The 227,130-nt window shown below is 48.0% G+C and overlaps 9 protein-coding genes, 2 long non-coding RNA genes and 106 other non-coding genes across 139 annotated transcripts; 112 read left to right on the forward strand and 5 right to left on the reverse strand.

Moving 5' to 3' along the window:
* Positions 1-3,806: 3,806 nt before the first annotated feature.
* LOC111837643 (probable G-protein coupled receptor 139) lies at positions 3,807-20,812 on the forward strand. Its single transcript, XM_023799867.2, has 2 exons — positions 3,807-4,253; positions 15,400-20,812. The coding sequence occupies exons 1-2, from the start codon at positions 4,109-4,111 to the stop codon at positions 16,368-16,370; spliced, it is 1,116 nt and encodes a 371-aa protein (XP_023655635.1). The 5' UTR covers positions 3,807-4,108; the 3' UTR covers positions 16,371-20,812.
* A 3,601-nt stretch (positions 20,813-24,413) lies between these two features.
* On the forward strand, positions 24,414-24,484 carry trnag-ccc (transfer RNA glycine (anticodon CCC)). Its single transcript has one exon. It is a non-coding gene; the product is annotated as a tRNA-Gly (tRNA).
* A 191-nt stretch (positions 24,485-24,675) lies between these two features.
* trnag-ccc (transfer RNA glycine (anticodon CCC)) lies at positions 24,676-24,746 on the forward strand. The gene has a single exon. It is a non-coding gene; the product is annotated as a tRNA-Gly (tRNA).
* Positions 24,747-24,937: 191 nt separating this feature from the next.
* trnag-ccc (transfer RNA glycine (anticodon CCC)) lies at positions 24,938-25,008 on the forward strand. Its single transcript has one exon. It is a non-coding gene; the product is annotated as a tRNA-Gly (tRNA).
* Positions 25,009-25,192: 184 nt separating this feature from the next.
* Positions 25,193-25,263, forward strand: trnag-ccc (transfer RNA glycine (anticodon CCC)). The gene has a single exon. It is a non-coding gene; the product is annotated as a tRNA-Gly (tRNA).
* A 184-nt stretch (positions 25,264-25,447) lies between these two features.
* Positions 25,448-25,518, forward strand: trnag-ccc (transfer RNA glycine (anticodon CCC)). The gene has a single exon. It is a non-coding gene; the product is annotated as a tRNA-Gly (tRNA).
* A 191-nt stretch (positions 25,519-25,709) lies between these two features.
* trnag-ccc (transfer RNA glycine (anticodon CCC)) lies at positions 25,710-25,780 on the forward strand. Its single transcript has one exon. It is a non-coding gene; the product is annotated as a tRNA-Gly (tRNA).
* A 191-nt stretch (positions 25,781-25,971) lies between these two features.
* trnag-ccc (transfer RNA glycine (anticodon CCC)) lies at positions 25,972-26,042 on the forward strand. Its single transcript has one exon. It is a non-coding gene; the product is annotated as a tRNA-Gly (tRNA).
* A 184-nt stretch (positions 26,043-26,226) lies between these two features.
* trnag-ccc (transfer RNA glycine (anticodon CCC)) lies at positions 26,227-26,297 on the forward strand. Its single transcript has one exon. It is a non-coding gene; the product is annotated as a tRNA-Gly (tRNA).
* Positions 26,298-26,488: 191 nt separating this feature from the next.
* trnag-ccc (transfer RNA glycine (anticodon CCC)) lies at positions 26,489-26,559 on the forward strand. The gene has a single exon. It is a non-coding gene; the product is annotated as a tRNA-Gly (tRNA).
* A 184-nt stretch (positions 26,560-26,743) lies between these two features.
* trnag-ccc (transfer RNA glycine (anticodon CCC)) lies at positions 26,744-26,814 on the forward strand. The gene has a single exon. It is a non-coding gene; the product is annotated as a tRNA-Gly (tRNA).
* Positions 26,815-27,293: 479 nt separating this feature from the next.
* Positions 27,294-27,364, forward strand: trnag-ccc (transfer RNA glycine (anticodon CCC)). The gene has a single exon. It is a non-coding gene; the product is annotated as a tRNA-Gly (tRNA).
* A 191-nt stretch (positions 27,365-27,555) lies between these two features.
* Positions 27,556-27,626, forward strand: trnag-ccc (transfer RNA glycine (anticodon CCC)). Its single transcript has one exon. It is a non-coding gene; the product is annotated as a tRNA-Gly (tRNA).
* A 191-nt stretch (positions 27,627-27,817) lies between these two features.
* Positions 27,818-27,888, forward strand: trnag-ccc (transfer RNA glycine (anticodon CCC)). The gene has a single exon. It is a non-coding gene; the product is annotated as a tRNA-Gly (tRNA).
* Positions 27,889-28,080: 192 nt separating this feature from the next.
* Positions 28,081-28,151, forward strand: trnag-ccc (transfer RNA glycine (anticodon CCC)). Its single transcript has one exon. It is a non-coding gene; the product is annotated as a tRNA-Gly (tRNA).
* A 184-nt stretch (positions 28,152-28,335) lies between these two features.
* Positions 28,336-28,406, forward strand: trnag-ccc (transfer RNA glycine (anticodon CCC)). Its single transcript has one exon. It is a non-coding gene; the product is annotated as a tRNA-Gly (tRNA).
* A 184-nt stretch (positions 28,407-28,590) lies between these two features.
* On the forward strand, positions 28,591-28,661 carry trnag-ccc (transfer RNA glycine (anticodon CCC)). The gene has a single exon. It is a non-coding gene; the product is annotated as a tRNA-Gly (tRNA).
* Positions 28,662-28,845: 184 nt separating this feature from the next.
* trnag-ccc (transfer RNA glycine (anticodon CCC)) lies at positions 28,846-28,916 on the forward strand. The gene has a single exon. It is a non-coding gene; the product is annotated as a tRNA-Gly (tRNA).
* Positions 28,917-29,092: 176 nt separating this feature from the next.
* On the forward strand, positions 29,093-29,163 carry trnag-ccc (transfer RNA glycine (anticodon CCC)). Its single transcript has one exon. It is a non-coding gene; the product is annotated as a tRNA-Gly (tRNA).
* Positions 29,164-29,347: 184 nt separating this feature from the next.
* On the forward strand, positions 29,348-29,418 carry trnag-ccc (transfer RNA glycine (anticodon CCC)). Its single transcript has one exon. It is a non-coding gene; the product is annotated as a tRNA-Gly (tRNA).
* Positions 29,419-29,602: 184 nt separating this feature from the next.
* On the forward strand, positions 29,603-29,673 carry trnag-ccc (transfer RNA glycine (anticodon CCC)). The gene has a single exon. It is a non-coding gene; the product is annotated as a tRNA-Gly (tRNA).
* Positions 29,674-29,864: 191 nt separating this feature from the next.
* On the forward strand, positions 29,865-29,935 carry trnag-ccc (transfer RNA glycine (anticodon CCC)). The gene has a single exon. It is a non-coding gene; the product is annotated as a tRNA-Gly (tRNA).
* Positions 29,936-30,126: 191 nt separating this feature from the next.
* Positions 30,127-30,197, forward strand: trnag-ccc (transfer RNA glycine (anticodon CCC)). The gene has a single exon. It is a non-coding gene; the product is annotated as a tRNA-Gly (tRNA).
* Positions 30,198-30,389: 192 nt separating this feature from the next.
* On the forward strand, positions 30,390-30,460 carry trnag-ccc (transfer RNA glycine (anticodon CCC)). Its single transcript has one exon. It is a non-coding gene; the product is annotated as a tRNA-Gly (tRNA).
* Positions 30,461-30,644: 184 nt separating this feature from the next.
* Positions 30,645-30,715, forward strand: trnag-ccc (transfer RNA glycine (anticodon CCC)). Its single transcript has one exon. It is a non-coding gene; the product is annotated as a tRNA-Gly (tRNA).
* Positions 30,716-30,900: 185 nt separating this feature from the next.
* Positions 30,901-30,971, forward strand: trnag-ccc (transfer RNA glycine (anticodon CCC)). The gene has a single exon. It is a non-coding gene; the product is annotated as a tRNA-Gly (tRNA).
* A 184-nt stretch (positions 30,972-31,155) lies between these two features.
* trnag-ccc (transfer RNA glycine (anticodon CCC)) lies at positions 31,156-31,226 on the forward strand. The gene has a single exon. It is a non-coding gene; the product is annotated as a tRNA-Gly (tRNA).
* Positions 31,227-31,402: 176 nt separating this feature from the next.
* trnag-ccc (transfer RNA glycine (anticodon CCC)) lies at positions 31,403-31,473 on the forward strand. Its single transcript has one exon. It is a non-coding gene; the product is annotated as a tRNA-Gly (tRNA).
* Positions 31,474-31,657: 184 nt separating this feature from the next.
* On the forward strand, positions 31,658-31,728 carry trnag-ccc (transfer RNA glycine (anticodon CCC)). The gene has a single exon. It is a non-coding gene; the product is annotated as a tRNA-Gly (tRNA).
* Positions 31,729-31,912: 184 nt separating this feature from the next.
* On the forward strand, positions 31,913-31,983 carry trnag-ccc (transfer RNA glycine (anticodon CCC)). Its single transcript has one exon. It is a non-coding gene; the product is annotated as a tRNA-Gly (tRNA).
* Positions 31,984-32,174: 191 nt separating this feature from the next.
* On the forward strand, positions 32,175-32,245 carry trnag-ccc (transfer RNA glycine (anticodon CCC)). The gene has a single exon. It is a non-coding gene; the product is annotated as a tRNA-Gly (tRNA).
* Positions 32,246-32,436: 191 nt separating this feature from the next.
* Positions 32,437-32,507, forward strand: trnag-ccc (transfer RNA glycine (anticodon CCC)). Its single transcript has one exon. It is a non-coding gene; the product is annotated as a tRNA-Gly (tRNA).
* A 191-nt stretch (positions 32,508-32,698) lies between these two features.
* Positions 32,699-32,769, forward strand: trnag-ccc (transfer RNA glycine (anticodon CCC)). The gene has a single exon. It is a non-coding gene; the product is annotated as a tRNA-Gly (tRNA).
* Positions 32,770-32,960: 191 nt separating this feature from the next.
* On the forward strand, positions 32,961-33,031 carry trnag-ccc (transfer RNA glycine (anticodon CCC)). Its single transcript has one exon. It is a non-coding gene; the product is annotated as a tRNA-Gly (tRNA).
* A 191-nt stretch (positions 33,032-33,222) lies between these two features.
* trnag-ccc (transfer RNA glycine (anticodon CCC)) lies at positions 33,223-33,293 on the forward strand. Its single transcript has one exon. It is a non-coding gene; the product is annotated as a tRNA-Gly (tRNA).
* A 192-nt stretch (positions 33,294-33,485) lies between these two features.
* On the forward strand, positions 33,486-33,556 carry trnag-ccc (transfer RNA glycine (anticodon CCC)). Its single transcript has one exon. It is a non-coding gene; the product is annotated as a tRNA-Gly (tRNA).
* Positions 33,557-33,740: 184 nt separating this feature from the next.
* On the forward strand, positions 33,741-33,811 carry trnag-ccc (transfer RNA glycine (anticodon CCC)). The gene has a single exon. It is a non-coding gene; the product is annotated as a tRNA-Gly (tRNA).
* A 184-nt stretch (positions 33,812-33,995) lies between these two features.
* On the forward strand, positions 33,996-34,066 carry trnag-ccc (transfer RNA glycine (anticodon CCC)). Its single transcript has one exon. It is a non-coding gene; the product is annotated as a tRNA-Gly (tRNA).
* A 184-nt stretch (positions 34,067-34,250) lies between these two features.
* Positions 34,251-34,321, forward strand: trnag-ccc (transfer RNA glycine (anticodon CCC)). The gene has a single exon. It is a non-coding gene; the product is annotated as a tRNA-Gly (tRNA).
* A 191-nt stretch (positions 34,322-34,512) lies between these two features.
* Positions 34,513-34,583, forward strand: trnag-ccc (transfer RNA glycine (anticodon CCC)). The gene has a single exon. It is a non-coding gene; the product is annotated as a tRNA-Gly (tRNA).
* Positions 34,584-34,767: 184 nt separating this feature from the next.
* On the forward strand, positions 34,768-34,838 carry trnag-ccc (transfer RNA glycine (anticodon CCC)). The gene has a single exon. It is a non-coding gene; the product is annotated as a tRNA-Gly (tRNA).
* Positions 34,839-35,022: 184 nt separating this feature from the next.
* Positions 35,023-35,093, forward strand: trnag-ccc (transfer RNA glycine (anticodon CCC)). The gene has a single exon. It is a non-coding gene; the product is annotated as a tRNA-Gly (tRNA).
* Positions 35,094-35,284: 191 nt separating this feature from the next.
* On the forward strand, positions 35,285-35,355 carry trnag-ccc (transfer RNA glycine (anticodon CCC)). Its single transcript has one exon. It is a non-coding gene; the product is annotated as a tRNA-Gly (tRNA).
* Positions 35,356-35,539: 184 nt separating this feature from the next.
* trnag-ccc (transfer RNA glycine (anticodon CCC)) lies at positions 35,540-35,610 on the forward strand. Its single transcript has one exon. It is a non-coding gene; the product is annotated as a tRNA-Gly (tRNA).
* A 191-nt stretch (positions 35,611-35,801) lies between these two features.
* Positions 35,802-35,872, forward strand: trnag-ccc (transfer RNA glycine (anticodon CCC)). Its single transcript has one exon. It is a non-coding gene; the product is annotated as a tRNA-Gly (tRNA).
* Positions 35,873-36,063: 191 nt separating this feature from the next.
* On the forward strand, positions 36,064-36,134 carry trnag-ccc (transfer RNA glycine (anticodon CCC)). Its single transcript has one exon. It is a non-coding gene; the product is annotated as a tRNA-Gly (tRNA).
* Positions 36,135-36,318: 184 nt separating this feature from the next.
* trnag-ccc (transfer RNA glycine (anticodon CCC)) lies at positions 36,319-36,389 on the forward strand. The gene has a single exon. It is a non-coding gene; the product is annotated as a tRNA-Gly (tRNA).
* Positions 36,390-36,727: 338 nt separating this feature from the next.
* On the forward strand, positions 36,728-36,798 carry trnag-ccc (transfer RNA glycine (anticodon CCC)). Its single transcript has one exon. It is a non-coding gene; the product is annotated as a tRNA-Gly (tRNA).
* Positions 36,799-36,982: 184 nt separating this feature from the next.
* Positions 36,983-37,053, forward strand: trnag-ccc (transfer RNA glycine (anticodon CCC)). The gene has a single exon. It is a non-coding gene; the product is annotated as a tRNA-Gly (tRNA).
* A 338-nt stretch (positions 37,054-37,391) lies between these two features.
* trnag-ccc (transfer RNA glycine (anticodon CCC)) lies at positions 37,392-37,462 on the forward strand. The gene has a single exon. It is a non-coding gene; the product is annotated as a tRNA-Gly (tRNA).
* A 184-nt stretch (positions 37,463-37,646) lies between these two features.
* Positions 37,647-37,717, forward strand: trnag-ccc (transfer RNA glycine (anticodon CCC)). The gene has a single exon. It is a non-coding gene; the product is annotated as a tRNA-Gly (tRNA).
* A 191-nt stretch (positions 37,718-37,908) lies between these two features.
* Positions 37,909-37,979, forward strand: trnag-ccc (transfer RNA glycine (anticodon CCC)). The gene has a single exon. It is a non-coding gene; the product is annotated as a tRNA-Gly (tRNA).
* Positions 37,980-38,163: 184 nt separating this feature from the next.
* trnag-ccc (transfer RNA glycine (anticodon CCC)) lies at positions 38,164-38,234 on the forward strand. Its single transcript has one exon. It is a non-coding gene; the product is annotated as a tRNA-Gly (tRNA).
* Positions 38,235-38,418: 184 nt separating this feature from the next.
* On the forward strand, positions 38,419-38,489 carry trnag-ccc (transfer RNA glycine (anticodon CCC)). Its single transcript has one exon. It is a non-coding gene; the product is annotated as a tRNA-Gly (tRNA).
* Positions 38,490-38,680: 191 nt separating this feature from the next.
* trnag-ccc (transfer RNA glycine (anticodon CCC)) lies at positions 38,681-38,751 on the forward strand. Its single transcript has one exon. It is a non-coding gene; the product is annotated as a tRNA-Gly (tRNA).
* Positions 38,752-38,935: 184 nt separating this feature from the next.
* On the forward strand, positions 38,936-39,006 carry trnag-ccc (transfer RNA glycine (anticodon CCC)). Its single transcript has one exon. It is a non-coding gene; the product is annotated as a tRNA-Gly (tRNA).
* Positions 39,007-39,197: 191 nt separating this feature from the next.
* trnag-ccc (transfer RNA glycine (anticodon CCC)) lies at positions 39,198-39,268 on the forward strand. Its single transcript has one exon. It is a non-coding gene; the product is annotated as a tRNA-Gly (tRNA).
* Positions 39,269-39,459: 191 nt separating this feature from the next.
* Positions 39,460-39,530, forward strand: trnag-ccc (transfer RNA glycine (anticodon CCC)). The gene has a single exon. It is a non-coding gene; the product is annotated as a tRNA-Gly (tRNA).
* A 184-nt stretch (positions 39,531-39,714) lies between these two features.
* trnag-ccc (transfer RNA glycine (anticodon CCC)) lies at positions 39,715-39,785 on the forward strand. Its single transcript has one exon. It is a non-coding gene; the product is annotated as a tRNA-Gly (tRNA).
* Positions 39,786-40,123: 338 nt separating this feature from the next.
* Positions 40,124-40,194, forward strand: trnag-ccc (transfer RNA glycine (anticodon CCC)). The gene has a single exon. It is a non-coding gene; the product is annotated as a tRNA-Gly (tRNA).
* A 184-nt stretch (positions 40,195-40,378) lies between these two features.
* Positions 40,379-40,449, forward strand: trnag-ccc (transfer RNA glycine (anticodon CCC)). Its single transcript has one exon. It is a non-coding gene; the product is annotated as a tRNA-Gly (tRNA).
* A 338-nt stretch (positions 40,450-40,787) lies between these two features.
* trnag-ccc (transfer RNA glycine (anticodon CCC)) lies at positions 40,788-40,858 on the forward strand. Its single transcript has one exon. It is a non-coding gene; the product is annotated as a tRNA-Gly (tRNA).
* A 184-nt stretch (positions 40,859-41,042) lies between these two features.
* Positions 41,043-41,113, forward strand: trnag-ccc (transfer RNA glycine (anticodon CCC)). The gene has a single exon. It is a non-coding gene; the product is annotated as a tRNA-Gly (tRNA).
* A 191-nt stretch (positions 41,114-41,304) lies between these two features.
* Positions 41,305-41,375, forward strand: trnag-ccc (transfer RNA glycine (anticodon CCC)). Its single transcript has one exon. It is a non-coding gene; the product is annotated as a tRNA-Gly (tRNA).
* A 184-nt stretch (positions 41,376-41,559) lies between these two features.
* On the forward strand, positions 41,560-41,630 carry trnag-ccc (transfer RNA glycine (anticodon CCC)). The gene has a single exon. It is a non-coding gene; the product is annotated as a tRNA-Gly (tRNA).
* A 191-nt stretch (positions 41,631-41,821) lies between these two features.
* On the forward strand, positions 41,822-41,892 carry trnag-ccc (transfer RNA glycine (anticodon CCC)). Its single transcript has one exon. It is a non-coding gene; the product is annotated as a tRNA-Gly (tRNA).
* A 191-nt stretch (positions 41,893-42,083) lies between these two features.
* trnag-ccc (transfer RNA glycine (anticodon CCC)) lies at positions 42,084-42,154 on the forward strand. The gene has a single exon. It is a non-coding gene; the product is annotated as a tRNA-Gly (tRNA).
* Positions 42,155-42,350: 196 nt separating this feature from the next.
* On the forward strand, positions 42,351-42,421 carry trnag-ccc (transfer RNA glycine (anticodon CCC)). Its single transcript has one exon. It is a non-coding gene; the product is annotated as a tRNA-Gly (tRNA).
* A 191-nt stretch (positions 42,422-42,612) lies between these two features.
* On the forward strand, positions 42,613-42,683 carry trnag-ccc (transfer RNA glycine (anticodon CCC)). Its single transcript has one exon. It is a non-coding gene; the product is annotated as a tRNA-Gly (tRNA).
* A 191-nt stretch (positions 42,684-42,874) lies between these two features.
* On the forward strand, positions 42,875-42,945 carry trnag-ccc (transfer RNA glycine (anticodon CCC)). Its single transcript has one exon. It is a non-coding gene; the product is annotated as a tRNA-Gly (tRNA).
* A 184-nt stretch (positions 42,946-43,129) lies between these two features.
* trnag-ccc (transfer RNA glycine (anticodon CCC)) lies at positions 43,130-43,200 on the forward strand. The gene has a single exon. It is a non-coding gene; the product is annotated as a tRNA-Gly (tRNA).
* Positions 43,201-43,392: 192 nt separating this feature from the next.
* On the forward strand, positions 43,393-43,463 carry trnag-ccc (transfer RNA glycine (anticodon CCC)). The gene has a single exon. It is a non-coding gene; the product is annotated as a tRNA-Gly (tRNA).
* Positions 43,464-43,647: 184 nt separating this feature from the next.
* Positions 43,648-43,718, forward strand: trnag-ccc (transfer RNA glycine (anticodon CCC)). The gene has a single exon. It is a non-coding gene; the product is annotated as a tRNA-Gly (tRNA).
* Positions 43,719-43,914: 196 nt separating this feature from the next.
* trnag-ccc (transfer RNA glycine (anticodon CCC)) lies at positions 43,915-43,985 on the forward strand. The gene has a single exon. It is a non-coding gene; the product is annotated as a tRNA-Gly (tRNA).
* Positions 43,986-44,169: 184 nt separating this feature from the next.
* On the forward strand, positions 44,170-44,240 carry trnag-ccc (transfer RNA glycine (anticodon CCC)). Its single transcript has one exon. It is a non-coding gene; the product is annotated as a tRNA-Gly (tRNA).
* A 192-nt stretch (positions 44,241-44,432) lies between these two features.
* Positions 44,433-44,503, forward strand: trnag-ccc (transfer RNA glycine (anticodon CCC)). The gene has a single exon. It is a non-coding gene; the product is annotated as a tRNA-Gly (tRNA).
* Positions 44,504-44,688: 185 nt separating this feature from the next.
* trnag-ccc (transfer RNA glycine (anticodon CCC)) lies at positions 44,689-44,759 on the forward strand. Its single transcript has one exon. It is a non-coding gene; the product is annotated as a tRNA-Gly (tRNA).
* Positions 44,760-44,943: 184 nt separating this feature from the next.
* On the forward strand, positions 44,944-45,014 carry trnag-ccc (transfer RNA glycine (anticodon CCC)). Its single transcript has one exon. It is a non-coding gene; the product is annotated as a tRNA-Gly (tRNA).
* Positions 45,015-45,210: 196 nt separating this feature from the next.
* On the forward strand, positions 45,211-45,281 carry trnag-ccc (transfer RNA glycine (anticodon CCC)). The gene has a single exon. It is a non-coding gene; the product is annotated as a tRNA-Gly (tRNA).
* A 196-nt stretch (positions 45,282-45,477) lies between these two features.
* Positions 45,478-45,548, forward strand: trnag-ccc (transfer RNA glycine (anticodon CCC)). The gene has a single exon. It is a non-coding gene; the product is annotated as a tRNA-Gly (tRNA).
* A 183-nt stretch (positions 45,549-45,731) lies between these two features.
* On the forward strand, positions 45,732-45,802 carry trnag-ccc (transfer RNA glycine (anticodon CCC)). The gene has a single exon. It is a non-coding gene; the product is annotated as a tRNA-Gly (tRNA).
* A 184-nt stretch (positions 45,803-45,986) lies between these two features.
* Positions 45,987-46,057, forward strand: trnag-ccc (transfer RNA glycine (anticodon CCC)). Its single transcript has one exon. It is a non-coding gene; the product is annotated as a tRNA-Gly (tRNA).
* Positions 46,058-46,249: 192 nt separating this feature from the next.
* Positions 46,250-46,320, forward strand: trnag-ccc (transfer RNA glycine (anticodon CCC)). Its single transcript has one exon. It is a non-coding gene; the product is annotated as a tRNA-Gly (tRNA).
* Positions 46,321-46,504: 184 nt separating this feature from the next.
* Positions 46,505-46,575, forward strand: trnag-ccc (transfer RNA glycine (anticodon CCC)). Its single transcript has one exon. It is a non-coding gene; the product is annotated as a tRNA-Gly (tRNA).
* Positions 46,576-46,771: 196 nt separating this feature from the next.
* trnag-ccc (transfer RNA glycine (anticodon CCC)) lies at positions 46,772-46,842 on the forward strand. Its single transcript has one exon. It is a non-coding gene; the product is annotated as a tRNA-Gly (tRNA).
* A 184-nt stretch (positions 46,843-47,026) lies between these two features.
* trnag-ccc (transfer RNA glycine (anticodon CCC)) lies at positions 47,027-47,097 on the forward strand. The gene has a single exon. It is a non-coding gene; the product is annotated as a tRNA-Gly (tRNA).
* A 192-nt stretch (positions 47,098-47,289) lies between these two features.
* Positions 47,290-47,360, forward strand: trnag-ccc (transfer RNA glycine (anticodon CCC)). Its single transcript has one exon. It is a non-coding gene; the product is annotated as a tRNA-Gly (tRNA).
* Positions 47,361-47,545: 185 nt separating this feature from the next.
* On the forward strand, positions 47,546-47,616 carry trnag-ccc (transfer RNA glycine (anticodon CCC)). The gene has a single exon. It is a non-coding gene; the product is annotated as a tRNA-Gly (tRNA).
* Positions 47,617-47,800: 184 nt separating this feature from the next.
* trnag-ccc (transfer RNA glycine (anticodon CCC)) lies at positions 47,801-47,871 on the forward strand. Its single transcript has one exon. It is a non-coding gene; the product is annotated as a tRNA-Gly (tRNA).
* Positions 47,872-48,067: 196 nt separating this feature from the next.
* Positions 48,068-48,138, forward strand: trnag-ccc (transfer RNA glycine (anticodon CCC)). The gene has a single exon. It is a non-coding gene; the product is annotated as a tRNA-Gly (tRNA).
* A 196-nt stretch (positions 48,139-48,334) lies between these two features.
* On the forward strand, positions 48,335-48,405 carry trnag-ccc (transfer RNA glycine (anticodon CCC)). The gene has a single exon. It is a non-coding gene; the product is annotated as a tRNA-Gly (tRNA).
* Positions 48,406-48,588: 183 nt separating this feature from the next.
* On the forward strand, positions 48,589-48,659 carry trnag-ccc (transfer RNA glycine (anticodon CCC)). Its single transcript has one exon. It is a non-coding gene; the product is annotated as a tRNA-Gly (tRNA).
* Positions 48,660-52,282: 3,623 nt separating this feature from the next.
* Positions 52,283-52,353, forward strand: trnag-ccc (transfer RNA glycine (anticodon CCC)). Its single transcript has one exon. It is a non-coding gene; the product is annotated as a tRNA-Gly (tRNA).
* Positions 52,354-52,544: 191 nt separating this feature from the next.
* On the forward strand, positions 52,545-52,615 carry trnag-ccc (transfer RNA glycine (anticodon CCC)). Its single transcript has one exon. It is a non-coding gene; the product is annotated as a tRNA-Gly (tRNA).
* Positions 52,616-52,806: 191 nt separating this feature from the next.
* trnag-ccc (transfer RNA glycine (anticodon CCC)) lies at positions 52,807-52,877 on the forward strand. The gene has a single exon. It is a non-coding gene; the product is annotated as a tRNA-Gly (tRNA).
* A 184-nt stretch (positions 52,878-53,061) lies between these two features.
* On the forward strand, positions 53,062-53,132 carry trnag-ccc (transfer RNA glycine (anticodon CCC)). Its single transcript has one exon. It is a non-coding gene; the product is annotated as a tRNA-Gly (tRNA).
* A 191-nt stretch (positions 53,133-53,323) lies between these two features.
* trnag-ccc (transfer RNA glycine (anticodon CCC)) lies at positions 53,324-53,394 on the forward strand. Its single transcript has one exon. It is a non-coding gene; the product is annotated as a tRNA-Gly (tRNA).
* A 191-nt stretch (positions 53,395-53,585) lies between these two features.
* Positions 53,586-53,656, forward strand: trnag-ccc (transfer RNA glycine (anticodon CCC)). The gene has a single exon. It is a non-coding gene; the product is annotated as a tRNA-Gly (tRNA).
* Positions 53,657-53,847: 191 nt separating this feature from the next.
* On the forward strand, positions 53,848-53,918 carry trnag-ccc (transfer RNA glycine (anticodon CCC)). The gene has a single exon. It is a non-coding gene; the product is annotated as a tRNA-Gly (tRNA).
* A 184-nt stretch (positions 53,919-54,102) lies between these two features.
* On the forward strand, positions 54,103-54,173 carry trnag-ccc (transfer RNA glycine (anticodon CCC)). Its single transcript has one exon. It is a non-coding gene; the product is annotated as a tRNA-Gly (tRNA).
* A 191-nt stretch (positions 54,174-54,364) lies between these two features.
* On the forward strand, positions 54,365-54,435 carry trnag-ccc (transfer RNA glycine (anticodon CCC)). The gene has a single exon. It is a non-coding gene; the product is annotated as a tRNA-Gly (tRNA).
* Positions 54,436-54,626: 191 nt separating this feature from the next.
* On the forward strand, positions 54,627-54,697 carry trnag-ccc (transfer RNA glycine (anticodon CCC)). Its single transcript has one exon. It is a non-coding gene; the product is annotated as a tRNA-Gly (tRNA).
* Positions 54,698-54,881: 184 nt separating this feature from the next.
* trnag-ccc (transfer RNA glycine (anticodon CCC)) lies at positions 54,882-54,952 on the forward strand. The gene has a single exon. It is a non-coding gene; the product is annotated as a tRNA-Gly (tRNA).
* Positions 54,953-55,136: 184 nt separating this feature from the next.
* On the forward strand, positions 55,137-55,207 carry trnag-ccc (transfer RNA glycine (anticodon CCC)). Its single transcript has one exon. It is a non-coding gene; the product is annotated as a tRNA-Gly (tRNA).
* A 191-nt stretch (positions 55,208-55,398) lies between these two features.
* trnag-ccc (transfer RNA glycine (anticodon CCC)) lies at positions 55,399-55,469 on the forward strand. The gene has a single exon. It is a non-coding gene; the product is annotated as a tRNA-Gly (tRNA).
* A 184-nt stretch (positions 55,470-55,653) lies between these two features.
* On the forward strand, positions 55,654-55,724 carry trnag-ccc (transfer RNA glycine (anticodon CCC)). The gene has a single exon. It is a non-coding gene; the product is annotated as a tRNA-Gly (tRNA).
* Positions 55,725-56,005: 281 nt separating this feature from the next.
* Positions 56,006-56,076, forward strand: trnag-ccc (transfer RNA glycine (anticodon CCC)). The gene has a single exon. It is a non-coding gene; the product is annotated as a tRNA-Gly (tRNA).
* An 11,194-nt stretch (positions 56,077-67,270) lies between these two features.
* On the forward strand, positions 67,271-80,717 carry LOC111837649 (G-protein coupled receptor family C group 5 member B-like). Of its 6 annotated transcripts, XM_023799887.2 has the most exons (6): positions 67,271-68,109; positions 68,243-68,338; positions 75,013-76,029; positions 76,683-76,795; positions 78,634-78,725; positions 78,973-80,717. In XM_023799887.2, the coding sequence occupies exons 3-6, from the start codon at positions 75,015-75,017 to the stop codon at positions 79,163-79,165; spliced, it is 1,413 nt and encodes a 470-aa protein (XP_023655655.2). In that variant the 5' UTR covers positions 67,271-68,109; positions 68,243-68,338; positions 75,013-75,014; the 3' UTR covers positions 79,166-80,717. The 6 variants fall into 6 exon arrangements, with proteins under 6 accessions (XP_023655655.2, XP_072567960.1, XP_023655656.2 ...); XM_072711859.1 differs by having other exon boundaries at positions 67,271-68,338; XM_023799888.2 differs by lacking the exon at positions 68,243-68,338.
* Positions 80,718-86,816: 6,099 nt separating this feature from the next.
* On the forward strand, positions 86,817-90,371 carry LOC111837641 (uncharacterized). Of its 2 annotated transcripts, XM_072711863.1 has the most exons (6): positions 86,817-86,915; positions 87,513-88,709; positions 88,779-89,348; positions 89,569-89,628; positions 89,732-89,791; positions 89,888-90,371. In XM_072711863.1, the coding sequence occupies exons 2-6, from the start codon at positions 87,513-87,515 to the stop codon at positions 90,191-90,193; spliced, it is 2,193 nt and encodes a 730-aa protein (XP_072567964.1). In that variant the 5' UTR covers positions 86,817-86,915; the 3' UTR covers positions 90,194-90,371. The 2 variants fall into 2 exon arrangements, with proteins under 2 accessions (XP_072567964.1, XP_023655633.2); XM_023799865.2 differs by having other exon boundaries at positions 87,513-89,348.
* A 427-nt stretch (positions 90,372-90,798) lies between these two features.
* Positions 90,799-100,852, forward strand: vps35l (VPS35 endosomal protein sorting factor like). 2 transcript variants are annotated; one of them, XM_023799871.2, is made up of 30 exons: positions 90,799-90,892; positions 91,183-91,276; positions 92,464-92,646; positions 92,773-92,889; positions 93,046-93,070; positions 93,280-93,356; positions 93,448-93,576; positions 93,667-93,751; positions 93,839-93,895; positions 94,090-94,186; positions 94,304-94,351; positions 94,792-94,885; positions 95,028-95,228; positions 95,438-95,484; positions 95,585-95,696; positions 95,933-96,049; positions 96,136-96,189; positions 96,608-96,688; positions 96,779-96,841; positions 97,006-97,091; positions 97,182-97,262; positions 97,344-97,407; positions 97,489-97,587; positions 98,356-98,433; positions 98,626-98,740; positions 98,894-99,033; positions 99,236-99,401; positions 99,598-99,716; positions 99,878-100,030; positions 100,130-100,852. In XM_023799871.2, the coding sequence occupies exons 1-30, from the start codon at positions 90,876-90,878 to the stop codon at positions 100,226-100,228; spliced, it is 2,898 nt and encodes a 965-aa protein (XP_023655639.2). In that variant the 5' UTR covers positions 90,799-90,875; the 3' UTR covers positions 100,229-100,852. The 2 variants fall into 2 exon arrangements, with proteins under 2 accessions (XP_023655639.2, XP_023655640.2); XM_023799872.2 differs by lacking the exon at positions 90,799-90,892 and adding an exon at positions 90,910-90,951.
* Positions 100,853-100,996: 144 nt separating this feature from the next.
* Positions 100,997-109,604, reverse strand: get4 (guided entry of tail-anchored proteins factor 4). Its single transcript, XM_023799873.2, has 9 exons — positions 109,407-109,604; positions 106,580-106,658; positions 106,306-106,387; positions 105,962-106,111; positions 105,733-105,871; positions 104,791-104,931; positions 103,615-103,690; positions 103,422-103,494; positions 100,997-102,488 (listed from the first exon to the last, which is right to left on the reverse strand). Exons 1-9 carry the CDS (start codon positions 109,547-109,549, stop codon positions 102,400-102,402), a joined length of 972 nt encoding a protein of 323 aa, XP_023655641.1. The 5' UTR covers positions 109,550-109,604; the 3' UTR covers positions 100,997-102,399.
* A 1,104-nt stretch (positions 109,605-110,708) lies between these two features.
* On the reverse strand, positions 110,709-128,686 carry sun1a (Sad1 and UNC84 domain containing 1a). 10 transcript variants are annotated; one of them, XM_023799875.2, is made up of 23 exons: positions 126,396-126,528; positions 124,700-124,782; positions 122,608-122,751; positions 121,970-122,166; positions 121,715-121,741; positions 121,343-121,561; positions 120,928-121,050; positions 120,351-120,500; positions 118,368-118,475; positions 118,087-118,185; positions 117,468-117,561; positions 116,896-116,954; positions 116,361-116,449; positions 115,571-115,849; positions 114,377-114,463; positions 114,241-114,284; positions 114,006-114,156; positions 113,228-113,494; positions 112,574-112,658; positions 112,369-112,484; positions 112,120-112,287; positions 111,946-112,038; positions 110,709-111,761 (listed from the first exon to the last, which is right to left on the reverse strand). In XM_023799875.2, exons 1-23 carry the CDS (start codon positions 126,459-126,461, stop codon positions 111,645-111,647), a joined length of 2,865 nt encoding a protein of 954 aa, XP_023655643.2. In that variant the 5' UTR covers positions 126,462-126,528; the 3' UTR covers positions 110,709-111,644. The 10 variants fall into 10 exon arrangements, with proteins under 10 accessions (XP_023655643.2, XP_023655644.1, XP_023655646.1 ...); XM_023799876.2 differs by lacking the exons at positions 124,700-124,782; positions 126,396-126,528 and adding an exon at positions 128,270-128,686; XM_023799878.2 differs by lacking the exon at positions 124,700-124,782 and having other exon boundaries at positions 126,396-126,532.
* Positions 126,449-140,306, forward strand: LOC111837648 (centriolar coiled-coil protein of 110 kDa). Of its 5 annotated transcripts, none has more exons than XM_072711867.1 (15): positions 126,449-126,549; positions 129,258-129,318; positions 130,151-130,364; positions 131,354-131,482; positions 132,430-133,822; positions 134,302-134,423; positions 134,519-134,669; positions 135,246-135,364; positions 135,571-135,687; positions 136,448-136,549; positions 137,056-137,172; positions 137,364-137,440; positions 137,545-137,670; positions 137,917-137,988; positions 138,074-140,306. In XM_072711867.1, the coding sequence occupies exons 2-15, from the start codon at positions 129,293-129,295 to the stop codon at positions 138,147-138,149; spliced, it is 2,841 nt and encodes a 946-aa protein (XP_072567968.1). In that variant the 5' UTR covers positions 126,449-126,549; positions 129,258-129,292; the 3' UTR covers positions 138,150-140,306. The 5 variants fall into 5 exon arrangements, 4 of the variants coding, with proteins under 4 accessions (XP_072567968.1, XP_023655651.2, XP_023655653.2 ...); XM_023799883.2 differs by lacking the exon at positions 126,449-126,549 and adding an exon at positions 128,806-128,824; XR_011991659.1 differs by lacking the exon at positions 126,449-126,549 and having other exon boundaries at positions 129,050-129,318; positions 138,074-138,935; positions 138,982-140,306.
* Positions 140,307-146,119: 5,813 nt separating this feature from the next.
* Positions 146,120-149,248, reverse strand: LOC111837644 (uncharacterized). Of its 2 annotated transcripts, none has more exons than XM_023799869.2 (2): positions 149,081-149,248; positions 146,120-148,333 (listed from the first exon to the last, which is right to left on the reverse strand). In XM_023799869.2, the coding sequence occupies exon 2, from the start codon at positions 148,140-148,142 to the stop codon at positions 146,727-146,729; it is 1,416 nt and encodes a 471-aa protein (XP_023655637.2). In that variant the 5' UTR covers positions 148,143-148,333; positions 149,081-149,248; the 3' UTR covers positions 146,120-146,726. The 2 variants fall into 2 exon arrangements, with proteins under 2 accessions (XP_023655637.2, XP_023655636.2); XM_023799868.2 differs by having other exon boundaries at positions 149,061-149,248.
* An 8,479-nt stretch (positions 149,249-157,727) lies between these two features.
* Positions 157,728-179,196, reverse strand: LOC111837652 (rho GTPase-activating protein SYDE1). The gene is made up of 9 exons (XM_023799890.2): positions 179,093-179,196; positions 176,031-178,990; positions 165,938-166,738; positions 163,000-163,899; positions 162,021-162,250; positions 161,809-161,935; positions 160,932-161,113; positions 159,483-159,753; positions 157,728-159,324 (listed from the first exon to the last, which is right to left on the reverse strand). The coding sequence occupies exons 2-9, from the start codon at positions 176,113-176,115 to the stop codon at positions 158,819-158,821; spliced, it is 3,102 nt and encodes a 1,033-aa protein (XP_023655658.2). The 5' UTR covers positions 176,116-178,990; positions 179,093-179,196; the 3' UTR covers positions 157,728-158,818.
* Positions 179,197-185,098: 5,902 nt separating this feature from the next.
* LOC140590821 (uncharacterized) lies at positions 185,099-195,651 on the forward strand. Its single transcript, XR_011991662.1, has 2 exons — positions 185,099-186,400; positions 193,283-195,651. It is a non-coding gene; the product is annotated as an uncharacterized lncRNA (long non-coding RNA).
* On the reverse strand, positions 195,648-214,974 carry LOC140590820 (uncharacterized). Of its 2 annotated transcripts, XR_011991661.1 has the most exons (5): positions 214,007-214,973; positions 209,228-209,365; positions 202,379-203,258; positions 197,076-197,213; positions 195,650-196,802 (listed from the first exon to the last, which is right to left on the reverse strand). It is a non-coding gene; the product is annotated as an uncharacterized lncRNA (long non-coding RNA). The 2 variants fall into 2 exon arrangements; XR_011991660.1 differs by having other exon boundaries at positions 195,648-197,213; positions 214,007-214,974.
* Between the last annotated feature and the right edge of the window lie 12,156 nt (positions 214,975-227,130).

Consider the following 227,130-nt stretch of genomic DNA (forward strand, 5'->3'; position numbering starts at 1 on the left):
ACAACTTCATTTTAATCTGTGTCCCTGCAGCAATTGGGGTTAAGGGTCTGGTTCAGGGGCCAGACGGTGAGATCACTTTTCCAATTCTGGGGTCTGAACCAGCAACCTTCCAATCACAAGCAGAGTGTCCTAAGCCAATGATCCACAAACCACCCACAACACACAAAGACACACACACGGGTGGTGAGAACGTGGACTGCAGTACAATGGCCTGAATCTGGCCGTGAAATCTGGAGATCCATCTCTGTACTGATCTGGGGTGGGAGTGTGTGTGTGTTATCTACAGTGAATAGCGATAAATGAATGAATAGTACAAGGGGGCAGTTACAGGTGTGTTGTGTGGTCCAGCGGTTCAGGCCTGTGATTGGAAGGTCACCGGTTCAAATGCCAGTGTTGGCCAAGGGGTTTTACTGATGGCCCTTGAACCAGGTCCTTAACCCGAAGTTCTCCTGGGATTGTCTGATCCTGCTTTCTCAAAAAAAAATGTATATGTTACTTTGGATAAAAGTATTTTCAAAGTACTATAGCGCCAGCAGCAACCGCAGGTCCCAGCATGCCTGACCAGTGTGTATATATAGCAGGTCCCAGCATGCCTCGCCAGTGCGTGTATATACAGTAGCAGGTCCCGGCATGCCTCACCAGTGCGTGTATATAGCAGGTCCCGGCATGCCTCACCAGTGCGTGTATATAGCAGGTCCTGGCATGCCTCACCAGTGCGTGTATATAGCAGGTCCTGGCATGCCTCGCCAGTGCGTGTATATAGCAGGTCCTAGCATGCCTCGCCAGTGCGTGTATATAGCAGGTCCCAGTATGCCTCGCCAGTGCGTGTATATAGCAGGTCCTAGCATGCCTCGCCAGTGCGTGTATATAGCAGGTCCCAGTATGCCTCGCCAGTGCGTGTATATAGCAGGTCCTAGCATGCCTCACCAGTGCGTGTATATAGCAGGTCCTGGCATGCCTCACCAGTGCGTGTATATAGCAGGTCCTAGCATGCCTCACCAGTGCGTGTATATAGCAGGTCCTGGCATGCCTCACCAGTGCGTGTATATAGCAGGTCCTGGCATGCCTCGCCAGTGCGTGTATATACAGTAGCAGGTCCCGGCATGCCTCACCAGTGCGTGTATATAGCAGGTCCCGGCATGCCTCACCAGTGCGTGTATATAGCAGGTCCCGGCATGCCTCACCAGTGCGTGTATATAGCAGGTCCCGGCATGCCTCACCAGTGCGTGTATATAGCAGGTCCTGGCATGCCTCACCAGTGCGTGTATATAGCAGGTCCTGGCATGCCTCGCCAGTGCGTGTATATAGCAGGTCCTAGCATGCCTCGCCAGTGCGTGTATATAGCAGGTCCCAGTATGCCTCGCCAGTGCGTGTATATAGCAGGTCCTGGCATGCCTCACCAGTGCGTGTATATTAAAGCATGTCCCGGCATGCCCCGCCAGTGCGTGTATATAGCAGGTCCCAGTATGCCTCGCCAGTGCGTGTATATAGCAGGTCCTAGCATGCCTCGCCAGTGCGTGTATATAGCAGGTCCTAGTATGCCTCGCCAGTGCGTGTATATTAAAGCATGTCCCGGCATGCCTCGCCAGTGCGTGTATATTAAAGCATGTCCCGGCATGCCTCGCCAGTGCGTGTATATACAGTAGCAGGTCCCGGCATGCCTCACCAGTGCGTGTATATAGCAGGTCCCGGCATGCCTCACCAGTGCGTGTATATAGCAGGTCCCGGCATGCCTCACCAGTGCGTGTATATAGCAGGTCCTGGCATGCCTCACCAGTGCGTGTATATTAAAGCATGTCCCGGCATGCCTCGCCAGTGCGTGTATATAGCAGGTCCTGGCATGCCTCGCCAGTGCGTGTATATTAAAGCAGGTCCCAGCATGCCTCGCCAGTGCGTGTATATTAAAGCAGGTCCCAGCATGCCTCGCCAGTGCGTGTATATTAAAGCAGGTCCCAGCATGCCTCGCCAGTGCGTGTATATTAAAGCAGGTCCCAGCATGCCTCGCCAGTGCGTGTATATTAAAGCAGGTCCCAGCATGCCTCGCCAGTGCGTGTATATTAAAGCAGGTCCCAGCATGCCTCGCCAGTGCGTGTATATTAAAGCAGGTCCCAGCATGCCTCGCCAGTGCGTGTATATTAAAGCAGGTCCCAGCATGCCTCGCCAGTGCGTGTATATTAAAGCAGGTCCCAGCATGCCTCGCCAGTGCGTGTAAATAGCCTCTCTGTATATCTTGTCATAAATAACTGTAAATAACCTTCCATGTCTGAGCCTTCCTGTCTAGTATGTAACCTCGCCATGTTTACCTGCTACGTTGTCTCTCTGAGTTCTTGTTGCTTATTGTGCAGGCCTTTCAAGGACTAATATAAAGAGCAACTTCATGCCAATCCATCCCTCCTCGCTTCTCGCTGCTGCGATGCCTTGATCTGCCCGGCGCTACAATATGTTATATCGTTTTACCTTTTTGCTCTGGTTGTCTTTCACAGTTTTATACTGAGGACCATGGCACATCAGCATATGGCCCAAGCGAGATGCATGCATTCACATTCAGCAGTGGTCTGAAGCGGTGGACCTGGCCCACTCAAGGCGACCCATCAGAGCCAAATGCTAGGCTTCAAGAAGACCTCTTCATAGGAAGAACCCTGGGCTGGACAAGTGCCGTGTAAAGCTGCAAATATCGCCACCCTGCTTTTTTACTGTAGCTGGAAGAGAGACCTCTGCTGGCCGTGGGAGGAATGGCAGCGACCGCTTAATCACCCCCTCTGCCCCTGCGCACTTGCAGGACCCTAGGGCTCCCCCTGGGGGCTGCTGCCCATCATCTATGTGCCATTTTATTTGATGCAGCCTGTGGTTGTGTTTGCTGAAAATTCTTGCCAGCCACTCTTTTTGGATGATGAGATACAGAGAGATAACAGGAAAAATCATCATAAAGAAACACATGCAAAAGGATGTAATTCAGAGAAATATATGTAGAAAAATTGGCAGCATTTTAATAAGTTAGCAGTCAGGCAATCCGGGTGGCTTTCAGTCTGACGATAAATAAAATGATGGATGAGGTGAAGAGGGGGACACATGAGCGGGGAAAACATTCACATCTATTTCCCTGATTGGCTAAAATGTAATAAATTCAGATTGCAGCTCAGGATCGCCGACTGTCGTGGGGAGATGGCCGGGCAGAGGACTGACAGCCCCCTGATGGTGATGGACGAGGAGTCAGAGGATGAAGATATAAGGAATGGAGGACGACTGACTGCCAGAGGCTCTCAGACACCTATCACAGCTTTTGCGGGCAGTGCAGCCGGCATGGACATATTGTGTGGGAGCCTGGTTCCCTCTGGTGGCCATAGGAGGGAATAGCGGCCGAGTGAGTCGAGTCAGTGAGGTGAGGGGACCAGCGACACCGGCTACCTCACTCCGAAGAAGACTGCGGCGATTTGGTGCCCCTGCTCTCCAGCTGGGCCCGGGCTCAGATGCCCTCACTGCCACCCCTTCCTCTCCCTCCTCCTCTTCCTCACACCATCTGCTGTATCTCTCTTTATCTTGCATGTGTTTATGCACTGCAATCACTCGTCTATTTCTCTATCCTCCACCGCTCCTCCATCTCTCCTTGTCTCCTCGCCTGCATCCGTTCTTCCATCCCCATCCTCTGTCAGCCGCTCTCTCGTCTCTCCTCCCTCGCCGGCACTCCTGCCCTCCCTCTCATTTCCCCTCAGTCACACATCCAGACGTCCCCTTCTCGCCACCTCTCTCCCATCCTCCTGCTTTCTCTCTCTCTCTCTCTCTCTCTCTCTCTCTCTCTCTGTTGCTCACTTCTCTTCTTGCTCAGCAACACATATCCAGGGCGGTTTTCGGCTCCTCTTAGCACGGCTGCATCCAGCTCCCAGGCTTCAGTGTCAGGCAACGGTCTCTGTCTCTGTCTCTGTGTCTGTCTCTCCGTCACACACACATGCACACGCACATGCGGGCAAACACGCAAACAGACACGCACACCATGCCAATGGGCATCCAAGGACAGTATACCTGCATTCGGCCCCCCTGCCCTGCCAGCCTGAACCATCGGTGAGAGGGAGGAGGAGGAGGAGGAGAGGAAGGAGGGAGTGCAGTCGGAGCGATGGAGCACAGCCATATCATCGCCTCGCTTCCCCCTAACGCCAGCGCCTGGGGCTCCGGACAGCCTCCCGCGGGGCCCCAAAGCTGTCCTCTGGGGCCCCTGCCTGTCATCTACTACAGCGTCCTGCTTTGCCTCGGCCTGCCAGGTGAGGAAGGAACAGGTGTGTGTCTGTGTCTGTGTCTGTGTCTGTGTGTATCTGCATACTTCAATCAATTTGTATTTATCTAAACCAAGTTCTTCAGCAAAACCGCTGTCACCGGAGCACGTGTTCCTGTCTGAATTAGCTTTTGCGTCTGTGGATGGAGACACTAACCTTTGTGCCTCCATCTTTGTGTGTACATGTGCTGGACACTATATGTGCCTCCTCCATTGTTCCCTGTTCCCTCTTCTTGACATCCGCCTCCCTTGTCCCCTGTTTTGACCTCTGAACTTTTGGTTGGAGCCGTCCCCGGCACTGTTGATCCAGCGGGGGGGTGCCCCGCTCGACTCGCAGATCTCAATGACAAATCACTCCTGCCGCTGGTGGTGTAATGACCGGGGGGGACCGGTGGGGGCAGGGATTAAAGATGGAGTTCGGAATGGCGATGGGGCACGTGACCTTTGGTCTCGGTTTGAGAAGCATGGGCTGATGAGCTCCACAGCCGAAAGCCAAACTGGCTTCTAGGAGAGATCAGGCAAAGCGGACGGGAGCGCATCTCATCCTGTGTGTCACTTGTGGGGTCACAGTCACTGATGACCAGAGGCAGAGATTGCCCCCCCCCCCCCCATCTCCCCAGCAGAGTCATTCTGTTGTCACAACACGACCTTGACACAGAAGTGGTTTCCGGCAGGAAGAATTAGAAAAGCAGCAGCGCTGCTCACGCACATTTTAACCACATCTGTGTGGCGACATCTTCATTTTCCCGCTGTCCCTTTGCCGCCGTGTTCTTGGACGTGACGGATTTGCGTGTGTGTCCCGCCCGCGGTCCCCCTTTTCCCCGCCACTCTGGGTCAGGCTTAGAAAGGAGAGAGAGATGGACCTTCTGAGGTCCTGGATTTCCAGTGGCGTTCCCCGAGATTATCCCAGAGAGCCTGGGAGCAGGTGCCAGTGCTGGTGTGTGAGACACGGAGAAGGTCACAGATACATACTAATTAATGCCATGAAGTTAAACTGGCCACTTAAGGGACTCGTGTAAATCACAAAGTTAGATGGGGAGCCAGTGGCACGACGGCTCTGCCTCTGTGGCTGGATGGCACTGAGCTCTGGGACTCGGTGTGGCTGAATGGCATCATGGGAAATCAGTGAATCAGAAGCAGAGCCGGCTGTTAAAAACACATCAACCGTAACAAGCCAGGACAAGAGAATCCAGAAGCCTTCTTTAGCGAGATGATCAAAGTGTTGATGCCTTACTTCAGTAACAATTTATGAAAGATTGATTGTCTTGTTTATAAAATCATTTATATATCTATGTGTGTGTGTGGCTGGGGTATATTCCACTGGTATAGGTGGAATCTGTCGGGGGGGAGCACTTCTAACGAGAAGTGTTCATGTGTCCCTCTTGTCAGATGTTAATGGTGGTTTTGTCATTTTCTTAAAATCAGCCCCAGACCAGAGCATCAGCCCCCAGATTCTAGCACCCCCAAAAAGCCAGTAGTTTGACTTTACCCTACAGATCAAACTGTGCCCTGAAGAGGGACCCCAGCCAGTTTACAGCAGTGACATCAGACCCCCCCCCCCAAAGCCCCAGGCGTGGTTAACGGGGTGACGTTCCAGTCCAGCTGGACTTTCTGCATTATGTTTAGCTTCCCGATATCCAGCTTCTGATTGATCCGACATCAGGGCTGGACATCAGTAGTGCTGCCCAAAGCCCCCACCCCACCTCCCTCTCTCTCTCTCTCTCTCTCTCTCTCTCTCTCTTTCTCTCCACCAGCATGCCTTCCGCCATGTCATTCCTCCACCCTTCCTTCCTCCTTTCTTCCTGCTGTTTCCCTCTATCCCCTGCCGTCTTCCCCCTCTCTCCACAAGTTCACAGCATTTCGCTGATAGCGTGATATCCAAAAAAACCAAAAAAACAATTGAAGTTCTAAGAGAAGGATTATTTAAAACTCAGAATTGGAGCTGTTGTACTTTGTTCTCTTGCTGCACATAAATTCGTAAGTACCTACTCCCATCGCCACACCCCCCCAGCATTCTAGTCGCAGTGATGGTCATTCAGTCAGCAGTACAGTCCCACTAGGTTTGTTAAAGATGGCCTTTGACAGTGTCTGAGAAATCTCAGTTCTCCCCCTCCCCCCTCCTGAAAGAGCGTAATTGGCTGCCGTTTCTTGCCTTCTGTCTTTCCGTGAAACTCGGGGGAGAATCATCTAGCTGCTGGGCGTGATCCCTGGCCTGGAGCTGGTCCACATCCACGTTAAACGCTTAGGTCCTAGGCATATGCACATGGTTGGAGTTTGGGCGGGCGGCAGGGGGCACTGCGCCCCTAGTCACCATTGTTTTCACTGTGCACCTTTGCGTGAGCAGTTTGTTGGTACCCAAAATAAACAAAATAATCTATCTGTGCGTCAGATATATGCATTAACACATATGTGTGTTGTTTTTTTTTCCCTCCCAAATGCGAACATCAAACTCCACTCACCCTTATATCTCTCTCTGTAGAGACTTTGCGTTTTTAGCCCCATGACAGCTGGTGTTGAATAGGCTCAGTTCTGTCATGTAATGGTTTTTTAGCTGGGGTCCTTTCCAGGAACACAAACTAACAACCTACAAGTTATGAGTCCGTGTGCTGGTTCATCCACATGCTTGTCTTACTGTTTTAGCCATAGCATTGTGTTTGGTTGCTTAACAAAGATAATTGAAGGCCGGTTCGTTGGTAACAGTGGGCATGACCTTCAATAAGTCCTAGAGCTCCATCCACGCCTAGCCGCAGTTCAGGGTGACTGGTTTGTACTGGCAGCACAGACAGCCGCAGTTCAGGGTGACTGGTTTGTACTGGCAGCACAGACACACTGCTGCTGTGAGTTTGGTCTCCTCGCCTTCAGCTGCACTGGGAGAGGGCATCAGCGTGTCGTCGTTCCTGCAGTGCGTCACCAGACCCCCAGTGTTCACCTCGCTGATGGCTAATGTGACACCTGGTTGTGGGGAATTTAAATATGGAGTGAAAATCTAGGTAAATATAGGTAAAAATGTAAAAGGATGCTGGTACAAACACAGACACACACACACACACATATATATACACACAGTGCTCAATATGAATGAGTTCACCCCCTTTCAGAAGTAAGATTTTAATGAAAATCTCAATGAACACAAGAACAATTTCCAAAATTTTCACAAGAAGAGTTTTATAGAACATTTGCTTAACTAATGAACATGAAAGTAAGGTTAATAATATAACTTAGATTACAAAATCTTCAGTTTTACTCAAATCAGGTGATGCAAAAATGAATACACCCCACAACAAAAACTACTACGTCTAGTATTTTGTGTGACCCCCAGCACCAAGTCTTCTAGGCATGGAATGAACAAGTTGGCTACATATTGCAACATCTATCTTTTTCCAGTCTTCAAGAATAACTTCTTTTAGAGGCTGGATGCTGGATGGAGAGTGACGCTCTTCAGAATTCCCCATAGACGTCCAATTGGGTGCAGATCAGGAGACATACTTGGCCACTGAATCACTTTCACACTGTTCTTCTTCAGAAATGCAACAGTGGCCTTAGCTGTGTGTTTTGGATCATTGTCATGTCAGAAAAGTGCACGATGACCAAGGGCATGGAGTGATGGTAGCATCTTCTCTTTCAATATAGAGCAGTACCTCTGCGAATTCATGACACCATCAATGAAATGCAGCTCCCAGACCCCAGCAGCACTCATGCAGCCCCGCATAAGGACCCTGCCGCCACCATGTTCACTGTAGGCACCTTCAATCTTCTTTGAACTCCTCACTATACAGTTTTGAAGCCATCAGTTCCAGAAACATTTACCTTGGTCTCGTCACTCCAGAGTGTAGAGTCTCAGTAGTCTTCATCTCTTTCAGCATGGGCCCTGGGAAGTTCTAGACGGGCTTTTTGTGTGTGGGCTTTAGGAGAGTCTTCCTTCGTGAACGACACCCATGCATGCCATTCCTCTGCGGTGTACATCGTATTGTGTCACGGGAAACAGTCACCCCAGTTTGGCTTTCGCCTTCTTTAGCTAACTGCAGTGAACTTGCATGGCGATTTTCTTCAAATCTTCTCATCAGAAGATGCTCCCGTCAAGGTGCTAACTTCTGTGGACGGCCTGGACGTCTCTGTGAGACGGTTGTAGTTCCATCTTTCTTAAATTTTTGCTACAGCATTTTGACTGATAAGTACAGCTTTGCTGATCTTCTTCACCTTTCTTATGTAAAGAAATGATTGTCTTTCCCAGGTCTTGTGACTTTTCCGTTCCATGTGGTGCCATCACCGACAGCATGGAATGGGAAATGGTTTCTTTGATAATTAATGCCCTTGTATAGTCAAAATGCCTGTTTAATGAATAATTAGACTCACCTGTGGTTGATATCTTGTTAATTAGAATTTTGTAGTCTAAAATTTAGCTTTGCTCCTAAGACTTTCAATGGGCTGTACTCATGTTTGCAACATGGTCTTGAATGAATTTGTTAGGACATTTACTTTTTTGTGTTAGCAAATTAACAAATGTTTGCAATCAACGGTCCACATTTGTGGGAGTATTTTGTAGTATAATATCCCATAGATAATGTTGATTCTGAAAGGAAACTAAAGGTTTTCTGACAAATCTGTTGGGGTGTACTCATTTATGCTAAGCACTGTATCTTAAATTCCTAGGCAGCCAAAGAAAATGTCTAAATGATCTTCATGTAGGTGTGAAACTACTTCATTATTCCTGTCAAAGTCTGTCAGCTTAACCATTTCAAACCCTCTCCTAGAATCACCCCAGAATTGGTAGTAACCATCCAATACAACCATGAGCCAATCACTAGCACACCTGGTATGACTAATGAATACCTCAGACTTTTTTAACTAACTACATTTGAGTATGTTCTATAGTGTGTGCATATGTTCTAATGTTAAATTGTGATTATTTTTTTATCATGGCCAAATATACATTTACAACCCAGATAAATGACTTTAAACATTTCCTTTGGCTGCCCAAGACGTTTGCGCAGTGCTGTCTATACAGTAGGCAGTCAAAGGAAGTGGTGTTTAAATGCTGCAGCCATGTGTAGCGCCCTGCTGTGTTTGTGTTTGTGTTTTCAAAGGGATAATTGTGCAGGTCAGCCTGGCCCAGCCAAGCGAGCATCTCTGTGCGTGAGTGTCTGCGTGTGTGCGTCATTCAGTCATTCAAGGTCCCTGTTTGTGTGTGTGTGTGTGTGTGTGTGTGTGTGTGTGTGTCCTCAATGTGATAAAAACCTGTTATTTTGATGTTGTGGGGACCATTTTTTGCCAAAAGCCTATTTTGTTGGGTAACTTATGGTTAAGGTTAGGGCTGGGTGGGGGTTAAGGATGTGATAAGTGGGATTAGGGCTTTTCCTTTACAAATGAATGGATGGTCCCCAGAAAGATGTAAATACAAACACACACACACACACATACACACAAACACTCACAGAGATTAGGTATTTATATCTTTGTGGGGACTCTCCACTCATTTCTACGGGTATAACCCTAATCCCAACTATGACAACCTAAACCCCCAACCTAGCCCTAACCAAACAAAATGCAAGACTTTAGTTTTTAGTCTTTGATTAGTCACAGATTTTTATGAAATTAAGTTTCCCCTTCTGAGGACTGGCAAAATGTCCTCACAAGGTCAAAATAACATAACATATAACATAATAGTAACATAATTTGGTCCCCACAATGTAATACATACATGACCCATGCATGTGGAAGGCTCCTGCATTTATGGCCTACGCCTGTATCTTACACACTCGCTCACAAGCTATAGTGGCACAGTCCAACCCAACCCCCCCCAAATCATCGGCAGTGCCCCCCTCCACTCAATGAGCCATGAGATGAACACAAAGGCTGAAGACGCAGTCTGGCCCCCAGTGAATGAAAATGTCAGGTGGTCGTCGCCCCCTCCCTCGGTGAGGTCACTTTTGTTGGCCTGAATCGCAGGGTGATCGTTCTCCCACAGCGCAGCGCTGCCGGGATGAGGGCCTGCTACTGGGTGCTGAGGGCCTGCTACTGGGTGCTGATGACCTGCTACTGGGTGCTGAGGGCCTGCTACTGGGTGCTGAGGGCCTGCTACTGGGTGCTGAGGCCCTGCTACTGGGTGCTGAGGCCCTGCTCCTGGGTGCTGAGGGCCTGCTACTGGGTGCTGAGTCCCTGCTCCTGGGTGCTGAGGCCCTGCTACTGGGTGCTGAGGCCCTGCTACTGGGTGCTGAGTCCCTGCTCCTGGGTGCTGAGGCCCTGCTACTGGGTGCTGAGGCCCTGCTCCTGGGTGCTGAGGCCCTGCTCCTGGGTGCTGAGGCCCTGCTCCTGGGTGCTGAGGGCCTGCTACTGGGTGCTGAGTCCCTGCTACTGGGTGCTGAGGCCCTGCTACTGGGTGCTGAGGGCCTGCTACTGGGTGCTGAGTCCCTGCTCCTGGGTGCTGAGGGCCTGCTCCTGGGTGCTGAGTGAAAGCCGTGTGTGTCTGTGTGTTGGGCTGAGTGGGAGCCACTCAGCGGCTCTCCGTCGACCCCTCACCTCATCATCTTCACACCCTTATCTTGCAGCTATTCCCTATATATACAGCAGCGGATCAGAACCGGCCTCTCGCTCCGTCTCAGCGCTCCGTCGGGTGCTGCGTGAGCGACTGGAAGGTTGCTGCCTGAATCTCAGGGTCACAGAGTGATTTCACCTGTGAACTCCACAGTACGGCCTTAAAGTTCTCAGTTGCTCCAGCGACAACGTCACCTTCCCTGCGAGAGCGAACGTTACTTTGCATAGGTTACTTCTGCTAAGTGTAATGTAGCTGCGGTCACTAGCAGTCTGGCTTCAGGTTGGTTGTATTGTCAAAACGATCCTGCTTTCGGTGACCATCGGCTGGGAGGCTGCAGCTGGGCAGCAGGGAGAGCAGGTTCAGGCTCCACATCACGCCTGAAGGACACAGAGGGGACACGGCGTGAGCCGCAGGAGGCCACGCCGGCCGGGGCTCACCGGGGGTGACAGCTGACCGCCGGCACAGAATCCTGCCTGGAAAACCACCGGCAGCCACATGGGATGAATTCAATTATGGAAGCGGAACGTGAACAAGATCACATGGGGGGGGGGGGTATTCCAATCATTATGGCAGAGGCTCGCAAGTGAAGCAGGCCTGCTTTGTCTGATCAAAGCCAGTTTCATTTTGTGTGGTTCTCTGGTTGGGGTGTGTGTGCGTGTGTGTGTGCGTGTGTGTGTGCATGCATGTGTGTGTTTGTGGGCATGTGGGTTTTTCACACATCAGCACCACATCACCAAGAGCACAGTCCCTGTGCGTCATCAGGGTCCCAGAAATGCATGAAGCGTATCAGTGCGCATGAGTGTGAAGCACAAATGCACGAGTGCAAACACATACAGCCCTCCCCCAGCCTTAAAATGTCCCCCCCATCCACCACAAGGGTGCCTTCATGTGTGACAAAGACCAGTCCAGACATGAGTCACTGCTAGGGGGGTGGGGGGGTTTGTCACCCACAATTAGCTGATTTTTTTCTCAAACCAGGCGATGATTGTCAGTGCAGAGGTGCTTCTTCGGTTGATCTCACACGCAAGTGCAGCTGCTGTTTTTTGCAAAGTCATGTGATGAAAATTCTGAGAAGGCGCGACACGCGGATATCTACTGAAGGAGACCGTGGATATCTACTGAAGGAGACCGTGGATATCTACTGAAGGAGGCCGTGGATATCTGCTGAAGGAGGCCGTGGATATCTGCTGAAGGAGGCCGTGGATATCTGCTGAAGGAGGCCGTGGATATCTGCTGAAGGAGGCCGTGGCTGTTTCTCTCCTTATCAACCTCCTGCTTTTGCATCCCCCCAAACCGCCTAATAGACACATAAATCCCAGCCCTCGTTTGCAGCATTGTGATTGGCTCTGCTTTTGTTTACGTTCATCTATTTAGCAAATACTTTTCTCCAAAGCGATACACAAGTGAGGCAGAAAGTACTTCGCAAGTTTACAGCCATCATGGTACAAGTGCTGCCAGACTACTTATGAGAATAATAAGCTACTCAAATAACAGCAAGAAATTCTAGTAAGAACCAAAGTCCAAGTGCTTAATGCAACAAAGCATCCAGGAGCAGCAAAAGTCAGACTATTTCAATGGAACAGTCAAGTCAGGTTCACTCAGGTGTCGGACAGATGGGTCTAAAGACATTTCTTGAAATGTGAACAAGATATTGTTGAGTAGCTCTTTTTTTATCAAAGAACTACACATTTAAAGTGTTCTGTATAATACTAGATTCATTTTCTCGATGTGGAGGAATAATCCGGCAGTGCTCACTCCCTGACTGTGAACATATCCACGGATCCACAGAGACTTGATGGTAGGTGCTGTTCCAGCTCTGAAAGTCAGCAACAAGGACGTGATTTGAATTTGCTGTACCTATAGGCAGCCAATGAAGAGATACAAGGAGAGGTGTCACGTGAGGATTTTTCCTGATTGAATACCAGGTGTGACGAGGGGCGGGCAAGGAGTTGAGCTACGGTGACCAGATAATGTCAGGGGAGACAATCTGAGGTACTTGAGGTTTTACAAACTACTTGAAAACTGAAAGACTTCTGTACTTGGCTAAATAGTTTAGTTCTTCCTTTGCTTCGCCTGGTTTGTTTCCTTGACTGAAAGACTCATCCAGCATGCAGCAAGAGCTGAATGCTTAAGTGAAATACAAAATTTGTTAATTGAAATTTACAAATCTTGTCTTAGCTCAAAATGTCCAGGATGATGTGGATTATCTGGTCACCCTAAGTTGAACTGCATATTGCGATACATAAGGTCTGATATTCATGATGTGACACCAAGTGAATGTACAAGATTGAGAGATAAGTGCAGTGTGAACAGCAAAGAATACCTGGTCATGAATCAGTACCCAGGGTGCCCAGAAAACCTGATGATTAAAGCTGGACTGTCGTGTCATGTTGAATGGTGAGGTTGACAGGGGAGGCAAGAAGCTTGGCCTTCAAAACGTTCATTGGAACTGGCAACCCCTCATCCTGGCTGCGTACAATGCTAGCCAGGCAGATAGGAGTCTGAGCTGCGACTGTGGGGTCCCTTGGAAGGAAGGTCAAGTAGTGGTGGGTGTCATCAGCATAGCAGTAGTCAGAGAAGCCATGCTTGCATGCCACGTAGATAAAGATGATGTCGCCTAACCAAGCAGATCAACGAGTGATATGCCACAATGCAAAGAATTATGTGAAATAATTTAAATTTGATCCAATAAGGATTCAGTCTCCAGTGACAGGTTTAGGGACTATAAGGTTGCAGTGCCAGTTTAATTTCCATTGACCCGGGCATGTCCTCGATTGTCTGCCTTTTCATTTTCCTTCAGCTAATAACGTCAGTTCAGATTGTCATACGCCTCAGTCCGCATCCCCCCCCCTCCCCCAGTCCCAGCCCTGTGTTCCTGGATGCATAGAACACCCCCTGGCTCCCTCACTCTGGTTCACGCCACCTCGGTATGGCCCGTCAGTGGATAGAGGCGTCCTTGAGGCTGCCGCCCTGCACAGACACACACACACAGATGCACACACACACACACACACGCATCTCACTACTGTGTTAGCTGCTGTTCGCTTCCTGGTTGCCACGGATAACAATGCATGCTCATTTCTTTCAGGGGAAAATGGCAAACAGGTGTTATGGGATCAGTAGGGGGTCTGAGATGAAAATGGTGTCAGAGGGGTAAGGAACAGACAAAGAGAGAGAGGGGGGGAAGTGGAGGGGCTCTATGCGAGGATAACATGCTGGGGCTGGCAGAGAGGGATTGGGGAATGAGAGAAAGGGGACCATGAGCGATGGCAGGGAGGTGAACGAGAGACAGAGCAGGGGGGAGAGGCTATGGGCCATGCGAGGGCGTAAAGGACACAGCCACTGGCTGTCAACCCTGAGCCAGAAAAGCCCCTTAAAAAGCATGGCTGGGTGAGTGCATGAGTGTATGCATGTGCATGGGCATGTCTGCATATGTATGTGGAAGTGTGAGCATGTGCCCGGGCGTGTGTGTGCAAGCATGCGTGTGGGCATGTGCGCGTGGGCATGTGCGTGAGGGCATGTGCCTGGGCATATATGTGTGCATGTGAGTACTGGCATGTCTGTGTGCTCACACACAAAACATCATGAGTTTGTACACTGTTCCTGACATGTTTACCCTAAAGCCGGCTGACAGGCCAGCTGAATGTGAGGCCCCCACTTCGCAAAGCAGAGCGCTGACTTCCTCCACACTGTCGTTTCACACGTACGCGGCTGAGCCAGGCCATACCATCGAGTGCATTTGTCACCCAGAGTGCCTCCGCCTTTTCTCTAGTCTTTCACAGCTCCCTTGCTTTCGCTGCCTGATCTTCATGCAGGACCGGGGAGAGAAGCCACTCCGTCACATGGGGAGCCAGGAAGCAGACAGTCACACGTCTGTATCTGTGCTAGACGGGAGACAAACTGGCCGGGGGTCCCTAATGGAAATAAGTGAACAGCAATAATCCAAGGCTGACACTGATTATTTTATATTAATGGGTTAAAAGGTTGACACCAGTTATTTTATTTATAACTTATGGGTGTCTTGTGGCCTGGCTCCTGTTGCTGAGTCCTAACTGATTCAGGAAGAGTTTTCTGTTCATGTTAAAATGCATTTCTCTCTCTCGACTGTGACACAGCCCAGCTCTGAAAGGTGCCCCCGTCCCGTTCCCACATTACCTTTCCCCTTCCTCTATCCCCCTTTCCCCTTCCTCTATCCCCCTTTCCCCTTCCTCCATCCCCCTTTTTCCTTCCTCTTTCCCCATCCCTTTCCCATATTACCTCTTTTCCCTTCCCTCTGTTCTTTTTAGCTTAGATTGATTTATGTTCTGTGAACTTTCACAGGTCCTCACACTCCTGTTTCTGTGAGTGTGTAAGTGTTAGTTCCTGCTTCTCACTGCCACCATGATTTCATTCCTGCATAAATTATTCAGTCTCGTTGCTTTGTTTGTCTTTCTGATGCTCCCGTCACTTTTTCCTCTCTCCAGCCATCCTTCTCTTAGTGTCTTTCAGTCTCATCTTCTGCATATATTTCCATAGCATTGGACCTTCTATGTAATTTGGCACTGGCCATCTTGTCACTTCAAAGTATCTGCTAACCCAGTCTTCATGCTCTGTACCTTCCCAGCCAACATCTTGACTGTGATCATCCTCTCCCAGCTGGTGTCACGCCGTCAGAAGTCCTCCTACAACTACCTCTTGGCCCTGGCTGTGGCAGACATCTTGGTTCTCTTCCTCATCGTCTTTGTAGACTTCCTGCTGGAGGATTTTGTCTTAGGCATGCCATTGCCATCCTCGCTCAACAAGGTGGTGCAGGTGCTTGAGTTTTCCTCTATCCATACCTCCATCTGGATCACCGTGCCACTCACGGTGGACCGCTACATTGCAGTGTGCCACCCACTAAGATACCACTCTGTCTCCTACCCAGCCCGCACACGCCGTGTCATTCTGGCTGTCTACCTGGGCTGTCTGCTCTCCAGTGTCCCCTACTATTGGTGGCCTGACCTGTGGCTGGAGCCGGTGGGTGTGGCCAAGAGTGGCGGGGGCAAGGCCAGCAGTCTGGGCCAGCATATTCTGGTGTGGGCACACTGTGCCACCGTTTACCTGGTGCCCTGCTCCATCTTCTTCACCCTCAACTCTGTCATCGTGCATAAGCTCCACCGGCGCAGCTGCTTCCGATTCCGGGGCTACTCCACGGGCAAGACCACCGCCATTCTCCTGGCTATCACCTCTGTCTTCGCCGTGCTGTGGGCACCACGTGTCGTCATGATCCTCTACCACCTATATGCAGCGCTGCCCTCGGCGCCGGGCCCGGCCCGCCTCCTCCACCTCATCACCGACGTAGCCAACATGCTGGCGCTCCTCAACACCGGTGTCAACTTCTTCCTGTACTGCTTCATCAGCCGCCGCTTCCGCGTCATGGCAGCTGCCGTGCTGCGGGGCTTCCTCCGCTGCCGCAAGCAGCCGCCCCCCTTCTACGCCAGCCACAGCTTCTCCATCACCAGCAGCCCCTGGATCTCACCCGCTAACTCTCACTGCATGAAGATGTTCGTCTACCAGTACGACAAAAACGGCAAGCCCGTGTGCATCTCCTCCTAGACCCTCCTCCTCTCCTCTTCCTCATCTCTATGCTCGCACTCTAGTGCTGATTCAGAGCTGAGGCTGGGAGGCATGTTTATGATTGCACACCTGTGATTGGCCAATTGGGACCTTGTGATCCAGTTGAGGCTAGCAGAGAGGCCAATTTCTTCTGCCACTGATTCACCAGCAGCAGACACACAGGTGTTTGAGGTGGGCGGCATCTAACTAACTACCAACATCAGCACTGAACAAAAGAAAACACGAATAGGCCAGTGACCCACGAGGGTCATCAGTTCTGACCCAGTTTGACCCAACTGGTCCTATGCAGCCACCGACCACTGGGCTGACATCATACCCCCTCGTTTTCCCAGCTTACCTGGGCGTCTGCTCCACCCCCTAGGAGTTGTCTATGGTGCAGCTGCCTTTTTTAACTCTCTGAGATGCGGAGTGTAAACGATCCCCAACAGCAACTGCATCCCTCCAAACAAAGAGAACCTTCCATTTGTTCTCATGTGACAGAGCAAAGAAAATCAATACCTGAGGTTCACTTTACCTTTCAGGAGGCGCTGTGCTGCCGCCTAGCCTGTCATGCTGATAACATTCCCACCCCGTCCACTGGGAAAGGCCAGGATACACAGTGCCCGTTCCGCTACACGGCCCCTCGAACCCGTGTCGGCTTCTACCTATGTGTTGGGCCATAGTTACAGTAAGCCCGTAGTGCATGAAATAACCCCGTCACAGTCGTAGAACACTAGGTGACTGTTATATGTGCTGTTAATGCAAAGAAATAAATCCATGTTGAGAAATCCGGTTACTGCATATATTACAATAATTAGTGTTAATAATTACACTTTCTCTCTGTGCTCGTTATCTTGTAATAACTGATAGCACTGCTGAGTGGAAGAGGTAAAAGGAATCCTCTGCAGTTAGTCAGTGGTGTGTAATTTATAGACCTTAATGAATGTACTGACAGTGCACCAATACTCCAATACCTTCAGTTAGTAGCATCTGTATCTTCAGCGTTGGCATTTGTAGCCTTTTGTCTGAAAAACGCCTCGTAAAGACGAGCTCACCAGGTGGCCAGAGTGGGTCCGCAAGTCATGGATTCAGAGGCAGGATAGGAGGACGGTGCTTAAAACATGAAAACACAAATGTAGACAAATGTAGAGTCAGTTCAAAGATGCTTCAGCGTTTCCCCACAGCAGATGGGACGCACTATGAGGAAAACATTTGATTCCACATCAACAGATTGAGGTCTGTAATGATTCACCCAGAAACTTCTGTTCTTGGGCAGCACATGAGAACATCCCTCCCACAGCCCATTTCCCAAAACCCCCATCTGTCACGGCAGACTTCATGCACCAAGCGGTGACAAGCCCCAAGACAGACATCAGTGTCAACCCAGCCGCTCTCTGTCGACACTCTTCTGACTGATGATCTAAGCTGTCACCTTGGCCCGGACCAAATAGGTCGTTTAGCAGGTGGAGATGAATAAAGAAGTGCAATGGAAGGGCGGCTGGTGCAGTAGAAGTGCACGTCGTGTGGGGGGGGGTCGCTTGCCACAGGGCCAGACGTGAGCCATCGCCCATCACACAACGGTACGTAACCCTGTACCGATATTCTAGGAACACAAAAACTACACAGAATGAAAATAAAGAATCACAGTCAGAAAGAGAGGGAAGTGGAAACCAAGCGAGAGGGACAGAAGGAGGGAGAGAGACAGAAGGATTGTGAAAAGGTGTTCATAGTATTAGGACAGTCTGAAGGACAAACATAACCACAAAGTGTTTGCAGGTTTTTTTTCTTATACTTTCATTGCTTTGAGTTTTTTGGGGGGGGTTTTTTGATGAGGGAGATTACGATCCGTGCCTGAATTTTGCCGGGAAAATCCGTAGCGTCTATTTCCTTGACACGAACACCTGAATGTGCACACTTTCCCATCCAGCCATTTTGCTCTTTGTACTTGCCATTAAGGTGAATCACCTCTGGAGGGGTGACAGTCCCCATAACAACAGTCCTGGCTGCACGGCATACGGACGAGGCGGGAGGTGCTGGGGACGCAAACAAGGCCCCAGTCCAGAAATGAGAGGCTTCGGCTGCAAGTGATGGGACGTTTAATCATTTTTAGACTTAGATCTTCCCTGCAGCTTCTGCTACTTAAATGTATGAAACACTGGTCCAACCAGTTTAATCAGTGGCTAAACAGTGTTCATAGCCAAAAGGCTAATACAGCGCAGCCCAGCATGTTATCCTGGTGTGAAGAGGCTGCAGATGCTGGCAAATCCAGGCTCACGGCCCCTGGCTTGTCCTTCTGCCTTCCTCCATGGGAGAGTGTGAGACCTGGTGAATTTTATTAGTTTTTTTTTTTTTTTTTTGAGGGTCTCACGTGCACCAGCAATATCAATTATGTGGGAATGTCTGGCTGGCCTCCTGGTGCACAGCCTCGCCGGGGGGCCCTCGGATCGCGCTACGTGGGCCCCCCCAGACGTGTGTACGTGAGAAAGCATGCGTGCACAGATAGACCGCTGGGACACCAAGGGATTACATTCACACTCGCGCCGCCCTCCCCTTCTCCGGCTCTCCCTATCGCCTTGCCATGCCAGCCCCTGGCCTCTGGGCCTGTTCACATATCCATCCCTAAATACTCCCTAAAGCCGAGGATTCTATACCCATGTAGATCTATTACGAATGTATCCATCTCCTCCTGAGGTCCAGGCTCCAGTCAGCTGCCTTTTTGTGGGTTTCTCTCTGTAGGGTAATAGAAGACATGTTTATTTATTCATGAGTATATGCACACGTTTATTTTTACACTTATGAACCCAGAGACGGATACGCGTGCTTCACCCAAACACAAGAGTGCGGTTTAGAAGTCACTGCAGAACCAAGGTTGAGGGGGGGGGGGGAGGGAATTGTCATCATGATGAATGTTGGGGGCACAGCTTGGGTATGGCTTAGAAAAACACATAATCCTGCCCTGATGACCTCGACCCCAATGGCCCTGAAGCGGCAGCGTAGGACGTCATCAGAGCTCCCTGGTTTTAATTAGAATGTGCAGCGGGGTTTTCCGGGGAGGTCAGGGAGATGTAATGCTGCCGGTTCTGCTGCCTTCATCACTGGCAAACTGGCTGTATTTTTATATATTTATTTAGAAGCCAGATCCAGTGCAATATAGTTGTTCTCTGGGTTGTAAGGCAGACAGTAATTTGGAAGGCTTTCACTTCTATCTCCCTTTGAGGCGATTCAGAAGTAAGAGACAGACTTTGGTCTGGTGATTCTGATGGTCTGTCACGGCTTCCGCCATTCCTCATTCCAGCAGTCGGTATCATTTTCATGACACGCCATTCATCGCACTTAACAGAAGTGCTGAATCTTTGTCTCCAAAGCACAGGCCGAATAGATTGTGAAAAATCTGAAATACAACCTCCGACACAGAGAGTTGGAGGTGATATCGACACCATTCATAAACGCGGCAGCAGTGGGGCCTGTGACGAATCGACCGCTTCGCCTGAAAGTGTGTCTGTGCCCCAGCAGATTTACACGGTGCAGGGTGGAGGGTGCATGAGGGGTGGGGGTTATGTCTGTTTTATGGCCACCTTCTCCTTGTGCCTGAACCAGGTAGGCTTGAGTTGGAGATTTTTGTACTGTATGAAAGCCAGACGGCTGGGTGCAGTTCAAGGCATCAGAGAAGTTTGGAGCCACACCACAGGAATCACACACAGCCCAACGCACACCCCAAAGATACACTCAGACAGACCGCACACCCCAAAGATACACTCAGACAGACCGCACACCCCAAAGATACACTCAGACAGACCGCACACCCCAAAGATACACTCAGACAGACCGCACACCCCAAAGATACACTCAGAAAGACCGCACAGCCCAAAGATACACTCAGACTGATCGCACACCCCAAAGATACACTCAGACAGACCACAAACCCCAAAGATACACTCAGACAGACCGCACACCCCAAAGATACACTCAGACAGACCACAAACCCCAAAGATACACTCAGACAGACCGCACACCCCAAAGATACACTCAGACAGACCGCACAGCCCAAAGATACTGTACACTCAGACAGACCGCACACCCCAAAGATACACTCAGACAGACCGCACAGCCCAAAGATACACTCAAACAGACCGCACACCCCAAAGATACACTCAGACAGACCGCACACCCTAAAGATACACTCAGACAGATGGAAATGCTCGCTCTAATTTACAGATAGAGAACACACAACACCACACAAACAGACACATACACACACACACGTTCTCTCTTGCCTGACTGTGGTTCAGTTTGCTGGTTTTCTTCTTTTTAGGTGCCATTTGTCTCAAGTATCCACAAACTGTAAAAGCTGTATGAATGTTTGTACAGTTGCCAACACAATCACAGTTATCCAATGGACAGAATTTTTAATAAAGATGTTCAGTTTGATTTCAAATCCAAAATGGCTGCTGTCGGTTTCTTGAATCTGTCATTTTCTTTCTCTCTTCTCCCAGAGTGGCTTCTGGTTTCAATCAACAGTCAGTCACACCATCTTTTCCTGAACCATGAAGCGTATTTGTGTCTAAGCTGTTAGTCATGCCCATGGATTTTGGGGAGATATTTAGAGCACCCTGGAACTTCCAAATGTCTGGACTGTGCTGCACACTATTGTCCCTCCAGCATTTTAATTAAAGTCTTTGTCACTTAATGGCAGAAGTGGAAAGTTCAGGGCCATAAAGTACAAATCCAGACCAAGATTTTGTTTCAACCAATCTGATGAGTGCTCTGTGACTGTTACTCATTATGCTCATCTGGATGGTTGAAACAAAATCTTGGTCTGGATTTTACTTTCTGGACCTGAACTTTCCACCTCTGGTTAATGGTTATAGATAATATATGGAAAATTGGGTGCAAAAAAAGAAATGGAAAAGCAGACATGTGACGTTGTCATGAGTCACACAAAACCCACCAGTCTTATCATTCAGAATGCCTCACAGGAATAAAGGACCTGCAACCATCGCAGTCTTCTCCAGTTCTTCTAAAGCCTCAATACCATCATATCATATGTTACTTCTAATCGATTGACATATATGGCCATCTGTGAGAGATGAAGAGAAGAGAAGGAGAGAGAACTAGCGCTCAACAAACAGTAATAAAGACAGATAACCCTGAAGATCCGGGGATGTACATCAAAAGAGGGCAGCTCAGTCTCCCGTATCATCTGACACCCTCAGCCTCACCTTCTACACTTCTCATCACTTGCTTTCCTGTCCCCAACCCCTCCCCCACCACCACCTTTGGTGCAGAGATGGGCACTACAGCAACATGGGCTCTGCAGAGTGTTGACCAGTATATTTGATATGAAGAATAATGATAATTCAGCAGCCAGAAAAAACCAATTGACAGGTGGGTTCACTTGGATCTTTCACTAGTGGCTAATATATTTATGCCTTATGAGATAAGGGTCAGGGTTAGGGTTAGGGTTAGGGTTAGGTCCTGTGAGGTAAGGGAAATTATAAAAAATATAATAAATTGCCTCTGCAAGAAAAATAATAACTAGAATGCACCTGCTTAAGCAACCAGCCCTCTATGTCATTGTCATTTGTTAATTATGTCCTTTTCCTTTCCGACTATCTAATGTCAAAATCCCTCAGATACCTTCAACACTTCACTTATCTCTCTCTCCATCTATCCATCCATATTCCATACTTGCAGAGGTTCAGGGTGATCAAGCAGAAACAAAACAGCGACTACTTTGGACAGGATGCCAGACCATTAATTCAGAAATTTCTCATGTTTTTAATGTTTGCACATGTGTTGAAACTTGTTAAGAGACACTCACTGGCAGTGAGTCAGACGAGGGTTGTCTTTGTGCTGTTATGTTACACTTGCTAATTGGTTGTTCTCTTTTGTGATCAGAAATGATGGACCACTAGCTGGGAGATCCTGGAGATCCTCGTTCTCTGCTCAGCAGTGGGTCGACACTGGGGTGGGGGAGGGCTGGATCACTGGGATATACTTCATATGAGGCGATGCTTTATGCAACGCGACATGAACGCAACACAGGCAGTGTATTAACTGTAGTGTACTAACTGTAGTGTACTACCTGTACTTGCAGGTAAGGTTTACTTATATCTGGAGGAATAAAGGTCATGTTTACCGGGTGCAGTGCGCAAAAACCATTTTGGTCAGCTCCTTCGTTTCTGGTCTCACTTGTTTTGTATGTGGTTGTGACATAAGATGATGTACACTCGCTGCCTCCACAGCGATCGAGTCGCTAATATTTTAATACTGCTGCACTATTCTCTGTATTCTAACCACTGCTCCACATCGTACTTCACTCTGCCACATGTCACTTTACCACGCCATGCTGAATGTAGCATTGTATGTTGTTAGATATCTCGTAATAGTTAGCATTTTGTGATTAGGCTGTACTACAATGGAAAAAATCAATTTCTGCAATAGGTACTGCAAAATTTATGAAGAAAAAAATGTTTTAAACATGTGCGTACTTTAAACAGCAAGGATGAAAAAGATTAGGAGTGCCTTGAAGAGCGCATGCAGAGCTAAGTAGCGGAGGTAAACTTTAAACTAATGTTAAACACATACTAAATAATCCTGAAAAGGAGCGCTCATTAAAACTGCACAGCCTGCTAAGTTTTGGATCCTACAACAATATAGATGTTCTACCGAAACGTGAACCGCACGTTCTCGACGAATTCGATAACTAAGATTTATAAATACCGGAACTGTACAGAAAAATAACGTTGCTTATGAAAGTAGGCAAGTCCGAATTTGGAGTTAGTTTCATTGTACTTTGTACACATAATACTAATTTCTTTAAAAATTTAAACTGCGATTAAATTTCGAAGACGCTGTACACAGAGAGACACAATAGTGCTCGCAATATTTTTTTCTCTTGCCTTTGAAAATATAAAGTTCTTCCGGCCATTCATTCTTAAAAAATCAGATGTTACATTAATACTAAATACCATATATAAACACATAGTCCTATGACAAAAGGTGGCTATGCTGCCCCCCACCCCCCTGTTTTCTCATACGCATGGCGTTACCTCCTCACATAGGTGCACCAATGACGTGTGGAATGAACGTAGAAAACGCCTGGCGGCCATGATGCGTACGCGTATGCGTTGTGGGCGTCAAGAATAAATCAGCCTGATGGCGTAAATGCACAGCACACCAGAGCTGCCCATATTACACATGCACATGACCACGTCCATTACAGCTTCAAATGCAGTGTGTTGATGACACCTGGTGGCGAGAACCTGCCAACGCAGCCAACACAATTTATTCATACTGCACCTTCAGTGATACTTTAGTAGTTTCTACAAGTAGTGAATATCGAAGGCATGCATCCAAAAATGAAAGTATTAACTGGTAGGTGAATGCAACTTGTAATAAATACACCAGAGAGTTAACATTACATAACAGAGCATGGGGGGGGCTGCTTGTAACCCTAATACATATTCTGATTAACAAGGGTGTCTGAAATAAACAGTCATTTGGGATAATTACGATATGTGGAACTGAAACTGCTATGCTGAAATAGCCTGAAGCAGTTACATTAAGGCAACTTACAAAGAGGTGAAATTACTTTAGCAAGTATGCCATTCTACTGATTTCCACCAGTTCTTTCACTGAGCAGTACAAGCATTCCGCGTTAGCAACTGCTGAGCAAGTACTGCTGCATGGTGTTGATTCCCGGGCAGTGCACATCTTATATACAACATCAGGAAGTAGGATATTTGCTGGTTTTCCCATTTGTTCCTTGGGCATTGTCAGGGGATTTTAGAGCCAGAAGTACTACTCGGGGTTTAGGATCATGCAAGATTTCCGTTCTACTGATTTTCACCATGTCTATGAATGAGCAGTACATCAGGAAGTTTGAAATTTGGTGGTTTTCACATTTGTGCATTGTCAGGGAGTTTTAGAGCCACAGGTAGTACTCGGGGTGTAGGATCATGCAAGATTTCCATTCTACTTATTTGCAGCAGTTCTATCAATGACCAGTACAAGCATTCCACGTTAGCAAATGCTGAGCAAGCACTGCTGGTGTAGTGGTATCATGCAAGGTTCCCATTCTTGTGACCTGGGTTCGATTCCCGGGCAGTGCATATCTCATATATAACATCAGGAAGTTTGAAATTTGGTGGTTTTCACATATGTTCCTTGTGCATTGTCAGGGAGTTTTAGAGCCACAGGTAGTACTGGGGGTGTAGGATCATGCAAGATTTCCATTCTACTTATTTGCAGCAGTTCTATCAATAACCAGTACAAGCATTCCACGTTAGCAAATGCTGAGCAAGCACTGCTGGTGTAGTGGTATCATGCAAGGTTCCCATTCTTGTGACCTGGGTTCGATTCCCGGGCAGTGCATATCTCATATATAACATCAGGAAGTTTGAAATTTGGTGTTTTTCACATTTGTTCCTTGTGCATTGTCAGGGAGTTTTAGAGCCACAGGTAGTACTGGGGGTGTAGGATCATGCAAGATTTCCATTCTACTTATTTGCAGCAGTTCTATCAATGACCAGTACAAGCATTCCACGTTAGCAAATGCTGAGCAAGCACTGCTGGTGTAGTGGTATCATGCAAGGTTCCCATTCTTGTGACCTGGGTTCGATTCCCGGGCAGTGCAAATCTCATATAGGACATCAGGAAGTTTGAAATTTGGTGTTTTTCACATTTGTGCATTGTCAGGGAGTTTTAGAGCCACAGGTAGTACTCGGGGTGTAGGATCATGCAAAATTTCCATTCTACTTATTTGCAGCAGTTCTATCAATCACCAGTAGAAGCATTCCATGTTAGCAAATGCTAAGCAAGCACTGCTGGTGTAGTGGTATCATGCAAGGTTCCCATTCTTGTGACCTGGGTTCGATTCCCGGGCAGTGCACATCTCATATAGAACATCAGGAAGTTTGAAATTTGGTGGTTTTCACATTTGTGCATTGTCAGGGAGTTTTAGAGCCACAGGTAGTACTCGGGGTGTAGGATCATGCAAGATTGCCATTCTACTTATTTGCAGCAGTTCTATCAATGACCAGTACAAGCATTCCACGTTAGCAAATGCTGCGCAAGCACTGCTGGTGTAGTGGTATCATGCAAGGTTCCCATTCTTGTAACCTGGGTTCGATTCCCGGGCAGTGCACATCTCATATAGAACATCAGGAAGTTTGAAATTTGGTGGTTTTCACATATGTTCCTTGTGCATTGTCAGGGAGTTTTAGAGCCACAGGTAGTACTGGGGGTGTAGGATCATGCAAGATTTCCATTCTACTCATTTGCAGCAGTTCTATCAATGACCAGTACAAGCATTCAACGTTAGCAAATGCTGAGCAAGCACTGCTGGTGTAGTGGTATCATGCAAGGTTCCCATTCTTGTGACCTGGGTTCGATTCCCGGGCAGTGCACATCTCATATAGAACATCAGGAAGTTTGAAATTTGGTGGTTTTCACATATGTTCCTTGTGCATTGTCAGGGAGTTTTAGAGCCACAGGTAGTACTGGGGGTGTAGGATCATGCAAGATTTCCATTCTACTTATTTGCAGCAGTTCTATCAATGACCAGTACAAGCATTCCACGTTAGCAAATGCTGAGCAAGCACTGCTGGTGTAGTGGTATCATGCAAGGTTCCCATTCTTGTGACCTGGGTTCGATTCCCGGGCAGTGCAAATCTCATATAGAACATCAGGAAGTTTGAAATTTGGTGGTTTTCACATTTGTGCATTGTCAGGGAGTTTTAGAGCCACAGGTAGTACTGGGGGTGTAGGATCATGCAAGATTTCCATTCTACTTATTTGCAGCAGTTCTATCAATGACCAGTACAAGCATTCCACATTAGCAAATGCTGAGCAAGCACTGCTGGTGTAGTGGTATCATGCAAGGTTCCCATTCTTGTGACCTGGGTTCGATTCCCGGGCAGTGCACATCTCATATAGAACATCAGGAAGTTGGAAATTTGGTGGTTTTCACATTTGTTCCTTGTGCATTGTCAGGGAGTTTTAGAGCCACAGGTAGTACTCGGGGTGTAGGATCATGCAAGATTTCCATTCTACTTATTTGCAGCAGTTCTATCAATGACCAGTACAAGCATTCCACGTTAGCAAATGCTGAGCAAGCACTGCTGGTGTAGTAGTATCATGCAAGGTTCCCATTCTTGTGACCTGGGTTCGATTCCCGGGCAGTGCATATCTCATATATAACATCAGGAAATTTGGTGTTTTTCACATTTGTTCCTTGTGCATTGTCAGTGAGTTTTAGAGCCACAGGTAGTACTCGGCGTGTAGGATCATGCAAGATTTCCATTCTACTTATTTGCAGCAGTTCTATCAATGACCAGTACAAGCATTCCACGTTAGCAAATGCTGAGCAAGCACTGCTGGTGTAGTGGTATCATGCAAGGTTCCCATTCTTGTGACCTGGGTTCGATTCCCGGGCAGTGCAAATCTCATATAGAACATCAGGAAGTTTGAAATTTGGTGTTTTTCACATTTGTGCATTGTCAGGGAGTTTTAGAGCCACAGGTAGTACTCGGGGTGTAGGATCATGCAAGATTTCCATTCTACTTATTTGCAGCAGTTCTATCAATGACCAGTACAAGCATTCCACGTTAGCAAATGCTGAGCAAGCACTGCTGGTGTTTGGTATCATGCAAGGTTCCCATTCTTGCATGGTATCATGCAAGGTTCCCATTCTTGTGACCTGGGTTCGATTCCCGGGCAGTGCACATCTCATATCATCAGGAACATCAGGAAGTTTGAAATTTGGTGGTTTTCACATATGTTCCTTGTGCATTGTCAGGGAGTTTTAGAGCCACAGGTAGTACTGGGGGTGTAGGATCATGCAAGATTTCCATTCTACTTATTTGCAGCAGTTCTATCAATCACCAGTAGAAGCATTCCACGTTAGCAAATGCTAAGCAAGCACTGCTGGTGTAGTGGTATCATGCAAGGTTCCCATTCTTGTGACCTGGGTTCAATTCCCGGGCAGTGCACATCTCATATAGAACATCAGGAAGTTTGAAATTTGGTGGTTTTCACATATGTTCCTTGTGCATTGTCAGGGAGTTTTAGAGCCACAGGTAGTGCTGGGGGTGTAGGATCATGCAAGATTTCCATTCTACTTATTTGCAGCAGTTCTATCAATGACCAGTACAAGCATTCCACGTTAGCAAATGCTGAGCAAGCACTGCTGGTGTAGTGGTATCATGCAAGGTTCCCATTCTTGTGACCTGGGTTCGATTCCCGGGCAGTGCACATCTCATATAGAACATCAGGAAGTTTGAAATTTGGTGGTTTTCACATATGTTCCTTGTGCATTGTCAGGGAGTTTTAGAGCCACAGGTAGTACTGGGGGTGTAGGATCATGCAAGATTTCCATTCTACTTATTTGCAGCAGTTCTATCAATGACCAGTACAAGCATTCCACGTTAGCAAATGCTAAGCAAGCACTGCTGGTGTAGTGGTATCATGCAAGGTTCCCATTCTTGTGACCTGGGTTCGATTCCCGGGCAGTGCACATCTCATATAGAACATCAGGAAGTTTGAAATTTGGTGGTTTTCACATTTGTTCCTTGTGCATTGTCAGGGAGTTTTAGAGCCACAGGTAGTACTCGGGGTGTAGGATCATGCAAGATTGCCATTCTACTTATTTGCAGCAGATCTATCAATGACCAGTACAAGCATTCCACGTATAGCAAATGCTGAGCAAGCACTGCTGGTGTAGTGGTATCATGCAAGGTTCCCATTCTTGAGACCTGGGTTCGATTCCCGGGCAGTGCACATCTCATGTAGAACATCAGGAAGTTTGAAATTTGGTGGTTTTCACATTTGTGCATTGTCAGGGAGTTTTAGAGCCACAGGTAGTACTCGGGGTGTAGGATCATGCAAGATTTCCATTCTACTTATTTGCAGCAGTTCTATCAATAACCAGTACAAGCATTCCACGTTAGCAAATGCTGAGCAAGCACTGCTGGTGTAGTGGTATCATGCAAGGTTCCCATTCTTGTGACCTGGGTTCGATTCCCGGGCAGTGCAAATCTCATATAGAACATCAGGAAGTTTGAAATTTGGTGGTTTTCACATATGTGCATTGTCAGGGAGTTTTAGAGCCACAGGTAGTACTGGGGGTGTAGGATCATGCAAGATTTCCATTCTACTTATTTGCAGCAGTTCTATCAATGACCAGTACAAGCATTCCACGTTAGCAAATGCTGAGCAAGCACTGCTGGTGTAGTGGTATCATGCAAGGTTCCCATTCTTGTGACCTGGGTTCGATTCCCGGGCAGTGCAAATCTCATATAGAACATCAAGAAGTTTGAAATTTGGTGTTTTTCACATTTGTGCATTGTCAGGGAGTTTTAGAGCCACAGGTAGTACTGGGGGTGTAGGATCATGCAAGATTTCCATTCTACTTATTTGCAGCAGTTCTATCAATGACCAGTACAAGCATTCCACGTTAGTAAATGCTGAGCAAGCACTGCTGGTGTAGTGGTATCATGCAAGGTTCCCATTCTTGTGACCTGGGTTCGATTCCCGGGCAGTGCACATCTCATATAGAACATCAGGAAGTTTGAAATTTGGTGGTTTGTGCATTGTCAGGGAGTTTTAGAGCCACAGGTAGTACTGGGGGTGTAGGATCATGCAAGATTTCCATTCTACTTATTTGCAGCAGTTCTATCAATGACCAGTACAAGCATTCCACGTTAGCAAATGCTGAGCAAGCACTGCTGGTGTAGTGGTATCATGCAAGGTTCCCATTCTTGTGACCTGGGTTCGATTCCCGGGCAGTGCAAATCTCATATAGAACATCGGGAAGTTTGAAATTTGGTGGTTTTCACATTTGTGCATTATCAGGGAGTTTTAGAGCCACAGGTAGTACTCGGGGTGTAGGATCATGCAAGATTTCCATTCTACTTATTTGCAGCAGTTCTATCAATGACCAGTACAAGCATTCCACGTTAGCAAATGCTGAGCAAGCACTGCTGCTGTAGTGGTATCATGCAAGGTTCCCATTCTTGTGACCTGGGTTCGATTCCCGGGCAGTGCATATCTCATATAGAACATCAGGAAGTTGGAAATTTGGTGGTTTTCACATTTGTGCATTGTCAGGGAGTTTTAGAGCCACAGGTAGTACTCGGGGTGTAGGATCATGCAAGATTTCCATTCTACTTATTTGCAGCAGTTCTATCAATGACCAGTACAAGCATTCCACGTTAGCAAATGCTGAGCAAGCACTGCTGGTGTAGTGGTATCATGCAAGGTTCCCATTCTTGTGACCTGGGTTCGATTCCCGGGCAGTGCATATCTCATATATAACATCAGGAAGTTTGAAATTTGGTGGTTTTCACATATGTTCCTTGTGCATTGTCAGGGAGTTTTTGAGCCACAGGTAGTACTGGGGGTGTAGGATCATGCAAGATTTCCATTCTACTTATTTGCAGCAGTTCTATCAATGACCAGTACAAGCATTCCACGTTAGCAAATGCTGAGCAAGCACTGCTGGTGTAGTGGTATCATGCAAGGTTCCCATTCTTGTGACCTGGGTTCGATTCCCGGGCAGTGCACATCTCATATAGAACATCAGGAAGTTTGAAATTTGGTGGTTTTCACATATGTTCCTTGTGCATTGTCAGGGAGTTTTAGAGCCACAGGTAGTGCTGGGGGTGTAGGATCATGCAAGATTTCCATTCTACTTATTTGCAGCAGTTCTATCAATGACCAGTACAAGCATTCCACGTTAGCAAATGCTAAGCAAGCACTGCTGGTGTAGTGGTATCATGCAAGGTTCCCATTCTTGTGACCTGGGTTCGATTCCCGGGCAGTGCACATCTCATATAGAACATCAGGAAGTTTGAAATTTGGTGGTTTTCACATTTGTTCCTTGTGCATTGTCAGGGAGTTTTAGAGCCACAGGTAGTACTCGGGGTGTAGGATCATGCAAGATTGCCATTCTACTTATTTGCAGCAGATCTATCAATGACCAGTACAAGCATTCCACGTATAGCAAATGCTGAGCAAGCACTGCTGGTGTAGTGGTATCATGCAAGGTTCCCATTCTTGAGACCTGGGTTCGATTCCCGGGCAGTGCACATCTCATGTAGAACATCAGGAAGTTTGAAATTTGGTGGTTTTCACATTTGTGCATTGTCAGGGAGTTTTAGAGCCACAGGTAGTACTCGGGGTGTAGGATCATGCAAGATTTCCATTCTACTTATTTGCAGCAGTTCTATCAATAACCAGTACAAGCATTCCACGTTAGCAAATGCTGAGCAAGCACTGCTGGTGTAGTGGTATCATGCAAGGTTCCCATTCTTGTGACCTGGGTTCGATTCCCGGGCAGTGCAAATCTCATATAGAACATCAGGAAGTTTGAAATTTGGTGGTTTTCACATATGTGCATTGTCAGGGAGTTTTAGAGCCACAGGTAGTACTGGGGGGTGTAGGATCATGCAAGATTTCCATTCTACTTATTTGCAGCAGTTCTATCAATGACCAGTACAAGCATTCCACGTTAGCAAATGCTGAGCAAGCACTGCTGGTGTAGTGGTATCATGCAAGGTTCCCATTCTTGTGACCTGGGTTCGATTCCCGGGCAGTGCAAATCTCATATAGAACATCAAGAAGTTTGAAATTTGGTGTTTTTCACATTTGTGCATTGTCAGGGAGTTTTAGAGCCACAGGTAGTACTGGGGGTGTAGGATCATGCAAGATTTCCATTCTACTTATTTGCAGCAGTTCTATCAATGACCAGTACAAGCATTCCACGTTAGTAAATGCTGAGCAAGCACTGCTGGTGTAGTGGTATCATGCAAGGTTCCCATTCTTGTGACCTGGGTTCGATTCCCGGGCAGTGCACATCTCATATAGAACATCAGGAAGTTTGAAATTTGGTGGTTTGTGCATTGTCAGGGAGTTTTAGAGCCACAGGTAGTACTGGGGGTGTAGGATCATGCAAGATTTCCATTCTACTTATTTGCAGCAGTTCTATCAATGACCAGTACAAGCATTCCACGTTAGCAAATGCTGAGCAAGCACTGCTGGTGTAGTGGTATCATGCAAGGTTCCCATTCTTGTGACCTGGGTTCGATTCCCGGGCAGTGCAAATCTCATATAGAACATCGGGAAGTTTGAAATTTGGTGGTTTTCACATTTGTGCATTATCAGGGAGTTTTAGAGCCACAGGTAGTACTCGGGGTGTAGGATCATGCAAGATTTCCATTCTACTTATTTGCAGCAGTTCTATCAATGACCAGTACAAGCATTCCACGTTAGCAAATGCTGAGCAAGCACTGCTGCTGTAGTGGTATCATGCAAGGTTCCCATTCTTGTGACCTGGGTTCGATTCCCGGGCAGTGCATATCTCATATAGAACATCAGGAAGTTGGAAATTTGGTGGTTTTCACATTTGTGCATTGTCAGGGAGTTTTAGAGCCACAGGTAGTACTCGGGGTGTAGGATCATGCAAGATTTCCATTCTACTTATTTGCAGCAGTTCTATCAATGACCAGTACAAGCATTCCACGTTAGCAAATGCTGAGCAAGCACTGCTGGTGTAGTGGTATCATGCAAGGTTCCCATTCTTGTGACCTGGGTTCGATTCCCGGGCAGTGCATATCTCATATATAACATCAGGAAGTTTGAAATTTGGTGGTTTTCACATATGTTCCTTGTGCATTGTCAGGGAGTTTTTGAGCCACAGGTAGTACTGGGGGTGTAGGATCATGCAAGATTTCCATTCTACTTATTTGCAGCAGTTCTATCAATGACCAGTACAAGCATTCCACGTTAGCAAATGCTGAGCAAGCACTGCTGGTGTAGTGGTATCATGCAAGGTTCCCATTCTTGTGACCTGGGTTCGATTCCCGGGCAGTGCACATCTCATATAGAACATCAGGAAGTTTGAAATTTGGTGGTTTTCACATATGTTCCTTGTGCATTGTCAGGGAGTTTTAGAGCCACAGGTAGTGCTGGGGGTGTAGGATCATGCAAGATTTCCATTCTACTTATTTGCAGCAGTTCTATCAATGACCAGTACAAGCATTCCACGTTAGCAAATGCTAAGCAAGCACTGCTGGTGTAGTGGTATCATGCAAGGTTCCCATTCTTGTGACCTGGGTTCGATTCCCGGGCAGTGCACATCTCATATAGAACATCAGGAAGTTTGAAATTTGGTGGTTTTCACATTTGTTCCTTGTGCATTGTCAGGGAGTTTTAGAGCCACAGGTAGTACTCGGGGTGTAGGATCATGCAAGATTGCCATTCTACTTATTTGCAGCAGATCTATCAATGACCAGTACAAGCATTCCACGTTAGCAAATGCTGAGCAAGCACTGCTGGTGTAGTGGTATCATGCAAGGTTCCCATTCTTGTGACCTGGGTTCGATTCCCGGGCAGTGCACATCTCATATAGAACATCAGGAAGTTTGAAATTTGGTGGTTTTCACATATGTTCCTTGTGCATTGTCAGGGAGTTTTAGAGCCACAGGTAGTGCTGGGGGTGTAGGATCATGCAAGATTTCCATTCTACTTATTTGCAGCAGTTCTATCAATGACCAGTACAAGCATTCCACATTAGCAAATGCTGAGCAAGCACTGCTGGTGTAGTGGTATCATGCAAGGTTCCCATTCTTGTGACCTGGGTTCGATTCCCGGGCAGTGCACATCTCATATAGAACATCAGGAAGTTTGAAATTTGGTGGTTTTCACATATGTTCCTTGTGCATTGTCAGGGAGTTTTAGAGCCACAGGTAGTACTGGGGGTGTAGGATCATGCAAGATTTCCATTCTACTTATTTGCAGCAGTTCTATCAATGACCAGTACAAGCATTCCACGTTAGCAAATGCTAAGCAAGCACTGCTGGTGTAGTGGTATCATGCAAGGTTCCCATTCTTGTGACCTGGGTTCGATTCCCGGGCAGTGCACATCTCATATAGAACATCAGGAAGTTTGAAATTTGGTGGTTTTCACATTTGTTCCTTGTGCATTGTCAGGGAGTTTTAGAGCCACAGGTAGTACTCGGGGTGTAGGATCATGCAAGATTGCCATTCTACTTATTTGCAGCAGATCTATCAATGACCAGTACAAGCATTCCACGTATAGCAAATGCTGAGCAAGCACTGCTGGTGTAGTGGTATCATGCAAGGTTCCCATTCTTGAGACCTGGGTTCGATTCCCGGGCAGTGCACATCTCATGTAGAACATCAGGAAGTTTGAAATTTGGTGGTTTTCACATTTGTGCATTGTCAGGGAGTTTTAGAGCCACAGGTAGTACTCGGGGTGTAGGATCATGCAAGATTTCCATTCTACTTATTTGCAGCAGTTCTATCAATGACCAGTACAAGCATTCCACGTTAGCAAATGCTGAGCAAGCACTGCTGGTGTAGTGGTATCATGCAAGGTTCCCATTCTTGTGACCTGGGTTCGATTCCCGGGCAGTGCAAATCTCATATAGAACATCAGGAAGTTTGAAATTTGGTGGTTTTCACATATGTGCATTGTCAGGGAGTTTTAGAGCCACAGGTAGTACTGGGGGTGTAGGATCATGCAAGATTTCCATTCTACTTATTTGCAGCAGTTCTATCAATGACCAGTACAAGCATTCCACGTTAGCAAATGCTGAGCAAGCACTGCTGGTGTAGTGGTATCATGCAAGGTTCCCATTCTTGTGACCTGGGTTCGATTCCCGGGCAGTGCAAATCTCATATAGGACATCAGGAAGTTTGAAATTTGGTGTTTTTCACATTTGTGCATTGTCAGGGAGTTTTAGAGCCACAGGTAGTACTCGGGGTGTAGGATCATGCAAGATTTCCATTCTACTTATTTGCAGCAGTTCTATCAATGACCAGTACAAGCATTCCACGTTAGCAAATGCTGAGCAAGCACTGCTGGTGTAGTGGTATCATGCAAGGTTCCCATTCTTGTGACCTGGGTTCGATTCCTGGGCAGTGCATATCTCATATATAACATCAGGAAGTTTGAAATTTGGTGTTTTTCACATTTGTTCCTTGTGCATTGTCAGGGAGTTTTAGAGCCACAGGTAGTACTCGGGGTGTAGGATCATGCAAGATTTCCATTCTACTTATTTGCAGCAGTTCTATCAATGACCAGTACAAGCATTCCACGTTAGCAAATGCTGAGCAAGCACTGCTGGTGTAGTGGTATCATGCAAGGTTCCCATTCTTGTGACCTGGGTTCGATTCCCGGGCAGTGCAAATCTCATATAGAACATCAAGAAGTTTGAAATTTGGTGTTTTTCACATTTGTGCATTGTCAGGGAGTTTTAGAGCCACAGGTAGTGCTGGGGGTGTAGGATCATGCAAGATTTCCATTCTACTTATTTGCAGCAGTTCTATCAATGACCAGTACAAGCATTCCACGTTAGTAAATGCTGAGCAAGCACTGCTGGTGTAGTGGTATCATGCAAGGTTCCCATTCTTGTGACCTGGGTTCGATTCCCGGGCAGTGCACATCTCATATAGAACATCAGGAAGTTTGAAGTTTGGTGATTTTCACATTTGTGCATTGTCAGGGAGTTTTAGAGCCACAGGTAGTACTCGGGGTGTAGGATCATGCAAGATTTCCATTCTACTTATTTGCAGCAGTTCTATCAATGACCAGTACAAGCATTCCACGTTAGCAAATGCTGAGCAAGCACTGCTGGTGTAGTGGTATCAAGCAAGGTTCCCATTCTTGTGACCTGGGTTCGATTCCCGGGCAGTGCATATCTCATATATAACATCAGGAAGTTTGAAATTTGGTGTTTTTCACATTTGTTCCTTGTGCATTGTCAGGGAGTTTTAGAGCCACAGGTAGTACTCGGGGTGTAGGATCATGCAAGATTTCCATTCCACTTATTTGCAGGAGATCTATCAATGACCAGTACAAGCATTCCACGTTCGCAAATGCTGAGCAAGCACTGCTGGTGTAGTGGTATCATGCAAGGTTCCCATTCTTGTGACCTGGGTTCGATTCCCGGGCAGTGCAAATCTCGTATAGAACATCAGGAAGTTTGAAATTTGGTGTTTTTCACATTTGTGCATTGTCAGGGAGTTTTAGAGCCACAGGTAGTACTGGGGGTGTAGGATCATGCAAGATTTCCATTCTACTTATTTGCAGCAGTTCTATCAATGACCAGTACAAGCATTCCACGTTAGCAAATGCTGAGCAAGCACTGCTGGTGTAGTGGTATAATGCAAGGTTCCCATTCTTGTGACCTGGGTTCGATTCCCGGGCAGTGCACATCTCATATAGAACATCAGGAAGTTTGAAATTTGGTGGTTTTCACATATGTTCCTTGTGCATTGTCAGGGAGTTTTAGAGCCACAGGTAGTGCTGGGGGTGTAGGATCATGCAAGATTTCCATTCTACTTATTTGCAGCAGTTCTATCAATGACCAGTACAAGCATTCCACGTTAGTAAATGCTGAGCAAGCACTGCTGGTGTAGTGGTATCATGCAAGGTTCCCATTCTTGTGACCTGGGTTCGATTCCCGGGCAGTGCACATCTCATATAGAACATCAGGAAGTTTGAAATTTTGTGGTTTTCACATATGTTCCTTGTGCATTGTCAGGGAGTTTTAGAGCCACAGGTAGTACTGGGGGTGTAGGATCATGCAAGATTTCCATTCTACTTATTTGCAGCAGTTCTATCAATCACCAGTAGAAGCATTCCACGTTAGCAAATGCTGAGCAAGCACTGCTGGTGTAGTGGTATCATGCAAGGTTCCCATTCTTGTGACCTGGGTTCGATTCCCGGGCAGTGCACATCTCATATAGAACATCAGGAAGTTGGAAATTTGGTGGTTTTCACATTTGTGCATTGTCAGGGAGTTTTAGAGCCACAGGTAGTACTCGGGGTGTAGGATCATGCAAGATTTCCATTCTACTTATTTGCAGCAGTTCTATCAATGACCAGTACAAGCATTCCACGTTAGCAAATGCTGAGCAAGCACTGCTGGTGTAGTGGTATCATGCAAGGTTCCCATTCTTGTGACCTGGGTTCGATTCCCGGGCAGTGCATATCTCATATATAACATCAGGAAGTTTGAAATTTGGTGTTTTTCACATTTGTTCCTTGTGCATTGTCAGGGAGTTTTAGAGCCACAGGTAGTACTCGGGGTGTAGGATCATGCAAGATTTCCATTCTACTTATTTGCAGCAGTTCTATCAATGACCAGTACAAGCATTCCACGTTAGCAAATGCTGAGCAAGCACTGCTGGTGTAGTGGTATCATGCATTTGAAATTTGGTGTTTTTCACATTTGTGCATTGTCAGGGAGTTTTAGAGCCACAGGTAGTACTCGGGGTGTAGGATCAATGACCAGTACAAGCATTCCACGTTAGCAAATGCTGAGCAAGCACTGCTGGTGTAGTGGTATCATGCAAGGTTCCCATTCTTGTGACCTGGGTTCGATTCCCGGGCAGTGCAAATCTCATATAGGACATCAGGAAGTTTGAAATTTGGTGTTTTTCACATTTGTGCATTGTCAGGGAGTTTTAGAGCCACAGGTAGTACTCGGGGTGTAGGATCATGCAAGATTTCCATTCTACTTATTTGCAGCAGTTCTATCAATGACCAGTACAAGCATTCCACGTTAGCAAATGCTGAGCAAGCACTGCTGGTGTAGTGGTATCATGCAAGGTTCCCATTCTTGTGACCTGGGTTCGATTCCCGGGCAGTGCATATCTCATATAGAACATCAGGAAGTTTGAAATTTGGTGTTTTTCACATTTGTTCCTTGTGCATTGTCAGGGAGTTTTAGAGCCACAGGTAGTACTCGGGGTGTAGGATCATGCAAGATTTCCATTCTACTTATTTGCAGCAGTTCTATCAATGACCAGTACAAGCATTCCACGTTAGCAAATGCTGAGCAAGCACTGCTGGTGTAGTGGTATCATGCATTTGAAATTTGGTGTTTTTCACATTTGTGCATTGTCAGGGAGTTTTAGAGCCACAGGTAGTACTCGGGGTGTAGGATCAATGACCAGTACAAGCATTCCACGTTAGCAAATGCTGAGCAAGCACTGCTGGTGTAGTGGTATCATGCAAGGTTCCCATTCTTGTGACCTGGGTTCGATTCCCGGGCAGTGCAAATCTCATATAGGACATCAGGAAGTTTGAAATTTGGTGTTTTTCACATTTGTGCATTGTCAGGGAGTTTTAGAGCCACAGGTAGTACTCGGGGTGTAGGATCATGCAAGATTTCCATTCTACTTATTTGCAGCAGTTCTATCAATGACCAGTACAAGCATTCCACGTTAGCAAATGCTGAGCAAGCACTGCTGGTGTAGTGGTATCATGCAAGGTTCCCATTCTTGTGACCTGGGTTCGATTCCTGGGCAGTGCATATCTCATATATAACATCAGGAAGTTTGAAATTTGGTGTTTTTCACATTTGTTCCTTGTGCATTGTCAGGGAGTTTTAGAGCCACAGGTAGTACTCGGGGTGTAGGATCATGCAAGATTTCCATTCTACTTATTTGCAGCAGTTCTATCAATGACCAGTACAAGCATTCCACGTTAGCAAATGCTGAGCAAGCACTGCTGGTGTAGTGGTATCATGCAAGGTTCCCATTCTTGTGACCTGGGTTCGATTCCCGGGCAGTGCAAATCTCATATAGAACATCAAGAAGTTTGAAATTTGGTGTTTTTCACATTTGTGCATTGTCAGGGAGTTTTAGAGCCACAGGTAGTGCTGGGGGTGTAGGATCATGCAAGATTTCCATTCTACTTATTTGCAGCAGTTCTATCAATGACCAGTACAAGCATTCCACGTTAGTAAATGCTGAGCAAGCACTGCTGGTGTAGTGGTATCATGCAAGGTTCCCATTCTTGTGACCTGGGTTCGATTCCCGGGCAGTGCACATCTCATATAGAACATCAGGAAGTTTGAAGTTTGGTGATTTTCACATTTGTGCATTGTCAGGGAGTTTTAGAGCCACAGGTAGTACTCGGGGTGTAGGATCATGCAAGATTTCCATTCTACTTATTTGCAGCAGTTCTATCAATGACCAGTACAAGCATTCCACGTTAGCAAATGCTGAGCAAGCACTGCTGGTGTAGTGGTATCAAGCAAGGTTCCCATTCTTGTGACCTGGGTTCGATTCCCGGGCAGTGCATATCTCATATATAACATCAGGAAGTTTGAAATTTGGTGTTTTTCACATTTGTTCCTTGTGCATTGTCAGGGAGTTTTAGAGCCACAGGTAGTACTCGGGGTGTAGGATCATGCAAGATTTCCATTCCACTTATTTGCAGGAGATCTATCAATGACCAGTACAAGCATTCCACGTTCGCAAATGCTGAGCAAGCACTGCTGGTGTAGTGGTATCATGCAAGGTTCCCATTCTTGTGACCTGGGTTCGATTCCCGGGCAGTGCAAATCTCGTATAGAACATCAGGAAGTTTGAAATTTGGTGTTTTTCACATTTGTGCATTGTCAGGGAGTTTTAGAGCCACAGGTAGTACTGGGGGTGTAGGATCATGCAAGATTTCCATTCTACTTATTTGCAGCAGTTCTATCAATGACCAGTACAAGCATTCCACGTTAGCAAATGCTGAGCAAGCACTGCTGGTGTAGTGGTATAATGCAAGGTTCCCATTCTTGTGACCTGGGTTCGATTCCCGGGCAGTGCACATCTCATATAGAACATCAGGAAGTTTGAAATTTGGTGGTTTTCACATATGTTCCTTGTGCATTGTCAGGGAGTTTTAGAGCCACAGGTAGTGCTGGGGGTGTAGGATCATGCAAGATTTCCATTCTACTTATTTGCAGCAGTTCTATCAATGACCAGTACAAGCATTCCACGTTAGTAAATGCTGAGCAAGCACTGCTGGTGTAGTGGTATCATGCAAGGTTCCCATTCTTGTGACCTGGGTTCGATTCCCGGGCAGTGCACATCTCATATAGAACATCAGGAAGTTTGAAATTTTGTGGTTTTCACATATGTTCCTTGTGCATTGTCAGGGAGTTTTAGAGCCACAGGTAGTACTGGGGGTGTAGGATCATGCAAGATTTCCATTCTACTTATTTGCAGCAGTTCTATCAATCACCAGTAGAAGCATTCCACGTTAGCAAATGCTGAGCAAGCACTGCTGGTGTAGTGGTATCATGCAAGGTTCCCATTCTTGTGACCTGGGTTCGATTCCCGGGCAGTGCACATCTCATATAGAACATCAGGAAGTTGGAAATTTGGTGGTTTTCACATTTGTGCATTGTCAGGGAGTTTTAGAGCCACAGGTAGTACTCGGGGTGTAGGATCATGCAAGATTTCCATTCTACTTATTTGCAGCAGTTCTATCAATGACCAGTACAAGCATTCCACGTTAGCAAATGCTGAGCAAGCACTGCTGGTGTAGTGGTATCATGCAAGGTTCCCATTCTTGTGACCTGGGTTCGATTCCCGGGCAGTGCATATCTCATATATAACATCAGGAAGTTTGAAATTTGGTGTTTTTCACATTTGTTCCTTGTGCATTGTCAGGGAGTTTTAGAGCCACAGGTAGTACTCGGGGTGTAGGATCATGCAAGATTTCCATTCTACTTATTTGCAGCAGTTCTATCAATGACCAGTACAAGCATTCCACGTTAGCAAATGCTGAGCAAGCACTGCTGGTGTAGTGGTATCATGCATTTGAAATTTGGTGTTTTTCACATTTGTGCATTGTCAGGGAGTTTTAGAGCCACAGGTAGTACTCGGGGTGTAGGATCAATGACCAGTACAAGCATTCCACGTTAGCAAATGCTGAGCAAGCACTGCTGGTGTAGTGGTATCATGCAAGGTTCCCATTCTTGTGACCTGGGTTCGATTCCCGGGCAGTGCAAATCTCATATAGGACATCAGGAAGTTTGAAATTTGGTGTTTTTCACATTTGTGCATTGTCAGGGAGTTTTAGAGCCACAGGTAGTACTCGGGGTGTAGGATCATGCAAGATTTCCATTCTACTTATTTGCAGCAGTTCTATCAATGACCAGTACAAGCATTCCACGTTAGCAAATGCTGAGCAAGCACTGCTGGTGTAGTGGTATCATGCAAGGTTCCCATTCTTGTGACCTGGGTTCGATTCCCGGGCAGTGCATATCTCATATAGAACATCAGGAAGTTTGAAATTTGGTGTTTTTCACATTTGTTCCTTGTGCATTGTCAGGGAGTTTTAGAGCCACAGGTAGTACTCGGGGTGTAGGATCATGCAAGATTTCCATTCTACTTATTTGCAGCAGTTCTATCAATGACCAGTACAAGCATTCCACGTTAGCAAATGCTGAGCAAGCACTGCTGGTGTAGTGGTATCATGCATTTGAAATTTGGTGTTTTTCACATTTGTGCATTGTCAGGGAGTTTTAGAGCCACAGGTAGTACTCGGGGTGTAGGATCAATGACCAGTACAAGCATTCCACGTTAGCAAATGCTGAGCAAGCACTGCTGGTGTAGTGGTATCATGCAAGGTTCCCATTCTTGTGACCTGGGTTCGATTCCCGGGCAGTGCAAATCTCATATAGGACATCAGGAAGTTTGAAATTTGGTGTTTTTCACATTTGTGCATTGTCAGGGAGTTTTAGAGCCACAGGTAGTACTCGGGGTGTAGGATCATGCAAGATTTCCATTCTACTTATTTGCAGCAGTTCTATCAATGACCAGTACAAGCATTCCACGTTAGCAAATGCTGAGCAAGCACTGCTGGTGTAGTGGTATCATGCAAGGTTCCCATTCTTGTGACCTGGGTTCGATTCCCGGGCAGTGCATATCTCATATATAACATCAGGAAGTTTGAAATTTGGTGTTTTTCACATTTGTTCCTTGTGCATTGTCAGGGAGTTTTAGAGCCACAGGTAGTACTCGGGGTGTAGGATCATGCAAGATTTCCATTCTACTTATTTGCAGCAGTTCTATCAATGACCAGTACAAGCATTCCACGTTAGCAAATGCTGAGCAAGCACTGCTGGTGTAGTGGTATCATGCAAGGTTCCCATTCTTGTGACCTGGGTTCGATTCCCGGGCAGTGCAAATCTCATATAGAACATCAAGAAGTTTGAAATTAGGTGTTTTTCACATTTGTGCATTGTCAGGGAGTTTTAGAGCCACAGGTAGTACTGGGGGTGTAGGATCATGCAAGATTTCCATTCTACTTATTTGCAGCAGTTCTATCAATGACCAGTACAAGCATTCCACGTTAGTAAATGCTGAGCAAGCACTGCTGGTGTAGTGGTATCATGCAAGGTTCCCATTCTTGTGACCTGGGTTCGATTCCCGGGCAGTGCACATCTCATATAGAACATCAGGAAGTTTGAAATTTGGTGGTTTTCACATATGTTCCTTGTGCATTGTCAGGGAGTTTTAGAGCCACAGGTAGTGCTGGGGGTGTAGGATCATGCAAGATTTCCATTCTACTTATTTGCAGCAGTTCTATCAATGACCAGTACAAGCATTCCACGTTAGCAAATGCTGAGCAAGCACTGCTGGTGTAGTGGTATCATGCAAGGTTCCCATTCTTGTGACCTGGGTTCGATTCCCGGGCAGTGCACATCTCATATAGAACATCAGGAAGTTTGAAATTTGGTGGTTTTCACATATGTTCCTTGTGCATTGTCAGGGAGTTTTAGAGCCACAGGTAGTACTGGGGGTGTAGGATCATGCAAGATTTCCATTCTACTTATTTGCAGCAGTTCTATCAATCACCAGTAGAAGCATTCCACGTTAACAAATGCTAAGCAAGCACTGCTGGTGCAGTGGTATCATGCAAGGTTCCCATTCTTGTGACCTGGGTTCGATTCCCGGGCAGTGCACGTCTCATATCATCAGGAACATCAGGAAGTTTGAAATTTGGTGGTTTTCACATATGTTCCTTGTGCATTGTCAGGGAGTTTTAGAGCCACAGGTAGTGCTGGGGGTGTAGGATCATGCAAGATTTCCATTCTACTTATTTGCAGCAGTTCTATCAATGACCAGTACAAGCATTCCACGTTAGCAAATGCTGAGCAAGCACTGCTGGTGTAGTGGTATCATGCAAGGTTCCCATTCTTGTGACCTGGGTTCGATTCCCGGGCAGTGCACATCTCATATAGAACATCAGGAAGTTTGAAATTTGGTGGTTTTCACATATGTTCCTTGTGCATTGTCAGGGAGTTTTAGAGCCACAGGTAGTGCTGGGGGTGTAGGATCATGCAAGATTTCCATTCTACTTATTTGCAGCAGTTCTATCAATGACCAGTACAAGCATTCCACGTTAGTAAATGCTGAACAAGCACTGCTGGTGTAGTGGTATCATGCAAGGTTCCCATTCTTGTGACCTGGGTTCGATTCCCGGGCAGTGCACATCTCATATAGAACATCAGGAAGTTTGAAATTTGGTGGTTTTCACATATGTTCCTTGTGCATTGTCAGGGAGTTTTAGAGCCACAGGTAGTACTGGGGGTGTAGGATCATGCAAGATTTCCATTCTACTTATTTGCAGCAGTTCTATCAATCACCAGTAGAAGCATTCCACGTTAGCAAATGCTGAGCAAGCACTGCTGGTGTAGTGGTATCATGCAAGGTTCCCATTCTTGTGACCTGGGTTCGATTCCCGGGCAGTGCACATCTCATATAGAACATCAGGAAGTTGGAAATTTGGTGGTTTTCACATTTGTGCATTGTCAGGGAGTTTTAGAGCCACAGGTAGTACTCGGGGTGTAGGATCATGCAAGATTTCCATTCTACTTATTTGCAGCAGTTCTATCAATGACCAGTACAAGCATTCCACATTAGCAAATGCTGAGCAAGCACTGCTGGTGTAGTGGTATCATGCAAGGTTCCCATTCTTGTGACCTGGGTTCGATTCCCGGGCAGTGCATATGTCATATATAACATCAGGAAGTTTGAAATTTGGTGTTTTTCACATTTGTTCCTTGTGCATTGTCAGGGAGTTTTAGAGCCACAGGTAGTACTCGGGGTGTAGGATCATGCAAGATTTCCATTCTACTTATTTGCAGGAGATCTATCAATGACCAGTACAAGCATTCCACGTATAGCAAATGCTGAGGAAGCACTGCTGGTGTAGTGGTATCATGCAAGGTTCCCATTCTTGTGACCTGGGTTCGATTCCCGGGCAGTGCACATCTCATATAAAACATCAGGAAGTTTGAAATTTGGTGGTTTTCACATTTGTGCATTGTCAGGGAGTTTTAGAGCCACAGGTAGTACTCGGGGTGTAGGATCATGCAAGACTGCCATTCTACTTATTTGCAGCAGTTCTATCAATGACCAGTACAAGCATTCCACGTTAGCAAATGCTGAGCAAGCACTGCTGGTGTAGTGGTATCATGCAAGGTTCCCATTCTTGTGACCTGGGTTCGATTCCCGGGCAGTGCACATCTCATATCATCAGGAACATCAGGAAGTTTGAAATTTGGTGGTTTTCACATATGTTCCTTGTGCATTGTCAGGGAATTTTAGAGCCACAGGTAGTACTGGGGGTGTAGGATCATGCAAGATTTCCAATCTACTTATTTGCAGCAGTTCTATCAATCACCAGTAGAAGCATTCCACGTTAGCAAATGCTGAGCAAGCACTGCTGGTGTAGTGGTATCATGCAAGGTTCCCATTCTTGTGACCTGGGTTCGATTCCCGGGCAGTGCACATCTCATATAGAACATCAGGAAGTTGGAAATTTGGTGGTTTTCACATTTGTGCATTGTCAGGGAGTTTTAGAGCCACAGGTAGTACTCGGGGTGTAGGATCATGCAAGATTTCCATTCTACTTATTTGCAGCAGTTCTATCAATGACCAGTACAAGCATTCCACATTAGCAAATGCTGAGCAAGCACTGCTGGTGTAGTGGTATCATGCAAGGTTCCCATTCTTGTGACCTGGGTTCGATTCCCGGGCAGTGCATATCTCATACATAACATCAGGAAGTTTGAAATTTGGTGTTTTTCACATTTGTTCCTTGTGCATTGTCAGGGAGTTTTAGAGCCACAGGTAGTACTCGGGGTGTAGGATCATGCAAGATTTCCATTCTACTTATTTGCAGGAGATCTATCAATGACCAGTACAAGCATTCCACGTATAGCAAATGCTGAGCAAGCACTGCTGGTGTAGTGGTATCATGCAAGGTTCCCATTCTTGTGACCTGGGTTCGATTCCCGGGCAGTGCACATCTCATATAAAACATCAGGAAGTTGGAAATTTGGTGGTTTTCACATTTGTGCATTGTCAGGGAGTTTTAGAGCCACAGGTAGTACTCGGGGTGTAGGATCATGCAAGATTTCCATTCTACTTATTTGCAGGAGATCTATCAATGACCAGTACAAGCATTCCACGTATAGCAAATGCTGAGCAAGCACTGCTGGTGTAGTGGTATCATGCAAGGTTCCCATTCTTGTGACCTGGGTTCGATTCCCGGGCAGTGCACATCTCATATAAAACATCAGGAAGTTTGAAATTTGGTGGTTTTCACATTTGTGCATTGTCAGGGAGTTTTAGAGCCACAGGTAGTACTCGGGGTGTAGGATCATGCAAGATTGCCATTCTACTTATTTGCAGCAGTTCTATCAATGACCAGTACAAGCATTCCACGTTAGCAAATGCTGAGCAAGCACTGCTGGTGTAGTGGTATCATGCAAGGTTCCCATTCTTGTGACCTGGGTTCGATTCCCGGGCAGTGCACATCTCATATCATCAGGAACATCAGGAAGTTTGAAATTTGGTGGTTTTCACATATGTTCCTTGTGCATTGTCAGGGAGTTTTAGAGCCACAGGTAGTACTGGGGGTGTAGGATCATGCAAGATTTCCAATCTACTTATTTGCAGCAGTTCTATCAATCACCAGTAGAAGCATTCCACGTTAGCAAATGCTAAGCAAGCACTGCTGGTGTAGTGGTATCATGCAAGGTTCCCATTCTTGTGACCTGGGTTCGATTCCCGGGCAGTGCTCATCTCATATCATCAGGAACATCAGGAAGTTTGAAATTTGGTGGTTTTCACATATGTTCCTTGTGCATTGTCAGGGAGTTTTAGAGCCACAGGTAGTGCTGGGGGTGTAGGATCATGCAAGATTTCCATTCTACTTATTTGCAGCAGTTCTATCAATGACCAGTACAAGCATTCCACGTTAGCAAATGCTGAGCAAGCACTGCTGGTGTAGTGGTATCATGCAAGGTTCCCATTCTTGTGACCTGGGTTCGATTCCCGGGCAGTGCACATCTCATATAGAACATCAGGAAGTTTGAAATTTGGTGGTTTTCACATATGTTCCTTGTGCATTGTCAGGGAGCCACAGGTAGTACTGGGGGTGTAGGATCATGCAAGATTTCCATTCTACTTATTTGCAGCAGTTCTATCAATCACCAGTAGAAGCATTCCACGTTAGCAAATGCTGAGCAAGCACTGCTGGTGTAGTGGTATCATGCAAGGTTCCCATTCTTGTGACCTGGGTTCGATTCCCGGGCAGTGCACATCTCATATAGAACATCAGGAAGTTGGAAATTTGGTGGTTTTCACATTTGTGCATTGTCAGGGAGTTTTAGAGCCACAGGTAGTACTCGGGGTGTAGGATCATGCAAGATTTCCATTCTACTTATTTGCAGCAGTTCTATCAATGACCAGTACAAGCATTCCACATTAGCAAATGCTGAGCAAGCACTGCTGGTGTAGTGGTATCATGCAAGGTTCCCATTCTTGTGACCTGGGTTCGATTCCCGGGCAGTGCATATGTCATATATAACATCAGGAAGTTTGAAATTTGGTGTTTTTCACATTTGTTCCTTGTGCATTGTCAGGGAGTTTTAGAGCCACAGGTAGTACTCGGGGTGTAGGATCATGCAAGATTTCCATTCTACTTATTTGCAGGAGATCTATCAATGACCAGTACAAGCATTCCACGTATAGCAAATGCTGAGGAAGCACTGCTGGTGTAGTGGTATCATGCAAGGTTCCCATTCTTGTGACCTGGGTTCGATTCCCGGGCAGTGCACATCTCATATAAAACATCAGGAAGTTTGAAATTTGGTGGTTTTCACATTTGTGCATTGTCAGGGAGTTTTAGAGCCACAGGTAGTACTCGGGGTGTAGGATCATGCAAGACTGCCATTCTACTTATTTGCAGCAGTTCTATCAATGACCAGTACAAGCATTCCACGTTAGCAAATGCTGAGCAAGCACTGCTGGTGTAGTGGTATCATGCAAGGTTCCCATTCTTGTGACCTGGGTTCGATTCCCGGGCAGTGCACATCTCATATCATCAGGAACATCAGGAAGTTTGAAATTTGGTGGTTTTCACATATGTTCCTTGTGCATTGTCAGGGAATTTTAGAGCCACAGGTAGTACTGGGGGTGTAGGATCATGCAAGATTTCCAATCTACTTATTTGCAGCAGTTCTATCAATCACCAGTAGAAGCATTCCACGTTAGCAAATGCTGAGCAAGCACTGCTGGTGTAGTGGTATCATGCAAGGTTCCCATTCTTGTGACCTGGGTTCGATTCCCGGGCAGTGCACATCTCATATAGAACATCAGGAAGTTGGAAATTTGGTGGTTTTCACATTTGTGCATTGTCAGGGAGTTTTAGAGCCACAGGTAGTACTCGGGGTGTAGGATCATGCAAGATTTCCATTCTACTTATTTGCAGCAGTTCTATCAATGACCAGTACAAGCATTCCACATTAGCAAATGCTGAGCAAGCACTGCTGGTGTAGTGGTATCATGCAAGGTTCCCATTCTTGTGACCTGGGTTCGATTCCCGGGCAGTGCATATCTCATACATAACATCAGGAAGTTTGAAATTTGGTGTTTTTCACATTTGTTCCTTGTGCATTGTCAGGGAGTTTTAGAGCCACAGGTAGTACTCGGGGTGTAGGATCATGCAAGATTTCCATTCTACTTATTTGCAGGAGATCTATCAATGACCAGTACAAGCATTCCACGTATAGCAAATGCTGAGCAAGCACTGCTGGTGTAGTGGTATCATGCAAGGTTCCCATTCTTGTGACCTGGGTTCGATTCCCGGGCAGTGCACATCTCATATAAAACATCAGGAAGTTGGAAATTTGGTGGTTTTCACATTTGTGCATTGTCAGGGAGTTTTAGAGCCACAGGTAGTACTCGGGGTGTAGGATCATGCAAGATTTCCATTCTACTTATTTGCAGGAGATCTATCAATGACCAGTACAAGCATTCCACGTATAGCAAATGCTGAGCAAGCACTGCTGGTGTAGTGGTATCATGCAAGGTTCCCATTCTTGTGACCTGGGTTCGATTCCCGGGCAGTGCACATCTCATATAAAACATCAGGAAGTTTGAAATTTGGTGGTTTTCACATTTGTGCATTGTCAGGGAGTTTTAGAGCCACAGGTAGTACTCGGGGTGTAGGATCATGCAAGATTGCCATTCTACTTATTTGCAGCAGTTCTATCAATGACCAGTACAAGCATTCCACGTTAGCAAATGCTGAGCAAGCACTGCTGGTGTAGTGGTATCATGCAAGGTTCCCATTCTTGTGACCTGGGTTCGATTCCCGGGCAGTGCACATCTCATATCATCAGGAACATCAGGAAGTTTGAAATTTGGTGGTTTTCACATATGTTCCTTGTGCATTGTCAGGGAGTTTTAGAGCCACAGGTAGTACTGGGGGTGTAGGATCATGCAAGATTTCCAATCTACTTATTTGCAGCAGTTCTATCAATCACCAGTAGAAGCATTCCACGTTAGCAAATGCTAAGCAAGCACTGCTGGTGTAGTGGTATCATGCAAGGTTCCCATTCTTGTGACCTGGGTTCGATTCCCGGGCAGTGCTCATCTCATATCATCAGGAACATCAGGAAGTTTGAAATTTGGTGGTTTTCACATATGTTCCTTGTGCATTGTCAGGGAGTTTTAGAGCCACAGGTAGTGCTGGGGGTGTAGGATCATGCAAGATTTCCATTCTACTTATTTGCAGCAGTTCTATCAATGACCAGTACAAGCATTCCACGTTAGCAAATGCTGAGCAAGCACTGCTGGTGTAGTGGTATCATGCAAGGTTCCCATTCTTGTGACCTGGGTTCGATTCCCGGGCAGTGCACATCTCATATAGAACATCAGGAAGTTTGAAATTTGGTGGTTTTCACATATGTTCCTTGTGCATTGTCAGGGAGCCACAGGTAGTACTGGGGGTGTAGGATCATGCAAGATTTCCATTCTACTTATTTGCAGCAGTTCTATCAATCACCAGTAGAAGCATTCCACGTTAGGAAATGCTAAGCAAGCACTGCTGGTGTAGTGGTATCATGCAAGGTTCCCATTCTTGTGACCTGGGTTCGATTCCCGGGCAGTGCACATCTCATATCATCAGGAACATCAGGAAGTTTGAAATTTGGTGGTTTTCACATATGTTCCTTGTGCATTGTCAGGGAGTTTTAGAGCCACAGGTAGTGCTGGAGGTGTAGGATCATGCAAGATTTCCATTCTACTTATTTGCAGCAGTTCTATCAATGACCAGTACAACCGGGTTGAGTGAACGCTGGCGTAATTTGCTGCCGCTGCTCTCCGGTATCTTTTTCTATTTTTCTATTTGGTTTTCCGGCGTATTCCTCTACGATGTTGTCTGGTAGGAACTGTGTACCGTTCGTATTTGTCTGGACTCTCCTGTCGTTGGTCCTTCAACCCGGTTTTGGACTTTACCGGTATACAGCTGACGAGCTCCTTCAACTTCGTTTTCATCTGGCTGCTCCACCGCCGGCTGCGCTTCATCTTCACACAGACATCGCATTCCTCCCTCGCCGAAAGTATATTCATCGGGGCTCTCGCCGGGACTTTCTTCATGACAAATCCAAACCAATACAGTCATTCTGGTCCACTTCTCGCTGTTCTCCACAGAACTCCGACCGGGCTGTTGACCACAGTGTATTAGCCAGCCTGACCAGGTCGGCTAACACTAACACTTTTGCCAAGTCTAATAGCACTCGTGTCAACTTCGGTCTGCTCAACATCCGCTCGCTTACGAGCAAGGGACATCTCGTCCAAGATCTCCTAACCGACCGTAAGTTTGATTTTTTCTGTTTGACTGAAACGTGGCAACAGCCCAAAGATTTTTCCCAGCTCAACGACTCCACTCCCCCGGGGTTTGTTTATACCTGTCAACCTCGGGAGTACGGCCGTGGTGGAGGTCTCGCGGTAATCTATCGCGAGAATTGGAAAGTTCTGTCGTTGTCTGTACCTGTATTCAGTTCCTTTGAATCCATTGTTTGTCAACTCTCGGGACCTGTTCCAACTGTTGTAGCTGCTATCTACCGCCCTCCAAAGTCTAATTCTGATTTTATAAGAGACTTTGCTGATTTGCTGACCCACTTGGCTACTGTATCTCCTAATATAATACTTCTGGGAGATTTTAACATACATATGGACAACATTAATCATCCACTCACCAAAAATTTTTCATCCTGCCTCGATAGCTTTAGTTTTCATCAATATATAAACTTTCCCACTCATACTAAGGGCCATACTTTGGACTTAGTTTGCTGCTCTGGACTAACTCCCTTCAACTGCAAGGCTGATGAACTGCCAATCTCTGATCATCTGCTACTCTCTTTTAATGTTAAAATTACCCTTTCTATATCCAAGAATCCTCGCACCATCTCTTTCCGTAATATCAAAAAAATTGATCCTAACACTCTTTCTTTAGCTTTTTCAAGACTTTCAGATTTCAACAACTTACTCACCTTAGATGATCTGGTTTCTCATTATAACAGTAGTCTTAATAGTACTTTAAACTCTGTTGCTCCATTAAAAACTAAATCTGTAACATTTTCTCAGTCAGCACCCTGGTTTACATCTGAACTCAGGCTTATGAAAGCAAAAGGTCGACGGCTTGAACGTCTTTATAAGAGAACTGGTCTCACAATCCATAAAGAAATGTATAGTAATCATATTACATATTATAAGGAATGCCTTAACCAAACCAAATCTACTTATTTTACTAATATTATCTGTTCTAATGAAGATTCAACTAAATCACTGTTTTCACTGCTTAACTCTACTTTCATGCCACCGGATTTTCTACCTGTTCACCTATACTCATCTTCTTTCTGTGACTCTCTAATGCTATTTTTTACTGAGAAAATTCACAAAATCCATCAAGACTTAGCTTCTGATGATTCTTGTAATACCTCCCTTGAAATTATCTTGCCAACACATTGTTTTTCTGCTTTTCAGCTCCCCTCTGTTTCTGATATTTCAAATCTCATCTGTAAGTCAAAATCCTCCACCTGTCAGTTAGATCCTATTCCAACAGCTATAGTCAAAGATTGTCTACCCTCTTTGCTTCCCATTATCTTTGCAATCATTCACTCTTCACTTACCACTGGAACTGTTCCTGTCTCTTTCAAAACTGCTGCTATCACCCCAATATTGAAAAAAACTGGTCTTGATCATAATAATTATGATAATTTCCGCCCTATTTCAAATTTACCATTCCTTTCAAAAATTCTTGAAAAAATAGTTGCAACACAGATCCATTCTCACTTAACTAATAATAATTTGTATGAACAGTTTCAGTCTGGTTTTCGACCCCTCCATAGCACTGAAACAGCCCTCATAAAAATAACCAATGACCTTCTTATGGCAGCTGACTCTGGTTTTCTTACCATTCTTATTCTTCTGGATCTGAGTGCAGCCTTTGATACTATCTCTCACTCTGTTCTTCTTAGTAGGTTAACCTCCATTGGTCTCTCTGGTACACCATTACACTGGTTTAAATCATATTTGTCTGACCGCACTCAGTTTATCCAGCTTAAATCATTCACTTCACAGCCTTCTCCTGTTGTTACTGGTGTGCCCCAGGGATCTGTCCTGGGGCCCCTTCTCTTCATTATCTACCTTCTTCCTCTTGGTCATATTTTCCGTAAATATAATATTCATTTTCACTGTTATGCCGATGACACCCAGCTTTATTTGTCCACTAAACCAAACTTCACTCTTCCTCCACCTTCCCTTAGCCTCTGTTTAGCTGAACTTAAATCTTGGTTCTCTTCAAACTTTCTCAAACTTAATAGTAATAAAACAGAGTTTCTTCTAGTTGGCTCCAAATCAACACTATCCAAAATTGATTATTTTTCTATTAATATAGATAACTCTTTAGTTTCCGCGTCCCCAAATGTGAAAAGTCTTGGTGTCATCCTTGACAGCACTTTATCTTTTAATTCACATCTCAATAATATCACTCGGTCCGCATATTTTCATCTGCGCAACATTAATCGTCTCCGTTCATCACTCACCCCACAAGCCACCGCCATTCTTGTCCATAGCCTTGTCACTTCCCGGATCGATTACTGTAATTCACTTTTATTTGGTCTCCCTAAGAAATCCATCCATAAGCTACAACTTGTCCAGAACTCTGCTGCTCGTATTATCACCAAGACCCCTTCTATCCACCACATCACCCCTGTTTTGCAGCAGCTTCACTGGCTACCGGTTATAGAGCGCATCAACTTCAAAATCCTTCTGTATACATTTAAGGCCATCCATCACCTCTCCCCTCCATATTTGTCTGATTTGGTTCAGGTCTCCACTCCATCACGCTGCCTCAGATCCTCTTCCTCTCTTCTTCTCTCTGTCCCTTCTCACCGTCTTGCCACCATGGGGAGCAGAGCTTTCTGCTGCTCTGCTCCCCGCCTCTGGAATTCGCTTCCTCCAGACCTTAGAAACATTACTTCTCTTTCTCTTTTTAAATCTAGGCTCAAAACTCACTTGTTTCAATTTGCTTTTCCAACATAACCTTTCTTTTATTCTATCTTTTTAATTTGGATTGTTTTATATAGATTTTGTAAATTGTTTGCTCTTATGTTTGTTTTTTTATCATTTGTTGTGTACAGTGTCCTTGAGTGTCTTGAAAGGCGCTTTTAAATAAAATGTATTATTATTATTATTATTACAAGCATTCCACGTTAGCAAATGCTAAGCAAGCACTGCTGGTGTAGTGGTATCATGCAAGGTTCCCATTCTTGTGACCTGGGTTCGATTCCCGGGCAGTGCACATCTCATATAGAACATCAGGAAGTTTGAAATTTGGTGGTTTTCACATTTGTTCCTTGTGCATTGTCAGGGAGTTTTAGAGCCACAGGTAGTACTGGGGGTGTAGGATCATGCAAGATTTCCATTCTACTTATTTGCAGCAGTTCTATCAATGACCAGTACAAGCATTCCACGTTAGCAAATGCTGAGCAAGCACTGCTGGTGTAGTGGTATCATGCAAGGTTCCCATTCTTGTGACCTGGGTTCGATTCCCGGGCAGTGCACATCTCATATAGAACATCAGGAAGTTTGAAAATTGGTGGTTTTCACATATGTTCCTTGTGCATTGTCAGGGAGTTTTAGAGCCACAGGTAGTGCTGGGGGTGTAGGATCATGCAAGATTTCCATTCTACTTATTTGCAGCAGTTCTATCAATGACCAGTACAAGCATTCCACGTTAGTAAATGCTGAGCAAGCACTGCTGGTGTAGTGGTATCATGCAAGGTTCCCATTCTTGTGACCTGGGTTCGATTCCCGGGCAGTGCACATCTCATATAGAACATCAGGAAGTTGGAAATTTGGTGGTTTTCACATTTGTGCATTGTCAGGGAGTTTTAGAGCCACAGGTAGTACTCGGGGTGTAGGATCATGCAAGATTTCCATTCTACTTATTTGCAGCAGTTCTATCAATGACCAGTACAAGCATTCCACGTTAGCAAATGCTGAGCAAGCACTGCTGGTGTAGTGATATCATGCAAGGTTCCCATTCTTGTGACCTGGGTTCGATTCCCGGGCAGTGCATATCTCATATATAACATCAGGAAGTTTGAAATTTGGTGTTTTTCACATTTGTTCCTTGTGCATTGTCAGGGAGTTTTAGAGCCACAGGTAGTACTCGGGGTGTAGGATCATGCAAGATTTCCATTCTACTTATTTGCAGCAGTTCTATCAATGACCAGTACAAGCATTCCACGTTAGCAAATGCTGAGCAAGCACTGCTGGTGTAGTGGTATCATGCAAGGTTCCCATTCTTATGACCTGGGTTCGATTCCCGGGCAGTGCACATCTCATATAGAACATCAGGAAGTTTGAAATTTGGTGGTTTTCACATATGTTCCTTGTGCATTGTCAGGGAGTTTTCGAGCCACAGGTAGTGCTGGGGGTGTAGGATCATGCAAGATTTCCATTCTACTTATTTGCAGCAGTTCTATCAATGACCAGTACAAGCATTCCACGTTAGTAAATGCTGAGCAAGCACTGCTGGTGTAGTGGTATCATGCAAGGTTCCCATTCTTGTGACCTGGGTTCGATTCCCGGGCAGTGCACATCTCATATAGAACATCAGGAAGTTTGAAATTTGGTGGTTTTCACATATGTTCCTTGTGCATTGTCAGGGAGTTTTAGAGCCACAGGTAGTACTGGGGGTGTAGGATCATGCAAGATTTCCATTCTACTTATTTGCAGCAGTTCTATCAATCACCAGTAGAAGCATTCCACGTTAGCAAATGCTGAGCAAGCACTGCTGGTGTAGTGGTATCATGCAAGGTTCCCATTCTTGTGACCTGGGTTCGATTCCCGGGCAGTGCACATCTCATATAGAACATCAGGAAGTTGGAAATTTGGTGGTTTTCACATTTGTGCATTGTCAGGGAGTTTTAGAGCCACAGGTAGTACTCGGGGTGTAGGATCATGCAAGATTTCCATTCTACTTATTTGCAGCAGTTCTATCAATGACCAGTACAAGCATTCCACGTTAGCAAATGCTGAGCAAGCACTGCTGGTGTAGTGGTATCATGCAAGGTTCCCATTCTTGTGACCTGGGTTCGATTCCCGGGCAGTGCATATCTCATATATAACATCCGGAAGTTTGAAATTTGGTGTTTTTCACGTTTGTTCCATGTGCATTGTCAGGGAGTTTTAGAGCCACAGGTAGTACTCGGGGAGTAGGATCATGCAAGATTTCCATTCTACTTATTTGCAGCAGTTCTATCAATGACCAGTACAAGCATTCCACGTTAGCAAATGCTGAGCAAGCACTGCTGGTGTAGTGGTATCATGCAAGGTTCCCATTCTTGTGACCTGGGTTCGATTCCCGGGCAGCGCACATCTCATATAAAACATCAGGAAGTTTGAAATTTGGTGGTTTTCACATATGTTCCTTGTGCATTGTCAGGGAGTTTTAGAGCCACAGGTAGTACTGGGGGTGTAGGATCATCCAAGATTTCCATTCTACTTATTTGCAGCAGTTCTATCAATGACCAGTACAAGCATTCCACGTTAGCAAATGCTGAGCAAGCACTGCTGGTGTAGTGGTATCATGCAAGGTTCCCATTCTTGTGACCTGGGTTCGATTCCCGGGCAGTGCAAATCTCATATAGAACATCAGGAAGTTTGAAATTTGGTGGTTTTCACATATGTGCATTGTCAGGGAGTTTTAGAGCCACAGGTAGTACCGGGGGTGTAGGATCATGCAAGATTTCCATTCTACTTATTTGCAGCAGTTCTATCAATGACCAGTACAAGCATTCCACGTTAGCAAATGCTGAGCAAGCACTGCTGATGTAGTGGTATCATGCAAGGTTCCCATTCTTGTAACCTGGGTTCGATTCCCGGGCAGTGCACATCTCATATAGAACATCAGGAAGTTTGAAATTTGGTGGTTTTCACATTTGTGCATTGTCAGGGAGTTTTAGAGCCACAGGTAGTACTCGGGGTGTAGGATCATGCAAGATTTCCATTCTACTTATTTGCAGCAGTTCTATCAATGACCAGTACAAGCATTCCACGTTAGCAAATGCTGAGCAAGCACTGCTGGTGTAGTGGTATCATGCAAGGTTCCCATTCTTGTGACCTGGGTTCGATTCCCGGGCAGTGCATATCTCATATATAACATCAGGAAGTTTGAAATTTGGTGTTTTTCACATTTGTTCCTTGTGCATTGTCAGGGAGTTTTAGAGCCACAGGTAGTACTCGGGGTGTAGGATCATGCAAGATTTCCATTCTACTTATTTGCAGCAGTTCTATCAATGACCAGTACAAGCATTCCACGTTAGCAAATGCTGAGCAAGCACTGCTGGTGTAGTGGTATCATGCAAGGTTCCCATTCTTGTGACCTGGGTTCGATTCCCGGGCAGTGCACATCTCATATAGAACATCAGGAAGTTTGAAATTTGGTGGTTTTCACATTTGTGCATTGTCAGGGAGTTTTAGAGCCACAGGTAGTACTCGGGGTGTAGGATCATGCAAGATTTCCATTCTACCTATTTTCAGCAGTTCTATCAATGACCAGTACAAGCATTCCACGTTAGCAAATTCTGAGCAAGCACTGCTGGTGTAGTGGTATCATGCAAGGTTCCCATTCTTGTGACCTGGGCTCGATTCCCGGGCAGTGCATATCTTACATATAACATCTGGAAGTAGGATATTTGCTGGGTTTCACATTTGTTCCATGGGCATTGTCAGGGTGATTTAGAGCCTCAGGGAGTATGATCATGCAAGTTTCCCTTTCAACTTATTTTCACCAGTTCAGTCAATGACCAGTAGAAGCATTCCTTGTTAGCAAACAGTGAGCAAGCAATGCTGGTGTAGGATCATGCAAGATTTCCATTCTACATATTTTAAGCAGTTCTATCAATCACCAGTACAATCATTCCGCATTATCAAATAATGGGCAAGCACTGCTGGTGTAGTGGTATCATGCAAGGTTTCCATTCTTGTGACCTGGGTTCGATTCCCAGGCAGTGCACATCTCAAATAGAACATCAGGAAGTTCATAATTTGGTGGTTTTCACATTTGTTCCTTGTGCATTGTCAGGGTGTTTTAGAGCCACAGGTAGTACTTGGGGTGTAGGATCATGCAAGATTTCCATTCTACTTATTTTCAGCAGTTCTATCAATCACCAGTACAATCATTCTGCATTAGCAAATAATGAGCAAGCACTGCTGGTGTAGTTGTATTATCCAAGATTCCCATTCTCATGACCTCGCACCACCTAGTGGGGTTATCAAATGCAGCAAATGGTTTATGAAGCTTCGTCTTGGCCACATTAGTGAAGAGGTCACCATGAGGCAAGACATGCACTGAGCACAAATATATGGCAACATGGCTGCCGGCGGTTTACAAAACGCTAATGTAAGTCAATTAATAAAAGATTGCTGTGTTTTTATTTAATAATTTTTCAATTATTTTTTAGATTTTTTTAATCTTTTACCAGTGCAATGTGCGGATACAAAAAGTTCGATCCTCTTAGATTTGCAAACTGCTTGGACGACTTCACTAAAATAAACCTGTTCAAAATAACGATTCCTTCATAAATCGCAAATGTTGACTCGAATGGCTGTTTTTGAGTGTAATTAGGCTCGTTTCTTGCTAATACGCGCGTGTCTCTCCGACTGAATATCGCGCAAATGCAAATGCGATCAGAAGTGTATTGAACTTGGGAACAATATCACGCGTTGTATCAGGACTGTATCTGTATTCAGTCCTCATTACATTTTGAATACAATTGCTTTTTTATATAAAAAAAAAAAAAGACAACACTTAGAATTCATACTATTTAATATAAAAATATAATCTTTTTAAGCAAAACTCTTTTTTAAGATATGCCTGTGCACACTTTTCTCTTTGCCCATCATTAACTCAACCCGGATAAATTTCCCAAAAATACAGCAGGATTCAAGCAACTCAACAGTTATCCAGAGAGAAAACGGATGTTGCACGTTGTACATACCCAGCGGGCTTGAAGGTGAGCTGGTGCGTTTTTCGTCTGTGTCACGCCCCGCTCCGTCCGCTCCCGATGTGTGCCACGCCCACCTCGTTACCTCGTGTTCAGCCCTAATTGTGATCGCCTGTGTCCTGTTAAGTCTAGCTTGTCTTGTGTATTTAGTCCTCGTCTGAGTCAGTCTTCCCCAGACTTGTCATTGTAGTGTCCGTCGATGTCCGTACCTGTCCGTCTGTCTCCAAATAAACCCCGTTTCCCTAACTCCTGGCTGCTACTCGCCTGCTTCCTTGCTCGCCTCCCCACCGAACGTGACAGAATGACAAGTCTCCCCACCAAGCTCAGCGCTGTCAGGGACGAACTCCCTGTGGATGAAGAAGTCCTTCACTGGACCAACCTGCTGGAGCTCCGTGATGATCCGGTAGCGCGCCCGCTAATAAAGGAGTGTTGGAAGCTCTTGAAGAAGAGAGACGATCACGGTGAGAAACAGCTTCTCGTAAGGGTGGAAGAACCCCTTCGTCGGCTAAGGGAGAGAGCGGCTGTTTGGTTGTCCCCGCTGGGATATACCTCCTGGGAGCCGCCCCCCGACTAACCTTCGAACGCCCTCTCCGTCTTGGGCAAGACGGCTAGAGCTCCAGGCTCCGCCGCCCAGCAAAGGACGCGTCGTCCACAGCGCACGACTGAGCTTAAAGCGGCTTCGGCCGCTCAACCCCCCAGCTCCAAAAGGAACCGGCGTAAGCAACGCCGAGCGCGGCGTGAGGAAGAGGCAGCGCTCTTTCTAGGAGCCTGCTCCCTTACGCCCGCTGGGGAAGACGCCGCTGATGCCGGTACGCCTCACGTTGAGGAAAAGCCACCTCCGTTAGAGGCTTACGGCTTCCGGCCGGCGTGCCTGGGCCACGGAGGAATACGCGCCGTGAGGGACGCTATTCCCCGCGTTCCAATAGCCCTTAAAGGGACAGCGCCGATGTGCTCGGCATCCCTCCTGCCGGCTCCGGACCTGCCCGCGGCACCGCCGGCTGCTGCTGCTACCGCCTCTCCGCCCGCGGCACAGCCTGCTGCTGCCGCCGCTTTGCCCGCGGCACCACCCGCTGCTGCCACCGACCTGCCTGCAGCACTGCCTGCTGCTGCTGCCGCTGATCTGCCCGCGGCTGCACTACCTGTTGCTGCTGCCGCCGATCTGCCTGCAGCACCGCCTGTTGCGACTGCCGCCGATCTGCCCGCGGCTGCGCTGCCTGCTGCCTCCGCCGATCTGCCCGCGGCTGCGCTGCCTGCTGCCTCCGCCGATCTGCCCGCGGCTGCGCTGCCTGCAGCTGCCGCCGATCTGCCCGCGGCACCGCCGGTTGCAGCTGTCGCCGATCTGCCCGCGGCACCGCCTGCTGCAGCTGCCGCCTCTCTGTCCGCGGCACCGCCTGCTGCAGCTGCCGCCACACTGCCCGCGGCACAGCCTGACCCGCCTGTCCAGCCTGACCCGCCGGTCCAGCCTGACCCGCTTGTCCTGCTTGTCCTGCCTGCTGCAGCTGCCGCCGCTTTGCCCACGGCACCGCCTGACCCGCTTGTCCTGCCTGTCCTGCTTGACCCACCTGACCCGCCTGTCCTGCCTGCTCTTCCTGCAGTCCCTACAGCTGCCACCACTCTGGCTGCGGCACCCGCTGCGGCGCCCCCTGCTGGCCGCGTGATGGCGGCGCCCCCTGCTGGCCGCGTGATGGCGGCGCCCCCTGCTGGCCGCGTGATGGCGGCGCCCCCTGCTGGCCGCGTGATGGCGGCGCCCGCTGCGACGCCCCCTGCTAGCCGCGTGATGGCGGCGCCCGCTGCGACGCCCCCTGCTGGCCAAGTGACTGCGGCGCCCGCCGAGGCACCCCCTGCTGGCCAAGTGACTGCAGCGCCCGACGAGGCGCCCCCTGCTGGCCGCACGCCCAAGGTGCCCTCCAAGGTGCCCCTTGCTGGCCACGTGACGGCGGCGCCCGTCCTGCCGGCACCTGAACTGCCCGTCTCGCCTGTCCTGCCGGCTCCTGAACTGCCTGTCTCACCGGTCCTGCCGGCGCCTGAACTGCCGGAGGTGGCCGCGGTTGCGCCCCCTGCTGGCCGTGTGAGGGCGGCGCCCGCTATGGCGCTCCCTGCTGGTCGCGTGCTGGCGGCGCCCGCCGAGGCGCCCCCTGCTGACCGGACGCCCGAGGTGCCTGCCCAGGCGGCCCCTGCTGGTCGCACGCCTGCAGCTGCCTCCGCTCTGCCTGAGGTGCCCGCCGAGGCGCCTCCTGCTGGCCACACGCCTGCGGCCCCGTCCGAGGCCGCCGCTCCAGTCCTGCCCGCGGCCCTGCCTGAGGCTGCCTCTCCCGTCCTGCCCGCGGCCCTGCCTGAGGCCGCCTCTCCAGTCCTGCCCGCGGCTCTGGCTGCCCCGCCTGCGGCCACGCCCGCGGCTCTGGCTGCCCCGCCTGCGGCCACGCCCGCGGCTCTGGCTGCCCCGCCTGCGGCCACGCCCGCGGCTCCGGCTGCCCCGCCTATTGCCTCCTTAGAGGCCCCGACTCCCTCGCCATTACCCCGGCAAGGCCAACGCCCCACAGGACCCCGCCTGTCGGTGTCCCGTAAGGGAAGGGGACATAGGCGTCGGGTCCGGGTCCCGCCCTCCCTGCCCCCTGGCTCGCCCGTTCGGCCCCTGGCTGTGGCTCGGTTGCTGCCTGCGGGTCCTCCGGCTCGGGGTTGGCGGTCGCCGCCGGGTCCCCCCCTGGATCCTCGGTGCCGGTCCTCGGTCCCGCCTCCGGGTCCATGTCGGTCGCCTCCGGGCCCCCCTGCTCCGGCTGGGCGTCGGACGGCGCCTTCCCCGGCTTCGGCTGCGCCTCCGCCTGCCGCGGCTTCCCCCTCCTGCCTGCCTTCACTGGTGTTCCCTCCTGCTGCCTCCGTGTCCCCTCCGTCACTCCCTCGTCCCGTTCCCTTGGCCCCTGGGTGGTCCCCTCCTGCTCCCTCCTCCCTCTCCCCTGCGGCCCCTCCGGCCGCTGCCCGTCGCCCGCCTGGGCTCCCTCGTGCTCCCCTTTTTCCTCCTCCCTTTCCCTTTGTCCCGCCTGTCTCTGCTCCTCGTCCCTTTGTTCCTCCTCCGTTCACTCCTGGCCCTTTTGTTCCGCCTTTCTCCCCTTCTGTGTCTCCCTTCCGGGTCTGTCTGTCCGCTTTCCCTGTTCTTTGTCGGGTTCTGTCCTTCATCTCGTCCCTGTTCCTGTTTTGTGTCTCTGTCTTGTTCCCTGTTTTTGGTTGATGTTTTGCTTTGTCTTCCAGGTCCTGTTCCCCGGTTCTGTCTCATCCGTCGCTTCCTCTCGGGCGCACCCGGTGTGCGCGCCTTTGGGGGGGGGTTATGTCACGCCCCGCTCCGTCCGCTCCCGATGTGTGCCACGCCCACCTCGTTACCTCGTGTTCAGCCCTAATTGTGATCGCCTGTGTCCTGTTAAGTCTAGCTTGTCTTGTGTATTTAGTCCTCGTCTGAGTCAGTCTTCCCCAGACTTGTCATTGTAGTGTCCGTCGATGTCCGTACTGTACCTGTCCGTCTGTCTCCGAATAAACCCCGTTTCCCTAACTCCTGGCTGCTACTCGCCTGCTTCCTTGCTCGCCTCCCCACCGAACGTGACAGTCTGGATACTAAAAGGTTTTTTTTTTTTCATGTCAATTTTTAGAGTATGACATAGAAACAGAATTCGGTTCTTAGAGAAGTATTGACAATTAATGACAGTAGTAAGGGTTGATTACTGTTCTTTGGGGTGATATTATCAGTTATGACCACGAGATGGCAGTATTTTACAATCTTAGAAATTAGATATTCTTTGGAATAGGCTTAGACCAGGGGTGGCCAAATTTATCCGTAAAGGGCGGGTGTGTATGCAGGTTTTTCGAATAACCTGCAGGTCAGCTGTTCAAACCCAGGTGTGAGTACTCTTCAGCCAATCAGTCCTCTAATTAGTAATCTAATTAGGGAGTTGCAGCGAAAACCCGTATACACGCCGGCCCTTTGCGGATAAGATTGGCCACCCCTGGCTTAGACGAATGAATGAAAATATATATAGCACTTTGTCATAACACCCAAAGCACTTTACAGAAGCAATGGGGAGCCACTTCAAGCACCACCACTGTGTAGCGACAGCAGCCATTCTGCACCAGTACGCTCACCACACAGTAGCTAAGGTGGTGAAGGTGCAGGAGAGAATTCACCAGTTAGATACTGGGATCACTAGGAGGCCAGATTTGAAAGGGCCACAATGGGCAATTCAGCCAGGGCATCAGGGTACCTGACCTACCCTTTCAAAAGATGCCCAGGGATGACCTCAGAGAGTCGAGACTTAGGTTTTCCATTTCATCCAAAGCATGGCACCATTTTTACAGCAGCCCCCCATCACTGCACTGGGGCATACTGGATGGGCTAACCTGCTGGCCACAGTGTCCCCGTCACTACACTGGGGCATGGGGATCCACACAGACCACTGGATGGGCTAACCTGCTGGCCACAGTGTCCCCGTCACTGCACTGGGGCATGGGGATCCACACAGACCACTGGGTGGGCTAACCTGCTGGCCACAGTGTCCCCGTCACTGTCAGTTGTCCTGTCTTTTTGCACTGTCCTGCAGTGATTGCACCAATAGCACACTATGCTCTCTACGTTGTTAGGTTGTTATATGTTAGTCTTGTGTCAATATATGAAGCACCGTGGTCTGTTTAATTTTTAACTGCATACTGCACTAACTGTGTATGGTTAAACACGACGGTAAAGACCTACTTCACTTGCCTTGAATATATTACCATATAACTACCATATATTACCACAGACTAATGGATAATCAATTAAGAAATTTCTTTAATTCTGTTTTGAAACATATAAAAATGTTTCCATCTATGTGTGATGGTTATAAAATACAGTATCTTATAATAACGCAGTTAAACTTGTTACTTATTTGGCTTTCAGTCATCAAAGTTTGAACATGAGCCGGCAGTCCAGAAGAAGAAGGAAAGAAGAGAAATAAAGACCCAAAGTAACAGTCTGTTACCCTATTTAACTGTCCATCTTGTTTCTTCTCTTATTAGAATAAGGTGCGGAACACATGAAAAAAACGAGAAATGAAGAGGAGTCTGTTATCCCGTTTAACTGGCTTCTGTTTGTCCACTCTGCATACCGTATGCATTTCACCTCACTCTGATTTAGATTTTGCTCTGTCTGACATCTCGGCCCTGGATGGTGGCATACAGCAGCATCTGTGGAGCAGAGTAATAACAAATAATTATACATTCACAAAAGACAGCAGGAAATATAGCAATATCCATAATATTTACATTAAATCATGAACTAGCAGTCATGCTGTGAGTAAAGTTTATAAATACAATTCAAGAACCCAATGCCATATAATGTTGAAAAATCATTTTTAGTACCTTGGAGAGATTTCTAAACCATTTTCTAACTCAGGGACAGTTTAAATTTTTAGAAGTGGGATTATTAGGGATAGAACTGGGCGATATGGCAAAATATTTTATCATGATAACTTTTTCGAATGAAACGATACTGATAATTATCACAATATAATAATAAATGATGCCAGCAACAGACTTATACCTTGATGGAACTTGTATAAAAATAGCACCTAACTGTTACTTATTTAAGAAAACTAATGTTTAGGCCAATCGCCATGTTACGCCCCTCCCACTGTGTCTGCCTGGTCCTTCCCTTTCCTCCCTGGCTCGAGCCTAAAAAAGCCACACCTTGTGCCTGTTTGTCTTACCTGTCATTCCTGCCCTCTTGTTAATCACTCACAAGCTGCCTCCTGTTTGCCCCTTCGTTAGTCTTATATTTAAGTTCTTCCCAGTGCTGTGCTTCACAGATCTGTCATTTATGTGTATGTGTACCGGGGGGGGGGGGAGTGGGAACGGAAGCTGTTACAGACATTCATCAGATGTATCTGATCAAAGCCAGCAGAATCCATTGACCAAAACCAAATCAGTAACTTTACCTTGCAGAACACAGGAGCTGTTGGTCTAAGTACCTCATTACAAGCCCATTTTTTAAAAATTCAAACAAATTTTTGCCTTCATTATCCCTGCCTTGAAACAAGTTGAAGGAAGCAAATGTCAGAGAGTTAGCATGAACACCTAAAACGGAGCCAAAGTTATGGACTGTAACCTAATCCTAGTACAGAATCACATCTGCAGTTTATTAGTCTGCTAGGATGAAGTGAATCACTAACCTTTTTTTCCATTGTTTTGTTCTTGCAGGAATCTCCATTTTTTATCAGAACCAAGGAGAGTATATTTCCTCTTTAATCGGTTCATTTTTCCCCTGGGACATCAGCAATCAGAGCATGACACGGGGAAAAAAGACCCTTAGAATTATAGATGGGCAAGAGGTAAGTGGAAACCTTACAGGGTGAGCTGGCCAGCTGGAAGCAGGAGTGCGGCAGCCAGAGGCATCTGGCCAAGGCAGCGGAGGAGGCGTTGTGTGGGCGCGAGATGGTGCTGCTCAGCCAGGAGGAGGCGTGTCGCGGATTGGAGGCCCAGCTGAGCCAGGTACATGGCGAGCGGCAGGAGGCGGAGGTAGGAGGCGTGCCGTGCTCTGGAGGCCCGGCTGAGCCAGGAACATGGCGAGCGGCAGGAGGCGGAGGTAGGAGGCGTGCCGTGCTCTGGAGGCCCGGCTGAGCCAGGAACATGGCGAGCGGCAGGAGGCGGGGGTAGGAGGCGTGCCGTGCTCTGGAGGCCCGGCTGAGCCAGGAACATGGCGAGCGGCAGGAGGCGGGGGTAGGAGGCGTGCCGTGCTCTGGAGGCCCGGCTGACGCAGGATCATGGCGAGCGGCAGGAGGCGGTGGTAGGAGGCGTGCCGTGCTCTGGAGGCCCGGCTGACGCAGGATCATGGCGAGCGGCAGGAGGCGGGGGTAGGAGGCGTGCCGTGCTCTGGAGGCCCAGCTGAGCCAGGAACATGGCGAGCGGCAGGAGGCGTGCCGTGCTCTGGAGGCCCAGCTGACCCAGGAACAGGGCGAGCGGCAGGAGGCGGAGGTAGGAGGCGTGCCGTGCTCTGGAGGCCCAGCTGACCCAGGAACAGGGCGAGCGGCAGGAGGCGGAGGTAGGAGGCGTGCCGTGCTCTGGAGGCCCAGCTGACCCAGGAACATGGCGAGCAGCAGGAGTCTGGCCAGCGGCTACACGACTCCCTGGAGCAGCGGTGGCACTTTCAGGAGAAGCTGCGAGAGCAGGAGGCCCCTCAGGAGAACCAGCCTGATGATCAACAGCCACCCCCCCCCAGAAGTCACAGAGGAAGAAGAGTAGGAGCTTGGGGGGGGGCTGCGTCTCCAGAGCCTGCTGACCACCCAGTGCTCCCTAACAGCTCATCTCTGCCAGTGGTCCCTAGCTGCTCGGCAGGTCTGCGGTCCCCAAAGAGAGGTGCTCGGCTGTGAGAGTCTCTGGGTGTCATGCTCCCCAGCCTGGAGGACCCCCTGGAAGCAGCAGCATTTCCCCCTTAGGCCATGTGGAGGGAAGGTCCCCCCCAGGTGAGCATCACTGGTTGCCCCCCCCCCCCCCCCACCACCAAAGCATAGTGATATTGGGAAGTCAGCACCCCCTAAGAAACTGGCTCATTGATGTGATGCAGCTACTCCCCTCAGGTAAAGACTCAGATCTCCAACCACCAGAATAACACACTTGGAGAACGGCTTCTTCCTCAGTGCTATCAGCCTCCTCAACAGCCTCCTGCTTATACTCAAATAGCAATGCAACATTTACACCGTTTCAGTGATTACCTGCAGCACAGCGCATTATAAGAGCACATTGCAGGTGATGCGCTGTAGGTATGGATGGATGTTTTCTGCATTTTATCTCTGTCAATTTTCAGCATTGCACTAAATTTGCACAGACTAATGTATTTACCCCCTACTTTGTATTTAGGCCTCTCTGTTGCATGTTGGGTATCTTGCATTTATTCTCTCTCCATGTTATGCTCAATTGTCATGGTGTCCCCAACTGTCACTCTGTGTTGACACAAACTTCCGCTGCCTTTGGTCATGTGGCAAGAAAGATTCAGCTTCTCACTCTGTAATCATTTTTTCCAGTGTTCCTGGTTTTATCCCTGCATCGCTTAATTCTCTGTACATGTGAAAAGCCGGCAAGACAGAGTACAACACGAGAGAAGATGAGTCAATATGAGACAAGGTAAGGTAGGACAGGACAGGGCAGGACAGGATAGGTATTCAATGTCCTTTGTGGTTTAGGGTGACTTATTTAGGAAGCATATACAGTAAATTTTAGTCCATGAGAAAATCGATGTCGTCTCTGATGCAGTTACACAGCCGGTCGACATCCTGAACATAAAGGTCACGACGTTCCAGGCTGTCAGCATTTCTGTGGATTCTGCATTGTTCCTTGCGGTCTGACCAGTTCAGGAGAGGGTGTGCTTTCTTCTCGTTTGCATAGACTCCTCTCTTACACTCTGCACACTGTGTAAAGTCGCTCAGTGCACTGCAGGGAGTGACTTGAATGAAGTCACCAGAGATTGCTACAAATCTGCTGGGCCGTTGTGCTTGAAAATACTGCAGAGTATCGTCGGGCCCCACACTCGGCATCCCTGATGGATAAAGATGCAAAACAATGACAGCAATTACGTGTGAAAATTCCCACAGCGGGGGGGGGGCATGTCCTCAGGCTCAGAAGCAGCGACTCGTTACTAGCAAAGCTGAGTCGTTCTACAGTCACATGCTTAGGATTACGCCAACTGGGGATATTAAAGAGAGGTATCCAGGGGTGGAGTGGCAACAAAACGCATCCCGGGAGCTGGTTGGTTACCCCTGGTATATTTTTGCTGCCAACTGGGGGAGGGGGGGGGATGGTCCACCTTAGTGTATTTTGCAGATCACGATCGACCGATTGGCCACCACGGAAATGAAGCAATTCTCCATTAATCATCTCCCGCGATCCACCTGGACACACGCCGAACTCAGCTGATGGGTCCGGCACCGATGGGTTATGGGTTATGTAATGCCGGGGTTGGGAAGGGAGACCGACCCGTTGGGGCTTGGTGCCTGTGACTGGAAGGTCATGGGTTTGATTCTCGCGCTCAGAAGAGCAGCCATGTCTCCATTGGGCGCTTAAGCAGAGGTCCCCAATCCCCCGGAAAAGGTCCTGCATGAACGACTGGCCCCCGCGCTCAGAAGAGCAGCCATGTCTCCATTGGGCGCTTAAGCAGAGGTCCCCAATCCCCCGGAAAAGGTCCTGCATGAACGACTGGCCCACGCGCTCAGAAGAGCAGCCATGTCTCCATTGGGCGCTTAAGCAGAGGTCCCCAATCCCCCGGAAAAGGTCCTGCATGAACGACTGGCCCCCGCGCTCAGATCTCAGGATTTGCTCTCACCTCTTCATGTGCATTTTTACAAAAAGAAGAACAAGATGGTATAAGTGGGGGAAAACACGTTCTAATGGACCTGTTCTCGTACAAATGGCTGATCTTCATTTCAATGACAATTCCGTCGCAGACCCAAACCATGCAAAGGTGTGGGACACAGCGACCCGGGTTACCATCTGAAATGGGCTGAAACTTGGCAGTAGTGCATTCTGGGTTGGCAAAGGATAGTACTGTAGAGCTAAAATATTTTTACCATGCACTGCACCATATGAGGAACACCCCCCCCCACACACACACTAACAAAAGACCATGATTCCTGACAGCACAGAGCCCCCTTAACACAGAGTGCACCTCATAAACACTGCCCCCCCCCCCCACTTCAATCCCAGCATGCAGTTCGGTATTTCTCACATTCCGCTGTGTGTCTCCGGTGGACTTGCATAGTCGGGGTGTGTCATGCTGGTAACCTGAGAAGTCTCCGTACGCTGGCAAGCGGCGTGTGTGCCAGACCATCCCCTGCGGTCTGGATCATGTCCCAACCATCATACAGCTGCCATGTTCTGCCTGCACCTGTCTCCTTTCCTCATGGCTGACCGACAGGACAGCTGTCCTTCAGGGAGCCCCACCCTCCTTCAGCCCTGTATGCTTGCCTTTAGCGTAAGCAGACACATATATGCGTGTGGCCTGTATTCACGCCAGTCGGTGTGTGTTTGTGACTGCAAGGATGAGTTTCATGTCACGGGTGCGTGTTGGTGCTGAATCCGTCTGCCTTGTCTGTCAGCCAGTCTGTTCCTATGAGGAATATTTAGCCCAGGGAATATTTTTGTGTGTGAGCCCTCAGTGTACCCTGTGAGTCACCACACTGGTCTTGCATTATCCACAACAAAAGTCAGTGGTCAGAAGTGAAATAAAATACATGACTGCTAAAGTGATAGATGAAATAAACACATAACCTTTAGTCCGCCAGGAAGAATGTCAGAATTATCCATTTACTTTAATGCGCTTCCAGTTTTAATCATAACGCATTGGCTGTGGCAGCAGACTACGCAGACAGCGTTACATGTGTGCGCGATAATTACGCGATTTTACTACCAAACACCGCTTGGACACAGAAAGTGACGGATGGCGCACTGTGATGTGGTGCGTTAGCTGTCCCCTAGCTGTAAGGAGCTGCCTGCTCGCTCCGTGCCCTGATTGAGCCCAACAGCTGAGAGAGATGAAGTGAGAGGGGTCCACCGTGGAAAAGGAAGGTTTGGAAGATGTTACGTTGGATAACTATCGTTTTGTGTTCGACCTGAAGTGAAGCGAAGTGGGACCTGTACAGCACTATACTGTGGGTAAATCTGACAGTGCGACAGTCCGGCACCGTGCGAAAACAGCGACGAGACTAACAGTCACCAACAGCAGTTTTCGGACGCATATTTTTAGGATCCGAAGATCCCTGCAGAAGGAAGGAGACAATAGTTTTTTTTGGTTTTTTTTTAAACTCCAGCGTCAGAAGAGCGTTATATGGATCGATCGGAGTATTAAATAGCTGTGCCCTACTCTCCGATTCGTTCGGCGCTCGAGTTGGCATGGGCTGCTGGACATGCCCATCGAGAGAGAAATGCTGGGGACAGATGAGACTCCATTTGGGCTGTCTGTCAATTATTGTATCCCCACGGACTCCAAGACCGCAACGGCTTCAGCTGGAATAAACAGACTATAACTGGAGCGCGTCGGGGTACGATTGCATTTTTCGTCCTGCATTTATGCATTGATTGATTTCTTCATGAAAGCTGTGGATCCCAGCACTGTAGAATAAAACGCACGTTTTAGGTGACACACCTCGTTTTCTTTCTCCATGTGTCTGACAGTGAAGAGAGGAAATCCAGCTTTTTTGCGGAAGTTTTGCGTTGAAGGCAAACTTTGCCGATCCGGACTGATATGTGATTTTTCAGCAGAGGATTAAGGTAGGAAAAGCGGAGAGATGCGCGCAGAAGTTGCGTCCCCGCGTGCCACAAGTGCGTCTGTGCCCGGGGGGGACTTGCTAAAGTCGGATTTATCTTTCATTTATTATTTTGGTTACGTAACTCGTAATAAACCCAGACAGCTGTCATTCCTGAAGCAAACACAGCTTTCAGAGGCCAGCCGAAATGGGTCAGTATTTCTCGGTAAAACCAGCAATATTTGATCAGTTCTAATTTAGGGCATGTTGGTGTATTTACTACTCAAGAATGCGACGAAACCCAAAGCGTCAGTCTTTGTTCGCTTTATAGGCCTAATTCTATTAATGAAACTGTTTTGAATAGGCCTGCAAGGTCGCCAGCAGTACAGACACCCTTTATTCGGATATCCGATATTTATGTGAAATGATGTGATTTCCCTTTTAAAAACAACCTTAATCTGGTATTCGTGCACGTTACGTTTAAATAATACGGTGTAACGTTTATCTTCCATTCTTTAAGCAGGAGCTCATATTTTAGGTAGATACTTTGATTCACTATGTTCAGATTGATCGTGTTAGTGTCTGTGTGTATCTCTCTCTCTCTCTCTCTCTCTCTCTCTTTCTGTATGCGTGTGTGTTTATGTGCAAATACGGACAAACAATTCTAAAACTGTGCTGTGGGGGGTGGTGTTGGGGAAGGTGTGGTTAACCAGTAATTGGCACAGTCAGATTTTAATTTCCAGCTCACACGCCTGTTGCCAAGTAATACAGGCCCCCTTTCACCCTGTGTGTGTGTGTGTGTGGGGGGGGGGGGGTATGTATATTACATTGTGGGGACCGATGAAAACATGTTATTTTGGGGGGCATTTTTCTAGTCTCCACAAGAGGAAACTCAATTCAATACAGATCTGTGACTGAAATGAGAAACTAAAAATGTTTGTCTGGTTACTTATGGATGAGGTTAGGGCTGGGTAGGCGTTAGGGTTGCCATTGTTGGAATTAGGGTTATGGCCATAGAAATGAATGGAGAGTCCCCACAAAGTTGTGAATACAAATCAGTGTTTGTGTGTGTGTGTGTGTGTGTGTGTGTTTGTGTGTGTGTGTGTGTGTGTGTGTTTGTGTTTGTGTGCTTTGTGCATGTGCCCTTCTGTAGTTTAAAAGCACGCTCATTAGCAAAGTTTTCCACACTTCCAGGAACCAAGGTTAATTCCAGCATTAACTGTCAGGCCATTCAGTGTCAGTCCATTCAGACATTAATGGGCCTTAATTATTAGAACTAACAATGCCTCCCTTGTGGAAATCACTGCATAGTTCACATATGGACTAAACTGCGGGAGGACTTTGAGCCTGATGTGGGACTCTGAGCAACTGGGGGACTCTGAGCCTGATGTGGGACTCCGAACCTGATGTGGGACTCCGAACCTGATGTGGGACTCTGAGCCGCTGGGGGACTCAGCCTGATGTGGGACTCTGAACCGCTGGGGGACTCTGAGCCTGATGGGGGACTCTGAGCCCTGTGGGACTCAGTCTGATGTGGGACTCTGAACCGCTGGGGGACTCTGAGCCTGATGGGGGACTCTGAGCCACTGGGGGACTCTGAGCCCTGTTGGACTCAGCCTGATGTGGGACTCTGAACCGCTGGGGGACTCTGAGCCACTGGGGGACTCTGAGCCTGATGTGGGACTCTGAGCCCTGTGGGACTCTGAACTGCTGGGGGACTCTGAGCCTGATGTGGGACTCTGAGCCTGATTGGAGACTCTGAGCCCTATGGGACTCTGAGCTGCTGGGGGACTCTGAGCCTGATGTGGGACTCTGAGCCACTAGGGGACTCTGAGCCCTGTTGGACTCAGCCTGATGTGGGACTCTGAGCCCTGTGGGACTCAGCCTGATGTGGGACTCTGAACCGCTGGGGGACTCTGAGCCTGATGGGGGACTCTGAGCCACTGGGGGACTCTGAGCCTGATGTGGGACTCTGAGCCTGATGGGAGACTCTGAGCCCTATGGGACTCTGAGCTGCTGGGGGACACTGAGCCTGATGGGGGACTCTGAGCCTGATGGGAGACTCTGAGCCTGATGGATGCTGTTCAGACCTAATTCAGAGGCATTTTAGCTCTGGGGGCCTCAGGTTTCTCCCCTCACTGCCTCAGTTTTGCTTCCTCTTGATTTCTCACCTTTCTCACTCATATATTTGGTGCACCAGGCAGGGTGTTATAAGGATCTGCGGCTTAGGATGCTGTGCTTGTAATCAGATGCTTGTTAGTTCAAATCCTGGTACTGGCAGAGTGATTTCCTTTTTGAGATGTTGAGCAAGGTCCATAACCCTCAGTTGCTCCTGGGGCTGTCTGACCCCAATTTCTCAAAATTAAAACTCTCCTTTTGATGAAGATATCTGCTAGCTTAATAAATGTAAACAGTTACCACTGATCTATTAATCAGATGCCCTGATTCGATTCAATTCTGACTCAAGAGCTAAAGTCGTGATTCAGTCCAATTCAATTCGATTCCAATTCAATATCAATCCGATAGGAATGAGACATGAAATACTATGTAGCAGTTTTTCCATATGTGGAGATTTTTAAAAAGCACTAAATGGATCACAAATTAAAAAATGTTTCAGAAGCACTTTAACTTAAAGATATGGAAAAAAATCTTTAAAATATATATTTTAATATATGCTGAAAATGACTGCCCTACTTGCCTTGCTGGCCCCCACATGCGTTCACACGCTTGGTGTGCTCCTTTACCATGGCTGCTCGAATTCAGGGGCTGCTCCCCCCAGAATAAGCAGTGATAGCGGCAGACAGCTAACCAGTGACCACATCGCAGGCAGAGAATGGCTTACATGCTACGCTGCCTAACCGCTAAAAGAAAACACAAAACTTGTGATTGTCAGCTGCTCCCAGCTCATTTCTGGGTGGGGTTACAGGGGCATGGGGTTCGAGTGACAGGGGTGATAGGAGGGATGTACAGAGAGTGTAACCCCCCCCCCCCAACAGACTATAAAGCAGCTGAACTGAAATGTCTGCAGTGACCAGCAACAAAAACAACAAGGGTGGCTCTCTAAGAGAACAATGGAGCAATAGATCACAGACAAAATGAGGTCTGAAGGTGCGGTGGGGAATCTCTCTCTCTCCCTCTCTCTGTCTCTCCCTTTCTGCCTCTCTCTCTCTCTTCCTTTCTGCCTCTCTCTTCCTCTCTCTCTGTCTGTCTCTCTCTTCCTTGTTCTTTCTCTCTCCCTCTCTCTGTTTCTCTTTCTGTCTCTCTGTCCTTCTCTCTATCTCTCTCTCGCTTGTTCTCTCTCTTGCTCTCTCCCTCCCTCTCCCTGTCTCTCTCTGTCCCTCTTTCCCTGTCTCTCTCCCCCTTGTTCTCTCTCTCTTACTCTCTCTGTCTGTCTCTCTCTCTCTCCCTTCCCACCCCTTTGCTGTGTTTTGCATGTGATCTGCAGTCTGCACTGGCAGGTATCTGCTAGTTTGATCTCTGACCTAGGACCTCAAGACTTTGATGGTCTTATAACACCCATCTTAGGGACTTTAAGGGCAATATTACATTTTCCTGTCAGGGAATTTGTCACATGGAAATTGTCGGTGAACATCAGCAGCTTTTGCATATGGGAATATTTTCTGACCAAATTCTAGGTTTTGTCATTCTTTACCACTGAAATACATATATGTTGAGGTCATGACTTGCTTGTCTGGGAGTGGTGACCTTCTCCACCCTGTAGGATGCTTCAAATGTCAGAATTTGATCCGTCTTTTGGCTGGATGAGGCGGCACCAGGTGCCCATGGGCAGGAGACCATGCGACGGGTTCTTAGGGCAGCAGTCTCATTGGCTGTGTGTGTGCACGAGGGCAGCAGTCTCATTGGCTGTGTGTGTGCACGAGGGCAGCAGTCTCATTGGCTGTGTAAGTTACGAGGGCAGCAGTCTCATTGGCTGTGTATGTGCACGAGGGCAGCAGTCTCATTGGCTGTGTATGTGCACGAGGGCAGCAGTCTCATTGGCTGTGTATGTGCACGAGGGCAGCAGTCTCATTGGCTGTGTATGTGCACGAGGGCAGCAGTCTCATTGGCTGTGTATGTGCACGAGGGCAGCAGTCTCATTGGCTGTGTATGTGCACGAGGGCAGCAGTCTCATTAGTTGTGTATGTGCACGAGGGCAGCAGTCTCATTGACTGTGTATGTGCACGAGGGCAGCAGTCTCATTAGTTGTGTATGTGCACGAGGACAGCAGTCTCATTAGCTGAGTATGTGCACGAGGGTAGCAGTCTCATTAGTTGTGTATGTGCACGAGGGCAGCAGTCTCATTGACTGTGTATGTGCACGAGGGCAGCAGTCTCATTAGTTGTGTATGTGCACGAGGACAGCAGTCTCATTGGCTGTGTATGTGCACGAGGGCAGCAGTCTCATTGGCTGTGTATGTGCACGAGGGCAGCAGTCTCATTGGCTGTGTATTACAGCTTCTATGCAGGAGGCTTCTGGGGGAACACTGAAGTTCTGAATCAGTGGGCAGGAACGTGGAGAGCTTCAGGTGTGCATGGGGACAGCCCCTCCTACACGGGGCCCTGGGGCCCATTGACAGGGGTGCAGGGTGCCTTGCAAATGATCCTGCATGTCAGGGAAATCAGCAGGCTGCCAGAACATTGTTCACTAAATGGAAGGACGTTCCTGCCCTACCTTGATACCTGACCACACGTCAGAGGAGAACCAAGAGCGACTTCCAGGCAGAGACAGGGTCCAGTTTCCTCTGCCATCTGAGCTACTTTACTTCTCCTCCTTTCAGAAAAGTGTCCTCCTCTTTCCTCCTCTTCCTGTCTTTCTGCTCCCACGGATCCCTCTCTCTGTCTCTCATTCGCCCCTCTCTCACTCAGTTTGTCTCTCTTCTTTCTTCCTTCCTTACCGTCATTCATTTCCATTTCGAGGCTGCGCTGGCCGGTAAGCCGGGATCAGTAGCGCAGTGACATCTGCACCGTCAGTCTCGATCACACCAGCCCTCACTTACCTGACAGTCTCCCTTCTCCACAAAGCGGCTTTCTGTACAAATCACTGCAACGTGGCTGTTTGCCTGTAAAAGGAAGCGGCATGCAAGTTTAAGACAAAATAGGCCAGTAGGTGGGACAGCAGTTAAGGCACCAAAATTATGAGCAAAAGTTGACTGACTGAAAGGGAGGCTGTGCATTTGTATTCATCAGTGGGTAATTTTATTCTGTACCGAAACTCAGCTTCCATTTTCAAGCCTGTGTCACAGCATGAACTTAAATTTAACTTCACCGTTTATTTCAGAAAAAGGGCAAGGAGCCGTTAATCCTTCATCTACGTTGGTCAGGATCCCAGGGAAAGGGCTTATTTCAGGCAGCACAGGGCACAGGGAAAGGGCACAGCTTATTCCAGGCAACACAGGGCACAGGGAAAGGGCACAGCTTATTCCAGGCAGCACAGGGAAAGGGCACAGCTTATTCCAGGCAACACAGGGCACAGGGAAAGGGCACAGCTTATTCCAGGCAGCACAGGGCACAGGGAAAGGGCACAGCTTATTCCAGGCAACACAGGGCACAGGGAAAGGGCACAGCTTATTCCAGGCAACACAGGGCACAGGGAAAGGGCACAGCTTATTCCAGGCAACACAGGGCACAGGGAAAGGGCACAGCTTATTCCAGGCAGCACAGGGAAAGGGCACAGCTTATTCCAGGCAACACAGGGAAAGGGCACAGCTTATTCCAGGCAGCACAGGGCACAGGGAAAGGGCACAGCTTATTCCAGGCAACACAGGGCACAGGGAAAGGGCACAGCTTATTCCAGGCAACACAGGGCACAGGGAAAGGGCACAGCTTATTCCAGGCAACACAGGGCACAGGGAAAGGGCACAGCTTATTCCAGGCAGCACAGGGCACTAGAATGGAGTAAGTGCCCAGTAAGTAGGAAACCCACAAAAATTGGGCTAAACGTACAAGGACAGCAGGATTCTAAGCCCCATTTCAGGAAATCTTACACTGGCATTTGATTTAGCCTGAGAAAGCAGGGCCATTTCATGTACCTACCGCTTTTATCCAAAAACAGCCTTGCGTTTATTATGTAAGGGGTCGTCACGGTGACGCAAACCAGCCGTCCTCCCAGTTAAAGTTAAAGGACGTGACAGTGAGTAGTTCTCTTCTATTAAGTGCTGCCTTCGTTGCACTGAGACCCAGATGTTTTCAGGTATTAGGCTGTTTACTGGGCTCAGGTTGTTTAACTGCGTACTCTGCTAACGGCTTCTGTCAGCGTCGTGACAGATGTTTTTAAATATTTTACCCATTTGCTGATGTGGGACCCATTTGCTAATTTCTGGGAGGGGGTACAGAGAATCACAGACATTTTCATGCATATTTGTATAAATGTAAATTACATATATATGTAGACATTAGTGCTGTTTCACTTTGTGGTCAGAGAGCCAAGGTTTCTTGATTGAGACACATTGAAAAGGCAGAGAAGAGTGGTCAGGAAGCATTGACCCCGAGACGGACCCCTGACCCCAAGACTGACCCCTGACCCCGAGACTGATACCTGACCCCGAGACTGACCTTTGACCCCAAGACTGACCCGTGACTCCAAGATTATTCCCTGATCTTGGAGAGTCCTGAGGAATGTGGGTCACCTTGTGCCACTTCAGAACGCCTCCAATTTGAAATGACCATGACCCATCTTTGTCTCCATCTTTATCCTTCACAGAGATGCTGTTCCTCCTCCTCCTCCTCCTCTCTGCTGTGGTTCCAGGCTCCGCCCAGGAGGACCCCCCTCCCCGTGGCTGTCCGTCAGACCTGCCGCGGACTTACTGGGCCCTGTGCAGCCTGGAGGCGGTGTGGGGTGTGGTGCTGGAGGCGGCGGCGGGTGCCGGGGCACTGGGAGCACTGCTGCTGGCCATGGTGCTGCTGTTGTACCGCCTGCGGCGCATCGACGAGCCGGAGCAGCGCAGCAGGGTGGCGCCACTGCTCCTGCTTCTGCCGGGCGTGGCGACACTTTTTGGCCTGACCTTCGCCTTCCTCATCGAGGATGGCGAGCCGCTCTGCGTGGTGCGCCGCGCCCTCTGGGGGCCGCTGTTCGCCCTCTGCTTCTCCTGCCTGCTGGTCCAGGCCGTCCGGCTTTGGTGGCCGGCGCGGGGCGGGAGCCCCCGGGGCAGGGTGAGCCCGAGAGGTGCCGTGCTGTTGGGTCTGGCCGTGGCTCTGACACTGGTGCAGGGCATCATCACAGCTGAGTGGCTGCTGTTGACGGTGGTGCGCCTAGATCTGCCAGCCTGCCAGTACCAGCCTCTGGACTTCGGGCTCTCCTGCACCTATGTAGCACTGCTGCTGCTGGTAGCTCTGCTGGCCTCGGGCTGCACCCTGTGCCGGAGGGGGCGGCGGCGCCGCTGCGAAGGCGTGTGGCTCTTCCTGGTCTGTCTGACCTCGGCACTGCTGTGGGCTGCCTGGCTGAGCTTCTATCTGTATGGCAACGAGGCCCTGGGCCGCGCCCCCAACTGGGATAGGCCCGTGCTGTCTGTGACGCTGGTGGCGCAGGGCTGGCTCTTACTGCTGCTCTATGCTGTCCCAGAGGCTCACGCCTGCCTGAGTCCTTTGGCCTCGGCCTCAATCCCGGACTATTTTGACACCTCTCAGTCTCACCCACGCATGAGGGACACAAGCGTCTATGACGTGCTGCCCATGCAGTACATGGAGAACCAGGCCTTTGCCTTTGACGAGCACAACGCAGGTACTTCACCTTCAGCTACTCCATGTTTAGGTGTTCCACAGTGCAGGTACTGTACACTGCAGGTGTACAACAGTGCAGGCATTCAACACTCCAGGTGTTCCACAGTGCAGGTACTCTACACTGCAGATGATCAACAGTATGGGTACTGAACACACCAGGTGTTCAGCATTGCATGTACTCCACGTTGCAGGTGTTCCACTCAATTCAGTTTTATTTGTATAGCACATTGTCACATTACATTGTCTGAAAAGTGCTTTACATTGCCCCTGCCCAAAGCCCCCAGTAAGCATGCCAGAGGCAACAGTAGCAAAGAAAAACTCTATACTGTAGGTGTTCTACAATGCAGATATGCAATACTACAGGTGATCCACTGTGCAGGTATGCAACACTGCAGGTATTCCACAGTGCAGGTACTGTACATTTCAGGTGTTCCACAGTGCAGGTACCCTACCCTGCAGGTGTTATACAGTGCAGGTGTTCTTCAGTAAGGTGTTCTGCAGTGCAGGTATGCAATACTACAGGTGTTCCACAGTGCAGGTTCTGCGGAACTTACTGCATATTTATATCAAGTTATGCCACAGGCAACATTAACATGGAGGGAATTCATTTTGAAGTTTCTCCATAAAAATCCATACTCTGTGTGTTATCTGCAGCTCTGAGGTCAGGCGGCAATCCCAATGGGCATTTGGGCATCCGGAGCAGCGCCCCCTTCCGTAGCAACATCTACCAGCCCACTGAGATGACCGTGGTGCTGAATGGGGGCACGGTGAGTGCCTTTCACTGGGGGTCAGTACTGCAGTTAGACTCTCTTAGCTGCTCTCTGTCTCACCAGCCAGAGACGAAACGTACCTGTTATGCAGCAAGGCCTAGAGCCAGAACTGGGTGGGGGGGGGGGGGGGGTGGAAGGGCTCGCAATGTCTATAAATGAACGTGTGAGCTGGACCCAAGCACAGACAGGGCCTCAAAGTGGGCCAGACTCTGTCCCGGCTGTAAGCCAACCAGTTATTCAGCACCAGGACAGGGTTCTGCTAAACTGCTAACCACTATATAGCGAAGCTAACTTTGGCAGATTAGCGTTTCTGCAAACATGTGGATTTACAGTTAGTGGAATTACATTTAGTGGAAGCTATTTGGTCCGCTAACAGTTTTCAAAGTCAACTTGTCAAAAATGTTGGCTGACTATATGTAAACATGAGAGGTGATTGGTCGATAACTTGTTTGATTTAAGGTAGTCTGAGCTAAATGTAAGTGAACGAAAATAAAGTCCAGTTAAACTGGGGTACCCTGAACTAAGCGAAGAACAGGAGTCCATATCATGAAGCAGGATTTCTTGTTTATCCGGATTTAAGATAATTTAAATGGACTTAAAATGGTCTACTATGCTTGTCTATAGAGGCCCCCAGTTGTATTTTCCGGGTTCTGATTGACAGAGCTATAGACCAGTAAAGAGCTACGATTCTCCTTTCTAGGTCCGGGTAAATGGCGCCATGTTTGTAGGCGATAAGCAGCTTCACGAGGGCAAAATACCAGCATCGGTCAGCCCCGTAATAGGGTTCCTCAGACAAAAACACTTATACCTCGCAGGCAGGATATCATAGAAAGAAAATTTCAGTGCAGATTTTTTCCAAAGACTCTACAGAGTGCAATAATACCTAATTGGGTAAGTCCTAAACATCTAGTCCAAGTTAGTGGTTATTGTTAGCTTCCACAAATTTTTTAGTGATTTATCAGTTTATTGTTATCAAATTAAACTTTGGAGTTAGCAGATTAGCGGCTATCAAAGGTGACTTTGCAGGCCCAGACGACTGTGCCCACCACTGCTCACAAACAACACTGCACTCACCTGGTGGTGCGAGGCACACGCACACATGTAGCATGTCACACTGACAGAGACTGTCACACACACCGAGCCGCACGAGGCACATGCACACATGTAGCGTGTCACTCTGACAGAGACTGTCACACACACCGAGCCGCACGAGGCACACGCGCACATGTAGCGTGTCACGCTGACAGAGACTGTCACACACACCGAGCCGCACGAGGCACACGCGCACATGTAGCGTGTCACGCTGACAGAGACTGTCACACACACCGAGCCGCACGAGGCACACGCGCACATGTAGGGTGTCACGCTGACAGACTGTCACACACACCGAGCCGCACGAGGCACACGTGCACATGTAGCGTGTCACGCTGACAGAGACTGTCACACACACTGAGCCGCACGAGGCACACGCGCACATGTAGCGTGTCACGCTGACAGAGACTGTCACACACCGAGCCGCACGAGGCACACGCGCACATGTAGCGTGTCACGCTGACAGAGACTGTCACACACACCGAGCCGCACAGGATCTCACGCATGCTGATATTTAAGGCTTTTTAACTTACTGTTTTAATATAAATACAATAATATTAACCCTAACCCTTTAATAATATAGCACTAATGATGATGGTAATATTAACAATAATGTTAACTCAGGAGATACATTTCCAGTGACCCCCCCCCCCCCCCTCCGAGAGCCTGGCATGCTCATGCACACTGCCCAGCCAGGTGGGGCTCACCAGCTGCTTCCCCACCTTGGCTCTCCCCCTCCCCAGGACGCTCACAGCCGCTGTCCCAGCATGAACCACTCCCAGCCAGGGACGTTCCATGACTCATTCTGGCAGCGCTGTCCTTTTGGAGGATATAGGTCAGTAAAAGGTGTGAGGGGTCAGCTAAAATACGGGGGGAGGTCCTCAAGGGTACACCGTCATGGCCTTGGTACTCTGGGGCTGTGAACTTTTTTTGAGCCCCAAGGAAACATGGACATTACTCCTAACACCATGGGCAGGTCTGAGATCAGTGTTAGGGTAGCGCAGGGTGAAGCCCAGTGTGGAGGAAAGTCCTCGAATCAAGGATAGACCACCTGATTTTGGCTGTTTTGTCTTTTTCCCCAGATCCCAACTGCACCCCCCAACTACACAGGAAGGCACCTGTGGTGAGGGCAGGGCTGGAATTCAGGTGTCCACCTCCAGGAGTTGGGGTTGGGGGGGCACAGAACCGTGGGCCCAGGAGGTAGACCGTCAGCAGGGCCTGTTCCTGGATGCCAACAAGAAACCAATGCACTACTTTGTGTCCGAGAAAGATTGAACTGGCAAAACCGATGGTGGAGGAGGAGAATCTGGAAAAGTTAACATCTATGTGAGGAACAAACTGCGGTCATTCACCCAAACGTGGAGAGCAGTGGGAACAGGTTGGGTTTGACAATGACAGTGGATATCCCCTCGTGTGAAGGATGGACATGATGACCTTTCACCTTTGACAGTAGAGGTGTCAAGGTGGAGACAATGTTACATCTTCTGAACCCACTGGGATGATCAGATCCAACATGAGGTATCCATGTGTTTGGGCTGGACTTTCGGATGGGCAGTGGACTGATGACACTGTCCATTGTGCCAGTTTTGTCTCTGTGTGGATCCACGTCACACTGTGTGTCACGTTCAGTCTTTTGACCTGGTGCTGGGATTCAAGCTGCGGACAAAGGAACCACAGTAACCATAGTTTTTTTGTTGTTTTTGTAGAGCAGGTCCTGAGAAGAGTGACTGTTTTTTGCATGATATGTGGAAAGAGAGTCATTCATGGTGGCTGCATTGCTCTGGTGTGATTGTGAACACGCTAATGGCCCAATCCAGGAGCACGATGTTGGGGTTTTCCCATTGGACGTATGAGGATGCCTGGTTCCGGTTCTGTTGCTTGGTGTGGGATACAAAACAAGCCCAGGTGTAACCCCTGGAGTCAGGAAGTTTCATCCTCTGTTTCTCATTTTCTGGATTTCACTGTCCACTTCTGAGACTTTACCAGATCCCCGACAGTTTTGTTTCTCTTGTTGATTGGTTGAAAGCCGATACAGCAAAAGTTTTTCACTCTCAGCCTCAGCGATTAATCCAGAAGTGGCACGTCTTCTCCGGGTCAGCCGTGACAGATGCTGCTCTTCTTGATTTTGAAGAAACATGTCATTAGTTTAGCTTCAGGACTCATTTAGGGATTAAAATAAATCAGGAGATTGAGAATCATGGGTCTCCCAAAACTCAACAAAGCATAAAGACGCAGAAAGTATCAGATTCTCCACATTCTCTGGTTTTGATGTTGTAGCTGACTGGACAAACGATAGAGGTTTTACTGTGTCTGAGATAATAAGATGGAACATTCGTCCCGCTTTTCCCCCTTATGAGTGACTTATGAGTGCTAAGAGTGACTGACTTTTGCTGTAACTTGCCTGTCATCTTTAAAGGTTTATACTGTGCTGTCTGGACAGACGACTGGACTATTTATACATTTGTAAGAGAAGCCGTCGGTTCTCACAGTGATGTTTTCCACCTTATGACGTTTCTGCACTGGCATCAGCCCTGGGTCCTGGGGTGACCCCGACCACCCCAGCCCCCATGTTCGGGCTGGAAATGCAGGCCGGAGCCCCAGATGGGGAGAACCTCAGGCAGAGCTGGACGGGAGGGCGCACAGAGTGACCACCGACGGCTTCTAAGATTTCGGGCCACCAACATACTTTTGCACATCCAATCCCTCTCTTTAACTAACAGACCTGTAAGACGATTTAGCTCTACAAGTACAGAATAATATTTTGTGACAGGCTAAAAAAATATTCATAAGCACGATGTAACAAATAAAAGAAAAGTATTTGGTGGGACAGAGGACTGAATGTTGGGATCATTTTGTTTCTTTAATGAGTGGTTTTCTTTGGTACTCTGCTACGATCCCTGGTCACTGGGGGCACGGCTGACTCGGGTGCTCTCACTGTGGGCTTTGGATGAGGGGCCTGGCCCACACCTTGAGTTCCACGCCTCCTGTGAGTCGCCATGGCTGCAGACCGTACCACGGTGGCCCAGTGGTGGGGGGGGGGGGGTTCCATGCTGACAGCACTGAGCTTCGCGCTGTTGACCTAGAGAGGAAAGCTTTGCGTTGTTGACCTAGAGAGGAAAACTTCCCACTGTTTTCACGGGAAAAATGGTAGAAAATAAAGTGCAAGGTTTCTTGTTTACAAGTCTGACTTGCATTTTTTATACATTGTAAAACGACCTTTTGTTACATCACACTCCCTCTCCTGTTCTCTCTTCCTGTTTCTCTGTCTCTTTCCTTTGTCTTTTTCTGGCACACTCTTTCACTCTGCTTCTCCCTTCCCATCGCTCACTCTACCTCTCCCTTCCCATGGCTCACTCTGCCTCTCCCATCCCATCACTCACTCTGCCTCTCCCATCCCATCACTCACTCTGCCTCTCCCTTCCCATCGATCACTCTGCCTCTCCCTTCCCATCGCTCACTCTGCCTCTCCCTTCCCATCGCTCACTCTGCCTCTACCTTCCCATGGCTCACTCTGCCTCTCCCATCCCATCACTCACTCTGCCTCTCCCATCCCATCACTCACTCTGCCTCTCCCATCCCATCACTCACTCTCCTCTCCCATCCCATCACTCACTCTGCCTCTCCCATCCCATCACTCACTCTGCCTCTCCCTTCCCATCGATCACTCTGCCTCTCCCTTCCCATCACTCACTCTGCCTCTCCCTTCCCATCGCTCACTCTGCCTCTACCTTCCCATGGCTCACTCTGCCTCTCCCATCCCATCGCTCACTCTGCCTCTCCCATCCCATCACTCACTCTGCCTCTCCCATCCCATCACTCACTCTCCTCTCCCATCCCATCACTCACTCTGCCTCTCCCATCCCATCACTCACTCTGCCTCTCCCTTCCCATCGATCACTCTGCCTCTCCCTTCCCATCACTCACTCTGCCTCTCCCGTCCCATCGCTCACTCTGCCTCTACCTTCCCATCGCTCACTGCCTCTCCCTGCCCATCGCTCACTCTGCCTCTCCCTTCCCATCGCTCACTCTGCCTCTCCCTGCCCATCGCTCACTCTCTCCCTTCCCATCTCTCACTCTGCCTCTCCCTTCCCATCGATCACTCTGCCTCTCCCTTCCCTTCGTTCACTATGCCTCTCCCTTCCCATCGCTCTCTCTGCCTCTCCCTTGCCATCGTTCACTCTGCCTCTCCCTTCCCATCGCTCACTCTGCCTCTCCCTTCCCATCGCTCACTCTGCCTCTCCCTGCCCATCTCTCACTCTGCCTCTCCCTTCCCATCGATCACTCTGCCTCTCCCTGCCCATCTCTCACTCTGCCTCTACCTTCCCATCGCTCACTGCCTCTCCCTGCCCATCGCTCACTCTGCCTCTCCCTGCCCATCGCTCACTCTGCCTCTCCCTTCCCATCGCTCACTCTGCCTCTCCCTGCCCATCGCTCACTCTCTCCCTTCCCATCTCTCACTCTGCTCTCCCTTCCCATCGATCACTCTGCCTCTCCCTTCCCTTCGTTCACTATGCCTCTCCCTTCCCATCGCTCTCTCTGCCTCTCCCTTGCCATCGTTCACTCTGCCTCTCCCTTCCCATCGCTCACTCTGCCTCTCCCTTCCCATCGCTCATTCTGCCTCTCCCTGCCCATCTCTCACTCTGCCTCTCCCTTCCCATCGATCAATCTGCCTCTCCCTGCCCATCTCTCACTCTGCCTCTCCCTTCCCATCGCTCACGCTGCCTCTCCCTGCCCATCGCTCACTCTGCCTCTCCCTTGCCATCGTTCACTCTGCCTCTCCCTTCCCATCGCTCACTCTGCCTCTCCCTTCCCATCGCTCACTCTGCCTCTCCCTGCCCATCTCTCACTCTGCCTCTCCCTTCCCATCGCTCACGCTGCCTCTCCCTGCCCATCGCTCACTCTGCCTCTCCCTTCCCATTGCTCACTCTGCCGAACATCCCTGAGGCCATGCAGAGGCCCAGGGCCCAGGGACACCTCAGAAACTGTCCTGCCCTCCTTATGCAAGCCCATGCAATTCCACCTGGCTGTTTCAGGCAAAAACCATAGCAGTATGAAATATTCATTATAATTACAGTTAATCTGCTCAGATGGTTTAAATGCAGGTTGTTTAGGAAACTGGGTCAATAACGAAATGCTTCCATATAAACCCGAATTTCCATCTGAAGACCCGAATTTGGCTGCTCGTGGATTTTTAGATTAGGAGCTTTGCGCATAAGACTGTCACATCTTGATGAGGCGTTCGTTAAAAATAAAGACCTGCTAGAAATGAGGCAGCATGAAGCCAGCGTGTCACACTGCAAGTCACACGGCAGGAAGTCACACCGAGCTGCGGGACAGCCTGTACCAGGAACGCCGGATCTGCCATCGCCGGCACGGAGGACCTGCAGTGCGAGGGCAGGCTGCACTGTCTCTCTCTGCTAAAAGCGCCTGACTGTGTGCCGTCAGGGAACAGAAACAGCCAATCCGCCGCATCTGCTGTTTACACTGATCAGAGGACATGCTGTTTACGCTCCATTCTTCTGGCTGAGTCTAACCTAGAGGGATCCATGTACCAGCAGGCAGAGCTGGTGTCACAGCCAATGCTAATAGACATCTCCTGATTCCTGATCAGTCACAGGATTGGCTTCCTGTGGATCCACCCTGCAGTGTCTGATCGCCTTGTCAATAAATGGTCACCCTGCCTCCCAGCCAGCCCTCCCCCAAAGACAGAAAGTGGAACGAAGGTGGTCACACCCAAGAAGCAGCTGTCCACAAGTTGCACAGTTCCACACAATCTGGCGGGTGTGGCACAGCTGGTTCGGAAGGGGGAGGGTGTCAGGTTATAGGGGGTTAAGATTTGTGGGGCAGCTGGTGTCTAACAAGTAAGAATGGGAAGCGCCCTCATTGAGCAGAACCCTGCTGAGCTTCTGCATGCATCAGTCCTGCTATTTATCACAGACCTCTGCTGGTCCAGGGCCCCCTGCTCAAACCACTGATTTGTATGAGGCCCCCAGGTTTGGGTGCCCACTGATGGCCAGAACCAGTCACTACACTGGCGGAGGTGGCGGGGGCGAGGTGACTTTTTCTTGAGTGGGGCCTTTAAAATGACAAACCAGCACCTGGTTGGGCCTTTCTCTGGGGCGTGAGTCGCTGTGAAGAAGCCTCCTCGCTGCCGTGTGCGTGTGTGCGTGTGCGCGTGTGCATGTGTGCGTGTGCACAGCTGCGGCCCGGGCCCCCGCTTCACTGCATGTAGTCAGATCTTCCACCCTGAATGGTCATTTTGACTCCTGTGTGACCGTAGCCCAGCCCAAGCCATGAAGCCCATTCCAGGAAGTCTCAGTGTCTCCCTATTCTCCAGAAGAGAACGTCCTTCACAGCTGCTGCCTGACCCAAGCCAGCCCTGCCCACCCCCCATTGATTCCTTTGCTTCTCCAGATCAACCCCCCCACATTCACACTGTGTTCACGGGAGGGCGCTGTGTGCAAGTTAGCACCACAGTGCCACAGAGTGGTGAAGACGACAGGCTTCCATCACGTGGAAGTCCTGAGGGTCTGAATCTCCATAATCCCTCGCTTTTCTGACAACACCGTGTGTAAGTCTGTGAAAAGGAGTTTTGTAGGTTTTTTGTGCTATGAAAGCAGCAGTCTGGGGACATTCTGTTGGATGTGACATTCAGGTATGGAGACAGCTGTTGGACCTTTTGGTTATCCTGGCTCTGTTGGGCACCTAGTCGCACAAACAAGCAGACATGCGGGAATGTGTTCTATAAACAAATATACACCCCCCACCATGTTGATAAAATTGGAAGGACTGAACATTGTAGACATAATTAGCATGGGTGACATCAGATCTGTGTTTCTGTCCCAAAGTATCAAATACATTATTTTAAAAATGAATAACTGAATACTGGCAGACAGGACAGCAGGCAGAACAGGACTGGGGACTGGGGACTGGGCCCTAAATCAGGATTGGGGGGGCGCTGTCGGTCACGGCAGTGTTTGCCACCACTCAATCACATAATTGCTTGGGTCCCCCGAGGTCTGGCCTCCTGTTGGCCTCAAAAAGTTACTGCACCTCAGCGGACTCCAAAGGGCCCCAGAAACAAATCTGCCCCATCTATTGGCCCCCCCACAGGGCCCGCTGTGAGGCCATGGGAGTCCCGTGGTGGTTCACAGGTTACACCTCATTTTAAAATAAAATTGTTAATGCTGTTGTGTAATATGTGTCACTGACACTGCATCAGCAGACTTATGGAGCCTTGCTGGTGGGGGGCGGGGGGGGAGGAGGTCCACAGCTACCGAACAACAGAAAATTATTTCCTACTGTTTTTTCACTCTGGACAACTATCAGATTTTTAATACACAAATCAGGTGACTAATTGATTAAAATTGAATTCATTGGTTAAAAATGGAAGAGCATCATGGAAGGGAAGAAATTTTAAAGAGAGATTCCAGTTAAGCCCAGTGCTGAAGGTACTCTAAGGATGTAGGGAGAGATTCCAGTTAAGCCCAGTGCTGAAGGTACTCTAGGGATGTAGAGAGAGATTCCAGTTAAGCCCAGTGCTGAAGGTACTCTAGGGATGTAGAGAGAGATTCCAGTTAAGCCCAGTGCTGAAGGTACTCTAGGGATGTAGAGAGAGATTCCAGTTAAGCCCAGTGCTGAAGGTACTCCAAGGATGTAGAGAGAGATTCCAGTTAAGCCCAGTGCTGAAGGTACTCTAGGGATGTAGAGAGAGATTCCAGTTAAGCCCAGTGCTGAAGGTACTCCAGGAATGGAAACCTACAACCTTACAACATTACACATCCCTAACAACTATGTTAGTTGCTACCCTAGTCGCCCAAATTCAGTAAATTTACAGCACATGGTGTGGCAGCAGCATATCAGGTGCTAAAGGAATGTGACTCGCAATGGTGATGTTTCAGCACTGTCATATCCCCATGAATCACTTTATGTTTTAGTATACCAGAAAGTATCCCACTAAAAACAGAAATTTAGGTATATTTGGTCAAGTAAATTAATAACATGAGAACATGGTTTCCTTCCTTGTGTGAATGTTGTCAAAGCAGGTCGAAGCCAGTAGTTAGCGGCTTAAGATTTTTCTGCATCAATCAAAGCCTTTGTCTTGAGAAAGATGCTTAATGTGAACCATTTGAAAAGCTGTCAGCTGAAAAAGCCATAATTACAATAATAATAATAATAATAATAATAATAATAATAATAATAATAATAATAATAATAGACATGACAGATATGTCTAAATTAGGGAGAAAACATAAAAACATGGAAATAGCGTTCTGGGGTGTTTCCTGCGTGTGTCCTGCAGGGCCGGTTCAGCACGCGGGAAAAATAATGTCCACTATAGAACAATCAGGTGGATCAGTGAGGTCCGGGTCAGAGACTTTGACTCTGCGTTTGAAGGGATAAACAAACTGGTCATATTTTGTATAGACTAATTTAGTAACACAATAAAGGAATTAAATGGTTTACATAGTACCGATGAGAGACAAATCAGCTCTCTAACCGACTCGATAACTAGCTACAATAGTATAAGTACTGCAACAAATGTTAAAATAGCAGACCTCAAAACCTCCACAGACAGACGATTTGTATTTGTAAGTCATTTAACCTAAAAGAAGGTTTCAGCGACGCCGTAACTGTGTTAGCCTCGTATCGTGCACGCACTCAAACACGAGGAACATGAAAATAAATATAAAAATCAAAGAATAAGGAAGGAACGAATGAAACAAAACGAAAAAAAATTGAGTTGGCAACGCGGGAGTGAAACATCCTGCTTCGGCTAAAAAGCGACAAAATAATTCACATCAAGGACACCACGGCGTATTAGGGCCTCTTAAAGATTTTTTTTTTAAGTGGCCCTAATACGCTTCCGTGGACATACAGACAGTAAGAGCGCATCTGAAAACAAGACAAGTTTCGGTTGTGAAGGACGCCAGCGCGCGTGTCTCGGCGTCGTCAAGGAAATAGCTGAGTTAGCGCTTCCGGGTTGTAGGGAACCTCCCGGGTCTGTCTCCACGTGAATCTGAAGGTAAGTTTAGTAGGATTTAAACAGAATTTGCCTTCATGTTTTCTGTATATCCGAAGTATGTGTCTTTAAGTTCAGATTTTAATGGGCTATAGATGCCCAAATTCAAGGATTGCACCGTGTAAAAACAGTGAACTGTTTAATTAAGATATTAACTCCGTTACAATTATGATAAAATGTTGGAAATCACTCTGCAAGTTCGAAGGGATAAGAATATTTATCATTGCGATGAAGCACACAACTGCATAATGTTTTATACGGATAACCACATATAGATAATTATATTTACAAACTGACACTATATGACAGCAGTATTTGATTGTGTTGTTATTAAATTGTGTGTATTGTTATTTACATTTGTTAACGTAGAATATGAAGTTATTTCAGTACACAAAACGCTGTCATGATTTTTAAAAATGGACTCAGATGAATGTTTTTGAAGAAGCCCAGCAATATTATCAGTTTCACACCATCTTTACATTATATATATTTATAAAATATTTTTTAAAGATATTCATTGTTATAATGAAACTTGAAATCCATCCATCCACCACAAGAAATGGCATAATATTGCATTAATGTGGACTTCTCATTTCCTAGATGGCTCGAGGAGATGCTGAAGACATGGTAGAGGAGAAAGTGGAAAAACTGAAGAAGAAGAAAAAGAAGGAGAGGGAGGAGGAGAGAGAGAAGGACCTTAAAGGCGGACAACAGGTTAAAATGAGAAACAGCAGCAAAAAGGAAGGGATAGAGAGAATGTTGAAGTGTGCCTCTCGTGATGCAGAGGAGGCCGCTACAGGAAACGACCTCATTGGCAAAGTAAGAGGAGATAAGGAGAGAAGGAAAGAGGCAGCCGTGTCTTTGCAGGAGGAAGAGTGTGAGGGAGGAGGAGGAGGGGTGAAGATGAGGGCTGGTGTGCCGGGTGATGGGGGTTCAGAGTCCAAGACTGCAGAAGAGGCAAAAGCAGAGAAACAGAAGAAGGTAAAGAAGGCAAAAACAGCAGGGGAGGGCCTCCCCCCCAGCACTGAGCATGGCCGGGGGGCAGGAGTGCAGGTCACCAAGAAGAGGAGTAAGAAAGTCAGAGCTGAGGCCAGTAATGAGGAGGAGAAAATGGATGAAATAAGCAATGGAGGCGCAGGGAGCCCTGAGGATAAGGAGGGAGCAGATGGGAGTGGAGTACTAATATCTGAGAAGATGAGGAAGAACAAAAAAACCAAGAAGGTGAAGGCTATGGGGGCTGCAGCAGATCTGGGCAATGGCCACATGGACACCGCTGAGGGAGAAGAGGAAAAGAGTGCAGAGAAAGCTCTGAAAAAGGAGAGGAAGAAGAAAAAGGTTCCTGTCCAGGAGAGCAGAACCGGCATGGGAGCTGGAGGAGAAGGTGAGGATGGGAATAAAGGCATCACTGGGGTGGAGGAGGCACAGGAGGGTCATGGAGAGAAGAAGCAACTGAAAAAGAAAAACGCAGGAGTCACTAGGCCGAGGGGAGGGGAGAAGGAGAAGATGGGCAAAAGGGAAGTGATGAAGGGGGAGAAGAAGAGAGAGAAGGGGAAAGCACAGCCTGGAGAGGAGGATGTGGCCGGAAGTGTGCAGGAGGAAGAGAGGATGAAGAAGAATAAAAAGGAAAGGAAAGCACAGCCTGGAGAGGAGGATGTGGCCGGAAGTGTACAGGAGGAAGAGAGGATGAAGAAGAATAAAAAGAAAAGGAAAGCACAGCCTGGAGAGGAGGATGTGGCTGTCAGTATGTTGGAGGAAGAGGAGAAGAGGATGAAGAATAAGAAGAAAAGGAAAGCACAGGCTGGAGAGGAGGATGTGGCTGTCAGTGTTCAGGAGGAAGAGAGGATGAAGAAGAAAAGGAAAGCACAGGCTGGAGAGGAGGATGTTGCTGTCAGTGTTCAGGAGGAAGAGAGGATGAAGAAGAATAAAAAGAAAAGGAAAGCACAGGCTGGAGAGGAGGATGTGGCTGTCATTGTTCAGGAGGAAGAGAGGATGAAGAAGAAAAGGAAAGCACAGACTGGAGAGGAGGATGTGGCTGTCAGTGTTCAGGAGGAAGAGAGGATGAAGAAGAAAAGGAAAGCACAAGCTAAAGGAGGTGACACAGCTGTGGTCATAGAAGAGACAATGAAGGAACCAAATGAGAAGGAGAGAGTTCATTCTGGCAGTGGCAAGGGACAGTCTGGCAGCCAAGAAATAGCGCCATCCAAAGGAAGGAGGAAGAAGAGTGAAGGAGGACAAGAAGCGAAGATAAGTAGCGAGGCGAGTGCTGTGATGGAGGACCAGGAGGGAGGCGACTTAAACAGAAAACAAAAGAAAAAGAGGAGAAAGTCAGATGGGGACAAGGTGGAGTGTGAGGACAGCATGCGGCCAGAACAGGGGGAGGTGACCTTAACGTCGCAGAGCAGAAAAAAGCAGAGGGAAGGAGCTCCAGCAGAAGAGGTATTTTCTGTGTAGTTTTTAGTCTAATGCTGTGATAGTGTTGTGTTAGTCTGGCAGCAGTATGTGTGTTGATGAAATACAAAAGTAGGTCCTTCCTTGAAATGTGAACCTGCAGCCGTTTGGTCAAACGTCCGATTGTTTTAACTGCTACAGCAGACCTCGTCTGGTGTGGTTACCTTCTGGGATGTTCTCTTCAGTAACAAGGATTAATCTTTCACAGATGGATGTGGTATTTCTATCAGAAAAGATGGGCAATAAAGATGAAGTCACCATTGACCAGGTACTGAACTGCCATTGGTAGCAAAACTGGCTTTTGATTTGGGTTCTTTTAAATGTGTATTTAGTTACATACAAACATCATAAACGAATACCCTGTTCCTCAGGAACGACGACAAGCCTTGCAGAATGAAATTGATAAGGTATCCTGTCCCAGGGGCACACAGGTCCGTATCAGCTGGCTTCCATAAATACTGCCGTGTGTTTTCCAGAGTATGTTCTGATTGTCATCGCCTGATTTTGTTTTTCTGTGTGCTTATTAGATGCTTGGGCAGTGGGGTACCGCCCACTTTGAGAATGCCAGCCAGCAGCAGAAGTTCCTGAGACTCATGGGTGGGTTCAAGAAAGGCAATAAGCCAATAGGGTCTGAGGAGGGGCGGGCCAACATGGCGCTGGGGAAGCAAGGACAGCAGCGCATGCAGCAGGACCTCCTGGTGGAATTTGAGCGAGCCCAGAGCCGCCGGATGGACTTCCAGAACAAGGGGGCGGGCCTTGGCTTCTCCCCTCAGTCTGATAAAAAGTTCTTCATTGATGTCAATGCTAGTCGGTCTGTACGGTTTGATGACTGAACCCAGGACCAGACAGGACAAATGGACAGGTCTCTGTGTGACAGCGTGCTTCCTATTCCGGACCACGGGCTGGAGACGTCAGCCTTGTACTGGATACCAGAGGAAGACGCCTCAAGGCACATTTCTGTATTGTTTTCTTCTATAAAGTGTTTTAAAATAAATGTATCATGAACTATGAGTGCATGTATTTTCTTCCCTTGTTCTGTATGTATACATGCTGAAGGAATGTGTTGAAACACTCCCTTCACAGAGTGAAATCAGTGATGACTGACACACCAGCTCCGATAGATACAACACAGCTCAGGTTAACGATGGGGGTGATCAAAGTAAGAGCCAGAACATCACCGAACCAACGGGAAGGCCTGTGAAACTCTAAGAGATACATGTTTGGCTTTCTTTGTCATGACAGAAAATATTTATTGATGGATTTCGGAATTGTATCCATAACAAAAAGTCCAAAAGCGATTTAGAAGCATTGTTCATATCTGGCGAGAACTAATTTCTTGAGGTGTATTTCTTATGCACTCGTCGCCAGTTAGGCTGATTAAAAGGCGCTTTGCCAGGAGCGAATGAGCAGAGGATTGGCGGCTTTGATTATGACTCGGCTTCCCATGAGCGGTGAGGCTGCGGCCGGAAATGGAGGCGTTACCCGCGGGGAGCGGCGGTCATATGACGGGAGAAGATGGCTGCTGTTCACTGGTGAGTGTCTTTAACTTCCATCCCTACCTGGTTTAGCCGCCGTGGGATTTTCGGTGTCAGTATGTGTCCGGGGTGCCCGGTGGTGGTGGAGGGGGGCCGTGACACGGAGTGTGTCGCCGGGGTGGCGAATGCGCTTCTGCCGGCCGCGTCGCTCCGCAGCACCTGACGTTCTGTTATTAATCCGCATCAGCTGCTCTTACTGCGCTCCCGAATGCATTTCTCGGTGCATCAGTGTAAGTGAATGCAGGTTCATGTTGTAAGGCGCTGCTCGCCTTCCCTGTCCGCCGCAGGCACAGCCGCGTCCGGCGGTACGAAGCCGAGCTGCAGGGCTGCCGACTGGAGGCCGTGGAGGCCGGGGACTGCCACCCCTTCAAGCCCATCACGGTGAGTCGGAGCCCGGTTCCTCCCCGCGTCGCTCCGCGGGCTCAGCAGTGCGCTGGTTTCGTCAAAATGTAGCAGAAAACTGTAAGAGAAATAGGACACCTGTAGATAGTATGAATTCTATAAATAACAGGTGGAAGTAAGTTAGTAACAGTCTTAATCGTATATAAGGGTCGTGGAAGTAAAGGGGGTGTGAACGAGTGTAAGGTTGTTTGTTAATATTTACTTCATTGTACGGAATATACCCTTATACACGGTGTGAGCCACGTTTATAAAGTACACGGTGTGAGGGCACGTTTATAAAGTACACGGTGTGAGCCGTAAGGGCACGTTTATGAATTTTAAAGTACACTTTGCCCCAACTCCGATATGGATCACAGCTGATACGGACTGGGCTGCGAACCCCTCACTGAGCCACCTGCAGGAGAGTGCGATCTCCCATCCAGACCGTCCTGAGTAGAAGCGCGACAGTCTTATGAGGGATCTGGGCTTTTAGAGGCTGTGACTCGGTATCGCGGCGAGCTATCAATTGAATCTACAAGTCAATTGAAAGGGCTTTTTGAACATATTAAGTTAAATAAAATAACATTGTGAAGTCATACTGCCACGTGTCACCCAGTGTTCGCGTTTGCGACCTGGACAACAGGTCACAAGTCAGTTTGGGCATAATTTGATATTGATGCTGTCCGTCAGGTATGCATTACTGTATGCATGCTGTATTACACGTTGGATTTGGACTGCGTCATTATACAGCTGTCAGGGTTGCCCGTTCTTCTGGACCCACTATGTCAGCCTTCAGGCTACTGCAGCTCTTGACCAGTATATTTTATTTACCATGGACCTCGAATGGGTCTCATCAGCCGTAATTCCATGTAAGACCGTATTTGACATTGTGTTAGTCATATCGGTGCATAATAATAACTAATTGTAAATGTATTTACCATTTTTTCTTTACAAACGTATTTATTTGGATGAGTGATGGTTGGGTTCTCCGCTCGCTGCCGGCCGTCGCGTCTCCGCTCGCTGCCGGCCGTCGCGTCTCTCCTTAAATGGACGTCGCTCGTGGTCACGCTTTACTTTTTGTGTTACTGATGGTCTGTCGTCTCTCCTTTATGTGCCTGTGTACGGAGACCCTGGAGGTGCCGTCACATCTCCTTCGCTCCTTACTCTGCGCCCTCTCCCCCCGGCAGGTGACCGACTCAAAGACACGGAAGGGGGGCCGCAAAGGAAGCACCTCCTCGTCCTCGTCGTCCTCCAGCTCGACAGCTGCCGACCCCCTCAGCTCCATGCTGGACGGCACCGATCCCCTGTCCATGTTTGCGGCCGCTTCTGCGAGTGAGACACCGGCGCTCTCACACAGCACCTCGGCCGGGGTGAGGCGGTAACCGTGGTGACAGCCTGGGGGGGGCAAACACTGTTATTGAAAGGGGCTCTGGTGGTCAAGGTTGGTATGGCAACCATAATTGTTGTGAATTTTGGGGGGGGTTTGTTTTATTCAGGAATTGGGGCGACGGCGGAGAGAAAAGGAGGAGGAGGTGGGGCCGGATTTCGAGCCTTGGTCGGCCAAGCGTGGGGAGATCCTGGGCAGGTTCACCACCACGGAGAAGCTATCAATCGTGAGTCTGCCAGAGAGGCTGAGCAGTTCTGGGGGGAGGAGGGGGGGGGGCTCTGCTGGGGGAACCTGAGGTGCGTGTCAGAGGGGGGGTTTGGCGGCTGTGGGGTGACCAGGACCAGAGCTGGTGACCTGTAATGGCTGTTCGTCTTTTTCACAGAACCTCTTCATGGGCTCAGACAAAGGTAAGAACTGAGGGCCCATGATCTCGTCTTTGTCACCATGATTGTTGAGCATTAAGTCACACACACCCAGAGCTACTGTGAAATTCATCTTAAATCCAGATGCTTAAATCACATCAAAACTGTTGAAACACAAGTTTCAGAAAGGGAGGTTTCTGTTGAGGTCAGAGCCATCATCGCAGATGGCCTCATGCCTCTCTGGGTGCTTCCAGGCAAGGCTTCCAGCCCTGGGTCCACGGTGTCGGAGAAGGTGCGCAACCGGCTGGAGGAGCTGGACGACATGGAGGAGGTGTGTGTGCGTCTGCGTGCCTCTGTCCGTGTGTCTGTCCGCGTGCGTCTCTGGAGACCTCCGGACCATCACCCCACCTGTGCCGCACCAGGGCTCCCAGCGCGAGATGCTGAACCTGTCCCAGCAGGACTACGTGAACCGCATCGAGGAGCTGAACCAGTCCTTGAAGGAAGCATGGTCCTCTGACCAGAAGGTCAAAGCCCTCAAGATCGTCATTCAGGTGAGGATGGTTTGGAGATCCGTGGGGTTTCTGCTCCACCTGACGCTGATCTCTTACGTGTTTGTTTTGGTTTTTTTTTGTACACATTAGTGCTCCAAGCTGCTGTCGGATACCTCTGTTATTCAGTTCTACCCCAGCAAGTTTGTCCTCATCACAGACATACTTGACACATTCGGTAAGTCATACTGCAGTCGATGCCCTCTCTGTGCCGTCGGTGCCCTCTCTGTGCCCTAGCTGTGACCTTGCGTGTCTTTGCCTGCAGGACGCTTGGTGTATGAGCGGATTTTGTCCATGTGCTCCGATGCCAGCACGCCCCCAGGTGAGACCCGCTCTGCCTTTCCCCTTAAACGTGGCCCTGGGTCTCATCGGCTGGAAAAAGTTGTAGTAGCACCATAAAAGAGAGATCCCTGGGAGAGACGTTTGATGACGACGCCATGGTGGGGATGCGGATGGTGGTGACGGTGGTGATGACCTTCTCAATCTCTGCTCTCTCCCCAATCCCCCTGGCTGCAGACACCTTCTCCCCTGACTGCGTGAATGACACAGCGAAGGAGACCTGCCTGAACTGGTTCTTCAAGATCGCCTCCATCCGCGAGCTCGTCCCCCGGCTGTATCCTTGGTTCACTTTCCTTTCTCTGTCCACTGCTATCCTCCTTGTCATGCTCATTTTACCCGTGAAAGGCCCGCCATTGTTATTCGGCATTTCATCCATGACTCTCTGCCTCAGATATGTGGAAGCAGCCATTTTGAACTGTAACTGCTTCCTGTCGAAGTCGTGAGTGTCCGTCCCTGCAGTGGTGTCTGGGTCCTCCAGCATCCCAGAATGCTCTGCCTCTCCTACCACCATCAATCCATCCATCTTCTAGCCACTTATCCAGTCCTACTACCTGATCCCTTAATTACTTAATTTAGAGAAATTGGAATCTATTTAAATTATAAGCACTAATGTTATTTGTTAGTATAAGTATTTCAAAAAACGGTTGATTGATTGATCTTGGTTGCTCCACAATGACTTAAACCTGTAACTATTCATTCGTCTTCCAGCAAAGTATCCAGTACAGTACAGGGTTGTGGCTATTAAAATGATTTAGTGCCTATGAACAGCTCCCCACGTGGGATTTGAACCAATACCCTCATGGTCAGGATTCCATGCCTTTAACTGCAGCAGAAGCAGTGATGGTATTTATAGGCTCTTGGTTTCTCATTGTCTACTAGGGGGGTTCAGGAGACTCTGCCCCGCCTCACAGCGATGATTCGGGGAATCGGGGACCCACTGGTGGCCGTTTACGCCCGGGCCTACCTCTGCAGGGTGAGTGAGCTGGTACCTCACGCATGCAAACCCGTCTTCTGTGTCACTGTCCATATAAGGTCAAACAACTGCATTGAATTAAAACACCATCATTTTAATAAGAAATATAAAGTATCTTTTAATCACTTCTCCCCCCCCTCAGGTCGGCATGGCGGTGGCCCCTCACCTGAAGGAGAGCCTCAACAAGAATTTCTTCGACCTGCTGGCCTCCTTCCGTCAGACCCACAGTGACAGCGTCCAGAACCAGCTGGTTCTGCAGCGGGTGGAGGTTCCGGTTTACCTGACGCTCTACTCCCCAGCTATTCACTGGATCCTGCAGTGTGTGTCCTACCGGGCCCCGGAGGTGACCTGGCTCCCTCGCCGTTTGGCCCCCACCCACCCACCCACCCCCCGCTGTGTGTCTGTAATGGGGGTCATGCATGCAGAGTCTCCCCCTTCTCCCCCCACCCTATTCCTGAAGACCTTGTGCAGGGTTTATCTGTGCAGCACGACCCCGGTCTGGGCTAGCAGAAGCTCTCTGTATGGACACTCATCCCTGGGGTGTTTTTTCAGGCATTACTAACCGAGATGATGGACAGGTGCAGGAAGCTGGGAAATAAGTAAGTCTGCGTCGGGGTGGGGGACGGGGGTCACAGTTTCCTAGAAGACTGGTCAGCTGGGCACTGCGGTTGGGATTGTAAGGATGGCGCTATCCCACAGTGCCCTGCTGCTGAACTCGGTGATGTGGGCGTTCCGCGCGGAGTTCGTGGCGGCTCGCGCCACCGACTTCATCGCCATGATCAAGGACTGCGACGAGGCAGGATTCCCCAAGGTCAGACGCCGTCCCCACGAAGGGCAACTCCGCACCGTCGTGTGAGCTGTACATGTTAGAAACACTCTGCAAATGCTTGGTCACAGTTAAATAGCTCAGATGGTGGGTTCAGAAGTTTGGTCTCCTAACCAAGACCTCACTCTGCCCCCCCCCCATTTGACATGACTTATCTAGCTAAGCTAAAGGCAGTTCGTGTACCTCTACCCCCCATCTGTAACCTGCCCCCCCCATCACAGCACTTGCTGTTCGGCTCCCTGGGCCGGAGCCTGGCGTGCGCCGACCCCCCCGAGAACGAGAGGCTGTCCATCCTGAACGAGGCCTGGAAGGTGATCACCAAAGTGCGCAGCCCACAGGTATGCCCAGGAACACGACCGAAAGGTCTGGCGGCGCCTACACGTGTGAATGCCCTGTACCAATGTGTCCCCCCCTGCTCCCCCAGGACTACATCAGCTGTGCCGAGATCTGGGTGGAGTTCACTTGTCGCCACTTCACAGTGAGTTCTGCAGGGATCTTCTGAATGAATCTTGTGTGAACGGCCACAGGAAACCGAATGGGACCCCCGCCCCCCCCCCAAAGCTGCCTAATCTGCAAGCAGGTGCCTCTGTGCCTCTGATTGCAAGGCCAGTTCAAATCCCAGAATCTGGGCCCTCAACCCCCAAATTCTCCAGGGACTGACTGATGCTGTTTTCTAAAAAAAAAAAAAAAAATCCACATCGCTTTACATAAAATGATAAATATCTAAATTGGTGTCTTAACTCATTTTGACATTTTAAATCAAGGGATCGCTCTGTCTGTATAGGCAGTACATACATTCCTGATGGATTTTGCTGGGTTTTTACATTATGGAGGCTTTTGAAATCAGTGGCTGTGGTTATTTAATTAAAAGATTAAGCCTGTGATGTGTCTGTCAGAAGCGGGAGGTCAACACTGTACTGTCTGACATCATCAAACACATGACCCCCGACCGAGCCTTTGAGGACACCTACCCTCAGGTAAAGCACATGCGCACTCAGCTCACAGGTGAAAGGGAGTCACTGGGCTCTGCAGACCGTGAGGGTGACGCTCTGTGTTCTGTGTCGCAGTTACAGTCTGTGATAAACAAGATCCTCCCCCACTTCCATGACTTTTCTGTGCTCTTCTCTATGGTAAGAAACGCATTTTTACAAAGTAAATTTTTCCATTTATGCAGTTGAATGTTTGACTTTATTTAAAGGCACAGTTGTGGACTGTCAAGGGATTTGGACCAACAACATACATGGTATAAGTTTTGGTTGGCTGGTGATCAGCCTTCCTCCTTCTGCACCTCCAGGAGAGGTTCCTGCCCTTTCTGGACATGTTCCAGAAGGACAGCGTCAGGGTGGAGGTGTGTCGCTCCATCATGGAGGTCTTCATAAAGTATGTCGTCGTCCTGCTGCTGCTGCCGTGGGGGGGCTGTGATCCAGTGGGGGGGACATGAACCAGGTGCTGAACCACGTGTGTTCGCAGGCACCAGCAGGAACCCACGCGAGACCCCGTCATCCTCAACGCGTTGCTGCATGTCTGCAAGACCATGCACGACTCCGTGAAGTGAGTGCCGTCCTCCGCCCCCCCCTCCCCCGCGGTGCAGAGTCGCCGTGTGTCACCATTGCTGTGCCTCTTCTCTCCTAGTGCTCTGACCCTAGATGACGAGAAGAGGTCCATCTCACAGCTAATAAACGGCTTCATTCGCATGGTGAGCCCCCCCCCCCAACACCTTGGCTTTGCCCCCATCTGCTTCTGGTACCTTGACTCATTATGCCCCCCCCCCCCCCAGGTGTCATTTGGACGTGATTTTGAACAGCAGCTGAGCTTCTGTGTGGAGGCGCGAGCCACATTCTGTAACCTGGAGCCCGTCCTGATCCAGCTCATCCACGTGAGCCCCCCCCCCCCCTTCCACTAGCCACCATACCTAAACACTAGTGATGGACAGGGTCCGGTTTCTCGGAACCATAACGCTTCGTCGTTCGTAAGTTCCGTGTTTTAAGATACAAACGATGTAGTGTTAAGGTTTCGAGAAAACAGGCCCTGAATGACGCTTTATTACCCATTTTGCTCTATTTTCTGACCCCACTAGATGGTGCTCTTGGTTCAAAAAAAGCACTCAAAGCATGCCCCAAAGCAAACCAAGAGCACCATCTAGTGGGGTCAGATGGTATAGTCAATGGTTCATGATGCGTCGTTTTGTCTTACTAATGATCACTGTGCTCTCTTCATGCTCTATACTGAACACTTAAGGGTACGACAGCAGAGTCCCCTTATCAGTTGCCATCACTGTTATCCCCTGTAAGTGACACTAGAGGGCGTCTGTTATTTCCTATTTCCTCCAGGACCTCACTCTACCCCCCCCCCCCAAGTTCACATCACATGACATGATTTATTCGCATACCATTATCTAGTTGTTTATCCAAAGGTTTGACACTGTTCAGTAACCCTACAGGCACAGGACAGGCTCTTGGACCACATGGTCAGCTAGACTAAAGGCAGCTTGCCTGTACCTGATCCCCTTGTCTGCACTAGGGGGCGTCTGTTGTCATATCCTACAAGGTGTAAACATGTGGGCTAAAGTTTTAGGTGGGGTTAAGAATTTACTGATCATGATTAAAGAATGAGACGCCCCTCCCCCGCCCCGCTTCTCCACCAGACGGTGAACCAGCTGGCCATGGAGACGAGGCGAGTGATGAAAGGCAGCCATTCCCGGAAAACTGGAGCCTTCGTTAGGGTGAGTCCAGCCATAAGGATGATCTACCATTAAAAGCAATACTTCAGTGAGCAAGATGCTTCAAAACAATGAGGAAATAAAAATATTTTAAAAGGGGGAAATAAGTTCAACCTTAATTAAACTTTATGAAAAGTTACGAAAGTAGTGAGTGATTTTGCTTCTCCTTGTCCTCCACCTTTTCTTTATTCTCAGGCATGTGCTGCCTACAGCTTCATCACCATCCCTTCCCTCACCAGCATCTTCAGCCGCCTCAACCTCTACCTACTGTCCGGCCAGGTGGCGCTGGCCAACCAGTGTCTTTCCCAAGGTGAGTTGGTGGCTACTGCTAGATGGCCAACCATTATCTTTCACAGAGTTGGTGGTTTCTGGTAGATGGCTGCATTGATAACCTTAAGGTCCTGGCAGGGCCCACTTGATAAGCTGCTGCCTCCAGGGACTTAAGCTGCTGTCTCCCTCCTAGCCGATGCCTTTTTCAAGGCGGCAGTGAGTCTGCTGCCGGAGGTGCCGCGCGTCATCGGCGTCGAGGGAAAACTGCGCTCCTCCGAGCCCTTCCTGCTCGACTTCATAAACAACTTCCTGTCCACGCTATTGGTGGTGCCGGTGAGCCTTGCCGCTTCCTGCTCCTCGGCCTGTACAGCCGTAACCCTGAGTGAAAACGGACTCCTTAACCTGCCGAGTGACATTTGTGGCTCGAACAGTAGATTAATGTCCTATTAAACCAGAACCAGCAGAAGTGTGGCGTGTGAAGTAAGCTGTGTAGTAAGAACGACGTTGAAATGTGAGAGCGCTGCTGGTGTTCCAGGACCACCCAGAGCAGGCTGTGCTCTACCTGGTGCGTGGCCTCCTCAACATGGTGCAGGACTACACCTGGGAGGAGGGCAGCGACGCCAAGGTGCGCGTCTACATCAGCGCCCTGCCGCTCTTGGCGGCCATGAGCCAGGAGACCTATCTATACTCCATCCCCAAAGGTAGCTGCCGCAGGCATTGGCTGCATCGGTCTGCCTGAACAACTCCTCGACAGTCCTTATCAAGCAGTGAACTCGGCTTTGTTCTGTGGAATAAAATATTGTTTTATAGTAATATAACTTTGTCAGATAAGGTATAAGAGGCTTGTGTATTAGAGGCATGGATGTTGTGAGTTGTAAACTATGTCTGGTCTCGCAGTGGACTCCAATGAAACGCTCTATGGCAGCGACCCCAAATTTGTGGCAGAAATCAACAAGTTGTGTGAGACGCTGATTGGACAGGTGCTTGACCACCTGAAGAGCCTGGGCAGAGAGGAGGTGAGGCTCTAAGCTGTCCTTCAAGGCTTTGGCCTCTGTTTGTGGCCTTTGCAAGTTTGTGTGGCTAAGAATTAATTGGCAATGTTAACGTATGCTAATGAGCATTAGCATGCAACAGAGCAAGTTTGTGTTTTCCTCAAGCATGTGCCTGTCCATTGCAGGCGGCTGGGGTGCGCAAGCAGAGCAGCCTGGCCTTCTCCCTGTTTGGCTGCCTGCTGGCCCACGGGAACCTACAAAACAATAAGCTCAACCAGCTGGCCATCAACCTGTGGAACCTGAGCCACAAACACGGCTACTGCGAAACGCGGACCTCGGTGAGCCTGCTGTGTTGCATTTGTGTCTACAGAAGTGATTAGGGATCGAGTGTCTTCTCTCACACCCTAACCCCTTGTGCTCTCATTCCCCCTGGCCAGGTGCGCACTCTGGAGCACATTAAACAGCTGGGCCAACAGCCAGGCATGGCCCACATCTCTGATATGGCTCTCCGGCTCTCCCTGCAGTCCAGGGCATGAACTGCACTGAACTTTGCAGCTTCCTCCGTCTCCACCTAGTCGGCGGCCCCTGTCCTAAAATATTGCTCATCTGGTCCCTTCCTTACCTGAAGCAGGATACACACTGCTTGCTCACCTGAGGCAGGAAAAGCCTAATGGACCAAGCCTACAAACGCAGCACACACAGCCAACCAATGAGAGGTGACAAGCGCCCAGCCAATGAGCTCACTGCTCAGAGCCTCGGTGAGCACCAGCAGCAGAAATGCATCGAAGGGCTGGTGCTATCTTAACCAATCACTGGCATTTCAGACTAACTTCAGTTCACAAAGCTGCTTCTGTCTGTGTGTTTTGCATCAGCCAGCCCTAAACATTCCCTGTTGGCTTTAGCCTGCAGTGTACAAAAAACAGACATATTGCACTGAGCAGCAGGCTTGCTGGCAGATAGGATTTCTTGTATCACTCTACGCTAAACACATTACAAATTCTCTTAAGCCAGCTCTTTGTCACCTGCAGCTTTTCGGAAGAAAATGAAGATCACCATGCTTTGATTGGAAATTAGTAATTGAATAGGTTGTTCACTGTCATTTGTCTGTACTTTGACATCAGCTACATTTTTCTTGTATAAAAAGCGAGCATTGATACAAACGCTGTGAATGTTCTGTTCGGACACCTCTGTGCTGGACGTAGGAAATGGGGGCAGCAGGCTGGAGAAACGTGCGTTTGCCTTAACGGGCACATGAAGGTCAGGCGGCTCGACCAAGCCTACAGCCGCAACAAGACTGAGCAGGAGACGTTCAAAGATCGGCGTTTATTAACTTGTTCGATCATATGAAAGAAACACTGTTGCATTCCAGGGACAAGGTCGTCTGACATAAACGTCCCAGTATGTTCAGCTTTGTGTCGCCGGGCCATTGTCTTGAGGTGTATCGGCCTGTCACATTCACACTCGCGTACGGACATTATTAATGAGACACAAAAGGAGAAGACAGCGCAGAGCCCAGCTGCCCGAGCAGGACAGCTACCAGCGTGACTGGTACGAGGTCCTGCACCACCATGACCAATTCCAATGCATTATGACTGTGCCTAAGTAAAAGCAAGAATGGGTTTTTACCGGTATGTAAGAAAATCAGTTTGCATAAATCATACCTACTGGAACGCATCTTACGTTAGGGAACCCTTGTCCTGTGGTTAACCAGCCATGTACACAAGACAGCTGCGTGGGCTGAATCTCAGAACGGCTGCAGTTTCCCAATATGACACCCTGTGTAGAATAAAAAGCAGCTTCCACAGGGTTTGCTGTACATCCGAATCAGGTGGAACACTGATCGGATCCCTAGGTGCGCAGCCAGAAAGTACGCGAGATGTACAGCACAAACTGTTCATGTGGACTTTTATTTTTCAGTGACTGGTTTCCTCAGCGCACCGTAGCTACGGGGGGGTTGGGGGGGCACACCAGCTACTCTAACGGAAAATCTCGAGACGATGGGCATCCTGCTGTCAGAAGCCACACACACACACACACACACACACAACCGACCACCAACATGCACAAGACACACGGTATCTGAAATGCGCATGTTCATAAACAGCCAGCAATGCCCCCGAGGAGCCTCACAGGGACACTGCAAACTGTACACTGCCTCACTCACTGTAACACGCAAGTACTGCTGTGGGACCACACACACACACCCCCAAGGAGCATGGAGGAGTCCGACAGACGCTTACTTTACAAAGAGCATAATTTATCCTCGTTACTTTAATGGTACAATAAGTGCACCCCCCCCCCCCCCACGCCATGGTCGTTCAGTGTGTGCAGAGTCTACTGCACACTGACTGAAACTGTAATGTTACGCATAAATATCGAGATCATTCCCCTGTGGAAGAGGGAAAAATACAAAAAAAAAATACACCAAGAGCAGATGTGAGCCCCCCTCTCTTAAAATTGCATAAAAAAAATGCTAACTATGAGGAAAAAACAAAGGCCCAAGAAAAAACAATAAAAAAAAGACCAAAAAACGCTGCTGCAGTCCCGGGGCACCGGGGGGGTGGTGGGTGGTTGGGTGGGGGGTGGGGAGCGGCCATTTTTTTCCTCTGGTTCTGTTTCGGTTTAGTGTGCTGGGGCGGGCAGCTGGGGTTCTGCTGCTCAGAGCCCAAGACCGGGCCAGCCTCTGCCCCCCCCCCCGCCCCACTCCTCAGTCCAATTCGATAGGGCTGCCGTCTTCCTGAACCTCTTCACCCTCCTCATCCTCGCCTGATCCCATCAGGCTATTCAGCAGGTTACCTGTCAGACAGACGGGGGGGGGGGCGTTAGCAAGGCGGCGAGGCATGCTAAAGATCATGGAGTTCCAGGACCACTAAGGCTGCGTTCACATTACAAGCCTTGTTGTCCAATTCTGATGTTTTCGCTCAGTTCAGATTCGCCTATTTTTACGGTTCATATTCATAATTAGAAAGGACCAGTATCTAACTGTAATGTGAACACATCTGTCCGTTATAACAGTTTGCAAGTGAACATTGATGCATTTTTGCACAAGTCACCCTTAGTTCCAGTGAAAGGAACTCTTAGTGTTGCAGCATTCAAAGCCATTTTGGACAATTTCATGCTCCCAGTTTTGTGGGAACGGTTTGGGAATGGCCCCTCCGTGTTCCAACATACTGCGCACCAGTGCACAAAGCAAGGTCCATAAGGACATGGATGAGCGAGTCTGGTGTGGAGGAACTTGACTGGCCTGCACAGAGCCCTGACCTCAACCCAATAGAACACCTTTGGGGTGAATTAGAGCAGAAACTGCGAGCCAGACCTTCTCATCCAACATCAGTGCCTGACCTCACAAATGCTCTCCTGGAAGAATGGTCAAAAATCCCCATAAACAGACTCCTAAACCTTGTGGACAGCCTTCCCAGAAGAGCTGAAGCTGTTATAGCTGCAAAGGGTGGACCAACTCCATATTAAAGCCTGTGTATTAATAATAATGTCATTAAAGTTCATGTGTGTTTAAAGACAGGTGTCCCGATACTTTTGGCAGTATAGTGTATCTGTCTGGTCTGTTGGATATTTATTAAAATTGAGTCACATTCAGGCAAACAATCAGGTGTGAGTCGCTGCAGCTTGGTAGTCTGAACGTAGCCAAAGTTCTACCAGAAACCGTAACAAACTGTGATTACTGGAGTGTCGACTTCAGCGCTACGCATGGGGAGCGACATCCTGCCTTACCTAGCAACCCGCCGTAGGAGGACGTTTGTTTTGGGGGCACGCCAAAGAAGAGCTGTCCTATCCTGTCAAGGTACTGCCGTGTTCCACGGGAAGCCGGGGCGGGGCGGGTGCACAAAGGGAGAGTCTGTCTCATTAAGTGGCTCCACGGTACATGGAGCGGTCAAACGGAGGACGGAGTCGGTTCAGAACTCACCTCATTATACATGGGGTCCCTCTTCAGGGAGGGTTGGTACTGCTCACATAACACAGTGAAGACCGTTAGCTTCCCCCTAAGAGTAATGAAAGACAGGAACATTCCAGCAGGGAACACGCAGGTTACCGCTAACGACCACTAGGGGGCCAGCAACGGATTCACCCAGCATCGAGTGGGACTCGGCTGGGGAGAAAATCACACAGACGTAACGAGGATCTTGGAAAGCCAGAGACGATGTGGATGACGGCAGTCTGGGCCACTGAGCGGTCCGTCCAACAGGGCCGACTTGGGCTTGATGAGCCCAGTCTTGGTTCATGATTAGCGATGCTAAGCTGCCCCCCACTGGTGAAGCACTTTAAAGACGCACAAGAGGGGAAGGCCGTCCTTAAGCAATTTTTAATCAAACCGTCAATGTCGCCTGGTTCCTCCCCATTTTTCATAGCTCCTATGTGTTTGTACTCTTTAATGAGCACCAGCCTGGTGACTGGATCCCACAGAGCAACGCTGGTCACACAGCGATTCCACACCAGCAGCCGCCTGACATCCAGGCTGCATGTAATATGGTCACATGACCTCTGCCTGCCCAGGCGGAGCTCATATACCCTGAATGTCCCCAGGATGTGTCTACTGCCTTAAGGTATGGTCACACACGTCTTTCTGTTATTAAGACAAGAATGTCGTTTAATGATAATACGTGACAATATGTGATATATTACAAGAAGTTATCGGTGCATTTAACGCTTTATACCGCTGATGTGTACTTGCCTACCGATTATGTCAATCCCTGTTTTAACACAGCTACGTAGCAGGCATCTCACGTACCTTCCCATACAGAATGTTCAAACGCAGCGTTATTCCAGGATCCAGGATCTTATCTCCCACGATAAAATTGGCTGAATGACATTACCGTGGTGCACCGTATTACCCAGTCTTGTCCGATTTCGCCCGCCTATGTGAAGACACTTGATATTTTTTGCTCTAGAGTGACCGTACCTTGACAGGAAGTGGGGCAAGATACGCCAAAGAGGACCCCATTAGACGAGGTGAAAGAGGTGGGCCTCGTGCGAGGGCAGCGGCCGACTAACGGCCGGCTGGCAGGGTGTCCTCCATCCCGCCAACGCCACCGCTCAAAAGCCTACTCCCTCCTCCACCCTGCCGCTCACGGCCCATCCTCACCCGTCCACGGCCAGCAGCAGGAACCAGAGGAAGTTGAGCAGCGGCTGGACGAAGGGGGGGCCCCTCTCTATGGACGGGTGCCTCTGTGTGTAGGTGCTAAACACCACAGATGCGCTGCTCTTGTTCTTCAGGCAAAGAAACCTGGGGACATGGGGACAGGGCCGCCAGTGACCTCGAGACCGAACTGTGGACTGGAGAAAACTACTTCGATTCCCAGTATAAAGCCAAGTACTGCTGTAGCTAAACTGGTTTGCAGAATTTCCTGCCTGTAATCAACACAGTATACAGCCGTGGAAAAAATTAAGAGGCCACTCTATATTTTTAAACAAGTCAGCATTTTTAAATCCTGGTTTAATCTTGGTTTTGCTGGCAGAGGCTACGCTGAGCAGCAGGTTGCTTCCAGGTTCAAAATTTCTAAGACAGCAGGACGCAAGAGTAAGGTGACGCAGGAGACACTGGGAATGACCAGAAACCAGCCAGGTAAAGGGCGGTAGAGACTTTCTAATGGCAGAGATGACCGTTAACTTATCCGATAGTTTCTCATGAATCGGAGGATGACATCAAGTGACCTTCTAAAGGAATGGGAAACATTAAGTGCAGGTGTGAAGTGCACTGCTGGGACAGTGTGTATCAGGCTGCTAGAAGCAGGACTGAGGTCCCATAAAGCAAGAAGAAGCCCTTTATTAATGAGAAACAGGGAAGGACAAGGCTGCAGTTTGCAAAAAAGTATATATTATTCACAGCCACACACCCATAAATTGAGAAATAAAAAACTGTGCTGTGGTCTCTTAATTTTTTCCACGGCTGTAACTATGGATCCATCACCTACCTAACAATAAGAACTGAGCTAACTAAAGGGCGGGGCTTTACAAGGATCAAGCAGCCAATCAGAGCCCATGTCCTGCGGGCTGTGGGGGCGGCGGCCGGCCAGGCAGCACTCACTGTAGGACGGCCTGGGCCACGAACATGTCCACCTCGCTGCGGTAGCCACGCGACGCTGAGTACTCCACCAGCATCTGCGCGCAGCCCTCGCCGTCCGACGAGTGCAGGAAGTGGTAGCGGGACTCGCTGTAGTTTTGCTCTGGCCAGGGTGTTGGATCAGAAAAGCTCAGTTGACAAGCCACGCCCCTTGCAGCATCATGTGACCCGAAGCCCATGGAAGCGGTCCTACCTTTCCACAAGGTGACAGCCAGCAGCTGGTGCAGTTTTGGGTGCCCCAGCTTGCCGGAGCCCCCCGTGGACCACTTAAGTGCACGGGATACGAAGGCCACCCTCTCTGGGGAGTTGGGGTCCATCAGGCTGAAGAGCTTGGTTAGATGCTCTGCAGCCCCATCACAGCAAACAACAGAGAGACATCACCTTCACACAGTGGTCAGAACGGCACCCTACCATCTGACAGGATACAATCCAATCCAATATGGGCACACACATCAATCTCACACCTGACAAGGTCAGCGTGGATGCAGCAGGAATCACACGCTCCAATACAAACACGCACCCACCAGGGAAACTCACCGAATATCTCATCTGATACTTTTGTTTCTGACTTTTCCAGAGATTCCAGCACAAGCATGGACAGGTCAGCGGCGCTGTTTTGCTGTGAGGGACACACACATCTCACTGTCCCGCCACCCCAACCGGATGTGCACTGATTAGGATTTACCATCATGCCTGACACAAACAGGTGCAAAGATGCGAAGACACTGCATATCTGAGTAAAGCGGCTTGGGGGGGGGGGGGGGGGGGCTACAGAGGACACAGTCACCGCCCCCCAGAATCTGCCTCATACCTGGTTGTAGCTGAAGAATAGCAGTGCCCCATTATACATCAGCTCCCTGGCCTCCGCATGCTTGGCCTGTGACATGTACCTGCAAGAAGAAGGGGCAGGTGCTTCAACCCGAAGCTAGAGTGTCTCAGCAGTGGATCCCTCCCAGTCCCCCTGCCCCCCAACCACACTCAGGAGAGCAGCTTAACATGTTAAATCCGCCTCCATGGGCGGCTTATTAATACGCGGCCCCAAGCTACTGTGTCAGAGCCCAGTGTCTGACAGCCTTCAGACAGCCTTCAGAGCCCAGTGTCTGACAGCCTTCAGAGCACAGTGTCTGACAGCCTTCAGACAGCCTTCAGAGCCCAGTGTCTGACAGCCTTCAGACAGCCTTCAGAGCCCAGTGTCTGACAGCCTTCAGAGCACAGTGTCTGACAGCCTTCAGACAGCCTTCAGAGCCCAGTGTCTGACAGCCTTCAGACAGCCTTCAGAGCCCAGTGTCTGACAGCCTTCAGACAGCCTTCAGAGCCCAGTGTCTGAAAGCCTTCAGAGCTCAGTATCTGACAGCCTTCAGACAGCCTTCAGAGCCCAGTGTCTGAAAGCCTTCAGAGCCCAGTGTCTGACAGCCTTCAGACAGCCTTCAGAGCCCAGTGTCTGACAGCCTTCAGACAGCCTTCAGAGCTCAGTGTCTGACAGCCTTCAGACAGCCTTCAGAGCCCAGTGTCTGACAGCCTTCAGACAGCCTTCAGAGCCCAGTGTCTGACAGCCTTCAGACAGCCTTCAGAGCTCAGTGTCTGACAGCCTTCAGACAGCCTTCAGAGCCCAGTGTCTGACAGCCTTCAGACAGCCTTCAGAGCCCAGTGTCTGACAGCCTTCAGAGCCCAGTGTCTGACAGCCTTCAGAGCCCAGTGTCTGACAGCCTTCAGAGCCCAGTGTCTGACAGCCTTCAGAGCTCAGTGTCTGACAGCCTTCAGAGCCCAGTGTCTGACAGCCTTCAGAGCCCAGTGTCTGACAGCCTTCAGAGCCCAGTGTCTGACAGCCTTCAGAGCCGGCAACATCAATCGCTGGGCTGTTAGCCAGGAACTCTGCTGTTAACTGGCACAAGCATGCAAAGCTGGTAACATGGACACACAAGAGTGACGGGAGTTTACTATCCATCCATCCATTTTCTGTAACTGCTTGTCCTGAGCAAGTTTGCGGGGGTCCAGAGCCTGTCGCAGGGGCTATGAGAGCAAGACAGGGAACAACCCAGGATGGGGCGCCAACCCATCAGAGAGTACACTCACACAGTCACACACCATTCACACACACATTCACCTACAAGCAATTTGGTAACTCCAATTTATCTTAGCAGGGTTTTGAAATGTGGGGCGAAACCGGAGTTCCCAGAGGAAACCCCATGACAACACGGGGAGAACATGCAAACTCCACACACACAGAAGAGGGCATGACGCCACAGTGCCCACCGTACTGCCCGCATTTGTACTAATGGGCCATTTTTCTAATATTATCTTGGGACAGTTCACACACAGGAGGCTCTGTTATAGTGATGTGAGGTGAATGCTGAGAGTGACGGCAGCCACAGTGCAAAGGAGCAGTCGTTTGGCCCAGAGCTACTATGAAGCATCCACCTGGCATGTCTTCCAAGATGCCCCCAAAGAAACACATGCCCCCTCGTGGGCAGGGAGGCAAATACAGACAAATCACTGGAACAGTGGCATGGAAAATCAGGCTGTGAAAAAGCAAAAATGTATCTGAGAACAATTTAATGGTCAGTACCGTTAAAGGAAACAGTTCATCCATTGCCAATCATAAAAAGCACAGAGCCAAAACACAAATTCATCAGCGATCGTCAATAGGTCTCCTTAATAATTTAACCTTACGAGACTCTTAAATTCACACGGTAGTATTAGGATCGAGGGAACATAAGCACTTGAAATAAACTCTGCAATGCTGGTTTCACCTAAAAGAGGGGAACATATTTAAACTAAAGTTTTAGGTGACATGTAACAGATCTGCATGGCTTGTGTTAATGTCCACTGGGAGACATCCTATCTACAAACCTCACCAAGCTGCCGGCCTTCAGCGAACCTGACAGCCCACAGATACTGCAGGGTTTTGCAGCACACTGCTGACAGAAAGAAATGCATCGCACATGGTCTCCCGTTACTCTTTGAAATTAATATGAAATCACGTACTTTATCGTCTGCTCTGGGCAGGTATCAGATTTAGATCATCGCCGAGCTATTCAATGCGTCCTGGGCGTATTTGGTGTAGCCAGATAGCAAACAAATAACTTGCTAGGAAAGTGAGATTGCTGGCTATCTTTGATTTGGAAATATTTGAATCTTATTTTAGCAACCAGATACAAATTCCTTCATCTTAACATGATCGCTACGTCCGCTGTCATCGTTTCATTAGCCCTCTGATTTTTAAGAATTAGCAGCGCCACTAACCATAACAGGATTCCCTTTAGTATACAACGACATGTTACGCAGAATTTGGGCTGTAAATAACATATGCTTAGTTTTACAGAATAATTACAACGGTATACGGACTACACAGTCGCTGCTTGGCAGTGGTAAATGTTGCTAGCTAGCCTGCTAATTCTGATAGCTTCACAGTAGCCCGGAGACGCTTCCGTGATTGACATGGACCCCGTCCAATCACGAAGAAGGACTGACCCCGAAAAAGGAGACTGTCTGCGCGCTTGGCCAATCGTAGGCGCCGAAGCACCTAAACAGGGCCGTTTGGTTGACAGACAGAATGATCTGGAAGCGCAGGCCCCGAAGACACTAGAACATGATACTTTTCAGCTAGTCCATCGATAATGCACACCTTCAACACTCACCTAAAGAACAAGGTGCGATACATTTGATGGGCTTCATAGTAATCACCCTTTTCCACACTGGCTCGCAGTTTGCCCTCCACCCGCTGCACGCCTCCACGGTTCCTCGCGCTGGAGTTCTTCAAAGCCTCCTGCTCCGACATCATTGTTTGTGCAGCCCAACCAAAACCTCACCGGGGGAACGCGAAGCAAAAAAAGAAAACGACAAACGGGACTGATTCCTCTGGCTTTCCGTAGTTTTTCTTACGTCACTCATATTAACTAGAAATTGATGAGCAGTACAGAAGAGAAGTCTCATCCGTCTTTGGCCTTGTCGGTTTTTTCTGCTTGTATTACAGTACAGTCCAAGATCAAAAACCGTTACTGGTCAGAGGTCGATAGTCATACGTAAATTATTTATGGCGAATTGTATTTAACTATTGCAGTAAATTATGTAAAACTTGAATTTTGCATCTGCTGTCTGCATATTTTTCAAGTATTTTCTATATTCCAGGCCATCTTGGGTTTTATGGCAAAATCCCAGAAGAGGAAAATTTAGATCAGAAACACGCAGAACATTAGTAGGCGTTCGTAAATTTTAGTTTAGCAGACTGGTCTTGCATGTCTAGTATAGTGTTTACATTAGAAGTGTAACTTTCCATGACCAAGATCTGTATCGTATATTTTTTCCTGGGTCATCAGAATTAGTGAGGTAAAAACAGCTTTTGTGCGTAACAACTCCCAGTGGGGAGCAGCAACAAGTTAAAATGTCCGACTGACAGTTAGTGTAAATTTATGTAGATGAAGATGCATCTCTAACAGAATCAAAGTTAAAGCATTGTATGCACGGTAAATCTAAATTTCAATGAAAATCTCGTTTTTTTTACACAAAAAAAGATTAGAATATAAATAGGAAAGACATTTAAACATTTACGATCTGACAATTTAAACGACAGACATGGTCGAATGCAATCAAAAATAGTCATATGGTTGTCCAAATGGGCACGAGTTGTATAGACAAGAATGTGCAATAGTAGATTTTGGTTGCAGTGTTTTGAACAAGCAGTAATGGATTTTTGTAAGATATGATTCCAATGCAGAGGGAGGAAAAGTCATTTCAGGAAATCCAGTCTTAGATTGTTAAGCAGTCAAACTGCCCCCGGGGGATGGGGGGGGGGTGGTTGTTTTTAAGCTTCACTGTCCTGACTTTTAGAACCCCAGAACAGGGCACATAAACACTAATCATACACTATGGGCGCCCTCCACACACCATGCAGGCCACGTGAATCTAAACTGCAGAGGGAAGCCAGAGACGAGAAAGAAAAATGCAAAAAGTTCAGTTTTATTTGTGTCCGTTAAACAAGGAGATGCACAATAAAAGTATGTTTTCAAAGTTAAATTAGATGACACAATTTACTTTTTATAAATGTCTATCAAGCCCACATTTTTGTAGAAAGAACTCATAAAATAAACAGTTCAGGCTGAATATGATTCTATAAAACACATATAATACAACTCAAGACCCAGTTCAGAAAACCTCTAACATTCTTACTTTAAACGGTGACAACTGCAATGACATGGCAGTGAATCTTAAAGCAGCACCGATGTTAATGAATGGAACTATTAATGCACCAACTCCCACAGCAAGGCAAGTGTGAAGGAGCCAGATCTCAAGACACACGGTGTCCAGCAGAGGTGCTGAACCAACAGGCCAACATGCAGACAGGGCCACACACATCGGGGTTAGAGGCTTTACACTCCACAGTGCTTGGCAGGTGGTGTTGAGGTATGAGGTACGGATACTGGTATTGAGGGAAGCTGACTGGCTGCAAAACTGTCGCCATTGTGAGTTGGGGGAGAACTGTGGGGGGGGGGGGGGGTGTCCAGTCCATACAGAACTTTTAACACACAGCTGCTGTGTGCTTTGGATTTAGCACTTCCATGTCCAAGATATGATAGAAAAGCTCCAGCAAGAAGCAGCTAGAGTCAGAAAAGGAACAAGGCACTGCTTCCACGGCCAGTCCTGTACAATGCAAGCCAGGGCAGAGGCCAGGCAAGAATAGCCTTTAGCAGACATAAGGGCTAATTCCCACTTTCAATATACAGCGAGTCAAGTGTCAAATCCAGGACTGGGGTACAGTGCAGTGACGGCATGTGTCTGTTAATGCAGCTGCCCTCCAGTTTGAACTCCTTTCCCTCGTTACATGTTAAAGCAGCTTCCAGTGCTGACAGACAGGGCAGTGTGGGCCTTCCTGCGCCTCCTCACTGGGCGCTGGGCTCCCCGTGCACCCTGAAGCGGTACAGGCAGGTGTAATCTGGGTGACCCCAGTTGGAGAGCACCTGCAGCTCGATGATCTGGAAGGCCTGCTCGATCTGCTCCTGAAAAACACACAAGCATAAGCAGACGTAGGCTACAGCTGTTCCAAGAGCCAAATTTGTCCCAAAACATCAACCTAAAGCAACAGAATCACCAGGAGCTAAATGACTGCCAGCATCAAGAATGAGTGGCAGGCTTCCAGAGAGATCTCCAGGTCAGGCAGCCTCCGTCATGTGGCAAGCTTACCGATGTGAGGAAGGTCTGCAGTGACTCGCCGTCCTCCTCGTAGGTGTACTTCCCCAAGAGGATTCCCTCATCCTGAAGCTCATTCTCAAGGCCCTGCGAGACGCTGCAGTTAGAGCAATGCCGTCACTCACAGCAGGACGGTGCCGTAATTGCGGACTCTGGCAGTACACTCACATAGACCTCAAAATGGCGGGGGGCGCTGCTGAGGTTTCCAAGCGGGGACAGGGCCTTGGCGAGGTGCTCCAGGGAGAAGGCCGTGGGGATGATCTTCCGAGACAGGCGGATCACCAAGAAGCCCTTGGAGCCCTTGAAGGGCCAGCAGTTCCCCGGGTGGACATCAGGCTGGTTTGGGGAGACGCAGAGGGGGAACGTCAGACGCCCTGCCTGCATGGCTGAGGCCTGGCGTGGACTGGAGGGCCTCACCTGTATGACGACGCGGGGCGACTGGGTGAAGTACCACAGCGGCAGTCCGAACAGGCTCATGAGGGCAGACCTGGTCTCGTAGGTCTCTGAGCAGCGGGTGCCCAGAATGCTGCCACCTGCGCAATGTGACACGAGAGATGAAGACCCGCTAATGAGGCAGGACTCTGCCCGGACAAACACGGGCCAGACCGGAGCGGCCACCCACCTCCGGATTCCAGGGCGTAGTCCACCAAGCCCGTCTGGTCCTGAGAGTAAAGTCTCAGCGCGTTCTGTACAATCTGCTGCACTTCCTGGTATGAAACGTGGACAGAAAGACAGCACGGGGGGGGGGGGTAATGCATAGGGTCCTCCTTCCACGTTTTGTTAGACCTGCCTCGTAAAACTGGGCACTCGGAGGGAGTCAGAGACAATGGGGGTGTCATCTGGCACCACTCAGCTGAACAAGAAGCGACAGATCTATGGTTTGGAGGGGAAGCTGGTCACTTTCACACTTGCCACTAGGGGCAGCAGACATCCTACCCAGACTCAGACTCACCATGCAGAGTCTCACACCATACCTAGCACATTTCTCTGCTGGGGAGACTTAAGAGTACAAGGGGAATGCCCCCCCCCCCCCCTCCCCCACCTGTAGGCAAAGTTTATCGGATGCAGTGGACCTTGGCTTTGCGCGATAAAATCTGGCCCTCTGAGAAACAGTTGGGAATCACTGCTCCACATTGTATCAAATGAACTAGTTTGCTGTATAATCTTCAATTTGATGTAAGTACTTCCCTCTAAAGTCCTTTACAGTGCTATATGCCAGAAGAACCCTCAGTCTGGGGATGTGACCATAAGAACTGAAAGTCAGCAAGACGTTCACCTCCTTGGACACGCCGGCGGTCCCCTGCCCGCCGGCCACGGCGCAGGACGCCGTCTGCACACAGGGCGGCCGCTCGCTCTGCTCCACCCACAGGCTGACGTTCTTCAGGATGCTGTGCTCCAGGGCGGACAGCGCCCCCCGCAGGTCAGAGCCCCTTGTGAAATGCGCAGAGAGCCACGGCAAGAGGGGCACAGGCACGTCAGCCCGAGCTGCCCCCTCAGAGCCATAGAAGAGCATTCGCAGCTCCTGCTTTACCTGCGCAGACACCTACGGGGGCAGCCAGACGGGAAGAGCGGGAGTCACACGCAGCAGATCTCAGAGGCGGTTAGAGGGAGGGCCACTAATCTACACTGCAGTGCTTTACTGGTGTTCTGAACTGACTGAGTTCACACCGTTTCAAACTAGCGAGCAAACAGGAGTGTCCCCACAGCACTCAGCTGCACGGGGAGTGGCAATGTCACACGCTCTGTCACGCAGGCTGTGCTGTGTGGCCTGCAGCAGCTCTCACACAGTGCATTATTGTCCCCCACTTGGTGGTTTGGGCCTGTGACGTTTTCCCTCAGTTTTAATCAACACAACACATGACGCTACTGTGTGCAAAGAACATATATAAAAAGGGAAACAATTCTATACATTAATCCAGTCTGCTGAGATTAAGCAGCTGTTACGCAGTTAAACCTACAGGGAGAATGCAGCTGTGGTAGAATAAGGGATAGTGGAGGTCACTCACACACACACACACACACACACACACACACACACACACACACACACTTACCCCGTTTTGCAGAGTCTCCAGCTGCTCACACCTTTCTTGGGCTTCCAGCGCCCCCTGCAGGTCCTGCCGGAGGCGGCCCAGCTCCACCTCCAGCCTCTGCACCTTCTCCAGGAGGCTGTGGTGGGCCTCGCTGTCTGTGCTGACAGGTGCGCTACATGGGGACAAACTTCTGTGAGCAACCACTAAGTGGCGCTGTTTCTGAAGGCACTGGATGTTCTCTCCGTGTGCAGCTTACCTTACAGGAGGAGGGGTCACAGACACCTGTCTTTGTAATACGTCCTTTAAAACACAATAAGGGATTTTTTTTAACGGTGGCAATATTCTACAACTTTTTCCATAATTTCTAATATGTTAAAAATCAGTTTGCCAACCTCTGTCTTGGCTTCAAGGTTTCGCAGCAGCGCCTCCAGATGAGTCAGGCGAGATGCAGTATTGCGCTGCTGCAATGTAGGCCTCTCCTAGGATGCATGAGAGTCAAAAATAGCACTTCACCTTTGACACCCTGCCTCACCCACAGTTTGCAATAACATTCATCACATCTCTAACCCAAACAAACAGTTTTAAACAGATTTCAAAAGGTACAACAGCGAGTTCAAATGCTTTAGCCAGTGTGCTGTGTCCACGAATACTAAAATCACCATGTCACCCCATTCTTTAGGAGTGTAGCAAAGCACCATGGCGTATCACCGTGGTGACAATTCGTGAAACAAAAATAACGATACGTGACTATACATGAAAATCATTTGTTAACACAAGAGGGAGCAATAGGCAAAATCTCAGCTTTGCTTTGAGATTTTATGTTTTGAATGTTTGCGAGTGTAACGAACGGCAAGCCCTCAATGGTCCACTGAAGAGAATGACCAGCAGACCATCGGGACGCCTCTACTATTCCTCCTTAGTTACAAGAGAAACTTTACGTGGGGTAAAACCGATCGACCATGTTCTACCTGCAGAACTGGAAAAGGTAGCAGTTTACAGATTCTCATATTAGTACAGCTTCCATACAGACATGCCATTATAAGTACAAATTTTAAGCTGAGTTTTCCAAGTGGGAAGCCCAGGTTTGATGAGGAAAAGGCAAACATGTACAGTGAGTAAGAGAAACAGGGGCAACAGTGTCTGCAGTTATTTGGCAGCAGACTCTGCTAGCGGTACGATTCCTGTATCCTAATAAGCTTAAGAGTTTATAATGCTTATATTTAGTCTGAAATGCATTGTGTTAAACTGCACGGCAAAACAGGAATGTGCTGGTCACACACTTAGCCGCCCAGCATCGATCCCGCGCTCAAGGACAGGTTTGTAGTTTCTGGGTCCCAGTCAAAGAATCACTTTGTGTCTCCCCACTGCCCAACCAAATGTTTCAATAACCAAGAAACTAGCAAGTGGGAATCTCAGGAGATCATACTGTAGCCAGCTGGGCAGCAAAACCTGCTGCTTCAGCATCTCGTAAATAAGCAAGGAGTTTATTCAGTGTGATGACACCTTATAGCCAACAGGGGGCTCCATGGGCCCCATGCAAACGTGAGGTTTGAGTGACGGTAAAGACGGCCAATGCCTGTGCTGACCGTCCGCAGCTGCTCTCCCAGCTCCCTGCTCGACAGCTCCTCCCTCAGAGATCCCAGCTTCTGCTCCAGCAGCTCAGAGACCCAGGACCCTAGGGCAGCCGGGTCCGTGCGCCGCTCCAGCTGCTCCAGCAGGGTGCGCTGACGGTCTAGGTCCTGGCCCTGAGTCTGAAGTCGCTCCTGCCGCCGCCTGCTTTGCCATCCGCCACGCCGCACACTCTCCCACAGCTGGCTGATGTGGTTCTCCAGCAGGCCGAGGCGTCCCGCATCCGCCCGCCCGTCCTGTAGGGGGCAGTGGCAAGGACTGCTCTCACTCAGTGGTTAACATTCCACAGTACAGGTTCTCTGAGCCTACAAAACTCAAACTACAATCAGTTCAATGAAATTACACACCATAAAACATAAGTGGACTTCAACAATAACATTCCAGATTTTATTTGTCACATTTGTAGTTATACTGGCACAGTGAAATGTGAATCTGGCTTGCTGCTGGTGTGGCGCAAAAGAAACCAGTAAATTAAAACTATTTAAACTTAAAAGGAAAGGTGAGGGCAATGGGCTAAAACAATGGCTAAATAATGGTTCGAGTCCTCGACCAGCAAGATACTGCCATTTCATTACTGTGCACTGTGTGTTGTGACATGTCAACAATGAATTATTCATTTTCACTTCAAAGATAGAAGATAGGTCTGTTTTAAAAGACTATTCAGAAGGCTGTGCAGATGGGGATTTCTCCACATGCTACCTTATCGACACTGAGTAGGATGGGGGGGGGTGGGGGTGAGGCACTTACGGCTGTGTGGCCCCCTCCCACGCTGACCTTCTCCTCCTGTCTGGGGGCCTCCAGCACCAGCAGGCTGTAACTATCCCGCTGCCATAACCCTGGGAACAGCAAGCTTTTCATGCACAGAATTCCAGAGGCCAGAGGACCCGTCCTGGTTTAACATTAGCAGGTTCTGAGAACAAAGGGTCAGGCTGAGTCCGGCCCCAATTCCATGTTTCAGGTGAAAAGGTAGCTGAGTTTTTCTGGGAAAAGACGATACGATGTATAAAAAGTGACTCTTGATGGAAGTAGCAGACATTTACCGCCATAGATATTGGCACCTGTCCACCATGTTCCTATGTACAGTCATTATACTTGGTGTGTGTTCAATGACACCTACAGACATCTGCAGGCATACCCTCCCCATTCAGGAAAGCTGAAGTGTGATGTCATGGCAGTCACACTAATAATGGTAAGTGCATACTGCTCTGAGATCAGAGAGGTTTCTTGAGTAGTCAGTCTGGGTGCCAACGCACTTACACGCACTCCCCGCAAACAAACTTACCCAGGATCAGTAACAAAGGCAGCAGCAGCAGCATGAGTCTGTACAGCTTTGGCAGGCACCTGAAACCCAAGCAGTTTCACTGGAAAAAGTCTATTTGCCATTTTCCATTGTGGGCAGACATTGGGAATATATACACTGAGCATCAAAAGAAACTTTAGCTTGTGATGCTCTGCAAGCAGTTTAAAAATGATAAAAGGGAAAGTATCGCAAGTACTGGACAAAAAGAACAGTACCTAGTGCAGTGGAAACGTGTCCTTAATCGCATATCGGTCTCCAGAAACTCCATTCGGAACCATTCGGATCTCAAATAAACCATGACCAGGTGATTGACTCTTAAGTACATTACTCATCTTAAATTACTATAGGATAACACACACGTAGAAATTGGAAAACTACCCCAATGAAAACTGTGGTAAATTTCTTTTGATGTTCAGTATACAAAACCCTTATCCTTAAATCTAGGAATATTAAACACATAAACAGAGCAGAAATGACTAATTAGATATAGATTATCAACTAAATTACAAAGCAAAACCAAAGACTGATTAGCTGTTAGCAGCCTGAGGTCTCACCATGTCAGGATAAAGACGTCGAGCAGAGACATGAGGGCGATGAGCTGGTACCAGCCAACCCCCAGCCACCGCAGCAGACCCGAAGCTGCGCTCCCTGCACACACACAGAACAAGAGCCGTGGTTTAAGAACGTCACGTTTCAGCCTGTGCGCGTATGCGGGGCCAAGACAGGGGGGCACATACTACTCCACTGAATTACAGGCTGGCACCTAAGCAAGCAGACTGGGCTTCTGATCCTGAAGAACTGTGGAACACTAGAGGAAACACGGCTGTATATAAATTTGACTGTGTTCCACTGTACCCCCACGAGATAGTGAGGCTAGGGGAAAGAAATTCAACATACAGAAGAGCTTCTACTGGCATGTCCACACCCTCTGCAGAAAGATATTTACACAAGCTGAAGCAGGATTAGCAGTGCAGGGAGAGCAGGCGGAGGCCCTAAGCGGGATCATAGCAGAATGAGAGCATGCGACACAAAAGACACAAACGGAGTTCAGCGATTCAGCCTCTACCGGCAGGGAAGAGAGAAGCCGTTACCGGTGCCAGCAACATGGCCAACACCCCCATGCTCAGTTTGGGATGGGGGCTTCAACGCAGGGTGAAAGCAAAAGATAATGACCTGGAGACCGTACTGTAAACCACAGGACCGAGAGCACCAACCGGGTCAAAATGTAGGCTGCCCAGGTCGCCGTCCACAGCACGCAGAGCAGAACGTAGCCTGGAGAGCACGTTCCCCGCACAGCAGCAATATTAAACGGCACAAAAGAAAAAAAAAAAAAAGCCCTGAAGAGTTTGGCAAAGCTCTGTTGATGAAACAAATTTCACCCCAGTAGCAAAGTGAAGGTCATGCCCATGGGTCCGGGGCTGACTCGGAGCAGAGAAGCGGGCCGGGAAGGTAACCTGCGTTAACAACGATGCACCACAGCGCCTCCACCAGGCGAGTCACCACAGGGGACCGGGTGACAGGGATGTGTGTCACTGGCTGCTGCTTCCCTTTGCAGTCGTCACCTGTTGGGCAGCAGCACAGTGGTTTTGGGGAAGTGTGTAGCCAAGACGACGAGGATTTAAAACTTTTCTTACTGCGATGCAACAAGCAGGTGCTAAGAATGGAACAAGGAAAGGAGCCGACTGCAGCATGAGGGCCTGACTACGGGTTTGCCGCATTTGTTCCAGGCACCTAACAGCAACTGGGCACGGCTGCAAGCCGCAACTGGGCTTTTCAGCACGTGCCTTCTGGGGCCCAACGGGAAACCCGAAGACACGAAGGACACTAAGGAGAGAGGCATGTGCCGGCGACTCGACAAACTCACCACAGTGGGTGAAACACAGCCAGAGCGAGAACTGAAGGTGCGAGGGGTGTAACAGTACACAACACACTATTTGGTAAAAAAACCATGGTTTTAGCTTCATGGTTCAGTGCAATTTCAGTACCAGGGGGAAATAGATTTTGATCTGAAATTATTTCTTATTAAAACTGCAAATACAATTAAGACCAGTTGTAAACCAAAGGCAATGCCCTCATCAACATGTCTGAATAAAACCTAAGAAAAACACTTGTATGCACATTATGGAAAATAAAAACCATGACAAATGCAGCTTCATATCGACCATAATGAATTAAATCCTGTGTTCTCTACTACTCAATATGGCCGCAAATCTGCAGTGATAAACACCCCTATAGCCATAAAATTTGTTTTTTAGCCTGGTTTGAGTTTCCTGGTAAAGGGCCTTAGATGCCAATCACTAGCAGGGGCTGTTTCTGCTCTGCTCCACTCACACACACTCGAAGGATGTCGTCTCAAATAAGCCAAACACCCTGGATGGGTTTCCAGCAACACACTGGGATTCAGTGAAAGACAGTTTTAGTCTTATCAACTCTCTCCCATGCAGGGGAGATTTATTGGGAAACCAAAATGTTCCCAAACCGCCGATTATAACTAACCAGCTTCAGCCGTAACCAACTCACAGCCAAAATAAGCACGTTTTCCGGGTTGAACGTCTACTTGTTAATTTAGGTTCCACCCACATCAAATGTGTTCATTGGTTTCATCATGCGTACTGAAGGGCACCGTACAGCACTACAGCCCCTGAAGGTACCAGTCCAGCTTATGGAAAATTCAGGTCACATGGGCAACAATACAGACACCCCCCTCCCCACCAAATCTGTCAGATCTTTCAGAGGCTGGACAAGCATTTTCTACAAGGTACTAATCGAAAATAAACCATGCACAACTCAGCGAACCCAACAAAACAAACAGAAATGAATCCAGATCCGACGTACTGGCTCAATGGAAGCATGATGAGGACCGCAGGACTTCCAGGACACGCACATCTGCCCGTCACGCAGTACTTACACAGGTACCCGTTTGGCTGTCCAGCACTCGTCAGCTCTTTCACACTCATTCTTCCCCAATACCTGGTGTGGGCTGCAACATAAAATGAAGAGTCCCAGGCTTGGGACAACCCCCCCCCCCACACACCTCTCCCATCATTCCTCAGGTCTCAGGGAAAGCACCATGCAGATTGCCTGGATTTACATGGTCACCACGGCAACAGCCATACAAAACAGGGCCATTTGTTTATGAGTGAAACAAGCAAGCATGTCGAAAAACAAACACGACCAGATCAAAAAGCAAAAAAAAATACTGGTGATAAAAAAGCCCTTTAACGTCCTGTTAGGGGAAACAGCTGATCGTGAGGACAGAGTCTTTGGAAGTCAGTCCCACACGTCACCTGCTGCAGTCTGCCACAACGGCTTCTGTGACCGTCACAATGGCACCTTGTGAGCACAGAAAGCGGGTGCAAGCAACCTGAGGCAGCCGTATCTCTCCTACACACACACACACACACACACACACATCAGCACGGCGCAAGGGCCCGTACCTCCCTCCTGTGCAATGGCACCGTGCCGAGGGGCCTTCAGCTCTGCTCCCCATGCGAGGCGGGAGGCGAGGCGGGAGGCGAGGGACACGGCGGAGGCGGCGGCGCTCTTGCTGTACCACAGGGAGGCACGGCAGAGGGAGCCCAGGACTCCTGAAGCGTGTGCAGCAGCAGACGGCCCCACATTAGCACCCCCCACCCCCGCAAACCTCACGCAGGACATGGATGCTTAAGATCACCCCGTCACCAAAAACTCCCTGGTGGAAGGAAATGAGGACATGTGAAGCAGATAAGGGGGGGGGGGCCCAGAGTGTAAGAAGCATCCCAGTGAAAGGAAAGGCTCAAGGCAGCTGGACCTCGACAGTCATACAGCACGAGCGTGAACGTGTGTGCACACACACACACGATGACAGCGAGCTTGTGACCATGCACTTACATAACCTACTTAATGAGGAACACAAGCAGAGGATTCAAATCAAGTGCAGGCACCAGGCACCATCCCAGAGAGGCAGCCCACACCCGTCAGGGACAAAGGGCAGGAGGGAGGGGGCTGCTGGACAGAGGGGATGGTCACCGCTACCTTTGCCTTCTGTCTGCACCTTCAGCAAAACGGTCTGCACCAGCAGCGTCAGCACGGAGGCGGCCGAGACGGCCAGCCACCTGCCACGCCGCAGACAGGCATCCGAGGACGACGCCAGGACACCTGGAGAGACGCGTCACAGCCAAGGTCAGAGGGCACAGCTAGCAGAGACGTGCCCTCAGTACAGGGACCCCGAGGGGGCCAGGGGGGGGCCGCAATGCCCTACGCAAATGCTTGATGCTGGAGAACCTCCAAGGAAAAATATCACACGGCTCAGACTTAACCTGATGGTTTCTGGTTTATGTCTCTGGTGTCTTAACCTGAACTGTTCAAGAAAGATAATTTTATCCAACTAACACAGACAGAGCAGGCGGCTTGGAATAGATTTAGCCAAGTGAGTGAGACTCGCACGGACCTGGCTTGTGTTTCCGGCAGTACAGCGTAGAAGCGGGGGGGCCGGGGGCAGAGGCTGCAGTGTCCTCATGGGTGTGGGCAGAGTGAAGGGAGGGGGAGTGGGCAGAGAGAATATCCTGCCTTTCTCTCTGCACGGCGCAGTCATCACCAAAGTGGCCAATCAGCATGGAGGTCTGCGTCTGCGCTGTGTGAATGTCAGGCTGGTCCAGCAGGCCGCGGTCTGCAAAGCAAACAGGAAGAGGCCAGACATCAACACTGCTTCATAAGAGGAAACCGCAAACAAGTGAAAAAGAAGTCGCATCTAGTCACCATTTCACTGAGCTGACTGCGAAGGATTAAAATTAAAATTTTTTTAAAAGTACCACAAAATTACCTCTGATCTCTACATCGTCATCCTCACCTATCACAGAGAGAAGACAAATCAGAGCAAAAATTGAAAGAAAGAAAAAAAAAACAAACATCCCACAGCAGACATGATGACAAAGCAGACTACAGCAGAGCAGTAGTCCATCGACAACCTACCCCCCCACCCCCCCCCCCCCCCCCCACAACTAGTCAGGATGATTGTAAAGGAGTTTAAAACTCAGAGCTGTACATTAGCACCCAGCCAGGCTGCGGCGCCTCTCACCCCAGAAGCTGTCGAACAGCGTTCGCTCCTGGACGCAGGATTCGTCCAGCAGGCTGGAGAGCAGGGAGGCGTTGCTGGCTGCGCAGCTGTGCACACTGCCCTGTGTGTGCAGCGCAGAGCCTGGCAGGGACCTGTGTGGCATGAGCAGGACAGACTGCGAGCTCTGATGCTGCTGCTCTTTGCGGCTCCGTACCGTCCTGGGAGACAAGGTGAAAAGGGCAGTTAGGAGACCCTAATCACCAGACGACCCCTCCAATAACCAACACGGGCGTTATAAAGAAATATTCAACAGCAACCGGGTTAGACAATGTGCTGCCTCTTCTCAACAACCATCACCAGAGCAAGGCCTGACACACCAGAAGGACGTCCTAGGATCTCCCTGGGCGTCCATATGCAATTTTGTGCAAACAACCCCCTCAAGCCAATTAAACTGAAATCAATGTACACCACAATGTAAAGTTTCCCCCATCACCCATAAAACGGACAGGTAAACCATACCCCAATGCTGCATAAATGGTGCATAAAAATATCAACGTCTCTTCAACATGGCATCTTTTTAAGCATCGAGTTCCCAGAATCTCATGAGCTTATTTTGTCTTGTTATAAAGTGACGTAAGCTGCCAGGTCGAGTTCCGTACCTGGTTTCCCCGCAGTAACTGAGGGAGAGGTCGGCCAGGCTGTCGTCGCCATAGCGCCCCCCCGGCGTGTGCAGGCGCAGGCTCCGGCGTGACATGCTGGGTGAGCGGAAGGCAGCGGCCCGGGGCTCCCCCTCGTAGCTGGATCTGGCAGACAGGGCGAGCAGCGTTACAGCCGGTTAAGGGGCAGGATACCGGCCCAGCAGGGCGAAGTCACGCGAAGCCGAGTCCTGGTACCCGGGCAGCAGGATGACAGCTGCCGTAAGGGCGAGGGGGCAGAGATTCATATAAACGGTCACCTTATAGGAATTACAATGTACAATATAATCACTAAGGTACGGCAGCAGTTTGTCAGGCATATAAACTGCTCAAACCGAATGTATACACTGGTTCCCGTCAAAGTTCGGGTAAAAAGAGGCTGTTTAACAAAGACGGGATACCCTTCGCGTTCGTACAATAAAGCTCCATTTTAACAGCTCTTATAGAGACGTTGAATAAAAAAGGCATGTATCCACCGCATAAATAACGCATAATAATCCGAGTGACAAGCAGCTACATTAAAGCGGAGCGCGGATACGGCTCTTTGTACAGGGTGTCACTCACCCATATCCCCCAAATAACGGTTCGCCTCCATTTTTGGGAGGTAAACTGGCAGCTCGGCTCCGCACGCGCCGAGCTCACGCGGATTAAAGGCCCGCGCTTTTCGGGCAACACCGAGCGGCTGCAGTTGTGGTTATAAAAGAATTTACCGTGTAACCCAACATACCACATTCGCATTTAAGCAATGCACTAAACTTAGCGATAATTTTCTCGTTTCCCCAGTGTTAATTTGATTTTAAAACAAAAAAATTTAAAAACGCACAACAGATAAATCGAAGATACAATCACCCCATAATGGGTTAGATTTAAACTAATAGGGTATGCAGTACTTTGCACAGGTACCAGACCTTGTAAATTTAAGCATTAATTCTAACCTAGAAGGTACGGAGCAAATATACACAGATCTCACCTGGTATGTCTGCACTGGGGGCAGTATTAGCTAAACTCACAAAAGGCAACTAAATACAAAAAAAAAGTACACCCCCCACCACCAAATGGCCAATCAAATAATAGCAATCTAAACTTTGGACTCAAATGGTGGATCCAGAAAATCAGGTTGTGCCCACCCAGTGGTCTGCAATGTTATCACCAGCTACACTAAGCAAAAGAGGAGCGACGTCTCCAATAGAGGAGCTAGAAAGGGGTGACCTGCCATCGCGGCTCTGCCAGCCACTCGTACTGCCTGACACATGGTCACTGGAATTACCCACAGGACAGTCCACCCCCAGCAGTCCAGACCGCAGGTCTCCTCGGCCATCATCCCGCACAGAAACCCCCTCGTCAGAGCGGCGGCTGCAATCGGGACAGCGCAACACGCAGCTCGTGTCAGCGCAGACGTGACAGGACACACGACAGCAGGCACCATGCAGGGGGAAGGCGGCCAGACACAGGCAGAGCCAACTGCCGCCCGTTACAGGGACCTTTGACCGTAATCCAGTGGCGGTTTTCCAGTCGCTCAGACCAGACGCCTTTCTCTCTCTCTCCCTCTCTCACACACACACACTCACACACACACACACACACACACACACACAGCTGAGAGCTGGCACAGTGCCTGAGCTGTAGACACAGACATGTTTTTTCAGCGCACTGTGCACCTGTATATGGATGTGGGTGAACAATAAGGAACTTGAGTCACAGGCTTTATTTACACAGGGTGAGCAGGCCGAGTGCTTGACTTCAGCTGAAGGGTCAATCGCTTACCGACATCTGCTGGACTGATAACTACAGACCCCCCCCCCCCCCCCCAAAGTCACTTCAGGCCTTGGCAGGGAATCTGCTGCAGCGTCACCTTTCCCAGTGAGGATGAGCACTCAAGCAAAAGGCAAAGAAAGGCAAGCGGCCATGGCTGTGCGCAGAAATGCTTTTCCTTTCCTTTTTGAGGCCAGACCCTCTTTCCCAGCTGTGTCAATTTAACAAAAACAAACCAAAAAGAAAGCTGACTGATGACTGAGGCCCGAGCATGTGGCCACAACGTGCCCCACCTGATGCTCACCTGAGGGACGTGTGGCCCGTGTTGCGAAGAGGGGGTGAGCGCTGACACGGCTGCCAAGTCTCCACGGCCCTCCTCGAAACACCCTGCGCAAGCAAAGGCAGCGGGGAGTCAGGTGACAAGGGGGGGGGGGGGGGGACCTGTTGCTCAGCCGGGACAGTGACCGTCACACATGCACATGCCGTCCCACCTTACAGCCGCTCTGACACACACACGCCTCACAGGGCTAAACGTCCTCCCTCCGGCGCAGGCACTCCAACGCTGCTCAGCATGTCTCTGCACCGCGTCACTGCAGACACTGCGCCACGTCACTGCAGACACGTCACTGCAGACACGTCACTGCAGACACTGTACTCACCTCCACGTTCAGCCCTATGGCTTCAAAGTTAAAAACCTACCCCCAGACTCCGCCTGCCCAGCCCGCTCTTTCACTAACAACACAGACATCCGGATAAACACAAACACCTACAAAAAACATGGCACATGAATCACGAGAAATCAGCCATTTTATTAGCACCAGGGCTAGTGGTTCAAGTGCCAAGCAATAGTGAGTGAGGAATGAGGGGACAGGAGGAGGAGGAGGAGGAGGACCCCCCCCCCCAGCTTCTTCAACAGGACACAAGGTCCTCGCTCCTTCCGCTCTCAGAGCGAAGCATTAAAAAGCCAGCCACACCCCCCCAGCCAGATCCTGTGGGGTAGGGAGGGGCCACACTTACCTACAGCTTCCTGCCAAAAGCCCAGGTTCAGACAGCCTACAGGAGGCTGGGGCCCACAAATTATAGGGAATTGTTTTTTTATTTTTTTTTAAAAAAAGCTATTTTTAAAAAAAAAAAAAAAAAGCGATAATGGCGGATCAGAGTGCACCAATAACGGGATGCTTCTCACATGGGTATATTAGAAATAGGTCAAGTTTAACAGAAAAGACCTCTGGAGTACCACAGCGCAAACATAAATCGGTAGCTGTACCTATAGTTGTAGGTAAATGTACCTTTTATGGTACAGAAATGGACTCTGATGAACATATTTCTACCATTGAGGGTGCATTAATGTTGTATGTATTTCGGGGGTGTTCCTCAGAGTCCATTTCTGTACCTTAAAAGGTACATTTACCTACAACTATAGGGTACAACTGGCACAGCCTTGAGGGTAGTCCCAAAGACGAACAAAGGTACAAACTGGTACTCTTTTTCGGACAGTTTAGTAACGCTCCTCGATTACAACATTTAGCCAAAAGGGAACAAAGCCGATTGCCACAAAAATAATCAGTCTTGCAATTAACTTTGTATCGGTGGTGTTACCGAAATAAAATATTCACTGTTAATTCGGCCTTTCATGTACTAAAACAGAACTGATACCAAAAACAAGTTGAACAAGGAAACATCCCTAACCACAAAAAAGGCTATGGGCAACATGCAAGGTATAGAGACCGCAATACCCAGCCATAAATCAAAGGTTATTTATACAGTTACAGTTTAAATAGCTTGGGTCTCTAGCAAACGAAAAATACATTAACCTGTAACCTTGACCATTCAAGTGTGATCCTATAGTACAGGCTACTCAGCGTTTCATAAAAACAACCTCGAGCAAAACGGGGTCTGACATTTAAATCCCGCCCTCATATTAAATTCTGACTAATTCTTGAATAGTAACATATGACTAAAAATAAATAATCGTTTAAAAGGGACCAAAGCGCGTCCACCTGCAGGTTCAGCTCGCTCCCTGGAGCGCGGTCCTGTCGACCGCCGCGGCAGCTGAGGACGCGCATCCTGAAACCGGTGCGGGACGCCGGATCCCCGTACAGCCTCCACAGAGGACAGATCCCAGAAATGGAGGAGGACGTCAGTCAGCTGAAGGTTTGCAATCCTCAGTCATCACAGGCAGAGCTGCGAAGCGGCTCCCCACACGCGGAGAGACGGAGCCCGATCGATCAGAGCAGCCTGTGTTCCTCCCCCTTCCAGCGGCGTCGTGCGCTGCCGGTGTGACGCACGTGTGAAAAAGCAAAAGACCGCAAACTTTTCTGCGTTATTCTAAGATTTCGCGTTTACCGCTGCGCCAGGCTGAAGGGACTTTAGGTCTCGCTCTGCTGAAACCTACATTTTAGAATATGACCAAAAAAGTGTATAGATAATGTTTATGTGCGAGATAGACCTCAAAGCACAACACAAAAACCCAGAAATTTCTTTTAGCATTTACAATTTAATTTTCCCCAGTGAGACAGAGTCAAATAAAATGCTGGAATACGATAATGCCAACACACCAGTTCACATTTGCTCCATCTTAAACTATTTAAACGACCCGGACTGACCGAAAAGGGGAAGTGGAAAAACTTGACAGCTTATGCAAATAAAAAAAACACGGTGGATAATAAACAATTCACAAGAAGTGCGGGAACATTATTAATTTAATTTATTATTACTTTTGAGCATGCCTGCCCACCACAAGGGTGTCTACAATTAAGTCACAGAAAAAGGTAACCAGAAACTTAAAGCCCTTGCTCAAATCCCAATGAAGCCGACGTGCTTAGCGTTAGCGTCCAGCCACCCTATTTGCATTTTTCCTGTCCGGGAGTTTCGTAAACCGTAAAAATAAAGTTCACTGACATTGAATGCAAATTGTGTCAGAGTAGAAATGAGGGAGTTCATAACCTGTCTAACTGTTCTCGTTATCCTTTGTTAAAAAAAATATTCCATGATCTAGGCCTATAATAGTTGTTTTTTTCTGACCTTTCCCTTCCATCATTTTATTCTGTGTTCACAGCCCGTTGTAATGTACCGTAATGTACAAGTAGGCTATTATTGTCCTTGACAGGGGAACCCGATAATTAGCATCATCGTCTTAGAAACGCATTTAGTACTTTGTTCAATATATATACTGAATACCAACATCAGAGTTCCACTTAAGATGCTCATAAGTTTCTGATTTATAACTCCAGCACGCTTCTGCATTACATAATGACTGAAAACTCGCGCTCCCAAAGGTATAATTACCAATGCTTTCTGAACTAATTAACCAGAAATAATAGCGCTGCTATTAATTAACCCAATGAGTAGAATTAATCACCACTGAGCTAAGACATTTCCCCGATTAAGGTTGTGATTTTTAAGGGTAACATGGCGCAATAGCTCTCTGAAAAAAACATTTGTAATTTAGGATTCCTAAAAAGGTGCCTCAGACTATGAAATCATAGCATCTCAAAAATGCAATGGCTCTCTTTTCCATAAATAGTTCAACAAATATGCAGGCTGTTGTAGACACATCAAAATAAAGTAATCCCCTGAATAGCTAACTAATCCTATAAATACGTGATTAAAACGCAAGTGAATAGCCAAGATACTCATTTTACATAGAACTAGTCATTAGTTAAAGTACAATGCCACAATATGTCTTTCGCTCAGCAAACAGGATAACCCCGACATTACAGAAGAGTACCTAACTATAGTTACTTAGGATGTCCTGCAAAATTCAACCCAGCTCACATAAATTAAGATCTGGCTGACAAACACCGAAAAACCACCACAGTCGTGGCTGTCAACACAGGGACCTTAATTAGGAAGTTGTTGCCAAATCACTTACTATATATATTTTTTGTGGTGATTCCAAGTCAGCTTGAGTTCTCTTTTCTGCCGTAAATAAACCGTGATAACTGAATATGGCTACTAACAAGGTACTTCACTTAAAATGTTTTAAAATATTCAAAGCGGCGAAAATATATGGGACCTCTGCTATTACACCGTTATAATAGTATATGACACAACCCTGACTGGTTTTAACTAGTTATACTTCTAATCAATAAAATCCACAAAGCCAGTTTAATTACAACCTATTCGATCCAAGCTAAAGAGCAGCGATAAATGCGTCACCAAACGGATATTACGTTTCTCCACCAAAGAACCGCTTTAATTAAGCGGATGAAACATTGCTGCTCTTAATTATAACAATGCTGTAAACTATATATTTTTTCCAAATTGTTTGTCACATCACGAGACGCTAATATGTGTTTTGATCTATTTTAATTTTATATTATATTAAGTATTGATTTTATTAGATGCCCGCCCCCAAACAAAAACTAGGACTTGGGATAAAATGTCATATTATTGGCTTGAACATCAGCGTGCTGCAGCATTCGGGGTCTGAGTCACCGCCTCTCTGTCTTTGCCCGCCGCCGTAGATACACTCTGCATTCGCACCTGACCCTAACTTTATTCGCGATATAGCCCATGATAACAAAATCTTATTTTACGAATGAGGCCTATTTTTAACTAGCCCGAAACACCGCCACCCTATTTCAAAACTATCACCGAACCCGGCAACCCTGCCTGCGGTGGACGGCAGCACGCTGTCAGTCACCGACTGTAAGCCAATAGGAGGTATTATCTTCATAAGTGTAACGTCCAGGGGGCGGGATCATGGCGGTTGCTAAGAGGCGCTGTTGCCGCCGGAAGTTGACGTGCGGGAGCGGGAGTCAGATGAAGTACAATACGGACTGATTTAGCAATGCCAAATAAAATCATTTAGTGCCCCCGGCCATCTCATCTCTGTATTTCCCTGCCACCCTCCCCAGAAAAGAGACGCGACGAGCGAAGCGGCGACCTCGGCATGAACGTGGATGATCAAGCGCCAAGGTAAAGGAAATGCAGCCTCGTTTATAATCAGTTCCGTGTAGGGCCGGCATAACTGTCAGAGGCATCGCGATCCATGCTGTCCTGATCCGCCTTACTGTCAGTTAGCTAGCTGGCTTTCTCTCTTACCTTTGTTCTGTACGCGTGGTTTCCCTAAACTCACTTAACGTGCCCCGCCTATTTCCTAATGCCGTATAACGCTCAGACCCAGTCAGTATCTTACTAGTCTTAGCCTGTGGGAAATGCCATGGCGATCTGCCACCTTTAAATGACTAGCCATAGCATGGACCTGCTTTATAGTGCTATGGAAACAAAGGCGCAGCGCAGACGCAACGAATCCGGTAACTAGTGACTACAGGAGACATTCAAAGCAGATGCCGTTAGCCGAGCCGCACTGGACTGCAGCGCTCCTCCAGGGCTAGGGATTTGCCCGCTCTGCCTAAAGACACGCAAGCTAATTGGTATCTAAGAAATCCCGATGTGTAGCTTTGTGAGGAAAAACTCATGGTTTATGGGATTAATTAAAATAGCAGGTGGTATTTGAGTGTATGGTTACAAGAAGTTACACATTACCCACGTCAAATATACTTTTTAAAAATTAAGCTGTGAAAATGTAATACAATTACAAGAGAGCACAGGATATAACAGATGGCAAAATAAAATGTACAGTTTCCAGTGCTGTTTTGGGTTTAGATGTCAGCGTTTGCTCCTGTCACACGCTGGTGTGCTGCGTCATGCTCCTCTTTGTCCACTGAGGGACTCTGCTGGGCACTGTAGGACTTGGGAGGGCAGCAGGATGTAGCCAGTCTGCTTCTCCCTTTGTCGCACCGTGCAGCACGCCGGCTGGGGGGCCGCGGATGGAGAGCTACGAGGAGTTCTGCTCACGGAGCCTGGCCAAGCTACAGGCAGAAGCTGAGCTTCCGGAAGCTGAGCATCCGGAAGATGAGCGGTCGGAAGCTGAGCATCCACCATGCCGCCGCTCTGCTGGGCCACCGGGGGCGTCGCGCTCCAGCATCCAGTTCCACGGGGTGGCTGTGCTGTCGCCTTTGGTGAGCTCCAGCCCGTCCCCATTCAGCTCTCATCTTACCCATCAGGAGCTAAAAAGTCAAGCCAGTGATCCAGGGTCAAACCTTTTCACCATGTCTACCTTTATTTAAAGGCTTCTGCACATCCTTGACCTGTTCTCAGGGTTGGTGATCTCCGTTTATTCACGCATAACAGAGCACTGTTGGCTTCCTCCTGTCGCCCCAGTCAGGGGGCAGCCACGTCGTGTTCCTGTGCTGTTTGAGTTAGTCTCCAGGCCCCCAGTTTAGAAGCTGGATGGATGTTGTATTTATTGTTAGAGGAGTGTATCTCTCTCTCTCTCTCTCTCTCTCTCTCTCTCTCTCTCTCTCTCTGTTTGGTTCTGTCCTTATCCTGTTGCCTAGTAACCAAACATGATGCTCATTGGTGTAGCTGTTGTTGATACTATAGCAGTTGTAGGCGGTTTCATTGTAGTTGGACACACTTTGTCCTGCCATTATGTGACAGGAAGCAGGTCATTCCGCGTCGGCTGGCTTTATCTCGCATCTGTGTGGCGCGTGACGGTTGGCAGTATGCCAGTCCTGTTGAGGCGTCTCCCGTGTTGCCGGGCTGGCAGTGGGTCGGGCTGTAACTGCCCTGCGTGTTAGACAGGTTCCGTCTCCCAGCGATGCTGAAACGGTAACTAGCAGGTGCAAAGAAAGCTCTCCTTCCAGTTAATGTCAGAGGTCTGGCCAAGGGGGGTCCTCACTGCTGGGAGGTAAACGAAAGCTCTTAATGGTTTCTCAGTAACTGAAATGGGGGTAACGACAGCGTGTGTTTAAATTACTCAGCCGTGACAGAGCTTAGGGGGAATGGGACAGTCACTGGAGGGGGGGGGGGGGTCTGGGCTCCCAGGGATCCATCTGGAAGCTTCTGCAGTGTTAAGTGTTCAGTGTTGCTGTGGAGAGCGAGCGTAGCTGCTGCTGCTGCACTGACATGGTCTCTCCCTCCCTTCCCCCCCACCCCCCACCCTCAGCTGAGCGAGCAGCAGCGCCTGGAGATGAAGCAGCACCGGCAGAGGGCCCTGAAGCTGGAGTGCGACCTGCAGAGTCTGCGCAGAACTGCGCTGCTGGCCCGCGTCCAGAGCATCCTGGATAGCGTGAAGGTGAGCCCCTCCGCTCTGCCCCCACATTCACCCTCTCTGTTGAGCCTTTTTGAGCCCTCTGATTCTGTGAAATGAAGAATAACATTGCAGATGCTACACACCATTCTATCAGCGTGAAAAACACAGGACTGTCTGTCTGCCAGAGCTGGGAGGGACTGTAAACACTGCTGGCCATATTGCCCTGAACACAGGATCCTGGGATATTTGGGTTCTCGGTTTTCTATAATGTCCCCTTGGGCTTCAGCCTGGGAAAACCATGGGCTCTGTGGCTCAGTGGATTAGGCCTCTTTGTCTGTGATCAGAAGGTCAGTGGTTTGAATCCCGGGGATGATGGACCCCTTAGCAAGGTCTTTAAAGCCCAGTCACTGGAGTGTTACTGGATGCTGGCCGGCCCTACGCTGTAACCCCTTTATATTTGCGTTTGTGTCTCATGGACAGCAGAATAGTGATGAGAAATCACTATTCTGTTCTAAATAATCACTCCTTGTGCCACCTGGAGCAGCTGAACCGAAGAGGATGCATTAGTGTCACACTATTCACACTGACTCATGAATTATGTTCCCAAGCTGGGAGAAATTTAGTAGCTTCAGTCTCTACAAGCTGCTCAGTCACCACTGCCTTGTTTAAGACGGCTGCCTGGGGGGGGGGGGGTGTTCCTGGTTGCTGACTCATGGCATGCTAGGTGTCCCACCCAGAGCCGCATTTTGGTGGCATGTAGGTGCGATGGGCAGCCTTTGTTCATGTATGATAGCACTGGTGCCCTACTGGCACATGCCCAGCACTGGCAGTGTTTCTGAGACTGATTCCCGTTCATGTTGGCAGCGTTTGTTTCTCTTGTGCTTAGCTGTGGTATAATGAGGCTTTGGATCCTGTCCACATGCTTTTTCTGGAGTCCCATCCCAGCTCTGGCTCTCCGTGTACCCAGCGTGCCTCTCCCCGACTTGCAGGTGCGGCAGACAGCAGGGGAACCGCTGGTGCTGGACCCTCCTGCCATTTGCTTCCAGAAACCGGATCCTCAGAACGCGCTTGACCCTCCTCCAGAGCCGAGAGGCCTATCTAGGATGGGGTTGGCTAGCCAGACTGCAGGAGCCAGTGCTGAGGCAGAGCTGCGGACGACGAAGGGCCCCGTACAGCTCAATGGGGCAAAGGGAGGAAGAGGGGAGGAGGAAGAGGAGGACAGTGAAGGAGGACAGAGCTGGAGTCTGCAGGTCCTGCTGAGACACTCCAAAGAGCTGCTGGAGGAGGAGCAGGACCGCAAGCGGGCCCAATCCATCAACGGATCCGTGCCCTCAGCTGAAGAGGCTCCTCTTAAGGGAAACGAGCCAAGCTCTGCTGGGGCCACCTCTGGGCCTTCATACAGTCCCCTCAGTCCTGCCGGGGCCCAACCCAGCTTTAGCCCCTCCCACACTCTAGTCAGCTCCACCCAGCCACATCTCAGTTGTAACTCCACCCAAACCCCCTTTAGCTCCGCCCAGTTCCAGCCCAGTGCTAACTCCAGCAAGCTCCAGAACAGCCGTTGCCCCACCCATAGCCCTCTGGGCTCCCCCCAGCTTCAGTCCAGCCCTAGCTCCACCCACAGTTCTGTCAGCTCCTCCCAGCCAAGCCCTAGCCCCACCCACAGAGCTCTCAGTCCTGTCCGGGTACAGCCCAGCTCTTCCCCAGACAGCTTCCCAGACTCTCTGCTCGGTTGTACGCCACACAGCCTGACTGGCTCATACGTCCAGCTGCCCTGTCCTGAGCCCAGCCTGAGCCCCCTCCCTCACCGTCGCCGGCCACGCCCCGTTTCTGCCGGAAACATCCTCATCTCCTGTCCTATGAGCGCTGCAGAGCTCAGTCCCCAAAAGGCCCCGGAAGGGCATCCGTTGGCAGCCTGGGGACCAGGTGTTTCTGCCACTTACACAGACTGGAGCACACCGGACCACCCCTCCACTGTCGACTCTCTGCCGCCCTCTACAGGCAGTGGTTGGCCTTGCAGCCCCTCCTGCCTGAGTTCAGTCCATAGCACGAAGAGCCCTCCCACATCCAGCCCGTTATTGAAAGACGGCGTCACGCCGGACTTCCGCAGACGCTCGCAGACACTGGACAGTCAGCTGTGCCTCCCTCAGCAGGCTGAGCAGAGCCAGGAGAGAGTACCCCGTTTCCTGTGCGGACAGCCCCAGCTGGTCCCCAGCCGCCGCTCACCACCCGCGCCTCTCAACCAGTCGTACGATGTGGAGAGCCCCTCCCCCATGCTGCAGCGCCCCCACGTGGACTCAGACCCCCCTCCCAGAGATTCCGGGGCGGGTGCAGGACACCAGAGCGCTGTGGTCCCGCCAGGGGGGGCACAGGACCCCAGTGCAGGTGATGCATGCTGTACGAACGTCTGCTCCTCAGTACAATGCAGTTTCTCCACATGCAGCGTTTGCATCGGCGGGTTAGGGTGCTGCGTCTGTCATCAGATGGTCGTCAGTTCAAATCCCAGTGCCAGCTGAATGATGTCACCGCCGGGCCCCTGAGCGAGGCCCTTAACCCAGGGACTGTTTGATCCAGCTTCCTCAAATGTTGATTGCATTGGACAAATGCATTGGTCTGCAAAGTAAATGAAATGTAAATAAATAGATCAGTATAGTGCTAGCGATCATAATGTTTTATAACTGCTTTGTGCAGTGATTTGTTAGGTTACTTATGGTTATGGTTAGGGCAGGGTATCGGTTAAGGTTGTCATAGTTAGCGTTAGCATTTTTCCCATTGAAATGAATGAACGGTCCCCATAAGGATATGTTTACCCTACATGTGCACATGTGTGTGTGTGTGTGTGTGTGTGTCTGTGTGTCTCACAGGCCAAGTGCAGTGGCAGCTCCAGGCCCTGGAGGAGTTACAGTGGCGCCTGTGGGAGGATCATGCCCAACAGCTGTCTCTACTTAGAGCCGAAAAGGAACGTGAGCAGCAGCGCCTCCAGCAGGTTGGAATGTGACATCACAAATAATAAAATGCATAGATTACTTAAGCTACTGTAGCCTCTCTAACCTTTGCCCTGTGGCTGACTGTGTGTGGCAGCTGGAGGAGGACAGGAGGTCAAAGGAGCAGAGTGGAAGGCTGTCCCAGGCTGAGGCCACCGCACCCCAGCGGAAGGCCCTGAATGACAGCTGCCCCCTGAGCCCCATGCCCCTCCCGGACAGATCCCCCGGGCTCAGCAGTCACAGCACAGGTATGCAGGCGCTCCTTGGAGGATACTGACCCTGATACTCTGTGTGTGTCACTATAGGGATAGTACTCAATGCACCAGAGTGTACACCTGCAGGAACTTAGGACTGTGGATGATAAAGATGCTAATGCAGAAGGGGCACGCAGAAGGCATGCTAACTGCTATGCTAATGCAGTAGGGGCACGCAGAAGGCATGCTAACTGCTATGCTAATGCAGTAGGGGCACGCAGAAGGCATGTTAACTGCTATGCTAATGCAGTAGGGGCACGCAGAAGACATGCTACTGTACTAATGCAGAAGGGGCACGCAGAAGGCATGCTAACTCCTATGCTAATGCAGTAGGGGCACGCAGAAGGCATGCTAACTGCTATGCTAATGCAGTAGGGGCACGCAGAAGGCATGCTAACTGCTATGCTAATGCAGAAGGGGCACGCAGAAGGCATGCTACTGTGCTAATGCAGTAGGGGCACGCAGAAGGCATGCTAACTGCTATGCTGATCCAAACATTAGTAAAACGAATGCCCTCATGAGCTGTATTAACTATAAAAATTCTGACAATAACCTTGGCTTCCTTTCCAGGTTACTCCTCTTTCTTTAGCAGTTCAGATATGCCATCGCTAGCTGTCCAGAGCCCTGCTTACCTGAGGGGGACTTCCTGGGGGGGCAGCAAGCCCAGAGGCAGGCACAGCGAGGTGGGTGTGAGTACAGCATGTATATTCTGTGTCTGTGTCTGTGTGTGTCTGTGTCTGTGTGTGTCTGTGTCTGCGTGTGTGTGTTTGTCTGTGTGTCTGTGTCTATGTATCTGTGTGTGTGTGTGTGTGTGTGTGTGTCTGTGTGTGTGTGTCTGTGTGTGTGTGTGTCTGTGTGATTTTTCCCCCTGGATGTGACATGTCACCTGTACCAGGTGATGACCTCCGAGCAGCAGAGGGCGCTGTGTCGTCTGGGTGCCATGGCTCGAGGGTTCCTCACACGCAGGCTTCTGGACACGGCGAAGCTGAAGCACTTGCGGCAGACCGTGAAGGTAGTGGTGTGGGCGCCGCACACCTGCACGGGTGCAGGCAGCTGGATGGACACACAAATACATACACCTTCACATACAGGACTGCGCAAAAGTCTTATGCAGTCCAAAGAAATGTTTAAAGTTGTTTATCTGGGTAGCAGGTGTACTTTGGCTTCGAAGAAAAAACACAATTTAACATTAGAACATGTGCAAATTAAGAGTAACACAATAAAAACTAGTAATAATTTCTTCTGTTTTCTAAAAAGTTACTGATATCTAGTTGGATGGCTAGATGAACACCGCTTCAGTTCCCAAACCTCTCCTCAGGGGCACCTCAGCCGTTCCATGATTTTGTTAAATTTCACCAACAGCTCAGTTAAATAATTAAATAAATTGGTTTAAAAAGTCTGTGATGGGCTGGCGACCCGCCCAGGGTGTCCCCCGCCTCTCGCCCGGAGATGCTGGGATTGGCTCCAGCTTCCCCGCGACCCAGATGGATTAAGCGGTATAGATAATGGATGGTTTAAAAAGTCAGTGACAGATTGAGGTGTGCTAGTTCTGCTAGTTGCCAAGTCAAAAAATACTGACTGCACTGGACGGTCACTGCAAATACTGGGATGATTCGGAAATGGCTACGCTGACACACTTTGACAGGAATGATATCATAGTTTTGCACCAACACGAGCATAATCTAAACATCATTTTCTTTGCCTGCCTAAGACTTTTGCGCAGTACTGTATGCAGGGACACAGTGACCTTGATGGACCTTGTGTTCCTGCAGGACACACAGGAGTTCATTCGCTCCTTCCAGAAGGAATCCCCTGCGATGAGGGGCTCGCTGTGCACCCAGGACTTCACGCTGCAGGAGAGAGTCCGGGCTCAGGTGACCAGGCGTCACTGCAGCACATGACCATCTCCAGAGAGTCACATGACCATCTCCAGAGAGTCACATGACCATCTCCAGAGAGTCACATGACCATCTCCAGAGAGTCACATGACCATCTCCAGAGAGTCACATGACTTTACCTCATATCATTTATGACTTTCAGTTAAAATCCTACTGAAATCTGCATGCTACATCACATTTTATATGAGGTATAGTTTGCTGCTGAATGAATAAGGTAGTCATCTCTAGATCGATCACTCCTCATTTCTGACTACGATTCACAGAATGTTTGCTCTTCTTGACCAATGAGCCATGTCTGTCTGGAGAGTATGTTAATAACAAGTCATTCTATAGGCTATTCAGTGCGTGGAACTGATCATGCAGCATACTTTCGAAGTAAACTCTGGCTTACATGTCGAAGGTCGTCATTCTAGCATTCATATGCACCCTGCAGGCTTGCGCTTGTGAACCTGTGTGTCTCTCTGCTGTCATGTGCCTCGCAGCTGCGTGCCGCCCTGTTCGACGTCCACGACATCTTCTTCGTGATGCCCCTGGGAGACAGACTGGCACTCTTGCGACAGGACAGGGAGCTACAGCGGGAGAAGAAACTGCGAGAGATGGTGAGCTGAACGCGTTGCCCGCCTCCACATAACCAAGTCCCACCCCTTTCTGAATGAGCCGTGCTCATTGGTTCGTGGTTGTACAGACCTGTCAAGACCCTCTCTCCTTCACCAGCCTGAGACAGATGTAAAGATGATATTTACTGTATGGATGTCTTTAAAACGAACTCCATGTCCCATGTGGATTGTAGGAGAAAGCTAGGAGTCCCCAGGACAGGGTGACACTGTCCACAGCCACCCAGAAGTCGATGGACCGGAAGAAGCAGAGGTGAGATGTGACAGAGTGCTTATGCATCTGCTGATTAAAATGACACCGCCCAACATAACAGAATATGGGTCTGATCTGTGATTCTCTTTCCCTGTGTCACTCAGGGTGAGTAACGCACCGGGACAGTGGCGGAGGTCCCGGGAGAAGCCGAAGAGTCCCATGGTGAAGAGGTGCAGCACTCCCTGCTCCGAATCGGCATCCCGGGGAGTGACTCCCAGCCCAGTGCTCCGGTGGGTCTCATGTGGGGCTTCGTGATGGAGTGAAAAGTACAGATTCGATGAATGTTCCAGGGTGACAATTGGGGGGCCTTTGTTTACTTGGAGTTACTGAATATCAGTCAGTGTAGCAGCCCAGCTTTTCTGTAAACTAATTATTTACTTATTAATTATTCAGGGTGTGGGCAGTGATGTGAATTCTTGTTCCTCACCGTGAGTTTATTCTTTCCCCATCTTGCACGCGTAACCGGTTCCGGACAGAAACTCGGCCCGGGTCCTGCAGCCGAACCAGGGCCAGAACGCCCCCCGTCCGGGGCAGCTGCCAAGACAAGGGTGAGAGGCGTGGTGGGCACTGCAGCTGGGTCCGTACATGTGCACTGGCGTGTAACACGGGCTCCCGTCTCCCTGCACCTTTCAGGAGCCTGTACAGGAGGAAGCCAGAGGAGCGTGTCAAGCGCTGTGACAGCCTGAGGAGGCAGCACTCACTGGGGTAGCAGCCCCCCCCATCTGTAATCACCCAAACGTCACCCGTGTGATATGCCACCAGTGTCCCTGTGCCAGTCACATTACTCTGTAAACCCCTTCGCTCTGAAAGCCGTGTCGTGACCCCTTATGCTTATAGAACACCTCCTCCAATACACAGACCCCCCCCCCCTTTTTCCAGTTGGTGCCCTGTGACATTCTGTCCCAAACTGGGTGCAGATTCCTCTGATTGTCATTGTTGCTGTTTCTGTAACTCCAAACTTACCATGTTTTACATGCTCATCTAACACGCACAGGTATCCTCTTGCCAAAAAAGTTACAAAGCCTGTTTAGTAATATTCTGCCAGATTAGCGTGTTTCCCGTGGGGTGTAAGGAGGTCCCAGGGTCTGCTGAGGAAGCTCAGCAGAACATGGCGCATGGAGACTGTTCGTGGATCATAGAGGGGAATTCCACGTCAACTGTCTCACTGCACAGGTGCCATTCTCTGTCCCTTCCCCCATCTAACTGTCTCACTGCACAGGTACCATTCTCTGTCCCCTCCCCCATCTAACTGTCTCACTGCACAGGTACCATTCTCTGTTCCCTCCCCCATCTAACTGTCTCACTGCACAGGTACCATTCTCTGTCCCCTCCCCCATCTAACTGTCTCACTGCACAGGTACCATTCTCTGTCCCCTCCCCCATCTAACTGTCTCACTGCACAGGTACCATTCTCTGTCCCCTCCCCCATCTAACTGTCGCACTGCACAGGTGCCATTCTCTGTTCCCTCCCCCATCTAACTGTCGCACTGCACAGGTATCATTCTCTATCTCCTCCCCAATCTAACTGTCTCACTGCACAGGTGCCATTCTCTGTCCCCTCCCCCATCTAACTGTCTCACTGCACAGGTACCATTCTCTGTCCCCTCCCCCATCTAACTGTCGCACTGCACAGGTTCCATTCTCTGTCCCCTCCTCCATCTAACTGTCGCACTGCACAGGTGCCATTCTCTGTCCCCTCCCCCATCTAACTGTCGCACTGCACAGGAGCCATTCTCTGTCCCCTCCCCCATCTAACTGTCGCACTGCACAGGTGCCATTCTCTGTCCCTTCCCCCATCTAACTGTCGCACTGCACAGGTGCCATTCTCTGTCCCCTCCCCCATCTAACTGTTTACCTGCACAGGTGCCATTCTTTGTCCCCTCCCCCATCTAACTGTTTACCTGCACAGGTGCCAGGTGCCATTCTCTGTGCCCTACCCCATCTAACTGTCTCACTGCACAGGTGCCATTCTCTGTGCCCTCCCCCATCTAACTGTCTCACTGCACAGGTGTCATTCCCTGTTTCCTCCCCCATCTAACTGTCTCACTGCACAGGTGCCATTATCTGTCGCCCCGCCCCCCAAAATGCTGTTTTATTCTCTGTCTGCCACTTAAACAAACTGGGCTTCACAGGACACCACAGTGTAACTCCTCACTGCAGCATCACTGCATCCTTTCCCACCAAGGTTAGTGCCCAATCTCACACACTTGAGCTCCTTGACCTTGTCACTGAGGTTCTGTTTAAAGACTGACCTTTTCGTTTATAGTTTAGTATCGTCTGTAAGACTGATATAAATGCCTGTTGACCATAAAATGAGTGCCCTCGAGATGCCCTCAGTGCGGGTGGTGCCCTCAGTGCGGGTGGTGCCCTCAGTGCGGTTGGTGCCCTCAGTGCGGTTGGTGCCCTCAGTGCGGTTGGTGCCCTCAGTGCGGTTGGTGCCCTCAGTGCGGGTGGTGCCCTCAGTGCGGTTGGTGCCCTCAGTGCGGTTGGTGCCCTCAGTGCGGGTGGTGCCCTCAGTGCGGGAGGTGCCCTCAGTGCGGGAGGTGTCCCACTTTATACTTTTGAAGGATTCTGTGCTTTGTATTTTCATAACAGACTGGCAGTGATGTGGCATGTAAACACCCACAGATGTATCGGGTCAATGTGCTTTGGTGCTGGTCAGTGCCCACAGACCCTGGTGCCCCAGCTCTCATCCAAGCAGCGTCTTGGGACTGGTTCTAATGGAATTGGGTCTTCATTATGTTTTATAGCTTTTACAGTTGCTGTTTTCTGATTCATTACACTGTGTTGTTTTTGTACTTTTACCAACCTTTTACAGTCATGTTGTGTTAATAAATTTAACAGTAAAACTAATTTATACATTTGAGTATAATGTTGTCCTTTGTTTTAAATAAATGGGTTTATAGAATAGAGAAATATTCAAAAGTTTTAATGAATATGTTTGTCCAAATCATAATCTCAGGCAATAGTGGCGTATTTCAGTGAATAATATGCAGTTATTAAATTAACTCTGAAATCTTGTAAGATTAGTTTTAAAAGTTTAGTGGTAAATTGATGTTTGTTTGTGTAAAAAAAAAATCTATGATGACTTCCTGCAGGCATTTAGATTTGAGAGTCATGAAGCATATTAATGTGTAACTGCGGCATGACGGTCTGGGATTGTGCCACTTTGCAGTCAGGTTCTGTAAATATGCCGCAGCAGAATGCTCTCCTGACCCAGCTCGCACATGCTCCTGTAGCCCAGCGACGTCAACACCCGCCTTCCCGCGCAGTCACGAGAAAAAAACGTATCTCTGCACTGATTGGCAAGTGCTTTGTTCCATTAAGTACCCTAAAACAGCATCAGTGTTTTCATACTGGGGAGAGTGCAATTAGCATTTTAGTAAAGTAGGAAACCTGGAAAAACATCTGAATTCACACAGGAGAAAAGCCTCATCTTTGCCTTGAGGGTGGGAGAAGTTTTGGGCAGCTTGGAAGTTTGTAAGAGCACCAGAAAAATTCACACAGGAGATGAGCATTTTTCCTGCACAAACTGTGGGAGGAGCTTTGGGCATATAGGCAACTTCAAGGAACATCTGCGAATTCACACAGGAGAAACCGTACTCGTGCACAGAGTGTGGGAAATGTTTTAGCCATCTTGGGAATTTAAAAGAACATCAGCAAATTCATACTGGAGGGAAACCATACAGCTGCAGTGAATGTGGGAAAAGTTTCAGCAATAACAGAAATTTGAAAACACAGGTGAGTTCACACTGGGGAGAAACCCCACCTTTGCACAGAGTGTGCAAAATGTTTCTGACAGCTAAGAAAACTCAACATTGGCACATTCACAATAGTGGGAAACCACATTTGTGTTCTCAGTGTGGAAAGAATTTTAATCAGTTAGGGCACTTAACGAGTGTCACACGAGTGAGAAACCCTATTTTTCCCCTGAATGTGGGAAGAGCTTTATGCAATTGGGGTGTTTAACAGAGCACCAGAAAGTTCACATGGGAGAAAAGCCGTTTTCTTGCACTGAATGCTGGACGAAATTCAGTCACTTTGGAAATTTAAAAGAACATTTGTGCATTCATACAGGTGAGAAACCATACTGTTGTACTGAATGTGAGAAGTGTTTTTGTCATTTAGGAAACATTAAAGAACAATGAATTCACACCGGGGAGAGACCGTACGCTTGCAATGTTTGCGGTAAGAGTTCCAGCCATTCACTCAGGGGAGAAACCTCACCTTTGTACTGAGTGTGGAAAATGTTCCCAAGAGTCAGGAGAAGTGAAAGAGCATCAGCGTGATCACACGGGAGAGAGACCACACTCATGCTATGGAGATAGTGCTTCCGTCGGATAGGACACTTAAGAAAACATCAGCGAACTCACAAGGGGCAAAGTCGTAAATGAAGATCTTCATTCATTGATTTATAAAAGTTATTTTACTATAATTTGGATCAAATTACCTAAAAGGATTAGTCTCACTGGTTGTTCAAGCACATTGTATTGATTACCTGGTGAAAAAACGTATCCACTCTAAACCAGTGGTCGCCAAGAGATCGCATTCTCAGTCACCTGCCCCACTTTCAGGCCGTCCGTGGCACCCCTCTGCACCCCCATGCGGAAAAATATATCAAGCGGGAGCCCCCCCGAATCAGCAAAATATACCACAGCGATTCGGTGGCTCCCCCCATTATTTTCTTTGTAAAAATAGCTCTCACTGCAAAAAAAAGGTTAGAAACCCCTTTTCTAAACCATGTATCCTAACAGCCGAACAGAGAAGTCAGGACGATTCCAAGGGCCAGTAAAAATCCAGACCAAGATTTTGTTTCAACCAACCAGTTGAGTCCTCTGTGACTCTTTATACTCATCTTGGTCTGGATTTGTACTCTCTGGACCTGGAATCTCCACCTCTGCCAGTGTCTCTAGCCACGGCCCTGGCTGTCTGTGCACGGCATCCTGCAGTGTTCAGATTGAGGGCAGCCCACAGTTTTAATGCGATAAAATCATTGTAGGTTTGCCTGTGTAGAGAAAAGACTGTTGTAACCATGTGTATACACTTTGGTATATGTAAATTAAGTTTAGAAATATGTTTAGTGGTAACTGCTAAAATTAATTTACATAACGTAAGTATACATTTTTAAAAAAGCAAAAGTGCGTTTTGAAGATGAGCTGTATAAATGAAGGTGTTCATGAAAGGTGTGTGCGTGTGTGTGTGTGTGTGTGTGTGTGAGAGAGAGAGATGTGCGTGTGTGTGTGTGTATTGTATATATAGAAACCAGTACAAACCAACTATATTATGTTTCTGTTGGCAGCTATTGTGTGTCAGTCATTTTTTTCAATAGAGCAGCGAGGAAGGTCTTACACTGCAGTTTTTTTCAGAGTTTCTATTTATTTATATTTCATCTTATACCCCATAAATAAGCCTGTCAAGCAAGTGAAATTCAAGCACTGTTAAGTCTTGTAATCAGTCTTTACTGGCCCATCAGTGCCCCCTAGAGGGGGAGGGGCTCCTTGGTGCTCCTGCTCAGAGCAGATCCCTCCTGCCTGCTCACCACTCTGACCAATCCCACTCGGCACAGTTTGGCCCCACCCACTCCTTCAAGGGTGTGCACTCTTTCTGGGATGGGGGTGTGTTGCATATAAGAACATAAGAACATAAGAACTATACAAACGAGAGGAGGCCATTCGGCCCATCGAGCTCGCTTGGGGAGAACTTAACTAATAGCTCAGAGTTGTTAAAATCTTATCTAGCTCTGATTTAAAGGAACCCAAGGATTCAGCTTGCACTACGTTATCAGGAAGACTATTCCATACTCTGACTACACGCTGTGTAAAGAAGTGCTTCCTTAAATCCAGTTTGAAATGTTCTCCCGCTAATTTCCACCTATGGCCACGAGTTCTTGTATTTGAACTAATGCTGAAGTAACTATTCGGTTGAACAGCATCCAAACCTGTTAGAATCTTATAGACCTGGATCATGTCCCCCCTCAGTCTCCTTTGCTTGAGGCTGAACAGATTTAGCTCAAATAACCTTTGCTCGTATGACATTCCTCTAAGACCAGGAATCATTCTTGTGGCCCTACGCTGCACCTTTTCTAAGGCCGCTATGTCCTTTTTAAGATACGGTGACCAAACCTGTACACAATATTCTAGGTGAGGTCTCACCAAGGAATTGTATAATCTTAGCATTACCTCCCTTGACTTAAACTCCACACACCTGGAGATATACCCCCAACATCCTATTGGCCTTTTTTATTGCTTCCCCGCACTGGCGAGAATGAGACATGGAAGCATCAACATACACACCAAGGTCTTTCTCATAATCAGCTACTTTTATTTCAGTAGGTCCCATAAAATACCTGTACTTTATATTTCTGCTCCCTACATGGATTACCTTACATTTGTCTATGTTAAGTTTCATCTGCCAGATGTCAGCCCAGTCACTAATTAAATTAAGATCCCGCTGTAGCTGCTGAGCCGCTAGTTCAGTATCTGCTACACCACCCACCTTGGTGTCATCTGCAAATTTCACCAGTTTACTGTATATATTGGTGTCTATATCATTTATGTAAATTAGGAACAAAAGGGGTCCTAAAAGCAGAGCACCAGCCTCCCGCTCTTCTGCCTTGTCCTCAATCTACCATCTTCCGAAGGAACCCCCCCCCCAGCTCACTAATCCATCTGCTTTATTCCGTCCTGTCTCTGCCTTGTGATAACATAGATGTGGTTTTATTTAACTTCCCTGAACACGGAAGAACAAGTTTTACTTAATCTGAGACATAGGTACACCACACTGCGTCAGCTCCTTGCACCTTTACCATACATCTATTATACGCACCTCACTGGGAGATACCAAGGTGACCTGAAGCGGGGGAGCCCAGGTCAGGAGGGATATTTCAGCCGCACATCAGTAACCCTACATGATGTCTCACTTCATTGCCCCTCCCTTTCCTGGATAAAACGTGTAGAATCTAACATTGAACATGTTAGCATTACAAATTGTTTATGATTTTGATTTGGGCAACAGCCTCTGAGTGGATGTTCTTTGTTCACATCATTCGCTGAACTCCAGAAACTGTAATACATTAAAATCCCAGAAGAGTGGCTCAGATGCCGAATCCAGTACCTCTGATATCAAAAAACACCTAGATCACAGGTCTTAGCCGTTCTAATGCTTTTGAACCTCCTGGTGTGACAGAATCTTTCACTTCTGCAGATGTTTCTGCAGTGGTCAGTGGCCTGTGGAGGACAGGCTGCAGGTAGATCTGTCCAGAGACACTGGAAACACTGGATGTTGCTGGGGTGACATGGATGATATGGCCCCCAGCTATAGGGGTCCACACTTCTCAGCCTGCCTGGGAAAGTTCATGCAAGGGTAGAGGGGAGGAGCCTCAGTGACGCAGATTCTGGCCTGGCAGTGGAACAGTGCATGGCACAGTTCTCCCAAGGGATAATGGGAATATGGAAGAACGGTCTGTGTTTGCTTTGTGGACATGCGGTCTATGGTGGTGAAGCTGAGTGAAGTCATCAGATGACACATGGGATTCTGGGGATTCTACTCTGATGAGCCAGAACATCACTGTCGTGATGCATTACTGCCATAACCATCATTAAAATCACGTGTGATTTGTGCCACAGTAGCCCTTCTGTTAGTTCGTACCAGACAGGACAGTCTTTGTTCATGTCGGGTATTGGTAAGTCTTGGCCGCCCAATACTGTTGGTGGTTCATGATCATTCCCTCCCCAGATTACTCTCTATAGGTTCTCCCCACAGCTGACCGCGAGCACCCACAAAGCCTGCCATTTCGAAGATGCCCTCACCCAGTCATCTAACCATAACGATTCGGCTCATATCAAAATCACTCGAGTCTTTAACCCCATCCATTTCTTCAGCTTTTAACATGTTGACTACAAATACTGATTGTTACCATCCAATATATCATTGACATTAACATGCCTAATTTCTAAACAGTTATTTGCTTCATAAATGAGGGGTTGCAATGTTTTAGTTCATCAGTGCATATCCCTGTCCTCACCTACAGTTATGAGCTGCGACCAAAAGAGTTTTATTTCCCAGTGGCTGAAGTGCCAATCCTGCCACCAACCCCCAAATTTTCCCTGTAAGTTGGAGGACCTGCTTATAGGGCTGGATGTAGATTAACACCATACCCAGGATGAAGCAGTGGCAGGTTAGGGGCCTTGCTCAAGTGCCCAACAGAGTAGGATCACTCCTGGCATTCACAGGATTCAAACCAGCAACCTTCCGACTGCTGGCATAGAGCCCTAGCCTCAGCGCCACCACTCCCCCTACATGATAAGGTGAAGAGTCCAGAAACCAGAGGTCCCTCAGAATAGAACGACTACTCCTTTGGATCAGGAGTAGCCAGCTGAGACGTTTGGGCATTAAATAAGGAAGCCACCTGGTCATCACCCAAGGGAGATGTTCCAGACATCTTCCACTTGGCAGAGACCCACAACATGCTGGAGACACTGTATTCCCAGCTGGTTTAGGAACCTCTGGGGATCCCCCAGAATGAACGAGAATCCAAAGCGACATGAAGAAGATAAAGAGGACATTAGCCAATAAAATCAAGCAAAAATGAATTACAGTCTTCAAATATAAGGACCACAAACTTAAGCGACCCAGAGAGCAGTGCCAAGCAATTCTGTTTTAATTGGAAACACACCAAGTTTCTCCAAAAGGAACCTGATTTAACATGATTTTCTGAAGATATCTGTCATGGTGCTCCATGTGTCTCTTTTTTGGAACTCACAGGTCAACTCCAGGGCAGCTTCATCATCATAGCCATGATGCTATCGCCATGGTAACCCTCGACGTCTCCAGATCTCTCGTTTTCTGAAGGACGCTTGGCCGGTGCCTCAGAAGTCCTATCTCTGGCCAGGAAACCAGTTCCATGCATATCTCAGAAAGTATTTTTGATGTGTTGTCCTTATACAATAAACCACGAGGACCCAGAAACGTTCTACAGGAGCTTCTAGTGGAACGAGGGATTTACAGAACAGTGTCAAGCAAACTGAAAAAAATTAGAAAGACAAGCCATGTTTTTTTATCATGAAAATTTTATGGAATAAAACATTTGTACCCAAGTGTAAACAGCAGCTGTCGGAGATCTCCCACGAAAAGAGGGGCAACTTCACAGATACCCAGGTATGTTTCAGGGCTGAAATCTTCAGCAGATTGAGTTTCCCCACAAAGGCTCCATTAGCTTCTTTCCTTTGATTGACGACTCCTTCAGTATAATATTACATGATAATATTACATCTACAGACATAAAGCATCACTGATGTCCGTCTGTCGTGTGCAGCCTCTGGTGCTCTTCCAAGTTCTCTGGTTCGCTGAAGTTCATGTCACATTCGAAACAGGTGTGATTCTTCTTGTCCAAATGAAGGCGCTTTGCGTGTTTCTTCAGATTTCCCAGCCGGCTGAAGCTCTTCCCGCACTCACCGCAGGAGTGCGACGCTCCCCCAGTGTGGATCCGCTGGTGCTCCTTCAAGCTTCCAAACTGGCTGAAGCAGCGTCCACACTCCGCACAAGAGTATGGTTTCTCCCCTGTGTGAATTCGCAGATGCTCCTTCAGGTTTCCCCTTTGACCGAAGCACTTTCCACATTCAGGACAGGAGAACGGTTTCTCCCCTGTGTGAATTCGCAGATGCTCCTTCAGGTTTCCCCTTTGACCGAAGCACTTTCCACATTCAGGACAGGAGAACGGTTTCTCTCCTGTGTGAATTTTCTGATGCTCCTTTAGGCCACTTAATTGTCCAAAACTTTTTCCACACTGAGTACAAAGATATGGTTTCTCTCCAGTGTGAATTCTGAGGTGTTTTTTAAGGTCTCCTTCTGTATTAAATCTCTTATCACACTGTGTGCAGCAGCACGGTCTCTCCCCGGTATGAATACGCTGGTGTTCTTTCAGGTTCCCTAATCGAGAAAAGCCCCTTCCACACTCCGTGCAAAAGCACGATTTTTCTCCAGTGTGGATTCGCTGATGCTCTTTCAGACTATGTGAACGCTTAAAAGTCTTCCCGCAGTCCATACAAGAATGTGGTTTCTCTCTTGTGTGAACTTGCTGATGTTTTTTCAGATTTTTCATACAAGAGAAAGTCTTTCCACACTCACTGCAAGAGTGTGGCTTTGCTCCCGTGTGATTTCTCAGATGTTTGCTCAGGGTCTGCAAGTGAAAGAATGGTTTCCCGCATTCGGCACATGCATACGGTCTCTGCCCTAAATGCATTTTCTCATGCGCCTGCATGTACTCTCTTTTACTGAAACTCTTTTTGCAATGTAGACATGGCCACCTCTTTCGCAGCATGTCATGTTCACTCGCTGCCTTGATCTGAACCTGAACCTGAGGATGAGTTTCACCCTCTAAGGTGCTGAGCGAGTCTCCAACATTGTCGCTGGGTTCACAAACACACGCTTCTGCCTTCTTACAGTCAAGGTCACTCTCTGTTTTGATCACAATGTCGCCGATTTGCTCATAGGCGACCTCACCAGGTTCACCCGGCTCAGATTTGATTGGGTCTGGATGGACAGGCTCTTCAGCCGTTTGTCCAGTGAGGTGCCCTGACTGGGCAGGGTCCCATCCATGCGTGTTCTCTGCTTTAATCTGACTGCAGTGGAAACTGGGGAAGTTCTCATGCTTTGGTGAGCACAGAGACATGCTGGAATTATTAACAAACATCTCTAGAGACATACGAAGGTGGTTTAGGCTCCTGAGGTGACATGTTCCAACATGAAACAAGACGACGTCTCGGAGCTTCACCACAGCTCAGGCTGCTGGGTCTCGCCCCTCTCCCCTCTTGCCTGGGACTCCGATTCCCGGAGGCAGAAACTGCATCTAGAATCAGAACCAAACTGTCCGCTTCTCCAAATGCATGTTGGGGTCTGTAAAATGAACAACACAAATGATTTCATGCTGCACAGGAAAGGGTAAAATAATACAGTTTAATATAACTGGACATTGATGACATTAACATTTAGCAAATATTTAACATTTGAAATAAGCCATTTACACTAAATTTACACTAAAACAAATGCATAACAATATCTTTTCTTACATTAACTTCAAATCAGGATATGCATAATTTTTGCTATATTATAGATCCAACCCGGCGCAATACGAAAAAAAAATTCAAGGCACAGAAAAGGCTTCTGTATCTGTCTGGCAAAAACATATAACTGACGGTCTGGATAATTACTTCTGGTCTTTAATTAATATTTAAGTATTTGTGTGATAACATATGGTGACATTAGGATAGGCTATTCCGCGGCATGCAAAAACTGACATAAGAAAAACAAAATTGGCATTTAGCCGCTGGTTCTGGATATTGCAGTTGCACAACAGTTTGCGCTCCCTGCTGTCGATAAATACGGCAATGTTTAGAAAATGATTCTCCACAAACTGATGCCTTTAGCTGTTACGGTGCGGAAACGCAGCTGCAGGCATCCTGGATCTGAACGTCTCGCCGATCCGGCTGTTCGGCATCCTTAACGAGTCACGGGTCCGGCCCGTGCTGAAGTGAACTGGGGAAGGGGACTCGCGCCCATGACCAAGCTGCTGCACCGACTCATGAAAGAAAAATAAAATGAAAATGAATTGGACAAAGTTTACCGGGCGGACGTCGCTCTTACTTCCGGGTGGCTCCGGTCCAGCTGTGCCAGGCAGGCTTTCCAGGGCTGATCAGCGACGCTGGAGCTGTGACAGCTGGACGGCTTCCTCCTTGGCGAATGACGTCATGCTGCTGGCCGCTGGATGTTGCACGCAGCGCCCCCTGCTGCTCGACCGCGGAGCCAATGATGAGTTTTATACTATATATAGTATAAATCGTCGCAATAGGACAATAACGAAGAAAAAAAAAATCTTAAATTCTTAATATGATCACACGTATATCGAAAACGGCATGATAACACCTCCATATGAGAAAAATGTCCTTTACTTTGGGGGAGGACAAGATTAAAAAAAAAAGATCGAATATTAACGTGTGTTTATACACCTAAACACTAGTGGGCGTGTGCGTGCAGGAAAGGACGAAGTTATTGTGAGCATTTCATTCTCCTCGCTTCTTTATTCCTCCTTCTTATGTACCGTTGTCGGCGAAGTTCTCTCAGTGTGTTGTTGATATTGAGAAGGGATTGAACGCGATGGTTTTCACATAACTGCATTAAACAAAACAAAACAAAGCAGTCTTTTCATTTTAGTATATATCTGTGTATATCCACACAATCTGTGGGTATAGAATGCTGACCGCATATACTTATGTCAAAAACAAGATTAGGCTTTCTCTGATACTTGATACTAGTTCATTTTTTCTGGGACATGAGCCTTCGCTTTAAGCGTCTGAGCATGGCTGCCTGGTCCGTATAAAGCGTAGCCGTTGGGCATTTAAAGTACCCACATCATTTCCTTAAGGTCGTCTTCATGTGAGCCCTCACAGTCATGTGTGTAAGTACCACTAGGACCTTCCACAGTTTGTGTTCTACTTTTGGTCGATCAAGACCACAAAGTTTTTACAGACTCGCACAGGTATGGCTTCTTCATCAGGGGGAATCTCGCCTGGCACCATCACAGACGTCGGGGGGAATCACCACCTCGCTAGCCATCATCACAGATGTCAGGGGGAGATCACCACCTCACCCGGCGCCATCACAGATGTCGGGGGGAAATCGCCATCTCGCCCACCGTCATCACAGACATTCAGGGGGAACTGTCACCTCGCCCATCATCATCACAGGCATCAAGGGGAATCGTCACCTCGCTCGCCATCATCACAGACATCAAGGGGAAATCGTCACCTTGCCTGCCGTTATCACAGGCATCAGGGGGGAATCACCATGTCACCCAGCGCCATCACAGACATCAGGGGGAATCGTCACCTCGCCCGCCGTCATCACAATAACCAGGGGAATCACTATATTACCACCATCTCACGATCACCGGCTTAAACTAAAGTGACCAATGCACTTATAAATAAATGAAAGCCAGCATTGCTCTGCTAGCAGAGTCGACAGCAACGATACCATTGAACAAACCTCTCTCCAAATCAGCCCAGCTGATCCAATTTGTCCTTAACAAGATAATCAGTCCAATCAGGGCCAGCTGTGTTTTATTAAGCTTGACGGCCAGAGGCACAGAGGCTTGCGATCAGTCACTGGTCACATCGTTATTCTGCTTGACATAAAACACCTTTACTCACCCAGCAGTGAGTCAGCACTGAAGCAGCCACTGCAACATTTATTAAAACATTTTTTACTGAATTCCGCTTACGGTCTCACACTACTCGCCAAACCCAATTATAAGGTTTCATGATTACACTGGTTATAAGAACATAAGAAATTTACAAACGAGGCCATTCGACCCATTAAGTTCGTTTGGGGAGAACTTAACTAATAGCTCAGAGTTGTTAAAATCTTATCTAACTCTGATTTAAAGGAACCCAGGGTTTTAGCTTCCGCTAAACTAGAAGGAAGACTATTCCATACTCTAACTACACGCTGTGTAAAGAAGTGCTTCCTCAAATTCGTTTTAAAATGTTCTCCCGCTAATTTCCACTTATGGCCACAAGTTCTAGTATTTAAACTAATATTGAAATAGCCATTTGGCTGAACAGCATGCAGACCTGTTAGAATCTTACAGTATATACCTGGATCATGTCCCCCCCTTAGTCTCCTTTGCTCGAGGCTAAATAGATTCAGCTCAGCTAACCTCTCCTCATAAGACAAAACTCTACTACACAAATCCATAATTAACAGGCTTGCTACAAAGCAGTTAAGCTTTATACCTTCTTCTCATCATTTTCTATTTGTCTGCATAAATGAGTATGTGAAAGGCAGAACACACACGGATTCCAGTCTGCGGAGGCAGAACACACACGGACCCCAGTCTGCGGAGGGAGAGCACACACGGACCCCAGTCTGCGGAGGGAGAACGCACACGGACCCCAGTCTGCGGAGGCAGAACGCACACGGACCCCAGTCTGCGGAGGCAGAACGCACACGGACCCCAGTCTGCGGAGGGAGAACGCACACGGACCCCAGTCTGCGGAGGCAGAACGCACACGGACCCCAGTCTGCGGAGGCAGAACGCACACGGACCCCAGTCTGCGGAGGCAGAACGCACACGGACCCCAGTCTGCGGAGGCAGAACGCACACGGACCCCAGTCTGCGGAGGCAGAACGCACACGGACCCCAGTCTGCGGAGGCAGAACGCACACGGACCCCAGTCTGCGGAGGGAGAACGCACACGGACCCAAGTCTGCGGAGGCAGAACGCACACGGACCCCAGTCTGCGGAGGGAGAACGCACACGGACCCAAGTCTGCGGAGGCAGAACGCACACGGACCCCAGTCTGCGGAGGGAGAACGCACACGGACCCAAGTCTGCGGAGGCAGAACGCACACGGACCCCAGTCTGCGGAGGGAGAACGCACACGGACCCAAGTCTGCGGAGGCAGAACGCACACGGACCCCAGTCTGCGGAGGGAGAACGCACACGGACCCAAGTCTGCGGAGGGAGAACGCACACGGACCCCAGTCTGCGGAGGCAGAACGCACACGGACCCAAGTCTGCGGAGGCAGAACGCACACGGACCCCAGTCTGCGGAGGGAGAACGCACACGGACCCAAGTCTGCGGAGGCAGAACGCACACGGACCCCAGTCTGCGGAGGGAGAACGCACACGGACCCAAGTCTGCGGAGGCAGAACGCACACGGACCCCAGTCTGCGGAGGGAGAACGCACACGGACCCAAGTCTGCGGAGGCAGAACGCACACGGACCCCAGTCTGCGGAGGGAGAACGCACACGGACCCAAGTCTGCGGAGGCAGAACGCACACGGACCCCAGTCTGCGGAGGCAGAACGCACACGGACCCCAGTCTGCGGAGGGAGAACGCACACGGACCCAAGTCTGCGGAGGCAGAACGCACACGGACCCCAGTCTGCGGAGGGAGAACGCACACGGACCCAAGTCTGCGGAGGCAGAACGCACACGGACCCCAGTCTGCGGAGGGAGAACGCACACGGACCCAAGTCTGCGGAGGCAGAACGCACACGGACCCCAGTCTGCGGAGGGAGAACGCACACGGACCCAAGTCTGCGGAGGCAGAACGCACACGGACCCCAGTCTGCGGAGGGAGAACGCACACGGACCCAAGTCTGCGGAGGCAGAACGCACACGGACCCCAGTCTGCGGAGGGAGAACGCACACGGACCCAAGTCTGCGGAGGCAGAACGCACACGGACCCCAGTCTGCGGAGGGAGAACGCACACGGACCCAAGTCTGCGGAGGCAGAACGCACACGGACCCCAGTCTGCGGAGGGAGAACGCACACGGACCCAAGTCTGCGGAGGCAGAACGCACACGGACCCCAGTCTGCGGAGGGAGAACGCACACGGACCCCAGTCTGCGGAGGGAGAACGCACACGGACCCAAGTCTGCGGAGGCAGAACGCACACGGACCCCAGTCTGCGGAGGGAGAACGCACACGGACCCAAGTCTGCGGAGGCAGAACGCACACGGACCCCAGTCTGCGGAGGGAGAACGCACACGGACCCAAGTCTGCGGAGGCAGAACGCACACGGACCCCAGTCTGCGGAGGGAGAACGCACACGGACCCAAGTCTGCGGAGGCAGAACGCACACGGACCCCAGTCTGCGGAGGGAGAACGCACACGGACCCAAGTCTGCGGAGGGAGAACGCACACGGACCCCAGTCTGCGGAGGCAGAACGCACACGGACCCCAGTCTGCGGAGGGAGAACGCACACGGACCCAAGTCTGCGGAGGCAGAACGCACACGGACCCCAGTCTGCGGAGGGAGAACGCACACGGACCCAAGTCTGCGGAGGCAGAACGCACACGGACCCCAGTCTGCGGAGGGAGAACGCACACGGACCCAAGTCTGCGGAGGCAGAACGCACACGGACCCCAGTCTGCGGAGGGAGAACGCACACGGACCCAAGTCTGCGGAGGCAGAACGCACACGGACCCCAGTCTGCGGAGGGAGAACGCACACGGACCCAAGTCTGCGGAGGCAGAACGCACACGGACCCCAGTCTGCGGAGGGAGAACGCACACGGACCCAAGTCTGCGGAGGCAGAACGCACACGGACCCCAGTCTGCGGAGGGAGAACGCACACGGACCCAAGTCTGCGGAGGCAGAACGCACACGGACCCCAGGCTGCGGAGGGAGAACGCACACGGACCCAAGTCTGCGGAGGCAGAACGCACACGGACCCCAGTCTGCGGAGGGAGAACGCACACGGACCCAAGTCTGCGGAGGCAGAACGCACACGGACCCCAGGCTGCGGAGGGAGAACGCACACGGACCCAAGTCTGCGGAGGCAGAACGCACACGGACCCCAGCCTGCGGAGGGAGAACGCACACGGACCCCAGTCTGCGGAGGCAGAACGCACACGGACCCCAGTCTGCGGAGGGAGAACGCACACGGACCCCAGTCTGCGGAGGCAGAACGCACACGGACCCCAGTCTGCGGAGGGAGAACGCACACGGACCCCAGTCTGCGGAGGGAGAACGCACACGGACCCCAGTCTGCGGAGGGAGAACGCACACGGACCCAAGTCTGCGGAGGCAGAACGCACACGGACCCCAGTCTGCGGAGGGAGAACGCACACGGACCCAAGTCTGCGGAGGCAGAACGCACACGGACCCCAGTCTGCGGAGGCAGAACGCACACGGACCCCAGTCTGCGGAGGGAGAACGCACACGGACCCAAGTCTGCGGAGGCAGAACGCACACGGACCCCAGTCTGCGGAGGGAGAACGCACACGGACCCAAGTCTGCGGAGGCAGAACGCACACGGACCCCAGTCTGCGGAGGGAGAACGCACACGGACCCAAGTCTGCGGAGGCAGAACGCACACGGACCCCAGTCTGCGGAGGGAGAACGCACACGGACCCAAGTCTGCGGAGGCAGAACGCACACGGACCCCAGTCTGCGGAGGGAGAACGCACACGGACCCAAGTCTGCGGAGGCAGAACGCACACGGACCCCAGTCTGCGGAGGGAGAACGCACACGGACCCAAGTCTGCGGAGGCAGAACGCACACGGACCCCAGTCTGCGGAGGGAGAACGCACACGGACCCCAGTCTGCGGAGGGAGAACGCACACGGACCCAAGTCTGCGGAGGCAGAACGCACACGGACCCCAGTCTGCGGAGGGAGAACGCACACGGACCCAAGTCTGCGGAGGCAGAACGCACACGGACCCCAGTCTGCGGAGGGAGAACGCACACGGACCCAAGTCTGCGGAGGCAGAACGCACACGGACCCCAGTCTGCGGAGGGAGAACGCACACGGACCCAAGTCTGCGGAGGGAGAACGCACACGGACCCCAGTCTGCGGAGGCAGAACGCACACGGACCCCAGTCTGCGGAGGGAGAACGCACACGGACCCAAGTCTGCGGAGGCAGAACGCACACGGACCCCAGTCTGCGGAGGGAGAACGCACACGGACCCAAGTCTGCGGAGGCAGAACGCACACGGACCCCAGTCTGCGGAGGGAGAACGCACACGGACCCAAGTCTGCGGAGGCAGAACGCACACGGACCCCAGTCTGCGGAGGGAGAACGCACACGGACCCAAGTCTGCGGAGGCAGAACGCACACGGACCCCAGTCTGCGGAGGGAGAACGCACACGGACCCAAGTCTGCGGAGGCAGAACGCACACGGACCCCAGTCTGCGGAGGGAGAACGCACACGGACCCAAGTCTGCGGAGGCAGAACGCACACGGACCCCAGTCTGCGGAGGGAGAACGCACACGGACCCAAGTCTGCGGAGGCAGAACGCACACGGACCCCAGGCTGCGGAGGGAGAACGCACACGGACCCAAGTCTGCGGAGGCAGAACGCACACGGACCCCAGGCTGCGGAGGGAGAACGCACACGGACCCAAGTCTGCGGAGGCAGAACGCACACGGACCCCAGCCTGCGGAGGGAGAACGCACACGGACCCCAGTCTGCGGAGGCAGAACGCACACGGACCCCAGGCTGCGGAGGGAGAACGCACACGGACCCAAGTCTGCGGAGGCAGAACGCACACGGACCCCAGTCTGCGGAGGGAGAACGCACACGGACCCAAGTCTGCGGAGGCAGAACGCACACGGACCCCAGTCTGCGGAGGGAGAACGCACACGGACCCAAGTCTGCGGAGGCAGAACGCACACGGACCCCAGGCTGCGGAGGGAGAACGCACACGGACCCAAGTCTGCGGAGGCAGAACGCACACGGACCCCAGCCTGCGGAGGGAGAACGCACACGGACCCCAGTCTGCGGAGGCAGAACGCACACGGACCCCAGTCTGCGGAGGGAGAACGCACACGGACCCCAGTCTGCGGAGGCAGAACGCACACGGACCCCAGTCTGCGGAGGGAGAACGCACACGGACCCCAGTCTGCGGAGGGAGAACGCACACGGACCCCAGTCTGCGGAGGGAGAACGCACACGGACCCAAGTCTGCGGAGGGAGAACGCACACGGACCCCAGTCTGCGGAGGCAGAACGCACACGGACCCCAGTCTGCGGAGGGAGAACGCACACGGACCCAAGTCTGCGGAGGGAGAACGCACACGGACCCCAGTCTGCGGAGGCAGAACGCACACGGACCCCAGTCTGCGGAGGGAGAGCTCCAAAGTTCCAAGTCACCATCTAAGCACCACAATCAGTAGTAAAAGGACTGTTTCCATGAACATTACATTCATCTCGCACAGGCTTTTATCTGAAAAAGTCTACAATTGAAAAGCCAGGCTCAGGCACGATTTTTTGACAAAATCACTCTGCTAATTCTATCACACATAAGGTGTGAAGCTGCTGATCTACACAGCGGATGATGAAATGTGGTACAAACTCAGCATCCATGAGTGAAACACTGTGATAACAGCCGAATCCCCCACCGCGCTGCTCTTTAGGTCATTAGTCAGATTACAGACACCTAAGGATGTATTAACTGGATCTCCTGGTGACAAACTGGCAGGGTAATGGGGGGGGGGGGCGGGCGGTTGTACCCAATATCAGCCCTGCATTGCCTGCATGTTAATACAGGGGGATGGAACACCGTCAGTGGCTGAGACTGCATCACAATAAGGCCATACAGAGGGTTGTGGGATCCGACCAGAACATTATAGGGACCAAACTGACATCCCTTTATCAGCTATGGGATGCAAAGCACCCTGGACACAAGCTGTTTGTACTCCTAGTGTTGGAGAGGAGGCTTCGCAGCATCAGCATGAGGATCCTGGACCGGGGCAGGAGTTCTAGCTGCCCCACACCGACCTCGCCATCTGCTGTTTGGTCTGGGCCAAAGCAACAGCATGTCATTATTTAAAGACACTCTTTGTAATAGATCTGGATGAACTGGCATTTCAATACATTTGTTACATGTTTTCAATAGAAGTTACAGAATGTTTCACATGCACTGGGATTTTGTTGAAGCTGACATTGATCGTAAATGATTCAGAAGTTTCAGACCAAGCCGTCAAAGTTACTGGAAAAAATGGTTATTTTATTAAAATACCCTGAACTTGATAGCAAGAAGAAGGAATGGTATGTCTATAAGCCTCTTCATATGTCGTAGGGTAACCGTCAAACAGCAGGGGGCAGCAGTAAACGAAATATATAGTGGCTCCACTTCCCTCGGCTGATTACGACGTTAACTGATGAGCATCGTGCACATGCTGGATGTGCTGGGAGCCCGTAAAGGCATGAGGCAGCAGATACTGGACGCTGCAGTGGGTTTTAGGCATATAAGCTGGCCTGGGAGCTCCGTCTCCTCCCTGCAGGTAGCCCTAAGCGTCGCTTCTGGCTCGATTCGGCGCAGAAGTATCCATCATCCTTCAGTCTCAATGAAGGGGGCTTTTGCGGAAAGAGAAGAGAGACGTTAGTGTTGGAGGAGAAATACGGAGGCTGTGCTCTGCTTGTAGAGTCCGAGTCTCCAGACCTCATGCAGGCTGTGAGTGAGACAATAAGCAGAGAATAGAGTGTAAGGCGGGCTTTGGTTAACATTGTCTGAAAGCCTTTTATCTATGTCCTCAATTAACTCATTTTAAAAACATTTTTATTTGTCTTATGAATATACCCAAAAGCAGTAATAAGCAGAAACACGTTTTATTATTTAAGGAATAATATAGTATTTTTAAATATAGGCCCCTTGCTAATACTTTAAAGGCACAGACCTTAAGTAAATAAAACCTAGATATACCTAGAATTTATTTGAGGAGTTGAAGAACATGCACATGTTGTTTGTTACGGACAGGAAAAACACTTCTGGCTTAAATATAATACTGTGCTTTATTTTTTGATGACTGTAATTTTTGGTAGATAACACTGTATGGCATGTTACAGTACCCCATTTTGACACACACAGAAACATTTACAGATATAGAAAATAAGACAAGTGCTTGTTGTATGTGCAACATCAAGTAATACTGTTTATACAACTAAACAAAATACAAACAAATTACACAAAAGTCACACGAAAGTCGACCCAAAAGAAATGCTTGGCGTTGTCCCGTCAAAGACAAGGTCTGCTGTTTCACACGCGGGACAGGAATTACCTCCCAACACATATGGCTGTTGAATTCCTTCTTTGGTTTATAGAGTCACAGTTGGGCAAATACCGTACCGTGCCTAGGAACCGTTCAAATAACAGTTACAAAAAGTCATACTGTATTACAATAAGCAGCAAGTACAAAACTTACAAAAGGTCTGGTACGAAAGTGCAAAATAGTCGATAGTCTGGTGAGTCGGGGAGTCGGGGGAGTGAGTGCGAGCAGCGACCTGCTCGGCGTGTGTGCAGGAGCTTCGCGGCCTTCAGGTCGGCTGATAAATACTGAATAATAATCTAAACAAGATGGTGCCCACTGGTGTAACGCACGGCAGAAAGGGCTCCTTCACTTCGGTTAGAATGTGCCCTGCGTCTCTCAGCCTTAAGGAAAGATTAACCGGAAAAAAAATAAACAAGGCTAATGTAGTGACAACGTTACAAAACACGCAATGTACCTAAGATGCACAGATCAGGCATGAGACGGTGTTTGAAGCAATTAATGGCTGTCAATATGAGTTTTTTTTTACGAGCTTATTAATGTCGATTGTCCAGAATGAAAGGAAACCGCTTCATATCACGCTAATCAAACCTGATGTAAGAGCTCAATTACCTGTCAGAGACACTCTTTGGAATTACAGAGTTACATACTGTGACGGCAGACAGTGCCCACGTAATGGCGGCAGTATTAATATACGCCTATACATAAACCGATTGAAGCAAAAATCATTGCTTGTCGTCTTTGGTCTTTCAAACAGAGCATTAAAGAAAAAAAGGAAAGAATGATCAGCATTTCCGTGTCCTTCCTCCCCGCGGCCGTCAGAGGCAGATGTTGATCTGTTTGGCCAGCTCTCTCTCCAAATCAGAGATCAGAGTGTCAAAGTCCTTCAGACTCAGCCGGCAGGTGAAGGGAGCGTCCAGGTCCAGTGCCTCAGTCTCCAGGGAGAAGTTGTCCACATAGATGCCCCCTGGTGGGTCCCAGCTGGCCTTCTTTAAGGCCTCCTGCTCGCGCCTCCTCCTCTCCTCCTCCTCGTCCTCCTCACTGTCGCTCCCCGCCACCTCGTCGTAGTCGGCCTCGGCGCTTGTCAGGAAGTCCCCCCCGCAGATGCTCCAGTCGCCGGCGTACCTGTTGCAGGGGGGGCTCTCCAGGCGGCCCCGCCCTCGCCGGGACACCACCACCTCCTGCGGCAGTTCCAGGCGCAGAGGCAGGCGTGGGCCCCGCTGGCGTGGGGCATCCTGGGAGGCGGTGCGGGCAGCATGCGGCGGGGCCAGTCCAGACGTGGAGGGCTTGGAGGGAGGCTCATCCACGGCCCGGTCAACAGGGACTGAGGCAGGGAGACGAGGGAGAGGGTCAAAGGAGGAGGAAGCAGGGAATCATGGGACACAGCCTAGATGGACCAGGGGCTGCATAACACCCCCAACCCCCCCCCCACCCCCACACACACACACACACACACACACACACACATATATACACACTCACTGGGCCACAGCTGCAGCAGGTAGTGCAGGACCTCGATGTGTTTCTTGAAGTCCACGGCGCTGGTGATGTCCTCGCCGTGCGAATACCCCCGGCCCCCTCGCTGGGCGCTGGTGCCAGAGTGGCCCCCCGGGGCCCCGGGTCTCCAGGATTCCTGGCTGGGTGCAAGCAGTACGGGTCCGAAGCACACTGCCAAGTTCTGGCAGGTCATACGGTTGCTGTGGCTGTAGGAAGCGACCAGACTGAGATGGTCCAGGAGCAAGGTGAGCGTGGCCTGGGGGCACCAGAGCAGAGGGGTATCAGGGCAAAGAGGAGTGTCAAAGGGAGGAAGAGGAGTGCCAAAGAGGAGCATCAGAGTGAGGAAGAGGGGGCGTCAGAGAGGAGTGCCAGAATGAGGAAGATGGGTCAAATTGAGGAAGAGGAGCATCAGAATGAGGAACAGGAACATCAAAACATCAAAGGAGTGCATCAGAATGAGGAAAAGTTTAAAATGATTCAACCAGAAATCGTACCAGAAATCATGACCCAGTTACCATATCACTGCGTAGGAATATCGCCGGGCAGCTCGCGCTCCTATTTTCAGCGCAGTGATACGATGGTAGTGATACGATGGCTGTGTGGAGTTCGGTAGAAGAAAATAGTTCCTTCGTTAAACTGCTCCCTACAAATTCTGTAGATTATCTTCAGTAACTGAGTCATGATTTCAGAGATGTTGTGGTTTAATGTATTTTTCTGGCTCTTTAATCACCAGAGAAAGAATGTCATTCGCTCCCATTAAATTCAAATGTCATTCACTCCCATTAAACTCAAATGTCATTCACTCCCATTATATTCAAATGTCATTCACTCCCATTATATTCGAGAGAAGCCTGACATTTCTATGGCCGATACAAGCAGCTCGAAGATAGATGGATGGATGGATGGATGGAATATTTCCATCTTTCTTGTGCAATGACTAGAAATTTTAACTGTCCCCCATCTGACAGCCCAATCTCCAGAGCAGGTAACCTTCTGTTCAAATTAACGAATCAAAACAGCAGTTAACAGAATTTTTAATAGGCATTGGCTGTAATAAAACACAAACGGCTGACAATGATTTATAGCTCTCTTGGGGGGGGGCATGGGGTTAAACTCCACAGCCTCAGGACAGAGGGAGGGCACACTAGTGAGCGCGAGGCCCCCAGTACCCCCACTACCCTCAGTGCACCCTGATCTCCAACAGGACTGGGATGGAAAAAATATTTCAAATAAATAAATAAATCTGACATATTTGAGGCTAGAGCCACATCTGGCAGCTGTGAGACTGTTGTCAATAATTTTCCGTTAATATTTGACTCAGCGACTGAATGCGGTTACTGTCAAATAAACGGCAAAAGTGGGAGGGAGCGAGGGAATGAGAACGAGGGCCAGAAAGGAAGAAGAGAGGGAAAAGAGAGAGAGAATGAGAGAGACCTTCTCTGGCTCCGGGAGACACTCCAGCAGAGCCACCGTGCTTTGGGGCTGCTGCGGGTCCACATGCGTCCTGAAGGGGGCGCCACGGGGCGGCCGCAGAGACATGGCCTCCAGCACCACGTCGTAGAGCGTGCGCGTGATGAGCGGTGAGGGCAGCTCGCGAAGGTAGTCCTTCAGAATGCCTGGGGGAGGGGGCAGTGAGCGGGGAAGGTCACAGCACCGGGAGTGACACTGGCCCCCGCAGTCAGAGAATATTCTAACAAACACAGTCAGCTACCGAAGATGCGTGGAACATAACATCCATTCCACTAGATTGTAAACATACAGGCCCAGGAAGAATAATCATTTAACCCGTGTTTTATTTGGACGCCGTCTCCATGGTAACGACCGGCGTCGCTGACGGGAATGCGGGCGCTAGCTTTCCCGCTAACGCTAACACGGCCGTGCTGCCAAGGTGCCCCACGGAGCCGGCGGCCGGCCGCCTATGTCAGACGGTAAGCAGATGCAGGCAGCAAGAGCCTCTGGAGACCAGAAGCTTCCGTAACTGCCTTGGAATGCCAGGCTGGAAAATTACACTCCATCTCCACAAAGTTAAGCGCTTCTGTTTTAAAGTAAAAAAAAACACTAATTAAAGCACCAAAGCTGGGTGTTTGCTGTCAGCTTTCCTTTGCATTTCAGTTTCACTGGGGAGGGTGGGCATCCGGGGTGGGGCACAGTCAGGTGACCAGCACATTCATTGGCTTCCCCCTCCTATGCCCCTTGTGCTAAAGTCCTCCCCAGACAAATGATACATGCTTCTGGGTCGTACCATATCGCAGGGGGGTGGGCTGGCCTGTCCCGCCCCCGATTAGCAGGAAGGCGGCGAGTGCAGACTGACCGGTGATGACGTTGATGTCCGGGTAGAGCTCCTCGTTCAGAGTGACCGTGGCACTGTCCCGCTCAAACGCGTCCCTCAGCTCCTTCTTCACGGCCGCCGAACCGCAGAGACGATACAGGCCCACCACCTGGGGGCGCCAGAGGTCAGCGATGAGCACGCATAGGTACACCGTCACCAATAGAGGGACACTGTCCCAAGCCCCACACAGCCACCTTCAGTCCCCTCTTTTCAATCTCCGCCACGCTCTTCTGGATCAACAGGGGAACTTTGAGCGCAGTGCCCTCCTTCTCCACCAGGTGGCGCAGCTCCACACCAAACACGCTGGCTGGCTGGAGGTCGCTGGGTCGTGGGGGGGCTGGCTCCCATTGCTCCAGGAGGGTCAGCTTCACATAGAGGAGGCCCCGCGGGTCCAGCTTCACACACAGCTGCTGTGAGCGTGAGCCTGCTGGGGGGGGGGAAAGATTACCAAGTGGTCACTGGAGTTTCAGTCTAATCCTGGTCTAACCCCCTCCCCCATGAAAGAAACCACAGCTGAACGCTGAGATGCCAAATTGACTAAACTTGGGAAACAATTAGTTCAGACTGAGTGCTTGGAACATGCCGGAAAGCCGGGAGAGAGCCGTCTGAGGTCCACCCACGCGGCTCTGCGAGTCAGACTGAACACCAGCCACTCCCCAAGCAGCTCGTAGAACTAAAAATACGAGTGTGTGATGTAATGAGGTGCGTTTAACGCACCGTGTACAGAAACGCCCCGCCCACTCTCTGAAAAGGCCTCTGTTTGTTCACCAGGGGAATGATGGCCTCACACACGCCACCTCTAGGAATCGCTGCGTTACTGCAGTCATCTGTTGAACAATCCAGCTGAAGCTCTGATCCAATCAGCTTGCAGTGATGGGTGTAGGCCCCTCCTGCACAACCCCACCCCCACACACTGCCACGATTCGTCCAGCTTCACAGCCAATAGGTCTCCACGTCACCATAACCCTGTAAAAAACATTGGTACTGCCTGCTTCTCCTTACACACACACACACACACACACACACACACACACACACACACAGGCACACGGCGCCCCCTGGAGGCCAGTGCAACTGGTTTTCTCTCTCCTCTGCCGCCTTGCAGTTTCCTCACAACTCTGGGCTAAAGTTGGGTTTAACCAAGGCACCATGAAGCTGAAATGAACGGCTCACCTCTGAAGAGTGGGGGGATAGCCACGGCCCCCAGGCAGCAGACTCGGTTGCGGGCTGGGGTGGCGGGGGCCTGGGGGGTGCTGGCGGGGGGGGAGCTGGGCTGTGGGGCCAGGATGACTAGCTTGAGCAGCCGCGCGCGCTCCAGCTCCAGGTTGAAGGTGTGATTGAGCGGGAGGGCGGCCCCACGGCACACGAGCAGCGCCGTGCGAGCCCGGGTCACGCCGTCCACCTGGATGGCGCAGAACACCTCGCGGGCCACATCCGGCCGGGCCGAGCGGAACAGCTGGTCGGCGCCAAGCAGGTGCACTGTGAGCAGCCCGGACACCCGCTGGGCGCAGCGCGGCTGCTCCGACAACCGGTACGGCTGGAAGGAACCGGGGTCTAGCCCCGCCTCCCCAGGGGGCGGGGATGTGCTCTGGGGTGAGGGTGGGGCCCCCTGCTTGGGCAGGAGCTCGGGGGAGTCGCCGTCGCTCAGGTAGCCGACCTTGCCGGAAGAGCGCCCTCTAGAGGAACAGCGCTGCGGCCGCGCTGGGGCACTGGTGTCCAGGTGATAGCGGCTGATGACGTTGCTGGAGGCCTCCTTGCGAGCGTCGGGCGGGGAGCTGCCCCCAGCCCCGGCCCCGGCCCCGCCCCCGGCCCCGCCCCCGCCCCCAGCCCCGCCCTGTCCCTGGCCATGCCGCTGTGAGCGCGAGGAGCGCAGGCTCAGCTTCCGCCGCAGTTCTGGCAGCTTGCGCATCTTCAGGGACAGACGCCGCACCGTGCCGGGGGACTTGATCCTGTCCATGACGCTGCTGCCCCCGCCCCCCTTCTTCTGGGCCCCTGGGCTGTCCGAGGGTCCCTGCGCGGTGCAGACACCCCCGGCCGCGGCCCCCGGCACCTGGGCCTCCGGCTGGGCCAGATCTGAGGGGGAAAAAATGACAAAAAACAAAGGATGAAGACGGAGGGTCATTATGTGCAATTAATGGCGAGAAAGAGCAGCCCCACAACGGGACTCGCGAGCGGACGTCTGCACAGCCGAAACCTGTGTTTGATCATGACTCCGGGGATATTTATAGAGAGAGCTGCACTTGCAGGGGTGTATATCCAAAACTGGCAGGAGGCGCTAAAAAAGTCCAGTTTACCTTTTAAAGCCCTTTTTAAACGAATACCGGAATAGTGAATGAGTGAAGAGCGAAGCGGACACCAGCTGCAGTGCGTGTGTCAGAGTGCGAAGTACAAAGATAGGAAAGGTCCAGGTTACCATAGCGATGACCGAGTGGGACCCTTGGGAAGCGAGTTTCTGCAGTAACATACCCAGGAGTGATGGTTAACTCAACAGAAGGTTGGTTTCGTGAAAGTTTTAAAACTTTAAAACAGTTTAACAATTAGGACATAGACTGATATAAGAATCAACATTCTAAAGCTGTTGTTTAGTCCTTTCTGGACGCCGCAAGGTGAGGACACCCTCCATTCAGGTCTCTCAACAGGACATATCCACTACCACAAAGCTACAGCAAAAACTGCAATTCAGAGACACCTTCTGTGCGCCTTAAAGGACGACCAGTGCAGCGACGTCGGAGAGCTTGAGTGTGGCTCTGGGAGCAAAGAACTGGAGCAGCGGTGGGGGGCGGGGGGTGTGGGTGCCAGACCCTTACGTAGACGAGCTTGAATCTAAATAAATGGGGCCTTCTTTAGGCAGAAAAGCAGTCTGTTCTCTGAGGCCTGGCTGCCCCATAAGTGCGCAAATGAGCGGGGCGTCTGGAGGGAAGGCTGCTTGCGGACGGATGTCTGTGGTCGGCAGCAGCGATTATTTGAAGGGGACAGTGGCCTGCGATCGGCCGTCCACGCGCCCCCGGCCTCCCCAGGGAAGAGAACTGATTTACGCCATAGGAATTCCTTGGCAGGCGGAGCTTTCCGCTGCTGACGGTGCGCGACGGCGACAGCCACATCTGCCAGCTAATAGCCCAGCGATTTATTTTCCACAGCCTGACAGCTGGAGGGCCTGAAACACGGCCGGCTGGGAGGGGATGCCAGGTGAGCCTCATCGCCGGCCCGCCCCTCGCCAGAAATGCTGAGGCCACTGTGGAACTCGCTATAAAACCACACTCCCCACCGCCCCATGGATTTTGTGTTTTCTCTGGACACTGAGACGTTCTTTGAGTTCCTCTCAAGAACCACAATGGGGAACAAAATCGGAACCGTTGGAACACGGCAGCGAGCCATCGGCTCAGAGAGCGAAGGTGTCCCGAGGAAACGCTCAGAACATTCCGTCGGGCGTCACGTTTTACGAAATTCACCTCCTGAAGCATGATTTCGTTTGCAGAGAGACCCGCAGGAGGTTGACGTTTGTTCGATTTTGTGCCGCGTCACCAGCGCCACGACCAAACACGAGTGCGCCACATGTTGGGGTCCGAAGCTGGGATGCGACTGAGAACAACAGCACAGAAGGCCAACAGCAGCACAGCCGACGCTACTGCTGGGAACCAGGCTTTGAACACGACAAACGCAAAGGCGGCAGTATCTGCACTGGGACGTCTTCACTGACATCAGATCTGCCTTCAGGTGAAGCAGAAGCCCACCAGCATCCTCGTGGTCACGAGGATTTCATCTCAGCAGCTTGGGGTCCTACTTTCATGTTACTGCATACTGCATGGTAATGTACATCACCTGTAAGTTACTGTTGACTATTTTTTGGTTTATTGTTCCTGATTATTAGATGTTGTTTATGTTTGCAGGGGCGACTCTAGCATTTCACCCGTAGGGAAGCTAAACCCTGTGCTTACATTTGGGTACAAAATGTATCAAAATGTATCAAAATGTATATGCTACTAACTGCTAAATGGTTTTAGAAAAATTCTTTTTCAGGGGGGCTAAGAAAAAAAAAGAGTGGGGTCTGAAGCCCCCCAGTCAGGCCTCAAGCCGCCCAGGATGTCATGGTACCAAGCTGCGGAACCCGTACCTGGGATCTCCCTCCTGCCTGCTGAGGCCGTTTCCACGGCGATGTCCTTGGAGGGGGGGTTCCCAGGGCTCCCCTGTGTGCCACTGCTGCCCCGCCTCTCCGCTGGGAGGCCGCAGTCCCCGGCCTGGACATCCCTCTGGTTCTCCCATGATGCCTCAGTGTCCCTCCTCTTCCAGGGGTCTCCGTAGTCGACTCTGTCCGTTCCTCCTCCAAAACCTCGCAAGTCCTCCTCTTCCGGGATGGGGTTGTACCAAATGTTGCTCTCCCCATCCACCCCTCGCCTCCACTCCGTCAGGCGGCTGGGGAGGGAGAAAGACACCTCCTCCGCCACGTGGGGCTTGCCGCTGGAGAGCACCCAGGCACGGCTGCTGCGTTCCAGGCTCTGGAGGTAGGCCCCCTGGCCAGAGACCTTTACAACGCTGGAGGAAACACAAGCCCCCACTGACCGGGTGAGCTCTGGAAGGCCTGCATTGTAGGTCTGACAGGAAGTCCCACAGATCCCAAGCTCCCTCTCAAAATGTCTGCTTTCCAGGCCATCCTCCACTAGGGTCTTCTGGCTCCAGGCCTGTTGTGAGACCTGGGCTTTTCCTGAGCTGTTCTCCCAGTCCTGGGCTCTGGGTGCTGGGCTGTGAGGTCCCTCTGAGCTAGGGGGGTCCCACGACAGCGAGGGAAGCTTGGCCCAGTTCTGTTTCTTGGCCACGGTTATCTGGGTCCCCCGTCTGACAGAGTCTTGCACCAGCTGAGATGGGGGGGCCTCGACCTCTGCCGGGGGTGATGACACGTTGTTGTTCCCCGGGATGTCTGGGAAGGCAAACGACGGATGTTATTTCTATTGTTAAGATCACAACTGCTGCCATCTCCATTTTTCCTGTTTTTGAGGTTTGCAAGAAATAAATAAATGCACTAATGCATAATAGTAACTGTGCCCGTGGGTAATTATTTGCTGCAATTAACCAATGAAAATAAGCACAATGAGTATCTCATTTAATCTTGATATAGCTAAGCATGGGCCTATTAAACTTAAAACTCCGCAGCCTCAGGCTTTGAAACAGAGGAGAATTGGATCCAAACTCTTGTATAACCAGCCGGCAGCTTCAGTAAACCAAGGCCGCTTGTCGCCAGTTGCCCGCGCCGCTCCGATCCCGCTCCGCTCTGACCCCGCAAGGCTCACGGCAGCGTTCGGTGCTGCCGAATGCCCCGGAAGGTTCAAGGTCATGCTGTTGCCACGGCAAGACAGAAACGAGAGACACAAGCATGGAAGGTAGCTGGAGAACAGCTATAGGAGTGATGAAGCGGTTAAGAGAAGATCAAGGCAGGAACGGTCAGACATCAGGCTGAGAGACTCGTTACAAGAATGGTGATGAATCTAGTTCAGGAATTAGTTACAGGAATGGTAATGTATCTAGTGGAGGGACTAGTTACAAGAATGGTTAACTGAAACTGTTTCTGAAGAGGTTTAGGGAAAGTTTTCTGGATCTCGTACAGATGAATTCCTTGACAGCAAATTCCTTCTGGCCGTGGAGGATAACCTGCTACTTACTACATGATTAGCACGATTGCTAATTGTCATTTTATTTTACTAGGTGTGGACAGACCGTATAATAAGCGATAATAAGCGATAACCCTCCCCAAGCTGCATGGGGTAAAGGTCACACACCTTTAATCACAGCCAGAAAGCTGTTAGCACAAATCCCCACACGGGATGCCATATGTTTCAGGCTAGTTAATGAAATGGTTCTGGAGATGTTTGGTCGTTTAGATGTAGGAAGTGATGAGACCATGGTGAGGTTTTCAGAGAGAGCCGTGAAGTGTGCTGGACCCCAGAACACAGAGACAAATGGACTGACTTGGGATTCATTCTGCAGCCCTGCTAGCCAGCACCATGGATCAACACAACCAAATACAGAGAGTTATTTTCTCGTCTGGCAAAAATCACACTGCATTTCACGGTGGCACTACAAAACTATGAACTTCATGGAGCTCGAGTTGCATTATTATTATATTTCAATTCATATGAGTGTTTAAAACAAATGAAGGCTTTATGTACAGAACAATAAAAAGCAAGGCCAGCTTGAGAAGAGTAACAGACTTTTTGAACTTTTGTACTCAAACTTCGGATCCTGCCTCGGAAATATTGTAAATAAAATGAGAACCATATTTGTCAACAAAAGCAAAAAGACAAGATTACAGGAAGAGTCAGGCTAGAAGGAGAGAGGAGAAGAGAGAAGCAGGAAGGCGAGGTGGGGGGCGCGGGGGAGGTGGCCGCTCTTCCCGTGACACTCTGCACATCTGGATGTCCTCCTCGTGTTCCTGCATGTGACTCGCGTGTCCCGATGCGAGCTGCATCCGGCCGGGGGCACGGCCTGAGTCACCACGCTGTGTCCCTGCCTGTCTGGCTGTTTGCCGGCCAATAGACAGCCTTCCACCCATCCATCCATCCATGGAGGCCTGTCTGCGCAAACACGTGTGTGGAAGCAGGAACATGGACAGTACTGTGCCCATGGCCCCGAGTGTGAGCGCCCCCTGCTGATCCCATGGCCCCGAGTGTGAGCGCCCCCTGCTGATCCCATGGCCCCGAGTGTGAGCGCCCCCTGCTGATCCCATGGCCCCGAGTGTGAGCGCCCCCTGCTGATCCCATGGCCCCGAGTGTGAGCGCCCCCTGCTGATCCCATGGCCCCGAGTGTTAGCGCCCCCTGCTGATCCCATGGCCCCGAGTGTTAGCTCCCCCTGCTGATCCCATGGCCCCGAGTGTGAGCGCCCCCTGCTGATCCCATGGCCCCGAGTGTGAGCGCCCCCTGCTGATCCCATGGCCCCGAGTGTGAGCGCCCCCTGCTGATCCCATGGCCCCGAGTGTGAGCGCCCCCTGCTGATCCCATGGTCCTGAGTGTGCGCGCCCGCTGTTGATCCCATGGCCCCGAGTGTGAGCGCCCCCTGCTGATCTTGCTGTTTGGGTCACCAGGATCCATGGCTACAAGCGACTGTAGACCCCACGATTTGCCCCCCAAGCTGCATGGGGGGGGGGGGCAATTTACTCGGCGCTGATGCACTATCTGACCGTACAGAAACACAGGCAATGTCAGCCAGGCCAGAGCGGTCCCCGATGCTCATTAATCAGCATGGCCTGTGTAGCCTGCCCCCCCCCTGCGGATTCTCAGAATGCATTCCAAACTGAGAGGAAGAGGGGCTCATCCCGTGCTGGGGGGGGTTGGGGGGGGCAGATAGAGAAGGAACAAACAGCCTGATTCTGTGAGGGCTGTGCCTGGGTGGGGGGGCTGTCAATGAGCGGCCTGTCCTATAGCCCCCCCACAGCTGGAGGGGGGCAGCAAACGCGCGTGCACAGACACACACACACACACACACACACCACCCCATTCACTATTCATCACAGCGCCCAAACAACATAACACAGACTTGTATCTTACAAATACTCAGTCTTAGTTCAAACTGCCCCTTCCACCCCGACACACCTGTGTGTGTGTGTATGTATGTGTGTGTGTGTGTGTGTGTGTGTGTGTGAGTGTGTGTGTGTGTGTGTGTGTGTATGTGAGTGTGTGTGTGTGTGTATGTGAGTGTGTGTGTGTGTGTATGTATGTGTGTGTGTGTGTGTGTGTGTGTGTGTGTGTATGTGAGTGTGTGTGTGTGTGTGTGTGTGTGTGTGTGTGTATGTGAGTGTGTGTGTGTCGTAACTCTCAAATTGGTTTGTCTGGAAATATGTGCACCGGCCAATAGCCGCACTCAAATGTTTACATTCCGAATTAAAAGGTTTTTGTGACAGAAGTGCGGCTGAGGTCGCGCCGGAGGGGGGGGTCGGGAGTCTCTCTGTGAGCAGGAGGCCTGGCCGCTGGCTCCCCTTCCCTGCTTCAATGAATAAAGTCAGTGTGTAAATTTCAAATTTCATTAGTTAAGCATTTTTTAGTAACTTTGGTTTAGCGTTCAAAATGTACAATGCGATCCGACCATTCCAACTGGGGGGGGGACCAGAGGGCAGTAAGAATGTTCTGGAAACCCAGAAGACAAACGGTACACAAGCCTAAAATGGAGTCCTCTCTCCCCGGTGTCACCCCGCCCCCCCGCCTCCCCTATCTCCAGGGTCCAAACCTTCCCCTGGCCAGTACACATACCAGGAACCCGCGGGCTGCAGCGACGGCTAAGCACTCTGACCAGAATCTTCTCCAGAAAGCCTCAGTCAAATAATGAAATAGCTGTTTGGGGTGAAACCACGCCAGCGACCAGACTAAGAGCAAGGCCATGAAGAAGCCTCCTTCTGAAAGTCACTCCTAAATCTAATGGAACAACAATAAAAATGGAAATAAATGAAACTTAAAATATTTAAGTGCTTTGGGCAGAGCTGTGGTCTGACCCGCCTGCCTTTGCAGGCTTCCTCTGAGATGTGCAGAAATTTTCCCAGAATGCACCCCACAAACCACCATAGAAATTCTCATGAAAAACTGACTCTCCTCAAGTCACCAGGGGCAAAATCTGTCGGCCCAGAGGCAGAGCGCCATCTTAATAGAGTCGATACGGACACAAAAACAGGCGGGACACACGGGGTCCACCACTATCTTGCAGATCAGCTCAACATTTCAGGAAGACCAGTCGTTTTGCAGGAACCCTTTTGCTGAGCTGATCAGTTGATAGTGGGGGATACTTCAGGAAAACACCAAGATTGGCTGTTTACTTTACTGTTGTTACTCAGTTTCATTTATTACCAGCGGCAGCTGACAGTTAATAGCCAGTAACATCTACCTCCTAAAAGTGCTTTTGGTTCCTTCTGCTGTCGCTGTGTTTCCGAGATCGCAAACAAGAAATGAAGCTTCTCTCCCTCGTTTCTCCGCCTGCCTCCCCCTGGCACTGCAGACACGAGATGCCGAAACTCTCTGTGACAAATTTAAAAAGCGGCCATTATTGATTTGGAGGGAACAGCAGCATGTAATTTGCAATGCTCCCAATGACCATACATGGACATTTCTTGGTTGCCGGTAACCCAGAGATGATGTCATAATTTGTGTGTGTGGGCAGATGCTACCCAACATACAAAACAGTAATCTGACCCAACACTGTGGTGCCTTGCCCTAACACTGGAGTAACTGGACCCAACCCTACTCTGCCATAACATTGGAGACATGTGACAGGACACCACAGTACTCTGCTCAGGCACTGGGTAATCTGACACGACGGTACAGCACCGCGGTACTCTGCTCAGGCACTGGGTAATCTGACACGACGGTACAGCACCGCGGTACTCTGCTCAGGCACTGTGTAATCTGACACGACGGTACAGCACCGCGGTACTCAACCCAGGCACTGGGTAATCTGGCACGACGGTACAGCACCGCGGCACTCTGCTCAGGCACTGTGTAATCTGACACGACGGTACAGCACCGCGGTACTCTGCTCAGGCACTGGGTAATCTGACACGACGGTACAGCACCGCGGTACTCAACCCAGGCACTGGGTAATCTGGCACGACGGTACAGCACCGCGGTACTCTGCTCAGGCACTGGGTAATCTGACACGACGGTACAGCACCGCGGTACTTATCAGCAGGTTTCCTTGATCATGAACCACCCTGGCAAACATGAAGAACAGCAGCATGTTCTTGTTGTTCTCACTGATACTTGCTGAAAAACAAGCTTGTCTTTAATTCTCTCAGTTTATTTATGTTCTGTCTGAAGACCTTGTTTTAGAAAAAATTAAGTTTGCTTGATATCAGCCCAAGAAGATCTGTTGTTTACGAGTTTTTGTCCCAAGACATCCCTAATTATACAGAGAAAGCGTAAATGGCTCCTGTAGGCGATCTAGCAGGCCGTACAGGAAGGGGAAGTAAAATAAAAAATAAAAATGAAAATACTCACCAACTGAAAGGCAGGAAGAGTGGCGGGAGGGAGAGCGGCGTGGGGGGGGGGGGGGGGAGAGCGGCGTGGGGGGGGGGGGGAGAGCGGCGTGGGGGGGGGGAGCGGCGTGGGGGGGGGGGAGCGGCGTGTGCGGGACGGGCACATGAGGGGCAGCTCCAGAACATTAAGGGTTCAGACCCAGAAACTGTGTTAATACCACGAGGGGCTGAGAGTGACCACACCTCTGTCCTCGGTGAATCCGGGGGGGCGAAGGCCGTTAATGACTCAGACGGGGGGGGGGGCACAGACCGGCTCAGGCGACAGAGGTTTGTGAGGGAATGGTGAGGGAACCAGCATGTGCAGATGACAGCAAGAAGGAGGGAGACAAAGAGATGGGGGGGTGAAGATGAAGCGATTCTGCAGATAGAGAAGTGTGCAGGATACAGGGGGCTTCTCATCTGGTGCTAACACACACACACACTCTCTCTCACACACACACACACACTCTCTCTCTCACACACACACCCTCTCTCTCTCACACACACACACACACACTCTCTCTCACACACACACACACACTCTCTCTCTCACACACACACACTCTCTCTCTCTCACACACACACACACACACACTCTCTCTCTCACACACACACTCTCTCTCTCACACACACACACACACTCTCTCTCTCACACACACACACACACACTCTCTCTCTCACACACACACACACACTCTCTCTCTCACACACACACACACACTCTCTCTCACACACACACACACACACTCTCTCACACACACACACACAGACCTGTACTCACATCTTTGTGGGGACTCTCCATTCATTTTTATGGGCAAAACCATGACACCCTTAACCCCTACCCAGCCCTAACCTTAACCACAAGTAACCAAACAAAATATGAGACTTTTGGGTTTTTAATGCAGTCACAGATTTTAATAACAATTTAGTTTCCCCTTTGCAGAGGCCAAAAAATGGTCCCCAAAACATAAAAATTACAAGTTTTTATCAAATTGTGGTGACCAAATGTCCCCATAATATAATGTATACCTGGACCACACACACACACACACACACACAGTCTGCCAGCCTCTGTCCCTATTTTAGGCATAACAAGGAGTGGTTGGGGGGGGGGCAAGAGTAGAGCAGGATGATGTTGTAAAGCAGTGAGGTGAGGGAGGACATATTTCCACAAAGAAGCTGAAATGAGAGAAAATGAAAATGAAAGAGACTACAGGCAGAGTTAAAACAACCATCTGATCAGGGCCCCACGTGGCCTGCTACGCCATCGGCAGACTGAAGGCGACAAGCACCATGACGACAGGCCCACGTGGCCTGCTACGCCATCGGCAGACTGAAGGCGACAAGCACCATGACGACAGGCCCACGTGGCCTGCTACGCCATCGGCAGACTGAAGGCGACAAGCACCATGACGACAGGCCCACGTGGCCTGCTACGCCATCGGCAGACTATAGGTGACAAGCACCATGACGACAGGCCCACGTGGCCTGCTACGCCATCGGCAGACTGAAGGCGACAAGCACCATGACGACAGGCCCACGTGGCCTGCTACGCCATCGGCAGACTGAAGGCGACAAGCACCATGACGACAGGCCCACGTGGCCTGCTACGCCATCGGCAGACTGAAGGCGACAAGCACCATGACGACAGGCCCACGTGGCCTGCTACGCCATCGGCAGACTGAAGGCGACAAGCACCATGACGACAGGCCCACGTGGCCTGCTACGCCATCGGCAGACTATAGGGGACAAGCACCATGACGACAGGCCCACGTGGCCTGCTACGCCATCGGCAGACTGAAGGCGACAAGCACCATGACAACAGGCCCACGTGGCCTGCTACGCCATCGGCAGACTGAAGGCGACAAGCACCATGACGACAGGCCCACGTGGCCTGCTACGCCATCGGCAGACTGAAGGCGACAAGCACCATGACGACAGGCCCACGTGGCCTGCTCCGCCAGAAGCACACTGACAGCAACAAGCACCATGACGACAGGCCCACGTGGCCTGCTACGCCATCGGCAGACTGAAGGCGACAAGCACCATGACGACAGGCCCACGTGGCCTGCTACGCCATCGGCAGACTGAAGGCGACAAGCACCATGACGACAGGCCCACGTGGCCTGCTACGCCATCGGCAGACTGAAGGCGACAAGCACCATGACGACAGGCCCACGTGGCCTGCTACGCCATCGGCAGACTATAGGTGACAAGCACCTTGATGACAGGCCCACGTGGCCTGCTACGCCATCGGCAGACTATAGGTGACAAGCACCATGACGACAGGCCCACGTGGCCTGCTCCGCCATCGGCAGACTATAGGTGACAAGCACCTTGATGACAGGCCCACGTGGCCTGCTACGCCATCGGCACACTTACAGTGACAAGCATAATGATAGGCCCATCAGGGTGCCAGTCACATGACCTGCAGTGGCTGCCTACCCCGGCCTAGAAGGTGCACCAAACCCCCCCCCAAAAAAATGCCAAAGGCTGCCGGGTAAATGTCTGACCCTGTGATAGACCTCTAACTTAGCTCTCAACTGCACATGTGTGTTTGTACGTCTCGAGGGAGACAACGAGGGGGTGTGTGAAAACTAAAGAATTCCACTGTGGGAGCTTCATCATCGCAGCAATGCAGAGGATTAGCCAACTCGTTTAGTGCGTACTTCCGGTCTACATGACGGAATGTTTGGTTTCAAGCAAGAATCATCGGGAATAATGTTGCCCCATCCCAAAGCGCTAACATGACCTTTCCACCGCTACTAACTAGCTTGGGTGTTACTGCGAGACCAACATCGGCCTCATGGTGCCTGGAACCTGAACACTGTGTAAACATCAGCATTCATACACTGTGTTCAGCAGCACAGACATCGTGTCAAATATGATATGGCAAGTAACATTATGACAATAAATTATCATTTTATACATATAAAAGCTGTTAAAAATACACAAGTCAACACATCCTAACAAACAGGCCAATAGTATGACCCAACAGATGAATACAGAAGTGGCATTAATCAAAGTTTCAACATTCAGCACTCAAACTTACAGAGTGAGTAAGAAAAACAACAAACCAAGACTATATGATTAAAGCAGGTCTATGTATTGACATAAAGGGGCGTTTCAGGAATGGTATACAGAGACCACACTGTGGAAAAAAAGTTATAAGAAGAGAAGTAGAGGAAAAAATATCACAGTGGTCCTTTCAGCTGGCCAACATCGCCAGCTACTATACTACCCGGTGCGTCAGCGCGCGCGCCTTTCTGAAGCGGGTTCACGAGGGGCGCGCACAGCGCGGATACGGCGTCCCCGTTCAAATTGGCCCGGGGACCCGAAGGAGCAGCACATTGCATGCTGGTGGAGTCTGGCTACGGCCGCAGTTTGGTTTACTGATGTGTCAACGTACTGAGACACGGGGAAAGTTTTATATAAGTCGGAAGCCAAGCTGAAGCAAAATAATACAATAAAATAAACCTGATACATGTTCATCTGCTCTTCGCACTTTATTAGCTACACATGGCTGGTTCACGATTAAATTACAGGCCAACGTCCGACTGACAGGTATCTGGAGGAGGCCCCTCCCAAGCAGAGCAGCGGCTCCGGCAGTTGGACGTTTCACTTATGTAAGGAGGGCATATCTGCAGACAGACGCGTGTCCGTCTCCTTATCGCAGCTAAGGGTACGGGGTATATTCCCAGCGCTGGGCTCTGCAGCACCTCGGCCCCGTGTGAAAGTGGCACTTCATGGTTGCACGACAAGCTTCAGCGACATGAATGCGGAAAATGTAAACACGCACAGTGACGGCTCGCTGTCCCGGTTGCAACACAAGTTTTATTTTGGAAGGCTACCATTCCCCAACGGCACGTAGGCACTGTCATGTTAATTATTAAAAATGACCAAATATGTTTGTACGGCGAACGACTACGTTCCCATTTAATGCATACGGCAACATGCAGGTAAGAGGACAGTAACAAAACATTATTAATATGAATCATAATAATTATTAAAATACTTGGAATGCCCTTCTGTGCTAAAGTGCCCAGCAGAACGAAAAACAGATTTCGAAAACTAGGCTATATTTCGATGCTCTTTTCTCATGTCTGATACACTGGTTGCTATATTGTCGGTCGTAATGTACTAAATATTACAACATTAACTATATTAACTTATTATAAATTGTATATAATTAACGCATGTAATGTTGCCCATCACACTTACCCTCAGGCTTCGGGTCTGTTTTCCTCCGGGATCTGTCTCTGCCTCGAAGCCGAGAGAAAGTCCTCTTCAGCAGAGGTTCTGCCATGATCTGAGCGCCCTACGTGCTGCGCCGATCGGGATGTAGAGAAGGAGACGCCGCCGCTGTTAGATGAGCCGAACGCCGCGGATCTGCACATGGGACGCAGGCGTGTCGGGGAAGGCAGCGTCTCCCTGCGCCTCCATGCCTCTGCAGCCAGCTCCGCCTGTCCCGTTCCCCCGGAGAAATTTCACAGGAAACAAATTCCAGGGATTCTTTCCCAAACTTTTTTTCAAACCTCCTCCAGCAGAGAAAGGGGCTCCAGAGTGATCCTGCGTTTATGGGAGCTGTAGTTCAGAATTCCCCAGATCTTGTATAATTAGGGCTAAGTATGTTTTTCCCAGCGTGGGCTAAACTTGAATAATAATTGACATTTTAAAAAGAAAACGTTAAAATCGAGAATTTATCTCAGACATTTAACGAAAACAATTAATGGTCTCAAGAATCCCGCGATTACACACTAAAAAGATCCGCAGCTGAATTAATACAGAAAAAACAGCTGAACCTTTCAATGGGGCCCGTTCCACTTTGTAGCTCAGAAAGTCACCCAGAACATGCACTGCACACCGACATCGGCCGCCGAGGAAAGGACATGCAACGCTTCCCACAGGCTCTTTCGGTTAAACCCTTTATCAGGGTAATTCATTCGGACTGGCCGTAAAAATGGTAAAGAGGGTCACCCTGAATGACTGGCCGGCAGAGCAGCTAATTAACGCGATGTACTGTGGTCAGTCCCAGGCAGCTTGGCTCACAAAGCAGGCGGTACGCGCTGGGTGGTGGGCGATTTAGAGGCGCCAATTAGGCTAAATGCATGTCGCAGTACAAGGAGGGAACCAGAGTGCCCCGGGCGCGCGCAGGCACACAGACACACAGAGTGCACATACACACACGCACGCACACACAGAGTGCACACACACACACAGTGCACACAAACAGAGAAAGAGAGAGATTAGGTATCTATATCTTTGTGGGGAATCTCCATTCATCTTAAAGGGCATATCCCTAAAGACAACCTTTCCTCTTACCGAGCCCTATCATTAACTAAAATAAAATTAATCAAACACAATACAGTACTTCTGTGGCCATGTTGGCTGTTTTTTGGATTGCATTCAGAGATTATCGTAAAATTGAATTTTCCCTTGTGGAGACGGGAAAATGTCCCCAGAATGTAAAAAGTATCAGGATTTTATTACAGTACATTGTGGGACAATTAAGTTGGCTCTTCTTGAAAATGCAGTCTAATTCCTTTTAAGATCTGAATTAGCCGTGGTATTCTTATATTTTATTAAGACAAATAGATGTCGACCCTTGTGCGGAGCGAAAATGAACCACAGAAATAACATTCTGGGCGATACTGTTCTTGAAATTTCACCCATTGGTCTTATAACGGTCACTGGCCGCAGAGTTTTCATTGACCTCGCAACGGAGTGACAGCTGTGATCATTAGCGCGTCTTTCCGACCGTGAAACTTACACAAATAGCTAATTACATTTTGAACAGGAATTCACATGCTGGCTGAGGGGATGGATGGAGGTCCGGTTTAATCTGGCCCCCTGAGTCAGAGGCGGCGCAGTAAGAGGTAACACTTAACGACAGAAGTGCGTGTGAGACACAGGATATGACAGCGGTGACACTGGTGACATTAACCTTGTCTCCCTCTATTCCCAAATATAATCCCAAACAGCCCCATATGCCGCCACGCCCACACCAACATTTGTTTTATTTATTTTTTTCTTCGTCCGCTGTTTAAGGCCAGAAATAGACCGCGTTCGTGAGTGTGAGATAATTTCAAGGAAATTCAGCCCGAAGCAAAACATGTTTGCTGCCAAGAAAAAAAAGGGGGGGGGGGGGTATCTTTATAGAGGAAACAAAGGACGGGAGGGGGCGCGAAATTGGTTATGTGTGTGTTTGAGAAAATACCTTTGTGTTATTGAATATTTCAAGCGTCAATGTGACACATTACAGAACTCTAACTGAATTATAAACCGTGTTCTAGCTTGGTAGGTAATTCATTAATACCGATTTATAATTCACTGATCTTCATTAAACTTAAGTAGCATAGCTGAAAAGCGTAATTACTCGACTTGTCCGTAAATGGTCAGATGGATTTCCTGGAGACGTTAAATCATCGCCTTAATATCGACATGAATGAATTGCTATGAATCGATGCATTGGCGCATTATGTTACATTGTTGCCTGATGTTCAGGAAGCGGAAGAGGATGTGCTGAGGATGGGGGCTTTTTCTGGTTTCTACACTTTTGGGTCGCTTCCAAGTGGCGAGGCAGCGCAGCTGCTTTATCAGGCCAGATTCCGAGGCTGTCAGTAGGGAGCAAGTTCAGCTGTGCGACAGCGCCCTCTGGCGGTACATTAAACAGATTCCGTTCGATCGTAGTCGCATTCCACCGACATTATCGTAATCCTCCTTAATGTTTACCATTTTATGCCACTGAAACGCCTGTAACAAAACATTCAGTAATTAAGTCTGCATGAACATTTAACTGAGGAAGAATGTGAATTATTATTCTAGTACTGAAAATAAAAACAACCATAATGTTGTGGTTTAAATTAGTCTATTAGTGAAAAACGTTGGCGTATACTCAACATAATGACAGCTGAAGCTGTTTTAGACTTGTAGATAACTAGCCGAAAGTGCAAAGGGTGAGCAATACGTTCCTTTCTGCCACAGAGGGTTTGCAATAGAGTTCCCGCCGCTCAGCGACGCAGAGCCAGCCGGCTGCCGGGCACCTGGAAAGGCATCAGGAAACGTTTACTCACGACTTTCCAAGCTTCCGAGCAGAACCCACCTCAAAATGTGTCCAGATCCGCCATAACTCGACCGCAACACAGGCGAAGTACAGTTTGTATATACTGCATACTTGCCACCTGAAATAAATGGAAAACCTATGACAATGTCGCTGGTCTGAATACTCCATAGAATTTGTCGCAGAATATATGTTTATTATTATCGTTCACATAGAAGAATACTTAAGGTTTCCAACTATTTGTGCTGTCGTCACTTCTTTAAGTTCTTCCAGTAACTGTTATAAGCCAGCTGCAGAGTCTATCACGAGCAGCCTGCTGACTTGCTGATGTTACCGGCTCTGTGCCCTGGATCGGCGCCAGCTTGCAAACTCCGCCGGCTACCGGGGACACGGTCAGACTGGGCTGGACTGCATCCCTCAGGCTTACAGCTTTGCTGCTTTTGGGCTGTTTTATTAGGTAGGGCGGATGGGCGCATTGAGTTTGAGATAATCATTAATCAGTCTTAAATCCCACTGTAAACCCATCAGAATTTTGACTTTGCCAAGCTGGGGACCACATTTCTGTCCAGGCTTCTCAAAGGCTTCGGCAAGTTTCCATGCAGAACCTGCTCCTTTGACGGCGCGAAACTCCAAAAGCTCCCAGTCTCCCCTTTTTAGCGATTCGTGTCTTATTGTTACTCTCATGTCAGCATTTAACCGTCGCAAGGATAAACAAGAAGAGAAGAAAGTGGGAAGCTGGCAGCACACTCAGGAACAGCCGGCGGACGCGTGACCCCGCCCACGTATGTCCCCAATGGCTCCTTTCTCTATATTATACGTACAAGTGGCAGGTCAGAATGCCAGGCTCCCACCGCGCGACAGCTCTTCTGGCGAATGTCTTTCATTTTTACTCCATAAAGTTATCTTACGACCATTCGATTAAACCATCATTGTACAGCCCTTGATTTAAGGCATTTCATATTGGCTTTGAATGTGTTTGCCTGTGTGTTTCCTTCATTGTATGAGGCATGTAATTTTGCATACACACTCTACAGTAGGCAAACTAGACACACACTGCTTCACTGTCACCTGTTTCGTTACAGTATTTCGTATAAAAGATCGGTGATGCATAAAACTTAAACCTCCAAAATATGGACCCTAGATTCCACACACAACAAAAAATAATGCAAATTCTGTTTTTTAATTTTTCCATGTTGGAATTCTACACTTGTTTGGCATGGTGGGTGTAAAATCACACCTCCACTCACTGGTAGATGCGTGTGTGTGTGTGTGTATGTGCATATGTGCGTACTTGTGTGTGTGTGCAGTTTGCATGTTAGCCACGTGTCATGTGAATTTCCTCTCATAGTCCAAATTTGCTGATACAGTGTATTCAAGCACTGCGATGGACAGACATCTCATCTACACTGCCCGAGGTGACCCCCAAGCGACCAAGAGAGCCCTACACTGCCCGAGGTGACCCCCAGGCGACCCAGAGAGCCCTACACTGCCCGAGGTGACCCCCAGGCGACCCAGAGAGCCCTACACTGCCCGAGGTGACCCCCAGGCGACCCAGAGAGCCCTACACTGCCCGAGGTGACCCCCAGGCGACCCAGAGAGCCCTACACTGCCCGAGGTGACCCCCAGGCGACCCAGAGAGCCCTACACTGCCCGAGGTGACCCCCAGGCGACCAAGAGAGCCCTACACTGCCCGAGGTGACCCCCAGGCGACCCAGAGAGCCCTACACTGCCCGAGGTGACCCCCAGGCGACCCAGAGAGCCCTACACTGCCCGAGGTGACCCCCAGGCGACCCAGAGAGCCCTACACTGCCCGAGGTGACCCCCAGGCGACCCAGAGAGCCCTACACTGCCCGAGGTGACCCCCAGGCGACCCAGAGAGCCCTACACTGCCCGAGGTGACCCCCAGGCGACCCAGAGAGCCCTACACTGCCCGAGGTGACCCCCAGGCGACCAAGAGAGCCCTACACTGCCCGAGGTGACCCCCAGGCGACCCAGAGAGCCCTACACTGCCCGAGGTGGCCCCCAGGCGACCAAGAGAGCCCTACACTGCCCGAGGTGACCCCCAGGCGACCCAGATAGCCCTACACTGCCCGAGGTGACCCCCAGGCGACCAAGAGAGCCCTACACTGCCCGAGGTGACCCCCAGGCGACCCAGAGAGCCCTACACTGCCCGAGGTGGCCCCCAGGCGACCAAGAGAGCCCTACACTGCCCGAGGTGACCCCCAGGCGACCCAGATAGCCCTACACTGCCCGAGGTGACCCCCAGGCGACCAAGAGAGCCCTACACTGCCCGAGGTGACCCCCAGGCGACCCAGAGAGCCCTACACTGCCCGAGGTGGCCCCCAGGCGACCAAGAGAGCCCTACACTGCCCGAGGTGACCCCCAGGCGACCCAGATAGCCCTACACTGCCCGAGGTGGCCCCCAGGCGACCCAGAGAGCCCTACACTGCCCGAGGTGACCCCCAGGCGACCCAGAGAGCCCTACACTGCCCGAGGTGACCCCCAGGCGACCCAGAGAGCCCTACACTGCCCGAGGTGACCCCCAGGCGACCCAGAGAGCCCTACACTGCCCGAGGTGACCCCCAGGCGACCCAGAGAGCCCTACACTGCCCGAGGTGACCCCCAGGCGACCCAGAGAGCCCTACACTGCCCGAGGTGACCCCCAGGCGACCCAGAGAGCCCTACACTGCCCGAGGTGACCCCCAGGCGGCCCAGAGAGCCCTACACTGCCCGAGGTGACCCCCAGGCGACCCAGAGAGCCCTACACTGCCCGAGGTGACCCCCAGGCGACCAAGAGAGCCCTACACTGCCCGAGGTGACCCCCAGGCGACCCAGAGAGCCCTACACTGCCCGAGGTGACCCCCAGGCGACCCAGAGAGCCCTACACTGCCCGAGGTGACCCCCAGGCGACCCAGAGAGCCCTACACTGCCCGAGGTGACCCCCAGGCGACCCAGAGAGCCCTACACTGCCCGAGGTGACCCCCAGGCGACCCAGAGAGCCCTACACTGCCCGAGGTGACCCCCAGGCGACCCAGAGAGCCCTACACTGCCCGAGGTGACCCCCAGGCGACCCAGAGAGCCCTACACTGCCCGAGGTGACCCCCAGGCGACCCAGAGAGCCCTACACTGCCCGAGGTGACCCCCAGGCGGCCCAGAGAGCCCTACACTGCCCGAGGTGACCCCCAGGCGACCCAGAGAGCCCTACACTGCCCGAGGTGACCCCCAGGCGACCAAGAGAGCCCTACACTGCCCGAGGTGACCCCCAGGCGACCCAGAGAGCCCTACACTGCCCGAGGTGACCCCCAGGCGACCCAGAGAGCCCTACACTGCCCGAGGTGACCCCCAGGCGACCCAGAGAGCCCTACACTGCCCGAGGTGACCCCCAGGCGACCCAGAGAGCCCTACACTGCCCGAGGTGACCCCCAGGCGACCCAGAGAGCCCTACACTGCCCGAGGTGACCCCCAGGCGACCCAGAGAGCCCTACACTGCCCGAGGTGACCCCCAGGCGACCAAGAGAGCCCTACACTGCCCGAGGTGACCCCCAGGCGACCCAGAGAGCCCTACACTGCCCGAGGTGACCCCCAGGCGACCCAGAGAGCCCTACACTGCCCGAGGTGACCCCCAGGCGACCCAGAGAGCCCTACACTGCCCGAGGTGACCCCCAGGCGACCCAGAGAGCCCTACACTGCATGAGGTGACCCCCAGGCGACCCAGAGAGCCCTACACTGCCCGAGGTGACCCCCAGGCGACCAAGAGAGCCCTACACTGCCCGAGGTGACCCCAAGGCGACCAAGAGAGCCCTACACTGCCCGAGGTGACCCCCAGGCGACCCAGAGAGCCCTACACTGCCCGAGGTGACCCCCAGGCGACCCAGAGAGCCCTACACTGCCCGAGGTGACCCCCAGGCGACCAAGAGAGCCCTACACTGCCCGAGGTGACCCCCAGGCGACCCAGAGAGCCCTACACTGCCCGAGGTGACCCCCAGGCGACCCAGAGAGCCCTACACTGCCCGAGGTGACCCCCAGGCGACCCAGAGAGCCCTACACTGCCCGAGGTGACCCCCAGGCGACCCAGAGAGCCCTACACTGCATGAGGTGACCCCCAGGCGACCCAGAGAGCCCTACACTGCCCGAGGTGACCCCCAGGCGACCAAGAGAGCCCTACACTGCCCGAGGTGACCCCAAGGCGACCAAGAGAGCCCTACACTGCCCGAGGTGACCCCCAGGCGACCCAGAGAGCCCTACACTGCCCGAGGTGACCCCCAGGCGACCCAGAGAGCCCTACACTGCCCGAGGTGACCCCCAGGTGACCCAGAGAGCCCTATACTGCCCGAGGTGACCCCCAGGCGACCCAGAGAGCCCTACACTGCCCGAGGTGACCCCCAAATGACTCTGACCTGGATAAAAGCTTGGAAGATGGACAGAAAGGTACCATTATCCTATACCTGTCAGGCAAGTTCTTGATCTAAAAAAATATATTCAAGTACATTCAGTCAATGTCAGACACTGCTTGTTTAGTTTCTGTGGTCCAGGCCTGTCCTCAGATGAGGTGACTGTGTTCTGAAGTGTGGTTCTCAAAATAAGCATACAGTAGACCTACTATTTTGATTTATGTATATAGCATACAATTATATATACAATATATTGTAAAGAAAAATTGTGCATGCAATTACTCATATTCACAATTATAATATGTAATTATAATGGCTCCATTGTCATGAGTCAGTAAAGCATTAACGATACAATTCACATTAATGACACTGGTCATGAGGGGGCGCTAAACATCAGTACAATATATCATCAGTATAAAATCAATAGTTCATAGTCCACTGGATCGATGGTTTAGTGCTTTGAAACCTGAAGGGTTTCAGATTAAATCAGCTAAAAATGGCAAAAGTTGAGGGGAATTTTCTTTTCCAATAATCTAGACAAAAAAATTGTAGCAGGCCAAAAATTACTGGGTGGAATGAATCACGGAACCAGTTCCGTGAGCTAGCGCAGATCTTCCCAAAGCCCGATTAACAGTTTCAGCACCTGAAGCTAATTTCCCATGTAAATTCGTGTTTGTCAGGGTTCACAGGTATGTGCTCCGAAGTTCCCGTGTATTCTGACCGTTTGTATGTTTTTGCCGACTTTGCTTTTTCTTTAACAAAATGCAGAAAAAGACCTATTGCGCTCAATCTTACATTCAAAAGAATGACTTATTATAGGTAAGAACATGTAAGAAGGCTTAAGGAAGTTATGCAAATGTACAAAATGGACTTAATTTTAGTTGTACGCAGGGGCGTTGCTAGAAATTCTGGGCTCTCTGGTAAAACATCACCCTGGGCTTCCACTAGGATAGCAACTTTCAAGTTGAAGAAATATGGGTCCCCCATGGTAAATTTTTTGAGTTGGAACTAGGTAGGACTATGATGCATATTTTTCAATTTCCTGCACTCCCTGTGTCCTGGGTATGACGTTAAACTGCATCCAGCCCTGCAGACGGTCCTCCGATTTGCAGGGGAAAATTTTGGGCTCGTGACAGATGCTGGAAGCTCCTGCAAAACTGCAGGGTCTACAGAAGTGCCCAGTTTGTGAATTCTGACCAGACTTGTTGTTGCTACACTGAAGACTTGGCTTAGATCCAATAGTCTATCACCTACTAATAGAATGAGGGTGGACTTGGCCAGGTTCCAAGATCAGGCTGTTTCTGATGAGTTTGCACACAGTTTATGTGAGGAACTTGCAGACTTGGGTGCGACTGCTGACTGAAGGTGATGTTGGAGACCTTCCGTGATAAGAGCCTGAAGGTTGTCAAGGGCTGTGTTGGTGTTGCCAGGGTTCCCAGAATGAGGTGCTTCATCTCACAGGGCACCCTGGATATTATCGAGAGGAGTCACAGTGCACGACTTGATGGCAATTCTAGTCTGTACTGGGAACTGAGAAGGACGGCTGTGAGGGCAGGTAGTTTGTTAAACAAATCTGTGAGCAGGTGACACACTATCTGTTGTCTAGTGACCCACATCCTGCTTACAGAGGAATCTAAGCATTACGCACATCTGAGTCTGTTCCTCGGAGACTTACAGTCTCCAGAGTGGAGGGAGAACCTCCCCATTCTTCCCAGTTGATTCTGGGGTTTGTCAGGGGTGTGTTCTTGCTCTTGCTCTGCTTGTATGGACTGAGTGTTGGGCAGGGTTGTGGGGTCCAGCAGCTGTGGGGCGACTGTTGGTGAAGAAAGATTTACTGATCTTGACATTGCCGACGATGCTGTGATCTTAGAGGAGTCAATGCAGGCCCTGATTGGGGCTCTCGAGAGACTGAGCGAGGAGTCTGAGTGTCTGGGATTGTGGGTGTCCTGGTTAAAGACCAAGATCCAGGCATTTAATGACTTTTTGGGCACAGCCATCAGTAGTGTGTCTGTCTGCGGGGAGAATGAGGACCATGTCGAGAGATTTACCTACATCGGCAGTGACATTCATGCAGCAGACGGATTGGAAGAGCATGGGGGGGTCATGAGGTCACTGGAAAGGGGTGTGTGGCACTCCTGATATCTTTGCAAGAGGACGAAGGTTCAAGTCTTTAGAGTCCTGATGCTCCCTGTCTTGCTGTATGGCTGTGAGACATGGACGCTGTCCAGTGAGCTGATATGAAGACTGGACTCCTTTGCTACTGTGTCTCTTCGGAGAATCCTTGGGTACCGCTGGTTTACTTTGTGTCGAATGAGCGGTTGATAGAGGAGTCCCGAATGAGGCACATTACCTGCATTGTGAGGGAGCGTCAGTTACGGCACTATGGCCATGTGGCACATTTCTCTGAGGGTGATCTGGCTCACAGGATCGTCATTGCTGAGGACCCGAGTGGCTGGACTAGGCAGAGGGGATGCCCACGTAACACCTGGCTGCGGCAGATGGATGGCTACTTCCGGAGGGTGGGACTGGACCGCTTGTCTGCCTGGGGGGTCACCAGCTGGGATCCCGAGGAGTTTTGCTGTGTGGTGGGTGCGGCAGCGCACTGCATCAGTACATGCTCCCCAACCTGTCCTGACCTGACCTGCGCTCCCTGCATCTGCTAGTGTATCGCTTGGCAGCACGTATCATGTGCATCAGTCTGAAAAGACAATACTGTATAGCTTGATCGTTAGCAACAAGCTAAGCACTGTTAACATGTGAATGTAAATGTATGCTCTCAATTGTATATGGTCTGTTATAATTTGATTGTACGGTAGGGGGCATTTGAGTAGTGATGCGCATGCTCGAAGTGTATATGTATGTGTGTGCGATAAAAGGAACGGAGATTGTTCCCAGTTCATATAGTTAATATCGTTTTGTGTGAATTTATTTTCCTCCGATATTATAATTCCTTTATTGTTAGTCTTCTCCTGATTTTTCTCACCGCTGCACCGACAGTTTTGTCGATATGCCAACAGGTTATGGGCCCAGGACTCGTGTGAGAAAATTACCGCGAAAGTTCGAGAAGACAGCATGGTAGACATGGCCGACGCACAAGCTGTTAAACCCAGGTTGAGGGAACAAACTAACCGATGGAACAGGTTAGTGTTTGACGGAGATGAAAAAAATTATGAACTATGGGAAATTCCGAGTTAATACAATTTCTAGATGATAAAAGTCTCTCCCTCGTTATGCGAGAAGCTGCAGATGACGGCAGAAAAGCGTTACAGATTTTAAGAGACTATTATGCAGGTAAGGGCAAAACACGAATAATTAGCTTATATACAGATTTGATTTTGTTACAGAAAACGCAGGGAGAAAGCGTGACTGATTATATCATTCGTGCAGAAAATGCCATTACGGCCCTACGAAACGCAGGGGAAACCTTAGGTGATGGACTTTTAATAGCAATGGTCTTAAAAGGACTGCCTGAAAAGTTCAAACCATTTGTTGCGCATGTAACGCAAGGCGACACAGGGTGTCCGAGGGGTTTTAAAAAGTATTAAAAGGTAGTAAATCACATAAGCAAAAATTAAAGCCATTAAAAAGTATTAAAAGGTATTACACGCAAATTTACGAGGTATTAAATTTTAGATTTTTTTTAACTACAAATTGTCCATTTGTGTTTTAAAGTTTATCTGCAAAATTTCTCGCAAATTATTTTAAATGTGGATTAGCTCATTACTTCATTTTTTTTTTTTTTTTTTTTTTTTTTTTATTGAGTACAAAAAGAATTGAATACAGCAAGTTGTCAAAATTACAGTATGGAAGGCTCAACACAATCCAACCATATTAGATTCCATGCAATGTGTATAACAAAATATTCCAAGAAGGAGAATCAAGTATACAGATAGGAAATAGAGACTAAACGAGAACAGTAATAATAAAAAAAGGGATCACAGCTTATATAATACAAACAGATCAAGCAAGTTTACTGCCTTTGAATTTTTCAATTTACTAAGGGCATCTGAAAAGTTTTTCAGGTCTTTTTTAAACACAAAAAACAAAGGGGTAGTTTTAAAATATCGGCATTTATGTATAAAGTATTTCGCTAATAACAGAATAATATTAATCAAATCATATAAAACAGCACACTCTTTGGTTATCCCGTATATTATCTTTTTTAAAGTTAAAGTGAAACTATCAGTAATCACACGCTTCTCTGCCATCCATTCTTGCCAAGCTTTCCAAAAAGACTGGGACGAACTACATGTAAAGAATATATGTTCTGTATCTTCATATAAATGTTTGCATAGGTAACAAGGTATATTTTCAAAATTAAATTTTGAATGCAAAAAGATATTGGAGGGATATATATCATTTAGTATTTTAAACTGCATTTCTTTTACCTTGGGGAGAATAGGGAGTTTCAAATAGGCTGTTCTAAAGTACTTAACAGTATTTTTATCAAATGTGTGGTCTAATTTATTTCTTAATATTTGACAAGGGTAGTTTGATTGAATGATAATTCGTCTTAAGTATTTATTAGTGCAGAGTTTATTTTCTATTTCAATATCACCAACATATAACAACGGAAGGACAGCAGTAATTTTGGAATAGGAAAGGTAACATCTCATTAACATTTTTATACCTGAAGGTATTGCATTAATAACAGTAAAGAATTGTTTTGGGTCACAGGCAAATCCCTGCTTTAAAGTGAATGAGTTATAGTCTAACATATTACCACTCTCATCCATTAAATCCACTACTGACCAAATATTTCTACTTACCCATTCCTCAAAAAATAGGGACTTGTTCCTATGTAGGATATATTTGTTATTCCATATCGGAGTATTGTGGGGTGTGAAATTGTGTGTGTGTGCCAATTTCCAACATAATAAGACTTGTTGGTGGAATGCTGATAGTTTCATTGGTAATTACACTTATCGAATAAAAACGCATTTTTTATTCGATTTTTGGGGACTGTAATTTAATATGTGCATACATTTAAACATTGAACATTTCAACTGAAAACATTTCAATCGTAATTTCATTGCTTAAATATTCAGTACAAAAATATTCGGCTTCCAAAATTCAGTTCCAAAAGATACGTATTTTAAAGTGCATGTTTATAATTCAACCACATGAATTCAGTTAATTTAATTTCGCCTCAAAATAAATTTCAAAAGAACAAATTCAGTTTAAAATATTCCATGTGTTTTATTCGCATCTTTATTATTCAAGCAGTAACATTCAGTCCTCTTATTTCTGCTTTACAATATTCAGTCCCGTTATTTTCGCTGTTTCAAATACGCTGCCACAATTTCAGGTTTAAAATACGGTCCGAAATTCAACCCTCTACATCCGGGACTAGCAGGATGAGCCATAGATTGCCGATAGAGTTCTCTTCGGGAACCGCAGTTAAAATGGAGCAAGCGATCAGTACAAGTACTGATTGACTTGGCAGCAGATTTTTGTTGATTGTGTTATTTATGTTTCTTGTCGTTTACTGGTCAATACGAGTTTAAATCAGCGTGATAAATTTATGATAATGACAGTCAGCGCTCTCTTTTCGCATATGCGATGCACAACTCCTAAATCAGGAATGCATGGATGAGAGCAGTTAGTCAACTGGTGCAAATCGACAAACTCATTGAAGAAAAAGCCAAACAATTAAGGCACTTGCCATGAATAGCCTAGTGGATAAAGATATGGACTTGTGACTGAAGAAGTTAAATGCAAGATGTTTTCAAAATCACAGTCACTAAATTTATTCTGTTGACCCATGTTCCCTATTTAAATTCTGTTGTACAGGCCAAAATTGTGGAACATTATAAATCTTTAAATCAGTTTGAAACTTGTTTAAAAACGGTTGCAACTCAATGCCGTGCGGGTTTTAAAAAATATTGAGAAAGTATTAAAAAAGGTATTAAAAAGTGTTAAATTTAACCTCTGGATTTCTGTATATACCCTGCGACAACACTATAACGTTTGCCGAGTTTAAAACAAGGTTGAGGAGTTATGAAGACACGGAGAAATATAGTGCTTGTGCAACAGAGGACAACGTGATGAAATTACAAGCACAAGAAAGGCCTGGTGCTCCGATGCACAGCAGACTCACAGAGACTCAACGTGCAGAAGGAGACCGCGTGATAAAGACAACGCCAAGCAGATGGCTGAGAAGGACACCGAATATAGTTTCGTTTTCAAGACAAGTGAAAACACGACGCAACCGAGAATGGAACTGAAGGGCCTGATGGTCGATACAGGCGCGACGTCACACATCATTACCGATATTAAGAAGTTTCAAGCGTTTGACAGTGATTTCCAACCGGATAAACACACCATGGAATTGGCGGACGGAACAAGAATCATAGGAGTGGCGCAACAGAGAGGTGACGCACTAGTAAAGCTGGGGGACAGCAGAGGACGACGTTGTACAGCGACGCTGACAGACGCGTTATACATTCCCTCGTATCCACAGGACATTTTTTCCGTGAAGGCAGTGGCAGCGAATGGCGCCAGGGTGATCTTCCAGAAGGGGAAAGATAAAATTAAGCTTAAAGATGGTAATGAATTTGACATTAAGGAATATAACAGACTTTATTTCTTAAACACAATTAATGATGAAAGTGATGACAATTGTAATAGTTGTCAGAGTATACAGAAGTGGCACGAGGTTCTTGGACACTGCAATTTCGACGACATTCTTAAGTTAAAATATGTTGTTGATGGCATGAATATTAAGGGTAAAGTTGATAAGTCTTCCCTTAACTGTGAAGTGTGCGTTAAGGGAAAATTCATTCAGAGTAGAAACAGAAACCCTTACAGTAGAGCTAGTGAAGCACTAGGACTAGTGCACACAGATTTAGCAGGTCCAATTGAGCCAGCATCAAGAAAAATAAAAAATAAAAAAATCATCAGTAAAAATCATTGCATATTTATGCCCCTCATAAATATGCAATGATTTTTACTGATGATTTTTCCAGTACAGTATTTGTATATTTTCTGAAAAACAAAAGTGACACTACAGCAGCTTTGGAGAAGCTCATTGCAGACACGGCAGCTTATGGTAAAATTAAATGCATACGATCTGACAATGGTACAGAGTTTGTAAATAGAGAATTTAAGTCACTACTAACCAGAAGTGGGATTAGGCATGAAACATCAGCTCCTTATTCACCACACCAAAATGGCACTGCAGAACGCCAGTGGAGAACACTTTTCGATATGGCTAGGTGCATGATCATTGAGAGTAACTTACCCAAAGACATGTGTGTGTATGCGGTACACAGCAGCAGTAGTCCGGAACCGGTGTTACTGTAGTCGTACTAAACAAACACCGTACTTTATGTTGACTGGAAAGAGGCCTAACATTTCTAGGATGCAAACATTTGGAACAGTGTGTTTTGCATACAGGCAAGACAAAAAGAAATTAGATTCTAGGTGTGAGAAGGGAGTTTTTGTTGGATACGACAAATATAGCCCCGCCTACCTAGTGTACTATCCAGATACCGGTAAGGTCCTGAAGCACAGGCTTGTGAAATTTGTTGAAAAGAGTACAGCAGTGCAGATAAATGTTGATGACTGTAGTGACGATGACATGAGGAGGAAAGCCGACACTAGACAGATCCGTAGGACCAGTGACATCCTAGAAGTCACTGAAAGAGAATCAAGTACCGACTCAGGGCAGCCAAATTTGTACAGACAGTTCTGATAGACGCTACCCCAGCAGAGAGCATAGGAAGCCAGGGTACTTGAATGACTATGAGACTGATGATAACACGGATGACCAAATACTGACCAATATTGACTATTGTTACAGGTTAATTAGTAATATACCACAGACATTTCCAGAAGCTGTAAATTCTATTCAGTCCAATAAGTGGATGGATGCTATGAAAGAGGAGATGCACTCACTGAGAGAAAATGACACGTTCACTTTGAGCACCTTACCCGAAGGTAAAAATGCAGTGGGGGGAAGGTGGGTATATATAATTAAAGACAACCCTGATGGTTCGGAGACGTACAAAGCAAGGTATGTAGCAAAAGGGTATAGTCAGGTAGCTGGAGTTGACTACAGAGAAACCTTTTCACCAACAGCTAACATGACGAGCATTAGAGTGTTAATGCAGATTGCAGCACAAAATGACATGGTGTTACATCAAATGGATGTAAAGACTGCATATTTACATGCACCGATAGACTGTGAAGTGTACATGGAACAGCCAGAAGGATTTGAAGTTGAATCAGAGAAAAATGAAAAATTGGTATACAAATTGGAGAAGTCATTGTATGGATTAAAACAATCAGGCAGAAATTGGAACAAAATGTTACACGATCACTTGTGTGAAAATGGATTCATACAAAGTCCAGCTGACCATTGTGTGTACACTAAAGAAATGAGATGTGACAAAGTAATTCTTATTATTTGGGTTGATGATTTGATAGTTGCTGCAAGTGATGAGAGTGCAATGCAAACTGTGAAAGAAATGCTGACACAGAAGTTTAAAATAAAAGACCTCGGAAAACTGGGACATTTCTTGGGTATAGATGTTGAATTAGGAGACGGTTTTGTAAAGATGAGCCAAAAGAGATATATTCAGAAACTCTTAGGAAAGTTTGAAATGACAGAATCAATAATCCAGACTAACACCATGTGAGCAGAAACTGAATTATACTGAAGATGATGTGTTTGTTGATTCCAGGAAATTCAGGGAGTTAGTTGGAAGTTTAATTTATGTGACAACTTGTACCAGACCAGACTTAAGTTTTATAGTCAGCAAATTGTCACAGTACCTGTCTAACCCCTGTGATCAACATTGGGTGACAGCAAAACATGTGTTACGATATTTAAAAGGCACAGTTGGTTATGGAATGTGTTACAGAAAGTGTAAGAATAACCTAAAACTGCAGGCCTATAGTGACGCAGGTTGGGCAGCAGATTCAAATGACAGACGGAGCATGACTGGATATTGTTTCAGTTTGAGTGAAACTGGAGGTTTGATTTCATGGAAAACAAAGAAACAATCTACAGTTGCTCTGTCCACATGTGAGGCTGAGTAAATGGCACTTACTGACACGACACAGGAGAGTGTGTACCTTACTCAGCTATTACATACAATAGATGAGGAAACGTGTTATGCACCAGTGAAAATTTATGAAGATAATCAAGGTGCAATTGCCCTAGCAAAGAACCCTGTAAGCAGGCAGAGGTGTAAACACATAGATATCAAATGCCACTACATCAGATCCATGTTAAATGAAGGAAAAATTACACTGGACTATTGTCCAACAGACGAGATGGTTGCTGACCTTATCACAAAACCTGCAGCAAAGGTGAAGTTAGGAAAGTTTAAGGGATTTATTTTTGGTATGTAAATTCATGTGTTGATTATTATGGTAGACGGTACAGTGATAATACTGTAAGAACATGTTTAAGTTAGCAATGTGAGAGCAATTGGGGGTGTTAACATGTGAATGTAAATGTATGCTCTCAATTGTATATGGTCTGTCATAATTTGATTGTACGGTAGGGGGCATTTGAGTAGTGATGCGCATGCTCGAAGTGTATATAAGTGTATATGTATGTGTGTGCGATAAAAGGAACGGAGATTGTTCCCAGTTCATATAGTTAATAACGTGTTGTGTGAATTTATTTTCCCTCCGAAATTATAATTCCTTCATTGTTAGTCTTCTCCTGATTTTTCTCACCGCTGCACCGACAGTTTTGTTGATATGCCAACAGTACCTATCGGGTACCTACACCGTAAAAAGCGGCAATATTCATAAATTACACTCTATATATTATAGCCTAAGCCGTGGTAAAGTGAAGAAACCGAAAAACAATCAGCCAAAAAGTCCATAATTCGCACGATCTACGCAAGTAACCATCAAACTTCCAACCTCTGACCCTAAAGGCAGCATCAAGCATTTCCACTTAATAAATTCTCTGATCTCTAGAAAAGATTTCATGAGCTTATTGTTTAAAATCTCGAACGGGGATTTGTGATTTCACCTTCACATTCTGTCATTTTCATCAGAGAAGGAAGAGGCAGAAAGAAAACAGCATGGGCTTGAGTTGCACAAAGCAGCAGGGACTGAAGAAAGAAAAGCTTCAGGGCCCAAAGAAAAAGCCCGCTCACCTCAGAGTGTGGAGGAAGCTGAGAAAGCTTGGAAAAAACAATAAAGCTGTGCTCAGCATGGATGAAGCCAGCGGTGTCTTGGCCAAGGGCACAGAGAATCAGAGCCCAGGTCCTAAAAGCACCAAATCAGGAAGTGAATTGGTGAAACTGATCCCAGAACAAAATGAAGCTCCAAAGACAGACATTAAACCTGTCGAGGACAGGGAGAGGAGCGAAGGACAGGAGCCTACTGGGGAGGACCAAGAGATGGGCAAACCAGTACAAGGGCTACCTGTAAAGGACATGAAGAAGGATGGAGGAGGACAGGAGCCTACTGGGGAGGTCCAGGAGATGGGCAAACCAGTACAACGGCTACCTGTAGAGGACATGGAGAAGGGTGGAAAAGGACAGGAGCCTACTGGGGAGGTCCAGGAGATGGGCAAACCAGTACAAGGGCTACCTGTAGAGGACATGGAGAAGGATGGAGGAGGGCAGGGGCTACTTGTGGATGACCCAGACTTGGGCGGAGGAGGACATGGGTCATCTGAGGAGGATCCGGACTGGGGCGGACAAGGACAGGGGCCACCAGACCAAAAGCCATCTACCACCAAATGGCATAGATTCTTCCGGCTTCTACAGTCTATGTTCAATGCACTTATCGTTCTGGCTGTAGATACTGGTGAAGGTCTTTTGGACCTCATGTATTGGCTAATATATTATATGAGTTTTGTATATATACAAGTATTAGTATTTTTACTTTTAATAAATTAATGTTTATTCCATAATAAATTAATGTTTATTTTAATTCCCTGTCATTAACTTGTTTTTTTTTCTTCAGTTCAAGTGTCTGTTGGGCACTTTGTAAACCCTGTGGTGTTATATAAATAAATATTGATATATGTGAAATGCCAAGCTGCCCCCAGGGCTTGGTTATGAGGTCGGCAAAAACAGTTACTTCCTCTCAAAAGAGGAAAAAGCAGTAACACTTTACTTGAGGGGGCACAGATACTTAGCAGTAACTCGGTTATTATTACTGTACATCATAATATCTTTCATTTGGGAAAGTACAGTACTGTACAGTACTTTAAAAATAAAGTACTGATTTTAAATGTCAACCAGCAATCCTGTATTGGTATAAACAATATAATGTCAAATGCCTTATATGGCTTGTGATGTCGGCACATTATGTAATGGTGGAAGACATCACTGATTGGTCAATGAAGTTCTAGAACTTCTAGTTCTGTTTCCTATATAAAGGGTGATTTCACCTTCACATGACAGTCTTGGCGACAATTTCAGAGCAGACACTCCTGAAAAATCGACTTGGCTTCTTTTCACCCACATTACATTTTCATCAGAGAAGGAAGAGGCAGAAAGAAAACAGCATGGGCTTGAGTTGCACAAAGCAGCAGGGACTGAAGAAAGAAAAGCTTCAGGGCCCAAAGAAAAAGCCCGCTCACCTCAGAGTGTGGAGGAAGCTGAGAAAGCTTGGCAAAAAAGATAAAGCTGTGCTCAGCATGGATGAAGCCAGCGGTGTCTTGGCCAAGGGCACAGAGAATCAGAGCCCAGGTCCTAAAAGCACCAAATCAGGAAGTGAATTGGTGAAACTGGCCCCAGAACAAACTGAAGCTCCAAAGACAGACATTAAACCTGTCGAGGACAGGGAGAGGAGCGAAGGACAGGAGCCTACTGGGGAGGACCAAGAGATGGTCAAACCAGTACAAGGGCTACCTAAACAGGACATGGAGAAGGATGGAGGAATACAGGAGCCTACTGGGGAGACCCAGAATGTAGGCGAACAAAAGCAAGGTCCACCTGTAGAGGATATGGAGAAGGGTGGAAAAGGACAGGAGCCTACTGGGAAGGTCCAGGAGATGGGCAAACCAGTACAAGGGCTACATGTAGAGGTCATGGAGAAGGATGAAGGAGGGCAGGGGCTACTTGTGGATGACCCAGACTTGGGCGGAGGAGGACATGGGTCATTTGAGGAGGACCCGGACTGGGGCGGACAAGGACAGGGGCCACCAGACCAAAAGCCATCTACCACCAAATGGCATAGATTCTTCCGGCTTCTACAGTCTATGTTCAATGCACTTATCATTCTGGCTGTAGATACTGGTGAAGGTCTTTTGGACCTCATGTATTGGCTAATATATTATATGAGTTTTGTATATATAGAAGTATTAGTATTTTTACTTTTTTACATCCTATAATTAATTACTTATTACTTATTATAATAATCTAAGATAATCAGTTATTTTAATAAATTATTTTTTGCAAATACTTTCTCACTTCTTTTGTGTTTATTTTAATTCCCTGTCATTAACTTGTTTTTTTTTCTTCAGTTCAAGTGTCTGTTGGGCACTTTGTAAACCCTGTGGTGTTATATAAATAAATATTGATATATGTGTAATGCCAAGCTGCCCCCAGGGCTTGGTTATGAGGTCGGCAAAAACAGTTACTTCCTCTCAGAAGAGGAAAAAGCAGTAACACTTTACTTGAGGGGGCACAGATACTTAGCAGTAACTCGGTTATTATTACTGAAGTACAAATCATGCACAAATGCTGTAGCTACTGGAGATGAAAGATGCATCAATTTTCATTAATGATGAACAAGCATGAGTTGAGCACTTGACTTGTGTTATTTATTATTTGTTCCTCCAGTAGTTTGCAAAGGTTTGCAGAATTAACTGATATACAGTAGCACCCCCCAGTCTAACCGGCAATGTTACTCAATGCTGACCAGGCCGGAGTAGCTCAGTTGGGAGCGCGTTAGCCTGATGATCTCATGGCTGTTGGTTCAATCCCAGGTTCTTGCAGTACTCAGCGCAGATGCTGGTGCAGACAGCTGGGCTGGCTTTGGCCTTCATCAGCACACTGCACAAATCCTTGTCACTGTTGTACAATAAGGCTGGCTAGCGGTGGTGCAGTGATTGGTGCAGTGATTGCTTCACGCCTCTGGGACCTGGGCTCAAGTTTCCGACAGGGTTCCATGCGTGTGGCGTTTGCATGTTCTCCCCGTGTCATCATGGGGTTTCCTCCAGGTATACAAATTAAGGGTGGCTAATGCAGCCAAGTGTTTTGGGTAAACATAGGACAGGACTATTCAAATCACAGTCCTCAACATCTGAACCCTGAACCCATCCTCAGTGATTTTGAAGGGAAATGTTATGCGTCTGAATGACTTTGCTTTTATATGAGGTTACTGACAAATACTGTGTCTTTAAAAATAATGGTAAGCAACTGGTACCAATAGTGTACAATTTCAGCTAAGAGAAAAACTTCTCACCTAGATCAATGGTTTAAACATCAAAGGAGAGGCCTTTTGAAATAAAATTCCAAATACATACTTAACTTTCCTGTCATTTTCCAAGGCTTTATTGATTAGTTCTGTTATCTCACAGACCTTGACACTTGCAATCTTGTTACATCGAAGAACCTGTAAAATTACGCATTTACATTTTGCCAAAGTACTGCAGCGCACATCAGATTTAACAAAATAAGCCACAGAACCACAGATATTACTAACATGCAGCTTCATATATTTTCATGAAAAGCAACACCGTGGACACTTCCTTAATCAAATATTTACATACAATGTGCATCATCTGTTGGTGGAGGAACTGAACAAGATGCAGATGGTACAGGGATTTCTACTATTTAAGGTAAGTGCAAGACCCTGAAGATGACATGACAGTTCAGTGATACTCACGATGGTCACCTCTTCTCCCTGAATTCCGACGTCTGGTCGTCGGAAGTGGCACAGTGCTGTGATAGCCTCGATGCTCGCTGCATCCATGATATTGCCATCATGGTTCAACACATGCACATCTATCCTTATCTTCCATACCTGAAAACAAGCAAACTCATACTCCTAACCCTTCAGGATTTTTGTTGTTTCTCTGCTGTTATAACTGCTAGAGGAGGTTACTTTGATGAATCAAAGATATGACATTTTCTTGCTAATAAAGGTAATCAAATGGTGTACATTTATTTTTTAGCAAAGAATATTAAGTGTATTTTTAATAAATGTAGATGCTGAAGATGTAGATGTGCCCTGCCACATCTACAGATTAGGGGTTGCACCGACTAGTCGACTAGTCGACTGGTCGACCTTAATACTCTGTCATGACGCTTTTTGATTGAAGTCGACTAGTCGCGCTGCGTGGATCATGTGATTTTGACGTGAAAAACATGGCAGCCTTACACGACACGTCACACGTGCACCGATCAGGAACCTAGTGGGTCATTTCAGAAAAGCAGCGGCATATTAGCAAAAGCTACTTAGCTGTTCCAGCTACCAGCACCCCAAGCGAGAGAATCTTTTCACTCGCTGGGAATACAATTACGCGACAGCGTGCGAGCCTGCATCCAGCCCATGTCAACGCCCTCATTTTCTTGCACGCAAACCAGGATAAAAAAGTAAATTATGTGACTGAGCAGGACTCTGACAGTGAGTAGGCTTATAGCCTTTCTCGTTCGAGAGTTATGAAATCACTTCATATGAATTAGTGTTCTGTTCTGACGACGGTATGCATTACTTTTGCATAAACTATTTGTCGTTTTTATATTTTTAGTAAGTGCAGTGTTTATTGTGTTGACTGTGCATTTGTTGGCACTAAAATTAGCCAGTGCTGTTGCATTGTTTTTGCAATGTGTTATGAGCTGTCTAACAGCATTTGTATATTTTGTTCCTGTCAATAAATTACAAATTGTGGCATGTTGCAAAACTTTTGCATCGTTTTAATGATGACGTCACCAGCGACTAGTCGACGTCGACTGGACTTCAATCACATAAAAGTCGACTTTAAAAAATCTAAAGTCGTTCAACCACTACTACAGATGAACTTAAAACACCTGAGTTTCCTAATGTGTTCTCAGCTTGTTATAACTCTAGGCAAAGGGGGGTAGCAATTTTAATACATAGAAATGTTAATTTCACAGTACTCAACACAATTATAGATCCAGAGGGTAGATTTATAATCATTAAATTATCTATACTTAACAAAAAGTTATGTATTGTTAGTATACTGTATATGGTCCAAATGTTGATAACCCTTCATTCTTCCACGTTTTCTTTACCGCACTCTCTGAACACCTAGATAGCGCACTCGTTCTTGGGGGCGACCTCAACTTCGCACTAAATAAAGAAATGGACGGGCTCAGTACAGCTGCTCAGCGCAATTGGGAATCCATAAATATAGTTAAGCAGTACATGAGCGACTATGGTCTTCGCGATGCATGGCGTTCTCTTCACCCCAACCGTAGGGAATATACTTTCTTCTCACACGTCCATCACTCGTACTCCCGTCTGGATTATTTCCTAGTCAGCAGCTCACTGCTGAGTGACATTTCAGACACTGAGATACACCCTATAGCAGTCAGCGATCATGCTCCTGTATCTTTAACCCTAATAAATAAGAAGGCCATTCCACCAATTAGAAACTGGAGATTTAATACATCTTTGCTTAAAGATGGAGATTTTACTATTTCAAAAAAGAGTGGGCTTTATATTTAGACTATAATGACCTGCCTGGAACATCAGCATCTATTCTCTGGGAAGCAGGCAAAGCTGTGATGAGAGGTAAAATAATCTCATTCTCATCACATAAAAAGAAAAGAGAAAACAAGTATATTCAGGAATTAGAAGAAACCATAAAATCCTTAGAAGAAGCCTATATATCATCCCCGGAACAGGAAATACTTAAAAGCAAAATTAGAATTAAATGAAATTATTAATAAAAGAACTCAATTCTTAGCACAAAGACTTCGATGGCAAAATTATGAACATGGTAACAAATCAGGTAAATTTCTAGCAAACCAGTTAAAAATAAATAAAGAGAAAACAACTATATGTGCTGTTAAAGACTTAACCGGGGATACAGTATATGACCCTGATAGAACAAACAACACTTTCAGGGACTTTTACAAATCTTTATACTCACCACAGATAAACCCATCTAAAGACGAAATTGACCAGTTTCTTGATAGTATAACCCTTCCGAAATGATCAGATAATCAAACGATGGCACTGGATTCTCCGCTGACACCAAGTGAACTCCAGGAAGCTTTGAACAGTATGCCCAATAATAAGGCTCCAGGCCCCGATGGATTTCCAGCAGAATTCTATAAAGAATTCTGGGCAATTCTGTCACCAACATTCTACAGAATGTTGCAGGAAACCAAGGAAAATGGTAGACTACCACCAAATATGAATTCTGCCAACATTAGTCTCTTGTTAAAACCAGGCAAAGAACCTATATTGCCTGCCAGCTATCGTCCAATATCCCTTATTAATGTTGACCTTAAAATAATCTGCAAAGTTGCATAAGCTGGTTAAAAATATTATATAGTTCCCCAACAGCATGTGTTAGGACAAATGACCAAACATCCTCTAGCTTCTGTCTCAAGAGGGGCACCAGGCAGGGATGCCCTCTCTCCCCCTCACTGTTTGCAATTTTTATTGAACCACTAGCAGCAGCAATTAGACAGGCTATAGTGATTAAAGGCATTAAATGCAAGAATGTAGAACATAAGGTCAGTCTTTATGTGGATGATGTGTTACTCTTTCTCCAGCATTCACAAACCACTCTCTCTCAGGTAATTACATTAATAAACTCTTTCTCAAGAGTCTCAGATTATTCAATAAACTGGTTAAAATCTACAGTTCTTCCAATTAACTGCTCCTTTCAGAACTCTTCCTCCACTCCACTGCAATCTGGGGATATTAAATATTTAGGTATTAATGTTCCACTTAGGCTGGCAGATTTAACTAAATTAAACCACATCCCACTTTTAAAGAAGGTAGAGGATGAGCTGGTTAGATGGAAGTCCCTGCCCATATCACTCATGGGAAGGGTTGCATCAATAAAAATGATGGTGTTACCAAGAATTAATTATTTATTTGCAATGATTCCAAGTAAACCATCACCTGACTGGTTTAGATCCCTGCACTCCGCCATCTCTAAATTCCTTTGGAAAGATAAACCACCGCGTATTAGCTTAAAAACGCTGCAAAGGACCAAGGACAAAGGAGGACTAGATCTGCCTAACTTTCACCACTACTTCTTAGCCAACAGGCTTCAAAACATCTCAGGGTGGCTAAAACATACCCTCTTAGATGAACCTTGGCTAGACGTAGAACAGGCTCTATGCAATAACATAGAGATTTCGGATCTACCATTCATTAGCTCAAACATTAAACGACACGAATGCTTCAAAAGCATCAGTATCAGCTCTTCTCTGACAGCATGGTGGGAGTTTCTAAGAACGACTGAGTCTTCATTAATCCCATGCAAACGTACTCCCATCTGGAACAACCCTGACATACTATACTAAACAATAATATGATAAATTTCCCGGATTGGAGTTGTAAAGGTATTAAATACTTGGAACATATATTCGAAGAAATACACTTTATCCCCTTTGACTTATTAGTTAAAAGACATGGGATTAACAAGAATAGATTTTTAGAATATCACCAAGTTAAATCTATAGTAAAAAGGAAATTCAAGTCTAATCAAATCAAATTACAAATACCACCAATTGTGGCAGAATTCCTTAATCTCAAAACCCCCAAATTACTGTCTAAAATATACAGGACACTTTCCAAAATGGATGAATCAATATCCCTTCCTGTTGCAAAATGGGAGGCAGATTTATCAATCAGCTGGGACCACAATTTCTGGTCTAAGACATGTTTAAAAACCTTTGAACTGATTAGAAGTCCCAATTTACAATTAATACAATACAAAAATCCTGCATAGAGTGCACTATACAGGGCATCGGATGTTCAGGATGGGTTTTACGTCTTGCTGCCAATAATTAAACAGAAGAGATAGTTCGGGGTTTAATCACCAGATGGCTTTTATTACACCCGTACTACTACACCCTCGCACTGCCCACCGTGCACATCGCCCCGTTTACTCCTCATATACACGGTGGAAGCGCGGACACACATACACACACCATGCACAACAATAACCATTAACCACTATACATGACATAACACACAGCACATTTAATTCAATACTTTATTGTAAATAATGTAGTGTGTGTGTGTGTGTGTGTGTGTGCCCGCGCGCGCGCGCAAGTCAACCTGTCTGCGTGGCGCGCGCCGTTCAGTCACGTGACAGCCGGGAGCGCCAATCGAGAGCAGCAGCGCGAACACAGACACCGCAGTACATTTGGGAGAGAAATGCTAACTGAAGTATCGATCTCATTAAACTGGTATTGATCAATATCAACACCAACATTATTATCGATATTATCCATGCTTGGATCGATCCGCCCACCACTACCCACCAATATGAGTCACAATCAAAGCACAGCTCATCGTCCTGGTTTGCTCATTAAACATAAGAAAACAATTACTAACCTATCCAAGGCCGGCATTTCTTTATGGCAACCGAGTTCATTGCAATATTCACTCATATAGTACAGGCCAACACGTACATTTAATTCTCATTTAAAAAAATACACTCCTTTACCATTTTCTCTCTTACGGAGCTAGAATAAACGTATAATCCCTTTAGTCTACAAAATCACTGAATATATACAACTTATAAGAGTAGTTTTCTGGGGAAAAAAATCCATACGTTTTAAAAAAAGAAATGTCAGGGAGTTAAAAAGTAGAAGTTTTATTTCGCTGCAGTATGTTACTATGCAGGGATTACCAAAAATGTACCTATCGGGTACCTACACCGTAAAAAGCGGCAATATTAATAAATTACACTCTATATATATTATTTTTAGCCTAAGCAGTGGTAAAGTAAAGAAAAGAAACCGAAAAACCTAGAGGGAAAAACACACAATCAGCCAAAAAGTCCATCATTCGCACGATCTACGCAAGTAACCATCAAACTTCCAACCTCTGACCCTATAGGCAGCATCAAACATTTCCACTTAATAAATTCTCTGATCTCTAGAAAAGATTTCACGAGCTGATTTTTTAAAATCTCGAACGGCACGCGTTGACGTAGCGAATTTATTTCGAAAAAAATGCAAGAGACTTACGAAACTGTCAGGAACAAGAGGAGACATAAACTGAGGCGCCGAAGTCACCAGACTCGGCTCCGCGTCGCTGCCACACCCCGTAACGCCCACGAATGTTACTCGCAGCAGTGTACGGTCACTTCGTATGGTCCTCGGGGGGTGGGCTTGGAAAAAAGGGCACAAAGAAGCCCAGCAAACAAGGGACAGACGGAGGATGTCCCCCGGATGGCCGCATCAAGCCTTCTTTTACTATGAAAAAAGAAATCCTTCAAAAAAGTTTTTATGATAGCTTGTTCTTAGGGACAGCATTTAAATATTCATAAAATAACTGCCCGGATGGCTGCTATCTACAACACGTAACAACACCACCGGGTCCCTAAAAGAAAACCAAATTACTACAGTCCATGTCCACCAGTGCTGTGCAATTTATTGTGTTTCTCCCGCTAACATAAACCTACACATATAGGAAATAAAAGTCAAACCATAACTCCAGGGGTAAGCCACGCCAAAATAACAAACATAATCCCAAAATGTCTCCACCCCAACACACACTCTATACTGACCTAACCAAAAGAAAGAAAAGAAAAGAAAAGAAAAGACATGCATCTGCCCTATCTCCCTAACTACACAAAAACAAGAACAAAGGAGAAGTACAAATGAGATGGCGCTTACCCCCTTCCAACAATGATGGGCAAAAACTAACAAAGTACAATACAACACAAATATGTGCACAGTGTCACAGGCCAACGCTGGGGAAAACCCTCACAACACAATAGGCATAATGTACCAAAGCACAACAGAGAAAACAAGCACAATCCTCTCTCCTCGGTCTTCTTCTTCTGACCTTTATCATCTCTCTCTGGACTTCCTTCCACCACGCCTCCAGATGTCATATCGCCCCCTACAGGACAGGAGAGGAACAGGTATCGAGGAAAAGAAGGAAAGAAAATAACGGGCAAGCCCGTAACACCTCCCCACCAAAAACGGAACTGCTCGCAGTTTACTGTCCATATACCCGTGATAGGGCATCAGCAACAAGATTCTCAGTCCCCTTTTTGTGCACAATTGACAAGTTAAATGGTTGCAGAAACAGCGCCCAGCGCATCAAACGTTGGTTTTTATTATTCCAGGTCGCGGATGTTTCCGGATTCCAGGTAAGTAGGTGGATAGGTGTCCAGGTAAGTACATTATTGTTTTATTTTTATGCAGCTAAATGATGCTTCCAAGGGGATGGGGGAAGCGGGCGGGCACCGTGTGACAGCATGGTGGCACGGGCAAGGTTAGGTTTTAGAGTTGGGGTTGGGGGAGAGGGTCTTAGGGTTAGGGAAGGGGATTTAGGGTTAAGGTTAGGGGTGGGGTAGGGGTTTGGGGTTAGGAAACAACCCCAAGGAGGCACTGGCCTACTACATGCTGTCTGGTGCCCACCCCTGTCCCTCCCATCCCCTGGCATCGCTGCCAAAAATTGCCTGCTAGGCCTCAAATTGATACATACCCTTACTCCCCACTAGGGCTTGTGAAAGTCTCCACGACTTATCAGGGTAAGTATATGGGACACAGAGTTGTAACTAATACCAACTAGGCTTATATATCATCCCCACTAGGGTTTAAACAAATTGTTACAAGAGCTATCCATCCAGGGTATCCTTTAGAGTGCCTCACTAGGCCTAAGTAATCCCTCACTAGGGTTAGAAATAAAACTGTGGACCATGTCAGGTCTCTGATAAGTCGTGGAGACTTTCACAAGCCCTAGTGGGGAGTAAGGGTATGTATCAATTTGAGGCCTAGCAGGCAATTTTTGGCAGCGATGCCAGGGGATGGGAGGGACAGGGGTGGGCACCAGACAGCATGTAGTAGGCCAGTGCCTAGACTGTGCATCAGACTGATGTTGAGGAGACATTCAAGCCATTTATTGCAGATGGGTTTTTATCGGTTTCTGAAGCTGAGGTACCTGTTGCTGTTAGGATACTGCGGGACACTGGGGCAGCCCAGTCATTTGTGTTGGACAAAGTTCTTGACTTCACTGATAAGTCCTTTTGTGGTTCACATGTGGTTGTGCGAGGTATTGGTTTGAATCTATTAAGGGTGCCCTTGCATCAGGCCTTTCTTACTTCATCTTTGTTTTCTGGGTTCACTCGGTTGGGAGTTCTGAGTGAGTTCCCTGTCAAGGGTGTTGACATAATTTTGGGAAACGATGTGGCTGGTGGGAAAGTGTTTCCCCTGCCAGAGGTTATTACAATCCCGGTTAGGGCTAATGATGGTCTAACAAGGGAGTACCCCTCTGTTTTCCCCACTTGTGTGTTGACCCGTGCTCAAGCAAGGAAGTATGGTGATGATCTGGAGTTGTCCAGTGTATTCGATGCAACTGAAAAAAATGCTTTGGATCGTGGGAACAGGCCAGTTGTGGACTCACAAGGTTCTAAGGGACAGGTGAAGACTACTGTCCAGGAGCTGTTTACAGGATCTTTGGCATTGCCTGTTCGGAGAGAGGAATTCTGTAAGGCCCAAAGAGAGGACCAAACCATCTTGCGCCTCTTCTCATCAGTAGTGGAACAGGACAAATTAGATGAGTGTCCATGTGGATATTATGTGCTTGATGGTTTGCTGTGTAGGAAGTGGACCCCTCTCCGTGGTGTTGTTGGTGAAAGTGTTCACCAGATTGTTGTACCTGCTGTTTCTAGGCGCTATGTGTTGGAACTGGCGCATGATCATGTGATGTCAGGTCATTTAGGTATTAACAAGACCTACCAGCGCATCCTTCATCATTTCTTTTGGCCTGGGCTGAAGGCTGATGTGGTTAATTATTGTAAGACATGTCATGCATGTCAAGTGGTGGGAAAACCTAACCAGGTCATCCCTAAGGCTCCTCTCCATCCCATACCTGTTGTGGGAGAGCCATTTGATCGTTTGCTGATTGATTGTGTGGGACCTCTCCCGAAAACGTAATCTGGAAAGCAATACATACTTACAATAATGTGCATGATTACAAGATTTCCTGAGGCGGTTCCGTTGCGGACAATCACTGCCAAGTCTGTTTCCCGAGCTATACTGCAGTTTTGCTCTATGTTTGGGTTACCAAAGATCATTCAGTCCGACCAAGGTTCTAATTTTACATGAAAATTGTTCGCTCAGATACTACAAACCTTAAAGATTGAGCATGTGACATCTTCTGCGTTTCACCCACAGTCACAAGGGGCTCTGGAGAGATTCCATCAGACTCTAAAAACCCGGCTACGGATTTTTTGTCTGGAGTGTGGACGTGAGTGGGATGAGGGGTTGCCTCTGCTTATGTTTGCAATGCGCGAAATGGTGCAGGAATCAACTGGTTTTAGCCCAGCAGAGCTGGTATTTGGGCACTCTGTGCGGGGCCCATTAAAGCTTTTTAAAGACCAGTTGTTGGCGGAAAAGCCAGTTCAGATGGATGTTCTTTCTTATGTGGAGAAATTTCGGGACAGGTTACAGGCTGCATGTGAGGCTGCTAACCAGGCTCTTTTGTCCTCTCAAAAGAGGATGAAGAGACGGTATGATCAGCGTGCTGTTGTTCGTGAATTTCATCCAGGTGACCAAGTATTGGTGTTGTTACCCTCCTCTGGTTCCTCTCTTCACACAAGGTTCTCCGGTCCTTATTTGGTTAGAACTAGGATTAGCCCTACAAATTATGTGATCTCCACTCCTGATAGGAAACGAAAAACCAGAACATGCCATGTTAACATGTTGAAATTATATTCTACTCGTACTGCTGCTGTGATGTCAGAGACTGCCCAGCCTGTCCTTGCTATGTCAATGTTGCACAGTGATACTGAGGATCACAGAGATGTGCCTTGTGAGGTCTCTGTTTTAACTGCCAGAATGAAAAATACTGAGATGCTGGACAACCTAGACCAGTTGTTGGCTCATTTATCAGCAGAACAGTGTGAGGATGTGAGAAACTTAGTGAATAGTTTCCCTGATCTATTTACTGATGTGCCACGTCAGACCACAGTTCTTAAACATGATATTGTTGTGTCCATTACATCTCCAGTTAAACAGAATTTTTACCGTGTGAATCCACATAAGCGTCAGATCATGTCCATAGAAGTGGATTATCTGTTAGAAAATGGATTGGCTGTGCAGAGCCAGAGCCCTTGGAGCTCCCCTTGTTTACTGGTGCCTAAGCCCGTAACATTTGCTTTTAAGGATTTTGAGTCAGATTTCAAACTTGCGGCCTCCGGCAGTGTTTATTACCCCCGTTGCCATGAAGACACTATATCGCTGCAGCTGCTGAGTCAGGCGACCTGCGCGTGTCGACTGCGGCCTTCGAAAAACTCCCCACCCCCCCCAAAAAATTAAATAAAATAGAATAAACAAATTTTCGTTTCATTTATTACGCGACCCCGCCATGTGTCAAAACCGTGATGAGGAACGTCGAGATGCAGCCTGAATAAATCAGTCAAACATCATAATATCTTTCATTTGGGAAAGTACAGTACTGTACAGTACTTTAAAAATAAAGTACTGATTTTAAATGTCAACCAGCAATCCTGTTTTGGTATAAACAATATAATGTCAAATGCCTTATATGGCTTGTGATGTCGGCACATTATGTAATGGTGGAAGACATCACTGATTGGTCAATGAAGTTCTAGAACTTCTAGTTCTGTTTCCTATATAAAGGGTGATTTCAGCTTCACATGACAGTCTTGGCGACAATTTCAGAGCAGACACTCCTGAAAAATCGACTTGGCTTCTTTTCACCCACATTACATTTTCATCAGAGAAGGAAGAGGCAGAAAGAAAACAGCATGGGCTTGAGTTGCACAAAGCAGCAGGGACTGAAGAAAGAAAAGCTTCAGGGCCCAAAGAAAAAGCCCGCTCACCTCAGAGTGTGGAGGAAGCTGAGAAAGCTTGGCAAAAAAGATAAAGCTGTGCTCAGCATGGATGAAGCCAGCGGTGTCTTGGCCAAGGGCACAGAGAATCAGAGCCCAGGTCCTAAAAGCACCAAATCAGGAAGTGAATTGGTGAAACTGGCCCCAGAACAAACTGAAGCTCCAAAGACAGACATTAAACCTGTCGAGGACAGGGAGAGGAGCGAAGGACAGGAGCCTACTGGGGAGGACCAAGAGATGGTCAAACCAGTACAAGGGCTACCTAAACAGGACATGGAGAAGGATGGAGGAATACAGGAGCCTACTGGGGAGACCCAGAATGTAGGCGAACAAAAGCAAGGTCCACCTGTAGAGGATATGGAGAAGGGTGGAAAAGGACAGGAGCCTACTGGGAAGGTCCAGGAGATGGGCAAACCAGTACAAGGGCTACATGTAGAGGTCATGGAGAAGGATGAAGGAGGGCAGGGGCTACTTGTGGATGACCCAGACTTGGGCGGAGGAGGACATGGGTCATTTGAGGAGGACCCGGACTGGGGCGGACAAGGACAGGGGCCACCAGACCAAAAGCCATCTACCACCAAATGGCATAGATTCTTCCGGCTTCTACAGTCTATGTTCAATGCACTTATCATTCTGGCTGTAGATACTGGTGAAGGTCTTTTGGACCTCTTTTTTTGGCTAGTATATTATATGACTTTAGTATATATACAAATATTAGTATTTTTATTTTTAATTAATTAATGTTTACATCCTATAATTAATTACTTATTACTTATTATAATAATCTAAGATAATCAGTTATTTTAATAAATTATTTTTTGCAAATACTTTCTCACTTCTTTTGTGTTTATTTTAATTCCCTGTCATTAACTTGTTTTTTTTTCTTCAGTTCAAGTGTCTGTTGGGCACTTTGTAAACCCTGTGATGTTATATAAATAAATATTGATATATGTGTAATGCCAAGCTGCCCCCAGGGCTTGGTTATGAGGTCGGCAAAAACAGTTACTTCCTCTCAGAAGAGGAAAAAGCAGTAACACTTTACTTGAGGGGGCACAGATACTTAGCAGTAACTCGGTTATTATTACTGAAGTACAAATCATGCACAAATGCTGTAGCTACTGGAGATGAAAGATGCATCAATTTTCATTAATGATGAACAAGCATGAGTTGAGCACTTGACTTGTGTTATTTATTATTTGTTCCTCCAGTAGTTTGCAAAGGTTTGCAGAATTAACTGATATACAGTAGCACCCCCCAGTCTAACCGGCAATGTTACTCAATGCTGACCAGGCCGGAGTAGCTCAGTTGGGAGCGCGTTAGCCTGATGATCTCATGGCTGTTGGTTCAATCCCAGGTTCTTGCAGTACTCAGCGCAGATGCTGGTGCAGACAGCTGGGCTGGCTTTGGCCTTCATCAGCACACTGCACAAATCTGAACCCTGAACCCATCCTCAGTGATTTTGAAGGGAAATGTTATGCGTCTGAATGACTTTGCTTTTATATGAGGTTACTGACAAATACTGTGTCTTTAAAAATAATGGTAAGCAACTGGTACCAATAGTGTACAATTTCAGCTAAGAGAAAAACTTCTCACCTAGATCAATGGTTTAAACATCAAAGGAGAGGCCTTTTGAAATAAAATTCCAAATACATACTTAACTTTCCTGTCATTTTCCAAGGCTTTATTGATTAGTTCTGTTATCTCACAGACCTTGACACTTGTTACATCGAAGAACCTGTAAAATTACGCATTTACATTTTGCCAAAGTACTGCAGCGCACATCAGATTTAACAAAATAAGCCACAGAACCACAGATATTACTAACATGCAGCTTCATATATTTTCATGAAAAGCAACACCGTGGACACTTCCTTAATCAAATATTTACATACAATGTGCATCATCTGTTGGTGGAGGAACTGAACAAGATGCAGATGGTACAGGGATTTCTACTATTTAAGGTAAGTGCAAGACCCTGAAGATGACATGACAGTTCAGTGATACTCACGATGGTCACCTCTTCTCCCTGAATTCCGACGTCTGGTCGTCGGAAGTGGCACAGTGCTGTGATAGCCTCTATGCTCGCTGCATCCATGATATTGCCATCATGGTTCAACACATGCACATCTATCCTTATCTTCCATACCTGAAAACAAGCAAACTGATACTCCTAACCCTTCAGGATTTTTGTTGTTTCTCTGCTGTTATAACTGCTAGAGGAGGTTACTTTGATGAATCAAAGATATGACATTTTCTTGCTAATAAAGGTAATCAAATGGTGTACATTTATTTTTTAGCAGAGAATATTAAGTGTATTTTTAATAAATGTAGATGCTGAAGATGTAGATGTGCCCTGCCACATCTACAGATGAACTTAAAACACCTGAGTTTCCTAATGTGTTCTCAGCTTGTTATAACTCTAGGCAAAGGGGGGTAGCAATTTTAATACATAGAAATGTTAATTTCACAGTACTCAACACAATTATAGATCCAGAGGGTAGATTTATAATCATTAAATTATCTATACTTAACAAAAAGTTATGTATTGTTAGTATATTGTATATCGTCCAAATGTTGATAACCCTTCATTCTTCCACGTTTTCTTTACCGCACTCTCTGAACACCTAGATAGCGCACTCGTTCTTGGGGGTGACCTCAACTTCGCACTAAATAAAGAAATGGATAGGCTCAGTACAGCTGCTCAGCGCAATTGGGAATCCATAAATATAGTTAAGCAGTACATGAGCGACTATGGTCTTCGCGATGCATGGCGTTCTCTTCACCCCAACCGTAGGGAATATACTTTCTTCTCACACGTCCATCACTCGTACTCCCGTCTGGATTATTTCCTAGTCAGCAGCTCACTGCTGAGTGACATTTCAGACACTGAGATACACCCTATAGCTGTCAGCGATCATGCTCCTGTATCTTTAACCCTAATAAATAAGAAGGCCATTCCACCAATTAGAAACTGGAGATTTAATACATCTTTGCTTAAAGATGGAGATTTTACTATTTCAAAAAAGAGTGGGCTTTATATTTAGACTATAATGACCTGCCTGGAACATCAGCATCTATTCTCTGGGAAGCAGGCAAAGCTGTGATGAGAGGTAAAATAATCTCATTCTCATCACATAAAAAGAAAAGAGAAAACAAGTATATTCAGGAATTAGAAGAAACCATAAAATCCTTAGAAGAAGCCTATATATCATCCCCGGAACAGGAAATACTGAACAAAATACGTAAAGCAAAATTAGAATTAAATGAAATTATTAATAAAAGAACTCAATTCTTAGCACAAAGACTTCGATGGCAAAATTATGAACATGGTAACAAATCAGGTAAATTTCTAGCAAACCAGTTAAAAATAAATAAAGAGAAAACAACTATATGTGCTGTTAAAGACTTAACCGGGGATACAGTATATGACCCTGATAGAACAAACAACACTTTCAGGGACTTTTACAAATCTTTATACTCACCACAGATAAACCCATCTAAAGACGAAATTGACCAGTTTCTTGATAGTATAACCCTTCCGAAATGATCAGATAATCAAACGATGGCACTGGATTCTCCGCTGACACCAAGTGAACTCCAGGAAGCTTTGAACAGTATGCCCAATAATAAGGCTCCAGGCCCCGATGGATTTCCAGCAGAATTCTATAAAGAATTCTGGGCAATTCTGTCACCAACATTCTACAGAATGTTGCAGGAAACCAAGGAAAATGGTAGACTACCACCAAATATGAATTCTGCCAACATTAGTCTCTTGTTAAAACCAGGCAAAGAACCTATATTGCCTGCCAGCTATCGTCCAATATCCCTTATTAATGTTGACCTTAAAATAATCTGCAAAGTTCTCTCAAAAAGAATAGAGAAGATAACCCCTCACATAATTCATCCTGACCAAACTGGTTTCATAAAAGGGAGGCACTCATCAACAAACACACGTAGATTACTTAATCTGATAGACTATTCGTGCAATAAAAACCTTCAAATCATAATATTGTCTCTAGATGCATAAAAAGCATTCGATAGAGTTAACTGGAATTTTTTATTTGCAGCATTACACAAATTTGGTTTTGGAACCTCTTTCATAAGCTGGTTAAAAATATTATATAGTTCCCCAACAGCATGTGTTAGGACAAATGACCAAACATCCTCTAGCTTCTGTCTCAAGAGGGGCACCAGGCAGGGATGCCCTCTCTCCCCCTCACTGTTTGCAATTTTTATTGAACCACTAGCAGCAGCAATTAGACAGGCTATAGTGATTAAAGGCATTAAATGCAAGAATGTAGAACATAAGGTCAGTCTTTATGTGGATGATGTGTTACTCTTTCTCCAGCATTCACAAACCACTCTCTCTCAGGTAATTACATTAATAAACTCTTTCTCAAGAGTCTCAGATTATTCAATAAACTGGTTAAAATCTACAGTTCTTCCAATTAACTGCTCCTTTCAGAACTCTTCCTCCACTCCACTGCAATCTGGGGATATTAAATATTTAGGTATTAATGTTCCACTTAGGCTGGCAGATTTAACTAAATTAAACCACATCCCACTTTTAAAGAAGGTAGAGGATGAGCTGGTTAGATGGAAGTCCCTGCCCATATCACTCATGGGAAGGGTTGCATCAATAAAAATGATGGTGTTACCAAGAATTAATTATTTATTTGCAATGATTCCAAGTAAACCATCACCTGACTGGTTTAGATCCCTGCACTCCGCCATCTCTAAATTCCTTTGGAAAGATAAACCACCGCGTATTAGCTTAAAAACGCTGCAAAGGACCAAGGACAAAGGAGGACTAGATCTGCCTAACTTTCACCACTACTTCTTAGCCAACAGGCTTCAAAACATCTCAGGGTGGCTAAAACATACCCTCTTAGATGAACCTTGGCTAGACGTAGAACAGGCTCTATGCAATAACATAGAGATTTCGGATCTACCATTCATTAGCTCAAACATTAAACGACACGAATGCTTCAAAAGCATCAGTATCAGCTCTTCTCTGACAGCATGGTGGGAGTTTCTAAGAACGACTGAGTCTTCATTAATCCCATGCAAACGTACTCCCATCTGGAACAACCCTGACATACTATACTAAACAATAATATGATAAATTTCCCGGATTGGAGTTGTAAAGGTATTAAATACTTGGAACATATATTCGAAGAAATACACTTTATCCCCTTTGACTTATTAGTTAAAAGACATGGGATTAACAAGAATAGATTTTTAGAATATCACCAAGTTAAATCTATAGTAAAAAGGAAATTCAAGTCTAATCAAATCAAATTACAAATACCACCAATTGTGGCAGAATTCCTTAATCTCAAAACCCCCAAATTACTGTCTAAAATATACAGGACACTTTCCAAAATGGATGAATCAATATCCCTTCCTGTTGCAAAATGGGAGGCAGATTTATCAATCAGTTGGGACCACAATTTCTGGTCTAAGACATGTTTAAAAACCTTTGAACTGATTAGAAGTCCCAATTTACAATTAATACAATACAAAAATCCTGCATAGAGTGCACTATACAGGGCATCGGATGTTCAGGATGGGTTTTACGTCTTGCTGCCAATAATTAAACAGAAGAGATAGTTCGGGGTTTAATCACCAGATGGCTTTTATTACACCCGTACTACTACACCCTCGCACTGCCCACCGTGCACATCGCCCCGTTTACTCCTCATATACACGGTGGAAGCGCGGACACACATACACACACCATGCACAACAATAACCATTAACCACTATACATGACATAACACACAGCACATTTAATTCAATACTTTATTGTAAATAATGTAGTGTGTGTGTGTGTGTGTGTGTGTGCCCGCGCGCGCGCGCAAGTCAACCTGTCTGCGTGGCGCGCGCCGTTCAGTCACGTGACAGCCGGGAGCGCCAATCGAGAGCAGCAGCGCGAACACAGACACCGCAGTACATTTGGGAGAGAAATGCTAACTGAAGTATCGATCTCATTAAACTGGTATTGATCAATATCAACACCAACATTATTATCGATATTATCCATGCTTGGATCGATCCGCCCACCACTACCCACCAATATGAGTCACAATCAAAGCACAGCTCATCGTCCTGGTTTGCTCATTAAACATAAGAAAACAATTACTAACCTATCCAAGGCCGGCATTTCTTTATGGCAACCCAGTTCATTGCAATATTCACTCATATAGTACAGGCCAACACGTACATTTAATTCTCATTTAAAAAAATACACTCCTTTACCATTTTCTCTCTTACGGAGCTAGAATAAACGTATAATCCCTTTAGTCTACAAAATCACTGAATATATACAACTTATAAGAGTAGTTTTCTGGGGAAAAAAATCCATACGTTTTAAAAAAAGAAATGTCAGGGAGTTAAAAAGTAGAAGTTTTATTTCGCTGCAGTATGTTACTATGCAGGGATTACCAAAAATGTACCTATCGGGTACCTACACCGTAAAAAGCGGCAATATTAATAAATTACACTCTATATATATTATTTTTAGCCTAAGCAGTGGTAAAGTAAAGAAAAGAAACCGAAAAACCTAGAGGGAAAAACACACAATCAGCCAAAAAGTCCATCATTCGCACGATCTACGCAAGTAACCATCAAACTTCCAACCTCTGACCCTATAGGCAGCATCAAACATTTCCACTTAATAAATTCTCTGATCTCTAGAAAAGATTTCACGAGCTGATTTTTTAAAATCTCGAACGGCACGCGTTGACGTAGCGAATTTATTTCGAAAAAAATGCAAGAGACTTACGAAACTGTCAGGAACAAGAGGAGACATAAACTGAGGCGCCGAAGTCACCAGACTCGGCTCCGCGTCGCTGCCACACCCCGTAACGCCCACGAATGTTACTCGCAGCAGTGTACGGTCACTTCGTATGGTCCTCGGGGGGTGGGCTTGGAAAAAAGGGCACAAAGAAGCCCAGCAAACAAGGGACAGACGGAGGATGTCCCCCGGATGGCCGCATCAAGCCTTCTTTTACTATGAAAAAAGAAATCCTTCAAAAAAGTTTTTATGATAGCTTGTTCTTAGGGACAGCATTTAAATATTCATAAAATAACTGCCCGGATGGCTGCCGAGTGGCGAGATTTGCTTTTAAGGATTTTGAGTCAGATTTCAAACTTGCGGCCTCCGGCAGTGTTTATTACCCCCGTTGCCATGAAGACACTATATCGCTGCAGCTGCTGAGTCAGGCGACCTGCGCGTGTCGACTGCGGCCTTCGAAAAACTCCCCACCCCCCCCAAAAAATTAAATAAAATAGAATAAACAAATTTTCGTTTCATTTATTACGCGACCCCGCCATGTGTCAAAACCGTGATGAGGAACGTCGAGATGCAGCCTGAATAAATCAGTCAAACATCATAATATCTTTCATTTGGGAAAGTACAGTACTGTACAGTACTTTAAAAATAAAGTACTGATTTTAAATGTCAACCAGCAATCCTGTTTTGGTATAAACAATATAATGTCAAATGCCTTATATGGCTTGTGATGTCGGCACATTATGTAATGGTGGAAGACATCACTGATTGGTCAATGAAGTTCTAGAACTTCTAGTTCTGTTTCCTATATAAAGGGTGATTTCACCTTCACATGACAGTCTTGGCGACAATTTCAGAGCAGACACTCCTGAAAAATCGACTTGGCTTCTTTTCACCCACATTACATTTTCATCAGAGAAGGAAGAGGCAGAAAGAAAACAGCATGGGCTTGAGTTGCACGAAGCAGCAGGGACTGAAGAAAGAAAAGCTTCAGGGCCCAAAGAAAAAGCCCGCTCACCTCAGAGTGTGGAGGAAGCTGAAAAAGCTTGGCAAAAAAGATAAAGCTGTGCTCAGCATGGATGAAGCCAGCGGTGTCTTGGCCAAGGGCACAGAGAATCAGAGCCCAGGTCCTAAAAGCACCAAATCAGGAAGTGAATTGGTGAAACTGGCCCCAGAACAAACTGAAGCTCCAAAGACAGACATTAAACCTGTCGAGGACAGGGAGAGGAGCGAAGGACAGGAGCCTACTGGGGAGGACCAAGAGATGGTCAAACCAGTACAAGGGCTACCTAAACAGGACATGGAGAAGGATGGAGGAATACAGGAGCCTACTGGGGAGACCCAGAATGTAGGCGAACAAAAGCAAGGTCCACCTGTAGAGGATATGGAGAAGGGTGGAAAAGGACAGGAGCCTACTGGGAAGGTCCAGGAGATGGGCAAACCAGTACAAGGGCTACATGTAGAGGTCATGGAGAAGGATGGAGGAGGGCAGGGGCTACTTGTGGATGACCCAGACTTGGGCGGAGGAGGACATGGGTCATTTGAGGAGGACCCGGACTGGGGCGGACAAGGACAGGGGCCACCAGACCAAAAGCCATCTACCACCAAATGGCATAGATTCTTCCGGCTTCTACAGTCTATGTTCAATGCACTTATCGTTCTGGCTGTAGATACTGGTGAAGGTCTTTTGGACCTCATGTATTGGCTAATATATTATATGAGTTTTGTATATATAGAAGTATTAGTATTTTTACTTTTAATTAATTAATGTTTACATCCTATAATTAATTACTTATTACTTATTATAATAATCTAAGATAATCAGTTATTTTAATAAATTATTTTTTGCAAATACTTTCTCACTTCTTTTGTGTTTATTTTAATTCCCTGTCATTAACTTGTTTTTTTTTCTTCAGTTCAAGTGTCTGTTGGGCACTTTGTAAACCCTGTGGTGTTATATAAATAAATATTGATATATGTGTAATGCCAAGCTGCCCCCAGGGCTTGGTTATGAGGTCGGCAAAAACAGTTACTTCCTCTCAGAAGAGGAAAAAGCAGTAACACTTTACTTGAGGGGGCACAGATACTTAGCAGTAACTCGGTTATTATTACTGAAGTACAAATCATGCACAAATGCTGTAGCTACTGGAGATGAAAGATGCATCAATTTTCATTAATGATGAACAAGCATGAGTTGAGCACTTGACTTGTGTTATTTATTATTTGTTCCTCCAGTAGTTTGCAAAGGTTTGCAGAATTAACTGATATACAGTAGCACCCCCCAGTCTAACCGGCAATGTTACTCAATGCTGACCAGGCCGGAGTAGCTCAGTTGGGAGCGCGTTAGCCTGATGATCTCATGGCTGTTGGTTCAATCCCAGGTTCTTGCAGTACTCAGCGCAGATGCTGGTGCAGACAGCTGGGCTGGCTTTGGCCTTCATCAGCACACTGCACAAATCCTTGTCACTGTTGTACAATAAGGCTGGCTAGCAGTGGTGCAGTGATTGGTGCAGTGATTGCTTCACGCCTCTGGGACCTGGGCTCAAGTTTCCGACAGGGTTCCATGCGTGTGGCGTTTGCATGTTCTCCCCGTGTCATCATGGGGTTTCCTCCAGGTATACAAATTAAGGGTGGCTAATGCAGCCAAGTGTTTTGGGTAAACATAGGACAGGACTATTCAAATCACAGTCCTCAACATCTGAACCCTGAACCCATCCTCAGTGATTTTGAAGGGAAATGTTATGCGTCTGAATGACTTTGCTTTTATATGAGGTTACTGACAAATACTGTGTCTTTAAAAATAATGGTAAGCAACTGGTACCAATAGTGTACAATTTCAGCTAAGAGAAAAACTTCTCACCTAGATCAATGGTTTAAACATCAAAGGAGAGGCCTTTTGAAATAAAATTCCAAATACATACTTAACTTTCTTGTCATTTTCCAAGGCTTTATTGATTAGTTCTGTTATCTCACAGACCTTGACACTTGTTACATCGAAGAACCTGTAAAATTACGCATTTACATTTTGCCAAAGTACTGCAGCGCACATCAGATTTAACAAAATAAGCCACAGAACCACAGATATTACTAACATGCAGCTTCATATATTTTCATGAAAAGCAACACCGTGGACACTTCCTTAATCAAATATTTACATACAATGTGCATCATCTGTTGGTGGAGGAACTGAACAAGATGCAGATGGTACAGGGATTTCTACTATTTAAGGTAAGTGCAAGACCCTGAAGATGACATGACAGTTCAGTGATACTCACGATGGTCACCTCTTCTCCCTGAATTCCGACGTCTGGTCGTCGGAAGTGGCACAGTGCTGTGATAGCCTCGATGCTCGCTGCATCCATGATATTGCCATCATGGTTCAACACATGCACATCTATCCTTATCTTCCATACCTGAAAACAAGCAAACTCATACTCCTAACCCTTCAGGATTTTTGTTGTTTCTCTGCTGTTATAACTGCTAGAGGAGGTTACTTTGATGAATCAAAGATATGACATTTTCTTGCTAATAAAGGTAATCAAATGGTGTACATTTATTTTTTAGCAAAGAATATTAAGTGTATTTTTAATAAATGTAGATGCTGAAGATGTAGATGTGCCCTGCCACATCTACAGATTAGGGGTTGCACCGACTAGTCGACTAGTCGACTGGTCGACCTTAATACTCTGTCATGACGCTTTTTGATTGAAGTCGACTAGTCGCGCTGCGTGGATCATGTGATTTTGACGTGAAAAACATGGCAGCCTTACACGACACGTCACACGTGCACCGATCAGGAACCTAGTGGGTCATTTCAGAAAAGCAGCGGCATATTAGCAAAAGCTACTTAGCTGTTCCAGCTACCAGCACCCCAAGCGAGAGAATCTTTTCACTCGCTGGGAATACAATTACGCGACAGCGTGCGAGCCTGCATCCAGCCCATGTCAACGCCCTCATTTTCTTGCACGCAAACCAGGATAAAAAAGTAAATTATGTGACTGAGCAGGACTCTGACAGTGAGTAGGCTTATAGCCTTTCTCGTTCGAGAGTTATGAAATCACTTCATATGAATTAGTGTTCTGTTCTGACGACGGTATGCATTACTTTTGCATAAACTATTTGTCGTTTTTATATTTTTAGTAAGTGCAGTGTTTATTGTGTTGACTGTGCATTTGTTGGCACTAAAATTAGCCAGTGCTGTTGCATTGTTTTTGCAATGTGTTATGAGCTGTCTAACAGCATTTGTATATTTTGTTCCTGTCAATAAATTACAAATTGTGGCATGTTGCAAAACTTTTGCATCGTTTTAATGATGACGTCACCAGCGACTAGTCGACGTCGACTGGACTTCAATCACATAAAAGTCGACTTTAAAAAATCTAAAGTCGTTCAACCACTACTACAGATGAACTTAAAACACCTGAGTTTCCTAATGTGTTCTCAGCTTGTTATAACTCTAGGCAAAGGGGGGTAGCAATTTTAATACATAGAAATGTTAATTTCACAGTACTCAACACAATTATAGATCCAGAGGGTAGATTTATAATCATTAAATTATCTATACTTAACAAAAAGTTATGTATTGTTAGTATACTGTATATGGTCCAAATGTTGATAACCCTTCATTCTTCCACGTTTTCTTTACCGCACTCTCTGAACACCTAGATAGCGCACTCGTTCTTGGGGGCGACCTCAACTTCGCACTAAATAAAGAAATGGACGGGCTCAGTACAGCTGCTCAGCGCAATTGGGAATCCATAAATATAGTTAAGCAGTACATGAGCGACTATGGTCTTCGCGATGCATGGCGTTCTCTTCACCCCAACCGTAGGGAATATACTTTCTTCTCACACGTCCATCACTCGTACTCCCGTCTGGATTATTTCCTAGTCAGCAGCTCACTGCTGAGTGACATTTCAGACACTGAGATACACCCTATAGCAGTCAGCGATCATGCTCCTGTATCTTTAACCCTAATAAATAAGAAGGCCATTCCACCAATTAGAAACTGGAGATTTAATACATCTTTGCTTAAAGATGGAGATTTTACTATTTCAAAAAAGAGTGGGCTTTATATTTAGACTATAATGACCTGCCTGGAACATCAGCATCTATTCTCTGGGAAGCAGGCAAAGCTGTGATGAGAGGTAAAATAATCTCATTCTCATCACATAAAAAGAAAAGAGAAAACAAGTATATTCAGGAATTAGAAGAAACCATAAAATCCTTAGAAGAAGCCTATATATCATCCCCGGAACAGGAAATACTTAAAAGCAAAATTAGAATTAAATGAAATTATTAATAAAAGAACTCAATTCTTAGCACAAAGACTTCGATGGCAAAATTATGAACATGGTAACAAATCAGGTAAATTTCTAGCAAACCAGTTCAAAATAAATAAAGAGAAAACAACTATATGTGCTGTTAAAGACTTAACCGGGGATACAGTATATGACCCTGATAGAACAAACAACACTTTCAGGGACTTTTACAAATCTTTATACTCACCACAGATAAACCCATCTAAAGACGAAATTGACCAGTTTCTTGATAGTATAACCCTTCCGAAATGATCAGATAATCAAACGATGGCACTGGATTCTCCGCTGACACCAAGTGAACTCCAGGAAGCTTTGAACAGTATGCCCAATAATAAGGCTCCAGGCCCCGATGGATTTCCAGCAGAATTCTATAAAGAATTCTGGGCAATTCTGTCACCAACATTCTACAGAATGTTGCAGGAAACCAAGGAAAATGGTAGACTACCACCAAATATGAATTCTGCCAACATTAGTCTCTTGTTAAAACCAGGCAAAGAACCTATATTGCCTGCCAGCTATCGTCCAATATCCCTTATTAATGTTGACCTTAAAATAATCTGCAAAGTTCTCTCAAAAAGAATAGAGAAGATAACCCCTCACATAATTCATCCTGACCAAACTGGTTTCATAAAAGGGAGGCACTCATCAACAAACACACGTAGATTACTTAATCTGATAGACTATTCGTGCAATAAAAACCTTCAAATCATAATATTGTCTCTAGATGCAGAAAAAGCATTCGATAGAGTTAACTGGAATTTTTTATTTGCAGCATTACACAAATTTGGTTTTGGAACCTCTTTCATAAGCTGGTTAAAAATATTATATAGTTCCCCAACAGCATGTGTTAGGACAAATGACCAAACATCCTCTAGCTTCTGTCTCAAGAGGGGCACCAGGCAGGGATGCCCTCTCTCCCCCTCACTCTTTGCAATTTTTATTGAACCACTAGCAGCAGCAATTAGACAGGCTATAGTGATTAAAGGCATTAAATGCAAGAATGTAGAACATAAGGTCAGTCTTTATGTGGATGATGTGTTACTCTTTCTCCAGCATTCACAAATCAGTCTCTCTGAGGTAATTACATTAATAAACTCTTTCTCAAGAGTCTCAGATTATTCAATAAACTGGTTAAAATCTACAGTTCTTCCAATTAACTGCTCCTTTCAGAACTCTTCCTCCACTCCACTGCAATCTGGGGATATTAAATATTTAGGTATTAATGTTCCACTTAGGCTGGCAGATTTAACTAAATTAAACCACATCCCACTTTTAAAGAAGGTAGAGGATGAGCTGGTTAGATGGAAGTCCCTGCCCATATCACTCATGGGAAGGGTTGCATCAATAAAAATGATGGTGTTACCAAGAATTAATTATTTATTTGCAATGATTCCAAGTAAACCATCACCTGACTGGTTTAGATCCCTGCACTCCGCCATCTCTAAATTCCTTTGGAAAGATAAACCACCGCGTATTAGCTTAAAAACGCTGCAAAGGACCAAGGACAAAGGAGGACTAGATCTGCCTAACTTTCACCACTACTTCTTAGCCAACAGGCTTCAAAACATCTCAGGGTGGCTAAAACATACCCTCTTAGATGAACCTTGGCTAGACGTAGAACAGGCTCTATGCAATAACATAGAGATTTCGGATCTACCATTCATTAGCTCAAACATTAAACGACACGAATGCTTCAAAAGCATCAGTATCAGCTCTTCTCTGACAGCATGGTGGGAGTTTCTAAGAACGACTGAGTCTTCATTAATCCCATGCAAACGTACTCCCATCTGGAACAACCCTGACATACTATACTAAACAATAATATGATAAATTTCCCGGATTGGAGTTGTAAAGGTATTAAATACTTGGAACATATATTCGAAGAAATACACTTTATCCCCTTTGACTTATTAGTTAAAAGACATGGGATTAACAAGAATAGATTTTTAGAATATCACCAAGTTAAATCTATAGTAAAAAGGAAATTCAAGTCTAATCAAATCAAATTACAAATACCACCAATTGTGGCAGAATTCCTTAATCTCAAAACCCCCAAATTACTGTCTAAAATATACAGGACACTTTCCAAAATGGATGAATCAATATCCCTTCCTGTTGCAAAATGGGAGGCAGATTTATCAATCAGCTGGGACCACAATTTCTGGTCTAAGACATGTTTAAAAACCTTTGAACTGATTAGAAGTCCCAATTTACAATTAATACAATACAAAAATCCTGCATAGAGTGCACTATACAGGGCATCGGATGTTCAGGATGGGTTTTACGTCTTGCTGCCAATAATTAAACAGAAGAGATAGTTCGGGGTTTAATCACCAGATGGCTTTTATTACACCCGTACTACTACACCCTCGCACTGCCCACCGTGCACATCGCCCCGTTTACTCCTCATATACACGGTGGAAGCGCGGACACACATACACACACCATGCACAACAATAACCATTAACCACTATACATGACATAACACACAGCACATTTAATTCAATACTTTATTGTAAATAATGTAGTGTGTGTGTGTGTGTGTGTGTGTGCCCGCGCGCGCGCGCAAGTCAACCTGTCTGCGTGGCGCGCGCCGTTCAGTCACGTGACAGCCGGGAGCGCCAATCGAGAGCAGCAGCGCGAACACAGACACCGCAGTACATTTGGGAGAGAAATGCTAACTGAAGTATCGATCTCATTAAACTGGTATTGATCAATATCAACACCAACATTATTATCGATATTATCCATGCTTGGATCGATCCGCCCACCACTACCCACCAATATGAGTCACAATCAAAGCACAGCTCATCGTCCTGGTTTGCTCATTAAACATAAGAAAACAATTACTAACCTATCCAAGGCCGGCATTTCTTTATGGCAACCGAGTTCATTGCAATATTCACTCATATAGTACAGGCCAACACGTACATTTAATTCTCATTTAAAAAAATACACTCCTTTACCATTTTCTCTCTTACGGAGCTAGAATAAACGTATAATCCCTTTAGTCTACAAAATCACTGAATATATACAACTTATAAGAGTAGTTTTCTGGGGAAAAAAATCCATACGTTTTAAAAAAAGAAATGTCAGGGAGTTAAAAAGTAGAAGTTTTATTTCGCTGCAGTATGTTACTATGCAGGGATTACCAAAAATGTACCTATCGGGTACCTACACCGTAAAAAGCGGCAATATTAATAAATTACACTATATATATTATTTTTAGCCTAAGCAGTGGTAAAGTAAAGAAAAGAAACCGAAAAACCTAGAGGGAAAAACACACAATCAGCCAAAAAGTCCATCATTCGCACGATCTACGCAAGTAACCATCAAACTTCCAACCTCTGACCCTATAGGCAGCATCAAACATTTCCACTTAATAAATTCTCTGATCTCTAGAAAAGATTTCACGAGCTGATTTTTTAAAATCTCGAACGGCACGCGTTGACGTAGCGAATTTATTTCGAAAAAAATGCAAGAGACTTACGAAACTGTCAGGAACAAGAGGAGACATAAACTGAGGCGCCGAAGTCACCAGACTCGGCTCCGCGTCGCTGCCACACCCCGTAACGCCCACGAATGTTATGCTACGTTCACACTGCGAGCGGCGAGAGCGTCAAAGCGACCGGAAGTCATTCATTCTCTATGGGAGGGAGCGTCGGGAGGCGTCGAGGAGCGGCGCGGCGCGGCGCGTTGCGATCTGGGCGGCGGGAGCGTCAGACAGAAGTTGAATCCAGTCAACTTTATGGTAATGAGCTGTGACGCGGTTGGGCGGCAACCAATGGGAATGTAGAGATGCTCCGCTAAAGAGAGCGCCGCAGAACATAAGCGTGTAAACTTTTGTTCCGACCCAACCGTTCCTAGGCACAATGGAGGAGAGACTTATTATTGCTCTGGCCGGGTACCCAGTTATATATGATGTGTCTCTGTTTGCATACAGGGACATAAATAAAAAAAAATGAGGCATGGACCAGAGTGTCCGAAACAATCGGTGTTCTAGGTGAGATGGTGAAGTGCATAATATATTTTTTTGTGAAAAAGGAAGGAGATCAGTAGTAATTTTGGCGCCATAGCATAGAAAACAGTGCAAATTGTCGGTAATGTTAAACCTATTTATAGCATTAGTGTTTGTCAAAACATAATTATGTGTTTTAGTAGAACTGTCGTGAAACATTTTAAGTACTATTTATGTTAACTAAAGAAACATAAAGCACAAGTAACTACTTGGCGATCATCCATTGTGATCCAAGGTAAATTTGAAAAGAAGCGCTACACTATTATAGGTAACATTTTCCCTCCAGAACGCTTGATTTTAAGTGGGAATGCAAATAACTGGCTCACAACAATATTTATTTGACAAATTATGTCCTATCAGGAGTCGGTGCAAAGATATAAGCTACACGTTTGTTTGTTTTGCGACCCCTTTAAAAAGTTCTCAGAGCCTGGCATTCTGAGCGGCCTTGTCCCCGCCCACTATATGACGTCAGAGAGCGTCTCCGGCGTTGGCTAGCGTCGCGTTCAGGGCGGCGGGAGCGACGGCTGGAGTCTTTGACGCTCGCGGTGTGAACGTAGCATAACTCGCAGCAGTGTACGGTCACTTCGTATGGTCCTCGGGGGGTGGGCTTGGAAAAAAGGGCACAAAGAAGCCCAGCAAACAAGGGACAGACGGAGGATGTCCCCCGGATGGCCGCATCAAGCCTTCTTTTACTATGAAAAAAGAAATCCTTCAAAAAAGTTTTTATGATAGCTTGTTCTTAGGGACAGCATTTAAATATTCATAAAATAACTGCCCGGATGGCTGCCGAGTGGCGAGATTTGCTTTTAAGGATTTTGAGTCAGATTTCAAACTTGCGGCCTCCGGCAGTGTTTATTACCCCCGTTGCCATGAAGACACTATATCGCTGCAGCTGCTGAGTCAGGCGACCTGCGCGTGTCGACTGCGGCCTTCGAAAAACTCCCCACCCCCCCCAAAAAATTAAATAAAATAGAATAAACAAATTTTCGTTTCATTTATTACGCGACCCCGCCATGTGTCAAAACCGTGATGAGGAACGTCGAGATGCAGCCTGAATAAATCAGTCAAACATCATAATATCTTTCATTTGGGAAAGTACAGTACTGTACAGTACTTTAAAAATAAAGTACTGATTTTAAATGTCAACCAGCGATCCTGTTTTGGTATAAACAATATAATGTCAAATGCCTTATATGGCTTGTGATGTCGGCACATTATGTAATGGTGGAAGACATCACTGATTGGTCAATGAAGTTCTAGAACTTCTAGTTCTGTTTCCTATATAAAGGGTGATTTCACCTTCACATGACAGTCTTGGCGACAATTTCAGAGCAGACACTCCTGAAAAATCGACTTGGCTTCTTTTCACCCACATTACATTTTCATCAGAGAAGGAAGAGGCAGAAAGAAAACAGCATGGGCTTGAGTTGCACGAAGCAGCAGGGACTGAAGAAAGAAAAGCTTCAGGGCCCAAAGAAAAAGCCCGCTCACCTCAGAGTGTGGAGGAAGCTGAAAAAGCTTGGCAAAAAAGATAAAGCTGTGCTCAGCATGGATGAAGCCAGCGGTGTCTTGGCCAAGGGCACAGAGAATCAGAGCCCAGGTCCTAAAAGCACCAAATCAGGAAGTGAATTGGTGAAACTGGCCCCAGAACAAACTGAAGCTCCAAAGACAGACATTAAACCTGTCGAGGACAGGGAGAGGAGCGAAGGACAGGAGCCTACTGGGGAGGACCAAGAGATGGTCAAACCAGTACAAGGGCTACCTAAACAGGACATGGAGAAGGATGGAGGAATACAGGAGCCTACTGGGGAGACCCAGAATGTAGGCGAACAAAAGCAAGGTCCACCTGTAGAGGATATGGAGAAGGGTGGAAAAGGACAGGAGCCTACTGGGAAGGTCCAGGAGATGGGCAAACCAGTACAAGGGCTACATGTAGAGGTCATGGAGAAGGATGGAGGAGGGCAGGGGCTACTTGTGGATGACCCAGACTTGGGCGGAGGAGGACATGGGTCATTTGAGGAGGACCCGGACTGGGGCGGACAAGGACAGGGGCCACCAGACCAAAAGCCATCTACCACCAAATGGCATAGATTCTTCCGGCTTCTACAGTCTATGTTCAATGCACTTATCGTTCTGGCTGTAGATACTGGTGAAGGTCTTTTGGACCTCATGTATTGGCTAATATATTATATGAGTTTTGTATATATAGAAGTATTAGTATTTTTACTTTTAATTAATTAATGTTTACATCCTATAATTAATTACTTATTACTTATTATAATAATCTAAGATAATCAGTTATTTTAATAAATTATTTTTTGCAAATACTTTCTCACTTCTTTTGTGTTTATTTTAATTCCCTGTCATTAACTTGTTTTTTTTTCTTCAGTTCAAGTGTCTGTTGGGCACTTTGTAAACCCTGTGGTGTTATATAAATAAATATTGATATATGTGTAATGCCAAGCTGCCCCCAGGGCTTGGTTATGAGGTCGGCAAAAACAGTTACTTCCTCTCAGAAGAGGAAAAAGCAGTAACACTTTACTTGAGGGGGCACAGATACTTAGCAGTAACTCGGTTATTATTACTGAAGTACAAATCATGCACAAATGCTGTAGCTACTGGAGATGAAAGATGCATCAATTTTCATTAATGATGAACAAGCATGAGTTGAGCACTTGACTTGTGTTATTTATTATTTGTTCCTCCAGTAGTTTGCAAAGGTTTGCAGAATTAACTGATATACAGTAGCACCCCCCAGTCTAACCGGCAATGTTACTCAATGCTGACCAGGCCGGAGTAGCTCAGTTGGGAGCGCGTTAGCCTGATGATCTCATGGCTGTTGGTTCAATCCCAGGTTCTTGCAGTACTCAGCGCAGATGCTGGTGCAGACAGCTGGGCTGGCTTTGGCCTTCATCAGCACACTGCACAAATCCTTGTCACTGTTGTACAATAAGGCTGGCTAGCAGTGGTGCAGTGATTGGTGCAGTGATTGCTTCACGCCTCTGGGACCTGGGCTCAAGTTTCCGACAGGGTTCCATGCGTGTGGCGTTTGCATGTTCTCCCCGTGTCATCATGGGGTTTCCTCCAGGTATACAAATTAAGGGTGGCTAATGCAGCCAAGTGTTTTGGGTAAACATAGGACAGGACTATTCAAATCACAGTCCTCAACATCTGAACCCTGAACCCATCCTCAGTGATTTTGAAGGGAAATGTTATGCGTCTGAATGACTTTGCTTTTATATGAGGTTACTGACAAATACTGTGTCTTTAAAAATAATGGTAAGCAACTGGTACCAATAGTGTACAATTTCAGCTAAGAGAAAAACTTCTCACCTAGATCAATGGTTTAAACATCAAAGGAGAGGCCTTTTGAAATAAAATTCCAAATACATACTTAACTTTCTTGTCATTTTCCAAGGCTTTATTGATTAGTTCTGTTATCTCACAGACCTTGACACTTGTTACATCGAAGAACCTGTAAAATTACGCATTTACATTTTGCCAAAGTACTGCAGCGCACATCAGATTTAACAAAATAAGCCACAGAACCACAGATATTACTAACATGCAGCTTCATATATTTTCATGAAAAGCAACACCGTGGACACTTCCTTAATCAAATATTTACATACAATGTGCATCATCTGTTGGTGGAGGAACTGAACAAGATGCAGATGGTACAGGGATTTCTACTATTTAAGGTAAGTGCAAGACCCTGAAGATGACATGACAGTTCAGTGATACTCACGATGGTCACCTCTTCTCCCTGAATTCCG

The sequence above is a fragment of the Paramormyrops kingsleyae genome, chromosome 5 (genome assembly GCF_048594095.1).
Source record: "Paramormyrops kingsleyae isolate MSU_618 chromosome 5, PKINGS_0.4, whole genome shotgun sequence".
In the NCBI taxonomy this organism is placed as follows: domain Eukaryota; kingdom Metazoa; phylum Chordata; class Actinopteri; order Osteoglossiformes; family Mormyridae; genus Paramormyrops; species Paramormyrops kingsleyae.

Bases quoted from the DNA above. Each gene is read 5' to 3' on its own strand.
- vps35l (XM_023799871.2), top strand. The intron at 94,352-94,791 runs GTGAGTGTCCGT...ATTGTCTACTAG, and splicing joins AACTGCTTCCTGTCGAAGTC to GGGGGTTCAGGAGACTCTGC. The intron at 98,434-98,625 runs GTGAGTCCAGCC...CTTTATTCTCAG, and splicing joins AAACTGGAGCCTTCGTTAGG to GCATGTGCTGCCTACAGCTT.
- get4 (XM_023799873.2), bottom strand. From the start codon at position 109,549: ATGATGTCGGAGCAGGAGGCTTTGAAGAACTCCAGCGCGAGGAACCGT. The intron at 105,872-105,961 runs GTAGGACCGCTT...CACCCTGGCCAG, and splicing joins GGCTGTCACCTTGTGGAAAG to AGCAAAACTACAGCGAGTCC. The intron at 102,489-103,421 runs GTAAGGCAGGAT...TCTGTCTGACAG, and splicing joins CTCCTACGGCGGGTTGCTAG to GTAACCTGCTGAATAGCCTG.
- LOC111837644 (XM_023799869.2), bottom strand. From the start codon at position 148,142: ATGTCTCTAGAGATGTTTGTTAATAATTCCAGCATGTCTCTGTGCTCA.
- LOC111837641 (XM_023799865.2), top strand. From the start codon at position 87,513: ATGGCTCGAGGAGATGCTGAAGACATGGTAGAGGAGAAAGTGGAAAAA. The intron at 89,349-89,568 runs GTATTTTCTGTG...AATCTTTCACAG, and splicing joins AAGGAGCTCCAGCAGAAGAG to ATGGATGTGGTATTTCTATC. The intron at 89,629-89,731 runs GTACTGAACTGC...CCTGTTCCTCAG, and splicing joins ATGAAGTCACCATTGACCAG to GAACGACGACAAGCCTTGCA.
- LOC111837649 (XM_072711858.1), top strand. The intron at 76,796-78,633 runs GTGAGTGCCTTT...CCCCCTCCCCAG, and splicing joins TGGTGCTGAATGGGGGCACG to GACGCTCACAGCCGCTGTCC. The intron at 78,726-78,972 runs GTCAGTAAAAGG...CTTTTTCCCCAG, and splicing joins TGTCCTTTTGGAGGATATAG to ATCCCAACTGCACCCCCCAA.
- LOC111837652 (XM_023799890.2), bottom strand. From the start codon at position 176,115: ATGGCAGAACCTCTGCTGAAGAGGACTTTCTCTCGGCTTCGAGGCAGA. The intron at 163,900-165,937 runs GTACGGGTTCCG...TTTCCCCCTCAG, and splicing joins AGGCAGGAGGGAGATCCCAG to ATCTGGCCCAGCCGGAGGCC. The intron at 162,251-162,999 runs GTGAGCCGTTCA...CCCCCCCAGCAG, and splicing joins TATCCCCCCACTCTTCAGAG to GCTCACGCTCACAGCAGCTG.
- LOC111837643 (XM_023799867.2), top strand. From the start codon at position 4,109: ATGGAGCACAGCCATATCATCGCCTCGCTTCCCCCTAACGCCAGCGCC. The intron at 4,254-15,399 runs GTGAGGAAGGAA...GTACCTTCCCAG, and splicing joins GCTTTGCCTCGGCCTGCCAG to CCAACATCTTGACTGTGATC.
- sun1a (XM_023799874.2), bottom strand. From the start codon at position 124,069: ATGGTGCCTGCTGTCGTGTGTCCTGTCACGTCTGCGCTGACACGAGCT. The intron at 122,752-123,914 runs GTGGGTAATTCC...CCTGTCTGCCAG, and splicing joins TGCTGGGGGTGGACTGTCCT to ATCCAGCTACGAGGGGGAGC. The intron at 115,850-116,360 runs GTAAGTGCCTCA...TGCCCCCTACAG, and splicing joins TGGGAGGGGGCCACACAGCC to GACGGGCGGGCGGATGCGGG.
- LOC111837648 (XM_072711867.1), top strand. From the start codon at position 129,293: ATGAACGTGGATGATCAAGCGCCAAG. The intron at 129,319-130,150 runs GTAAAGGAAATG...CGCACCGTGCAG, and splicing joins GTGGATGATCAAGCGCCAAG to CACGCCGGCTGGGGGGCCGC. The intron at 137,173-137,363 runs GTGAGCTGAACG...TGTGGATTGTAG, and splicing joins AGAAGAAACTGCGAGAGATG to GAGAAAGCTAGGAGTCCCCA.